The sequence below is a fragment of the Myxocyprinus asiaticus genome, chromosome 32 (genome assembly GCF_019703515.2).
Source record: "Myxocyprinus asiaticus isolate MX2 ecotype Aquarium Trade chromosome 32, UBuf_Myxa_2, whole genome shotgun sequence".
Lineage (NCBI taxonomy): Eukaryota > Metazoa > Chordata > Actinopteri > Cypriniformes > Catostomidae > Myxocyprinus > Myxocyprinus asiaticus.
Window position 1 is genome coordinate 28,328,515 of NC_059375.1, and position 245,878 is coordinate 28,574,392.

The 245,878-nt window shown below is 38.3% G+C and overlaps 7 protein-coding genes across 8 annotated transcripts; 2 read left to right on the plus strand and 5 right to left on the minus strand.

The window, feature by feature from the left end:
• Window positions 1-49,041: 49,041 nt before the first annotated feature.
• On the plus strand, window positions 49,042-62,187 carry LOC127423342 (urotensin-2 receptor). Of its 2 annotated transcripts, none has more exons than XM_051667553.1 (3): window positions 49,042-50,156; window positions 50,548-50,768; window positions 60,262-62,187. In XM_051667553.1, the coding sequence occupies exon 1, from the start codon at window positions 49,042-49,044 to the stop codon at window positions 50,119-50,121; it is 1,080 nt and encodes a 359-aa protein (XP_051523513.1). In that variant the 3' UTR covers window positions 50,122-50,156; window positions 50,548-50,768; window positions 60,262-62,187. The 2 variants fall into 2 exon arrangements, with proteins under 2 accessions (XP_051523513.1, XP_051523512.1); XM_051667552.1 differs by having other exon boundaries at window positions 50,582-50,768.
• A 5,239-nt stretch (window positions 62,188-67,426) lies between these two features.
• LOC127423343 (2-oxoglutarate and iron-dependent oxygenase domain-containing protein 3-like) lies at window positions 67,427-77,008 on the minus strand (the record flags this gene model as incomplete). Its single annotated transcript, XM_051667556.1, has 4 exons — window positions 67,427-67,520; window positions 68,334-68,457; window positions 76,789-76,826; window positions 76,921-77,008. Coding segments are annotated over 4 exons (273 nt in total), but the record flags the coding sequence as incomplete, so codon positions are not given.
• A 4,484-nt stretch (window positions 77,009-81,492) lies between these two features.
• Window positions 81,493-98,220, minus strand: LOC127423341 (26S proteasome non-ATPase regulatory subunit 11B-like). The gene is made up of 13 exons (XM_051667551.1): window positions 98,102-98,220; window positions 94,937-95,038; window positions 94,652-94,848; window positions 89,065-89,122; window positions 88,782-88,976; window positions 88,556-88,700; window positions 88,197-88,257; window positions 88,016-88,078; window positions 87,807-87,932; window positions 87,492-87,527; window positions 82,896-82,947; window positions 82,438-82,580; window positions 81,493-82,219 (listed from the first exon to the last, which is right to left on the minus strand). Exons 1-12 carry the CDS (start codon window positions 98,190-98,192, stop codon window positions 82,438-82,440), a joined length of 1,269 nt encoding a protein of 422 aa, XP_051523511.1. The 5' UTR covers window positions 98,193-98,220; the 3' UTR covers window positions 81,493-82,219.
• An 11,447-nt stretch (window positions 98,221-109,667) lies between these two features.
• LOC127422937 (cyclin-dependent kinase 5 activator 1-like) lies at window positions 109,668-115,129 on the plus strand. The gene is made up of 2 exons (XM_051666805.1): window positions 109,668-109,951; window positions 111,431-115,129. Exon 2 carries the CDS (start codon window positions 111,624-111,626, stop codon window positions 112,536-112,538), a length of 915 nt encoding a protein of 304 aa, XP_051522765.1. The 5' UTR covers window positions 109,668-109,951; window positions 111,431-111,623; the 3' UTR covers window positions 112,539-115,129.
• Window positions 115,130-117,572: 2,443 nt separating this feature from the next.
• LOC127422931 (unconventional myosin-Id) lies at window positions 117,573-226,273 on the minus strand. The gene is made up of 22 exons (XM_051666793.1): window positions 225,787-226,273; window positions 200,877-201,085; window positions 198,642-198,735; window positions 197,364-197,529; window positions 193,900-193,953; window positions 193,470-193,565; window positions 192,440-192,556; window positions 191,918-192,121; window positions 191,530-191,675; window positions 191,319-191,433; window positions 190,986-191,156; window positions 176,448-176,518; window positions 173,898-173,972; window positions 173,656-173,788; window positions 172,177-172,343; window positions 168,161-168,368; window positions 156,223-156,446; window positions 154,342-154,480; window positions 154,043-154,147; window positions 153,796-153,909; window positions 139,557-139,711; window positions 117,573-121,531 (listed from the first exon to the last, which is right to left on the minus strand). Exons 1-22 carry the CDS (start codon window positions 225,879-225,881, stop codon window positions 121,375-121,377), a joined length of 3,015 nt encoding a protein of 1,004 aa, XP_051522753.1. The 5' UTR covers window positions 225,882-226,273; the 3' UTR covers window positions 117,573-121,374.
• A 2,963-nt stretch (window positions 226,274-229,236) lies between these two features.
• LOC127422936 (uncharacterized) lies at window positions 229,237-232,399 on the minus strand. The gene is made up of 8 exons (XM_051666803.1): window positions 232,353-232,399; window positions 232,003-232,077; window positions 231,844-231,909; window positions 231,700-231,762; window positions 231,441-231,510; window positions 230,388-230,831; window positions 230,172-230,267; window positions 229,237-229,876 (listed from the first exon to the last, which is right to left on the minus strand). The coding sequence occupies exons 2-8, from the start codon at window positions 232,075-232,077 to the stop codon at window positions 229,473-229,475; spliced, it is 1,218 nt and encodes a 405-aa protein (XP_051522763.1). The 5' UTR covers window positions 232,353-232,399; the 3' UTR covers window positions 229,237-229,472.
• Window positions 232,400-236,514: 4,115 nt separating this feature from the next.
• Window positions 236,515-243,586, minus strand: pdk2a (pyruvate dehydrogenase kinase 2a). The gene is made up of 11 exons (XM_051666802.1): window positions 243,339-243,586; window positions 242,672-242,813; window positions 240,714-240,785; window positions 240,457-240,641; window positions 240,285-240,374; window positions 240,033-240,110; window positions 239,672-239,748; window positions 239,480-239,578; window positions 239,234-239,344; window positions 238,993-239,106; window positions 236,515-237,967 (listed from the first exon to the last, which is right to left on the minus strand). Exons 1-11 carry the CDS (start codon window positions 243,454-243,456, stop codon window positions 237,824-237,826), a joined length of 1,230 nt encoding a protein of 409 aa, XP_051522762.1. The 5' UTR covers window positions 243,457-243,586; the 3' UTR covers window positions 236,515-237,823.
• Window positions 243,587-245,878: the final 2,292 nt, after the last annotated feature.

Genomic DNA, 245,878 nt, shown 5'->3' on the forward strand with positions numbered 1-245,878 from the left:
TGTATTATGTAATTACAAAAATCAAGTACTTGTAATGTATTAAATTACATTTTAAAATACTCATAATTGGACTACAGTTACTTTTTATAGATTACATGATAACATAATAATAAGGCAACGGCAGTAAATTGTTCAACACACTCTCATGGTGAAATCGTCAGGATTCGCACGACTTTTCTAAATTTGGCTAATTCGTAGGATATTGTGCGACTGCAGTCGTTTGAATTCCAACAACTTTCACTACAGCCAATGACGTCACTGGACATCTAATACATGACAATTACTTGCTTCTGTCACACACAACAGCTTCCTATCATGTTTACACACTCTACTGATTGGTTAAGTTTAGATAAGGGGTTTCAGTAAGGGCATAATATTAATAAGTATATCCTTAATGCCTTGTGCATGGAACTCACGCTTACTTCCGCATTAGACATCCGGGAATTTGCACGTGATGTAGTCGTATGAGTTTATGCGAACAACATTGTGCGAGACCATACGAAATAGCCAACTCGTAAATTATATACGACTTTTCATGAGATCGGGTTGAAATTGTTAATAATTTATTGATCATATTCATATCAATATCATCATATTCTTACCCCGAAGCACAAACGTCTCACAGATGAACATTTTCAGCATGTGCTTCTTTTACGTTACAACAGTAAGACATGCACCTCAGCTAAGGAATAGGTGATAGACTATAAGTAGTAATGGTTAAAAGTATGTGTGTCAGAGTTTTGAGCTGTTAGCTTTGACCAAGCAATGTCATTGCTGTTGATTTCAGGCTCATTACTGTTTGTTCATGTCATGTTTCTATTGTTTTATTCACCTAAAATGAACTACATATGGTTTTAAAAATGTCTTTTATTATTTCTTACTACCTCACCATTGTTGTTCAGCTCACACATTTAATTTAATTGCTTTCAAAGGATGTAGTGGATGCCATCTCTAATGGTGCTGCCCGCAGGGTACACAATTGTTCAACTGCAAATTGTGCAGCAATATGGAACAAAGCCCATCGCTCTTCTCTTGCTGCTGATGCAGTGGAGTCCACTGCATGAAACTTGACATAAAAGTTTACACAATTGTTCCTTGTGTGACTCGGCGGTTTAAAAATATTCTACTATTTTAGAATATTCTTGCTGTTCAAAAGATAATATCTTTCACCTCAGCTTTGAAATAGGCGATGGCTGTTGATTTTATGGTCATTAATTTTCATTTAATTTATGATCATTTTATGTTGATTTTATGGTCATTAATGTTCATAATGCTGCTATTGTTTTTTGCACTTAAACTGAACTTGATCTCTCAGTGTTTTGAATTATAAACTTTGGCTATGCACTGTGATTACTGTTAGATTTAATGTTTATTTCATTCATGTAATGTTTAATGCACTTTTTAAAAATGTCATAAGGAGCTCTTTTTGTTAGGCTCTTTTTGTTAGTAAAAAACAATGGAATACATTTTCTTCCTCTTTGTACTAAAATGATTATCCTACTCAAATGCATTACATCAAATAAAATTAGGTTGAAAGTAATCCAAAAGTAATCCAAAAGTAATTGTATTAGATTACCACAAAAAATATAATCTATGAGATTACGTTACTGATTGCATTTTTTGTCATGTAATTTGTAATCAGTACCTGATTATCACAGTAGAGATCTGTCAAAATCACAGCTGCCTGTGTTTTCCATCAATCCATTCACATTGTTTGAGACAAACAGATGCTCTTTTACATTTATGCGTTTTGCAGATGCTTTTATCCAAAGTGACTTACAGTGCACTTATTACAGGGACAATCCCCCTGAGCAACCTGGAGTTAAGTACCTTGCTCAAGGACACAATGGTGGTGGTGGCTGTGGGGATTGAACTGGCAACCTTCTGATTACCAGTTATGTGCTTTAGCCCACTACACCACCACCACTCTACCACTCTTTTCTTCATCATAGGTGGAAATGTCATGTATAAACATTGTTATGAGTCAAGCATGTCAGCTATCATACATCATCTTTAAAAAGTTACAGTCTGTTGTTATCTAAAGGTGCTATTTCTAATTGATATGATCCTTAAAAATAACTTCTGTAGGTGCAACATTACTTAGACAGGTTCATTAAGTCATATTAAATAATATTTTTGACATAGAACCAGTTAACGTAGATGTATCTGATGAGATCCAGATCCAATCTGATGAGCAACAATTTTAAAGGACAGAACATTTTTTATACTGTGCACCAGGTTTTAGTGATTCTAGGAGCTGAGAATGGTGGGTTGCCACTCAAAATGCAGAAAGAGTCTGGTATAAGAATGGTGCTCACCTCAAAAGAATACAATGTAGTGACTCTTGGTGTGTTATAATGACTATTCAGCGGAGCAAATGTTTGACTGAAAGGAAAAAATGACAATAGTTTTTGTGAAACAGCTTTATGAGGATGCTCTCGATTGCCCTCTTATTCACTTTTCTTTCTTCAAAACTTTCAAAGTTTTCAAAAACTATTAAAAAACTATTAGAAAAATTCTCAGGGTCTAAGTCTATAGGGAAATTAGTCCAGCCATTCAAGCATAAAACAGCCTTTTTATTTTCATTTGCTGTGCCGTGGGTTTCTAAAGAACATGTTAATTTCGGACAAAACAGGCTTGTGACTTTTTTCCTATTCATTCAAATTCAGCGCATAATTATTTGCATAAAGACATTCTTACTGTATGCATACCGATGACAATTATTATGTGTGCCTGGCATAAGATGTTGCTGGCACCATCTAGCAAGACAGCTGAGACCAGAAAGAAAAGCTGCACTTATTCAGAATGGAGGAAAACCACTGAGCAAAAGCAGGTGTAGTTATGCCAGTGCAAGTATCAGACAAACACTGGCTTGTGTGTGGAGAGAGAGAGAGAGTGTGTATGTATGTATGTGTGTGTGTGTGTGTGTGTGTGTGTGTGTGTGTGTGTGTGTGTGTGTGTGTGTGTGTGTGTGTGTGTGTGTGTGTGTGTGTGTGTGTGTGTGTTCAGGTATATATGGTTTACAAGGAGGGTTGGGGAGTAACGAAATACATGTAACGGGATTACGTATTCAAAATACAAAATATAAGTAAATGTAACTGTATTCCACTACAGTTACAATTTAAATCATTGGAATTTAGAATACAGTTACATTAAAAAAGTATTTTGATTACTGAAGAGATTACTTTGCATTTTATTGTCATTTGTTTAATTTAATATTTAGTCCTTTCAGATGGAAAACATTTATACATATAAATGGTGCAATCCAAAGTGCATTTGAACAGCGGTGAAACACTTTCTTATGATGTGTTGCATTCATATGAGCAGACAGAGAAGTAAGTTTGAAGTAAGTTTGGAGCACAAGAAATAGAAATAAACCTTGTGTACATTGTCAGCTTTACGCTAAGCTAAAATGCTATTTCTAGCCATTTTACATGCACGTTACCAGGCACGATCATATTTTTTTATCAAGAAAATTCACGTTGGATCAAAATGTCTTTTTTTTCTAGTAAGACCTTTGATATTAGGGCAAGAATCATATTCTTGATAATAATTTTTTTATTGTTTTCCTTTAAAAATATCTAAAAATCCTTAAAACAAGATCAATTTGATTTATCTTGCTTTAGAAACAACACTGCATAAGATATTTAGGTTTTTCAGAGAATGTATTTTTAACATATGTATTTTGTCTTACTGTACTGGCAGAGTTTTTATAGTCAAAACAAGTGAAAAAATCTACCAGTGCTGAAGTAATCCAAAGTATTTAGAATACATTACTGACCTTAAGTAATCTAATGGAATACGTTACAAATTACATTTTACAGCATGTATTCTGTATTCTGTAGTGGAATACATTTCAAAAGTAACCCTTCCAACCCTGTTTATGAGGACTTATCACTAGCACTATTCTAGGTTCCCTATCTGTCACTCACTCGACGTTGTGTCGATGTAGTGACACTAGGGGTCACTCTTGGGAGCCTGAGACACCTCTAGTCTTTGATAAAAGGCCAATGAAAATTGGCGAGTGGTATTTGCATGCCACTCCCTCGGACATACGGGTATAAAAGGAGCTGGTATGCAACCACTCATTCAGATTTTCTCTTCGGAGCCAAACGGTCATGCTCACTGAGCTGAATTCCTATGACTGTTCATTCACCTCTGCTGGATCTGATGGCGGATTTCAGCGGCTTCTCACTGGTGCACTGCAGAGAATGCCCCTGGGCGCTTCAGCAGAAATAAAAGAGTATATTTCTCTAAAAGTGTATATTTCTCTAAAAGAGCGGCACACAAGGAACGTCTATTTAAAGATGCGCCTTTTTAAAGATGCCTTTCCTTTGTGTGTTATTCCTGGTTGCGCTCGTTATCTTTTGCTTTCTGACGGTCACGATCACTGTCTTTCGTGTCTGGGCACTGCTCACACAGAGACAGCGTTCGTGGTTGGGTCATGTACTCATTGCGAGAACATGTCCATGGCAACGATGCGGTCGCAGCTTACCTTCATATGAAAGCAAGCCACCCCAGAGGCTCCCCGCCTCGGTCCTTCTACCCACGGGTATGAGGCCAGCGCGGCTAGCACTGGGGGCAATTCGGGGAACCCAATGGGACCACCTCCGCCGGGTATCCCCCCACGGACCTCCCATTCCCCAGCACGCTCATCTGCCCCGATCGGGCTTCCGGATGAGTCCGCCGGCTCGTCTCACGGCGAGTTCGACCTCTTATTTGGAGCCCACGAAAGTGATGAGCTCTCGAGCGCAGCATTGGAGAGCAGGCTCATCCAGTCGGACGCGGAAGCCTCAGCTGGGCTCCTCCCTTCGGGTGCGGTCGCCCAGTCACAGGCTGAAGTGGAGATGATGACATGCTTTCCCGGGCAGCGGCGAGCGTCGGGCTAGAGTGGAACCCTCCGCTCTCCCCTGAACCCTCGCGGCTCGATGATTGGTTCCTGGGCACGCGGCGCCACTCAAAGCCACGCCCCGCCCCCATTCCTTTCTTTCCGGAAATGCATGAAGAGCTGACAAGGTAGTGGGAGTCACTTTTTACTTGATCTTGAGACCCCGACCGGGCTATGTGCCCAAGGTTCCCATGACCCCTTTTAGGGACCAGGTGGTGAACCCGTGAGCACTGCCCCAGGAGGAGGCAGACCCAGCCCTGTCGTTGCTGTGTCCGGTGCATGCTTTACGCATCTATTTGGATCGCATGAAGAGCTTTAAGATCTCTGAGCAGCTCTTTGTCTGCTTTGGTGCACAGCGGAAAGGAAGTGCTGTCTCCAAGCAGAGGATCACCCACTGGCTCACTGATGCCATAGCTATGGCATATCATGCCCAGGATGTGCCACCCCCGGTAGGGCTACGAGCCCATTCTACCAGGGGTGTAGCGGCCTCCTGGGCCCTGGCCAGGGGTGCCTCTCTAACAGACATTTGCAGACCAGCGGGCTGGGCAACACCCAACATCTTGCGAGGTTCTACAACCTCTGGGTGGAACCGGTTTTGTCCAGGGTAGTGGCACGCAATACAAGCGGATAAGCCCAGGATAGCCAGCCAGGTGTATCACTTGCACATAGCGGCTTTCACTTCCTCTGAGCTGAAGACGTGTGCCATTAATTCCCAGTAGTGTTCACAAACTATGTTCCCTGGTCGACTTTCTCCGAGCCCTGTGGCAGTCGAGTTTTTGGAGAGACTCGCTGCCGGACCAGTACATGTGCTAACTAAGAGCCCTGTTCTGGGGTAGGTGCTCCGCATGTGGTGGTTCCCTGTAAGGTAACCCCATGCGATGTATATCTTCCGCTAATTCGTTTCCCTGTTGGCAAACTGCGTCTTCCTTGGGCAGAGCCCCCTCTGCCACAGTCTCCATGTTTGTAGTAACTCCTCCCCTGTTGGGTAGGATCTACCATGAGACTTCTCCACATGATTGGCAAGATCATGTGACATATTTTCCACTTAAATATTCCCCCCCCCCTCTCTCTGGGTGAGGTCTCCGTGGTGTCCTCCCCCGTCTAGACATGGTCGGCCCAGTTGGATAATCCCCCTTTTTTTAGGGAGTGAAAAAAAAGAAGGGGAAAAGAGGCCACGACTGGGCTAGCCTATCTCTATCTTTTGGGTAGTCAACTTGTCCCCAAAGGGCCGTTCGACACTCATAACTATGTTGGGGGAGGTTACGTGTCGGCCTGTTGCGCTGGCTACAAGGCACACAGTGGTCTGCCTGTCACACACCGCCAGTTCATGTAACACAGTTCAGCCAGTTGCCGTGTTTTGTATAGGGACCCCTAGTGTCACTACATCGACACAATGTCGAGTGAGAGACAGATAGGGAACGTCATGGTTACTTGCGTAACCTCCGTTCCCTGATGAGGGAACGAGACATTGTGTCCCTCCTGCCACAACGCTGAACTACCCGCTGAAATGGCCGGACCTTGTCTCGGCTCCTCAGCATAAAACCTGAATGAGTGGTTGCATACCAGCTCCTTTTATACCCGTACGTCCGGGGGAGTGGCATGCAAATACCACTCGCCAATTTTCATTGGCCTTTTATCAAAGACCAGAGGTGTTTCGGGCTCCCAAGAGTGACCCCTAGTGTCACTACATCGACACAACATCCCATTCCCTCCATCAGGGAATGGAGGTTACGCAAGTAACCATGACATTATACACATGTAATTATGCTATAAACATGTTTTATGAAACCAAACAAAAATGCTTAAAAAACATACTAAACTATGTTTTTTTGAAAATGTAAAAATGCCACAAGGTTTCAGTGATGCTTAGGTTTAGGGGTAAGGTTACGGTTGGGGGATAGAATAGTACATTTGTACAGGGTCAAAATCATTATGTCTATGGTGAGTCCTCGTAAACCACAAATACCAACATGTGTGTGTGTGTGTGTGTGTGTGTATACCACTTACTTTAAAAACAACAGAGAAAAACAATTGGGAGTCAAGCTGTCTTAGTGACATTGGAATCTCTGAGGTATTGATCTGTTTCTCACCCACACCTATCATATCACTTCAGAAGATATGGATTTAACCACTGGAGTAATTTGGATTACTTTTATGCTCCCTTCATGTGCTTTGGAGCTTTAAAGTTTTGGTACCCATTCACTTGCATTTTATGGACCAACAGATCTGAGATATTTTCCAAAAAATCTTCGTTTGTGTTTAGCAAAAGAAAGGAAGTCATACACATCTGTAATGGCATGAGGGTGAGTAAATGATGAGAGATGTTGTTAAACAATTGCCTCAAATTTCTTGCTGATTGACTTTTTCAAAATTGGGGCCTAGCTGTTTGTGCATGACTTTAGAATACTAAACAATATAAAGTTGTCAAAACTTCCAAAAACCTCTCTGCCGGAGAAAGCAACAAAAGCAATACACTCCCACGGCAACCTCAAGCCCATGCATATGCCGTTTTCTCTGCCCTTTTACTCAGCAAAGCTTTTTAATTAATCGTCATTGAGGAATTTTTCGTCATCCCTCCACATTTGATAAATGTACGTGCCAGAACTCAAGTGCTTGCAATTATCCCATGGCAAAAATAACCAAGCAATTATATTATTTTTCTTATCTTTTTCTGTTTAATAAAATGGTGACTGAGGCTGTCATCCAGCCTAACATCTACTTTTTTAAGGACATGAGGTTGAATAAATGATGACATAATTTTCATTTTGGGGTGAACTACCACTTTAATGTTCCAAAAATACACAGTTTATGTGATTATGCACTGATACTTTTGTTGAATGAGTATATATGCACTTTTACACTAATCTTTCTTCATACTTTTAACGCATTCTACACATTGTTGTAACAACTATTGCCATACATTATTTATGTACACAGTATTTCAAGGACCAAAAATAAAATAATAATATATATATATATATATATATATATATATATATATATATATATATATATATATATATATATATATATATATCCTATAACATAATTCTCTTGAGTGGTATTTTCATTCAGTGCTGGCTTTTTGCTTGTGGTGGGATTGGTTCACAATAACGAAAGCCTCTGGGTTGTGGATAGATTTAATTTAATGAATTCAGAAGTACCTAGAAATAAGGAAAATGATTTGGGCACTATAAAAATTACCATAATGGGAAAACAACAGAATTGGAGTAATACAATTGCAGATCAGTACTCATTTCACTGAGGCTTAGTTTGAAATATACAGCACATTTCTGGGGGTGTGAGAAAAGAGAATGCAACGTGACAAATGTTTTTTTTTTTTTTTTTTCTGGTTGTGTCCCAGAATTCTGAATAAGGGTACATAACAAGACTCTTGAGGTTATGAGTTGACTTAATCATTTCTGAAAAGGGTGCAGGCACATATTCCAAATGTTACAGCAGATTTCATCAACACAAGTTCAATGATAAGCACATTCTGCTTTTAGGGACACAAGGCAATGAAACAGCACAGAAATAAAAAATTTAAAAAAATACCGCGGGACTGTTGAATGCTTGATTCTTACTGGTTGACAGACGTTCTAAGTGTGCAATTATTTTTCATGTAAACACACAGCTATGAAGTAGTTCCAGATCTTGACCGAATAACGGTTCCATATCACTTCACCAAATTATTTCTGTTATTTCAAAGAGCAGTACAGGCTACCACAGCAAACTAATCAGTTAAAACAAACACACTGGTTAAGTACACTGGATAAAAATGACAAACAATGTCTATAATATCCCACATTTATTTTAATTTCGGTTGAAAAGCGGCCTTCTCTCTCTCTCTTTCGCTCTCGACCTCACTCACACAAGCTGACACATACGCGCGCCTTCACGCACACACACACGCACATGGAGACTCGAGTCATGACCAACAAACAGAGCTGCAACCCCACTACTTGATCAATACAACAGTTTCTAAACAATCCGAAATAACTTTTAATATGTGCAAGTGTTTCATTATATCGCCCTAATCAGCCTCACTGGAAAGCACCCTCACGCTCCCCCTCTTTCACACCCACACTCTGACACACGGGCACACCCATTTTTTTCACACACATACGCATATTACTTACGAGCCTGACACATAGCGATGTCAATGGACCAGCGCAACTTAATAAAACAGTTGTGCAGCAACGGGAAAGCTATATACAAGAATGGTGACACTGAGAATATACTTAAATTTACATCTTGGCGATTTGAAACCGCAAACACAGGTAATCCAACACACAATCTCTCTGTTTTCTTACTTTCTCTCGCTTTCGCTCATGAGCACACACATACACATGCATAAACGCTGTACTTTGTTACTTCAGTAAGTGCTCCAGTAAAGCAGGGCATGCATCGCAATCCTCTGTTGCTAGTTCTAAAGTGACTTTTTCTAACTAGTTAAGGAGGCTCGGGCTTAATCAAAACATGACACTGAATCCATGGCGACAGAAAGTTGTTCCACTCACAAGATCGTGTTACGGATGAACACCAGAAAATGTCATGACCACATTACTACTTCGGGTGTGCATTATTTTTGAATAATTCAACGGTCTGTTGCCAATTATTCCTTACACAGTATATATGCATATTTTTTCTTTGTTTTTCTGTAAAAATATTTAAACATTCTTTAAACAAGATTTGTTTGAGAAGAAAATAATGTAACATGATAACTCTTGTTTTCAGAGAATATTTCTTGTATTAAGTTGAGTTAAAGGTGCTGTAAGCGATTTAAGCCATTATAACAATAATTATAATTAATCACATTATTTATCACACATTAAACATTTGCACATATACAGTGAAATTCTTTTTTTCACATATCCCAGCTAAGCTGGTGTCAGTGCGCAGGGTCAGCCATGATACAGCGCCCCTGGAGCAGATAGGGTCAAGGGCCTTGCTCATGGGCCCAACAGTGGCATGTTGGCAGTGAACCCCCAACCTTCTGATCAGTAACCCAGAGCCTTAACCACTGAGCCACCACAGTTCTATAGTTTAAACAAGCTGAGTCACTGGATTAGTCACGGCCCCTCTTTCCAAAACCCTGCACGCCAAAGATACCAAATGAGCTTAATTAAGACAGATATCCAGCAGAAACGGTTGTCAAAAACAACAGCAGCAAAATATTGCACCCAACTGACATCTGTTAGAACAACATGGTATAAAAATGGCTTTAAGCTTCAGTAATTCGCTGCAACTACAATACTATGAGAATGCGCAAACTGATTGACAGGCTTACGGTTTGTTTATTTATGGTTTTGCGGTCCAATAGTCCAATTTTAATTGTCCCATCTTTCAATAACTGTTCCTTTGCAAAGCTTAAATCATATTGTGACTGGTTCACAAGCAATCCATGCTGATTTGAGCCGAAAACACATACGATCCTTCAACCGGCTTCAACAGGCCAAAGCAGAGACGCGGATCTTCATCAGAGCGATATCTCACATTTCCCGGCTTGTTTACACACAGAATGGCAGAATGTTTTTCTCCAGTCAATGGCAGCAGCAGAATGAGATGCGTTATTAAAAGTTGCGCTTGTACCGCTCTTAACTGTACCGCGGTACAGTTACTTCGTCTCCATCTGTTCCTGTCTTCAGCCTGCCAGAATGTTACAGAATACTCGACCAAAGACGAAGCCCGCAGGGGCACTTTTTCGCCTATGGCAAGGGGATTGTTCCATTGAGGAATTTGTGGTGGAATTCTGTGGACTCTGAGTTTCGAAGCTGTTTTTCCACGCAGGACTAAATGAGCCCATCTATTCATTGATGCCACCAGGGGGACTAGATTGGACTCTGCAAAAATATATTGACTTTGCCCTGCTCCTGAGTGGTTTGACCTTCACTGTGGGAACTTCACTGTGGAGCTCAGGCTTGGCAGCCATGACGGGGAACTCAGGCTCGGTGGTTACTGTAGGAAGAATGCTGATTTCCTCTTCAGCCACTCCCACAGTGAATGTCGAACCACTCAGGAGCAGGGCAAAGTCAATATATTTTTGCAGATTACAATCTATTCCCCCTTGTGGTATCATTGAATAGATGGGCTCATTTAGTCCTAAGTGGAAAAACAGCTTCAGGGAGATCTCTTTGAAACTCACCTGGTGGCAGAGTCTAAAGCATTACTGTGTGTACACGCGTGCGTGCGTAAGGAGTGCCGCGCACAAAATGGTGGACATGGCTCTCGTGGAGAGTAGGTCACGCGAGGTTTCCGGCCAGAGAATATGGCCGCAAATGTGGCCAGAGAGAGCCTGGTTAATGGCGTCTGCCTGTTTAGCATGTGTCTCCGCTTGTATGATAAATTAGGGACAAAGCTGAACATTATCACCAAGTTATCTACTCGCCAAATGTGTGTGCGGGTATGTTTGTGAGGGGTCGCGTGTGTGTGCGGTTAGTATGAGAGAGAGAGAGAGAGAGAGAGAACAGAGTGATGGCACCGAAGCAGGTTCAGAGACGCGGTGAATGGCTCGTAATCCCTACGCCACGGTCTTTGGTTCTTTAATGGATAAACTCAGTATGCCGGTCTCGATGCACAAACAATCCAACGTGGTTGGACGACAACACAGCAAATCTCATTCGTGGTAACAGGACATTACAGTAATACCTTGAGTATTATTAGCAGCAATGAGCAGACTCTGCGGTCCGTAAACTGTACAAACAATAGCCTTGATACCCAAGAATAGCACACTATAATAATCTATCTCTGCCCAGACGTAAACCTCTTACTTGAATCGCACGAGGACGTGGGTAGAATGTGTGTTCGTCCGTCATTTGATCCCGACTTGGTTCCTCGAAGCTCGGGTGATGACGGGAGGCCTTTTCCCTCGCTCTGTTGGCGAGTGGTACGGCGGCTGATTCTCGGCGGGCTGGCGGAGAATATAACGAAGTTGACTCGGTTGAAGAGGGAAGAGAAATCTTCTTTCTTCACTTCTGCAGGCAAATGGGTGTAGACGCGGATTGCTCGGCGGTCTTCTTGAGATCCGTTAGCGTTCTCGGTGGAACACGGAGAAATCTCAACTCGTCCAGCGAGATGGAGATTGTGTGGCCAAAGTTTCAGTTACGTACGTTACTTCCTTGTGCAACGAGGCTACACCTGAGAGCAGCAGAGCTGTTTCTAGACATGGCATGTACTTTTGGTGGAAGCAGAAAGATCTCAGAGGTTTTTCTACTCCAGATAACATCATGGTTGAGGGCGCGTTCTGTTGTGCACCTCATCCAATAGGAGTTGAGTGTTCGATCCTTCAGAACTTCACACATAGGTGCAAAGTGAGCAAGGCTTCATGGGATATGTAGTCTGTTTGGACTCCCTTTGTTTGATTTTGGCACGGTTTGTTGTAGTCAGACTTTATGACTGTATGTAGCCCTCAGTCAGGCTTTATGACTGTATGTAGGCCTGCCTTTGTCTTATATCTGAATACATGAGGCCCAACACAACTCAGAAAATTTGAATGCAGCTGTAAGACTAAAAACTTGTCAAACTCTTATACAATATTTCTTCATCCTCGCATAGAAGCAGCTGACAGGATGTATCACCTCCCACAACCTCACAGTGCAACTCTATCCAGCTTATCTTCACAACCCATAAAGAAACTCTGAACTGAGAACACCAGAAAAGTGACATGAACATCAAGGTCTTCACTAGCATTTCAAATGAGTAAGTATGCTTGTCCATCATGGTACTGTATTGTGAATACATTTCATGTTTTGTTATAGATATTTATTTGGACTTCACAATAACCTTCAGTCTACTTTCATATACATTTTAAAAGATGACAGCCTCTCTTTCACTCAAATCTATCAGGTGTAAAATATTTATGACAAATTTCCAAGTGTTCTGTGGCTGAAACTACTGAAGAAACCTTTTTTATTATTATTGAAAGCCATTTAGCTCTTATAGCTTGGAAAAAAATGTCAAGATAAATTTAATTTTAAACAATTTTCAAGCACTGCAACAGAATGATCATGCTTCCAGAAGAGTCATTTTTTATCAGAATTACATTATTTCTTAACAAGGTAGCATTATTGTCAAGTGACAACACTTATAATTTAAGTTGAGGACATGCTACATTATGATTTTATGTTTCATTTAAAATGACAGAGTATAACTAGTGCTATTTTTAGAGCTTAATGTGGAAAATTTTAAGCTTCAGGTAATGTTGTAATAGCCATACAAGTGGATGACTTAGTAAGATACAAAATACAATTTAAAGCCATAAGGCTGCTCATGTTAATAGACTCACTAAGTAAAACAGACTTGCTACCTACACAGAGGTCATTGTTGACTCAGTTCAGAGATTATTTAAAGCATTTTACACTTATTTTACCTCAAACAGTCTAATTTTTTGTTTACTGACTAACATTTGACATTAATGTACTCCTCTTAAATATTATTTTTTTAGGCAGCAAAATGCAGTATTCAAATAGATATTCGAATCAGCTATATATAGTGCTTGAATCAAACACCACATTTATCCTTCCTTGTGCCTCTTCTGTTCAACTCTCTTTGGGGCATCATTATTCCACCAAATCACTGGTTGTGACTTCTCAGAAAGTCCCTTACTCCCTCCAGCCACTCATTCTTTTTGATAAAGGAGTAGAGTAACATGGCAGAGACAGCTCTGTAGTCAACACTACAAACTAATGACTGTCACAAAACTAACTCCCTATGATCAAAAGGCCCTGTAAATAAGGCCTGCAAGAGGGGGATTGTCCTCCTCAACAAGAGTGCCAAACCACAAAAGGTGCATCTCACAGTTGAATGTCAAGCATCAATGCAGCAATAGCAGGGCCGACTATGATCCACTGAAATCAGAAAAGGATTCTTAAAAATCAAGTGGCAAACAACAGCCAGACATAGACTTTAAATTACTGCTCATTGTGTCCACAATTGAAAGTTTCAAGCAAGTGTTCTTGCTCATGGTGTGAGAATGTGTCAGAATGTTACCATTTTGTTTAAATTCATACAGTCATTCCCTGCATCACATGGAGCAATTACATACAAAGTGTGTAATGTTTTAATGTTAAAAAACGTTCTCATATCCCATCTTAATACATAAAGACAACAATAAGTAAGCCATTTGTAGGTTGATTAGTAAAAAACACTGTTGCTTTGTCTTATCTCATCACTGCTCTGTTTGTGCATCCTGAACATCCCGGCACAGTAAAATGGTCTCAATCTATGGCATGAGGTTTGGGCGGGACTATATGTTTTTATGACCAATGGTTAATGGGGGGAGTGTTCAGGAAACCTGTTTGAAAATAACAAATATTTTTGCAGTTCCGCTGTAGGCACAGAAATAAGAAGATACAATTAGGCACACAAGATGGTGACTCAATAAAAATGCCAGCTGTGTTTAATCAAGCAGTTATGACTAAATAAGAGAAAAATCTTTCCAACATTTGGAGAAATGCAAGCAATAAACAAATGCTGTTTTGAATGTTTAGTTTGTTACATCATGTCCATGAAACTTGATATGGTTGAAGCTTAGCTTTAAGGCCGTTTTATATCTTTGCATTGACCCTGACATGCACCTGTCCAAAAATGTAACAACATGTCGCGTCAACGCAGATGTCAACAGCTGTGAATGGGCTGCTTAGTAACCAGAGACTGTCACCATAAGGATGACAAAAGAGATATCTGAGGTAGTGTCACATTTTCTCCAAGATTATTTTAAGATCTATACATTGTATTTCATTGTAGTTAGTATCGGGAGCATTGTTTAATCAGGAACATCCGCTGTTTATATATTCTGTTTATGTTTTATGAAGCTACAAGTGAAAACGCGACAAATGGACACATCTGTTTACAACGTATAAACTCTGTGCTTTTTATTCTGTGGACTTTTCTCAATATAATTTATATTTGGTAAGTAACACAATATTTGTTGTATTCTACGTGAGAACATTCTGATTTGTACAATGTTATGACCGTATGTTTGGCAGTATGGTGCACAGTAAATAATCATATTTCACAAGTTCAGCTATGCCAACTCTCTGAAAGATTTAGCATGTGAATGTTGACATATTGATAGGATACAGGCAGACTAGATCTGCTACGCTGCTGCTGTTGCTGCTGCAGAGCAAGTACTGAGATTTTCTACTGCTAGAAAAACACAAACATACTGAGTTAGCATGTGGACATGCTGCTGCTTCTGCTGCACAAATAGACATAAACAATCCCCATGTAGCAGATCTAGGCAGGTGGAAGCTGGGGTGGAGGTGGGTTTCAGAGAAGAAAAAAACAAACTACAGCGCACTGCAGAGAAACCAGCTTAACTGCAAAATTGAGCCTTTTATATAAAACACAAGGAGAGAGACGCAAGTCAAAGAACTAATCAGCTTACGCCGATTGGCTTAACATGTCATGTGAGTGAGCTGATTGGCTAACAGATAACAAGTCATTGAAGCATCAGCTTGCGCCACATAGGGTTCTATGACTGAACTTTGGTCATTTATGACAACGGAACACTTCTAATTTGTCAGCAAATTAAAAAGTACCTGTTTAGAGTTGGGTATAAGTATAAATATAAACATATATATATATATATATATATATATATATATATATTTTTTTTTTTTTTTTTTTTTTTCAGCACAGAGCGTTAAAAGTATGCCAAAATATTTACGTTTTATTTTTCAAGTGATTCAAAAGCAAGCATACAGTAAATACATGATTTATTTTCTTTCTGCATGGCAGACAACATGTTTAATATGTATTAACATCTCAACATGTTCACATGATTAACATATTTTTTAATGCTATAATAATTTAAGAAATACTTTTGAATCCACGAATTACATCGCTTTTGTTTATTTATGAAATGTATAATTATTTCAGAAATAAAGGGTTAGGGTTAAGTTAGAATTAGGGTTAGGGGTAAGGGTTAGTTAATAAATGCTAGTTAATAGGCTAGGGCTAGTTAATAAAGGCATTTTCTCAATATACAAGCACTTGGCTGTATACCACAGAACAATGCAGACAAATCAACCAAGAACTATAAATGCAAACCACTGTGTTGTACACTACGCTGAACCTACGGCGTAGGTTCAACGCAGAAGTACTGTATAAATCGGCCTTTATGGTTAATGTTACAATTAATATTACAGTCATAGTAAGCTGTCATTTAGCAGACTTTTTTCTCTTATCTAAAGACAATTCACAGTACATTTACTGTATCACAGAGATAGTCCCTCTGCGGCAAACTCAGGGCTTGTTTCCCAGTATATGAATCACCTTTTTTGGGGTTGGAAACAGAAATATTTGAATTGCTTGCCCAGATGTTTAACCATTAATCCACCAGCACTATGACTCATTGTACCACTCATACTGACATTTGAGTTTGCTAAAATAAAATAAAAATCTAAAAATGCTACATTCCTATAGCGACTTTTTGCTTGCTCCACCAATACTTCATCAATACTTAAATATCACTCTGATGCTGTATTCAGCTCATTTTAATATTTGATTTCAATAAACAAGGATACATTTTCAAATGAAATGAATAAAAAATTATATCATCGTTAATTAATTGCTTTATAAATGCATTTTTATTTATTTTGCTGTAGGAAAGTTAGAAAAGGACCATAAAAATGATCATAGACGTAATCCTCCTTCCAAGGCTGTGTGATGGCTTTGTGTGAGGAAAAGATCCAAATTGAAGTTTTTATTTAATGAACATTTTTCCCATCCACCATAACACTCTAATCTTTAACATTCAAAAATTGCTGCTTTAAGCAGCTTTACGACAGCATGACTGCCATCTAAAGATTCACTCTGTTCCTCACACGGAGCTATCGAGTGACTTTGGAGGACTTTGAATTTACTTTTGATTCATTTGGAACAATTAGTGGTTTTGTATTTTTATTTTTAATAAATTATTGTTACAGTACACTTATTGGCTTTTTAAATCTTTTATGTTGAAAAGTGGTTCGATTTAATTGGTAGGGGTGGTGTTAGGTGCTCAAAAATATCTATATAATAGTGTAATGTTATAACAATTATTGTGACTGTAAATTTATCTGACTGTTACATGTTTTACATTGTTAAAAAGTGTTTAGGTTTAGGGTTTGGGAACCATAAATATCAATATGTAACTAAACTAATACATGTATAAGTATAATAAAACATATTGCGGTTAAACACACGATAATTTCTGAAGATTGCCGAGCCTATGATGGAATGCTCCAAGGTGAACTGAGGTGAGAATGGAATGACTGTGATGTTTTCATGGTGCAGGCAAAAAGACACTATGGTGATGCTTCGCTTTGCCCAGGCTAAACTTATAAAGTACAGAATTTTTTTTTTTTCTGGCAAAATCACTGTACTATATTCCGACTGAATGAAAGTTTAAAGGATGAGACAATCACATTGCCAATTACTGTGTCAGAAAAGCTTTTGTCAGAAACAGTTTATATAATTCAAAGCTGCAAATGAGGATGAGATGCAGTGCTTCAAATAGATGAGGAAAAAGTAAACTTTTGACAGTCATTCATGAAGAAATATGTGGTACGAACCACGTGAAAGACATTTTTAGGACATTGATGATAACTGCAGAGACCTGAATTTTGTGATGATTAAAACAATTAGAGGCGTAGTGCCCTCTCCGATTTTTGAAGTGGATTTTGAATGCAAAAAACAAATACATTTTATATTTGATAATTACCTTTTTATTATAGGTAAAAAAAATAAATAAAAAAATAAAAAAGGTCTAAAATGCTCTGGCAGAAATCAACAAATTTGTCCAATGGGTCCATTTGAATCACCTTCCACAGATCATTTGCTTACACCGAAAATTCTGTCATCATCTACCCACCCCCATGGCACTCCAAAATGATATACAATTTTTCCTGTGGGACACAAAAGGAGTTATTACCAAAATGCCAAATCTGATCATTAATATACAATGAAAATTCATGGTTATCACTGGCTGTCAAGTTATGTTGTATTTACTTGGTTTATATACAGTATATATACATATATATATATACACAGGTGCATCTCAATAAATTAGAATGTCGTGGAAAAGTTCATTTATTTCAGTAATTCAACTCAAATTGTGAAACTTGTGTATTAAATAAATTCAATGCACACAGACTGAAGTAGTTTAAGTCTTTGGTTCTTTTAATTGTGATGATTTTGGCTCACATTTAACAAAAACCCACCAATTCACTATCTCAAAAAATTAGAATACATCATAAGACCAATAAAAAAAACATTTTTAGTGAATTGTTGGCCTTCTGGAAAGTATGTTAATTTACTGTATATGTACTCAATACCTGGTAGGGGCTCCTTTTGCTTTAATTACTGCCTCAGTTCGGCGTGGCATGGAGGTGATCAGTTTGTGGCACTGCTGAGGTGGTATGGAAGCCCAGGTTTCTTTGACAGTGGCCTTCAGCTCATCTGCATTTTTTGGTCTCTTGTTTCTCATTTTCCTCTTGACAATACCCCATAGATTCTCTATGGGGTTCAGGTCTGGTGAGTTTGCTGGCCAGTCAAGCACACCAACACCATGGTCATTTAACCAACTTTTGGTGCTTTTGGCAGTGTGGGCAGGTGCCAAATCCTGCTGGAAAATGAAATCAGCATCTTTAAAAAGCTGGTCAGCAGAAGGAAGCATGAAGTGCTCCAAAATTTCTTGGTAAACGGGTGCAGTGACTTTGGTTTTCAAAAAACACAATGGACCAACACCAGCAGATGACATTGCACCCCAAATCATCACAGACTGTGGAAACTTAACACTGGACTTCAAGCAACTTGGGCTATGAGCTTCTCCACCTTTCCTCCAGACTCTAGGACCTTGGTTTCCAAATGAAATACAAAACTTGCTCTCATCTGAAAAGAGGACTTTGGAACACTGGGCAACAGTCCAGTTCTTCTTCTCCTTAGCCCAGGTAAGACGCCTCTGACGTTGTCTGTGGAGTGGCTTAACAAGAGGAATACGACAACTGTAGCCATATTCATTGACATGTCTGTGTGTGGTGGCTCTTGATGCCTTGACCCCAGCCTCAGTCCATTCCTTGTGAAGTTCACCCAAATTCTTGAATCGATTTTGCTTGACGACCATAAGGCTGCGGGTCTCTCGGTTGGTTATGCATCTTTTTCTTCCACACTTTTTCCTTCCACTCAACTTTCTGTTAGCATGCTTGGATACAGCACTCTGTGAACAGCCAGCTTCTTTGGCAATGAATGTTTGTGGCTTACCCTCCTTGTGAAGGGTGTCAATGATTGTTTTCTGGACAACTGTCAGATCAGCAGTCTTCCCCATGATTGTGTAGCCTAGTGAACCAAACTGAGAGACCATTTTGAAGGCTCAGGAAACCTTTGCAGGTGTTTTGAGTTGATTAGCTGATTGGCATGTCATCATATTCAAATTTTTTGAGATAGTGAATTGGTGGGTTTTTGTTAAATGTGAGCCAAAATCATCACAATTAAAAGAACCAAAGACTTAAACTACTTCAGTCTGTGTGCACTGAATTTATTTATACACGAGTTTCACAATTTGAGTTGAATTACTGAAATAAATGAACTTTTCCACGACATTCTAATTTATTGAGATGCACCTGTATATATATATATATATATTACCTCGCCTAAGCCACCAAGTGAGCCAGTAATGCAGTGATGCCCCTGAAAATAGTGCTCTGTTTTACTTCTTCCAAAGTGTCCAGACAGTGTGCAATCTGTATGGCTTTTCTAATATTTGATATGAAAAGTCACTGCATTTGTATTCTCATCATGCATTATTATCGGAAACCAGTTGAGAAGCCCTTATGGAAATAAAATTGCCTAATTTGTGCACAAGATTTCCCTGTACAGGGGATTACAAAGATCAAAGTGTCTCACAAAAGTGAAAAGGTAAAATGAATGTTTGATGTGGACTGGAACAGAAAATGAAATTAATTGCCCACAAGAGCAAATTTCACAGAAATGCTAGAAACAAAACTAGATTTCTCAGAGCAGCCCTCCATAATGTCAAAATGTAAGATTTTATCGATTCATTACTTATAGAACATTATTTATTTATCAAATCCACCATGCCACTCATGAAATTGCTTTGCAAATAGTTTTGAATTTTTTTAACTTCGACAAGTTCAGTAATGTTAACGGTTTTGCATAGAAATTCAAACTAACTAACATTTAAAGCTGAAGTGTGTAATTTCTACAAAAATAGCGTCATAAAACAGAACTGTTAAAATAATCACTGTTTTCAAACAGATTCCAGAAAACTCCCTTAGTCTTCCGTTAACCATTTTTATGTGCACTTAAGAAAATGGTTTATTTCATGGTTTTTGCAGTAAGCAGCATTCTAAAACATCATGTAAATGAGAATGCCATTTTCCTAATGCCATTTAAGAGTTTAATAGAAAGCGGTTTAACACACCCATGTTTTTTCAAGAGAGTGTGGTTTATGTGGCCATGTAAACGCATTAACTGTGTTCTTACAGGTTTTTGAAGAGTGCGCATGTTCGTGGAACAGACCAGATACCTAACTTCATAGGATGTAGTCATACATTATATTAACAACTCAACACAGCAGAAAGAATTTAACATTTCTGGGAGTACAGTGGGAAAAGGGAAAAGCACATACACTACAAAATATACTCATTAATACACACCAATTCAATATATCGACAAATGGCCCTCGCATCCACATATATGCTGTCAAGTACATTGGGCGTATCCAAGAGTTTTGCGTAAGCGGGAAACTATTGCAGTGCAATTCCGCTACAGGTCACGATGAAATGATTAGGAAACAAAGACAGCAACAATTCTGGAATATCTGAAAATAAAGCAAAGAAACATAGAATAAAATAGCTAAGTCTTCTTCGGATCCCATGTTTGTTATTTACACAAGCGTTGTGGGGAAATTATGTTGCTGTGGAGAAAGCTGCTTGCTGACCGAGCCGCATGTATACAGGAGTAAAGTGAAAGCCAATTACACAGTGCGTGTAAATGGAAACGCTGCTTTCTTGCAATAAACAGCTTTCTGGTGTGCATGTAAATGAGCTCACTGCTGTACAAACAGACAGTCCCGCCCCAAACTCACACCATTGTTCAAGCAACTGTTGCTGTGTTGGGCTGGACAGGCTGCTCAAACAACCAGAGGAAACTTTTGATAGTGCCACGGAGCCATAGTTACACTTTCAGGTGAAATCAACTTACAAATGGCTTACTTATACTGTAGGTAACTCTGCATGGGAGCAAACTCAGCTGGGATACAAGATAGAATTTTAACATAAAAATGTAAGTGTTACCATTCCTCATTAACCAATCATAATGTAAGAGAGTGATTGTGTTAAGTGTTCTGAGCTGTGCTTATTTAGTAGTGGCTGTGTGAGAAAAATTCAAGGGAGAATGTTTTGTGCTCTGAGACGGGATGTGATTGCAACCCACATATGACATCACCCATGAGAGCACTATGTAAACTAATGACAATGATGGCATAATTGTGGGTACATGAAGATAAAGGTGCTCAAACGTCACAGCTGATGTTATCGGTTTACTACAGCACTCCTGCTTGTTCTGCCTGGTGCACATCACATGAGATTTCAAAACAAACTTGCCGAATGTGAATATCCATATAGCACCTTTTAGTTTAGGCCGTAACGGCTCTAACAATGAACTGTCTGTTAAGATATTGTTCCAACACAGTCTTGATAACTGCATTGGGGCAATCAGCTGATTGTTGTTCCCTTTTTTGCAGAACTCTTAAAATAAACACCACACTTCACACACTGAGGACATTGAATATAATAACGCTTTTATAGGTTTCCTATTTTTAGCAGCAGCAAAAGATTGCATGTCTCATTTTGGTTTGCAGTAATTGCACAGGCAGCAGGAGTCTGAGAGGCAATCACATTTGCAGACAATCAATGAACAACCTTTTTAAAAAATAAATAAATAAATAAAATAAAATTATATATATATATATACAGTAACCAATTTAACTTTTCCATAGTATAGCCGAATGTTATACAAAACAGATAAAAACAGATCAACAGATCTAAATCAATAAATAACATTACAAGAAACAGTCATTTTCACCAGGGATATTTGTTCAGATAAATGAAGGTGAACTTTGCTGAGTGTAGCACATACATGGATGGGCCCTTGCTCAAGACACGGATAAGGGGGAAATGCTAGTGATGTGAGAGTTTAACCCAACATTGAGATTGATTTTTCAGTTTTTATGTTTGGAGTCCCAGAGAGCCCAATGATTTGAGTGTAAAAAATGATAATACAAATTTTTAATTAACAAATTCCAATTTTTTTCATTGTTCTTTGACCTAATCAAAACCTCTGTGGGCAGATATTATTGAAGCTTTAATGGGGTCAGGAAATGTCTGTTTTATTTATTTGTTTTATGTTCTTTGAGGTTGACATATGATATAAACTACAGTCATATACAGTCATTTGTAAAATATTATCATTTTCCACCCTCGTTCTGACGCTCTGGCAGAAACACTCAGTTTTGAGTTCTGAAACTGACATTGTGTTTATTATAGCACACTGACCTCTTATATGTCAAAAGATCAAGGAAAATTTGATTTCTTTTGATATATTATATATTAATAAAAATATATATATAATCAGCTGTTATAAGATTATGAAAAGTCATGTACCAATCTGATAAGGTACTTCAATTTTAAGTGTTGTAAGAATTTTTTAATAGAATGCTAAATGTAATGGGCAGATTTAAATACACCCGCACTTATCCACCATTAATATTTAGGGAAGTTTGGTAGTATAAATGTACACGGTATGGATTAATGTGCCCACGTACCTTCACTAATAATATATAGGTAATTGTATAATGGAATTAGCCACGTTCGACCACCATTATAAGAAGGATAAATGACAAATTATCAGAAAAAATTCTAAGTAAAATTAAACAGTAAAACAGTAAAATTCTCCACCATTAAAAATTTAATACAACAGGCTTGTTGTATCCACTCACAATTTATATGTAAGGATTTAGCTTAATAAGGGAATTATGATTAATTCAATTATTGAAAGAATTAAGGTGTACGTCTAATCACTTGGCCATGCTGAGTTGATATGACGCATCTGTTAACTCTTTAGAATAATACTATTCTCATGGCTTATTGAAAATAATATCATGAATATGTTGAAATATTGTTCCAGCTTCAGAGCGCAGATCTTTTAAAAATCATGTGATGAGATTATTTATCAAAATATACCACAGTCAAATTAGCTTTGAATAAAAACAAGACTTTATTGCTAATCTAAAACATCAAACTAACGTAGGTGAGCTGTAACAGAAGGTGAATGGAAATGATCTGTACAGAGAAAATTGAACTTCATTCGCTGATAAGATCGTGGATAGTTATTTGCTAGAATGATGCTTTGAAGCGAGGCCTTCCACAAGGAAGACTCATGACTCCTGTCATGTGTGTGAGTCGTTTCCTGGACTCTACATTGTGTGAAGCCAGCCGATGAAGGGCTAACAGCCCAGAGCCCAAGAGCAGAAGAGAGCCAAAGAAGAGGGCATTCATCCTAGGCAGGGAGGCTTTGTACTGTTGAGGTTGGCCGCACTCCAAAGGTGTCTTGAGCCAATCAGAAGTGTCTTTTTAGATACCATGTGATCATCTCCCTTTCCCTCCTTCTGAAGGTGATTAATGAGTCTTTGTCTGTGAAGATTCCTGTTTCCCACTCAAAATAGGGCAATGTTTAATCATGACTTTTTTAATCTCGGATAAAACTGAATATATAAAAAATGTATTCACATAAACATTCCTGAAATGCAGAAAGAATCTTAATGACAGTAAACATGATCTGCTTTATCATGAATGGTTACCATTCTAGTAATATGACATGAATAAAACAAGATTAAAGATTATAACCATTAATTTGTCAGTTATAAGTGATTATAAATCACTACACATATTTTAAAGGTTACATCAGGCTACAATAATTTGTGTAAGATAAAATTTTACTATCAAAAATAGACTGTGCGTTGTAGACCAATACAGTGAAGTCTTTTGATAGTGTTATAGCTCATAATACATGTATATGCACTGTTAAAACCCAAGAAAAGTTAGTTTTGCGATTATATCAAAGTTCCTGGATTAAGATGAGATGTCCTGCTAACAAGATTTCAAAGGGATCCTTCCAAAGACAGTGAGATTCAAGATCTCTCTTGTCTTCAAGAGCTTCTTTTGTATTTCTGGAGAACGTAGACAGTCAAGCGTTCCACAGGATATGTCTCATGATCTCTTACTGGCCTAATTTAAGTGTAGCAAATTGTTTATTTCGAAGAACAAAAGGAGTGACTTAGATTTCATGGCATGGGTGTTTCTTCAGAAGAGTAGTCTTCAAGTCATGTGAATAATTATTAACATGAGTGTTTTCTGGTATGTGCTATTTGGACAAGTCTTCTTTGTTCGTTGACAGTTTTATTGGCCAGATGCAGGTCGTCTCAGACTCCTTGTCACAAGCAGAGGAGAGTCTTTAATTTATGACATTGAGGAATTTTTGGTGTGGATTGCAGGGCCTCTGTATTAGTTTCTTAATCACTTTTCTGCCTTCAGTCACTACAGTATATTTTTGAGCTATTAAAATGGCTCCAAACAGAACATATGAGAGAGAGAGAGAGAGAGAGAGAGAGAGAGAGAGAGAGAGAGAGAGAGAGTTTTTATAGGGTCATCATTTTTAAATCAGTGTTAACAGATATACAAACAAGTGAATCAGTACACTGATAAAAGCCTTTGAATGTATGTTGTCTATCATGTGAGATTGAAAGAGCATTTATAACACTTGAGGGTACATTTAGCAAATTGGTGTAGTGTGCTCTTCAAAGAGTTATTACCGCAGTATGAAACCTCGGAATCTTGACAGGAAGCTGAAGTGTGCATTTGCTTATCTAATTATAAACAGCATGAAGGTCATTTGTTTAAAAGGCATTTATGTGCCTTGATATTTGAGAGAAGTTTTTTACTATGTTCATTTAACACTGTAAATGCTGAAAGACATGAAATATGCAAATAAATAATGCAATAATTAAAATAATAAAAATAAAAGTATGTTAAAAGTAAAAATATCAAAAATAAAAGTGTTATTATTTACCCTAATGTTGCTCCAAACCCATATGACTTCTTTTCTTCTGTGGAACACAAAATTATTTTTTCAATCTTCACACCTCTCATATATACCATATATTGAAATTGAATAGATGAAGGTGCTGTTTACAAACAAATGCTAGATGGTGGAACTTCCGGTTCTATTGGTACCCCAGAAAAGAACTGCTGTCAATAGGCACTTTGCTCAAATTAAGCTGAAAATGTCCAAAAAGTGCTGTTTGTAGAGTTTTCAAGGAGGGAGGGAGCAAGGCAAAGGGCAAGATTTATCTCTAACCCCTTCCTATTTATGTCTACCACACTGGAAGGAGAAAGATCAGGTAACCTCCATGCAACAACAGCAGAGATATAAGAGCATCTCCAAGGGATGCATTCAGATCCAGAAAAAATCCACCCTCTTTGGGCAGTGCCCAAGGATTTCCACAGCAGACCAGTCCCAGTACCTGTTGAATACAGATGCTCCATCATGGAAGAAGGTAATAGAGGTGGTCAAGAAGGCAAGAGGGAAATCTGCCCCTGGCCTGAATGGCCTACCATACAAAGTTTACAAAAGTTGTCCCAAGCTGCTTTCCAGGTAAGGGAAACTGCTTAGCTCAGTATTACCACCTTGTTGGAGGATGGCAGTGGGTGTTTTTATCCTGAAAGAGAAGAACTCTTTGTCCTCTGGTATGGGAGAACATATCAGCCAGTTCCGCATCATATTGCTGCTTAATGTAGAAGGGCTGTTCCCTATCTGTCACTCACTCGACGTTGTGTCGATGTAGTGACACTAGGGGTCGCCCTTGGGAGCCCCAAACACATCTGATCTTTGAGAAAAGGCCAATGGGAATTGGCGAGTGGAATTTGCATGCCACTCCCCCGGACATACAGGTATAAAAGGAGCTGGCTCGCAACCACTTATTCAGATTTTTTCTTCGGAGCCGAGCGATTGTGTTCAGCGAGCTGAATCCTCTGCCGTTCCATTCACATCTAAAAAACTGTTGGAGTTTACGGCGCATTACAGCGGCTTCTCCCCCTCGCGCACCGGTGGAGTGCAGAGAACGCCCCTGGGCGCTTCCACAGTCTAAAAGAGTATATAATCTTACAATAAAAGAGTATATTTTCCCTACTAAAAGAGTGGCACTGACAGAGAGCGTCTTTTTAAAGATGCCTTTCCGTCTGTGTTTAATTCCTGGTTGCGGTCATTACCTCTCTGCTTCCGATGGCTACGATCGCTGTCTTATGTGCTTGGGCGCTGCCCATGTGGAGACCATGTTCATGGATGGGTCATGTTTTCTCAGTGACGTTGCAATGTTGTGGTTGTGGCTTTCCTTCGTTTGAGAGAAAGCCACCCCAGCGGCTCCCCGCCTCGGTCCTTTTACCTACGGGTTTGAGGCCGCATCGGTTAGCACTGGGGGTGATTTGGGGACCCCAATGGGAGCCGCTCTGCCGGGTAACCCCCCATGGACATCCCATTCCCCAGTACGCTCGTTTGCCCCGGTCGAGTTCTGGGATGAGACCACCGGCTCGTCTCAGGGCGAGTTCGCGGTCTCATTCAGCACTCGCGAAGTGGATGAGCTCTCAACTGCAGCATCGGAAAGCGGGGTGGTCCAGTCTGACGCCGAGGACTCGACTGGGCTCCCACCTTCGGGTGCGGTCATGCTTGGCCATGCTTGCCTGGGCAGCTGCAAGCATCAGGCTGGAGTGAAACCCTCCAATCCCCCCTGAACCCTTGTGGCTTAACAATTGGTTCCTGTGCTCGGAGCGCCGCTCACGGCCGTGCCCCACACTGGTCCCTTTCTTCCCGGAGGTGCATGAGGAGCTCACCCGGTCTCTGTGCTCCTCCGCTCTCACTACCCTTGACGGTGGGGCTGCCAGGGGGTACTCGGTGATTCCACAGGTGGATAAGGTGGTTGCGGTGCACCTGTCCCCACAAAACGCCACCACCTGGTGGAACCACCCAAAACTCCCGTCCAGCGCCTGTAGGTTTACATTGTCTCTGGTGACTAAAGCCTATGGTGCTGCTGGACAGGCCGCCTCTACCCTGCACACCATGGCTCTCCTGCAGGTGCACCAAGTCAAGGCGCTAAGAGAACTGCACGAGGGTAGTTCTGACCAGGGATTGATGCAGGAGCTGCACTCTGCGACTGATCTCGCCCTTTGGGTGATGAAGGTCATGGCGCAGACTCTCGGGCAGGCAATGTCCACCCTGGTGGTCCAGGAGCACCACCTATGGCTCAACTTGGTCGAGATGAGGGAGGCTGACAAGGTACGGTTCCTTGATGCCCCCGTCTCCCAGGTCGGCCTATTCGGCGACACTGTCGAGGAATTTTCCCAGCAGTTCTCGGTGGTTAAGAAGCAGATGGAGGCTATTCCTGCCCCGGTGCTGATCAAGATACCGCACCCCATCTGCTCGTCGCCAGGGGCGTCCCCCTGCGGCGACGACACCGGCTCCACCGTGGCCCGGCCCTGGCGTAGAGCCACCTGCAGGAAGCAGACGCCCCCGTCTCATGGCCCGCCACCAAGAACCCGAGGAAGGCTTCTAGCCGCCCCTGAGATGGGCAACCCAGGCACGTGGAGACCTGCTGCAGGCCTAGAGATGGTAAGTAGACCACTCCATCTCCCGGTGGAGGGCTGGGAGGAGAATCTTTAGTTGCCTTTTCTTTGATTCGCCGCATGCCTGAAAGGCTGCGGTACCCACACGTTCAGAAAAGGAGCGGTTTCCTCATTTCCTGGGTCATACATCCAGTGTTTACGGCCATCGTTATTGCGATCACCAGACACCGCACATTTATGGCAGGCACGACGCTGTGGAGGCAGGCCCCCCGCCCCTACGCACCCAGCTGTGGCACAACACACCTGCCTGGGCGGTTGTGATGGATTACGAGGACGGTTCCCTCCTCCCCGTCGCTGACAGTTCCTATGGTGGGTACCCGGAGCCAGGTAAGTGCTTCGATGTCCCCAGACTCAGCACGGCCACGAGTTCAGGGTCCGAGCCCCCTCAACGTGGCGCCTCCGGCTCCGCCCCACCGAGAGGCCCCACCTGCCAGTATGTCCGACACGATTGTCTCCTTGGTCCCTCTCGCCCGGAGCTTGAGGGCATGGCTTGCACTCCCCAACCCGTTGCGATGGCTGACCGGGACCGTCCGACACGGCTATGTGATTCAGTTTGCCAGGCACCCGCCCGCGTTTAGCGGCATCCATTTTACCTCAAGTGCAGGGCAAGAATGCCACTGCCCTGCCTGCGGAGATCGCATCCCTACTGCGGAAGGACGCGGTAGAGCCTGTCCCTCCAGCTGAGATGAAGAAAGGGTTCTACAGCCCCTACTTCATCGTTCCAAGGAAAGGCGGTGGGTTGCGGCCAATCCCGGATGTGCGAGTTCTGAACCAGGCCTTGCACGGACTCCCGTTCAAGATGCTGACGCGGAAACGCATTTTAGCAAATGTCCGGCTTAGGAATGGACACCCCCCAACATGAACATTTACGGCCCTCAGCTGAATGATTTCCATTCTTTTTTGGGGAGAAAAAAGAAGAAAAGAGGCCACAGCTGGGGTGGCCTGTCCCCATTTTGGACAGTCGACTTGTCCCCGAGGTACAGAGGACCGTACGTTGCTCGTAGGAGCATTGGGGGATGTTATGTGATGGCCAGTTGCGCTGGCTACGAGGCACACAATGGTTTGCCCGTCTCCCACCGGCAGTCCACGTAACAGTTCAGCTAGTTGTAGCATTTCGTATGGGGACACCTAGTGTCACTAAATCGACACAACGTCAAGTGAGTGACAGATAGGGAATGTCCTGGTTACTTTCGTAACCTCCGTTCCCTGATGGAGGGACCGAGACGTTGTGTCCCTCCTGCCACAACTCTGAACTACCCGCTGAAATGGCCGGGACCCTGTCTTGGATCCTCAGCACAAAACCTGAATGAGTGGTCTTTGCATTTATTTTTAAAGCATTAAGTAACTTGATCATTTGAAGCCAGCTGTTATTAAGTTTGAATATTGAATATAATGACACTGAAGTCAAATATTGTATTTACTGTATGCAGACCAATAATGTAAGCAGTAAAGACGCATATGGTATTTCTCATGCTAGTTTCTGTTTTTATATGCCACAGTTTTCAGGCTTCAAACCTGTTACATGTATGACTAAATCATACAGGCCTACTGAATCAAATTAAAACTGGTTTTGTCAATAGTTTAAAATGAACATATATATATATATATATATATATATATATATATATATGCCTTCATGTATAAACAGATATCCCATAATAACTTTTATAAACAAAAATATAATTAGATTAGCTAATATTTATTAAAACTGCTTATTAAAATGTTTATCAAAAATTATTAAAACCACAGCTCTATCCATATCCACCACTGATATTTGCTGCTCAAAAGAACGTGGAAGTGTGGTTGCCTGCTGTGTGACTTCATAGTAATTTCATCTATAGTAAATCAATGCTGTCAAGCTCCATAAAGGACAAAAAAAAAAAAAAAAAAAAAAAAACTTGTATACAGTCCAAAGGAAATATGGCAACACATCAATAACATCAAATCTCATTGGTTCTTGTATCATGACGTTTGGTCATTCTTGACGTGTCGCCATATTTCATCGGAGTGCTGAATACAGGAGTTAATCAATTATATGATTTGAGAGTGAATAACGATTTAAATTTCAGTCTCTTCATCACACAAAGTGACTGTATGGCTTCAGAAGACTTGGAATATAATGCATGAGACATATCGACTTCTTATATTGTGGTTTTATGGTGTTTTTTGTCCTTTATGGAGCTTCACAGCCCGGAGATACTATTCACTCTGAGAAGACGGGTGCAAATTTTTTCTTGTGTTGTCCACATAAGGAAAAAAAGCCATTTGAGTTTGGAACGACATAAGGCTGAGTAAATAATGACAGAAGTGTTGATTTCTAAGTGTACTATTCCTTTAACGGGTATGTGGTGCAAACACTCCGGCAACACAAGTTCTAAATCTCTCAAGTCTCATCAAGATAATAGATGTTGATGGCCTTTGCAAGGCATCAATTTGTAAAACTGATGATGACACTGCTCTGCATATTAACTAAATGGAAATGTAATGGTCTCTTTAAAATCACTTCCAGACAATTTATTTAGTAATTGCCCCATAGCCATGTCTGTTTTGATATGGCCCTTTTTAATTACTGCAAGGCTCCTTGTGGCTTTAACACACTCACATTTATGCACAAAATTCCATAATGAAGTCTAGAGGTCTTCACGGGTCCAAAAATTTGTGCCCTAACACAAAGAGACCCGGAAATGTACAACCCAAACCCAAAACGGACCCGTCCATTATTTGAAAGCTGGGACCTGGACCCATGCAGAGCCGAGAAATGCCGGACCCGAACCAGACCCATCTCTTATTTGAAAGCTGGGACCCGGACCCAGCCAGGAGACACAGACCCGATCGACACCGATTTCACAGCTGATTGCTATTAACAAGTTAATTTACAAGTTGTGAAAACAAAACTTTGTGTCTTACCTAATGTAACGTTAGTAGCCTTCTCCCCTGTGCCTGGCCGTGATGCATATAATTCATCCTCCATGCCAAGAAAGTTGGTAAAATACATCCAGGTTTTCTGTGATTCCACTCTTGCTGATTGAAACAGCATAGCTAATCCACTCATTATTTCAGCTTCAAATGTCCACTTGCTGTCACGGTGACTTGTTTAGAATCAGCTTTGCAGTTTTTTTGTATCTCGCATAAGATAACTTCGACTGTTTGCCCTTTTGAACTATAAAAACGATTGCTCGTTCATTGCAACAGCTGCTAACATTAGCATTGCTAATTTGCTATCGTGTGCTGTAACTCCGCTCTGACATCACTCAGCTCATTGTGGCTCTGCTCTGTTTTTCACCTTATTTCCCAGCCCGCACTTTCTCATCCTAATTTTACAATGTTGCAAGTTACAACACACAAAGCTCCATCATCATCAGCACTGTCTGATCACAGCCGGGTCTTCTCGGATCGACTCGGGTATTACACATAATGTTAAACAGACCCGGGACCCGCAGCACTAGAATGGGTCCTGACCTGGACCTGGCTGACCGTATAAAACGTGGATCCGAACCCGTATGGGTCCCGGGTCAGGTCTCGGGTCCTCGGGTTAGGGTGGACCGTGAAGACCTCTAATGAAGTCCCAATACTTCCTCTCAGTAGCAGGAACTATGCTAAACATATTTCAAACTTAGACTTTGCTATACATCTATAATTAAGCTGCCAACATAGTTGTATATACAGTACACAGGGTTGGGGAGTAATGGAATACATGTAATGGGATTACGTATTTAAAATACAAAATATAAGTAACTGTATTCCACAACAGTTACAATTTAAATCATTGGTAATTAGAATAAAGTTACATTCAAAAAGTATTTTGATTACTGAAGAAATTACTTTGCATTTTATTGTCATTTGTTTCATTTAATATTTAGTCCTTTCAGATGGAAAACATTTATACATATAAATGATGCCATCCAAAGTGCATTTGAACAATGGTGAAACACTTTCTTATGATGTGTTACATTCATACGAGCAGACAGAGAAGTAAGTTTGGAGTAGAAGAAATAGAAATAAACTTTGTGTAAATTGTCAGCTTTACGCTAAGCTAAAATGCTATTTCTAGCCATTTTACAGGCACGTTACCAGGCACGATCATATTTTTTTATCAAGAAAATTCACATTGGATCATAATTTCTTTTTTTTTTTTTTCTCTCTAGTAAGACCTTTGATATTAGGGCAAAAATCATATTCTTGATAGTAATTTTTGTATTGTTTTCTTGTAAAAATATCTAAAAATCCTTAAAACAAGATCAATTTGATTTATCATGCTTTAGAAACAACACTGCATAAGATATTTAGGTTTTTCAGAGAATGTATTTATATATATTTTGTCTTACTGTACTGGCAGAGTTTTTATAGTCAAAACAAGTGAAAAAAATCTACCACTGCTGAAGAAGTAATCCAAAGAATTTAGAATACATTACTGACCTTGAGTAATCTAATGGAATACATTACAAATTACATTTTACAGCATGTATTCTGTAATCTGTAGTGGAATACATTTCAAAAGTAACCCTCAAAACCCTAAACCCTAAAACTAACGGGGCACTGTAATGTCTAGGACTAGTAATTGAAAGTCTAGAAAACTTGATGACTTTATCACCTAGTTTTACTACAGTTCCTTGTTATAATAATAGTAATAATAACTCTTTTAAAGGTATATGAACAGCCAAAGGTTAAGTATTAGTTGCACTGTAATCTGTCATGGGTGGCACTAAAAAGTTCACAATTGTGAATTTGCTTTTGTTCTCCTTTTGCTCGCATTTGTACAACATGTGCAGTCATCACTGTATTTAGAGAATGTAGACACTGGAGAAATTGTGCTACAACTCACAATGTGCTACAAGACCATTGTATTGCTGAAAAGATATTTTGACAGCTGTTCTGTAATTCAGTTTTGCATATACAGAGTGACTTATCGTGATTCCAAATATGGCCCCAAAAAAGTATTTGGACACTTAAGCCAAATTTAAAGATGTATCAACATCGTTTTAGTGTGTAGCACAAACACACAATTCAAGTAGCTAAACCTTTTCACAAACATAACTTTTAGGTTTACATAGTTTAATTTAGAAGAGACTTAAGAAGAGGTTTGTGAGACTTAAATCAGAGTCATTTGTGAATGTTGTTGATATGACAATGTGTAGTTAAAGACAAACATTATGAGTTTTGTTGTAATTAGTGGTATTTTATCATTTAAAAAAAAAAAAAAATCTGTGTAAACACCTTTTGCAAGAATCTGTTCTGTTATAAAAAAAAAAATTCTTACCATTTGGTAACAGGCTTTGGAAAGCAGTAAATCCAATAAGAAATACATTTCTTATTTCCAAGTATTTCTTTCTGAAAAGTCACACAGGTGAAGAGGAGAGAGATGGGCCTACACAGGACACCTTCATGTGCCTGTCTGGATTTAAATGTTTTTCTACACAAAAAATTTAGAAATGCTTTGACTGTTATAATGCAATTCACACCACTTTTAAAAGATGCAATGTCAAGTTATAACATTAGCATGGACTGTATGTTTTTTCGGGTCATATCAGCATAGATTGCTTGTGCACCAGTCACAATATGATTCAAGCTTCTCAAAGGAACTGTTGAAAGATGGGACAGTTAAAATTGGCCTTTTGGACCACAAAACCGTAAGTAAACAATTTAATTCATGAATGTGTCAAATGTCATTACTGTTTGATAGTTTATACTGTGCTTGAGTGAACAGTTTGATACATTCAGATGAAAAGTGTTGGGTGTTCGTTATGTGTTAACCCTGAAATTTTGTTTTAGAATATTGTGTGGAGTTTGTTCATTTTCTTTGGATTGAGATTCAAATATGGCTCTATTGGAAGGGCTGCACATGTTAGCCAATCACAACAGTGGGCATTTACATTGTAGTCTTAAAGGGCCAGACAACTTACAACCGAGCATTTCAGACAGAGGTCCAGAGACAGGGTGGAAAATTATTAAATATGACTAAATTATGGCTGTTTTGGTGCAAAAAAACTAAAAACATTACTCACAATATAAGTGGACCTCAGGGAAGATAATAAAATTATTTTTAAAAAAAAGAGTATGTCATGACCCCTCTAATGGCATCATTAAAGAGTCAGAAACATTAAATGAAGACAAAAAGTATTAGTCAATTTTTGCTTGTCAAATTTTGTGGAACATATCCGTAGTTAATGTGAACTGCACCTGTAGTTACTCGGCTATGACGTATGCTTAAACTTGAAGGGAACTGATTTCATACAGCCACTAAAAATGACCTTGGGACAGTTGGTTAAAAGTAATCTTTAACAAAAGTGAAGTTAGTTCTGTAAACAACATTTGCACCATTTGTTTGCAGATGCCACTTGGTTTGATATTTTATATCAAATGCAATGACATTAAGATATTTTGTAAGTGTGACTTAAGTGTCCAAACATGTTTGGGGCCACTGTAAGCAGGCCAACATTTTTCACTAGGTAAACCATTTAATTTAAAGTTCAGAGAGAATTCAATTGTGGCTGTGAGTATTAATCTTGCTGTGAAAACAAGCTGGTTACTTTCGTAACCTCCATTCCCTGATGGAGGGAACGAGACGTTGTGTCGATGTAGTGACAATAGGGGTCACTCTTGGGAGCTCTGAACACATCTGCTTTTTGAAAAAATGCCAATGGAAATTGGTGAGTGGAATTTGCATGTCACTCCCCCAGACATACGGGTATAAAAGGAGCTGCTGTGCAACCACTCATTCAGGTTTTGTGCTGAGGAGCCGAGACAAGGTCCTGGCCATTTCAGCGGGTAGTTCAGTGTTGTGGCAAGAGGGACACAATGTCTCGTTCCCTCCATCAGGGAACGGGTTTACGAAGGTAACCAGGACATTCCCTATCTGTCACTTACTCGACGTTGTGTCGATATAGTGACACTAGGGGTCCCTATACAAAATGCCACAACTAGCTGAACTGTGTTACGTGGACTGGCGGTGCAAGACGGGCAGACCACTGTGTGCCTCGTAGCCAGCGCACCAGGCCGTCATGTAACCTCCCCCAACGCTCTTATGAGCGTCGAACGGTCCTTTGGGAACAAGTCGACTGCCCAACAAATAGGAACAGGCTAGCCCAGCCGTGGACTCTTTGCCTCTTTTTTCTCCCCAAAAAGAGTGGAATTTGTTAACTGATTGGGGGCCATAAATGTCTACGTTGGGGGGTGTCACTCCCAAGGGGAAGACACAGCGGAGACCACACCCCACCCAGAGAAGGGGGGATATTTCGAGTGGAAATACATCACATGGTCTTACTGAGTCTTGTCGGAAGTATGTCATGTGGAGAAGTCGCATGGTAGGTCCAACCCAAGGGGGAGGAGTTTCTACAAGCATGGCGACCAGGGGCAAAGGGGCCTTTGCCCAAGGAAGACGCAGTTTACCGACAGGGAAACGATTTAGTGGAAGATATATCACATGGGGTCACCTATGGGGAACCAGCGCATGTGGAGCACCTACCCCAGTACAGGGCTTAGTTAGCACATGTACTGGGCCGGCAGCGAGTTTCTCCGCAAACTCGTCTGCCACAGGGCTAAGGAGGAAAGTCATACAGGGATCACAACTTGTGAACACGACTGGGAGTCAAAGGTGCACATCTTCATCTCATGGGAGGGGAAAGGCACTATACGGAAGTGGTACACCCAGTCAGCTGTCCCGGAACTTACCTGTTCAGACCTGACAACACACGGGACGAAACCGGCTCAACCCGGAGATTATAGAACCTCGCAAAGGTGTTGGGTGTTGCCCAGCCCGCTGCTCTGCATATGTCTGCCAAAGAGGTGCCACTGGTCAGGGCCCAGGACGCCACTACACTCCTAGTAGAGTGGGCTCGTAGCGCCATGGGGGGTGGCACGTCCTGAGCGTGATATGCCATCACGATGGCGTCAATGACCCAGTGGGCGATCCTCTGTTTGGAGCTGTTCGGAGCTTCTAAAGCTCTACGTGCGATCCAAATAGATGCGTAAAGCACACACCGGACACAGCAATGCCAAAGCTGGGTCTGCCTCCTCCTGGGGCAGTGCTTGCAGGTTCACCACCTGATCCCTAAATGGGGTCGTGGGAACCTTGGGCATATAGCCTGGTCGGGGTCTCAGGATCACATGAGAGTAGCCTGGACCGAACTCCAGGCACGTTTCGCTGACAGAGAACGCCTGCAGGCACCCTACCCTCTTGATGGAAGTGAGTGTCAGGAGGGCAGTCTTCAAAGAGAGTGCCTTAAGCTCAGCTGACTCCAGGGGCTCGAAGGGGGCTCCCCGTAGACCCCGAAGGACTACAAAGAGGTCCCATGAGGGGATGAGACATGGTCTGGAGGGATTCAACCTCCTAGCACCTCTCAGGAACCTGATGATGAGGTCGTGCTTCCCTAAGGACTAACCGTCCACTGTGTCGTGGTGTGCCGCTATAGCGGCTACATACACCTTCAAGGTGGAGGGGGACAGCCGCCCCTCCAGCCTCTCCTGCAGGAAGGAAGACACTGATCCGACTGCGCATCTCTGGGGGTCTTCACGTCGGGAAGAACACCACTTAGTGAACAGACGCCACTTCAAAGCATACAGGTGCCTCGTAGAGGGAGCCCTAGCCTGAGTGATCATGTCTAACACCGTAGGTGGTAGGCCACTTATGTCTTCTGCATCCCGTCCAAGGGCCAGATGTGGAGATTCCAGAGGTCTGGTCGTGGGTGCCAGATGGTGCCCCGTCCCTGAGAAAGAAGGTCCTTCCTCAGGGTAATTCACAAGGGGAGGGGGGGCTGTCGCGAGGAGCGTGAGGTCCGAGAACCACGTCTGGGTGGGCCAGTAGGGTGCTACTAGGACGAACTGCTCCTCATCCTCCCTGACCTTGCACAGGGTCTGGAATGGGTGTGCCAGCGCATCTATACCGAGGGGTGCCTCGGTCAGGGCGTACCAAAGTGGGCAGTGGGAGGATTCCCGGGAAGCAAACAGGTCTACCTGTGCTCGACCGAATCGACTCCAAATCAGCTGGACCACCTGGGGGTGGAGTCTCCACTTTCCCCTGAGCATAACCTGTCATGACAGCGCGTCCGCTGCGGTGTTGAGGTCGCCCGGGATGTGAGTGGCTCGTAGTGACTTGAGGCACTGCTGACTCCAGAGGAGGAGACGGCGAGCATGTTGTGACATGCAAAGGGAATGTAGACCACCTTGACGGTTGATGTACGCTACCATCGCCGTATTGTCTGTCCGGACCAACGGCCGGAACCTCCGCAGGGCGAGCAGTACTGCCAACAACTCGAGGCAGTTGATGTGCCAACGCAGCCGCGGGCCAGTCCAGGAGCCAGCGGATGTGTGCCCGTTGCATATGGTGCCAAAGCCCATCTTGGAGGCGTCTGTTGTAACCATGACGTGCCTGGAGACCTGCTCTAGGGGAACCCCTGCCCGTAGAAATGCTAGGTCGTTCCAAGGGCTGAAGAGGTGGCGACAGATTGGCATAACAACCACGCAATGTGTCCTGCAGTGCCATGCCCATCTCAGGACTCGAGTCTGAAGCCAGTGCTGAAGCGGTCTCAGATGCATCAACTCGAGCGGTGTGGCAACCGCAGAGGATGCCATATGCCCCAGGAGCCTCTGAAAAAGTTTCAGTGGAACCGCTGTCTTCTGTCTGAACACCTTCAGACAGTTCAGCACCGACTGTGCGCGCTCGTTCATGAGGCGCGCCATCATCGAGACTGAGTCCAACTCCAAGCCGAGAAAAGAGATGCTCTGAACCGGGGAGAGCTTGCTCTTTTCCCAGTTGACCTGAAGCCCTAGACGGCTGAGGTGCCTGAGCACCAGGTCCCTGTGTGCGTACAGTCACTCTCGAGAGTGAGCTAGGATCAGCCAGTCGTCGAGGTAGTTGAGTATGCGGACGCCCACTTCCCTTAGCAGGGCAAGGGCTTCCTCTGCAACCTTCGTGAAGATGCGAGCGGATAAGGACAGGCTGAAGGGGAGGACCTTGTACTGGTACACCCGGCCCTCAAAAGCAAACCGCAGGAAGTGTCTGTGTCGAGGTAAAACCGAAACGTGGAAGTACGCGTCCTTCAGGTCTACCGCCACGAACCGTCTTTCTTCGGTACGATGAAGTAAGGGCTGTAAAACCCTTTCTTCATCTCGGCTGGAAGGACAGGCTCTATTGCGCCCTTGTGCAGAAGGGTCGCGTTCTCCGCACGCAAGGTAGAGGCACACTCGCCCTTCACCGAGGTGAAGCGGACGCCGCTGAACCTGGGAGGGCGCCTGGCGAACTGAATTGCATAGCCGAGTTGGACGGTCCGGGTCAGCCATCGTGACAGGTTGGAAAGTGCAAGTCACGTGTCCAAACTCCGGGCAAGGGGGACCAAGGGGATAATTACGTCAGATGTACCAGCGGGTGGGGCCTCGTGGCGGGGCGGCACCTGAGGCGGAACATCGCGGGGGCTCGAGCCCCATGGCCATGCTGAGTCCAGGGACATCGAAGCACTTACTTTGCTCCTGATACCCACCATAAGATTAGTCGAGGAGGGGGGAGGAAGAACATCGTCCCCACAGTCCATCGAAGCCAACCCTGTGTGGGCGTGTTTGTGCCACAGCTGGGTGCACAAAGGCAGGGGGGTCCGCCACTGGAGCGGCAAACCTGCCGAAATGGGACAGTGGACGGTGGTCGTGACGATGGCTATGCAAACCTGACATGTGACCCAGAGAACAAGGAAATCACTCTTTTGTTGAAGTTTTGGGTACCGCAGCCTCTTGGGCATGCAGCGAAAAATAAAACAAAAGATTCTCCTCCTGGCCCTCCACCGGGGGATGGAGTGGTCTGTCTACCAGCTCCGTAGAAGCGGATCTCCTCATCCCTGGGTCGCCCATCTCAGGGGCACTTCGAAGCCTCCCTAGGTTTATTGGCGGCCGGCTGTGAGACGGGTGGCATCTGCTTCCTGCGGTGGGCCCCACGCGGAGGCGGGCTGCGGCGAAGCCGGTGCTGTTGCTGCAGGAGGACGCCCTTGGCGATGAGCAGACAGGGTGCGGGGTATTGAGCCGCGCCGGGGCAGGATGTGTTGAATGGCCTCTGTCTGCTGCTTCACCGCCGAGAACTGCTGGGTAAAGTCCTCAACGGTGTCGCCAAATAGGCCAACCTGGGAGATGGGGGGCATCAAGGAACCATGCCTTGTCGGCCTCTCTCATCTTGACCAGGTTGAGCCAAAGTTGGCACTCCTCAACCACCAGGGTGGACATCGCCTGCCCGAGAGACCGCGGTGTGACCTTCGTCACCCGGAGAGCGAGGTCGGTCGCCGAGCTCAGTTCCTGCATCAATCCCGGGTCAGAACTACCCTCGTGCAGCTCTTTTAGCACCTTGACTTGGTGAACTTGCAGGAGAGCCATGGTGTGCAGGACGGAGGCAGCTTGTCCAGCGGCACCGTAGGCCTTAGCCGTCAGGGACGACATAAACCTACAGGCCCTGGACGGGAGCTTTGGGTGCCCGCGAGCGCCTTATCCACCTGGGGGAATCACCGAATACCCCTTGGCTGCCCCACCATCGAGGGTAGTGAGAGCGGGGGAGCTGAAAGATCGGGATCAGGCAGTAAAAGGTGCCCCCCACAATCTTGTCAGCTCCTCATGCACTTCCTAGAAGAAAGGGACCAATCATCGAGCCACGAGGGTTCAGGGGAAAGCGGAGGGTTCCACTCTAGCCCGACACTCGCGGCTGCCCGGGAAAGCATGTCCGTCATCTCCGCGTCGACCTGAGACTGGGCGACCACACCCAATGTAGGGAGCCCAGCCGAGGCATCCACGTCAGAGTGGACGAGCCTGCTCTCTGATGCTGCGCTCGATAACTCATTGTCTTCCCGGGCTCCGAATAAGAGGACGAACTCGCCATGAGACGAGCTGGTGGTCTCTTCCGAGAGCCTGACCGGGGCAAGCGAGCGTGCTGGGGAATGGGAGGTCCGTGGGGGTTTACTCCCATTGAGGTCCCCAAATCACCCCCAGTGCTAACCGGCACGGCCTCATACCCATAGATAGAAGGACCAAGGCGGGGAGCCACTGGGGTGGCTTGCTTTCTTACCCATGCAACTGCGACCGCAATTTTGCCATGGTCATTTTCTCGCAATGAAGACAAGACCCATCCACAAATGATGTCTCCGCGTAAGACAGCGATTGTGGCCATCAGAAGCGGAGAGATGACGACCATAACCAGGAATAACACACAAACGGAAAGGCATCTTTAAAAAGACATTTCCGTGTGTGCTGCTCTTTTAGAAAGAAAATATACTCTTTTAGAATATACTCTTTTGCTCTGCCAAAGCGCCCAGGGGTGTTCTCTGCACTCCACGTGTGCAGAGGGGGAGAAGCCGCTGAAATGCGCCGTAAATCCAGCAGTTTTAGGCGAACGGTAAAGAGAACTGAGTTTGAATTGAATTCAGTGCATTGAATGCAACCGCTCGGCTCCGAAGAGAAAATCTGAATGAGTGGTTGCATACCAGCTCCTTTTACACCCCTTGGGGAGTGGCATGCAAATTCCACTCACCAATTCCCATTGGCCTTTTTTCAAAAAGCAGAGGTGTTCAGGGCTCCCAAGAGTGACCCCTAGTGTTACTACATCGACACAACGTCAAGTGAGTGACAGATAGGGAACATTACATTATTCAGACAGTATCACTTCTGAATTTTTGCAAAGATTTACTGCAACAACAATCCTCGATGTTTGGATCTTGTCCAGAGAAATCCTTGAGCATCTGTTTAGAGTCAGGAATGACCTCAGTTGTAAAAACCCTCTGCATCTTTCATCTGGTATCTCCCACTGAACCCCTCCAGGGCTCAATCATTGCATCAATTATTAAACAGAATTACATGGCAGTCACATCAAAAAGCATGAACCAAAATGACTTTGTGAGAAGATGAGAACACTCCAATGCAAAGAAGACACTCTGCAAAAGCCACCTGAGGATACATGGAGATAATTACAAGCTGGACGACTTTAAGAAATAGCAGACAAATCTACAGGGGTCTAGGAGATGCTTAAAGCAAACGAGCTCAGTTGGAAATCCAAAAATATATACAGCAGATGGAAAATGTATAGAGATACTGTCCTTGATTTCTCTTTGGGCATATCATTAGTTTTGGTGTTCATTATGCAGGAACAGCACAGAATTCAGGTAGAAACTTTGAAACGGAATATTGCACAGTTTTAATGATTTCTGGGGAGACCTTGTTAAGGCATCATCCTGTACTCAGGATTAAAGCCCCATTATAACTTATGTCACATCTGTTTAACAGGAAAGAAAGGTTCCTGGCATATTCATGATTGACAATGGCAAGGGGAAAGAATTAGACCTACAGTATAACTTAGCCAGCCCTTAGACTCTCCTATTCATACATTGATTAGATTATTGTTTTCATTAATACAGATAAATATCTTGTGTTTCCTACAGGCAGAGGTAACTGGATAAATTGGACCAATGCATTTGCAAGGTCAGCTGCCAACACCTAGTCAAAAAGCAGAATTTATTCGCTTAAAGGCAAGACTCAAAGCAAATGTTATCTCTGTAACCCCATCATGCTATCAAAGAATGCCTAACGAAAAATGTGGTTAAAGGAGTTTTTTAATGGAACAGCACACAGAAAATGTGCCTATTACCTGACAGATATTACTGATATGGGTGTCCTGAGATATCAAACCTGTCTGGCAGCCCTAGGCTCTGTAAACAGCATAAAAGGATCCAAACGCAGGACACTAATGTTAAGCCAATCAAAAGACTTCGAGGCACTCTCCGCTTGTCAGTCATTTTGTGGGTAAAGATTTGCTGACATGTTTGGGAGTGTCTAATGCTGTAAGTATAATTTGGTTGCTTGATGTGTCTTGCTCACACAACACATGATATAAATTATAGCCCACTTGTGCAGTCTAGTTTTTGTAACCATGTGCACCTTTGAGCGCCGTCTGCGAATGTGTCTGGAATTGACTGTATCAAAGATATCACAAAGCAGCCAGAGCACATGGGTCAAATGTGTCAGTATAGTCTTGCGGTTATTACAGTATACTCAGGGTTGGGGAGTAACAGAATACATGTAACTGGATTACGTATTTAAAATTCAACTATAGTTACAATTTAAATCATTGGTATTTAGAATACAGTTACATTCAAAAAGTATTTTGATAACAGAAGAGACTACTTTGCATTTTATTGTCATTTGTTTCATTTAATATTTAGTCCTTTCAGATGGAAAACATTTATACATATACAGGGTTGGGGAGTAATGAAATACATGTAACGGGAATACGTATTTAAAATACAAAATATAAGTAACTGTATTCCACTACAGTTCAGTTTAAATCATTGGTATTTAGAATACAGTTACATTCAAAATGTATTTTGATTACAGAAGAGATTACTTTGCATTCTATTGTCATTTGTTTCATTTATTATTTAGTCCTTTCAGATGGAAAACATTTATATATATATATATATATATATATATATATATATATATATATATATATAAATGATGCAATCAAAAGTGCATTTGAACAGTGGTGAAACACTTTTTTGTGATGTGTTACATTCATACGAGCAGACAGAGAAGTAAGTTTAAAGTAAATTTGGAGCAGAAGAAATAGAAATAAACCTGGTGTAAATTGTCAGCTTTACGTTAAGCTAAAATGCTATTTCTAGCCATTTTACATGCACATGTTACAAGGCAAGATCATATTTTTTTTATAAAGAAAATTCACGATGGATCATAATTTCTTTTTATCTAGTAAGACCTTTGATATTAGGGCAAAAATCATATTCTTGATAATAATTTTTGTATTGTTTTCCTGTAAATAGATCTAAAAATCCTTAAAACAAGATACATTTTATTTATCTTGTATTAGAAACAACACTGCGTAAGATATTTAGGTTTTTCAGAGAATGTATTTTTAACGTGTATTTTGTCTTACTGTACTGGCAGAGTTTTTATTGTCAAAACAAGTGAAAAAATCTACCAGTGCTGAAGAAGTAATCCAAAGTATTTAGAATACGTAACTGACCTTGAGTAATCTAACGGAATACGTTACAAATGACATTTCACAGCATGTATTCTGTAATCTGTAGTAGAATACATTTCAAAAGTAACCCTCCCAACCCTGAGTATATTTTACAAAGCTACAACGCTCGACCATGCACAAGATGTAACAATGGGTGGAAAAACAAAGCCCTAAATTTAAAAGCTTAAAAGGTATATTTCACCCAGAACATAATTTACTTCCCATCATGTAATTCGAGTCCATGTCACATTCTTTCCTCCGTGGAACACAAAAGTCGGGGTAAGCAGAATTTAATAAAATGGTGACTGAGTCTATCAGTCCCTACTATTTTACCTAACATCTCCTTTTGTGTTCCATGGAAGAAAGAAAGTAATTTTACGTTTAGAACAACATAAGGTTGAGTAACTCCCAACTGGGGAATCTATCACTTTAATTCAAAGTATAAATATGTCTAAATAAATCTAAATAAGAAAGTTATTGAAATGGATAACACTGCTTATGGTACCTTTAACATTAATAAATTAACTCCTTTTGAACTCAACTGTGCATAAAAATGATTTAAAACATGTCGCTTTTCAATTTTCTCAGAAAGTTTTTATTAATTGAAAATAAAAGGAGCATGAATGCATCAGAGCATCAAATAGCATGAAACGTCACTGGAGGGAAGCAGATGGGAAAATTAGAAGCAAACTAGAGTGAACAAGACTTCCAAAAAGGACCAGATTTTACATTGTTCTTGGCAGAAATCTTTACAAAATAAAAAAAGATTATTAAAAAAAATTATAATTTAAAAAAAAGTATTTACTGTATAGTCCAGCATGTGCACAAAATTTCTGCTGCAGATGATCCCAGCTGCCAGGTTGAGCTACATGATTTGATCAACACTGGCAATGCATGATAGCCAGAAAAATGCCTTGCATTACAGATTGTCTTCCTCCCAGTCTTATTTTGCTTTGCCTTCGAGTAGCCATTCTTTTAACATGCTGATGCATTCTCACATACGTGTTTATACACACAGTATACTGTAAAATCAAAAACACCACCAGAGAACGATGTCAAATGACTCTGATATTAAACCTCGAAAGCTTTCTCTATTTGTGAGGCTTGTCACAAACTTTAAATCCTTGATTTTCAAAACCTGGTCTCATAGAATCACGTTACTATACGTTTATTTTTGCAAAATGGTTTTTACGTGACTCATTAACGTATCATGGCACTTTCCTGGTGAAATGAACACTAAAGGTGCTACAACAACAATGACTTTTATTCCCTTTCACACAAATCACATGTAAAACCGCAGCTTATCAATTCATTAACACTTATTTTTTGCCCTGTTCACCACACAATGTTATCTTATGACATCAAAAAACTTTAACAATAAAGCAAAAAATTAGTTGAAAGGCAACACATTTTAACATTTGCGATACAAAACCAACTTCATTTACAAGCTTGTTCAAGCATGATCAAATTGCACAGAATCTCAACTGATAGAGCATTGCATCTGCGATGCACAAGTCCTGGAGAGCACTCAAGTCGACGTGTTATCCGAAAGTGTCATAGAAGCACAACAAAATTGCGTAGTTGGTGGTTTAGGTTTAAGTTTAGGGTAGGAAGTTTGATTTTTTTTTTCCTCAATAGAGCATTAACCAATAGAGCAAAACTTCATCTGTTTTTCATCACACATTAGCTTTTTATGATACTATCGGTAAAAATAGTATTCTTCATTATATGTGTGCATAACTTTATAAATACTTATAATTCAACTCGCTGGGATATGTTTATATTTATTTTCTTAAATACTCCACCTAATTAACTACATAAATAAATGCAGTTTTGTGATCTTTTTGTGCAGAATTAACAATCTGTTACCTTTAGATAATCACTGCTTCATTCATCAGATGCGTGTTTGCAATGGTTTTCACAAATTCTGTGAGTCAGGGAGCAATTACTTTCAGGGTCAATGAAGACATGTTAATGAACTGCAGTTCACCAGAGAGGCCCTGTGAGTGATACTGAAAATGATCAAGCATGTATTGAATATAACGAGGTTCACCATGTTGTCAGCGGATTGCAAAGTAGAGAGCTGGTGGCTACGCTTAAGGGGCATTCACTAATCAAGCAGAGGTCTGCTCTTTGCTCCCCAAAGAGATAACGGCCAATGTTGCACATTGTGGTGCATGAGAGGGCACCCTTGAGTGTCTGAGAGGAAGGTAAGAAGGTTGTAGAAGAGAAGGAAGGTGGGAAGACATTTTGACTGGCCAAAAAAAAAAAAAAAATTTTACCCTTAAATATAACTTCTCCATGTAATTTGTAAAACAATCATGCTGCCACTTTGTACCAATTACATGGTTGTGCACACAAATCCATGTAGGTAATTTACTGATTATGCCTTAATATTTATTTGGTCATTTATTTATCTATTTTATGCATTTAAAATTTAAACTATATAATTATATATTATTAGACATTATATAGCCTAATCAAAAATATATAGGCTAATTGATATGATAAGTAGACATATGCAATTATACTCTATCTAGATAAAAATAAACTAATATATATATCTTGGTCACATTGTATACTACTGCTTAAAGTTTAATAATCTTAATATTAACTGTAATAAGGTGTATGAAGTGTAATATCACAATGGTCCTACAGGTATCTGCATAAGTCTGTGTCCCTACGATGCTCTGACGTGCTCTACGTTTACTCAAGAGCACTCGTAGATCTTTGACGATCTTCATGTACTACATACGTTAATGCTTTTGGGAAACAGCCCCTCATTTTAAAACAATAATTAATGCAATGCTTTAAAATCTCGAAGCTGCCACAGCGTTTACACTTTTTGGGGGAAATCAACCTACAAGTGACTTACTTATAGTTGTTTCTGCAAATTAAGCTGGGATTTATGTACAGTGTTTTAGCATGAAAAATCACACACATCAGCTTATAGCAAAATTTTCTGAGTTTATCTGCCCTTCCACAGTACAACAGTCACATCAGTCCCTTTACAAAAGCTATTGTCTATGCAGGACAGCACCTTGGACAGCTCCATATTAATGCACCTGAGAACAATTCTTTCCCCAACAGGAGAAAACAACAGGATATCTTATGACATGAAACCAATACAAAACACCAGGAATTGTTACATGAGGTGCACTTAAATGCACAAACAACTCCCTGCACCTGTACCTGAATTGGCCCACCAGCCTGTGAGCTCCTCTTCAGCAGCTTTCATAAGACCTCAGTATTCAGCTCCTACAGTTATGCTACAATTCCACCCTGCCAATCATGCGTTCTCAGTCTCAAATACTGTACCTAGGGCTCTCAACTCATATAGTAGACATATAGTGCATATAGTCTACTTACTGAAACACCATACTTTGTATCATGTGGTGCTGCATATCATTCTTATGCCAGGATCTACCAGGATCAATTACAGCTCAATTCACAGACATAAAGCAGTTATATTGCAAAAGAAGTATAGTGAAAGCTTTCATATAATCATTAACCTTTGGTATACCACATAGCCTTATGAGACATTTTCCATTATATGATGACTTTATATAGTCAAAGTGAAATGTATTCATAGAGCACTTTAAAAACAACAAATGTTGACCGAAGTGCAGCGCAGCCATATCAAAATAACATAATACATAGAAACTGCCAAGAATGACGGAAATCCAAGCTTAACCAAAACAAAAAACAAAAGCACCTGAAAACCACTGGGGAAATAATAACTGTGATGCATCAAACGTGCTGTGTGTAAATTAAATGTACCAATGTATCTTGATACCAACAAAGTCCAGTGAATTAAATTAATTAAAGTGTATATATCTGATTTACAAACAAAAATGGATTCACAAATGATAATAAATGCAGACATGCTTGCTGCTTGCTTTGTAGATAAATCAATAAGCAAACCTATTTTCGAATTAGAAAGTTATAGCATAATTTTCATGATCTGATCAAATCTCTCTCTCTCTCTCTCTCTCTCTCTCTCTCTCTCTCTCTCATTGGGCAACTCAGCACCAAGCGTGCATACTCACAGCCCGGCCACACCCTCCTCCTCGTCACAGTGACCTTTGCCAAGAAATGAATCCATAAGAAGGGTTCATTAGGGTATATACTGTAGGAATCTTTGTGGTCTGCGTTCCCAAATTGTTCTTTTTCTTGTTGACCTAGGTGTGAGGCAAATTATGGACATAGATTAAATACAATGAATTGACATTAAAACAGTCAATAAACCAAAGTTATAATTAAATCTTCATTATTTAGTGTTACAAATCTGTATTAACCCTTAAATGCATGGAGATTTCACCAAACACTCTTACATATTCATATCCGGCACTTACATACAGTATCTATCACACATGTATCTACAAAATGCCCAGATAGTGTCAAATTTTAAAATTAGAAAATAATAGAATAAAATATATTTTGATATATTTTGATGTGTTATTTTTCATATATCAAAGAGAAAATACAACAAATCAGGACAAATCCAGATTCATTACTTTCACACTGAAATTAGACGCAACTGGCTGTCAAAAACATATTGAGCTACACATAACACTTAAGCTACACATAAGTTACAAATAAGTATTTTCTCAGGCACTTATTGAGTCTAAATACTGTAGATGCACAACTTAAATAATTTCAGTAGTACACCCAAATGACAAAAGTCATATCATACTGTTCATGTGTTGTATAGTTTACTTTCATGTTGTTTCCTTATCAAATAGCAATGTCAGATGTAAATCCAGTCAGTCAACAACTGTCCCACTTTGAGTAAGAAATCACATGTATAATATGTATGTGTATGCACATACGGAGGTTCTAATGACCCTATTTTGTGTGTGTGTGTGGGGGGGGGGGGGGGGGGGCAGGTTTAAGTGGTTTTTGGGTACTTTTTTTAGGTAACAAGCTGGTAATTACAAGGGTATTATGCTATAAATGTGGTTTATGAGGACATTTCTAGTGTCCACATAATTAAAATCGCTTAAAAAATCATACTAAATGATGTTTTATTGAAAATGTAAAAATGCAGAAAGATTTTTGTGAGGGTTAGGTTTGGGGTAGGGTTAGTGGATAGAATCTATAGTTTGTACAGTATAAAAATCATTATGTCTATGGAGAGTCCTCATAATGATAGCTGCACCAACATGTGTGGGTGTATGTGTGTGTGTGTGTGTGTGTGTGTGTGTGTGTGTGTGTGTGTGTTACACTGTTTATAAAGAGAGACTTAGTAATACTAAATATCTTAACATAAACTATTGTGGGAACATATTACATTAAAGTTCTGTTCAACAATAACAATAACATTAACAATAACTGAATGCATTACGTATCATGAACTAACAATGAACAATAATTTATACAGTGTTTACAAATCTTGGTAAATATTAATTTATCAAAATACTAAAATTCATTTTTTGTTCATGTTGCATCAATGTTAATGTATACAACTTTTAATGCATAAAATGTATATGTAGAAAGTAACATTAACCAAGATAAATGAATGCTTAATTACAAAATGAAAGTATTGTTCATTGTTAGTTCATGTTAACTAATGTTTAACTAATGTTAATAAATGCATCCTCATTGTAAAGTGTTACCAGTATTGGTACTGTTCTACAGTACTTCAAAATAAGCCTCCAGGACGTAACTATATGAACATTAAATATTGCTAGTGTTCCTAAATCGAATAAGCATCCACGACGTAATAAAACAGCAAAGCATGTAATTATGCAAAATGAGGAGAGCTGACTAGTAATGACTTTACGTTACACCAAAAACGTAAGGGACTTATTTTCACTGTGGGAATGAGACGCACCGTGGTAATGGGGTTGCTGTCGTTTGTCGCACACCAAAGCACTGGGGGAAAACGTTGTTTCTTAATATATTACTCACACCACAAGAAAACTGTTTAAATTAGTATTTAAAAATGACTACTGCTTCGCTTTCACACCACTCGAAACCTGCTCAGACAGTCTGTGCGTAAAATAGGCGCCATCAATAAGCGAATTGTTAACATGGAATGAGTAAATAAATAGTTAACAAATCAATCGAATATTGCGTTTATGCGTCTAAAAATCATTTATCAAGATTTCGGTGTTGTTATTGGTTACATGTAAAATATCTGTCATATTCCCTCAAATGTCCAGTGTCTATCGGAGTTAGGCTACAGCAGATAAAACATTGAATAAAATGTTGATTATTCGGCACTTCATGTCCCTGCGGTGTTTGGTCACAACATTCTCTGTAATATTTTGTGGAGAAAATGCATGAGCATCGGTTTGACGTCAGGAGCTGCGGACACAGTACGCTCTCAGACACATTTGACAAATATCAAAACAGTGTCTGGGGTCTCGCGCACCTGGCGTAAAGTTCCCGCGCAAAGCTCTATATTCACGGCAAGCGCAATGAATTTCAGCAAGTCGGGCGATTTCAATGGTCCGTCCCGTAACAGCAACTCCGGTTCCGTGGACGAGCTTGTGATAACGTCGACATTCGGGACGCTGCTGTCGGTGGTTTACATCGTCGGGGTTTCGGGAAATGTCTATACGCTGGTGGTCATGTGTCATTCCATACGGTTGGCCACTTCGATGTACATCTCCATTATTAACCTGGCGCTTGCGGATCTCCTTTACCTCTCCACTATCCCGTTCGTGGTGTGCACGTACTTTCTGAAGGACTGGTACTTCGGGGATGTGGGCTGCAGGATCCTTTTAACTCTGGACCTGTTAACTATGCACGCGAGCATCTTTACTCTGACAGTAATGTGCATGGAGCGCTACCTGGCAGTGACTAAACCTTTAGATACTGTGAAACGCTCCAAGAGCTACCAAAAATCCATGGCGTGGGGCGTTTGGATGTTATCTCTCGTATTAACTCTTCCCATGACGGTCATGGTTACTCAGACTACTAAAAAAGCCGCAGACGGAGAGGTGAAAAGGATGTGCGCGCCCACCTGGGCACCACAGGCGTATACAATTTACCTGACTGTCCTGTTTTGCACCAGCATAATGGCGCCAGGGCTGGTTATTGGTTACCTGTACACTAGATTAGCCAGGACTTACCTGGAGTCTCAAAGGACAGCCATTAATAAAGGCAGCAAGCGCTCGCCAAAGCAGAAAGTTCTCATTATGATTTTCACCATCGTGCTTGTGTTCTGGGCGTGCTTTCTGCCCTTCTGGATTTGGCAACTCGTGCCGCTGTATCACAAGCCGTTCAGTCTCGCGTCACACACGCACACAAGCATTAATTACCTCGTGGCGAGTCTGACCTACAGCAACAGCTGCATCAACCCTTTTCTGTACACACTCCTCACTAAAAACTATCGGGAGTATCTTAAAAACCGTCACAAGAGTTTTTACCGCTACACGTCATCTTTTAAAAAGCGCCCACCGAGTTTGTACTCCTGGGGAAAGTCTGCGTCATCCAGTAATCAGTTTGAGTTCAACTCAGAGACGCTTGTCATGGCGCAGTTAAAGGTGCAGTGACGTGGAGAGGGAAGCCTTATCCCGTTCATTTGCAGGTACATTTTGAATGGCAAATCCATGTTCCAGACACATTCTCTCCTCCATTCACAAAACAACCCACTCATTCATATATAGGCTATTTTCCAAATTTGCTTTCATTCTTACCAATGTAACTGTAATAATGTCATGTCCTTCAGGTGACTTGGAATATATCTAGGATTAAAAACAGTTCTGACATACAAGCAACACTTTAGGAATGTCAGATGTATTGGTAACACTTTACAATAAGGTTCCACATTAACATTGGTTAACATGAACTAACAATGAACAATAATTTTACAGCATTTACAAATCTTTGTTCATTTTTGTTACAACATATACTAATACATTTTTAAAATCAAAAGTTATGTTTGTTAAAGCTACACTATGTAACTTTTGGCCCTCTAGTGGTTAAAAGATAAAACTGCATGCATCTTTGCAGAAGAACATTGTTTTGGTAATGACGCAAGTTGTACTTCGGCTCTGCTCTTCTGCACGGATGAATGTGGTTCGAGGCACCAGTGTACACATGGATACAGGACATCTTATCAGAGTGAATGGACAAATAAAGAAAGAAAGAAAGAAAGAAAGGAAAAGACGGAAAACCCGAAAACATGTTATCTGAGCAGGTAAGTGCCATATCTCATGCTGTTGTTTTGACTCATTGGAAACATTGATGTTTTAAAATAAATGGCGTTACAAAAGTTAGGCAATGTTCGTAAACATTAGACATAATGATTGCTAGTCTGATAAGATCAAACGTTGTAAAGTTTTTATAACTGCAGGAAATTCTGGCCAAATAGACCACGGTAGTAACTAATTTATAGACTGTCATTATTACCAACCAGTGATCAACATAATTTCAAGACTCACATGTCCTTGGCAAGCCAAGAACTAAAGGAGTTATTTATATAAATTATTGCCGTTATAAAGAAAATACACGCGTGTGCTAGCAAGTGAAAAGTTCTGCACTGATTTCAGTATAATTATTGTATTTCACCACACACACACAGAAGTGTGTGTGATTACTATACATAAATCATATCAATAAAATATCTTAGCTGTTGAGTAAGAAAAAAGACATCTCTGGGTCGCCACCTCTGAAAAGCCAAGCCGATGTTGATTCGGGTTTCATTATGGACTGTCACTTTCCCTTTTTGCTTGTAGACTCTGCTCTGTTCGGGGTTTCTTTGTTTTTACAACTGGTGATTCCCCAGAGGTTTGCCGTTTTGAATGATCCATGGTCAATTTTTCTCATTAGTTGTGACAACAAACTTTCAAAGACAAAAAAGCTTCACGCTACTCCCACAGCATACACGCGCTACATTAGCCGGAGCTTATTTTCTCTGTGTACGGATATGACGTGAACATGCACGGGCGAATGACGTTTGTATGCAATTTCCCACAAAATCCGTCCCAACAGCTCTAAAATATAAATCAATATTATAGGTTTATCAAAGTGTATTTGGGTAAAGAAATTGTTTGGAAGGTGGATTTTTGTTGCACTCTCTCATTAATAACATTTTGTTATTTTTTAACAAAACAAAGTTACATAGTGTAGCTTTAACATTAGTTTATGCACTATGAACTAATATTAACTAACAATGAACAATTGAGATTTGTTAACTAAGATTAATAAAAGGTGTAAAAAAAAGTTTTTTTAATAATATGTTTGTTAATGATAATGCATTAACTGATGTTAACAAATGGAACCTTATTGTAAAGTGTTACTGATGTATCAAGGTAATGGTTACCTTGACAAAGACAGGTATGAAGTGCAGCCTTTCAATTAAATATTTCAGTTTTATTATCTGGCTGGCTGAGACAAGACAGTTAGAAACATGCTGAAGGCCTTATAGTGCTTAAAGTGGAAAAACAAGAAGATGTCAATGGTTGTATTTTAAACCTTTAGAATTATCAGAAATCATCACATCCTCTTTCACAATGTTGCTTCTAAATAAGAAAAAGATATCAAGACTACAATCTGGTCAGTTTAATAATATTAAAATCTATCACGTTGTTTGTTTGATCTATGACAGGAGTTTTCTAACTTTTTGATAGCAAGGACGATCCCCCTTGTGAGGCACCCCCTTCCTAAAATCTAAAAATGAAGCGATATATTTTCATGTATTAAAGACATATTGCAGGTTCAATACAAGTTAAGTTCAATCAACAGCATGTTGCTTACCAATTTGGACTCTTTCCTCCTTTTTTAAAGAAAAGCAAAAATTGAAGTAACATAGTACCCCTGACTGAGGCACTTACAATGGAACTGAATGGGGCCCATTTTTGTAAGGTTTAAAGGCAGAAATGTGAAGCTTATAAAAGCATTGTAAAAGCACTTACATTAATTCCTTGTAAAAACTTATGAATAATTTGATCTGTAAAGTTGTTTAAAACGTAGTTTTTATGGTCATTTTAGGGTTAACCGTTAGTCATGGCAACGAAGTTGTAAAATTTAATATAACTTTACAAAGAAAAGGTTAGTAAGCAATTTAATCAAACGTTAATCATGTTAACACGCATAGTGTTTACATCTTGTGGCTTTTTTTTTTGGTACTTGCCGATACCGAGTTGGATACCTGTTTTTTTTTGTGTTTTTTTTTTTACTCCATATCAACAGTTTATTTCAATTTTATCATCAAAATGGTGTTCAAATAATAATAATTAAAAAAATCATTAAAAAATTTAATCAAATGAAAGTATAACAATTAATTCTCAACATGCTTTTATTCAGAACCTCACAGCACAATCTAAAACAGGAATTTATCAAATGAAGTGCTGCACTACAGAGCATCACAGATGTAAGATATTGCCTAAATATAATACAATTACTCTTGATTTATTATTATTGGTTTAATTTTAATTGAGCTTTTATTTTGAAGTGTTTCTGTGTTGTTTAGACCAAATTGCTCTGATGTCATGACGAGCTTCCCACTCCGGAAAAGCAGGTCGCTACGTGACAAAGTGATTATTAAACTGCAAAGGCTGCTATTGAATTAAATAATTACTGTATGTACTCTGTTTGTGCCTTGCACTACAAAGTGCTCTGTTCGCTGTCATCTGCTTCAAACAGAGTGCTCGATGCACAAGACGGTGTTCCCTGTATGAGCCAAGGAGGATTAAAAGGTACGTGCAGCTGGCATCGCACAACATTGTCTCCACACATTCACAGCACGCCACTCATGCAAATGATATAATTAAATCGCAGTAAAATAATCTCACTAGGAAATAATGTGATTTTAATTTGTACTCTGAATGTTTACGTAATGGCATTTGTACGTCAGATGTTATGGGTTTTTGGTATCGGAGCATTTTTACAAGTGCGAGTACCAGTACATGAGCGTGGTATCGGATCTGATACGATACCAGTATCGGTACATCCCTAAATTAGCAAGCATGATATAATAAAAATAACATATTTGCTAAATTAAATAATTGGTTTTTATGTTGTCATTGTACTAAATCCAAAATAAATTAAAATATTAACTGGAAAATATTTACTTTTTGTTGAGAGCATTTTTTCTTATTATTATTTTTTTTTACCCACTATTAATGCAGTGGTATAGTACATGTATATAATCACTGGGCACTTTATTTGGAACATTATGGTCCTAAAAAAGTGCCAGACGTGTTCTTCTGCTGTTGTAGCCCATCCGCCTCAAGGATCAACGTGTTGTGCTTTCTGAGGTGCTATTCTTCTCACCACAGTTGTACAGCGTGGTAATCCGAGTTACTGTAGCCTTTCTGTCAGCTCAAGCCAGTCTGGCCAATCTCCATTGACCTCTCTCGTCAACAAGTCATTTCTGTCCACAGAACTGCCGTTTACTGTATGTTTTATGTTTTTGGTACCATTCTGAGTAAACTCTAGAAACTGTGCGTGAAACTTTCCCCATTCTGATGGTTGATGTTTATATTAACTGAAGCCTCTGACCCGAATATGCATGATTTTATGCATTGCACTGCTGCCACATGATTGGTTGATCAGATAATTGCATGAATAAGTAGGTGTACAGGTGTTCCTAATAAAGTGCTTAGTGAGTTTACACTTTTAATAAATTGCGAAACATTTTTATTTCAATTGAAAATTGTAGTCTTTAGAAATCAGAATGAAACGGTAATAATATTAAATTCTGTAAATGTTTAACTTTTTGCCTTTGTTAGTTTGAAATCCCTGGTCTATAATGTTCCAAATATAGACACTGACACATTTGGGCCTATGACAAGGACACCCGCTTACATGGAAATTTCACCTAGCCAATCTACAATCATAGGGAGCAACTCATCTGTAGTCCATTCTGCTGTGCTTGTGTGTTCAAGCACCAAAACAATAATCTTGGATGTGTATTGCCAGATTCTCTGAGCTGAAATCACTTCCATACTCACGATCATGTAACCGATCTATATTGTGACATTTGTTGGTTAGGGCTAAGCTCAAATACTGCTCCTATGCATATTCATATATTTGAACTCTGTTCCTCAATGTATTGTACTCAGTCAACAAGTCAGGCACATTACTGGAAACCATTGCAAAAGGAAAGTGTAGAAGGTGGCTATGGTGACGTTTCATGCTCAAAATCCTAAACACGAAGTACAGGGCACTGCGCCTTGCATGTGAATTAGCTTAATTTCTCTGATGAATCATGAGCAATTAAACTTATCACCAGGCAATCAGAAAAATTACTACAAAGTCATACTGACAATCTGCATTGTCTTCATATTTGTATTTATTGATAAAAAAGAAATACAAAACGGCATTGCTGATCAGTAATATCAAATAGAATAAACTGTATGACAAGCAAAATGCTCCGATGATCCATTTAGATGGCAAAGAGAACAAATCTCTGCGGTGTTCTAAAGGTCAATATGGTCTTTCAGATGTGTAAAAAAATACATTTACTCACTCTGTCTACCTCTGGCAGCAATGAGAATGTGGAAGGATAAAATAGATTCTTACAATCTCCATTTCTCTGAAGACAAGTAAACAGAAGCCATACAACTGGGGCCTGATGTTTCCATGCAGTCATCAAACTCAAGATTGGGACAAAGCTCAGGCCAGGGTCAAAGCTGTTATGTGAATATTTGAGCAGCTCTCAGTGCTGAACTGCTCAACTGGCAAACATTCCAAGCAGTGGAAGGATTAGCTCAAAAGTGGAAGATCTGAGTCAGACGTAAAGATAGAGTATCACTTTATCTAATGTTTAATCTAACTAGAGAAAGCGCTCATATTAAACCAAGTCACATTTAATAATAAACTGCACAACCCCAGATTGAAGGGGCCAGTTAAATGTTGAACATTTTATTTCATATTTATCAGTTTCCTGAAGAAATTAAATAATTCACAATCTTACTTTATGTGTTATTGTTGGGCTCTGCAAATGGGCAGTCATAGGAAATGACTCCAAACTCCATTACATCAGCGTAAACAGTACGGAATGCTGTATCACCAGAGGGAAGCTTGTGTTTCTAGATGTCAATCTAGAATTTCTGGTGAATGGTCTAGCTGCAAGCTTAAAGGTGTCCATCATTTATTTTCCCATATCATTTAATTAGCAACATCTGTTATTCAAAACCAGAACACCCACTGGCAAACCCCCTTAATGATAAGCGAAGCGATTATCTGCTGTGCAATTACATTCATGTTTGAAAATTATTACAAATCTAACATCTAACTATCTGCCAATCCACAAACAAATGTAATCTTTAGTACTATATAACACATGTAAGAAATGTAATAAGATTAAGAAAAATTGTAAATAGATTAAAAAGCTTTAAAAATAATTACAAAACCCTAGTTGACAGAGAACTAATACATATACGTAAAACCAGCACACACAGTAAGACATTTCTACTCCAATGTTATTGCAAGCCCTATCAACATTTAATTTACACGCAGAATATCAATTAAAGATATCTACAAATAAATTTTTACTAGTTAAAATGCTATTTTTTATATCAACAATGCAGTTATTTTAGAGAAAATGCCATTTCTTAATGTAAAAAAATGACAATTACTAATTGAAATACCTACCCATTATTGATATCAAAAATGGAATTTAAACTTGTGAAAAACACAATCTGTCGTTCATTCCTGTTCATAACGCAATTACAGATTACTACAAATTCTTACTAGTTAAAATTCCAAACAGATCAGCTATGTAATTCTTAATAGTACAACATTATATATATATATATTTTTATCAATAATTACATTGTTACTGCAAATAATGAAATCCTAATAACAATTCAATTATAACTAGGAAAAATGCTCATTTTTTTATATCTGTAAATTAAAGTATTTCAGATATCTGGAATATATGTATTTTAAATTGAAGAGTAATTAAAGATACCTTAAAAGGCTTTCTCACTAGTTACAATCACATTATAGATATCTGAATTTAACATTAACACTAGTGAATACCAAATTCCAGCATTTGTACTAGTTGTATTTCAATTGTTGATAACAGGAATGGACATTTGCACAAGTAAAAAATTTTACAGATATAAAACATTATGGCTTTTACTAGTTAATATTCCATTTTTCATACCAATAATGGGTATTTCCATGAGTAATGACATAATTTTTTAAAAACAATGTAAATGTTTTCTTATACTTCATTTTACCACAATGCAACAATTTGCACTGAGTGTGTATTCTCCAAAATTTTCAAAACAAACAAACAAATTAAGCATCAGCCAAAATTCTGGCCATGAATCATCACACATCTGTAGTGGTCAACCGATAAATCGGCAAATATTTGGAATTTCTTAATTATCGGCATCGGCCAACTTTTTCCCATTTGGCTGATTTGTTTCTTGAGTGTGCTGAGAATCACCTGCTTCCATGTGAAGCGACTGAGACATATAAATGACCAGTCATGGTTTGTTTTCTTGTTACATGCCATCGTGTTACTACAATAAAAGACCGGTGTGCAGCAGTGTCATTTAAACTGTCCACATATCAGAGTTGCAGCAGACGCGTTTGAGCTCATAATGTTATAATGCTCACCTGTTTCATTCTCCCTCTATCTCCTCAACAGTTCCCTATAACTTTTAACTGTCTTGTCTAATGATAAAAAGGCAAATATCAATAAAACTAATGTCATATACCATCTGCAAATATGCACATACTGTATCTCGTTTAAACAGATATAATAAACCAACCTCGCACAACTTGAGCAGATCCAGCATCCTGCAGAGCGCTCATTTATTTACCCCTAATGCACGTATTCTATCAGACTCTCTTCAGCAGTTCCATGTGACTTGTAACGTTCTTTTCTAATGATAAAAGGCAAATATCAATAAAACTTCTATTATATACCGTTTGCAAATATGCAGATACAGTATCTCGTTTAAACAGATGTAATTCACGAAACCTCACGAAAATCCAGCGTTTTCTTCCCGTCGAGCGCTCCTCTAATATCTTCCTCTGAAGCACATATTTTATCAGCCAGAATCAAAACTTCAGGATTAGGATCAAAAGTTCCTCTGATTCACAAATCATGACAATCCAAGCAGGTGATACAGGCCATTAAAACTGTTTGCGCTGGATCCGTATGAGCGCGTGTGTGCAGCTTCAAAGTAAAAGTGCTTCACGTGTGCTAGAAGGAAATGTCTTATTCACTATGCACTGTATGTACAATTGGTTTGATTCTGTATTTTTTGAGAAAATGCGATTGTTAATGCGCACATGCCATCCATGGTTGCTGGACTACTGTGTTTACTGTAATTTCCTTCTTCCTAATATATTAACAATTTCTTCATGAGCAAATAAATTACTAACATTTTATGACTAAACAGAAATCAGAAAAAACTATATGTTCTAGTAAGAAATTATTATAAGTTAAAGTTTAGTGTGAAATTGAGTAAATATAGGGCTAAATAAGAGTTTATTAATTTATTTAGAAATTATATGTTTATGTTATTTACTTTATTAAATTGTGTGATATATCGGCATTGTATCGGTCTATTGACCACCCCTGTTTTCTGGATATCGGCATCGGCCATTAAAAAATCCATATCGGTCGATCACTACACATCAGCAGACATAAAAAGTGGTGTAAACAGAGTACTCTTGCTGTTATTATAAAACGATGCATACAGTTGAAAAACAGGCATTATATATAGAAACAGATTTCAAATTTGCCTGCAAAGTCTAGAAATGCATGTTTGCCTCTGTCAAACCCTTAAATTCACACTATGACAGGTTTTTACAGATATGTACCACAAGAATTGCAGAGAAGGTTTTAACAGTAACCTATTTTTTATTTCTATTATACATGAGAGATGTAAAAACCGTCTTTTTTGAATCCACCAACGGAAGTGGGAGCAATTGGGTTTGAGCCTTGGGCCTGGAAACAGAGAAGCTGTTACATCTCAAAACAGTTGTCAAAAATGTGTTTTGAGACATGCAGAGCTTGACTTTTACCACTTAATGTCAACATATTTAACCATCCTATTGCATTCGGGTCAACCGTATGGGAACCAAACTTTGTGTTATCAAATTATTATTTTTTTCAGATTTTTTAAATAAATTTACATTTTTGCATTCACAGGTCAATTTTGACCCAGGCATCAATTGTTGCTTTACACATTATATTATGTAGAATTTCTTTTTACATCTATGAATTAATTTTAAATGAAGAAATGTTTTCTTATAAACACTTCACTTACATTTAGCCTCTTTCCCATATTCTCTAATGCACTTTTGTCTCTCACTGAAATTGAATCTTTTTTACAGTACAAACCCTCACAGACACACACACAATCCTGTACAAAAAAGACATGACAGATGTAACAAACATAAAAAAAAAAAACCTAAACCAAAGGTACTACAGCCTAAAGGGGGTGTTTTGTTCATGCACACATTAGCCTAAATAGGGCTTGAAAGAGGAAATTGTCATAATTTTACTCTGCAGCCATCTGATGCCAAAACAGCTTTCAGCATACTCATGCATCAACATTCGGCAGTTCATGCAAGTAAACATAACAGATTTAGCTTAAAAACATATTAAAGAAGTATTAATGTTGTATACCTGAGTTGTACAATTGTTTTGATGATGTTTAGTTGAAAAAGAATACATTGGTTTCATAACTTTTGACCACCAAGTTGTATTGAGCAGTTATGAGTAATAGGAAATTCATTCAGATTACTTGTAATTCTCACAGTAAATGTTAATATTATATTTACATAAAATTTCACAGAAATGTTGATGAAAAAAGATGTCTTCACATGTATCACACTGGTTTTGCTGTATAGTTAATGTATATTTTGAAATGTCAAAGAATTTCTACAATTCATTTTTTTTTTTAAATGGCATTTTAACTTTTATATTTGTCAGTTAACATGGCAAAAAATATAAATCTTTTTATATGTATGAACAGTTAAGAACGTATAAATGACTAACAATAAAGTTTTAGATGAAAATCATTGGGTTATGAATTTAGAAGCTTGAATTCCACCGGGTCAAAATTGACCCATGAATGCAAAAGGTGTATGCAGATTCTGAACGCAACGGAGGGTTAAAAATGACAGAGTTTGCCAGCCTAGAGAGGGAATGTGTTTCCAAAAGCTCATCAGATACACAAAACAAACTTTTGTGCTTGGCACTGAAAAGTTAAAACACATAATCATCTGGCCTTTGTGGTTCCTTTTTGGGAAATATAAAAGTGTCTGTTTGATATTGATCAAGCTCCATGTGAGTATTGTAATAACACAGCCTTTCAGCAAAGATATCAAAAAGGTAAAGTTTTCTAGAAAGATAGAAACATATTTTTCTCTTTAAAAAGTAGCAAGACATGATTGAAGAAAATACCTTTTTTGTTCTTGTTAGTTATCTAATGCCTTGAGGTTTCATTGTTGAAAGTCATTTTACAAAGAACATTTTCTCAGGTAGTGGCATAAGTAGAGATATTTTATTATCTGTTTTTTTTCCGATCCCTTCTTTTCATTACACACACCTGTTCTGTTATCCCACTTGTGTCGTCTGTCTAGACAGTGATTTAACTGTAATAATATAAAAGATTTTAAAGAGTGAAACACAGCCAGACAAGAGAGAATGCAATTTTTTGTTGTTGAAAGTGCCAGATGAGTGTATTTCAAAATGTTTCTGTTTGCCCTAGGGTGCCTGTCACTCATCGGTCCCCTTGAGCCAGATGGATTCTATGGCAGGGAGGGGTTACTGATGGCATAATCAGGGTCACATGTGAAGGACACCGTAATGGCGTATCGTGTGCCTCATTCAACCTTCTCCACATGGTGGAGGTTCTCAAAACCAGATAAGAAAAACGATACCCGATCTGAAGGAGATGAAAGGAAACGGACAATCAAAAAGAGAAATGGAATTGTTCACACAAACAGCTGAACAATGCATATGGAACATGTTAATGTTAGGCCAAAAATAGTTTAAAGATAGTTTTATACAGATGTTTTTCATGATCAGATCTTGACGTTTTAAGTAATTTCTGAAAAGGAATATTCACCCAAATATGAAAGTGATGTCATCGATTACTCATCCTCATGTTGTTCCAAACCTATCTGACACTCTTTCTTCCATGGAATACAGAGGATGATGTTAATTATGCTAGTCTCAGTCACCATTCAATTCCATTGCATCTTAATTTTTTCCATACAATAAAAGTGAATGGAGACTGAGGCTGTCATTTCGCATACATCTCCATTTGTGTTCCACAAAAGAAATTAAGTCATACAAGTTGGAACACAAATTTAAAAGCTGAATTATGTAATGTTTTCATTGTTGAAATACTTTCTTCTATCCCAGCATAATATGCAGAGACAACTATAAGTATAATTTTCTCAAAAACTGTAAACACGGTGTCTGTAGCACTTTAAAAATTATGGTGTTTGTTTTGAGTGGCCCACTTAGATCCCACATAGCAACGTTATTCAACCAATGGTGTGAGTTGGGGGCGGGACTATCTCTTTGTTTGACCAATGGCAGATGAAGGGTGTATTCAGATAGCTGTTTTGAAAACATTGTTTATTTTTGCAATTCAATTCAGTGGCACAAGTGTCACAGAAATTACATACTTCAGCTTTAAAGGTGAGAAAATTATTATTTTTGGGTGAACTATCCCTTTAAATGTTTGTTTTTCATGGTAGCCAGGATAAGGCAAATATGACTGCTGATGGTATGTGTATCCAAATCATTCCTAGAATTTGGTGCTGAGAAAATTACTAAAACGTTCTAATTTTGTTCAGTGGGAGTGCTTAAAAAGATTCAATTTTAATAAGCAAAAGGAGGCTATACTTGATGTTTATGTAAATTACCTCCATTATGTCAACCTGGTGCTGACCTTTGTAGAACTTTCTTGATCATAAAAGTTGTACTGAATCTCATTAAATATTAATGTTTGTCCAAAAAGTCAACTTTTAAAAAGTGTGCATGTGCAAAATTCGCTGAATAAATGCTCTGTGGTGGATGGCACTGCTGGAGGACCTTCCGTAATGCAACACAGATCCTGTAAGCTGGAAGAATGCAAATCAGTAGTTTAAGGCAATTTGGAATACTGCATTGAAATAAAGATAGAAGCTTTGCAATGCACACAGCTAAAGCAGAGGAATGACTAACAAAACAGCATGGTCTGTGATTTAGGACAGGAGACATGGTCGAATGTCAATAGAGCATGACTTTGTAATGCACAAATCAACATGCCCAGTTAGCGAAGAGCAAATGTGTTTTCTCAATGTACTTTTTATAAGAACGGGTCCATGGGGAACCTATAATATATTGCAAAACAAACATGCATTTAAATAGCAACCACTAATTTGAAAGAGAGGACTGAAGATAATGCACTACAGCTATGCACTTTTTACAAACCCCCCAAAAACCCAAAGTTCATGTCCTTTCAGTTGCATGTCAATGCTGTTATCATACCATGAAATGATGGAAGAAAAAAATGTCGTTTGAGCTTTTTGACATTAAAGATTAAACCCATTAATTTTTATTTTATTTTATTTTTTTATGTTCAAAGAAATAAATCAAACAAGCTGTTATATGGCAAGAAAAAAGCATATAAAAAAAGTAATACCTAAATCTGGCATTGCCTTTTTTCTTCTTTTTTTTTAAGCACAGCACAAAAATTTTGTAAAATGAGATCATGTTTTTATATACGACCAGAGCAGCCAAAGATAAGGGGGATGGAAAGATTGTGGCATCAAAAGCATTTATGCCTCTGGTAATCATCAATCATTTGAAAAATATACCCATTCTGCCAACATGATAAACACAGATTATCATAAATCAATACACTTCACCCACCCCATTTTATTATAGATTTTTAAAACAAACCCTATTTGTTTCATAACAACTCTGAATTCCAATGATTGAGGGGGTTTTAAGCAGGAGGAAAAAAATGGAGGAATATTTGTGTTGAAAATGTATATTTCTGGCATTATTAATACGGCCACGCTACATCCACACTAATTAAACTAGTCTAAATGTGTGCACTTAAACTGAAGATACAAAAGGATACATTTGCTAAACAGAGTATTTATGTAAATTACCTTTGTTGTGTCAGCTTCATTTTGACCCTTGTAGACCATACTTGATCATGAAAGTTACATTGAATCTCATTAAAATGTTACAATGTTACAGTGTGGTTGAGATGACAACATGTAAGGATGGATATGCATGTAAAAATAATGCAAGTGCTTTGGACTACATTGCGGAAAGATTATGTATATGACATAAATCATGCAAGCTGAGAGAATGCCTGTGAACATCTGGAGTATTAAGCTGGGAATCTTTAAATCCTGGTTACAGTGTTTGCATATTATTTAGAAGAGGATGTATGATAATGGCATGCAAGAGAGAAACAGGAACAAATATAATTAATGGTAATACAGAAATTTAACAAACTAACAGAAGTATGAAAAGCTCAGTGTAGAGCACAGGGTTTGTCAGCATGTCTTAACTTGGTTCATTGGGAACCAGTTAAATGGTAATGATTTCAGGGTTTCTAATGATGCAATTCCTTCCATAGTGAGTAATACATTTATTTGCAGAGGGAAAAAATATAGGGGACATTTTTCCCCAAAGGGGGAAAAACTGCACATTAATTAATTTATGAATCGCTGTGTTCACAAAACATGACTTATGGGAATCAATGCCAAGTTTGGGTATGTTTAGGTCTGCAATTTGAACGTTTTTTATTTTCAGAATAAAGAATGAGATAAAGAGGTCTAAAACAAAACTACTTTCTTTCCGTGTTTCCACAAATTTCAAATAATAAATGTCCACCGCATCTCCATTGTCTGGTGGTTACTGGATAATGATTTTTTTTTTAAATAAAGGCATAGGTGATTCAAAAGTGTCATAATTTTCTCACTGTCATATTTTTTAAAATCCCATATGATTTAAATTTTTTCTGTTAAACACAAAAGGAGATGTTAGGCAGAATGTCTCAGTCACCATTCACTTTCATTATATACTGTAGAAAAAATATTTGGAACATAAGGGTGAGTAAATGACATAATTTTCATTTTTGGGTGAACTATCCCTTTAACAGAGATCAAGCTCACAAAGCTGACAAACCCATTTCTAGCTTATTGAATATTTCAGAACTGAGCACAACTAGAAAAATGCATATTTGCTATAGAAGCTTCAATGACTTTTCCCAGCCTGGAAATCACAATTTCAAAATTCCCTAATATCTCCAAGGTTTTCATGACTGTGGGATCCCTGAACAGTTTAAACACATGGTTACCTACTGTATCTCAGCAAGTTCTTTTGTATTTGCATATTAAATACCATGCCAGACTTCTTTTAACTGCATCCATTGTCTTTCGGCTACCACATTACTTAGACATGAACACATTTTTTTTTTTTTCATGTGACAATAAAAATGCACCTGTCACCTCCTTGAAAACCCCTCAGCTGGTGCAAACTGTATGAGGTGCTCAGTGGGGCAGGAGCATGTTGCTCCTCTGTGACTCTCAAATCAGAAGCAGCAGCTGTGATCCCACAGGATTCATCCAGCACCAGGCCTCAATTTTCCCAGTGTGACAAACCGGATGTGCCTCTTTCTCAGCATATGTCACCCCAATCTCATCGTCTAATGCGTAACATCAGCTTTCACACTTATTTCTCGGTATCTCTCCACACCTTTTCCCTCCTACCTTCTGTTTAGCACGCTGTCTCTCAACAGGCCAATATCTATCTCTCCTCTTCTCATCCTTTGTGAAAGAGGGAGGTTGACTGTCAGTGAGACTCTAGATATAATTACAGCCTGTTGCACAGAGTTATCCATCAGAGTAATAATTACCTTAGTGAAGATGAGGGGCTCATCAGCCACACCTGATGGATAATTAACGCACAGAGAGCTCATTGCTTCTGCCACCCATTGAACAGGAACCCTTTGCAGCTGCTGCAGCCAACTGTATCTTAATTCGTTTAAAACTGGAGGCAGCCATTCAAAACTCATCACCCTAGCTAGAGACAGGGCACGGCGGGAGTGGAAGAGATCCAGCACTGCAAACATTGGAGTCTATTGAATAATACATTTGGGTATTTTAATCCTAGCAGTTGGCGCTGAAAAATCACAGTATCTATTTTTGTTCCTTCATATCTGCCACACTTGGGTTTTATATATAAATACAGCTCTGGAAAAATTAAGAGACCACTGCAAAATTATCAGTTTCTCTGGATTTACTATTTATAGGTATGTGCTTGAGTAAAATGAACAATTTTGTTTTATTCTATAAAGTACTGACAACATTTCTCCCAAATTCCAAATAAAAATATTGTCATTTAGAGCATTTATTTGCAGAAAATGACAACTGGTCAAAATCACAAAAAAGATGCAGTGTTTTCAGACCTCAAATAATGCAAAGAAAACAAGTACATATTAATTTATAAACAACATAATGTTTTAACTTAGGAAGAGTTCAGAAATCAATATTTGGTGGAATATCCCTGATTTCCAATCACAGCTTTCATGCGTCTTGGCATGCTCTCTACCAGTCTTTCACATTGCTGTTGGATGACTTTATGCCACTCCTGGCGCAAAAATTCACACAGCTCGGCTCTATTTGATGGCTTGTGACCATCCATCTTACTCTTGATCACATTCCAGAGGTTTTCAATGGGGTTCAGGTCTGGAGATTAGGCTGGCCATGACAGGGTCTTGATCCAGTGGTCCTCCATCCACACCTTTATTGACCTGGCTATGTGGCATGGAGCATTGTCCTGCTGGAAAAACCAATCCTCAGAGATGGGGAACATTGTCAGAGCAGAAGGAAGCAATTTTTCTTCCAGGATAACCTTGTACCTGGCTTGATTCATGCATCCTTCACAAATACAAATCTGCCTGATTCCAGCCTTGCTGAAGCACCCCCAGATCATCACCGATCTTCCACCTGGTTGTCTAATGGTTAGACAGAGACCTGGAGAGGTCTACAAGCCACAGTGTCTCACAGCCACTGTGAAATTTGGAGGAGGATCGGTGTAGTGTCTAATAACACACTGGCAATGTACACTTGCCAATAAAGCTGGATATGAATAGAATCTGCACATTTGATCCTATTATTAAAAAAGTCCACTGGAAATGGCATAAGATTTTGCCCAACGATTAATTACAGCATGTCCACTGATTTTATGGTATCAAAGACTTATACTTGTAAAAGTGCTTCCAATTAACTATCTGCAAAAAACAAAACATTTTAAAATGTTTTATTTAAATCATTTAAATAAATTATGACTTACCAATTTCTTGCAAGTTCTTTGAGACAAGGGTAAATAGGTTTATGTTTTTTTAGTGTACCATGTACTATAATTATTTACAATTAATCACAGAAAACTGTCCAATTAATTAGTTTTAAAAAATATTGATTTACAGCGCTAGTGTATAGTTACCATAAGTATTTACTGGAAGGCTACATGCAAAACAAATACATAGCATAGGAGTTTGCATCAGAATCAAAGCAAATGCGAGAGAAGCCTGAATGTTTTCTAGGACTGGAAAATGCCAAGTAAATAAAATAGTTATTACTAAAATATTCCTTAAAAGGAACTGTAAATAATTATTTATGTTTGTAAATCACTATCCATAAAAATGTGTATACAGTATAGTGATATTTATAGATGGACAAATTGTCATAAAATACATACAATGAAATTAAAAAATTATATTGCCCACCCCTAATTCAGGGAAAAGGTGCAAAATCATATCTGCTTATCTGCATTACCAAGGCGTCCTTTACTTTTCAATGACTTCATTGAGCACAGAGTAAACGTGTGTCATGCAACGTGACAAACCGCCTCGCATTTGGGGAGGGGGGAGGGGGGTAGGAGATGGATTTTAAAGAAAGCAGCCTGACAGTTTCTATCTCCATTGTATGACTCCACTTTATCCCATTTCACCTTAACGGAGTTAACATTATTCACTCAGAAGTGACAGATTCTAATAAAGAACTGAAAAAGGTAAATTAATTCATAAACAGGAGTCAAAAAACAGCTTCTCCGTGCATACGAAATAATCAGCCAGATATTTATGGATCAAGTCATCATGGTGACATTATCAAAATGCCAAGTGTACAAAACAAAACAATGAGTCCATGCTGCAGGTATGTAAAACAAGTCATATAGAGCGTTTGGCGCGAGGCTGTAATCGGTGCGATAGCAAAGAGAGACAAAAATCCCATTTTACTTAAGGGTGACATTAATATGAGAAACTGATAATTCTAGCTAATTTCTCCTCACTTCAATGCAACCGCAGGGCAAATTAACTCTCACTCCTCTAAGCTCAGAAGTGTTGATTAATAACCTCAATTTATATGCACTATACCTGCACAGTATCTATGGCAGATTGATTACACAACTAGCTTAAGAACTGTCTATCCTCTGTTTTTTCTCTGTATATTGTTTATATTTCTGGACATTGTAAATTTTAAGTATACGGAAAAAGGGTTAAGATGTATCAGTGTAAGTCATGTTGCCCCCTTTCATCTAGGAACCCCCAATATTTGACATGTCACCACATATTTAGAAAGGCCCATCATATACAGCAGCCTATGAATGAGAGAACATGTGAAAAGCGGTAAGCTTTTTTTATTTTTTTATGCTAAAAACAGATTTTTTGCATGTCAACGTAAATTTTCTACATGGCAGGTAAGGTATGATTTATGTAAAAGAAAACATACCCAGGTCTAAATATATACATCTGTGAAGGCAGTTGATAAGGAGGACACAGGAGGCAGGTTGCTCCACTCACAGGTAAGGATTTTAATGACCATACTTCAGCACTCCCAGCTTCACACACTATTCTCTTCAGCTTCACAACAATCACTTTCTGGACCCAGGCTCTCTCTCTCCCTGGTCTGCTGGCGGTGTGGCTCTTTTATGCCGCTCTCCCCGTGCTCACTGTAATTAGAGAGAGGTGTTCGACATAATTTAGCTCAGGTGCAAGCGCCCTTACCGCTTTCTCTCTCTCCGGACGGACGCTTGACCACGCCCCCGCTGCCACAACATCATACATGTTGGTGAAGCATTTTTAAATATTTTCCCTGAAATCGTACTGTAAATGTGGAGTTAAAATAAAAATACTTGACTTTGGGGGCACAATTTTTCAAAGAATCACAAGATGCACTTTCAAGGAGAACCCCACAATTCAACCCACAATTCAAAGAAAAGGATCAAAGATTTTCCTTACAACATTATATACTGAAAAAGCATTGTCAGCCTCACAAAGTTTGGAGAACTGCAAGAAGGGAGTAATACTTCATATTTCTCAGCAACCTTGGCTGGGATGTGAATAATAATAACATATTAGATGGTTCTGTCCAATATAGGATCTTTTTGGAACTTTCTTTTGCTTTTCTATCAGAAATTCAACCATTTTTATCTTTAAAAAATGAAACACTGAAATGATGGAAATTTCTGGCTGGTGCATGGTTATCTTTGTGAAAATGTGCAACAAAATAATGACTTTGGAAAGGGATAGTACATTCTCTCTCTCTCTCTCTTTTTTTTCTTTTTTTTTTTGTTGTTTAAACAACTCATTCATGTTCATATTTTTATTTGAAATTATGAATAAAGGTGACTGCTCTACTCAAGGGCTGAAGCATTTTGACATTTTAGGCAAATATTGAAAACCTGATCTGTACTGTACGTATTGCAATCTTTTAATGCTTTTGTACAAACCTAGATGATGTGTGTGTTAATGTTTGTATTTACAAGCATGTGCCTCCACTGTTCTGTTGTTATTGGGATCCATGAAGACAAACCGTCCACCACCAAAGTCCACACCATAATCAGAGAGGTAGAGTAATGATGTGTAATCAAAGGATCCATAGGTCTCCTGTCAAAAAATTACAAATATCTTAAACACCACAATTAATTATTTTCCTTACATCCTCAAACAAACCTCAGCATGAGCCAAAAATACTTTTCAGGAGGTATTAATCATTAATCTAAGCTTAGTTAGTGGAATTTGAGAGGGAGAACCAAATTAAGCATTAACATATCTGCTGAGTTTTTGGAATTTTGGTTGTCTCAAAAATAAGAGCGGATCTCTGTTGAATGGATTTATTCATTAATTCTTTATTCATCAATTCATTCATTTTTAATTGCTGTGATTTTTGTAATGTAGAACAGAGAAGTAAAATCTAACAAAACATAGCCCTCGGGTAAACTCTTTGCAAAAAACAGTGGGTAGAATTTAACAGTCACACTGGCAATATACAATACATGTTCTGCTTTATAAGGGGAACCTCTTTAGTGATCCCAAACCACACAGGCCTCAATTCTCTACATGTCGGACAGACTTTTAACTTTGGCAGTTCTGCCGTTCTTCTGACCACAGTATGTTCTTTCCGATCCTTTTTCCAAGATGGAATATGTGGAATATTCCACACACCTACCGCAGAGGGAGTACATCTGGCATTTAAGGCACTTATTTGTTTTTATTACTCTTTCAATGTCAAATTATCAGCCCATATTCCCATTTGAAGGAGGGCTCAGCACAATATCATAAAAGTGGTGTAATAAGTTTCTATCTTAATATGACGAGAAGTAAAGTGGAATTGTAAAATTGTACAAACAAATGACAGAAGTATTTTGAATGGAAAACAAATACATGCAGTAAAGGAAGGAACACTACTTTGATATTAGGGTATGTATATAGGGTCTGTATATACAATTGAAGTCAGAAGTTTAAGTACACTTAGGCTGAAGTCATTAAAACGTCATGGTTACTTTCTTAACCTCCGTTCCTTGATGGAGGGAATGAGATGTTGTGTCGATGTAGTGACACTAGGGATCACCCTTGGGAACCCCAAACATCTGCTTTTTTAAAAAAAGGCCAATGAGAATTGGCGAGTGGAACTTGCATGCCACTCCCCAGGACATACGGGTATAAAAGGAGCTGGTATGCAACCACTCATTCAGGTTTTGTGCTGAGGAGCCGAGACCAGGTCCCGGCCATTTCAGCGTTGTGGCAAGAGGGACACAACGTCTTGTTCCCTCCATCAGGGAACGGAGGTTACGAAAGTAACCATGACGTTCCCTATCTGTAACTCACTCTATGTTGTGTCGATGTAGTGACACTAGGGGTCCCTATGCAAAACGCCACAACTATCTGAACTGTGTTATGTGAACTGGCAGTGTGTGATGGGCAGACTGTTGTGTGCCTCGTAGCCAGCGCACCAGGCTGTCACGTAACCTCCCCCAACGCTCCTATGAGTGTCAAACGGTCCTTCAGGAACAAGTCGACTGCCCAACGATAGGGACAGGCTAGCCCAGCCGAGGCCTCTTTTCCTCTCTTTTCTCCCCAAAAAGAGTGGAATTTGTTAACCGACTGGGAGCCATAAATGTCTGCGTTGGGGGGTGTCCCTCCTAAGGGGAAGACTCCGCAGAGACCACACCCCGCCCAAAAAGGGGGGAGGGGGTATTTTGAGTGGAATACGTCACATGGCCTTACCGAGTCTCATCGGAAGTATGTCATGTGGAGAGGTCCCATGGTAGGTCCTACCCAAAGGGGGAGGAGTTGCTACAGAGCATGGCGACCGGGGGCAGAGGGGCCTCTGCCCAAGAAAGACGCAGTTTACCGACAGGGAAACGATTTTGCAGAGGATATCACATAGGGTCGCCTTTGGGGAACCAGCACATGTGGAGCACCTACCTCAGTACAGGGTCTCATTAGCGCACATACTGGGCTGGCAGTGGGTTTCTCCGCAAACTCAACTGCCAGAGGGCTAAGGAGGAAAGTCATCCAGGGATCACAGTCTGTGAACACGACTGGGAGTCAAGAGCGCACGTCTTCACCTCAAGGGAGGGGAAAGGCGCTATGCGCAAGCGGTACACCCGGCCAGCTGTCCCAGAACTTACCTGCTTGTGCCTGCCAATACAAGGGACGAGACCGGCTCAACCCGGAGATTGTAGAACCTGGCAAAGTGTTGGGTGCTGCCCAGCCCGCTGCTCTGCAGATGTCTGCCAAAGAGGCGCCACTGGCCAGGGCCCAGGAGGCCGCCACACTCCTGGTAGAGTGGGCTCGTAACTCTGCAGGGGGTGGCATGTCCTGAGCCTGATATGCCATCACGATGGCGTCAATGACCCAGTGGGCGATCCACTGTTTGGAGAGAGCGCTTCCTTTCCGCTGTCCACCAAAGCAGACAAAGAGCTGCTCAGAGCTTCTAAAGCTCTGCATGCAATCCAAATAGATGCGTAAAGCTCGCACCAGACACAGCAACGCCAAGGCTGGGTCTGCCTCCTCCTGGGGCAGCACTTGCAGGTTCACCGCCTGATCCCTAAAAGGGGTCGTGGGAACTTTGGGCACATAGCCTGGTCGGGGTCTCAGGATCACGTGAGAGTAACCCGGACTGAACTCCAGGCACGATTCGCTGACAGAGAATGCCTGTAGGTCCCCTACCCTTTTGATGGAAGTGAGCGCAGTCAGGAGGGCAGTCTTTAAAGAGAGTGCCTTAAGCTCAGCTGACTCCAAGGGCTCAAAGGGAGCTCCCTGTAGACCCCGAAGGACTACAGAGAAGTCCCACGAGGGGACGAGACGTGGTCTGGAGGGATTCAACCTCCTAGCGCCTCTCAGGAACCTGATAATCAAGTCGTGCTTCCCCAAGTACTTACCATCTACTGCATCGAGATGAGCCGAAATAGCGGCTACATACACCTTCATGGTGGAGAGGGAGAGCCACCCCTCCAGCCTCTCCTGCAGGAAGGAAAGCAATGATCCGACTGCGCATCTCTGGGGGTCTTCGCATCGGGAAGAACATCACTTAGCGAACAGACACCACTTCAAGGCATAGAGGCGCCTCGTAGTGGGAGCCCTAGCCTGAGTGATCGTGTCTACCACCGTGGGTGGTAAGCCACTTAGGTCTTCCACGTCCCATCCAGGGGCCAGACGTGGAGATTCCAGAGGTCTGGTCGCGGGTGCCAGACGGTGCCCCATCCCTGAGAAAGAAGGTCCTTCTTCAGGTGAATTCGCCAGGGGGGCTGTTGCAAGGAGCGTGAGATCCGAGAACCATGTCTGGGTGGGCCAGTAGGGTGCTACTAGGATGATCTGCTCCCAGGACGTGAGTGTCTCGTAGCGACTTGAGGCGCTGCTGTCTCGAGAGGAGGAGACGGCAGGCGAGTTGTGACATGCAACGGAAGCGTAGACCGCCTTAACGATTGATGTACGCTACTGTCACTGTGTTGTCTGTCCGGACCAACATGTGCTTGCCCTGGATTAACGGCCGGAAGCTCCGAAGTCGAGCAGTACTGCCAACAACTCGAGGCAGTTGATGTGCCAACGCAGCCGCGGGCCAGTCCAGGAGCCGGCGGCTGTGTTCCCATTGCATACAGCACCCCAGCCCATCTTGGAGGCGTCTTTTGTAACCACAACGCACCTGGAGACCTGCTCTAGGGGAACCCCTGCCCATAGAAATGCAAGGTCGGTCCAAGGACTGAAGAGGTGGCGACAGATTGGAGTGATGGCCACGTGATGTGTCCCACGGTGCCATGCCCATCTTGGGACTCGAGTCTGAAGCCAGTGCTGAAGTGGTCTCATTTGCATCAACCCGAGCGGTGTTGCTGCCGCTGAGGATGCCATATGCCCCAGGAGCCTCTGAAAAAGTTTCAGTGGAACCGCTGTCCTCCATCTGAATGCCTTCAGACAGTTCAGCATTGACTGTACGCGCTCGTTCGTGAGGCACGCTGTCATCGAGACTGAGTCCAACTCCAAACCGATAAAAGAAATGCTCTGAACCAGGGAGAGTTTGATCTTTTCCCAGTTGACCCGAAACTCAAGAGTGAGCTAGGATTAGCAAGTCGTCGAGATAGTTGAAGATGCGGACGCCCACTTAGCGGGGCAAGGGCTGCCTCTGCGACCTTCTTGAAGACGCGAGGGGACAAGGACAGGCCGAAGGGGAGGACCTTGTACTGGTACACCTGGCCTTCGAAGGCAAACCGCAGGAAGGGTCTGTGTCAAGGTAAGACTGAGACGTGGAAGTACGCGTCTTTCAGGTCTACCGCTGCGAAACAATCTTATTGCTGGACGCTCGCTAAAATGCTTTTTTGCATCAGCATCTTGAACGGGAGTCTGTGCAAAGCCCAGTTGAGTACTCGCAGGTCCAGGATTGGTCACAACCCACCACCTTTTTTCGGTACGATGAATTAAGGGCTGTAGAACCCTTTCTTCATCTCGGCTGGAGGGACAGGCTCTATCGCGCCCTTGCGCAGAAGGGTAGCGATCTCCGCACGCAAGGTAGCGGCGTTCTCGCCCTTCACCGAGGTGAAGCGGATGGCGCTGAACCTGGGCAGGTGCCTGGCAAACTGAATCACATAGCCGAGACAGAAGGTCCGGGTCAGCCATCGTGACAGGTTGGAAAGCGCGAGCCACATGCCCAAACTCCGGGTGAGGGGGACCAAGGGAATGATCACATCGGACGTACCGGCGGGTAGGGCCTCGAGGCGGGGTGGAGCACGAGATGCCACGTCGAGGTGATTCGAGCCCCGTGGCCATGCTGAGTCTAGGGACATCGAAGCACTTACCTGGCTCCTGCTGCCCACTATAAGATTGGCCGAGGAGGGGGGAGGAGGAATCTCGTCCCCGTAGTCCACCAGAACCTATCCCGTGTGGGCGTGTTTGTGCCACAGCTGGGCGCACAGGGGCGGGGGGTCCGCACCGGACATTCACACCGGACATGTGACCCAGGAGAAGAGGAAACCATTCTTTTGTCAGGCTTTTGGGTGCTGCAGCCTCCTGGGCATGCGCGACAAAAGATTCTCCTCCCGGCCCTCCACTGGGCGATGGAGTGGTCTGTCGACCGCTCCAGAGAAGCGGATCTCCTCGCCCCTGGGCCGCCCGTCTCGGGGGGGCTTCGAAGCCTTTTTTGAAGTAGTTTAAAAATTGTATACTTTTACTTGAGTACATTTTAGGTGCTGTAATTGTACTTTTAGTGTCCCTCTGTATTTTCATCCCTGTCAACGTGATTGGCTAGAGAGAGAATGATCAGTCTTGTGACTCTCGTCAAATCAAATCATGCATAGAAAACTTAAACGGCAGCAATATACCTGGCACCAACTGCTATTAATAACTTTTTTGGTTGGCTTACTGACCCAGAGTATATGGGCTGTTTTGAATTATGAATCTGATCTACTTGCCTATACTCTGTGTGTGTGGATCGTGACATGACATGTTACAGTTTTTTTTCTGCTCTTTCTAACAATTTTGGCATTCTTTGCATTGGTTTGAACATAATGTTTCAATGCACAAAAATAACTCACTCTGTGGGCATTAAGGGTAATTTAGACCCCACACACGAAATGGTTTTAATATTTTTCATACACTGCGATTTAAAATGGTGATGTGTATTTATTAATTTTTTTATCTTTTCATATCTGTAATCATGTCTTCCTGTTATTATTTAGCAAGCAGATACATTTAGTGTTTATCACAGATATGTGATGTGACAGTAAATTAATTTTGAAATCTAGTTTTTTTTTTTTTGGTTTTTTTTACAGAGAAAACATAGATCCAAATTAAAGTGGTTTAATTAATGCATATTAAAAAGAAGGGCTTTAAAAGACAGAGGTGCAAAAAAATAACCTTTGTATTTCTAAAGTTGGCAGTCATAATTTAAACTTTTGGAGGATCCCTATATGTTTTATTCTTCCTGACAATCAGCCATAAGAGTGAATGTGAATTACAGTATGTATGCTACATTTTTAAATTGCAGTGTACAGTGTTTGAGTGCTTTTAAATGAGCTACTTTTTTATTCTTATTGAAATAGTTTTTAGGACAGGTACTTTTACTCTACTCAAACTACTGAATTTTTTGGGAAGTTTCACCCTTGTCTCTTTCCACCCCTGCCAATCACCCTGGCTGTATTGCTTATGGGACCAGAAACTGTACAATGAAAAATTATATTGTTAATAATTGTTAAATAAAATGATAAAAAAAAAAAAAAAATATGCATCTAAACTTTCAAGTAATACTTGAAAATAACATTACAAATCGATAGTGGGGACCAGGGCTAGTAGTTGTAACATGGAGAAGTTGGCATAAGGAATATCAGTAATGATAAGATTTGAAGTAAAAAGTAAAAATGTGCAAATGTATGTTTTCTCTAGCAGAGGTTGTGTATGTTTGTTTTAAACACCTAGTTCAAAACCCATCTTAATTTTTTTTTTTTTTTGTAAATTCCATCCTCCAAATAAATTATAATTATTGTCAAATTTTTGTTATAGCTCTTTGGTAAATAATCAAACCACACAGGCATACAAAAAGACAAGGGTCAATTAAATTCTAAACACAGAAATGTTTGTGTTCTTAGGACAAAGGTATTTTTCATGAAAATCAGGTCGGGCATGTTGTCCCATGTTTTAAATGTCACAGTTTATCAATTTATTTTTACATTTGTTGGCCAAAACAATGTTTTGATATTTTGCATGTTTGCTTTTCCATTTTTGTTGTTTCATGAATCTTTTCAATTTCATAATTTAAAAAAAAAATAGACATTTGTGATAGGGGGTAATCAACTATCGGCCATTATTAGAACGATAAATAGGTCAATCTCTGGAAATGTCTTTCAAAGAAGAAAAAGTCAATATCTGCAAAGCTTTCCCTGGTGTCTCTGGTGTGAATAAATTCAAAAGAACAACCCCTGTGGGCTTGTAGCTACCCTGAGCGTTAGACCGTATTGCTTATGTGAGCAGAAACTGTAAGAAAAGATGCTCCGCTTAGGTTGTTGCTAACCGGGCTGCATCAAAAGTTCTATAGATGGACTCATGTCTCAGTATTGGTTTTTCCTGGTTTCATACTTCACGAAACATTGTGATGGGGCTCTTAAAAGTGATCTGCTCTTAAAAACCAGACCAGGACCCCTCTATTACACACACTGCGAGCTTAGTAGTCACACTTTATAAAATGCCTCTTTGCTTTGTAAGACCCCAGATTTGGCTTCTATCTTAAAAGTTCATTATGTAACGTTATACAGATAACAGGTTTCAGATTTTCCTAGTAATGCAATGCAGGTAAAATAAAGTGAACACATTATAAAAGTGATCCAAGGCCCTTTTATACAGTGGGGAAGTGAAAATGCTTATTTTTTTAAATTTTTCAAATGTAAAGCTCAATATTTTTCTACAAATGATATAATCAGTATAACGATTCAGATGATGAAGCCTAATTGAAAAATGTCATATGAATTCCAGAATTTCTTAGTACTTATGTTTCCCTTTCGCTTTAATTACAGCATGTTCTCGAGCCAGCATGGACTCCACAAGTTTATGCAAACCTGATGATTCATGTTATTCCAGCATGATTTAAGAATGTTCTAAAGAGCATCTAGAAAATCTTACCTTTTGTACATGGTCAATATCACAAATTTGATCACATTTGATTAGTTACCTTAAATATTTCTTATTCGTTTTACATTATGACTGTTTTCCATTTCTCAAAATCCTAAAACCTTATGTTAATTTCCAGGTTTGAATGAAAAAACAATCACATATTTTGAATGTAGCCTCAGACTTCTGAACCCCACTGTACAGTACCAGTATATAAAAGATATACTGTAAGTTCAATGCCACTCCAAGCCTCTATGCCATAAATTGTGAAAATAATAATAATAAAAACATAAATAAAATAAAAAAACACTACACATTAAAAGTTAAGAAGAGTGGTTGTGGCACTAGTAATACTGGGCCTTAGCCTGAGTTTAGATTGTATATGGTGTACTTTTTACATTACTGTTCAGCCCTCTGCACCACACATACAATCCTACAACTTATCTAATTTTCTACAACTTGTCTTTTCCAGCAATTTTGCATTAAATGGTTAAGTTCTAAACTGGTGAATTGAGTTTAATCCTTTACTATGGCTAAATGTAATTCCAACAACTCCTGATTATGTCGCACTGTTTCCACTCAAACCCTCAACAGTCAAAACCACAACCTACCACACTTCAAAGATAGTTTTTTGTAACTTTATTATTTTTTCCATACACAGAGCCTTAATGAGTTTTCTGACAGAAATGGAAAATAATAGTTATCTAAGACCGTTCTCTTCTAATACCAGCTAGTCAACACCATAGTGTATACTGCCCTCTTGTGTTCCTAAAGTAGCCACTGCAATTGTAGAGCAAGTTCTATTTTTAAGTGCAAATGTATTCAAATAGCCTGAAATGTACTTACACCACCATCTGAGCCAGCAAGTGATAACCCCAGTTCAGCTAACATGGAATAAGAGAACACATGTGTTTATGCAGTGTATATAGAATTTCAATGTGTTTGTCTGTGTGAGTGTCTGTGTACGTTTGTACCTACCAAGTCTTTGTGCCCCCTCCAAAATCACAACATTGTCTGAAATGGCTCTGCCACATTTTGTTGGGGTGCAGCCTGAGGACAGAATGCATCATCCTTTCATATTATTTCCTCTTCAAAGAAAACTGCATATTCTATAATGCATTCAGCAGGATTCTGAGTTTTGGAGTTTTTTCCAGAATCATCTCAGAGAGCGATGCTACTGGTCAAACAAAATCCTCAGTGGGATGCTCAATTGGCAACAAGAAAAGAAAGAAGAGCTACAAGTGAATGAGATGCCCTTGGAAGGAGAAAGAGCCAGAAGGTGGACAAATACACCAATTAGCTAAAGACAGAAGCTTAGATGTCTGCCTTTGTAACCAATCCAATTCCCTGATCATCTGACAATGTAAAACTAATCATACAGTCACAGCCATTGGCAAGTGAACAAATGGTATGGCCAGTCAGTTCACTAACGGTTTAATGCATTTGATATTACGTACAAGAATGGCAAGCTCCAAAATGATTGGCTGGATTGTCACACAACATCAGGGAGTCGGTGTACACAGGTTTTTATCAGTCCGCCGGAAAACAAAGCCCTGTTTACATTGTACTGGACTGATAAAATAGGCCTGAGCACTTCTGAGTAAGAAACAGTCGCTGGATTTACGACTAGTTTGTCCGGTGAGTGGCATCAAATCTTTGAAAGATAATCAGTTATTTTTTTATTTTTTATTAGGTACTTCAAAGCAAGTAAACTAGAGTTACATCTGTGAAACAGTTGGTGCTTATTAAAATAAGCATTAAATAACTGGTGCAATATCCACGATAGAAACTGCTGGGGGAACTCAAATGTTCCTACAATCACAAATGGCTGCAATCAGCTTTTTCATCCCCTGTTCCAGAGCTTATTACAGCTTGTGTTAAGAGTGTGGGATGAACAAGAGCCAAGGGAGTGCTTGTTAATCCCAACACTTGCTTTGTTCGTGGTGCCTACAGGTATCTTTTTGAAGCTGGTGTGAGGTTTAGTAATGAGTCCCGTGTGGGAGAATCAAAGATTGTCAATAACAGTTCTGGCCTCCCACCAAATACCTAACTTAATGATTTACCCCGATGGAATGCGCAGACGCTGACTTTGTCCAAACAAAGCTTTTTACTCACCCCCTATACCCCCCTTCGATTTATTACACAAAACTTTTGGAACAAAGAACCAAAAACTAAAAAGCTTGTTTCTCAAACATATGCAAGCCACAAGACAATTTCTCACAGAAATCAACAGAGACCTGAAAATAATTGTTTTGAATAAATTTGCGACCAGCATCCACAAGGGTTGCAAAAACAAAACATTCAGAGCATGATGTTTTTATTAATGTTCTTTGTATTTCTTCAAGAAGACACACAATATTCCTTTATACTTGACAGTTGCGGTATACAACACCAATAAAAGTTCAAATTTTCTCTCAGCATGCAAACCAAAGAATGTATTGGTCAATCAGTCATAAATTACCCATTTTGACTTTTTCCTGTAAAGACCCAGTGCAGTTAATATACATACAGGAATATTCCAGAGTTCAATACAAGTTAAGCTGAATCAACAGCATTAATGGGATAATGTTGATTACCACAAAAAAAAATTGAGGTAACATTGAGGCATTTACAATGGAAGTGAATGGGGCCAATTTTAGAGGGTTTAAAGGCAGAAAGTGAAGCTTATAAATTTTATAAAAGCGCGTACATTATTTCAGCTGTAAAGTTTTTAAATGTTCGCTTTTACAATCATTTTTGGGTTTACGTTTTTGCCACATGCCAACAATTTTATCACACTAAAATCATGTTAAAACACATATTGTCAACATCTTGTGGCTATATTTTTGAAACAGTGAGTATTTTCTGGTATATTTACAGTGAGTTTACAGATTGGCCCCATTCACTTCCATTGTAAGAGCCTCACTGTAACCAAAATCTTTGGGGTTTTTTTTACATAAAAAGAGGGGCAAGTCAAAATTAATTTTTGAAGTAATCAATATTATGCCACAAATGCTGTCAAATGAGCTTAACCTGTATTGAACCCGGAATATGTCTTTATATTATTTTAAAGTTTAATTCATTTGACACATTTTTGACAATAACTGTGCTGGAGGTTTCAGTTCAAGTATGTGACATGACTGGACAACACACAGTGTGTCTTATATGGCTAGAAAAGCAATGCCCTCACAAATGGAAAAATGTGTTGTTGTTTAAGATTGCTCCTTAAAGGGATATTACACCCTGAAATGAAATTCTGTCATCATTTTCTCTTCCTCATGTTGTTCAAAACCCACATGACTCTCTTTCGTCCATGGAACACAAAGGAGATGTTAGGCAGAATGACAGCTTCAGTCACCATTCACTATCATTGTATGGAAAAGGAGATGTGTGTGAAGTCATCAGTCCATGTGAAATTCATCCAGCTCACTAGTCCGGCAACTCCTAGCAGCAGGATGGCTGCATTACCTCTCCAAGATGAGGCCTGTCTCTGAGCATTTCCCCTGCATCAACACATACCTTAATGATCACACCAGTGATGACACACATAAATACAGAACAGCCTTAAAAAACAGGTGATGTATAGAAATATAGATTGATGCTCCATATTCTTTCCCATCTTACAACTTTATTTATGGAGCATGCATGTAGACTGCATCACTGATCCTGACAACATAAATAACAGCAGCTGCCAATGCAAAGTCAATGTGGGCTAACAGTTTCAGAAATACTTTTTTTCTCTCTCTCTCTCTCAATGGCGCTATTGCCTGGGCTTTTACTGATTCCTCGTCGCTGCACAGTCATTTTAATTTATAAAACTGTCTGTGTACATCAACAAAACACGTGTATGGTTTCGTTCCACTCCACTCCTTTGGTTTAACATATGTGCAGGATTCATCGTGAATTATCATGCAAGAACGTTGTCTCAAACGTTGGACATACAGAGTGTCAAAATAAAAGTCTACAAATCCACGGAGACGAATATTTCAAATACTTATCACGGCGCTATCGATGTGTGAAATGTAACAGAATTGAAATCACATAATTTATGCAAACTAACAAATTCATATTCAATGCTTTCCAAAAAGGCAAACAATGCTAATAAGTCAAAGTACTCCATCAAAATTTAATCCTTCCTTTCAAAATAAAGGTTTAACACCCACATTCATTTATACGTTGGCCTGAGATTTCTGATTTTTGGCTGTAGGTGTGAAAATAGATAAATAAAGAAATGAATCAAAGGAAACAGTTACTGTAATTATCTGTAATATACAGCTAGTTAGTTTGTGTGTTTTTTAAATTATTATTACTAATTGGTAGTATTTTTATTGACCCTCTGCTGGACTACCATTACAAGTCTTCCTTATTTTTCCCTTCTAAAAGATTATAGGAACTAATATCTAAACTTAGTTACACAACTGACTAGACAGTGGGAAAGATAGCAGCGAAAAATATTTGAACCCATCTGAACATCAGATAAAATATGTGGTGGTTGTTTTTCTACATAAACCGGTTGTACATTTATTATTGTTTCAACTACAACAAACAAACAAACAATATTTTTGGTTTGGGCTATTTTTTATCAAGAATTGTGGTTACACAAGGGCATAAGGAACGCAAATCAGAATATAAATCAGAAAATAAATGCGGCGTAGATATCTAGGTATACATTTACAAAAATACTTTTTCAGTTCTGTGATTAGTTGTTCTTTTAGTGCTCCTTGTCCTTTTCAACCCAAGTGTATCATTGTTTTAAAGGCTCTGACTGAAAGGTAAACGAGAGGTTTAGTTCTTATGAACATTGCTGTCTTACTGTAGTTGATATGAGAATGCCAATAACAATGAAAATATTAAGATATACATGAATATAAAACATAAGAGTGTAAACTTGAACTGGGTTCCACATGAAGGTAAAATGCTCATTTAAAAAAAATGTGTGTGTGGGGGGGGGGGGGGGGTTAATAAGCATAATTTCCCTCAAAGCCAATAAATGTAAAGATGTGAACAGTCCAACTCATACAAAAATTTCCTCAGAGTGAAACCTGCCAACCAACACTTAAGAATTTCAGCTTTGGGTAGAGGATATTTGTGGGCCACCACTTTTCGATGTTAGGCACAAAAATGACTTTTCGAAGAATTTAATGTCCCACTAAATTCTTGATGTTCAATGCTAGACTGCCACTACAAATCAATCACAAACACATGCAGAAAGTTCTCAAATCAACATTGGGGGAACACCATTTACCTACCTAATTTTTTTTTTTTATACTTATAATTGCACACTAAACAGAATAAATGAAAGGATATAAATTAACTCTGCAAAGGATAACTGAATGTATACATGTTCGGGAAAGCAATGAGATTAAGTAAAAAACAAATGCACAAAACATTGAATTTTAAATTAACTAAAGAAAATAAATAAAAAAAAACTACAATGTTGAGGGTATTGAACATATATGATATATTGCTGGCGAACTAGAAATTGAGTTTTCAATGAGATACGGATCTAAGAAGCATCAGAAAAATAATGAAAAAAAAAACAAAGCATAAACTTCAGTGCTGACAAAAATGTGTTTTGTGAAAAGATGTATTTTTACAAAGAGGACTAAAAGCTTTGTGGGATTAGGGCCTTTTATTATAACCACCCTACTTGGAAAACAGTAAACTGTATATACAAAACTGTAAAGACAGTGTACTGCAAAAGTAAACGGCAAACAATACTTGTGATCAAATTAACTTACAAAATCGTTTTATGTTATGATTGGCAAATGTGCTTATTATAAAGCCTCTCACAAATCCTACCAAACTCCATTACTGCCAAGAACCATTGAATCTCTCTCATCAACAGCAATCAGATAGACCTTGCATCCATAAAATCAGAAAAGGGGAATAAAAGATATGTTCTACTGCAAACAAACTATCAACCGCAGATAACTGAAACCCAAGAGTCTGTATCACAAAGTTGCTGTAATTTAAAAACTTTAAATGTAGAAGAGCTATACATTTCTATATGACATTTTAGGATTTTATTGTAGTTGTACAACATTCCCTGATGGCCTGTGTTGGCCGTTGACAGATACAGAGGAAAAAAAATTCAGAAGATCATAAAGATGATATTGTCCATTTGAAAGAAAAGAAACGTTAAAAACTCTCAAGTGGGGAACAAGTGAGTCTTGTTCAATGTTGTCCCTTTTTTGCTGTGAGAAAAAAGTTCCACATGTTGGCCATACATACATACACACGGGCAAACTCACACACATTCGACCATTTCCCACAGCAACAGCTTTTGACATTTATTCTGTGGAAGAAAAAGACAGTAAACACACATTAGAAACATTTTTATGAAAGCCACAGACAGAATGAATTATCGTTGACAAACATTTAACTCAGATTCAGAAACAGACGTGGGCTTAGGATGCTTAAAGGGCACACTTTTAAATTAATGTAGACTTAAAATAATAGTAAAATAATTGTCTTTGTGTGCATTACATCATTGCAAGATTAACAGTGTCTAACCTATGTCAATTTCTTCGCCTTGTTGTACAACGAATCCACAACTTTACTCATGTTCTGTATGGTTTCTAGGGCTTCCTCATAAGTCTTGTCCACAGGGGGCTCCACAAATATGATGAGCACTCCTTCACCTTGGTCAAGGATACCTACAAAAGAAATAAATCAGACAAATGAACACCATATTTCTGAGCAGATTTAACCTCTTTCATTATATTATTAAGTTACACAGTGGAGAAAAATTTAAAATTATTGGGAAGAGAGATTTACTTAGATTTTTTCTTGGTCTTTTCGCTATTTGTTTTAAAATTAGAAATCTTAAAAATACAAAATCTATTTCAAACATCTTTAATATTAAAGAATGAGGTAAATTCCATGGTGTCACAGTTACTGCTGTAATACTCATCAATAAAAAGATGAAACTAATATTTTTTTATTTTAATATAATTCAAAATTAGACTTACCATGAAACTTTTTGTCCAGGATCATTTGTGAAAGTTTCCTCTCAATATCATCCTGTGGACAACAATAAATGCCAGACAGAGCTTTTTATTTCTAGTGTACTCCATTGACAGTTTCAAAAATGTATAACATTCAACTTATAACATTTCATCACTTATATTTTTAGTTTAGTGGTCACACTGCGAGCTGCATTTCTTTGGCAATGTGATTTCATAAGCTTGACATTTATTATAGCTTTAATTAATTTGGGAACACTTTATTATAACTATATGGTATAAAGTATTTGTAAAGCATTCGCTTATAGTTAATTGATCATTTATACATTATTGATCCTACATTAATAAGCTACATATAAATAGTATTTTATTCATTTATACGCACTCTATCAAACAATTATTGTTTAACAAGTTTATTAAACAGTTTGATAATGTTTTTAATTCTTAGTTAACAACTTGTTAATCACACCTAACTGATGTATTTTAGTGGATGCAAACCAGTGATAAGTGTTGAGAACATTAAGGCAAAAATTCATGGTTGTTAAAAAAATATATGCATTTATTTATGTAATTAATTGGATATACATATACGCGTAATTAATGTGTTTATTACAGTTGTATTATGACCTTTATTAAGCAATAATTGCTTCAATAAGTGTTAGTAAACAGTAATAACGCTAATTAAGCATACACTGTTGATCCAAAACATTATGACCACCTGCCTATTATGCTGTTGGTCCTCTGCGTGCCACCAAAACAGCACCTACCAGCCGAGGAATGGACTCTAAAAGACCCCTGAAGGTGTCATGTGGTATCTAGCACCAAGACATTAGCAGCATATTCTTCAAGTCCAGTAAGTTGCGAGTTGGAGCCACCGTGGATCGGACCTTTTGGTCCAGCACATCCCACAGATGCTCAATAGGACTGAGATCTGGGGAATTTGGAGGCCAGGGCAACACCTCGAACTCTTCATTATGTTACTTAAACCATTCCTGAACAATGTGTGCAGTGAGGCAGGGTGCAATATCCTGCTGAAAGAGGCCACTGCCATCAGGGAATACCATTGCTATGAAGGGGTGTACCTGGTCTGCAACGATGTAAAGGTAGATGTCACTTGTCAAATTAACGTCCACATGAATGGCCGGACCCAGGGTTTCCCAGCAAAACATTGCCCAGAGCATCAAACTCCCTCCTTGTCATCTTCCCCCAGTGCATCCTGGTGACATCACTTCCCCAAGTTAATGACGCACACGTACATGGCCATCCACATAATGTAAAAGATAATGGGAATCATTGGACCAGGTGACCTTCCACTGCTCTAGGGTCCAGTTCCGTTGCTCGTGTGCCCATTGTAGGTGCTTTTGACGGTAGACAGGTTTTATCATTGGCACTCTGACCGGTCTGCGGCTACACAGCCCCATATGCAGCAGGGTGCGATGCACTGTGTGTTGTGACATATTCCTCCCATAACCATCATTAAAATAAGAGACTTGTGCCACAGTAGACCTTCTGTCGGTTTGGACCAGACGTGATAGCCTTCGTTGCCCTCGCACATCGATGAGCCTTGGGTGCCCAACACCGTTTCACGGGTTTGTGGTTTGTCCAGTCTCGGACCATTGTCAGTAGGTACTCACCACTGCTGACTGGGAGCACCCCACAAGCCTTGCCGTTTCAGAGATGCTCTGACCCAGTCATCTGGCCTTTGTCAAAGTCGCTCAGATCTTTTCTCCTGCCCATTTCTCCTGCATTCAAAACAATGACTACGAGAACTGATTGTTCACTTATCATCTAATCTACCCAGACCTTGACATTGTTAGGAGATGATCAACGCTTCACCTGTGAGTGGTCATAATGTTTTTGGCTCATCGGTGTATATGTAATTAAGAGGATATACATTTATGCTTAATGTGTTTATTACAGTTGCATTATGACCTTAATTAAGCAATAACTGCTTTAATAGTAAGTGTTGCTAAAACAGTAATAAACACACAATAGCATAAATGTATACCTAAATCATTGTATGTACTCCTCAAATGTTCAAATAGGCACTTTTTAACCACTGGTTTGCAATAACTAAAATACATCAGTAAGGTATGATTAACAAGTTGCTTATAGGGATGCTACGATCAGGATTTTTACAGCCGATAAGATCACCGAACTTTGTCACCTGATCGGCTGATACCAATCCTGACACCGATCATTTCACCTTTTATAAGGATCTCTGACCATACACTTTTGCTAACAAAATATTCTCTATATTAAGACAGATAAAAAATAAAGCTTAGTCTCAAACTGAAGACACTGATAACCCATAGGTGCAATTAAACTAAATGTGACATTTATGGTTATTGATTCATTGTCATTGTTTCATATAATTATTCCTTATTTTATTTCTCATTTTTTCATTAAATTATGGTATCTTAATATTGTATAAAGAGTTATTATATTTATAAATTCTTTCCCTGCCTTTTCATTTAGTTGGATGATTGTATTAATAGTTAGTTTTTCAATTGTCGCTGCTTGAACTTTAACGAGCGGAACACTCGCTCTCTCATGAGGGCAAGAGATGAGTGCATGTTTCTGGACTCTACAGGTGCTACTATTGTTAATGCCATTTAATAAAGAGATATGTAATAAACATGTATGAATTTCCCTTTGCTTGTCACGTGGGAAACACCACTTTAACAGTACAGTACACAAGCTTTTCATATTCACCATGCCTCTCCTATTGCATCATTCTGCATTAGGGCTGAAACGATTAGTCAACGTTACCGACAATGTCGACAAAAAAATTGTCGACAAAAAATTTCATTGTCGAACAGTGCTTTGATCTCATTTAACGTAACATGAGATCACATTAAACTCTAATGATGACAAACGAGAGAAGCACTGCATATCGTGCGTGACTGAGGGATGCACTCTAAATTTTCCAAACAGCTTCAGGTGATGTTGATCGCAAAGTATGAGGGAATTATACAAAATAAGTAAATACAGAAGCACTCTCGTTGTGGAATAAGCGGAGCCGGAGCTCTTTAAAGGAAACACCTCCGTGTTACATCTTTAATGCAGTTATATTTAATGTGTTATAGCTTTATTAAAGTTAAAATAATACATTAGCAGATCACGTAAATAACTTCAAACTCCGAAACTGGTATTTCTCTGTGCGGTGAGCACCTCTTCTATGAGTTGCGCAAAGAGTCCAGATCTGAGGGGGAGAGATTGAAACTGCACCCGGCTGATGCACCCTCTGTCGCGGGGATGCTCGTCTCTCGAGCGTGCACGCTTAATGCAGCTAGATAATAACGTGATGACTTGCGACTAAAAATAAGTCAATGTGCAATTCTTATCGTGAAGAAATCTGGCAATACGCAGCTTTATTAATAAGAGAGAGTTTGTATTTTTGAGTTAAAGATGGACTGAAGTGAACAGAAAGATGAGAGAGGTAGTCTTTGCCCCATTATACACTGCAACAAAATACGATTTTGATTTGTTTTGGCTTGTTTTCCTATATAAATATTCAAAACTCCTTTAAAACAACATACATTTTCTTTAGCAGCTATACAGTAGAAGAAAAAAATTATCTGAGAATGCTGAATATAATATTAAATATCTAAAAATGCTTTAACAAAAATAAAAGATGCATTAACCTGAGAAGCATCTTATATGCTAAGATATTTAGACTTGCTCTTAGAGAATAGATCTTGAATATAAGTATAACCAAGTGAAAAAAATACACTTATATACCAAATACACTTATATTTAAAGATACATTAAAGCAAGTCTAAATATTTTATATGTTGCTTCTCAAGTAAATGTATCTTGTTTTAAAGATTTTTAGACTATTTTAAATGGAAAATCAGACAAAAAGGATTTTTTGCTGTGTATTTCTTTACTGAATTAAACTTCATAAAAAGTATTATTTTGTTCCTTTAATTCAGTTAATGTCATTTAGAGGTATTTAAAAAAAATGATTTTGTCCTCTTTATTGTTAGCAAGCACGTTTAATACAACCTTTTAAGTCAGGGCACAAGCTGAATAATCGGTTAAAAGCTGATGAATAATCGTTGTAATAATCGTTAGATTAATCGATTATCAAAATATTCGTTAGTTGCAGCCCTATTCTGCATCTGCTGAATCAAGTTTGTTGTCTTACAATACTATGCCAGTATTCCCTCCACTCTGTGACGCCATAACAGTGCTGCTCAATCCTTAAAGGAACCGTGCGTCTTTTGCGACATGAGCGATCGTTTTATCTGATCGGCCAAATTACTGTCATAGGACGTGAATATCAGCCGATACCGATCGATGACCGATCGATTGGAGCATCCCTTGTTGCTTATGAAGAATGAAAAAACATTATCGAACTGCTTGTATATACATTATTGAACATTAATATATCACTTGTTACAGTGAATATACACAAATTACACAAAATACTATTTGTATGTAGCTTATTAATGTATTAATAATGTAGGAACAATAAGTTATAACTGATCAATTAACTATAAACTAATGCTTTACAAATACATTATACCATATAGTTATTATAAAGTGTTACCATTTATTTAACTGACATTATCAACAAATGAGAACAGCTCATACCTTTGACAGTTTGATGAGACCCGCTATGTGTGTAATCTTGGAGAAAAAAGATGAAGAGACACGTAAGAAATTGGTTCAACAATTACGTTTTATAGGTCTCATTTGTCAAGAGATATCTGGACTTCTTCTAGTGTGATCATAAATGGCTAAATGTGTTGAGCTGCATACTGCAGCACTCCTATTATGATGAGAATAAGACAACACAAGAGAATGGGTCCATTTAAAACATTTGGGGCAATACTGCAACACCAGTGTGGATAAAGTGTTTGAAAAAACGCGCGCGCGCGCACGCACACACACGCACGCACACACTACCTGTACTCTGGAGAAAGGCTCAATGACCCGGATAAGGTTCTGTTCCAGCAAATTGTCATAAAGTTTGGCCAAGTGTGTACTGATGATGGGGTCGTCCCTCAGTTCTTTTGTGTACTCTGTCAGAGCCTTCACATGTGAAAAGAGCAAGAACAAAGTTGAGCATGAAGGAACGTCTATGTATCATCAATTGACGTCAGTAAAAATCTCACCTTTTCAAAATCTGCTAATGATCTGTTCTTGCTAGCTTGTGCTATACATCTCAGTGCATCTGTCTGATGGAGGAAACAGTACTTAATGAAGGCACAGCACTTAGACAAAAATACACTAAATGTAAATACATTACATATTCAGAGTTTTAAAAGAGAGGGGAATTTTCGTTAGACTTCTTACCTGTCTCCCTGCATATCGTAGAGCCAGTTTGCCACTGATCAAGGACTGTACCTCCTCTGGCCTGGAAGACAAAATTATAGCAAGACATCAGTAAGTAGGAGTAAAAACATAATTGAAACACTAACAGATCAACACTTTCCATTTCTTTATTTTTGTATTATAAGCTACGCTGAGTCAATAAGCGTGGGCTTTGCATTATGGAGATGCATTTTACTGAAAAGATATGAGAGCCCAAGCATAACTCAGTAAGGCTATGTTACATAATAGAGCTTGGCATCACTATTTACAATAGGTGTTGAATTATCCTGTGGCCTCCCGAACACAAACAGGGATAAACTACAAGCGATTATCTTACTTACAAGCTGAGCATGATCTTGCACAGAAGCATGTATTTGAGTGCAGTGACAGCCTTGGGGCTGTCGATGGAGTTGTAGCCCTCAAAAGCCTCGTAGAAGTAAGAATAGGCTGTTTTCCAGTCTTTTTCTTCAGCCGCATGTATAATACCTGGATGGAAAACATACATACCAATAAGATGCATACTTCCAACCTAATAAAAGAACTTGAAAATCAATAAAAAATACTTGCCTGACTGCATATCAAGTGCTGCCTGGAGCTTTGGGGGACAGTAAATGGCATTGGCTGTAGTCCTGGCTGAGGTGAGGGCAGCCCTGGCTTTGGGAAGGTTGCTTAGGGCATGGTAGGTTTTACTCTCCAACAGCTGAACCTCAACCAGCAGAGCTTTATCATCCATTTTCTTTAACTCTTGCAGCAACTGGGTGCCTGAGGAGACAGAATAAAGCTTATAATCTTTAAATCCAAGACAAACAATAGGTCAGATATATACATTTGATTTCTACAATCTACCTACCCAGCTGTAGGGATTCCTGGTATCTCTTGGTGTCAAAATAGAGTGAAATAAGTCGAGCCTGAAAAAAAAAGAAAGAAAAATGATATATTATTATATTGTTATAAACTGCTAGAGAAATAATTCTACACTATTCTATAGAGACAAGTAAAGGAAATAAACCCTCCGCAGATGGTTAAAGGTCAAATTAAGCAACACTTAATACTTAGTGATTTTACCACATTTAAGATCTGTTATTTGGCATGATGCAAAGCTGGCATAAAATCACTAACACTTTAGTGTACGGAGGGTGGTATGACCAAAACTTGTATTATAATATGCATCATTTGATATCATGAGAACCATATAAATCACAATAGTTATTTTAGCAGGAAATTCACATTAAAACTAAACTGTTCCCTTTAAAATCAGCACAAATGTCTACACTGGAAGCATCTGTCTGTGACAGTTTGCAGAGTAGGCTATAGCTTTCCGTTTGCTGTTATAATGTGGAATCTCTACTGGTTGACAAATTTTTACTGCTGCACAGTAAATATTGTCATACTGCCCAGAACTTTTCAACTGGCTTATTGCTTTTATCAAACAGCAGTAGAGCTGCACGATTCTGGATAAACTGAGAATCCCGAATTTTTTTTGCTTAGAATAAAGATCACGATTCTCTCACGATTCTGAAGAAAAAAAATGCTTATGTGATTTACAAAACATGGACATAAAGGTACTAAACAAAGTAACATGTAATGCACTAGAGGTTCTGACAAAATGTTCTCTACTTCAATCTATGCAAAAATGCAATAAAGTTGTAAATCAAATATATACATTTTAAATGACCTAAGTCCACAAGAGGGCGCAACGAATACATTACACACTAAACAACACCTTGTTATTATTGCAAAATAAATAATTCTGTTAAAAAAGTGCATAAAAAATAAATGAAATGATTTAGCCTGTTTCTCACATGCTAATTAAAAAGCAAAACAAGCAGAAAAAAGCTTCATTAACAGTTTTATGTCAACTTAGTTTTGCACTGGTAGGCAAATATGCAATAAAACACTGTTATTTTACTATTTTTAAATAAATAAATATATATATATATATATATATATATATATATATATATATATATATATATATATATATACACACACATACACACATACACACACAACCGGTCAAAAGTTTTGAAACACTTGACTGAAATGTTTCTCATGATCTTAAAAATTTTTTGATCTGAAGGCGTGTGCTTAAATGTTTGAAATTAGTTTTGTAGAAAAAAATATAATTGTGCCAACATATACATTTATTTAATTACAAAACTAAAATTTTTAAAAATTTTTTTAAAAGTTTTTGAAATGGATGACTTGGACCAAATAATAAAGAAAAGCAGCCAATAAGTGCCCAACATAGATGGGAACTCCTTCAATACAGTTTAAAAAGCATTCCAGGGTGATAGCTCAAGAAGTTGGTTGAGAAAACGCCAAGAGTACATGTCTGCAAATTCTAGGCAAAGTGTGGCCACTTTGAAGATGCTAAAATATAACATATTTTGGATTTATTTAGTCACAACATAATTCCAATATTTCCATTTCTATTATTCCATAGTTGTGATGACTTTACTATTATTCTAAAATGTGAAAAAAATAAAGAAAGAAAGAATGAGTAAGTGACCCTAAACTTTTGAATGGTAGTGTATATATTAACAATTTAAATTAAAACAATGCGGCCTTCAGTGTCTCTTGTAAAAATTACTTCAAGCTTTTAAAGGAATTATTCAAGAGCCAGTAATTAAATAGAGAACAGGGTAAACAGTGCTTCAAGCTTTTCAGCAACAGTAATTAAACATTTAAAAAATTATAATACAAAAACATTAAAAAGTAATTTAATGCAAAATGAAACTACTTAAATATTTGACAGTCTTTACTGTGTGATTATTAGATCTACATTAATACTGATTTGATGCAGTAAGAATGCCTATATGCCTATAACAGACAGCATGCAGCTTATATACATTTAGACATCACACAGATCTAACACTTTGAAGAATTTGTCCAGTCTGCTTATACATTAACAGCTGTGTTTGATTTAATATCTCATCAAGACAGCACAGATTTAATGCCATCTGTTTACACTCTCGTAGTTCATTAGCAGCTGTGTTTACATTAATATTGCCTAAAGAGGGGTATTTGATTAAGAACAGGGCAGTCTCATGCAGGATCCCTGCATTCATTACGAGACACAAGTGCACGGTCAGACACGCATGTGAGCGTTGGAAAGCAGCCGGCTGTAATTAAACAGCTCATGGGTAGCAAATTTAGTCAGATCTGGGTAATTCCGGTATTTCTTTTAGCATCGGTCAGTGGCTATTAAAATATTGAACTGAGCAGAGATTCTGTCACACTCTTAGCTAATCATGGCTGCACTCTGCAGTTTGTAAACCACTTTGCTGGACAAACGTCTTTGGCTGTTGCATTTTAGTTTATTCAGCATCTCATGCAGGAGCACTGTGTTTTGTAGATGCCATATACATTTTAAAAGCATTTAAAAAATGCATCTTCAAGTGAATTTCTCATTTAAATTTGACCGCCTTACAAAGGCATGGAACGTTAATATACATTGCAGAATCGCTGTCATTCAGAAATTAGATTGCGTGGGTGCTGAATCGAGATCGCGATCTTTTAACGATTAATCGTGCAGCACTAAACAGCAGCAACAGCAGTATAATAAAAGACACCAAAGTTCAATCTCAAACAATTCTGCTAAATAATTACGTTTATTAGCAGAACTATGAACTGTTTATTAGGGATGGGAATCGTTAGGTATTGAACGATTCTGGTTCCGATTCAGATTCCTCTTAACGATTCCGTTTCCTTAACGGTTCCAGTAACGATTCCAGTAGTTCTTTTGAGGAAGACTTATTTGAAAATGAGAAATGCAATTCTTATTGGATTTACAGTCCTCTACAGTCTGTTGCCAAATGATGAGATACTTTAAGATTTCTACAGAGCAGATATAACAAATCAGAAATACATTTAATGCATTTCTTGTAAAAGGTGTGTTTGCTGACTTTTTAGAGACATATATCCAATCCAATAATTATATAAAATTCCTTGTATTACAAAACTTGTGTATCTTTAATTAAACATTGTTATATGAACAACCAGTCAGTATCTGCACTGCTTGATTAAAGTCTCACAAGTCTAAAGTCACATGACATAACAGTAACAGTTCGAGACAATTTAGACTGTGTTCTGTTGTCTAATGTTGTACTTCAAGCTTGTAAGACTTCAACAGTTCTTATTTAATTTTGAGTTGGACATTCATAACTTGCACATCAGTGTAAGATTAATACTATACCAGACTAGACCGGAAGCGCTGTATGTTTCGTGCTTTAGATTCAAAAGAATCCTCTCATATGAGTCATCCTTACGGAATCTGACTGTTCTGGAAGTGCTATATGTTTCGGGATGTAGATTCAAAATAACCGGCTCATCTAAATCGTTCTTTCGGGTATCAGACCATATGGGAAGCACTGTCTGTTTCGCACTGTAGATTCAACAGAACTGGCTCATAAGAGCAATTTGTTTTGTGTTTTTTATGCTTTTGACCCAGTAGAGGGCAGCGCTGCTGCAGAAATGCGATGCTGGAAACACCATCAGAGTCTTTCAGTACGGTGTTCCAGCCGCATTGGCGGAAAATTCACGCAAGGGAACCGTTAATGGAACCGAAAGTCACGAAGTTCATCCGATTCCGGTATTTTGTAAAGAACCGGTTCTCAGTTCCCAACCCTATTGTTTATGTTTATAGAATTCAATTAGTGTGCAGTGACTAGGAATGTGCAGAACGACTAATTTCACTGACATTTAAAAGTTAATTTTGGAGTCGACTAGTCTAAAAAGTAAGAAACCCTCAGAAAACAGTCAAAAAACATTGTGTTTATGCAACCCATTTAAAATACTTAATCTATTCCAACAGCCAACTTCGACACTAAATTCCGCTGAAAAGGGGCATTTATCTGCAACGTGCTCACCTTGCATTATGATCATTGTACATTAAATATAGAACGTGACATGCATTCACTTAATCAACATTATCATATAGAGGCATATTTATTAAAAACAATTGATTGAATAGTGCAGGACCAGTAGGGCAACCCTAATAGCCTGTTCTAAACTGAAATCAAGTAAAAGTAATTTAACATATTAAAAGAGTCAGGACATTGTTGAAAATAATTCACAGGTATGCCAAATATACGAGGAAAAAAATTTGCTGAAAGTTGAGCATATTTCACAACGTGCATTAGCCTGTGATCTAATATGACAGCTGTTCGGTTAAGAAGAGTATCCAATAAGAGTTACAATGTAAAAAAATATAGCAAGGATTGAAAAAAAGTAGGCCAGTGAGAAATGTACAAAACACCTAATGTATTGTTCTAAACATGACGTGCACACAGAATAAAAGATAGTTTAAGCAGTTAAGCAGTTGGCACATAGTTGAAAATAGCCTTTTTGATCATCAGGGTAAAAATAATTTGCATATCTAGCCTAAAATAGTTATTTTCTAGACTACTTGGAGCATACATTTTTGATGAGCAAAATTAACGTCAACATGGTCCAGTGAAAGACGGGACCTGACTCACATGAGGCGATTATCCTGCACGGGAAAATAACTTGCAAGCATTCACAGATTTAAAGAAGACTCAAATGTGAAAACATCCATAGTGACTTGCAAGCCAATGTTTCAGAAATCCGCTTCCCAAAACCACCACCGAAGTGATTTCAATAGCTTTGCTCATCTTGTGAGAGGACATTTTCTGCACGTGCGGCGAGTGAGAGAGGGAAGAAGCACGCACAGCCTGAGGTGCCCCAGATATCCTCTTTTTTTAATAATTGTCTAATTATTTATATTTAAAATGTAACACTAACATGACAGTAATTTAAGCGCAGCCTTTGTAAAAATATAAAGCCAAACGTAAGTGTAAAAAAAAAAAAAAAAAAGGAATGGGGGAAAATATTGATTACTAGTAATTAAAGTGTTGACTAGCAGCATCAGTAACATTTAGTCGAGGTTTGTGTATATCGGCCATTTTCCAACAACGAGCTTCGAACGTGGCTCTTCCAATCTGATTTTAGAGCTGGAACTTACCATTTTATAAAAAGCACTGGACCATGTCGTAGATCTGATTGTAGGGACTAGGACTGGGTATTGCCTGGCACCTCACGACACATATTGCAATACACGTTACGATTTGATATACTGCGATACATCACAATATCATAATTTGATTCGATTAAGAATCAGTTACAATTTCAATACATTTGGGTATATTTCTATTATATACTGATGTCTGATGAAGAGTATGTAGTTCTTGGTGAGCTCATTAAATTGATTTGGAAGTAACAGTGTGCCAACTTGTTGTGTGTTTACATGGTATGAATACACAAATAGTTTAATATTAATATCGATACATGAATCTAAAGTATCGATACAATATCATGAGAAAAAGTATCACAATATATCGATATTTGATTGTATCAACAACACCCTAGTAAGAACAGTTCAAGGCTGATGCTCAGCCATGTTTCTGCATGGTTACCTCTAGGGCCTGCCTGAGGAAGGTTCTCTTCTCAGCTTTAGCCCACTCGATGCATTCCAAACACAGCTCGACCTCCTGGCCTGTGGCTGCCTCCATGTCCAGGAACAGATCCAGGAGTGAGCGCACCAACCGTGCAGCCTTTGCCTTGCTTATGGAGATCAGGAAAGGCCTCACGAACTTCAGCAGGCCTCCAAGCTCTTAAATAACATAAGAACAATAATGTCAAAACAAGATAAAACATTTAAATAAAATGACAGAGCTTCCTCCCAGAATGCCGATTCCCACCTGCAGCTTGTCCCGTTTTAGCCAGGAGAGAGCCCAGCTCCAGGATGCTCTGCTCCTTAACACGAACCGCCTCTTCATCATCTTCCTGAACATCTCGTCTCACTGAAAAAGGCAAAATGAGAACACTGCGTTAGGCAGTAACTACGACTAGAGTTTTTCCTGCACTGAATATTTTTCAACGGCCATCCAATCAAAGTTCAGGACACCTAAGAAAATGTAATTATATATGCATCTCACATTCTGTGCTTTGTAAGCACTAGATATGCTTCTCATCAGAAGTGTGCATCTGCATGGTGAGTTGATGCCTGGTTTAGCTCCAGAGACAGGATCACTTGGGCAACTCAATAAGGCCTTACTTGATATCGCGGCGAAGACCACAAAACTTGCATTTACCTATTTTAATTCTACAGAAAAGTTTTTACTTCAAAGCGCTATGAGAAGATCAAACTTCTCAAATGGCTGGACAACCACGACATTCTAACCACCACTGACGAGGAAAACAGATGCAACACTAGTCTGTGCCATGAACTAACATACATTACGAGGCTTTTTAAACAACACATCACCCTTACTAAACTTTATCACGGTAAACTTTAACAGAAATTTCATATTAAATTACCTTTTCCATGTTTTTATTTGGATTTACAACAATGATAATATGCAGAAAAACATATTACATGAATTTGAAAAGCTTTAAAAGTTTTTCAGTTTTTACAAGCCAATGGTTCCGTATTTATATATTTGATAGGGTTTCAATATAAATCTTAAGATCAGTGTTGTAAAGTAGAATAAAGGGCTTTAATGTCAAATTCAAAATGTTCCAAATGTTTAGATAATCAAAGATTAGCCTACATGTATATCCAGTGTAAACATAATATGCAACATATAAATTATTTGCAATTATGTAAGAAACCAATTTCACGCGTGTGGATGACTGTGTACGTCAGCCACCATCGAAGACCATCTATTTTTGACTCAGGAAAAGCCCTGTAATACCAACACCGTTTAATAGCGAACCCTCATACATGGATTTATAAAAGTTGACCTAAAGGTTTTATAAGAAAGCCAATGTTAAACACTCTGATGTAAATTAATGATGTGGAAAAAAATGTTTTACAACAAAAATCACATAATTAGGACCTGACGACCAAAGGTTTAGAATAATGTACAGATGTTGCTCTTATGTAAAGAAATTGGTACTTTTATTCACCAAAGTGGCATTCAACTGATCACAATGTATAGTCAGGACATTAATAACGTGAAAAATTACTATTACAATTTGAAAACAATTTCAGAACTTCTTAAACTACTTCAGAGTTCTCATCAAAAAATCATCCATGTGCAGCAATGAGAGCTTTGCAGATCCTTGGCATTCTAGCTGTCAGTTTGTCCAGATACTCAGGTGACAATTCTAGACTAGAGACTGCTGATGTACTTATCCTCTTGTTTAGTTGCACATCTGGCCTTCCACATCTCTTTCTGACCATGTTAGAGCCAGTTGTCCTTTGTCTTTGAAGACTGTAGTGTACACCTTTGTATGAAATCTTGTACATTGTATAGCCTTCATTCCTCAAAACAGTGATTGACTGATGAGTTTCTAGAGAAAGCTGTTTCTTTGTCATTTTTTACCTAATATTGACCTGAAGACAGTCTATTGCATACTGTGGCAACTCAAAAACAAACACAGACAATGTTAAGCTTCATTTAACGAAACAAAGAGCTTTCAGCTGTGTTTGATAAAATGGCAAGTGATTTTCTAGTGCCAAATGAGCAATTTAGCATGATTACTCAAGGATAAGGTGTTGGAGTGATGGCTGCTGGAAATGGGGCCTGTCTAGATTTGATCAAAAATTACTTTTTTCAAATAGTGATGGTGCTGTTTTTTACATCATTAATGTCCTGACTATACTTTGTGATCAGTTGAATGCCACTTTGGTGAATTAAAGTACCAATTTCCTTCCGAAACAACTAAATCTGTACATTATTCCAAGCTGTTGGCCACCAGTGTATATAAACCTGTTTCTTGACTCACCAACAGAATAACAAATGCCAAACACAATGAGTCATTAATACCTAAACTAATGTAATGGTACCTCTTTTAAAACATTTGCAAGCAACTCTTCCTTTAAAAAATGGCAAACGAAATCCAATCATTTACAAAAAAATATTTATACTTGTCAAGGCTAGACATACTTTTTCTTAGCTACTTAAAAAAAAACATACATTTAAGACATGACTTAGGTATCAAGTAACACTGCAACCAGATCCCCATGTCTGAATTGTCAAATTTGAAACTATTAAACAACCTGCCAGCATCTTTCTTATGGATCAAAAATAAAGAAATACAACTTTTTAGAGGCTAATGAGGTTGATTTCATTAAAGGAATTCAACAGGTCATGAAGTCCAGAAACAGCTAGTCCACACAAGCTGTCATAAAAAGTCACAGTCCGGATGACATGACAGATCTAAGCGAAACATCTCACTGTTCTCTCCTATCAAACTACTTAAATTTAAGATTGCATGCTCTGATTAGAAAGTAGTAATCTTACAGGTTTAAATAAGATATTTATGATTTCTGAACCAAAAAATTTAAAATTAAAATCTCAGCCAATGTCACGCCGGCCAAAGCAGGAATGTCAAAGCTTGTTTTAGGGTGGTTATAAAACATAAAACTAAAATTAATCAATTTTCCAAATGAAATAGCATAGGCGAACTTATAATGGAAATTCAACTGAAATAACGCCGTTGCATATGTGTTAAAGTAGGCCTTGGCCTGGATAAGAGGCTAAAATAGCAGGCTAACTGTCCACACACTGGATGTGTCACAATACCTAGAGAGCTGCCTACCTATACAGCATTTTGGACATCAAAGGCGCGTTCAGACGTTCGATTTGAATTTTCAAGCATGCTTATGACATTGAAAAATGCTGTCTTATTCGATTCGAACGTTTGGACGCGAGTTTGACGTCTAAAAATGCTGTCTAGGATAAATGTAAAATGCGGCTCACACAATTTTGAGACGCGCGCACACACAGTGCCGTGAGTCAGCACCGGCTCATGGCTTCCCAGCCTCTAAAAAAAAAAAAAAAAATGCAAAACCCAGTCAAAGCAGATATACAGAGTAAAAAGTAAAGCTTTATAAAAGGCGTTGAGGAGAGGTTTACCTATTGAATGTAAAATGTCAATAGATGCGTTTCTGTCTGTGCCGATGAGAGACTGAGCTCTCTGAAACTCCACTACTGCCGCGGCTGCCATCTTCCCTATTCAAACATCTCACTGCCCACAAGCACTTGCGAATTCTACAGGAAAGGCGTAAGCACGTACGTGCGTGTGTGTTGTGGCAGCATGGGTTTTGTAGTCTTTTTCAGCAATATATATATATATATATATATATATATATATATATATATATATATATATATATATATATATATATATATATATATATATTTTTTTTTTTTTTTTAATGTATTTTTTAATCTTAGTCAGGAAAGTGGTCTTAATTCCAGAATTTAAATTGATAGTTTACCCAAAAGTTATAAATCTCTCATAATTTACTCACTCTCATATTGTTCCAAACCCAAATGACATAAATTTCAGTCTGTTCTGCACACAAAGCTATTTTATGGCTTCAGCAGACATGGAATAAAGTGCATGAGTTTTATTGAGTACTATTATGGTGTGATTTTTCTCTCTCTTTTTTTTTTTTATTTTTTTATTTTTTTTGGAGTTTGACAGCCCTAAATCCCCATCGACTTTCATTGTATGGAAAAGAGCATCTTAGACATTCTACCTAATTAGGGGTTCAAGCCCGAAGGGCTCATAACTGCGCAACCGTATGATCAATGAAGTTGAAAATTGGTATGCATCTTGTAGGAGCCAAAGGCTAACAAATCCTACAATATCAGTCGGACAAATAAAAAAACATGGCCACCAGCAGCAAATAAAATTTCAGCAGCTAATAACATCAAATCTAAATGGCCGACCATTACGAAACTTGAGATATTTGTAGACAGTATGAGAATGAGACTGTGTACCAAGTTTTATGAAAATCGGCCACAAGGTAGTGCTATAACAAGGACATTTACGTTTTTGCCAATAACTCCACAACCGAGTTGAATAATCTCAAAATATTTTTTTCGTCTAATTCCTTCTACCAAGACCTACAAATGGTATATCTTCGTTTTATTGCATTTTATAAAAAATTTTCACTATTCAAATTGTCTAAAAAAGCAACTTTTTCTAACTCCTCCTAGGCCGTACATCCGATTTTCACAAAAATTGATATGTGTCTACTATGATCCCTCCTGATAAAAAGTTTTCAAAGGAATTTTGATTCATTAAAGCATTGTGAAGATATTAGCCAATGAATTGGTCAGGTGTCATCCATTTTGTACGTATTGACCAATATCTACCAAACGAAAAGGCCAAATGTTACGAAACGTGATACACTTATACAACAGCACATTTTGAGTCTGCATGCAAAATTACAGGGAAAAAAGCCTATAGGGGGAGCTACAAAAAAAAATGCTCATAACTCCGCAACTGTATTATCAATGAAGTTGAAAATTGGTATGCTTCTTGTAGGGGCCAAATGCTAACATATTCTACAATATGACTCAGACAAATAAAAAAACATGGTTGCCAGCAGCCAATCAAATTTCAGTAAAATGGCTGTATAAATAGTGTGTAAATTATTGTATATTATCCAATGTTACAGTGCATCCGGAAAGTATTTACAGCGCTTCACTTTTTCCACATTTTGTAATGTTACAGCCTTATTCCAAAATGGATTAAAGTCATTATTTTCCTCAAAATTCTACAAACAATACCCCATAATGACAACTTGAAAGAAGTTTGTTTGAAATCTTTGCAAATTTATTTAAAAAAAAAAAAAAAAAAATCACATGTACATAAGTATTCACAGCCTTTGCCATGACACTCAAAATTGAGCTCAGGCGCATCCTGTTTCCACTGATCATCCTTGAGATGTTTCTACAACTTGATTGGAGTCCACCTGTGGTAAATTCAGTTGATTGGACATGATTTGGAAAGGCACACACCTGTCTATATAAGGTCCCACAGTTAACAGTGCATGTCAGAGCACAAACCAAGCCATGAAGTCCAAGGAATTGTCTGTAGACCTCAGAGACAGGATTGTATCGAGGCACTGATCTGGGGAAGGTTACAGAAAAATTTCTGCAGCATTGAAGGTCCCAATGAGCACAGTGGCCTCCATCATCCATAAATGGAAGAAGTTTGGAACCACCAGGACTCTTCCTAGAGCTGGCCGCCTGGCCAAACTGAGCGATCGAGGGAGAAGGGCTATAGTCAAGGAGGTGACCAAGAACCCGATGGTCACTCTGACAGAGCTCCAGTGTTTCTCTGTGGAGAGAGAAGAACCTTCCAGAAGAACAACCATCTCTTCAGCACTTCACCAATCAGGCCTGTATGGTAGAGTGGCCAGACGGAAGACACTTCTCAGTAAAAGGCACATGACAGCCCGCCTGGAGTTTGCCAAAAGGCACCTGAAGGACTCTCAGATCATGAGAAACAAAATTTTCTGGTATGATGAAACAAAGACTAAACTCTTTGGCCTGAATGGCAAGCGTCATGTCTGGAGGAAACCAGGCACTGCTCATCACCTGGCCAATACCATCACTACAGTGAAACATGGTGGTGGCAGCATCATGCTGTGGGGATGTTTTTCAGCGGCAGGAACTGGGAGACTAGTAAAGATGAATGCAGCAATGTACAGAGACATCCTTGATGAAAACCTACTCCAGAGCACTCTGGACCTCAGACTGGGGCAAAGGTTCATCTTCCAACAGGACAACGACCCTAAGCACACAGCCAAGATAACAAAGGAGTGGCTACGGGACAACTCTGTGAATGTCCTTGAGTGGCCCAGCCAGAGCCCAGACTTGATCCCAAATGAACATCTCTGGAGAGATTTGACAATGGCTGTGCACTGACGCTCCACATCCAACCTGATGGAGCTTGAGAGGTCCTGCAAATAAGAATGGGAGAAACTGCCCAAAAATAGGTGTGCCAAGCTTGTAGCATCATACTCAAAAAGACTTGAGGCTGTAATTGGTGCCAAAGGTGCTTCAACAAAGTATTGAGCAAAGGCTATGAATACTTATGTACATGTGATTTTTATTTTTATTTTTTAGTTATTTATTTTTTTTTTTATAAATTTGCAAAGATTTCAAACAAACTTCTTTCACGTTGTCATTATGGGGTATTGTTTGTAGAATTTTGAGGAAAATAATAAATTTAATCCATTTTGGAATAAGGCTGTAACATAACAAAATATGGAAAAAGTGAAGCGCTGTGAATACTTTCCAGATGCACTGTATTCTCCAAGTCCATGAAGCACTCAGGGAAGAGTTATTCTCCAAGTTCATGAAGCACTCAGAGTGACTCCAACATAGGCCTATCTTTTCTGTTCAAAGGTTAAATCCATTGCCTCCTTTTGACCCTAAACATATTTTAAGATTTTATATACAGATTGCCTTCTTTTGAATTTCTCAAATAATTGTATACAGTTAATAATATAACTGTGGTTTTAAAGCTTTGACAGCTGGACCATTATTCAAGTTTGGGCAGAGGAAGATTCTTTTAGGACTACAGATTGAATTCTTAACTCCCTTTAAGCTTAGTTTTTGCTCAAAATTTCGCAGTTTTCTTTCTCACCAGTAAAGTACATTGCACATTCAAGAACATTGTACAATGCAGCCTGTTTCACACATAAAGGTGTTTTCAAGAAAGAAGTTTAGACATTGTTGTATATCGCTTAAACCAGGGACGGTTCGGGAGGGTCACGTGATGCCATGCAAGGAACAGACGTGTGAGCGACGAGCTCTGCGCACTTTGCTGAATTTTCGATTATTCTCATGTTATAATCTGGTGAAATTTGAAACACCCAGTTACACATTTGTCCTTTGTTGCAAAACATGGCAAAGAAGTCAAAATCCTCGGGCTCTGGAGACATTAAAATTCACTTACGTGTTCAGGATGAAAGCCCCGACAGGCCTACAGACCGGGGACTCGATTTGGATGGCACGGTGGGAGAGGAGATCCAGCGTCAGTTGTCCAACATGTCGGTGATGTTGGCGAAGATTCTTGCTGACTTGGAGGATCTCGCTGTAATACGTCAATCGATTACGGCAATGGAAATAAAATTAGAGTTAGGTACAAGAGTGACTGATGTTGAAAAACGAATCGATTTTCTGGAATCTTCGGAGAGGGAATTAACCGCTAATCCACCCGCGACCAAAGTTGATTTGGAACATCTCCTTGAAAAGCTTGAAGATCTTGAGAATAGAAGCCGCAGGAATAACGTTCGAACTGTTGGAATTCCTGAGCATGAGGAGGGCAGAGATATGGTGAAATTCCTAGACGAGTTTTTCCCGAGTCTGCTCGACATAACAGGCCACAAGCTGGAAATCGAGCAAGCTCACAGAGTCCCTACTCACAGATCTGCTGAGGGAGACAGGCCCCGATCGATTCTGGCCAGATTTCTGAGATCATCCGATAAAGATCTTGTGTTGCACCAGGCGAGGAGCAAAGGGAAGCTTTCTTGGAAGAACCATAATAGTTTCTTGTTCCCGGACTTTGCGAGTTCGACAAGAGAGAAACGCAATCGGTTCAAGGAATGCAAGAAACTCTTACATCAGAAAAAGATCTCGTTTGCTCTAATGTTTCCTGCCAAACTGAGAATAGAAACGAAGGTCGGTCGCAAAGTATTTACATGTCCAAATCAGGCAATATCTTTATAGAATCAATGTCTGAGTAAACCATTGGATGTTTCTCATGTGAGTGGGCCTGACTCGCTGTACTTACTCTTGAGGAAGCTGGGCGACATTTTGGGTTTTTTGCATTGGCTCCGCCTAGCGGCTGGAGCTTGTTTTGTGAATAACGCTTTTCCTTAAAGAAACTTTTGCATTGATGAAAGATTACTTTTGCATTGAAGTTCCTGGACAGATTGAGAGTGGACACTACGGATGACTGCAATATATCTACATACTCACACAAAGGATGTCTTTTATAAAGCTGACGGATTTTGTAAGTCATGGTTTATACGTTTATGCGGCCTCCGAGTGAATTGACTTGACCATCCGGGGATCCAGGATGCCGGTTTTGTTTCTTTTTGTATTGGTTCCGCCTAGCGGCTGGAGCTTGTTCTATTGAATAACACTCCTTTGGAACAGCTGTGGATTAATCTGTTCGTTCTTCGTGCTTATTCCTCCTGCTGGCTGTAGTTTGTTTTGTTGAGTTTTTTTTTTACGAGACATTGGAATGATTACGTCATCTGCTGAACTCATAACAGCCGGCTCACTGAACATTCATTATGTCTGTCTGAGGAATCTGAACGGTTCTATATCAGCTGGAATTTGTTTTGTGGAAGATCACACCTTTGAGACAGTTCTGTGAATGAATCTACACATTCTTTGTGTTCATTCTTCCTATTTGCTGGGTTTATTTTACAAAGAATTTTCTGTTATGTAATTTTGCCTCACAAATTTGCCTCACAAATTTTGCCTCACATTCCGATGGCAAAGTTGTCGTGGGGGCTCGTGGGCGTTCATGGACCTTTTGAGTTTAGAGGGATTGATGCCGGTTGGCGCTGTCGTGCGCGGGGTTAATGCGCACGTTTTTCTTTTTTCTGTTTATTTTGTTCGGGGGGGAAGTTCGGGGTTTGATTGTTTCACTAATGGGGAATGTGGTCTGTATAATCTTGTTTTTCACACACAATTTATTTTTTCTATTATATCAGTATGTCAGTTGTTAATATGAGTGTACTATCTCTCTCCGCATGGAATGTAAATGGGTTGGGGCACCCCATAAAAAGAAGGAAGTTATTACTTTTCTTAAATGTAAGAAATATGATATAGTGTTGCTTCAAGAAACACATCTCTCCCCGCAGGAAGCTGAAAAATTTGGGAAGATATGAGGTGGACATGTTTTTTTTAGTGCTGGCTCAAGTAAGAGCAAGGGAGTCATTATATTGGTAAATTAACATCTACAATTCAAATGTCTCAAACAGATTAAAGATAAATTAGGATGAGTCATCATTGTGTTAGTTGAAATTCAGGGGCAAAGGTTGATTTTGGCTAATATTTACGCACCTAACGCTGATGATCAGGGCTTTTTTATAGATCTTGAAGGGATGTTGCAAGCTGCTGGCACCCCTCATGATATACTATTGGGAGGAGACTTTAATCTTTTGATGGATTCAGTCCTTATATTATAGTGAAGCAAAAGTGTGTAAGCCCCCTAGAGCAACACTGACGCTTCACAGGATGTGTAAATATCTTGGTCTTACAGATATTTGGAGACTTTTGAACCCATCTGGTAGGGACTATAAATTTTTTTTAACAGTCCAGAAGATTTACTCTAGAATAGATTTGTTTTGTTTTTTGTTTTTGTTTTTGTTTTTTTGATATCCAAATCCCTCAATCCATCTGTTGTTGATTGCTCAATTGGAAACATTTTAGTCTCAGATCACGCCCTGGTGAGTTTAGAAGTGATGCCACATATAGAGAAAAAGAAATCATATAGTTGGCGCCTTAATGTGTCCCTTTTGCAAAATCCTGATTTCTAACAAATGTTAAAGACTGAAATCAATGTTTATATGGAGACCAACTGGTCCTCGGTATCCTCTGTGGGCGTGGCTTGGGAGGCACTTAAGGCGGTTCTTAGGGGTCGGATCATACAGTATGCCTCATTCATCAAAAAATCCAAAGCACAAGAACTTGTGCAGTTGGAAGAGAATATTAAAAGTGCAGAGGCAGAGCTGAAGCGCCGTATGTAATCTGATGGCCTCAGAGAACTGACCCGATTGAAATAAAGATATAATACCATTTTATCGCAGAAAGTGGAGTTTTGGTTATTCAGGGCAAGACAGTCATACTTTGAGTCGGGTGACAAAGCAGGGAAGCTTTTGGCTAGATATATAAAGCAGAGAGAGTCTCTTTCTATCATTCCCTCAGTGAAATCTGCTGGTTGTGAAATTTTTACTTCAGCCATTGATATTAATAATGCCTTTAAAGAATTATATCTTGATCTTTATAGTTCCACGTCTTCGTCTACTGATGAAGATATTAGAAACTTTGTGGAACCATTAGAACTCCCTAAACTGACGACTGAGCAAAAAAACTCTCTTGATTCTGAGATAACCTTGGGGGAGCTTGACGAGGTAATTAAGTCCCTACCTACTGGCAAGGCTCCGGGGCCAGATGGTTTTGCTGCTGAATTTTTTAGATCCTATGCTACAGAACTGGCTCCACTTTTGTTAGACGTTTATACTGAATCATTAAAGAATGGAAAGCTTCCTCCAACCATGACACAAGCCCGGATCAGTCTGATTCTAAAAAAGGACAAAGATCCAAGTGAGTGTAAAAGTTACCGTCCAATCTCCCTGATCCAACTAGATGTAAAAATATTGTCAAAAATTTTGGCTAACCGATTAAGTAAAGTTATGACATCTCTTATACATATAGATCAGGTGGGGTTTATTCGGGGCCGTAGCTCTTCTGATAACATCAGGCGTCTCATCAATATCATGTGGTCAGTAGCGAATGATCAGACTCCGGTCTCTGCCATCTCACTTGACGCTGAAAAGGCGTTTGATATGGTAGAATGGGATTATCTTTTTAAGATTTTGGAAATGTATGGGTTTGGGAGTACATTTATTGGTTGGATTAAGTTACTTTATAAACACCATGTAGCAGCGGTACAAACAAATGGATTAATTTCAGATTATTTTACTCTGGATAGGGGAACTCGGCAGGGCTGCCCTCTTTCCCATTTATTGTTCTGTCTTGCCCTGGAATCATTAGCAGTCGCGATAAGAAAGGAGGATGATTTTCCAGGGGTGACTGCAGGAGGTGTGGTGCATAAGGTTCTGCTTTACGCAGATGATATTTTATTATTTGTCTCTGAACCTACTAGATCTATGCCTTGCCTTCAGAGAATTATTAATTCCTTTTCCAAGTTCTCAGGATACAAAGTTAATTGGTCTAAATCCGAAGCTTTGGCTCTGACAGCGTACTGTCCAGTAACGGGTTTCCAGCCGGGTGCCTTCCAATGGCCCAAACAGGGCATTAAGTATTTGGGGATTTTATTCCCAGCAAATTTGCAGTTAGTTAGTGTCAATTTTGACCCTTTAATAAAAAGATTTTTGAGCAATGTGGGCAGGTGGGCTTCATTACATTTATCGATGATTGGAAAGATTAATGTTATTAAAATGAATTGTATTCCAAAAGGTAACTACCTGCTACAATCCCTACCTGTAGATGTCCCCCTCTCATATTTCAAGCAATTTGATAGCATAGCGAAGTCCTTCATTTGGAATGGTAAACATCCCAGATTGCATTTTAATAAGTTACATAGGCCGATTGACAAAGGTGGGCTAGGCCTACCCAAGATTATTTTTTATTACTATGCGTTCAGTCTTAGACATTTGGCTCATTGGTCACTTCCACCTGAGAGAGCCTCTCCCTGGTTTGTTATTGAACAGGCAGTTCTTGCCCCTATTTCGCCGTTACAAAGCATCTCTATCAAACTAATTGGAAAAGTTAAGTTACACCCTGTTATTTCGCAATTACACTCGGTATGGACTAAAATGTCCAGATTGTTTAAATTGGACACTTATTTAAACGTTGCCTCAAGCATATGGCAGAACCCAAGATTATGTATTGGCAAGTCCCCTTTCTGCTGGCCAGAGTGGATTGTGAGGGGGGTTGTTACACTCGGTGACCTATATGAAAGTGGTGTGTTGAGATCGTTTGAAAACTTGGTCCAACATTTTGGGATCCCCAGACCTCAGTTTTATAGGTATTTACAATTGCGCCACCTGCTTTGTACTATTTTTGGGAGTAGCACACACCCCCCTGAGGAGGCAAATGCTTTGGGAGAGGTGATTGCGGCTTTTGGAAAATGTCATGAGGCATCAGTGTATTACTCCCTGTTAATTCAGAGTATGGGGGATGGAGCTTTAACTTCTATTAAGAAATTATGGGAGAGAGATTTGAATTTGGTATTGGAGGATGGAGTGTGGACTAAGATTCTGAAAAATGTCAAGTCTGCATCTAGAGATGCAAGGGTTCGCCTTATGCAATTTAAGATTTTACAAAGATTTTATTAGACCCCCTCTAGATTATACAGGCTTGGTCTTAAAGACACACCCACATGCTGGCGATGCCAATCAGAAGTTGGAGACATAGCTCATGTTTTTTGGGGATGCCTTAAGATCCAAGATTTTTGGTTAAAGATTCAGAATTATTTGCGTGACATTCTGGACACTCAAATTTTACTTTGCCCCAGACTTTGCATTATGGGCAATGGGGAAGTTATAAATTCGGGTGACAAATATATAAATAATTGGGTTCTGACTAGCGTGATGATCGGTAGACAAATTATTTTAAGGGGATGGAAGTCAGACGGAGCGCTACCATTTCCAGAGTGGTGTGCGGAGATGGGGAGGGTGGCGGCTTATGAGAAGATGATAGATGGAAGGCTGGGGCGGGAGGACTTATATTTTTAGGAAGTGGGGTAGGTATTTGGCAGTTTTGGAGGACTCTAGGGGAAGGGATGAGGAGGGAGATGTTTAGTTTAATTATATATATTTATTATATATACTTTTTTATTTTTTATTTTATTGTTTGTGTGTGTGTATTATTTTATGTGACCACAGGGGTGTTCTTTGGGGTAGGGTGGGGTTGGTGTTTGGGGAGGGATGTTAATGAGTGTTAAAAGTTAAATGTTGATTCGGTGTGTATATGTTGTGTTTTTCTCTGTTGTGCTTTCTTTTTGAATCAATAAAAAATTTTAATTAAAAAACCAGGGACAGTTCTAGTATAAGTGGCCAAAGGCTAGCCCAAAAGGCTGGAAACTGTGAAAAAGTTACCTTTTTACCCATGAAAAGAAATTATGCTGATGATATCCTCTCCTGAGAGTTTCCACCTGAAGATAATGCCTCTGGTAAAGCAAGTTAAGGTATGCACATGCTCTTCTTAATCCAACATAACACTTTTTGCTCAAATTTAAGTTCCCTTGTAGGCTTTTCTTGCACTTATTTCTTTGTCATCACACCACAAGAAATTATCACATTCGCAGGCATCTTTGAATTTAGTTAGTGTTCCAATTTTGGCTAAATTTCTAAAACATTTATTTTTTCCCTATAAATTGCACAGTATCCATTATTTTCATGCACAGTCAGTCAAATGTCAGCAATACACTCACTGAGCAGTATACTATGGCTTGGAACACTATGGTCCTAATAAAGTGCCCGGCATGTTCTTCTGCTGTTGTAGCTCATCCACCTCAAAGTGTGACGTCTTGTGCATTCTGAGATCCTGTTCTGCTCACTACAATTGTACAGAGTTATCTGAGTTACCATAGCCTTTCTGTTAGCTCAAACCAGTCTGGCCATTCTCCATTGACCTCTCTCATCAACAAGGCATTTCTATCCACTGAACTGCCGCTTACTGGATATTTTTTTGTTTTTGGCACCATTCTGAGAAAACTCTAACTGAGTAGACTGTTGTGCATGAAAACCCCAGGAGATCAGCAGTTACAGAAATTTTCAAACCAGCCCGTCTGGCACCAACAATCATGCCACGGTTGAAATCACTGAGATAACATTTTTTTTCCCCATTCTGATGGTTGATGTGAACATTAACTGAAGCTCCTGACCTGCATCTTTTTTATGCATTGCACTGCTGCCACACAATTGGCTGATTAGATAATCACATGAATAAGTAGGTGTACAGGTGTTGCTAATAAAGTGCTAAGTGAGTGTATCTCTGTATTTGTCATACACTATTTTTGTTAGTACTAAGTAAAAAATTTTATCATAACTTGCCTACATAAACTAGACTTTATTGCTTTTGGGGAGTGTGTCTGCTAACTTTTTGAACCAAGCGAAATACATATCTTAACATGAATTTTCAACACTGTCACATGAAAACATGAAAAAAATACAGGGGTCTAATCCAAAAAGAAATTCCACTTTTACAAGTTTCAGTGTTGAAGCTGCAACTGTCTAAATTATCAACATGCCAAGGTATCTTTCTTTGAGATAGTCAGTCAGACTCAGAGTACAATTACAGTCCTAAGCAACAATATTATAAGAGACAATCTTTACATTATTCTATATTAAATATTTAATGTTTTTAGCTTAATAAATAAAATAATTTAATACATATTTAATATCACTATTTCATATTAAAATTAAATTAAAAGCACTGTATTAAATTAATTTGTATTTATTTATTTATTGTTATTTATTTATTTGATTTTTACTTTGTTACATTTTTTTTAAATATGTTTGTATCTGTTTTACCATTTTAAAATATTTTTGTTTAATTGCGGTGTTTTATATATTATTAGTGATATAATGTTCTTTAAATTTATACAATGTAATAATGTATATTTATTTTATGTTAATTGATCATTTAAATAGATAGTAACATGTATTTATTTGTGCTTGTTTGTTTGTTCATTTTAGTTAATTTTAAATATAAACTTAAATGACCTCTAAAGACTGTCTGTTTTGATTGCCCAGTGTACCAAGGTGGGGTAGTGATAAACAACATCAAGGACAGAGGGGGGCGGTCTAGCACAGGTTTTCTGAAAGCAGTACGCCGTGCGCGCTGCTCTGGCGGTAGGGACAGCACAACATCAATCTTTATCCCGTATCTGCTGGTGTGGACCAATAGCACAGCTTCACAGTCCTCAGCATCACCAACCAAAGGAGAAATACGGTATCCCCAGACTACTGAAGCGCCTACAGAGACCTCTGATAAGGCGTGAAGATTTTTTGCTTTGATTAAAGGCTTTTATTTGATTGGAATTTAGGCTATCGGACAATCTTTATTTTAAGTCCATTCCTCGGTTTGGATGATCTTGCATCTCCTTGACGCGCAGTTTTTCAAGGATTAACCAAGACAGCCATTACTGCGGCTCTTGATTTTTGAAAGCATCGTGGAGGAGAGCAGATTCCTGTGAGTAAGCCGCAATTCATCGATGCTTCTGTTTTCAAAGCTGATATGTTGTAGCCAGTTTGGTTGACTGTTGGTCATTATTTTTGAAGTATTACATTATTCTGAGGGGAATTGTAGGCTGGTTTGGTTTCCATTTATTTTGGTGGTCTTTCTTTCTTTCTTTATTTCTTTCTTTCTTTCTATTCGTCTTCTCCTCAGGTATTCTAATTTTGTTGATGCGCAGATGATTTCAGTGTTATCTTTTTGCTCATGTAAACATCGCAGTGAAGAGCGCACATTTTCAGAACCTTGGACAGTAGCCGATGTTTTTCAGCCACGCGCAATGCATTTAGGGGAAAAACGAAGGTTTCTCGTCTTTTTGTGATTTTTAAAAACATCTACTGTCATGCACGACATCTTAAAATGCCTAATTTATTCCAACTTTACGAACGATGTAATCTGAATTTACAAGAGAGCAGTAAACATTGAACTCTGCAGTCATGGCGTTGTCTTTATTTATGTTCATTGGCTGGTTTGAGTGACTGCGTAAAATTGTCTATTGTAGCCTAAATAGTGGGATGTTAAATAGCTCTACATGTTAACAAATCATTTGTTTATCTTTTAGGCAATTGTACAGCTGAAGACGAAGAATTCGCATAGTATGTGTATGTCAAGGAATAATGAATTCATGCCTTAAGTCTGAATCAACAACCTTTATGAGGCCTATTTTTAAAAGACCGCATAGTGCTTTAAGGGTTGTCAAATGGCCTGTTTTCCACCTAAAGAAAAGATTTAAATTAAAAACAGTAAAGAGCTAAAGAGATAGGCTACAATTTTAAACTCATATGAGCAGAATAAATTGCATATACCAATAATAATTTAATTTCTATAGTTCATCTATATAACCACTATAGCTATCTATGGAAATAATTTTGGCCTAAGCTAATTATTCTGACAACAAAATCAGATCATTCATTTTCGAAACATCTTAGATTGAATAAATAATTTTTTGATCATTCTAATGCAAAAAGCAGGCCTAACTGCAAAGCCAACATGTTGTTATTAGGACACTACTAAAACCATTTGTATACACTGTAAAAAGTGATAACCTGCAATTGTTAGGTAAATAGATATTTCTGTTTGATCTAACCCCTAAAATTAGTTTTGTTGTTGTAACCTAATGTATTCAGGTTGATTCAGTGATGTTAAATAATATTTTTGACTTGAAGTAAACCAGATGTTACTACATGAAGCATATAATTTTAGGTTAATATCAAAAGAATCCAAAGAAGGCCTAATATTTTGAACAATACTACATGCACAGTGTATTCTGAAGTATATAATACTATCAGATCAAATGTCTTTGAAGCTAAGTTGCTATGTAAAGAAATGGAAGTTTGGTCACTCTCTCTCTCTGTGGTTGTATAGTGTTTAACATTACAGGGAGATATGCTGTATGATTACATATCAAGAATGTGATATATGTTTGTCCTTTTACAGGGTTTGCAGTGAAAGTTCCCTCATCCATCCTGACATCATTCTTCTTTAAATAGAGCACCAACCTAAATTTGGATGTGTAACACAAATTAAACAAGTCTCAGGAAGCAGTGGGGCAAGTCCTCAGCTCCAGTACTTGGCACCTTCTTTAGCTGACTGCTAACCTTTGAGGTTCTGACCGTCCACCTCTGGCACCATGGGAACCGTGCTTTCACTGTCTCCCAGCTACCGGAAGGCTGCCCTGTTTGAGGACGGCCCAGCGACTGTGGGCCACTATACTGCAGTTCAGAACAGCAAGAACGCCAAAGACAAGAACTTAAAACGGCACCCGCTCATCAGCGTTTTGCCATGGAAACGAATAGTGGCTGTCTCGGCCAAGAAAAAGGGTTCTAAGAAGGTGCAGCCTAATACCAACTACCAGAACAATGTATCTCACCTCAACAATGAGAACCTCAAGAAGTCGCAGTCTTGTGCAAATCTCGCCTCATTTACCCAGGACCAGTCAAGTCCATCAAACCAAGGCTCTAAAAATTCCAACAATACAGCTTTGTCTGTCAAGAAGGCACCACTCTCCAACTCCAACGTGGTCCCTGGAACCCCCAAGAGGGTGATTGTTCAAGCCTCCACCAGTGAGCTGCTGCGTTGTCTTGGGGAGTTCCTGTGCCGAAGATGCTATCGGCTCAAGCATCTCTCCCCCACTGACCCGGTCCTATGGCTTCGAAGTGTGGATCGTTCTCTACTGCTCCAGGGCTGGCAGGACCAGGGCTTCATCACACCAGCCAATGTAGTTTTCGTCTACATGCTCTGCCGCGACGTGGTCTCCTCTGAGGTGGCCACAGAGCATGAGCTACAAGCCGTGCTCCTCACCTGCCTCTACCTGTCTTACTCTTATATGGGCAATGAAATCTCATACCCTCTCAAGCCATTCCTTGTGGAGACCTCCAAAGAGACTTTCTGGGACCGTTGCCTGTCTGTAATCAACTTGATGAGTGCCAAGATGCTGCAGATCAACTCGGATCCTCACTATTTTACCCAAGTCTTTGCGGACCTCAAGAATGAAAGCCAGAAGGAAGAAGAGAGGAGTCGTCTGCTCATTGGCCTGGACCGGTGAGGAGTTCTTGAGAAGTCTTTGGTGGCACTCTTGTCTGGCACTTTTAAAATAGTTCTTAAAGGAATATTCCGGGTTCAATACAAGTCAAGCTCAATAGACAGCATTTATAGCATAATGTTGATTACCACAAAAATGTATTTCAACCTGTCCCTCCTTTTCTTTAAAAAAAAGCACAAATCTGGGTTACAGTGAGGCATTTACAATGGAAGTGAATGGGGCCAATCAGTAAATGTTAAAATACCACAAAAAGAAAAAAATATTTTGTGTGGTAAACAGCATTATGCCATAAATACTATCAATTGAGCTTAACTTGTATTTAAACCAGAATAATACTTTAAATGAGTGGAATGACTAATGGGCTTATGTTTAGAGTTTAGATTGTGCTCTCTTTTCAGAGATTGCGGTCTATGTCTTTTAAATTTACATTAAAATCATTAAATGGTATATGAAGTCTTGGTAATGCTTCATTAAGTAGTTATAAGTCGTATGTTTGGCTTAATATTCAAATATTTCAGCAGTGAGGTTTTCATTACCTTTAGCGATTTGGGACATTTTGCACCTGAATAATAAAAAATGCCAGACTGGAGTGGACCCAAGAGCTCTAACGTAGTGAATATTTAAGGCCCTGATGAGAAAGGCTTCAAAAGAGGCAACAAGATAAAAAATAAGAACACAAACAGCTATGAATGTGGAGCTGAAGAACCACTGACTTCTGGACATGTGCACTTTGTGTCAAGAACTTCACCAGATTGACTCACCACTGTCAATATAAATGGAAGTTGATCCATCGTCAACAGATGGACTCAAATACATTGCTGTTGCAAAGTCTGCAATGAAGTGAAAGATTAGCGTGTTTATGTCTGCAGAAATATAACATAGGCCACAAACAAGGAAAATAGGATAAAATGACTTTGAGAATGTGCCAGCATTGCACAGTGGTTGTTGATATACAGTAAATAGTGATGGGAGAGGTTGTCGGCAAATTTATAAGAAAGGCCTACTTTATTTTTATCCATACAGAGTTGAACAAATCTCTTGTGGTTTACATCTCTGAAGCGTTACAGATTGTTTTACTGTTGCAATATTTTCTTTAATAACTGTATTCATGTGAATGCAAACACAATCTGAAAGGTGTGAAATACTTTGAAATTGTAAGGCCAACTGCATATGTGTTTAGGGAATGAAACAAGAAAAAAAGTACAAATAGTTTATTTAGCTATGCCTGCTTCAATTAGCCATTGTTTTGTCATTTTGTTTTCATCTATTACTCAGACTAGTTTTAACGAGGGGCTGTGTACAGAAAAGCCGGTTGTAAATGTATCAAAAACAGTGCCATAACTTTGATGAAAATCATGTAGGTCTAAAAATACACACCAAAGTCAAGCAGACTTTGGAATGGTCGGATTGTTATTAATAATGAGTCTGTATTGCAATCCTAATTTATTGTTATTTATTACTTATTTTCACACATTTCTCACTTGCAATTTGAGATTTTAGTAATGTGTTAAAAAAAAGGATAATGCTGTTACATTCAAGTAATGCATTTATGTTGGTGGCTACCTTTTGGTGGGAATGAAGATTGTGGTAGATGCAAATTTGCATTCAAATGAATTATTTAAGGCGACAACATCTAAGAGCTTAGTTTCAAACCATTTGTAAATCTGAGAAACACCAGAGGTGATTCATCATAGTGACAGATGATCGGTTTCAATCTAAGTTAAATACATGAAACCAATTTCTCTGTGAAGTACTGTTGGGATGTTCTGCATATCAGCACAGCAAAAACCAATCATAAGTGATTACTCCTTGAAAACACAAGCCAAACACTGAAGATAACAAGCTCCCTGGCATTAAACTGAATGAGATGTGGTCTATTTCTGAAGAAAAGCACTATTAGAAAATGAAAGCCATGTGGATCATCGGGGCATGAGTTTTCAAATACTTGTCAATGCCGCTGTTAGCAGCTTTAAAGGAACAGTTTATCCAAAAATGAAAATTCTGTCATATATGACAACATTATTTCATACAATGAATGCTGATAAAAACCAGGATTGTGATCACCATTGACTTTCAGTAGATGGAAACAAGAAGCTTGGACATACTAGATAAATTATTTTGTGTTCAATGTAAGAAAGTTATACTGGTTTGGGTTGCACTAAATTTTACAGTATGTATTCCAGTATACTTACAGTGCAAGAAAGTACTGAGTAATATTAGGTAACTACATGTGCTTAATATGGGTTAAGGTTAGGGTTAGGTTTAGGGTTAGTACCTAGTAATTACTATAGTTGTTGTAATTATATAGTGCATAAATGTAGAACAGTACTGTAAAATAAAGTGCTACCCTGGTTTGGATCGACATAATGAGTGAGTAAATGATGAAAGAATTTCTATTTTGGGGTAAATTATTCCATTAAGACTGTAGGACATTTGCAGCTACATTCGTGACATGGTCATGGGGGACTGCATTATCTATTTGCCCACTTTAAAACATCTCAGTAGTGCTAAATTGTGCATGCTTTCTTTCAGTAGTGATGTGTCTCAATTTTCTTTAAAGAGTAAAAAAAAAAAAAAAAAAAAAAAAAAAAGAATGTGACAGTCATTTACACACATTATTGTCTCTGTTAACTCATGCAAAAGCCTGTTCTTCTCATGTTACAAAAGATGTCCCTGAGCAGTGAGATGGATCTATGTGCTGTATGACTACTTGCCCTGCTGCATTGCTTTATGTGACAAACGGTGTATATTAACGAGAAGATGGTTGAGGAAGCAAACAATTCGCTCAGTAACGTGCAAGGAGAGGTTTAGACACGAATACTGAGTACAGCAATGGGGCCATGCACTTTTATGTGAGATATTGTGTGAGTTTGAGGTGGCGGGGCTAAAGCAGGTGACTGTTATCACTTGCCCCAGCCCACAACAATGTGCCATTTTTTCACTTGCATCACAGAGTAGTTCTTTGAAAAAAGTCAAACATTTCAAAAAGACAAGCAAAAGATTAAAACTCCTGTCAAACTCTCTGTATCTTGTTGTGTAGTTTCTTTGTAGAACTGAAGAGACAGTGTTACAACAAGGCTGCATGGGTGTGTGAGCGTGTGAGTTTATTTGTATATTGACGAATGTGTTGTAAGTTAATTTTCTAGGAACAGAGCATGGCCATGCTTATTAGAGGGCAGTACTCTATAGTATCAGGCTTGAGTTTGACAGGCGGGTGGGAAGGGGTTTACTGATCGGTTACCATTTTGTTCTTTTAAAAAAGACAAAAATCTGTTGCTTTAATTGAACTTTTTCATTTTGTTTCTGCTTATTTTTATTTATTTTTGTACTGTGATGAGAAATAAAATGCACTGATCATTAAAGATATACACAACAGTGTGGTTGTTTTAGGAAAGTATAGTTATTTGCAGAGATTTTGCAGCTGATAACACCAAAACAACACTAATTCTGGTGTAGCTCTTTTCAAACTGTAATGAGTCTTATATTGACACAAAGGTATTATATAACTGCAGCTTAGCAACATGAAAACTGGAGGTTTACCAACAAAATGTCCTTTTCTCAATGATGTGGTCTCACACATAGAATAATGGTAGCTTCCTAAACAGTAAAATTACCTCTATCAATATACATAACGGATACCACTGTTTGTCTGGTATAGCATTTAAAGCAATGCCTCTACCAGTATTTTTTTTTTTTTTTTTTTTTAAGCAGATTCATAAGGCAATACAATCAAAAATAATGTTGACTAAAGTTTCAGCCTTCCAAAAAACAGATTGGAGCATAGATTCAGGGTACATTCAATGTTTTAAAGGGATAATTCACCCAAAAATGAACATTTTGTCATCTTTTACCTCATGTTTTTCTAAATCTGTATGATTTTAGTCACCATTCACAGTCATTGCATCTTTTTTTTAGATACAATGAGCATGAAGGGTAACTGAGGCTAACATTCTTCCTTTCTGTGTTCCACGGAAGAAAGTAAGGCATATGGGTTTGGAACAACATAAGGGTAAGTAAATGATGACGACTTTTCATTTTTAGGTGAACTTTCCCTTTAATGTGTTCTGTAGTTTAATCCAGAAGCTCACGGTAAAGGAGTAAGAATCACTCATATTGTTGCTAAATTTCCATTATGAAATTGAGAACCAACATTAAAGTACCCAAAAATGAAAATTCTCTCATCATTTACTCACCCTCATGCCATCCCAGACGTGTATGACTTTCTTTCTTCTGCAGAACACAAATGAAGATTTTTAGAAGAATATTTCAGCTCTGTAGGTCCTTACAATGCAAGCGAATGGTGACCAGACCTTTCAAGCTCCAAAAATCCCATAAAGGCAGCATAATGATTCCAGTGTTTAAATCTATGTCTTCAGAAGTAATATGATAGGTGTGGGTGAGAAACAGATCAATATTTAGGTCCTTTTTGTTTTGTTTTTTTAACTACACTTTGAAAGTGGAGATTTATAGTAAAATAAAATAAAATAAAATAAATAACTAAAAAAATGTATCTGTTTCTCACCAAAAGTGATTGCATGGCTTCAGAAGACACATATTAAACCACTGAACCATAGTATGGATTACTTTTATGCTGCGTTTTTTCTTTATTTTTGGAGCTTGAAAGGTCTGGTCACCATTTACTTGCATTGTATGGACCTACAGAACTGATATATACCTCAAAAAAACTTGTTTGTGTTCAGCACAAGAAAGAAAGTTATACACATCATGAGGGTGAGTAAATGATGAGAATTTTCATTTTTGGGAGAACTATCCCTTTAAAATGCCTATTTGTGAATGTGAAGACTATATGTGAAGATTGTGCAATACAGGAAAAATACAGTCAGTGTGTGAACCACGCGACCCAATGGACAAGCAGCAGATTTTCTGTGGCCACTCTTCAGACAGGTTGAAATGTCATTAACAGATTCCCAGGGGCAAACAGCTGCTCTCACTGGATTTAAAGCCATTTTACCTTGTGGGTCAAATCATTAAATAAATGACAATATATTCGTGTGAATAAGCAAAAGTAACAGAGCAGACACTTCAAGGACAAGTTTATTTCAGGAGCAGATATTTGGTGCAGCCTGTATTTGATTAACAAAATGGTAAATCAGTAATAAGTCTGCAATATAGTATAATATTTCTGCAAAATGAAAGTATTTTGATATCTGAACATGAATAAAAAAAATGCACAAATTACAGAATAATTTTTGCATTAATATAGATATGAAAAAGCTGTTTTCAACAACCACACTGTATAAACAGGATTCCTTTTTTGATTTGGTCCAAGCATGGGTAGCATCTTTTAAAAACATAATTTTAAAATAATATATTACCTAAATAGAAGTACAAAAGTAGGCACATTGATTGATCAGATTAAATCTCAAGGATGCTAATATTAACCAAGATGAACATGTATAACTAAACAAATTTGAACAAACAACATTAAACATGTTTTTAAGGAATTAAATTATTTAGCACTTAAATTGCACCAGTAGGGTTGATGACAAGAACAAAAAGATGAATATACAAGATAACTATTACTAACAAAACAGATCGCTCTACCCACAGAAAGAGTTGTAAAATAGTATTTTAAACAGTATAACTGAAAATCAAACAAGTCTTATTTTTTAAGGCAACAGAGAGCATTCACATATTGTCAATATGCCTCTATTGAGAGACAAAACAAATAACAGGTATGCCTAACCATTGGCAATGAAAGACACTGTGTTAGATTCAAGAAAAGCCTGATATAACAGTAATTAAAAGTGCATTTGTTGTATTTAAAACTTCACCTTTCTGGCAAAGAGTTCTAAGAGATCCGTGAGCAGTTCCTGAACCGTGAGGAATCTGTTACTTGGGTGTCTGTTGTCTGTGGGTAGGGTGTCTGACTTTATCTTCCAAATAGCACTGGGGACACTGTGTGTTTCTGTTGACACACTTTACTGAAACAGGCTTATAGTCAAGAGGAAGCGTACTGGGACAGAGAGGAAGAAGACAAGAGAGTGTAATGTGAGAGACAGAGAGAGAGAGAGAGAGAGAGAGAGAGAGAGAGAGAGAGAGAGAGAGAGAGAGAGAGAGAGAGAGAGAGTGAGGGAAGATGGGCAAGAGGGGAAGCTGGTATTGGCTTTGTAAATGGACATAATTATTCCTTCCTATGTAAAATGATTTAGAGGAGAGGACCTGTTTATTTCATAATTGTCTAGTTTATCTAAACATTTTTTTTACATGAGAAGCAAAATTGTGTAAGCTACTAAGACCTGTTTTCAGATAATATATCTTGATTTAAAAAATAATAATTTCTTGGTCCATTGGCAATCATTTTTTTCTTATTTTGAGCATAAACTCCACTATATTTGGTTTGAATTATGCTTAAAACTAGTAAAACAAATTTGCAAATTGGGTAAGAAAAATAACCTTAGTTCAATATATACAGTATTTTCTAAAAGCAAGTCTTAATATCTTACACAACATTGCTTCACAAGTACATTTATCACGTTTTAAAGATATATGGAATACTGCAAAACAAACAGATATACTGAGTAGAAACATGATTTTTTTTTTTTTTTTTGCAGTGCAAAGCATACAAATGGATGGTTGTGGAAAATTGTAATAGAAATCAGGCATGCATAAGCATTCACATTTAACCTGAGGCTATTTCAAAACCACATTGACTGTGCTGATTGCAGGCATTGCTTATCACTTGCTAAAAATGATAGTCCGATTGGCCTGGATCATAAGTTGTGGGACACAGCTTGCTATCCGATCCATTATTCCCCATTTAAATCACATCACATGCCGTGGTACATCACAGCAAGGACAGATGCTATGCCGATGGAAGCTTAACTATGTTTTTGGCCACAAGGAACGATCCTAATTAACTGATAAAAAAAAAAAGATCATACTTCCTTAGCTACCAGTCACGGACATTACAACGAAACAATGATCAAAAAAGAATATTTATGAAACTGCATGCTTAGGAATGAATATCAGTTTGGCACTTTGTCTGTCAGTACTGGAAGCTTTAAACTAAGGCAGACGTTGATTTTGTTAATATGAATAAATACTGCTCTTTCTTTCATTCTCGCTCTCATATTTGAACACACACTCACACACATACAATGGTTTTAAGAAGTATTTGGACACTTAAGCCACATTTTAAACTGTTTGAATTTAATGGCATTAGATACAAAATATCAAAACAAGTGGAATCTGCAATCAAATAATACTAGAGATTTTCTTAGAAAAGACTTCATTTCTGAGCCATATTTGCAATGACTTTCAACAGACTGATGTCAAAGTGATTTTTAGTGGATGTATGAAGTTTTACTCAGGGTCACGCAGGTGCTTGCAGAGTAACCATAGGGGTAGTTCATCACATTAACTGTGGACTTTTTCCACTAATGTTTGACAACCAGAGAGGTTCCAAATACTTTGGGTCTTCATTTTGCAGAGTAGGTCTCTGGTTTTAGCATTTCAAACCTAAAAAAGTAGTTTTGCATGGAAGTTTTGCTTGAAAAATAAATGCCACTTGCTTAGACATTCATGCATTTTTAAGTGTTACTTAAGTGTCCAAATACTTTTTGGGGCCACTGTACTGTAGAGGCAAAGTTTACAAATATTACAGCTGGCTAGTTTTTTTGTTAAACAAAGCATTGCATATTGAAAAGCCATTTGACAAGTGAAAACGGACCATAACGGAACAACTGGTTGCCTGTTCTCTTCAAATATTATCACTAGTGGTTTAGAGGATTTTCCTTTTCTTATGTTTTTTTGGTGACAAAAACATATTTTTGTCCTTTATGGCTCATATAAATAATGGCGACCACCTTTGGGCTATTTTGAGTTCAGTCTTTGTAAACATAAGAGTGTCTCTTTTGTCTATTTTACAGCTTCATCATTACAGAAATTATTAAATGCTAAAATGATCCTCCTTGATTATTTTGCGACAGACCAAAGAATCAGCCAGGGCGACTGGACGACTTCACCTGGTGTGTTCTCCGAGAGGGCGTATGTTTCTCATGGGACCACTATTATTATATAAAATGGCAATAGAAAATAACATAGCCTGACGCAATCATCACCTCCTTTATGCTGCCTCTACTCCAAGATAAAGAAATATGTGAATAAATGACAGTTCTCGCCTACCTACGTTATATGTAGTGTATACAGTACATTATGTAAGCTACAATCCAATATTCTCTACGACAGTTTCTGTGTTCAATATTTACCTAGCTATAGATTACCAGAAATATGCAGAAAAATAATAGTTTAAATTACGAGAAAGTTTAACGCTCCTCTCTGAGCAGTTAATGAGTTTAAAGATATGATCAACATATCCCTCTCAACCAGCTCTGATAAACAAAATTCAGCAGCAACTCCAAAACTGCATATAATCTGTGCGAGACATCGGGACATAAGCAAAGCTACTCTTTATCCCACATAAACCACTAATCAAAAACCAACATATTCCCTTTAAAGAAAAACCCTTCAGTATTTAAAAACATAAGTTCGATATTTTTAAAGCCCTGCGTCTCCTGTTCCACATAAATATTACATTTATGATTACCTTTCATTTGGTTGTAATGTTTAATAAATACATGGATCCGGGCCTGGAAAATATTCTTTGAGGATGTATATCCTTACCTCCTCCTTGTCATCTTGTATATAATCTGAGCCGGAGTTTGGAATTTATTATATTACTACCAGAAAAATCAAACATCCTTCTTGCCTGCCTCCATGCAAATTTGGTATGGCTTCATTTCTGAGGTTCAACTCAAAAGTTTTGACTAGTATAAAGCAGGTGATATCCTACAGTTAAGAGGGGCTGCTTGAACCTCTAGTTGCCTGGCACTGAGAGAATATATCCTGATCTGTTTTTGGTGAAGTCTGGCTGTGATTGGTTGATCTTGGTTTCCACGATGACAGCACACTTCCTCCCATTCATACTGCATTGAATGGGGCTGACAATGTTCACCTGTAGCTTCCTCTTCTCACTAGAAAGAGAGAGAGAGAGAGATGTCATTGAACATTTCATTTAATTTATAATTTCTGTCCCCAAAGAAATGTTCCATATGCTTTATTTTGGTCCACAGAGGATCAGCTTTTAGCTCTGTGTTCTTGTCACATCTGGTTGGTTGTTTCTGGGTGGATGGGAGTTTTACACCACACTCTCAATGAAGGTGATCAATGAAGCAATAGAGTACTTAGCTGAGTGAGAACGGCTATGTTTTCAGAGGGGGGAGAAAGGGAAAGTAAAAGTTGTAAAACTATCACACGCACTCTACAGTTAGCTCTGCAATCAGAACAGGAATTGTGTATTTAACAGAAGCAGTTCACATTGCAGTCAGTAGATCAAACCCCTAAAAGCCTGGCTTCAACCAGTCAACCTTTTAGCACCATATACAGAATATGTCCTCTTATTTCATCCGAAAGCTGTTTCAATACCGTCAAGCTATTTTTAACATGAAATGGAACGTAATACCCCTTTATAAAGAAACCTTTAAAAGTGTCTCCACAAAACAAAGGAGAAACATTACAGAGCAATGCAAAAAAAATAAAAATAAATAAATAATTATATATATATATATATATATATATATATATATATATATATATATATATATATATATATATATTTTTTTTTTTATTTTTTTTTTTTTCATCTTGTAAATCACAGCAAAAAAATTTTTTAATTGTTTTTTTTTTAATTAGAAAAATAAACTTAATTCAATATTTGTTTTGGAAAACATGTCTTATTATCTTAAGAAATTTAAATGTATCTCATGTTAATCTATCTTGTTTTTTTTTTTTTTTGGATATTTAGATATTTTTACTGGAGAACAAGACAAAATACTGATTTTTTTTGTTGTTGTTTTTTGTTTTTTTGCTGGAAATGTTTTGTGTGTATTTTTATGGCAGAACCATAACAACTCAGCTATCTCCTAAATTGGGAGTCTGATTCAGAAGAGTGACCTTCACAAGGCAGCCTTTGGTAGGAAATCCTACAGATGATAAACTCACCATTATAAAGTCGCCAGCCCACAGACACAACAGCTCTGTTTCCATAAGTTACTGTACCAGCAGGCTGCTGCGGCAGACGTTTCTATGGCAACCCAATGAACCCCATCATGTGGTAGGGCTGCTCTAGCAAGCCAACAGACGGTCTGAACCAGCATCAATCATTTTACCTCTAAATGAAGCCCAGTTACATGTCTGGAAGACTGTGGATTTAGACACCAAAACCAGCCACATGCTTACTGTAGGCACTTTTCATTAACAGGATACAAAATAGGGCCTGAAACACTTAAAAACACATGTAATTTTTTCTTTTAGTCAGTGAAAGGAGGTGCTTAACCTTGAGAAAATGTTGACCTCAGGAGGTCAAACTAAATTTTATATGAGCTGATTTATTTTCTATAAATTTTACTTGAGGTGTGCAATTTCGTACTATAATAATTTAAATATAGTTTAAAATTTGTGTGATTTTGTTATTTTATACCAATAAACATTAGGTAAATATTATAATTAAATAGACAAAATGTACTAAATATAAAATAACGGGGCCTGACACTCTTAAAAAGACACATTCTTTTTTTATTTTAGTCAATGAAAGGAGGAGATTAACCTTCAGAAAATGTTGACCTCGTGAGCTCAAAGTAAATATTATATGAGTTAATTTATTTTCTATACATTTACTATGAGGTTTGCAATTTCTTACAAACATTTTGGACATATAAATACAGTTTAAATTTTTTTTGTGATTTTGTCATTTTATACCAATATAAATTAGTTACACATAAAAATTAAATTGGTAAAAATGTAATAAATAAATAATAGCATTTTTATTTATTTCATACATTTAAAAAAATGGATACTATAATAATATAAATACAGTTTAACATTTTTGTGATTTTGTAACCAATAAACATTAGTTAAACATAACAATTAAATAGACACAATTTTATAAATAAATAACAGTAATTTTGAAATTATTTCATAAAAAAAGGGAAACAGAGTTGCAAATTAAGCCTAAATTAACCTGATTTAACAGGTGGGGGATACATGCGTTTAAAACTAGATAGTTATAAGTTAATTTCATGTTAGATAATATAAAATATCTAATAGTTATCAGAACAAAACAACATGTGATTTGTGCCTCTAATGCTTTGAAAAAAAAAAGTAATGAAATACCAAAGGTTACCATATTCATAAAAAAGCTACTGCAAACATACAGAAAGTCTGTACAGTTTTTTTAATACAGTTTTTAATAGTTGGCAGCACTGATGGGTCACCTTATTATGGCTTTTTAACCCTCAGTGCATAGTACCTATACATTTGCTTTACTCGATCATCAACTTCCTGTCAGTGGAGACAATGATGAAAGGTTAGTCCGTGATTTGCTCAAGGTGGGGCTAAGACTGTAGCTGAGGTTTGATTTTAGCAACAGGGGCATGAAAAGTAGATTTCCCCACACTGAGCACCTCCCTCTGTGCCAGACACTCTAACAGAGGGCTAGGGAGCAGACAGCTCTGCATGGCCCACTGGAAAATCAATTCTTTCCAGCCCTCCTCTCCCCGTGCCTGTGCCCTTCATGCCAACTGACTCACCACCTTTGAAGGCTGCTTTGCTACCCAGAATAGAAGCAGTATTAAGGGTTAAGGAGGAGGGGGAAGGAGGCACTCATGGGATGCAGAAGTAACTGGTAAATACCACTCAAGTCACATTGACTTTACCAGAGAGCAAGTTATTAGTTATTTACATAGGCATTTGAGAATATACCAATATAACATTATAACACATATAATAAGACTGAAACATACGTTAGTAAAAATGAAAGCTGAAAGCTGAAGATTTTTTTTTTTTGTACTTGGACATTTGCAACTGTGTCCAAATACTTTTTGCAGGACCCTCTTCATGTGTATGAACCCTCATTGCATTAATTGTTTACTCCCACACCAGCAGATGCTACTGAGGATCAGAAAGCTGGTAAAAGAACAACCTCTTCTGAACTCTACTCTGTGTGTGCACACATCTCTATTTATCAGCACCACAAATTAATTTTGGGTCTAGCAGATTCAGTGGGTTGAAGATAGGGAGAAAAAAACGTGTGGGGAGAAAGAATAAATATATGTCTGTGTATAGTCACACCTCACCTCTTAAAATAGCAGATATGCCCTTGGGCTAATCCGTCCTCACATCCCCAGAAAGAGCTAAAAGTATAATGCTTGCTGTGCACTTGAGAGAGGAGAGGCAGCATCCCAGCATCCTTTACTCTATCCCGCCCCACCCCAGATCAGACTGCACTCCCTTTATCACATGGTGTTGTCACGCACCTCAAGTGTGCAGGTCTCTCTCTCTCTCTTTCCCTCTCTCTCTCTCTCTCTCATACACACAGACACGCACACACACATGCACACACGCACACATGCACACACTGACCTCCTCAGGCTGTGTGCACCTTTATGAGGGTGTTATTAATATATTGTGTTATACAGTATACAGGGATTAGTATACAGAGCACAGTATAGTTCTGAGCCCAGTCTCGACTATACAGTAGCTTGTAACGGAGAAAAGGGACACAATGTGAAGTAAAGTGCCTAAAATCCCCTTACCCGTGGTACAATCACTTTAACACATGGCCTTGAGTGGCTTATTGCTATGATAAAACTGCAACATAATAAAAGACACCTATATGACACTTTTGGGTGCTTTTTCAGTTTTAAAGTGAGTCACTAACGACCAGTTGGGGCTGGTGCTTTTCAAAAGTGGGGAAGCACAGATTATTGTTTTTGGTGTTTGCAATGTTGCTCCTAAAAGCTAATCAAACTGCTACTTAAACAGTGAAATTTATTACCTAAAAGAATTAACTAAGCTAAAAAAACAGAAAAATACACAGCTAAAAATAGGCTGAAATAAATGTATTCATCAGATTGCAACTACACGTGTACAGTATGAGCCGTCAAACACTTTACATTTCATACACTGGCAATCAGTGCCATTTGCATTATTGACCATTTGTTGTGAAGTCCCATCCACTTAAGAGCTCGGCCAAACATCATAACGAGAAACTGGGCTTTTAGGCAGGACAAAAATACATTGATTGAAAGCATAATGTCCAACAGGCTTTTCAATAGATCCAATGTAAATAGTGTCATGAAGCTCCAATAGACTGACCGAGAAGCAAGGCATCTGGCGGGACCCAAAATGATGTGTTCAGAGCTTCTTGTCTAATAAACATCGATCTTTACTACGCTGAAATCGATTGGTAAGTTTCTGCCATAGACTCCCATTGAAGCACAGTTTCAATAGTGCTCTATGCGTCATTGTTAGTTTATGTTATTTCATAGTGCATTAACTAATGTTGATTTAAAAAATGTTTGTTGATTTAAAATAAGCACCTATTATGGTTTTTTAAATATTACCTTTCATGTAGTGTGTTATATAGCTGTTTGTGAATGTAAAAAAGTCTGCAAAGTTTCAAAAATCAAAGTGCACGAAATATGGAGTTATTGACACCCAAAAGAAAGAACCGATTCTGAACACCTGAAACGAGTCGTTAGTAATTCCAGACTTACTTCCTGTACTAACCTATGTAATTTGGTAACAAAACACCCGCCTCTGGTCTGTTTACATGTACAGCCAGTGCAGGCTGTTACCCTGTTAGCTGTTAGCCTCTGTTAACCAGCTAACTCACGTTATTGTCAAACTACATATAAACTTACCATTGAGAAACGTCCTGTTCTCATCGTGCTTGCGATTGTTTGATCTTCCGATGTATCACTGTCGAACTCGGGCTCAAATTGGTAAGGTAAAACAGACATTTTTTCAGACGGAGCTGAAACTCGGATATGGTAGTGGGCATTTCCTTTCCGTCATGTGCTGTAAGTGGTAGACCAATCACAACAGACTGGGACATCTGACCAATCAGAGCAGAGTAGGCTCTCTGAAAGGAGGAGTTTAGAATGAATCCTTTAGAACGGATCATTGAAGGAGTCGTTTTTGACACTGGGGAAAAAAAAGGTAATGCTGCAATTTAAATTATGAGCAAATAAAAGTGTTTTTTGACCTTGGATGCATGTAAATCTATTGTATGAGGCATGCCAAAATTAGGCATGTTTAAAAATCTAAGATCTTAACTAAGATAAATAAATTCTGAATAAGTATTGTTCATTGTTGGTTCATGTTAACTAATGTTAACAAATGGAACCTTATTGTAAAGTGCTACCGATCATTTGTATATAAATTGACTTGATTTGACTTTGACTTAATATTATGCTTGTCATTGCCGAATTTCTTATGAATTTATAGAGGAAGCCATGCTTCCCATGTAGTCTTACAGCCATTGACACTGCTAACAACTGCTATTGTATGTAAATCTGCGTACATGACATTCCTTAAAATACATCCTTTTGTGCTTCCCCAAAAATAATAATAATAAAAATATGGGGTTGGACGACATGAGGATGAGTACATAATGACAGAATTAAAATTTTTGGATGAAAATTGAATCCCTTTATTATCTCTTTACTACTGATTGGAATAAATTATTCTTCCACCAAATAACATTATCCTACTCCAAGTTCATTAGCCTAGGCTGTTTGTAGTTGCAAAGCAATGTAGCAGCTTGCCGCATTACAATAGAACGTGCTTACAGTCATTTTACATCAGCTTCGAACGTGGCTCATCTATCTCAATCAGAATTAAAACTAAAGAGTTAAAACTATGGGTTTTCTAAACAAAATATATTCTACAAGTCACATTTTACACTACTGATTAATTAATTAACAATTAGGCTTTGCTACATTTGGTTTTCAATGGCATTTGGTTCAATGTGTAAAATCTGCCAAAAACAGCATGGCGCTCACTGAAGCACCAACGCTGATTATGTACAAGCCAAGTAGACTGATTACTGGAGGAAATATAATTATTCAGCTTCCTCAAATCAGTCTGTAAAGGCGATTGTCTAGAACATACTATTTATCAAACACAAGCAGAGGCTTTAACTTCTAATATAAATCAGATAGCAGGCTTCTCGGCCTCTACTCTTTTTCACAATTTTCAAAAGAGCTGTTAAGGATGGGATTACAAAGTAGGTCATTTAGAGTCACAGGGAGAAAAGGCTTAGTAAGAAGAAATATTGATCAAAGCTGGGGCTCTTCTCTGAGAACAGCAGGCATGAGAGGGAATAAAAAAGAGGGAAAGGAGAGAGAAAGGTGAAAAGTGATAGAGGGATGAGCAAGTGAGTGAAAATGAGGGAGAGAAAGAGGAACAATGGAAGAGACAGAAACTGAGGAGGTAGACCTGCAGGGAAACCATGCACTGTAAAAAAAAAAATGCTTTGTCAGGTAACCTAAAATCTGTGCTTTGTGTGGTAACATTAAACTAACTAGCTTCATTCAAGTCAAAAATATTACGATTTAACCCTATCTTTATTTAAAAAAAGAAAAAAAAAAAAAAAGAAAATCATCATTCCCAATACATTATAATGCTGTATTTTTAGGGTTACACATCTGTCCACTGCAATAAAACAAAGAAGCACAGTAGATATTCCATGGGAACTTGATGCATCGCCACTTTTGTCAGGCATTTCGTATTTATGTTGTCATTAATAAAAAAACACATTGACATACAAACAGGATGTATAGGGTCAAATGCAATCATCCCTCTGTGCTTAGATGTAACATCACACACCCTGAAGGTTAAAAATGGCTAATGTAAAAAGTGTAAATTTTTGTGCAACTAGCATCACCAAACAGAAAAGAAGAAAAAAAAAAAAAAAAACAGTCTCTACGTTACACCCATCTGCAACTGGATGGAAAAACAGATAGTCCCAGCCCAAACTCACATTATTAGTTGAGCTAATATTGGTGTGTCGGGCTGGTAAGGATGCTTAAACAAATACTTTTTTTATAGCGCTTAACGGTCACAGCGTTTACACTTTTAGGGGTAATCAACCTACAAATAGTTTACTTATGGTGTTCTATGCATATTAGGTTGAGATAACAGAAAGTATATTAATATTATTTACACACTTCACATTTAAAGATCTGTTGTGGACCTCAGGCAGCAAAGGGCTAATTTAAATGTATCAACCTGACTATATTTGGCTAAACCATCGAAAGCTATTTTGTTTCATTTAAACAGTCAGATCAGGCAGACAGAGCTGTTTACATTAACAACTGCAAATTATCCTTTTTAATGGTGCATTAAAGGTACAAATTACAAGATCAAAACCAGAAGCAGCCCATATTTCCTAAAGGATAGCTGCATGATTTCAAGCTTCAGAGAGACAGTTTCATATGAATCGCAATTTACAGAATTTTAACTGATGGATTGAGCAGATTTGTAGGGTGCAGCCTGTAGTATGGAGCACATACTTTGATCTTCTTCCAGATTTACCTCTCAGTCTCTATGAGGGGTGGGGAAAACCACTGACTGATTCACACTAGACAATCTGTTCTTCATTGCTCGTAATACAATGGGACAGATGCCCCATAAAAAACAGCACACTTTATATATCTGCCATCCATTGTTATCTGCCCTATTGGCTACAGAGGAGGGACAATCATTTCCTGAAAGAATTCTCAAGGGAGCTGCACAGTTTTAATTACATTTTTTAGGACAAGTCCCAAGAAAAGATTTCAATTTCTGGTCACTTAAATTCATATAAAAATCATCTTAGCTTTTCTTTAATGAGAGACGCTTTTAAAAAACTGACGCGATGATTTCATGGTATGAAGGTCTAATAAGACGTAACCAATAGGGTTAATGCAGATTCACAGAATGTGACAAGAAGCAAGGACAGCTTATATCATCGTGTCATTTTCAGCAAGATGCTGATGCTGGATTAAATTATGACTCCCATCCGATAACGTTTATGCACGAATAAAGCTGCTTACTGTCTTTCATCAATGTCTGAACATCAGAGCACAGAGTATCACTGCAGGAGGGTCAGGGAAGTTGAAATTTGAAAGAGTATGGTTAATGAAAAGAAGAGCGAGATGTAAGGAAAGAGAGAAGAGACTGGGTGTATAAAAGAGAGGAACAGAGAGGCTGAGTGAGGATGAAGGGTGTCTGGGGTGAAAGTGAGCAGGGAGATGATTTTGACTGAAGAATAGAGATAAATGCGCATTGTACAACTAATCAGGAAATGGCTAGTTATCCAATTTAAAGAGAAAACGAAGGGAGCCATTACTGAGAACATTTTTGAAAGTATCAGTTTTTGGTAAAAAAAAAAAAAAAAAAAAACATTCCTATGTGGATGAGAGGCATAAACGTGCAATTCATAACACAATGCAAGTAGGTTGTGCATTCTCAGTAGGGTTCCACGATATATCACATTTATTGAAATATTGCAAATGTACATATTGCAATATACATACTGTATGTAATGATTTTAATACAGTAACACTCAAGGCGACACAGATAGCAGAGAATAGACTGTGTGCAGAATTGTCACTTGGTGTGAGTGTGCAGTGTGCAAAGGCGCTGACTCAAATGATGGAGCATGTCACAATTTCTGCTAGTAGCTGTAACAAGCGCTGTCTTGTGCTTTCACTCTGCTTTGTGTGTGCAGATAATAATGAAACCAGACGCCAGTATACAAACTTAAACTTGGCTGTTCATTGGCTGCTGTGTTCTGTGTCGATATATCAAAGGATGGGTTTCAATTAATGGACTGTCCCTTGAATCATTCCTCTGTCTCAAGTTCAGTGTGGACTGAAAACAAGCAAGTTAAACTAAAGCAGAAAGCGAATCTACCAATCGCTTCAGGACATTACTTTTCAAAATAAAAGTCCCAAATTGAATAATTATTTTTTTTAAATTAATTCGAACATGAATTGCAGTGTAATCAAAAAATAAAATATTTTACAACACAGATTCTTTAAGGATATACCACAATATGGTGAAATGAACTTTATATTCATATACCTTTGACAAAAAATAAATAAATAAAAATAACTGAAGATTAATTTTAATATCCACTACATAGCTAATGGTAGGAAAAAAAAAATTATATTATACACAATCTATATGCAATTTGGAACAAAAGACAACTGTTTTTGTGATCTCTGGGATAGATGGTCCTTTTTTATTCCAATAAACTTCAGTTTAATTGGGTGATGGGGGGTTCCGATGTTCCGTGCCCTCTGATGACATCATTATAGGATTATTGTATCGCATATCGCATTTTCCCTCCAAATCGTGCAGCCCTAGTTCTCAGCATTGATGCAAGGGGTGTTATAGCTGGCACTGGCATAAATTGCCTTCTTCTATGGGCAATTTTCTCTTTCAGGTCAACTACTATCATGGTGGAGCACCAGACTCATGACAGTCTTGCTGAGCAAGTAAGTTAAAGTCAATGTTTCTCCTTTATACTGTGTGAAAGTAGTAGTAGCTGTGATAGCAAAAGCAACAGCAATGCTCACAGTAAAGGTAAAAGTATAGTATAAAAGTATATTGTTATAGTAATAGTAATGTATTAGTCAGGCCAAGATAGATTCAATAGAACCGCTCGATTGCTCAAACCGTCAGCTCCTGTGGGAAAGCGATGATGGTAGGGGAGAGGAGCTTACCTCTATGGCAGGACGGGACCTAAACTGGTGGTGATGGGGTGGTGTCTTCCTGCTAGAACTACCGCTTATACTTCCATTTATGATAGTGTTGGTTGAGATAGCAACACAAGCATAAATGTATAAAAACATTTGATTTTGCTTTATGCTTAATTAGTGATAGGAGAAGAAAATAGATGCAGGTAAAGAAACTGGATTTGTGGAGACATTAAATGAGCAGGTACCCATGAGTCACACAGATGGAGGGGATGGGGGTTGTACATGAGCCAATGAAGCATCCTACCATCATTGCATCTCTGGATGGTTGGAATGCAGTGAGTGAAAGAATGTAAGAGACAAGGGCAGTGGGGGCGGAGCAGGGAGAGAGAGAGAGAGAGAGAGAGAGAGAGAGAGAGAGAGAGAGAGAGAGCACAGAGACGCAGCAATGCAGAGCTAGCACAAGAGAAAATAGGTCAGATTCTGTCACTCAAACTTAAACGCACACAAACACAAAATCATTCCAATACACCTACACTCTGACAGCGATATAAATCCCCCAAGCCTTCTTCTTCAGCTAAGCCTTTCTCATCAATAGTTCTAGGCGACTAAACAGAAACACAGCCAGCTCATTAGATAACACAACACTAAATGAACAGAGACATAGCTATTTACATGGTTGATGTGTTCGACATGATTTTTTTTTTACCTCACAATATTATATTAATATCCTAACACCAACAATCAATATTTTAAGTTAAATTATAATAAATTGATCGCCATTCAAAGACAAAAATGTGAATAGTCGGAAAAAGTCCATGCAAATTTGAAATAGCTAAGTGTATAAGACTAACTTTTTCGTTTGCATCAAAATAATATCGTATCACCAGAACTCTTTTGATTTTCATCCCTTGCGTGTATATGAATGTATGCACATCAAAGATGAGAATTGTTTTCCTTCTTTGACTGACACAAGAGTGTGTGAGGAAAGAGACAGATGGGGTGAAATGAGTTTTCCTTCTGCAGGCTACTGTAAGAGACTTTTTTACATAAGGATTTCAGCAGTGGTGATTTCTCAGGGCCAGCAAAGCCTTCTCTGCTGGCGTAACATGCCTAATAAATAAATATTTTTTCATCCTTTCATTCTCATTGACCTTTTTGCCTATGTATTTTCAATCGCTTTCCACTCCTAATTCATCTACAAACGAATAGCTAAAAACAAAGGTTTATCCAATCAGAATTTATTCCTCGATGTTTACAAGCAAAGTGTGACAACTGTTTCACAAATCGCATGCCCGAAGCTGAAGCAGCGTGTGAGTCTAAGCTCCACCCCTCAGGTCTTCAGAATTTCCACAGAATCCTTCAACACTGCAGTAAATAGGCATCTAAAGATAGATTGTCAGATTCATCAGCCAATCAGATTTATTTATTTGTTCTTGGTGGGTGTGGTCTTTAGGATATGTCCCAGTCCAGGCCTTCTAGCTGGCCTTGAGTGATGCAATCACGCTTTAAGTGATGTATGTAATTTGAAAGTGAAGGCCGCAAGATCTTGCTGATGAGTCGGCTGTCACTGCTGTTATTGCCGTTGAGAAAGAGATCCTTATGGATTTAAAAACCTGAGATGTTCTGCATGATCATGCGACTGATTAATTAAACAGGAAAGGAGGACTGATTTTCACTTCAAGCAAATTGGTAAGTGCTTTTTGCATTGTTATAGCAACATCAGGAGTTTTCTAAGTGTAAATTAGTCTGCTTGAGAATTCAGTGTCTGATCAAGTTTTGAAAAGTAACCATGTAACCTTACAAAACAACATTTATTGCAAGCAAAATTTAAATCGCAAATATTATTAGAGAGCTTTTCTTGGTATTAGACCTCCTTGGTTCTGGCTTTCGTGCGTGGACGTGTTTTTAAAATGTTAATTGGTATTATTAGTTGGCTATGACATAATGTATGATAGGTCTTATTCATTGTGAAACTGCGTTTTCTTAATGGCATGAATCACACTGAAGGCCTGGACTTAAAATGCACGGGCCGCGGCTGTATTTCAGTAATAGGCAATTCAGAGCAGCCTTTACCTTGACAAGGCAGGCAAATGGAAGCTATTTAGAGAAGCATCTCGCTCTCTCTCTTTCACTCAATAGTATTCTAAACCAGCAGGCCAACTAATGGACTAAATATCAGATAGGCATGGATCGTCTAGTTGCTATGGAAACTGCATCTGTAGCACCGAGAGTGAGGTGAGGTGAGAAATAGGGTGGAAGAGAGAGACAGATAGAGAAGGAATGGTAAAAAGAGGTAGTGAAGGCTCAGAAGAGAAATGGCGGAGTAAGAAAGAGAGAATAAGGGAAGTACTGCAAAAATCATTGTCTTAATCAGTATTTTTGTCATAATAATATCTAAACATCCTTAAAACTATGCATTTACTTGAGCAGCAAAATTGCGTAAGATATACAGACTTGTTTTTAGAGAATATACAGTATCTTGAAATAAGTTCAGTATGAAGGATGACCTTGCTGAAGAACATAATGATTGTGGCCAGCATCACAGCACACAGTCGCTGGCAAACAGTCTAATGAGGCCTGTGAAAGGTACCCATTATTCTGTGCATTTATAATACAGCACATTAAGCACAGAGTAGCATCCTTTCCTGGCTCTATGCTGAATCATGCCTGCCTCCCATTACACTAATGCTATAACACACTCAAGTTATCAAGTGTCTAAGGAAACAGAAATTAGATCTCATCAATGGAGGAAATGAAGAAAATTCACTTATAAGCCTCTGCTCTGAAACTTTCAAATTCATGATTAATAAAGAACGAATAGTACTGATGCATGAATTATTGTCTGGAAAGACAAAAAATCTATATTTGGTATGTCATTTTGGGTGTTTTGTATACTGAAAATACAGGTTTATAGAGAATTTTGCTATTGAATTTGAAGAAAAACATGAGCAAGATTGTAATGATTTAAAAACAAATCAAATCAAAGCAAAGCAAAACAAAACAAAGATGATTTAAAAAGAAACAAGAAACAAAATTGCTCCCATTGTAATCAACGAATCCATGTGGATGTGACGTGAAGCCGTTCAGCTGACTGCTTCAGTTAACTGACACCCTTTTCATTATTTCTCATGCTACTTTAGGTATTTTATTTTCCCTGTCTGTCTGAAATTGTTTTTTTTTTTTAACAAAAATCACATTTGAATTGATTACTTAATTATATAGCTCATATTTATATAGCCAGCTTGTGACGGCATAAAGACACTAAATAACATTACTTTGGATTCTAAAATAAGTGCTCAAAACTAGAAGTAAGACTTGAAAACAAGGACAGATGCACTATGTTTGTTTGTGGGCAGGTTATGAACAGTCGAAGCATAGTTTGCTGGATCATATTTCAGTTCTCAGCTCAGGGCCAGAACCACCATGAGCCCTGTCCCATCAATCCTAGCATTCAGGTCTTCATCGCGACTATTACTGGACCACTGTGGAAATCACTGTAAACTCTCTCTTTCTCTTTTTCACACACACACACACACACACACACACACACACACACACACACACACACACACACACACACACACACACACACACACGTTGGTGCAGCTATCATTATGAGGACTCTCCATAGACATAATGATTTTTATACTGTACGAACTATAGATTCTATCCCCTAACCCTACCCCTAAACCTAACCCTCACAGAAAACTTTTTGAATTTTTAAATTTTCAAAAAAACATCGTTTACTATGTTTAATAAGCCATTTCCCTCGTGCGGACTGCTGGCTGGGTCCCACAAGGTAGGTGATCTCAGGTTTTACTATTCTTGTGGGGACATTTGGTCCCAACAATGTAGTATAAACATGTACACACACACACACACACAATACACACAATACACACACACACATGTTGGTGCGGCTATCCTTATGAGGACTCTCCATAGACATAATGATTTTTATACTGTACGAACTATAGATTCTATCCCCTAACCCTAAACTTAACCCTCACAAAAAACTTTCTGCATTTTTACATTTTCAAAAAAAAAAAAAATAAATAAATAATAATAATAATAATTTAGTATGTTTTTTAAGCGATTTGAATTATGGGGACACTATAAATGCCCTCATAAACCACACTCACTCACTCACTCACTCATTGTCAGCCCTACTTCGCAGTACTGCACATTAACAACAGTTTGTAGTGCAGAATCAGATTGGACGCTGGCCCAGTTTTGTTAGTGAGGGCATGGGGCTCATTCTGAGGCACTCTGGGTAAAAGGCGTGCAGAAAAGTGATCAAAGAATAAACCGGGATCAATGAAGAGTAATGGTATGTGATTTTGCTGAGTTAAAGTAAAAGAAGAGAAATAAAGAGAGACGATAAAAGAGTGATAAGGATTTTTAGTAATGAACACTGAACCTGAAGGATAATTTCATATCAATAACTGATTATTGTCAATCAGTTTTTCAGTGGCCTAATGACCTTCAATCTGCATGTCAATACATTATTAAGGTGACAGGGAGGTGCCAAAGCCCCCCACTTGCTTTCTGACAGCCTGAGGCACAAGTCTTTGAACCCCTAATCCCTAATTGTATAATGATGTCAGAGGTTTAGAAACGACACTCACATAGACATAATCTTGGTTACTCTCCCAAGAGCTTTGAAAAGCGATTTGAGACCAAAAGACACCTTTAATTCCTGCTCACTTTCCTCAGAAAACTGTTAAAAGGAGACAGACTTGAATGAATTTCTGTAGAGAATGCGTTCTTTTAATTTTACAGGGCCATTTAGTTCAAGCCAGGGTGATCAATAGAGTCAAGGATTCTCATTAAGTTGAGACACAAGCTGAGCTGACACAGAAAACCGTTGTTTCAAGCCCAATTTATACAGATTACACAAACAGAGGTGGATCCACTGGCATTCTCACAGTAGACTTTCCTCTTTTGAAAGAGTTACGCAGGAAATAATGCAGACTAAGGAATTTTCTTGTTGCAACAAACTGTCAAGACTCTAAATATCCTATTTTACCAACTAATCCTTGACCCTGGTCAACATACTTGTTATTCAGTGCATTAGTAAAATGCTTCTTGATAACTGTGACAGAATGACTGACAGCTTAAAAAAGATCCACACAGAGATGTGTGTGTGTGTGTGTGTGTGTGTGTACATGTCTGCCAGAATATGTGTGGGTGTGTAGCTGTGTGACTCTAGTTTGGAACTCTTTGAATAATGCTTAAAGGCAGGTGTGATGAAAGAGCGCTGGAGAAATCCGATAGAAAGAGGCGCAGTGCTTCATGTGTGCTGTGCATTTCAATGATGGAGAGTCTAGTTAAATATAGAGCTGCAGCCACACAGCCTTAAATATTTCATCTCCTACATCTCATCTCTGGGAAGACAAATACAGAGAAAGAGAAAGAAGTGAGCAATGTAAAGGAGGATGAGGGAAGGGTAAAGAAAATGAGAAAGAAAGAAATATTAAGAGTGATGCAGTGGCTGACACAGGCAGTGTTCTGTGGAGTGGCACGGGACAGTGTCACTGCAATCAGATGTGCAGATCCACTACTCTATCATTCATTCATGCCAGTTTCAAGGGATTGCCCCTGCTCTAAATTCAGCCTATCCCTCACTTGGATGAATTGCATTTAACTTTTTCAGAGCAGATCTGTGTGCTGCACTTCCCTTTCTACCGCCCCTCCTACCTCTGTCATGAACAAATTTATCCTTACCTGCTAGAGCCAATTGCTTCTGTCTCTTCTGATCTGATGTTCAGTGGGGGGCTCTGTAGAGGCCATACCATCTGTTGCAGGGTTCCATGTTCTTCTATTCTATTCTATGCTATTTGCATAAGGAATTTTTAGGAGTCTAAAATGTATATTTCATATTGACACACTAAAGCTGAAGATATAAAATGATCATCTTTAGACAAAAGTTTTTGTGAAACATCTATGTGCCTAAGACTTTGGCACAGTACTGTATGTTAAATTGGGACTTGAACATGGGGCTTTTTGCATTTAATACGTGAGTCATGCAAAATACCAACCAAACAATAAACATCATTGGTTCTTACACGCAATAACCAGTGGTTTGATGTTATTGATGGAGTTGATAAATGATTTGATTTGATTCAAGAGTGAGTAATGACTTAATTTTTTATCTATTCATTGCATAAATTTATTGCATGGCTTCAGAAGACTTCTAGTCACATTAACTGCTTTTACTATGGTCTATGGTGTTTTTGGCCTTTATGGATCTTGACAGCCTAGAGCCACTATTCACTTTCATTATATAGCCATTTTTGGGCAACCTATTCCTTTTCTATTCCAACCTACTGATTTGAATTAAATTCTTAATTGATCATTGATTCAACTGATAATTTTATTTTATGCTTTTATGTCTGATCTTCCTTAGGTTCACTAAAGAATAATGTGGATAAATACAAAACCCCATATAAATATAAAAAAAATGACAAAATTGAGGAAGAAAGTCAGGGCACAGAGAGGAATATAATCCTCTCTTTAAATGTACAGCAAAATCAGTTATCAGATAGTTCGGAGACAGCACTCTTTGGCGTTATAGCAGATAAGAGGGTTACAATCTTCCTCACATATGGCACAGATTTGCCAGTCTGACTGATTTTCAATTAATGGGTTGTTCTTCTATTCTATTCATAGCACAAGAGAACCGGTTATGTCTGCAGTTTTCCAGTAAAGCCACTCTGGCAGAAAAGTCAAACGAGTTCAGTGTCAAACTCAGCAAAATGTGCCGAGAGATTGTAATGCATTTAACATCCCCTGAATTTAACATCCTTTTTGTGCATAATGTGATAAGTTTCAGTATAATTTAAATTGATTTAAACAGACTAGGATTATTGTCTGACTAACTCTCAAAAGCTGCTGTACAGTACATGCAGTTCCTTGGATGTCACTGTTAAAAAGACAGTAGGAAGTGAACTGAGAATGGAAGGAGCAGCATCTCTGCAGTGGCTAGTGCTCAGGTAGCCGTGGAGGACAGCAGAGGAGAGATAAAGGTTAAGTACACATCTACAGGGATTGGACGCAGCAGAACAGAGCAGCCTTACAGCCTGGCCTTTTGTTCACCGAATGGATCACTCTGATGGATGGATCCAGGGAGAGCTTACGGTTGCAGGTCATTAGCAACGAAACGTTAGCAAGGTGTTATCTGAGAAAATACTCTGCTGGAGGGAATACAGGAGCTTTGCTTACAGAAAAAGCACTCAAGCATCTGTGTAAGGCAGCTCAATATCAGTTAAACCAGATCAATTCCCTTGAATATAGAGACTAAATCAGAAGTGGACAATAGAAGTGTTGTTTGAATGGCTAAATGCAGTAATAAAGGTGCAATCAGAAATGTTTTCCTCATTAAAAAGGTTACTTTTGAAAAATGTTTAAAATGATGTACACTCACATGAGACTCTATTCAAAAAGAAGTCTTATAAAAGGTGTTTTATTTGACATGGAGCAGAGTTACCTCATGAGGGCCGACATGTTGAGATCACATGACCAGCTGAATACTACTCATTTTATCTTGTTTATCCCTCCCCTATTATTGGACACTTTTGTTCACTGTATAAATGCTAAATGGCTGACTGCTAATAGCACATTTCTGCAATAGAACTGGTAAGTGTAAACTACTGAAAGATGACTTTCCATATCAGCCAGTCCAACATAAACCAAAAATGTGCACCTTTAAATTGATAGTTAGTTTACTGAATTACTGAGCATGTTTTTAAAGGTTGTAGCCTCACTGCATGATTTTTAAAACTGCTGGCCGACAAAAAATAAAAATAAAAATGCTGTGTTTCCAGGGCGCAGTAAGTGACTTAAATGATGGTGTGTGTTTTTAAATCATAATCTGCCCAGACAGTCTGGCTCAACATCATTTTGCTAAAACACCCACAGACACACACTTTCAGATTGCCCTCAGTTTATATCTCTTAGATTTCCCTTTAATCTCAGTGCATATGTAAAAACAAAAAAATACACACACTACAGATTTTACACGTCCCCGGATTACCTTTAAAGTCCATCTCCTGTATTGTTCTGATTGTTAAACAAGGACTGATCAGTTTTAGTTTCTTCCCTTCAGTATTAGCCATCATAACATGCAAACACAAAGCTGAACATACTTTAACTCCACTGGGGCATTCTGAGTTATTCTCCCAAATGATGACAGAATTTTAATTTTTCAGTGAACCCTTTAAAGTGATTCTTAGGGATATGTGCATCCTGTACATGCTTTTTCCCCTGCTTCATAAAAACCCATAGGGGGTGCCAGGCTGAGAGGGCTAAGCTGCTTGTCCTTGAACACCCTGAACTAGCAGTACAAACTGAAAAGCATGGGTGAATTATACTGTTGGCACTCATAGCCTTATGCGCCCTGGCCCTGTCCCCAGAGTCATACTATCTCCCCCAAATCACTCTCAGGAGTGCCCCCTGTTGGTGTCACCTTTTGAAGTGGCTGAGCAGAGTCCCCACCAGCTCTCCGATGCGGCTATCCCCTGCTGGCACCATACCCTGCAGGCACACGATTAGGTCCCGGTTGTCTTTTGTGTGGAAGACAACCAGCTGGTCTTTCCCAGGGGAAACGCTCACTCCGGTCACCTGGGACAGGAAGAAAGGGTGATGCAAGTTAAAACAGCACTCACACAGATGAAGCAGATCAGCATGCACTAATGAGCCCAGCATAATTTAATTCTCAGTATCCTGAATCGGCGATAACGGGCACTGAGTTCTGAAGGTGCATTTGGGGGAAACATTACACATCTGTTGGTACATCAAGGTCTGGGAAAAAGTCATAATCTACTGTGTTTTACACTAAACAATGTAATACGGACATACGTAATTCAAAAATATACTTAGATTACCTTCAAAACAATAATTAAATATGAGGTTGCTAATAACTTCCCCTTTGTTTAAGCAACCCCTTGTGTAATTATTGTTTTGCCATGTAGGAGTGTGGTAATTTTTTTATTTTACAGTGTATGAATGTGATGACCTGTTCTTTGGGAACTTGATGAACCAGGTGTTAGAACGCACTGTGAATTTAATAGCAACCCTGCAATCCTCATGCTCTTAAAGGTGTAATTCACCCTAAAATGGAAAAGATGTCATAATTTTATCACCATCATTATTTTCAATGAAACATCATGAGGGTGAGAAAATGATGACAAAATAAAACTCCTTTCCATTCCATTCTTTCTTTCTTGTATGAAACACAAAATGAGATGTTAGGCAAAATGTTGTTTCATGTGTCACCAACTGTGACATGGAAAGTTTGAAAATGCAACTGCAAATTAAATTTGAGAGCTGGGCAGAGTGGAAGATTATCAGTGAATAACGACTTAAATTTTCATCTTTTTTTTCTCACACAAAGCTATTGTATAGTATCACAAGACTTGGAATTCAGCACTAAAGTTGTTTTTGTCCTTTTTGGAGCTTGATAGTATAAATCATACTATTAATTACAGGTGCATCTCAATAAATTAGAATGTCGTGGAAAAGTTCATTTATTTCAGTAATTCAACTCAAATTGTGAAACTTGTGTATTAAATAAATTCAGTGCACACAGACTGAAGTAGTTTAAGTCTTTGGTTCTTTTAATTGTGATGATTTTGGCTCACATTTAACAAAAACCCACCAATTCACTATCTCAAAAAATTAGAATATGGTGACATGCCAATCAGCTAATCAACTCAAAACACCTGCAAAGGTTTCCTGAGCCTTCAAAATGGTCTCTCAGTTTGGTTCACTAGGCTACACAATCATGGGGAAGACTGCTGATCTGACAGTTGTCCAGAAGACAATCATTGACACCCTTCACAAGGAGGGTAAGCCACAAACATTCATTGCCAAAGAAGCTGGCTGTTCACAGAGTGCTGTATCCAAGCATGTTAACAGAAAGTTGAGTGGAAGGAAAAAGTGTGGAAGAAAAAGATGCACAACCAACCGAGAGAACCGCAGCCTTTTGATTGTCAAGCAAAATCGATTCAAGAATTTGGGTGAACTTCACAAGGAATGGACTGAGGCTGGGGTCAAGGCATCAAGAGCCACCACATACAGACATGTCAAGGAATTTGGCTACAGTATTCCTCTTGTTAAGCCACTCCTGAACCACAGACAACGTCAGAGGCGTCTTACCTGGGCTAAGGAGAAGAAGAACTGGACTGTTGCCCAGTGTTCCAAAGTCCTCTTTTCAGATGAGAGCAAGTTTCGTATTTCATTTGGAAACCAAGGTCCTAGAGTCTGGAGGAAGGGTGGAGAAGCTCATAGCCCAAGTTGCTTGAAGTCCAGTGTTAAGTTTCCACAGTCTGTGATGATTTGGGGTGCAATGTCATCTGCTGGTGTTGGTCCATTGTGTTTTTTGAAAAGTCACTGCACCCGTTTACCAAGAAATTTTGGAGCACTTCATGCTTCCTTCTGCTGACCAGCTTTTTAAAGATGCTGATTTCATTTTCCAGCAGGATTTGGCACCTGCCCACACTGCCAAAAGCACCAAAAGTTGGTTAAATGACCATGGTGTTGGTGTGCTTGACTGGCCAGCAAACTCACCAGACCTGAACCCCATAGAGAATCTATGGGGTATTGTCAAGAGGAAAATGAGAAACAAGAGACCAAAAAATGCAGATGAGCTGAAGGCCACTGTCAAAGAAACCTGGGCTTCCATACCACCTCAGCAGTGCCACAAACTGATCACCTCCATGCCACGCTGAATTGAGGCAGTAATTAAAGCAAAAGGAGCCCCTACCAGGTATTGAGTACATATACAGTAAATGAACATACTTTCCAGAAGGCCAACAATTCACTAAAAATGTTTTTTTTTATTGGTCTTATGATGTATTCTAATTTTTTGAGATAGTGAATTGGTGGGTTTTTGTTAAATGTGAGCCAAAATCATCACAATTAAAAGAACCAAAGACTTAAACTACTTCAGTCTGTGTGCATTGAATTTATTTAATACACGAGTTTCACAATTTGAGTTGAATTACTGAAATAAATGAACTTTTCCACGACATTCTAATTTATTGAGATGCACCTGTATATTAAAAAATATCTAAGTATACATCAGCTTCAAAGTCTGTTATATGGAAAACAGAAACTCATTCTACCTAAGATGTCCTTTTGTCTTTCATGGAAGAAAGAATGTATGGGGTTGGAACAACATGGAGGAGAGTAAATAATTTGATTTTTGGGGGTGAACTGTTCCTTTAAAAATACAAAGAAATCAGCAATTGAAAATTATTCAAAAAATATGTATGTGATGCATTTTTGTTTCCCTAAAGTTTAAGTCTCTTTGTTTTTCATCCTCTTTCTCTCTCTCTCCTATCCACCCTTTTTACCCAAAAGCGGGGCCAAGGTTCAATGATCACATCCCAGGCTATGGTGGAAAACAGCCAGGGGGTGATTGAGTGTACTAACTCCCCTGTGGAACAGCATCCCTGGGCAAAAATCACTATCTGAATAGATTAAAGAAACCAAGAACTCTCCACCACACAGTCACTGCCATTTTCCTTGTCTTTCTAAATTGAGATGAAGCTTTACTGAATGGGAAACAAGAGAACCATCTCTAGCATGTATATGATCTGGCTTGGTGATGGACTCAGAAAAGATGCAACCTTGCAGGAGGGCGACAGCTGGTGTGACCAAATGAAGACCAAATGATGATACAGTCACGATGGGACACAGGACATGTGCCGGATATGAGTAGTTTCTCACATATAAGTAAATATTTAAAGAACAGTAACAAAAGACAAATATGTGCAGTCAAAGGCAGCACTCATGACAGATTACAACAGGTCCTGATATTCTAATCTACTCAAGGGTTCCCACACTTTTTAATGAATTAACTTTTCCATTCTTTTTCCAGGTGTTCATGATTAATGAATAAGGATTTTAAAATGCAATTTGATAGAAATTACACTTATAGAGAGCATTTTCTGTCCAAAGAAACATTTTAGAGCAGAGCATAACTATGAAAAATATATTGAGTTGTAGTTGACCGATACAGATTTTTTACAAGCCATAGGCGATACTGTTAAAGGTAACAAACCGACAGCTGTTCAGAGACAGAATGCAGGGGCCTCGAGACGCGTGTTTTAAAATTTCTACATTTAACTTGCCTTACACAGCATTTATGGCTAGAGTCGCTTTGGATACTGCATCTGATAAATGACTAATTGATACAACTGGGATATGTGAAAAAAAAAAAAAGAATTTCACTGTATATATGCAAATGTATAATGTGTGACAAAATAAAGGCTTCTTAGGCTTCTTCTAATTGTAAAAGTAAACGAGACACAACCACAGTGAGACACTCCATCTGATGCATTTTTACATCAACCAATGAAAATAATGCAAGAATGCATCCTGTGAGCTCTTAAGTCTACCTCTGACAGACTGATGAACTCACTTGCAAAATGGATTGCTGTTGACTGTAGGCCAGTGATAGGCTTATGTTCAATGATATGGAAATAATACAAACAATGTATAGAAAGTAATTTTTTATATTGTCTAATCAATGCTTCACTTGTCTGCCACAATAATGAAATGTCTTTGAATTCTCTAAAGTATTATATTTATTATACATTTTATATATTTATAATTATTTTGATAATTATTATTATATATAGACATATTTATTCGGGGGCCTTTTAAATAAAATATTAATTATTATTAATAATTAATAATAATTGTGATAAATTGGATTAATCGACATATATAATTGACTGACAGCTCTAATATACAGTATATACACATATATACAGTATATATATATATATACATACTGTGTATATATATATATATATATATATATATATATATATATATATATATATATATATATATATACACACTATATTGCCAAAAGTATTCACTCACCCATCCAAATAATTGAATTCAGGTGTTCCAATCACTTCCATGGCCACAGGTGTATAAAATGAAGCACCTAGGCATGCAGACTGCTTCTACAAACATTTGTGAAAGAATGGGCCGCTCTCAGGAGCTCAGTGAATTCCAGCATGGTACTGTGATAGGATGCCACCTGTGAAACAAGTCTAGTCGTGAAATTTCCTCGCTACTAAATATTCCACAGTCAACTGTCAGTGGTATTATAACAAAGTGGAAGTGATTGGGAATGACAGCAACTCAGCCACGAAGTGGTAGGCCACGTAAAATGACAGAGCGGGGTCAGCGTATGCTGAGACGCATAGTGCGCAGAGGTCGCCAACTTTCTGCAGAGTCAATCGCTACAGACCTCCAAAGTTCATGTGACCTTCAGATTAGCTCAAGAACAGTGCGTAGAGAGCTTCATGGAATGGGTTTCCATGGCCGAGCAGCTGCATCCAAGCCATACATCACCAAGTGCAATGCAAAGCGTCGGATGCAGTGGTGTAAAGCACGCCGCCACTGGACTCTAGAGCAGTGGAGACGCGTTCTCTGGAGTGACAAATCACGCTTCTCCATCTGGCAATCTGATGGACGAGTCTGGGTTTGGCTGTTGCCAGGAGAACGGTACTTGTCTGACTGCATTGTGCCAACTGTGAAGTTTGGTGGAGGGGGGATTATGGTGTGGGGTTGTTTTTCAGGAACTGGGCTTGGCCCCTTAGTTCCAGTGAAAGGAACTCTGAATGCTTCAGCATACCAAGAGATTTTGGACAATTCCATGCTCCCAACTTTGTGGGAACAGTTTGGGGATGGCCCCTTCCTGTTCCAACATGACTGCGCACCAGTGCACAAAGCAAGGTCCATAAAGACATGGATGAGCGAGTTTGGTGTGGAAGAACTTGACTGGCCTGCACAGAGTCCTGACCTCAACCCGATAGAGCACCTTTGGGATGAATTAGAGCGAAGACTGCGAGCCAGGCCTTCTCGTTCAACATCAGTGTCTGACCTCACAAATGCGCTTCTGGAAGAATGGTCAAAAATTCCCATAAACACACTCCTAAACCTTGTGGAAAGCCTTCCCAGAAGAGTTGAAGCTGTTATAGCTGCAAAGGGTGGGCCGACGTCATATTAAACCCTATGGATTAAGAATGGGATGTCACTTAAGTTCATATGCGTCTAAAGGCAGATCAGCGAATACTTTTGGCAATATAGTGTATATATATATGTGTGTGTGTGTGTGTGTGTGTGTGTGCATGTGTGTAAGGAATAACTGAAGATGGACCATTGAATTATTGAATTACAGAGTGTGAATTATTTTTCAATAATTCAATGGGCCGGAGTAAATTATTCCGCTAATACCATGGATACCACACCTTGAGACATCGTTCAGGGTTTTATCTCAAGACACTTTCTGGTTTTCATCCCTAAAACGCTCCTGTGAGTGGAACTACTTTCTTCCACCATGGATTCAGCATCTTGCTTTGATACAGCTCAAGCCTTCGTTGCTAGTTCGAAAACGTCACTTTAGAACTAGCAACAGAGGATAGCGAGGCTTGCGCTGCTTTCCTGGAGCACTTCCTGGAGTAATAAGGCAGTGCATTTGTGTGTGTGTGTGTGTGAAAGAGTTTGTGTGTGAGTTTGTTTTTGAGGGATTGAAAGAGAGAAGCTCTGAAACTGAGAGTGATCACCTGTGGGATTACCTTTATTTGTTGCTGCTCTCATCAGAAGTAACATAGCTTCAAAATTGCCAAGATGTAAGTTTAAGCACTTCTCAGCAGCAACGAGTGTCACCATATTTCTGATGTAATCCTTAACAACTGATATCAAACCCACTGAGATGCAGGAGTGCGCTGACATGATGGCTTTGTTTTTTCGCTTGTGAGTAAGTGTGTGCGTAATGCGTATAATGTATGTGTGTTCACGTGTGTGGGAGTGTAAAGAAAGGGGGAGGTGGAGCACGAGGATGTTTCCCACAGATATTTCAGATAATACAGAAGTTTTATTGATCAAGTGTATCTTGCTCTGATACAGCTCAAGCCTTCGTTGCTAGGTTGAAAACGTCACTTTAGAACTAGTAATGGAGGATGGGCTGATTTTCGGCATTGGAGTAACAAGGTAGTGAGTGCGGGTGTGTGTGTGTGTGTGTGTGTGTGTGTGTGTGTGAGAAAGCATGAGCAAGAGAGGGGGATGGGTAGTACGGTGCTTTCCATTATAGCTATGTGAAGCTGATTAGGGCGAAATACATTGAAACATAAAAAGTTTCACACATTAAAAGTTATTTCGGATAATAGAAACTGTTGTATTGATCAAGTCGCGGGGGGGTACAGCTCTATTTGTTGGTCGCGACACAAGTCTCAATGTGTGTGTGTGTATGTATGTGTGTGTGTGCGCATGCGCGTATGCATGTGTGGGAGTGCGAGGGAGACAAGGGAGCTTTTCAACCGAAATTGAAATAAATGTAGGATATTATAGACATTGTTTGATGTTCTTAACCAATTTACTTTAACCAATGTCTTTGTTTATATGGTTATTTTGCTGTGGTGAGGTGTGTGTGTGTGTGTGTGTGTGTGTGGGTGTGTCCAGGTATTCTCTACGTTGTGGGGACCAAATGTCCCCACAAGGATAGTAAAACCTGACATTTTTTATGTTGTGGGGACAATCAGTCAGTCCCCATGAGGAAAACAGCTTATAAATGATACTAAATGATGTTTTTTGAAAATGTAAAAATGCAGAAAGTTTTCTGTGAGGGTTAGGTTTAGAGGTAGGGTTAGGGGATAGAATATAAAGTTTGTACAGTATAAAAACCATTATGTCTATGGAGAGTCCTCATAAAACATGAAAACCCAATGTGTGTGTGTGCGTGTGGGTGTGTGTGTGTGGGTGGGTGAGTGGGTGTGGGTGAGACGAGAGCGAAACAGAGAGAGAGAGAGAGAGAGAGAGAGAGAGAGAGAAGATAGGGAGCCCAAGGATGCTTTTCAATCGAAATTGAAATAAATGTAGGATATTATAGACATGGTTTGTCATTCTTATCCGATGTACTTAACCAGTGTCTTGTTTTAATTGGTCATTTTGTTGAAATAATTTGGAGAAGTGATATGGAAACGTTAGGCGGTCAAGACCTGGAACTACTTCATAGCCGTACATTTACTTGAAAAATAATTGCACATCTTACAACATCTGTCAACCAATCAGAATCAAGCATTCAACAGACCCGTGTATATATATATATATATATATATATACATATACATACACACACACACACATGTAACAGGTATAGAAAGTATTATGTTCATATATGTAGAATTACACAAAGAAAATGTTCAAATGCGTACCTGATATGCCTGTCTGTGTGTGTGCACCTTCCCCTTTAAATTTCTTAATGCAATGTTGGTCTTGATTTCCTGTCTGTGCACCTCCTCTTCCCTATCTGCACTGTCTCTGCATGGGAGAGGTGGGTTTCTAATGAGCTCTGATTAATCCAGTTAAATCTTTTTCTTTTAAATTACTTTTGTACTTAAATCTGTCATCTAAATCATATACGAGACAATATTTTTCATGTATATTTGATTATTTTCATATTTTCATCAAGTTTGGTCACTTTTCTGTCCGATGTGAACTGGAAGCACATGCTAATTACATTGCACTTTACATTCGTCTTACAGAAATGAAAAAGGGTGAATTCACACCATATATACATACTCTTATGTCTTATCAGATTAAAGAAGAGTTGACCGTCGTCTGATGTCCGTCTGATCATTCAAAAAAAGAAAAAGAAAACACAACGCAGACTACACCGGCTACACACACACACACACACACACACATATACACACAAACATTACTGTGCAAAAGTCTTAGACACATAAGATGTTTCACAAAAAAATGTGTCTTAAGATGGTTATTTATATCTGCTACTTTAGTGTGTCAATAGGAAATATACATTTTATACACCCAAACATTCCTTTTGCAAATAGAATATAAGAACAGGGAGCCCTGCAACAGATGGCATGGCCCTCACAGAGCCCGCCACTGAACATCGGGTCTGTCTGGGATTACACGAAGAGACAGAAGTAGTTGAGACAGCCTAAATAAATAAAAAAACTGTGGCAAATTCTCCATGAAGTTTGGAACATCCTATCTGCCAACAACCAAGAAAAACTGTGTCCAGGTGTAAGTAGGAGAATTGCTGCTGTTTTGAAGGCAAAACTGTTCACACCAAATATTGATTTAGCTCTTTTTCTGTTTACTGGACTTTGTATGATGTTAATTGATTAATGAAAACTATTTGTCATTATTTTTTTAAGAAATCCTCACTTTGAAAGTTTTTCACAAGTGCCTAAAACTTTTGTACAGTACTGTATATTCTGTAGCTCCTCTGAGGGTAAAAAGACAAAAAAACCAAATCTGAACCTTGGTTCTGCAGGACTCTTAAACAAAAAAAAAAAAATGATCCGAGAGCAGTGAAAGCTGCCAAAACCAAGTACTTTTCAGACATTGTAGTGAAAAACCACCAAAGACCGAGGACACTCTTTGCCACTTAAACTCTGTGCTAAATCCCCCTGTCACTGTTCAACTTGAGGCTTCTACTACTGTATGTGAATGTTTCTTATATTTTTTTAGGGATAGAATAACACATTTTAGACAGGGAATTGTATATTCAAATTATGACCCTTCAGAACCTCCCACCGGCACCTCTTTTCTTAATGAATTTGAATTTGTTTCTCTTAATTCATTACAAGAAATAAACAAGCAAATTAAACCTATGTCTCCACATGATATCATTCCCACATGCTTTCTTATCCAGGTCTTCTTACAAGGACAGTTCCAGAATATTTTAAATATGCAATTGTTAAACCTTTGCTTAAAAAGCCAAATTTGGACCCGACCGTTTTAGCTAACTTTAGACCTATTTCTAATTTACCTTTTATTTCTAAAGATTTAGAGAAAGTTGTTTTTACTCAACTTCAGAGGTTTTTAGAGAAGTGTTTCCATCTGGGTTCAGGAAACATCATAGCACTGAATCTGCTTTGCTAAAGGTTTCTAATGATATTCAGGTGCATCTCAATAAATTAGAATGTCGTGGAAAAGTTCATTTATTTCAGTAATTCAACTCAAATTGTGAAACTCGTGTATTAAATAAATTCAATGCACACAGACTGAAGTAGTTTAAGTCTTTGGTTCTTTTAATTGTGATGATTTTGGCTCACATTTAACAAAAACCCACCAATTCACTATCTCAAAAAATCAGAATATGGTGACATGCCAATCAGCTAATCAACTCAAAACACCTGCAAAGGTCTCCTGAGCCTTCAAAATGGTCTCTCAGTTTGGTTCACTAGGCTACACAATCATGGGGAAGACTGCTGATCTGACAGTTGTCCAGAAGACAATCGTTGACACCCTTCACAAGGAGGGTAAGCCACAAACATTAATTGCCAAAGAAGCTGGCTGTTCACAGAGTGCTGTATCCAAGCATGTTAACAGAACGTTGAGTGGAAGGAAAAAGTGTGGTAGAAAAAGATGCACAACCAACCAAGAGAACCGCAGCCTTATGATTGTCAAGCAAAATCGATTCAAGAATTTGGGTGAACTTCACAAGGAATGGACTGAGGCTGGGGTCAAGGCATCAAGAGCCACCACATACAGACATGTCAAGGAATTTGGCTACAGTTGTTGTATTCCTCTTGTTAAGCCACTCCTGAACCACAGACAACGTCAGAGGCGTCTTACCTGGGCTAAGGAGAAGAAGAACTGGACTGTTGCCCAGTGTTCCAAAGTCCTCTTTTCAGATGAGAGCAAGTTTTGTATTTCATTTGGAAACCAAGGTCCTAGAGTCTGGAGGAAAAGTGGAGAAGCTCATAGCCCAAGTCGCTTGAAGTCCAGTGTTAAGTTTCCACAGTCTGTGATGATTTGAGGTGCAATGTCATCTGCTGGTGTTGGTCCATTGTGTTTTTTGAAAACCAAAGTCACTGCACCCGTTTACAAAGAAATTTTGGAGCACTTCATGCTTTCTTCTGCTGACCAGCTTTTTAAAGATGCTGATTTCATTTTCCAGCAGGATTTGGCACCTGCCCACACTGCCAAAAGCACCAAAAGTTGGTTAAATGACCATGGTGTTGGTGTGCTTGACTGGCCAGCAAACTCACCAGACCTGAACCCCATAGAGAATCTATGGGGTATTGTCAAGAGGAAAATGAGAAACAAGAGACCAAAAAATGCAGATGAGTTGAAGGCCACTGTCAAAGAAACCTGGGCTTCCATACCACCTCAGCAGTGCCACAAACTGATCATCTCCATGCCACGCTGAATTGAGGCAGTAATTAAAGCAAAAGGAGCCCCTACCAAGTATTGAGTACATATAGAGTAAATGAACATACTTTCCAGAAGGCCAACAATTCACTAAAAATGTTTTTTTTTATTGGTCTTATGATGTATTCTAATTTTTTGAGATAGTGAATTGGTGGGTTTTTGTTAAATGTGAGCCAAAATCATCACAGTTAAAAGAACCAAAGACTTAAACTACTTCAGTCTGTGTGCATTGCATTTATTTAATACACGAGTTTCACAATTTGAGTTGAATTACTGAAATAAATGAACTTTTCCACGACATTCTAATTTACTGAGATGCACCTGTATACTCGGTGATTCTTTTGCTGCTAGATTAAGTGAGGTGTTCAGTACTGTTGATCATAGAATCCTTATTTCTCATTGTAACAATGTTCACAGTTAGGGAAAAGGAGGAAGCAGGAGATGGCCAGATCCAACTCAAAAGGGTGTTTATTTTCCCACACTTTTCAGTGCTTCACAAAACTCAAACAATTCATTTCAAAATAACAAAACATGATGATCACGCATCAACACACTGCTGCTCCTGACTGGCATCTGGCTCGCTTTTAAAGCCCGTCTCTACTCTCACTGCAATGACAAACAGCTGTTATTCAATCATTGCCAGCTGATGATCCTTACCGTTCTCATCTCCTGATCTCGCTCTCCATTCACAAACCGGCACCTAACCACGCCCCCACCACCACAACCGTCTTGAACAGTGTGTGGGCATTAAAGGTCAAGCATTAAATTGGTTCAAATCTTATCTAGATGATAGAACATTTTCAGTATGTATTGATGGTTTCTTTTCATCTTAGATCCCTTTTGACCTATGGGGTCTCTCAAGGCTCCATTCTTGCCCCCATATTGTTCTCAATATATATGCTTCCTTTGGGATAGATTTTTACCACGCACAGAGTGTCGTTTCACTGTTACGCTGACGATACTCAAATATATTTGCCGCTGAAAAATAAATGACAGAAATAGTGTAATGTCCTTAACCGCCTGTTTGTTAGACATAAAAACATGGATGTCAAAAAACTTTCTGAATCTACATGAGGGCAAAACTGAGGTTATCGTGTTTGGACCCCCTGGCAAAACAGGCAGCATAAACCATGCTCTGGATGAGTTAGCATCCTACGTAAAACCGTCAGTGAAAAACGTGGGTGTCATATTTGACTCGGCTCTGAAATTGAATAAACAGATAAATGCAGTGGTCAAATCAAGTTTCTTTCAATTAACGCTCTTGGCTAAAGTCAAGAGATTTTTTATTATTTAAAGAGTTCGAGAGAGTAATACATGCTTTTGTTTCCTCTCGTCTTGACTACTGCAATTCACTGTACACAGGAATAAACACATCTTACATTAATCGGCTACAAATGGTTCAAAATGCCGCTGCTAAACTTTTAACTAGAACTCGGAAATATGTACATATCACCCCTGTCCTACTTTCTTTACACTGGTTGCCAGTTCGTTACAGAATTGATTTTAAAATTTTGATATTCGTTTTTAAAGCCTTAAACGGAATGGCACCGATTTATCTTTCCGATCTCCTGAACATTAGTTCACAGACTAGATGCCTGAGATCATCACACTAAAAACTCCTGATGGTCCCTAAATCAAGACTAAAGTCAAGGGGTGATCGCGCTTTTGCAGTTGTAGGTCCATAACTATGGAACAGTCTGCCAGTATATCTTACAAATATTGAGACAGAGATAGAATTTAAAACTAAATTAAAAACCTACCTTTTTGAGCTGTCTTACAAATAATCTATCTTTGTCTATCCTTGGTCGACGTATCATGTGATGGGTTGTCTTTCTCATTTCTTTGGGTGTTTTATATTGATGGTCTTAAATAACTGTTTTAAGTAATTTTTATGATATGTTCTGTTCAATGGTCAACCAGTGTTGTTTTTATTTGTGCTCTAAAAATAAATGATTGATTGATTGATTGAAATATAAGAGGTACTGGATGGCTCCCACTGTTTTAGAGATTCATTATATAAGCATCATGCACAGTGTGACTTCTGCGCTCTAAGGTCAATAACTTATTTTTCCCTTATATAGTTATGCATAAAGGCTTTTGTCCTCATTGTCAGCTTAAAACCATATGTTTGTAAATATGTGTAAAGATTAATGAAAAAAACAAAACAAAAAATCTCAGAACCCAGTACAATATAGAGAATCTAAAGAGGTCTATAGAGGTAAACAAAACCCGCAACAGGGTGGAGAGGTCAAAAACAAGGACAGACTACAGAGCTTTGCAGATACATCCAAACCTGAGCAGAAGGAACAGACCAAGGAGGCAAATCTGTGCACATGCCAGAACGGTACTAGACACCAGCTGATCTCCCCTCCTGCTCTGTCACCATGACAACAACATCCCCTGGGATGTTGGCATGACAACGGTGGAAAAGGAGACGGATGAAGAAGGAGGAGCATAGCAGAGTTGCAGAGAGGATTGTTTCGGGGGAGGAGATTAAAAGGTATTCTTTTTTATTTATTTTTTATAAAATCACCATGTTTTCTATGGTATGGTTCAAACCCAACCGTTTAATAATGCACTGAGTGCCCTTCATGTCCTTTTGTCTTTGAGGCCTTAGCTGTCTTATAAGTCATTTGATCCCTTTCCCTGACCTTGTTCTTTTTGCCCCACAGAGGAGCAATAAATAAATGTGAGTGGCAGGAAAGGTTTAGCTGGGCAGTGACCTCTCCCTAATCTTGAGATGTTAACTTCTCTTTTCCTTCATCCAGAAAGCAATTAGAGATTTACTTGCATTGGGCAATTTCTTATCCAACCCATTTTACATATTGTCAAGAACAAAACAATCTCCCTTTGATGTCTGCCTTGGGATGAAGAAAACAGGCTACAGATTGATTTTAATTTAATATAACAGTTCTCATCACTTTCACAGCTTGCCTCTACCACTTCGAATCACAGAAAAAAGGCTGTCTGAGTCTGTCTGGTGACATTTTTAAATTTCTAAAGGGGTACAGACCTCAAGACCTCAAAGTCAACATTCCATGTCTAAACCTGTTTAAAACTGGCTAATCCCTGAGACTGACAAAGGGCTCGACCTGAGGGATGTTTCAAACATGATGGGGAATTAAATTTAGTGTAAAGCTATGTTACGTAAACTGTTGGTGGATATTCTACCATTTTTAACTCAGGATGTAATATTTTACAGCATAATATTTTAGATGTGCTTGTATTCCAGTATTAAAACAGATTTTATCAATCCTAGAAAGATAAGAAGGGCATACAATTTGATTTTGTCTGTAAGCAATAGTATTAAAAAAAATTAAATATAATATGAGAGTAAAACAATTCAAATTACTTTTGAAATGACATTATAGTACTACAATCTGAATAATCTAAAAAATTAGTTCTTTTCAGTTTGCCACCTACTGAAAGAAATACATAAAACGAGGAGATTAAGATTAAGAAATTAATTTTAGAAAAAAGTATATGTTTACATTATAGAGTGGGATGCTCTTCATGGGCTTGTATTGCTTGACTGGGTCCATTTTGTAAAGATGGCGATCAGTGATGAGCAATGCTCGGTCCTCTGCCTTATTGAAGCGATTTATCTGTTGTGATAACATTATATACAAATCAATCAAAAGCATGTAGTGGTCACTGATGCAATGATATACACTGATTGTGATCTAAACAAGCTCTTTCAATCAGGAAACTATAAATATCATAAGATGAAGAACATACTTTGCGGACATTGCAGGAGAAAAGGACCCTCATGAATTTATCTTTCCTCTGCAGATCACTGGACACCAGAGTAAAGGAAGATGCTGTCCCAGGAATGTCCCTTTTCTAAAAAATAAATAAATAATAAAATAATAATAATATATATATATATATATATATATATATATATATATATATATATATATATAGATTAAACATTCTTGTTTTGAGATTATTACTTATTCTAAACCAGAAAAGATTGACATTTGGCTGCCGAGCTTTGTTAATCTCAAATGCGCTATGTGGCTTTAAATACCAACCAGGTAGTTGCCCTCCCAGACTCTCTGCAGTCCGAGATCTGCTCTCTGCCCCTTCAGACACTCCAGTGTAGCCACTTTAGCCCTGATCTGCAGCGTTTCTTCTGGAGACAGGTCTTTAATGAGTGTCCAGGCCCACCATCTACAACAGATTATCCAGCACACATCAGCAACACAGACACATCACCTACAACATACATTGCAATTGTTTTACATGTAGCCTATTAAAGTATTACCATAAACCAAGTACATACAGTTAGGTCCAAAAGTCTGAGACCAAATTTAAACCACAGGATTCAAAATAGAATATAAATCTGGAAATTAAAAGAACATTTTAGGATTTGGAAAAATGTAAAACATAGAAATGTTATGACATAAATACATAAGAAACATTTAAGATTCTACATTATTCCTAGGTCACTAATCAGATTTGTGACACTGACCATGTTGTTGACTCATTTATAGTAAAGGTCAGATTTCCTTCCTTCTATGGAAGCACACAAGATGCCCTTTGGAACATTCTCAAATCATGCTGAGATAACATGGATCATCAGGTTTTGCATAAACTTGTTGAGTCCATTCCAGCTCGAGTGCATGCTGTCATTAAAGGGATAGTTCACCCATAAATTTAAATTCTCTCATCATTTACTTACTCTCATGCCATCCCAGATGTATATGACTTTCTTTCTTTTGCTGAACACAAACAACATTTTTTAGAAGAATATCTCAGTTCTGTAGGTCCATACAATGCAAGTGAATGGTGGCCAGAACTTTGAAGCTCCAAAAAGCACATAAAGGCAGCATAAAAGTAATCCATAAGACTCCAGTGGATAAATCCATGTCTTCAGAAGAGATATGATAAGTGTGGGTGAGAAACAGAATAATATTTAAGTCCTTTTTTGCTATAAATTCCCCTCACTGCATATGCACAAATAATGCAAATCACCAAAAACAAAAGAAGAAGAATGTGGAAGTAAAAGTGAAAGTGGAGATTTATAGTAAAAAGGACTTAAATGCTGATCTGTTTCTCACCCACACCTATCATATCACTTCTGAAGATATTAATTTTAACCACTGGAGTCATATGGAGTCATATTTTATGTTGCCTTTATGTGCTTTTTGGACCTTCAAAGTTCTGGCCACCATTCACTTGCACTGTATGGAACTGCAGAGCTGAGATATTTTTCTAAGAATCTTAATTTGTGTTCAGCAGAAGACAGAAAATCATTCACATCTGGGATGGAATGAGGGTGAGTTAACTTAAAAATCCCCTTAAAGCAAAACAAGAACAAATACAACGAAATTCTAAAATGTATGTTCATTCCAAAACTTTTCATTCACATTGTAATGAGTATAATTTATAAAGACAACAAAGTGTTATGAACAAAATGCAAAAGAGAAGAATTTTTACAAGTGGTCTCAGAATTTTGGTCCTTATGAATAGAAATGCAAACATCAGGAATATTTTTTGCCTTTCTAGTCTTTCTTTTCCATTGTTCTCAGGGTCAAAGCTGTGTGTTCAAGCTCTTGTGAGTAGATCTCAAACAAGGCTTTGATCTAAAGATCAATATGTGCTTCAGGCACAACAGCCCTGTTCAACACAAGAGAGCCTTTCCTTACCTAAAGACCTCAGAAATCTACAAACCCATAGCAAAAAATAACATTTCCTAGAACAACAATGATAAAGAACTGAAAACACTAGGCCAGACCTGTGGAGGAAAAACCTCACAGCATTCTCTGTCACAGTCTGCCCAATAGCATGGCTGACGCTCATGCAGCATTGGAGTTAGATAGCTGGAATAATACATGACTACCCCAATGAGTCATCACTCCCATTCAGAGTACCAAGGAGCTTGTTCACTTCCTGTCCATGCTAACTCTGACCTGTTATAGATGTTCCTCAGTGCCTCTTCAAACTTGCGCAAGACCTTGGGCGGCGTGGGCCACTTCACATGTTTGCCATGATCCTTCATGCTGCGGACATTTCTGAAGCGGGAGTTGATCTCGCAGACGTACGATTTAACCTTGTAGCGTCTGTACGCCCGGATGATGATGAGGGCAGCACGCATGCGGCGGTATCGCATTCTGGCCAGTGTCCCACGCCACACCTGGGTGAAAAAGAGAGACAGAAAGATTAAAGGTGATGTTATTTTTTCTATGTTAAAATACTTTTCCCATCCCAGCTTAATATGCAAAGACAACTATTAGTAAACCTTTTATACTGTAGGTTGATTCCCCTGTAAAGTGGAAACCTTGTGGTATTTTCAAAACATTGCTCTGTTGGTTGGAGCATCCCAACCAGCCCGACATGGCTTTGGCTCTACCAGTGGCTTGAGTTTGGGATTGGACTATCTGTCTGACCAATTGTAGATGGTGGGAGTGTTTAAGAAACTTGTTTGGAAACCATCGTTATTATTTTTTCCAAATCTGTTTGGTGATGATAGTATCACAGACATTTCCTTTATATAGCAAGTTCTTATCTTGTTTTACCTGGTGAAAAAAAAAAAAAAAAAAAACATGGTAGAGATATACCATCTATCATATCTGCTCCTGTATGAGATATAGTAGGACTCTTTAATGATACATTTAATATGATCTGTGGCACCCAAAGTGCATTTCAGAGGGTGTAAGCCCATCTTAGACATAAATAATAGATGATAATGGAACTCTGGGGAGCTGTTTGAGTGGCTCAGTACTCAGTAAAAATCCGTACCATATGTTCAATTCACTTTACATTGACATAGGTGGGCAGAAACAAAAATAGCCTTATGTTTGGCAAACCTGAGTGTGTAGTCCAAATACAGCACATGTCCCTTAGAGACAATTCTAATGTCCTTTCATTTTCCATCATGTCATAAATATTATAAGGATGCTACTTTTGATGTACAGGACCTGGACTGTCCCCTAATCGCTGATGCCTAAAGTGTGCATTGCAGGGACAGTTTACCAAAAAATAAAAATTATGTCATCTAACAGCCATCATGTTGCCTGAACAAACTTTTTTGTTTTTGTTTTTGGTGGAACACAATTTTTTTCTATACACAGTACACAGTGACCAGTGGCTGTCAAGCTTCAAAGCTTTAAAAAGTAGTCCACATGACTTTTATGCTATATTCTAAGTCTTTTGTGGTCAAACGATACATTTTGCTTTTTTGGTGGACTATTTCTAGGAGTACCCCTAGATGGTCTCTAGCCTTTGACTCTGAGTTTCTGTGTTTCTGTGACCAAGCTCATGTAACTTAACTGTGTGACTAATGCAGACGAGTGAATGAACTGCAATACTTCACATTCAATACTCAGCAAATCTGCTACTGGAGCTCCGACATCACAACATTTGATGAAATGTACACATCTCATTTCTAAAAGCATTCTAATCAATCAGTTTGAAAGACATTTAGTGCAATTCAGAAAATAACTTATTGATATTATTGATTCTGCATTAATTTTGATGTATTACACAGTACATTAGGGTAATTAGCTTTGCTAATTAGAGGCTGAAGGGTCAATTTAAAATCTTACACCAAAGCTGTAAATTGTCCAGAATTAGGATTATGCTCGTAATTTATTAATTTAGATTTACTTAAACCCTTTAAGCTCGGATGGGCCTTCCGGCTAAAATAAAAAAATAAAAAAAATTAATTGTCAAAATATTCACAACTCTAGCCTTGAAAGCTTAGAAGCGCTACTTTACAATGCATGTAGGCATTATGACCAAAACTGAGTGATTTGAAATTTGCAGACAAATCAGAAGTGTTTCGTTTTTATTATTTATTAAAACATTTTGTACATATTACTGTACATATTATTGCAATCAGTAAAAACATCAAACTGTTCAAATAGCCATATGTCATTTGTTGTTGGAAAGCTCTCAGAGTAGAATAAAACCAGCCTATTTGTTTTTCTCACAGAGGAAATTATAGCAAGTAATAGCTAAATATATGTTTATGACATTTATGTTTCATGTGAACAAGTGTTGCTCATATGCTGCATTTTCACTTATAACTTCACACAAAATAAAATATCACATACCGTTACTTAAATGAGGTGGTTATCTTTCAAATGAGCCCAAACACAAGGTTATCGGATGCATAGATCATTAGATAATTGACACGAAGCACAATGTACACAGTGCACACAGCATCTGGCTATCTGGCATCTTGCAATCTGGCTGAAAAAATGCTAGCTTTCCTGGATCAGATGACGTCATCGGAAATGAGATCACAGCAGTGCAAAAAGTCATCCATATTTGGGCAGAGAGACATGTGATTGGTGAATGTTACATGTGGCCACCAGGAGATGGCACCAAGTACATGATAGAGACTCGATGCAGACTAATTGAGTCAAATGGTACTCATTCTGTGAAATCTCATTACTAAATTCATGTCTGCATGCTATGTAAACTTTTAGTCATTGTTGTGTTTGCATGTGTAATTAGTTCTTATTTTGTAGTTATTAGTTCTCAATTATTATGTTTTATTTTTTTGGAGATGCTTTTGTACACTAGGATCATTTATTTTTGTAATGCTATAACTTTTGATTGCTTTGTTAAATCAAAACACAAAATTTTACTCAGTTACAGTTGACATGATTGGAACAAAACAAAAGCAGTTTTTCTGAGACACCTTATTTTCCCCCAGAGATATGTAATGTAAAATCAGAAAAGTAAATTTTTGGCTCAAGTTGTTTTGTGGTTTATCAGCAGTCTCTTAGGCTGAGAGTCTCAGAATTTATTATAATCTATATCATTAAATAAAAAAGTTTTCTTTACAATGAAACCAAACACGACCCTCATTTTTTTTTTTTCATTTCGAGTTATAAGCCTTTTATTTTGGGTATGCCACTGAAACACGAAATCTTTAAAAACAATTTCAGAGCTTAAAGGATTAACCACACATTTTTTCTTCTAAAATAATAATGAATAAATAAACTTGATTTGAAATATTTATCTTATAAGGTATTGACATATTACATAATAAGTTTTTTACTGTATTACATACTGTATTACATAACCTAATTGATTTGATCAGCGTGAAGGCTGTTTCTGTTCAAGAGGGCGAGCACAATTCTGAAATACATCTGTACAAAATGTGATGAGATTTCAGTAGTTTTCTCCTTGTAAATCGAAATAGAATTTAGCCACAAACAGGCATTGAAGCTCTAAAAAACTGACCACTTCAGAATTATGATCCAACACACACACATATGGAAACACTGGAGCACAATGCCCAGTTAAAAGCTTCCTTACAAAGGACTGCTCATATTGTGTTTACAGTCATTTAGAGAGGTGAGGCAGACTGCACATTCTCAATGGCCATGTTGATGACTTTAGAGATGCTTAAACAGTGGGGCGGACAGACGGTCTGTGTTTGTTTTAAAGAGGAAGGTGGAAACAGATGACACCCAGGGGAATGTGAGCAAATCAGGCCAATAACAGCTCCTCGCTCACCCCACCCTCTCCAGTCAGCTTGTCTGATCAGTATTTAATAAACCTAGCACAATACTGCCTCTCCACACCAGATTTACACACTAATCACAGCCAAACCAGAGAACACTAAGACAAAGAAGCCACATTTTCCAAAGACTCTGCAAGAAATAATTCACTAAATAAATATTTCAAACAAACCCCATTGTTTGTTACTTGTTTTTTTATTCTCTTGCCAGGGCTGAAGAAAAATTTAGATTAAAAAGTATAATGGGTGTGACAGGATAAGATCTACAGCTTGTAATGGCAGCAACTGCTGTGCAAACAGCTTCTTTATTGAGGTGAAATGGAACATGATTAAAAAGAAGCTATGTGAATATCTCCTCCCGCAGAAAGCATGAAAAATAAATTATAGCAGAATCTATTCAGATGTGCTATCAGGTGTCAAAAGGCAATTACAGATGGCTGACAGAATGTGAGGTGACTAATTAATCAGAAAGCAGGCAGACAAATCCCACAATCCCTCAACACACAATTTCACACACTGGCAGGACAGAATCATGGCCAGAGTATGTGACAGTGTTAAACGCATACACATAAGATCCTAACCACAGATGACCCCCAGAGATGGAGGGGGAAGAGGACGGAAGAGAGCCATTTTCATAAATCAATACCATGTGCCTGGCAAAGCTTTGACTTCCCTGTGTTCTTTTTCTAGACTAGTGTGTACATGTAGTAAATGTTGGGGTGCTGCCACTTTCTCAGCCAAATAATAGCATGGATCCCAGCATGGATGGTTGCAGCTGTTACAGCCTTCATAGACACCTTACCAGGCAAACAACTTGCTCGCTCGCTCGCTCTCGCTCTCTCTCTCTCTCTCTCTCTCTCTCTCTCTCTCTCTCTCTCTGTGTCATCTGCTTTCTTATTTTTTAATCATTCTCTTTTATACTTCATCTCACCTCTCTCTGCCTCTAAAAAGTCAATTGTAATATTAACTATATCTTTAAATTTTATGAAGAAAATATGAGTTGTGCTTGCCTTAAACAACAACAGCAAAAATCGCCATGATGCCAGGTTGTTGCTATGTGGTTGCTAAAGGTCTCCAAGTTTTTTTTAGCACATGTTGCTACAGTATGTGGTTGCTTGGGTGTTCTGGGTTGTTGCAAATGTACTGTGTTCTGGCTGGTTGCTAACTGGTTGCTAAGTCAAAAGAGCCCATCCTTAATGTCTATTACAATATTCTGGTTCCAAGATATGGCTTGGATTCCCCCTTCAATACAAGTCTAGGGATTTTCCAACCTGTTTTATTTTCCACCAGGTGGAAATCATAAGTCTGATCAGTTAAGAAAGTAGATAGCACACCTCTCCTCAACAAGCTGGATGATTTAAGGTACCATTCATGCCCAAATGGTGCGTGATGAGTTACACGCAGAACATTACTACTAAGGGTTAGTGTTTGTTCAAATCTGTTCTAAGAAAACTTTGGGTTTGTAAAATATGCGCAATAGTTGTTGCAAACTAATTTCGGTAACACTTTACAATAAGGTTTCATTTGTTAATATTAGTTAAAAACATTAGTTAAGATGAACTAACACTGAACAATACTTTTACAACATTTATTAATCTTAGTTAATTTCAACATAGACTAATACATTTTTCAAATTAAAAGCTGTATATGTTAACATTAGTTAATACACTATGAACTAACATGAGCTAACAATGAACTATTGTATTTTTATTAACTAACATTGACAAAGATTAATAAATGCTGTAAAAAATATTTTGTTTCGTAGATCATGATACCTAATGCATAAACTAATGTTAAGGAATGGAACCTTATTGTGAAGTGTTAACCTAATTTCAATATAAAATATTTGTGCTAAAAATTTCATTTGCAATGGCAAAACAGTAATAAATATCAAACTAAAATAAAAAAATGTCAAACTAAAAAACTGGCGGGTGGCCAAACTGTTGTTGCCATGGTGAGAAGACCCCACTAATTTGACAAACACTGTAAAGAACAATGCAATGTCAATAGAGTACTTGATAAAGAAAATGCGGTCGACAAAAGAAAACAGTAAGAATATTTTAACACTGCATCTCTTTCCTATTTGCCCAAATGAAAGATATTGAGCACTTCTGAATCTGATATTTTCAAGGACAGAATGGTTAGCACTTTTAATTTGATGCAGTACATTTCCATTTCCCTCTTTGCCAGTGATGGCGTGAGCCGTCAAAGGGATATTGCAATCGTACATCACACCAGGCGAACATATCACAAAAACCTATAGTTTGTCATGACATGTATTAAGTGAAAAAAATAAAGCTCTGGTTGACCGTGGAATAAGATTCCTCGGTTTCCTATAAACTGTTGTTCACCTTTCGCTGCAAATCATTACAGCAAAAAGGAGAAGATGCAGTAGTAAACAAACAAGGTTTGGAGGAAACATAAGGGATTTATGGGAAATATATGAGGGATTTATAAGTGCTCTTATAGGAAGCCTGAAATCTCTTGTGTTTGTCTGCCGCAGAAAACATAATAAAATCTACATTATGTTTGGCAAGTAGTCTTAAATCTGTTTATCTTTTCATAAACTAGCAGTATGAGACTTAGCTTCTGTCATAGTAGAAACCACAACTACCACAGCCAATGAGGTGGATGGTGTTTGAGCGTATTAAATATTAATTAAAGAGAGGAAATTCATTAATAATGCAGACTCTCTGTGTTTGTGTTTTGTACAAGCTGATCTGATTTGCTTCAAATTGCATCCGTTCAAAGCCACGTCTTTTTAAGCGCTCTTGCCGATGAAATGAACGTAGAGTCATTTAGTTCTCAGCCAGCGAGAGTCTAAGCAGCATCTCACATTTGCCCAAATGAGCTTGCTGGCAGAACAAAGGATATTTTCATCACCTACTGGAGAAGCACTAAAGCATAACGGCTTAGGAATGGCAGTGGAGAGGGGGCGGAGAGTGGCAATGACACAGAAAAAAAAATGGCAGCATATGCATGTATAGGGTTGGGAATTGAGAAGTGGTTCCAGGGTTCCCACTCTTATCAAGGCAAAATTTTCCAGAACATTTTATGTGCCCAACAAATGTAATATTTAAGCAAAAATACAGCCGTCCATTTAAACTGATTATTTATTTAGGTGTTTCTGTGTGTTTTTGATGGTAGATTCTCACCTGCAGATAAGGATTTTGCTATATGGCCCAGTGTGATTATTAATCCCCATAACCTGTGATTTAATGAAATACTGTGGAGTGGGACGTGGTCGTGTGTCTGTCACTGGGGAGAGAGGAAGCGGTAAGGACCATCACCTGGTGATTAATGATGCGTAACACCTGTTTCTCGTTACAGTGACGACGGAGATGGGCTTGAAAAGGCCGCCGAGAACGCCGGTGAGGCAGAGAGAGAGTTGTGTGAAGCTGAAAAGCCACGTCTGTATCTGAAAGCCTGTTTAGTGTGTGTGAAGCTGAAAAGCCTGCTCTTTGTTTATGAAGCTGAAAAGCTTATACTTTGTCTGTGAAGCTGAACGCTTGAATAAAAGCTGATTTACCTGGACTGCCAACCCGCTTCCCGCTTTCTTTCTGTTGGAATCTTTACACTGGTGCTGAAACCCAGGACATCGAAGGAAGAAGACTGGTCGCCATGGACACCTCACCGCTGGGTGAAGTCATCCGCGCCCTGGCTAGCATCCAGGAGACCCATTATCAAGCCCTGCTTGCCCAGGAGTGTCGTTTCCAGGAGCTCCTCCGGGCCCAGTCCGAGGATCGGCAGGATCTACGGAGCTGATTAGCACCAGGCGGATCCTCCACCACGACCCCAGAGGCAGCTATGAAGCAGCACCTCCTCCTGACAAAGATGGGCCCTCAGGATGACCCAGAAGCCTTCCTGGGCCTCTTTGAGCACTCAGCCACCGCCTCCAGCCTGCCACAAGCCCAGTGGGCACTCCACTTGCTGCCGCTGCTTTCCGAGGAGGCCAAACTCACGGCACAACAACTGCCAGCTGCGGACCGCCTGGACTATGTGAAACTGAAGACCGCTGTCCTGCAACGGGTGGGCCACACCCCCGAACAACATCGCCAGCGGTTCCGCTCCATTACACTGAGTGAAGTCGGCCGCCCTTTTGGATTTGCCCAGCAGCTCCGGGATGCCTGCCGAAAATGGGTGCTAGCCAGGGAAGGGCGCGCCGTGGAGGACATAATAGAGCTGATGGAGCTGGAGCAGCTGACTGTTCATCTGCCCAAGAAGACTGCTGGCCGAAGCCCACATGGCGGCCTACCCTGAAGCTGGTGAGCAGTCCAAGTCTGTCTCTCTCTCTCTCCCCTCTCTCTTCTACTCCCCCTTCTGCCCCTCCCTCTCCTCCCTCTCGACCTATTCCCACACCCCGCTTCCATGGGCTGCACTATGCGCCGACCCCCTCCCCAACCCCTCTCTGTCGTCCTTCCCAGGGTGATGTCTCCGCCACCACAGGTGCAGCCGTGGAGCCTGGGCTGGTCTGTTGGAGTTGCGGGGAGCCGGGACACGTCCAGGACCGGTGTCCGGTAATGGAAGTGGGGACGTGGATCCGGATCCCCGACATGCCACAGGATGCTCCCGATCGAGCTGGGACATATCGCATTCCGGTAACGATTAAGGGGCGTACATACCAAGCCCTGGTGGATTCGGGTTGCAATCGAACCTCGATCCACCACAGCTTGGTTCATGACGGGGCTTTGGGTACAAATCACAAGGTGTTTGTGAGGTATGTGCACGGGGATGTTTACAAATACTCGGTAGTGTCCACTGTTTTTCAATTTCGGGGTGTAAAACATAGAGTGGAGGCCGCGGTTAATTTCCACCTCACCCATTCGCTGATTTTGGGAACAAACTGGCCAGGGTTTAAAAATTATTGAAAGCGTTGGGTGCGGATGGGTCCTGCAAACTGAAAACATGGTGTGTGATGTGTGACGCGATGGCTGGGGAGGCAGAGCCGGGGCCGTCCACGTCTGCTCAGCGTCAGAATGACACAGGTGGGGAATCCTCCGGTATTCCCACCCTCAGGGAATTCCCGAAGGGGGACTTCCCTCTAGAGCAGTCGCGTGACGAAACCCTTAGGCACGCTTTTGACCAAGTGAGAGTAATTGATGGCAGCAGCTCCAGCCAGACATCGCCTTCACATACCCATACTTTTTCAATTATTAGGGACCGGTTGTTTCGAGTGACGCAGGACACTCAAACCCATGAAAATACAACCCAGCTATTAGTCCTGAGGAGCCATCGGGAAACACTTTTCCAGGCAGCTCACCATAATCCTATGGCAGGTCACTTAGGACCGGAGAGAACACTATACCGTTTAATGGCCCGCATTTATTGGCCGGGTATTCACGGGGATGTACGCAGATGGTGTGCGGCATGCCGTGAATGTCAGTTGGTGAATCCACCGGCCACCCCAAAATTCCACCGCCCACAACAGAATTTGCTCCAAGCTCGAGAGACACAAAGCCGGCTGTATAATAGGGGTGCCCAGCTACGGGAATTTGCGCCGGAAGACAAAGTACTTGTATTACTCCCCACATCGAGCTCCAAATTACTCGACAAGTGGCAAGGACCCTTTGAGGTTATACGGCGAGTCGGGGATCTCGATTATGAAGTTAAACGAACGGATAGAGGTGGGGCACGTCAAATTTACCACCTCAACCACCTTAAATTGTGGAGAGAGGTGGTCCCCGTGTCCATGGCGACGGTAGTTCTGGAGAGGGCAGGGCTCGGGCCAGAGGTGAAGTTCAAAGCCGATCCATTCACCCTGGTCCCTTGTGGAGACCACCTCTCACCGTCCCAGCTCACGGAGGTGGCCAGGTTGCAAAAAGAGTTTGCGGACGTGTTCTCACCTCTTCCCGGTCGGACTAACCTTATAAAACACCATATCGAGACCCCACCTGGTAGTGTGTAGTTGGCCGTACCGCTTGCCCGAACACAAGAAAAAAGTGACTCAAATGTATAGCTCAAATGTTTTTGTGGTTAATTCATCAGCAGTGTTGGAACGGAAAAATCATATTTTGTACTATATCAATACATAAACTATTTTGTCGAGGCAAAGCAGAGATGACAGCAGATGAGCAGAGAATGTATGTGACAGGGATTCATCCATGACAGTCAACCATTGACGTTGTTTCACAATGTGCAGCCGGTGGTTTTCCGCCATAATTCCAGGACAGTCTTGTTCCATTTTCTTTTTTTTTTTTAAGTACAACACTTTTATATTGTGTTAAAATCCACACTCAGGGGGCCTGGGTAGGTCAGCGAGTATTGACGCTGAATACCACCCCTGGAGTTGCGAGTTCGAATCCAGTGCATGCTGAGTGACTCCAGCCAGGTCTCCTAAGCAACCAAATTGGCCCGGTTGCAAGGGAGGGTAGAGTCACATGGGGTAACCTCCTCGTGGTTGCTATAATGTGTGGTTCTCGCTCTCAGTGGGGCACGTGGATGCTGTGGAGAATAGCGTGGGCCTCCACATGCGTTACGTCTCCGCGGTAACGCGCTCAACAAGCCACGTGATAAGATGCGCGGATTGACGGTCTCACACGCTGAGGCAACTGAGATTTGACCTCCGCCACCCAGATTGAGGTGAGTCACTACGCCACCACGAGGACTTAGAGAGCATTGGGAATTGGGCATTCCAAATTGGGGAGAAAAGGAGAGAAAAAAACCATCCACACTTGCTGGTTGCACGCAACAACAAACATACAGTGCAGCCAGTATGGTCCGATTCTTTAACAAATGACTCTTAAGAGCTGGTTATTATTTTTAGTCAATCTGTCAAAATTACTCAGAAATGAGGACTCACAAGTGGAATTAGAATCGTTAAATTCCTTACAGTGCAACCACAATCCGTGAAAGAGTGGTGGAGTGAGACAGACTGAGTAAAAGAGGGGAAATCAGTGTGCAAGGAGGAAGGGGGAGGTGAAGAACAACTGTGAGTCGATTAGGGCTTGTAGGGTGTTTTAGTTTAGGAGCTTAAAAAAGATGAAAAATAAATGCATCCCCAAGAGCTATGCAGAGAGACCCACATAGAAAAACAAAGAAGGAGTGGAAGCAAGACTCGAAGGCACATGGATAGTGAAACAAGATGATTTAGACATTTTCTTTGGGTTCATTGGGGGTTGGGAGCCTTGGAACAAAATGTGAAACCTCTGGCAAAACTGGCAGACTTGGCAAAGTCAAACCAGTCTGCCAGATGCTGATAAAAGGATTGTGTGGTATGGAAGGCAATCCAAAGCTGAAAACAATGCGTAAGGGACAAGAATAAACACAAATGGATGGTTTCAGTGTTTGAGGCCAACCGTAAGCTGAATTGTATGCAGTATAAAATGTTAATGCCCATCACTCACGGGAGAACAACACATCTAATATCAACTCCTCTGGGACACGCTGTTATTGCCTGGAGGTATACAACTTGATTCATACAATGACAACATTCCTACAAATACCGTTTTTTTGCACTTAGGGAACACAAGATGAACATTTCTCAGAATGACACCTCTACCCAGGAACCAATAAAAGGTCTGCAATAATACAAAAGGTCAAAAAATCAATCTCCAATTCAGGTAGAGCAAAGATGTAAAATGTTGATGTTTGCCTCTGCTCAGGAATGTGCCAGTCCAATGAGAATACACAACAGAAATATCGAGTTATGAGCCTACAACTGAGAGTTTGATATAGCACATAAGCTCAATGTCAGTATGTGTTCAAAAGCACCTTGATAATGGGAGGCCCTCTGATAAAAATAGTTTGAACTTGCGAATAAGCTCTGGCAACATCAGGAGAGGTAAAAAGACTTAATGTGCAGACAGGAGCTGACAGAATACATACTTTGATCTTTAACAACTGTCATTCACTGAAGACAGTAAAGAGGGAGTGGGGAATATACAGTAGCTGGCTATGACGTTGCAACCATTTTGTTTGACAATAAAATGACACTGGCAGTCAATTAATCTGCCATTCAGCAAATATAAAGGTAGGAATGAGAAGAAAAAAAAAAGTATTGAAAGTATTGTTTGTTGTGTAATTATGGAGATACAATAGAGAGAAAGAGCCGGAGGGATTTGCACGCCATATGCTTTTGTTACCTTTCTGTTGTCTGCTGAACAAGAAATCTGACCTTTTGTACAAAGGAATTAGCATGGTCAATGTCACAAATGTGCTTATTTAATTAGTGACCTAGAATTAGTGCAGAATCTTAAATATTTCTTATTAATATAATTTCATGATGTTTCTTTGCTTAACATTTTTCAGAATTCTAATTCTTTCTGTTAATGGTATTCACAAATTGGGCTCAGACTTTTGGAATATGATTTACATCTAAAATAAATGGCATCTTGCCTAAGCCACAGATACTATGTTAGGTGAAGTTGTCGAACCTTCTGTAGAAAGAGGACGATCCTCTTCACCATCTCTGCTCTCTGCTCCTCCAGGCTGAAGATGGTTCGGGGGGTGCGGATGAACACTTTGGTCTTGCCATAGGCCACGTCGTGTTCGAACCCACAACCCTGCAGGAGACGTTTCACTGCCTCTTTATCCGAAGGCTGGTCGTGGTTGGGCCAGGTGAACTCTGAGATCATCTTATACCTGATAGGTGAAAAAGGAGATAGATGGGTGAGGGATGGAGAAACCCTTGACTGTTTATTCATACATTTTAAAGGACCTTGGATAACTCTGTAGGTGCAGCAGAGACTATTTAGCAGAGATGGAACACTTCTATTAAAATTAATGGGAGAAAATGGAACAGCCAACAGATGTAGAAAAGGAGGTCCCTTAAGCTGGCGCCATACTAGCAGACTCAAAACAACTCGTTTTGGCCAAGGGTGTCACACATGCAGATTGTTTTGCTGAGATCTCGATCTCTTCAGTCGGAGGTGTGAAACACTTGCCGATACAAAATGGTATGATACACATACCAACTCACAGCAACTCTCTCTCTCTGATTCCCTGTCATGTGGAGCTCGCCGAAATAACAACAGGAGTACCGCGTGAGCATAAACAATTTTAAAAGAGTGATTTAGGAAGCGATTCATGAAGAAACCTTACCATGTGAAAGTGTGTGATTTTGTATTTATCCCCTTTGAGGCATTCCTTAGAACACATATGTCCATATGAAGCTTTCAGTGAGTAAAGAAACTACTTTCCGTAAAACAGACTGTTGTGCATCAACTTTCTAATTTCATTCATCATTACTGTAGGAAAATATGCAGGAAAAAACACTTGGTGACAGAATCATATGGATTACAATCAGCATTTGTGATGATATGCAGCTGAGTGTGATGAAGACATTCAGATCAGCTTGATGTCTTGTCAGTTCTTCAATAAAAGAAGAAGCTCACTGATCACTTGAAGAGAACACAAGAGCCCGCCTCGGTGACAGAAAGATTTTTTATAACATGTGTGATCCTTTTTTCCGTTGATGGAACCATTAATTCAGCAGAGAGTCCCGACGGTCAAGTGATTAACAACCTCCTGTGCGCATCGCATCGTCTCCCTCCCTCTGGTCGATTTACTCACCTTTAAGCCATCCCAGATGTGTATGTCTTTCCTTCTTCAGTAGAACCTAATGTTTGAATACAGTGAAAGCGAATGTGTGCCGTGAGGCTGCTGGCTGTTTGACAGTCCAAAAGTCATATTTAGGCAGCATAAAAGTAATCCACATGACTCCAGTCAATCAATGAATGACTTATGAAGCAAATCAATAGGTTGGTGTAAGAAACAAATAGATAATTAAAAAGTTTTTAACTTTAAATCATTGCTTCCACCCACAGCTGGATTGCTGTTTGAAATGACCTAACTCTTGTGTGACATTCATTCCTCTGTTGTAAACAAAGCATGCGCTTCCGACTTCTTGCATGAACACGGCATTGCGCTTACATCACGCGACAGATTTGTGATGAGTCAACTGTTAGCAGGAAGCGTTTTTTAAAAGTTAATAAAGTTTTAATTATTGAATTATTTTTTAAATAAAGATATCAATTTGCTTCAGAAGACATTAATTGATCGACGGGAGTTGCGTGGATTAATTTTATGCTGCCTAAATATACCTTTTGGTCCGTCAAACAGCCAGCAGCATCATGGCACCCATTCGCTTTCATTGTATGGACAAACAGAGCTGAAATGTGCTTATAAAAAAAATCTTCATTTCAGTTCTGCTGAAGAAGGAAAGACATACACATCTGGGATGGCTTAAAGGTGAGTAAATCATGACTGATTTATCATTTTTGTGTGAACTAATCCTTTAATGAAGCTAACACCTGAAAATTACTTGAAAAATTGGCTAGTGTGATGCCGGCTTTACAGGTAAAAGAGTCAATCAGCTTTAAGATACAGAATTTGCCTGTCAATTAACTCGTGAACGTGCATGCGCATTAGCTGAACCAGCCTGAACAATTTTGTTTTTTAAGCGTGATCTTTTTAAGCGTTTTGCATTTTCAAAACCTAGTATGACCGCACCTTTATTCCCATAGAATCTTTACATTTTTATACATAATTTCCTGTTGTCTACACTGTCAAACAAGCATTATGTAACATAATGAAGCACATCTGATTGTCTGCTTATTTATAAATGACGTGGTGTGAGACTTGGAGTAAGACTCATTTATCCAGTAATGATTTTATGTAGTACATTATATTCCATGGACAGCTGTAGCCTTCACAGAGACACATCATACTTCTGGGAGTGCTGTTAACACTGCATTCTCAATTAGATGGTATTTAGATGAACTTCCTCTCAGTGACAGAAATTTTGTGAAACTCAGGTGTTGAATCTCATCAACCCACCAGAGTTAATGCAAGTGTGTTTCAAAGTGTTTTAGAAAAGTAGTTCTCAACTGGCTGTGCTACAGGTTCCTGATTTTACACTGGACATCAAGAAGAATCCAAAAAGAGGGCCAAAATTTTTTTATGTTACTAAAATAAACAAAATGTCCTTAAAATTAAACTGTGAAATGTATTAATATTAACAAAAATGGCATATACCAAACAATATGCAAAATATGCAAAAACACAAACCATCATTATTCTCTTTGCGAGTGAAACCATATAAATGTAGCCTGGTTAATCAAGGGTGAGGGCATGCTTTTGAAGAGCAACCTTTTCATGTTAGCATTTCCATAATTTGGCTTGTTTCAACCAAGTGACGTATTCAGTTGATTGGACAATAGACTTTTGATATCAATAAAAGATATGGGAAATGTTTTCATCATTTTAAAAGTAGGCCTATTTAATTTGCTATCCTAACTATGCATGATTATATGGTTCGTCGCGTTTTAATTACGTGCTTTTAGCATAGTGTTTTTCCCTGCTGTTCACAACTATTTCAGAACAAGCTCAAATGGGTCACGACACATCAGTTAAAGGGATAGTTGAAATGAAAATTCTCTCATCATTTGCTCACCCTCAACAGCCAATTTGTTTTACCAATTTAGTTGAAGTGTTTTTGCTCAAGGATTCTGGTCCTCAATATCCTATATACTGTATATCAAGAATCCTTGTATATTTAGTAAAAATGTATGTACATTGTCCTAGCACAATATATGCTACACAAACTTTTTATGACTAACCCTCTTGGATTTGGTCAAGTGTATTGACAAAAGCAGTCTTCTTCAGACTGAAAGTGGCTTGCACGTCATTGTTACATAAAACCCTTCAAGAAGCATGACACTAGGTGAAGATGGGACTCCAGAGGATGACAGCTTTCAAATCAACAAGTTGCATAAGACCTTCACAATCTGATTGATCAATCTGCGTAGTTTCAGATCTCCCTAGCAACCGAAGACGTAACAATCTCACACTGTCTTACACAAGCTGTCACAAGAGCACTGACAGCAAGGAATGACAATCCATGTCCAAACTAAATCAAAACTAAAGACCAACTGAAAGATTAAAGACACTTTTTGACAAATGAATTTCCATGATTTTCCACAACATTTCCAGTCACTTGTGATTACTGGATAAGGATTTGTAAAAACTTTAATCCAAATATATGTGTTAATGTATTATTAAGACAGATTTGTAAACTGGTTTGATAATTAATTGAAAAGAATAGACACCAAAGAACCACTCACTCACTTATTGGATATCACTATAGCTTAGGAGCAAGTATTACTCTACGGAAGGGCAATATCTAGTAAATGGAATATTTGAGAGCAGAGAATAATTAGACAAATGTATCCTTACAATAGAAATTTCCATGACTTTAAACATTACCATGTTTAAACATAATAAACTACCATGATTTTTCCATGCCCAGAAAACACCATTTTAAAATTCCCTGATATTTTCAAGTTTCCATGATTTTGGGAACCCTGTAAAGAATGGTTTGCAATGGACACATGTTGCCAAAAGAAACAGATTTATATTGGCGGACAAGGGACATGAGTACGATGTTCACCTCTGAAGGAATCGTGGATAGGTCTGTCGGTTAGCAAAGCCTGCTCGTCGCACCCGGACGTTCTCCAGGAGGCCCAGGTACTCCACTTGGTGCTTACAGCGCTCATGTTCAAACAGCAGCGGAGACTTCACGTCATTTGGCTTTATGCAACGGACATAGTATGGCTCCTACAAGCACCAACAGAGAGTGATGGTGAGTAAATACACAGTTATGGATTATGGGCACTTAATTCATGGCTCTCTGAAATACTTGATTCTGATTGGTTAATTGCGGCATTCTGCATTAGTATACAATTATGTAAGGGATAATGTACAGTTAGCCGGCTGTCAATGCAAAATAAACCTGGACAGGGTGATCAGGACCCCGACGCCAAGGATTATCACACTTATTACACAGCTCCTAAACAAACAAACAAATAAATAAATAAATGGACATAAAATATTCATTTGTGTAGAAATTACGTAATTATATGGAGAAAAAAATTTGCTGAACAGCTGAATTTTACCTCCGTCGCAGATCTTTTGGGGTTTATTTGGTAAATAATGAACATCTGACTGCTCAATATCCATCTTATTACAAGACTACTTGCCAAATAAACAAATAAATGGACGTGAAACATTGATCTGAGTTTAAATTATTTTATTAGCATACTTGTAGAGACTGCACAGTGATTCGAGAAGAAGGAATAACTCTCAATACCCAGATGACCGGTCTGATTTGTCTTAATCCCTGGATGTGTGGTTGTTCCTCAGAAATGGTGCCATCGACCAATCAGAATCAAGTATTCCAGAGACCCATGTAATAAATTAGTATAATGACTGCTATGTTCCTGTATAATGACTGGTGTGTTCCTGTAGCTCAACTTTTAGAGTATAGTAATGCCAGGGTCACATACTCGATTCCCAGGGAATGCACATGCTGATAAAATGTTTAGCTAGAACTGACTGTCAGCTACTTTTGATAAATGCACAAAATGTAATAATGTAAACTGAATAATTGACTATTGTCACATATAACTGAGTTTCCACTCTTATACAACTCTGCAGTCTTTTTCAAACATAATAAAATGAACTAAAATCAATATTTAATGTATTTATTTGGTAAGCAGCCATGAAATAATGATGTACAGTCAACCTGTCGCAAAGTATCTGTAACACTCGTATTTAGAGCAATGTTAAAGTTGAAGTGTGTAATTTTTTTATGTTAAAAATAGTGGTAGACGATTTATTATTGCATACTGAACCATACCTATTACTATTGCATTTACTAAGTAAAACCCTTCAGGGTGATACAAGACCTGTCCTGATCATCCTGTCAGGGTTTATTTTGCAATAATGATGGGCTGACTGTACATTATCTCTTTTATATTGTATGGATCGGCATGGTCTACACACACACACACACACAGACACACACAGACACACACACACACACAAACATTATGATTTTAAACAGTCACACATATATATTCTCCCTCACCTTGCTGGCCAAGTTCTCCACCAGAGAGATCATGGAGTTTTTGAAGAGTGTGGCAGCAGTCAGGGGTCGCTTGGTGACCTCTGTGATACTCAGCTTGCCCTCTGGCCACATGGCCCTCAGCACAGGGTTTGAGCTGGGACACACATGCAAGGAGAAGGACAAATATAAATCATGGAAGTCATGTGACACCTGGTAGGTATGGAAATACATGTAAGACCGGAGGGATGGATGGTAATACTGACCTGTTGTAAAGAAGCCTCTTGAAATCCTGAAACAAGGTGTCCTTGTTTTTGTCAATGAAGCCCACAACAGAGTAACTGAAAATAGAGATTAAAAATCGAGAAACAGCAGCAAAAACAAAACACACAAAGAGTTTGCAGATTAACACTGAAGTGTGTAATTTCTGTGTCTCTAGTAGCACCAAACCGCATTGCAAAATAATGGTGTTTTCAAACAAGTTTCTCGAACACTCCCTTTGCTGGTCGGCCAAACAGGTAATCCCGCCCCAAACTGATGGCATTGTTTGAATCAATGTTGCTGTGCCAAGCTTAATGGGATGCTCAAACAAACAGAGCAATGTTTTGATGGTGCCACAGTGTTTACACTTTTTGGGGAAATCGCCTAAAAAAATGGTTCTATCAGGAAGACTCGCAGACTTGAGTGAAATTTAAGATGACATTTATTTGATGAATATAAAAGAAAAATGTAATGTCTGTCTTTAGTGTAAGCCCCGTCTGGTGGTCTGAAGAAGTTTTACTCGGAACCGTCATATCCTGCAGGAGATAGGAGGCAGGGACGAGAAGCCTACCCCTGTGCAGGACGGGACTCAACTGGTGGTGGTGGGGTGGTGGAGGATCACGTGTTAGCACACTGAAACAGCAATGTGATAGATTGTGAGCAGACTTATAAAGCAATGGCTTACATGTGATTGGCTAGGAGTTACCTAGCTAATGGTGCGATGATGTACAGCTGCTAGTCTTCCCGCTAGAACTACGCGCACTTACATTTATAGTTGTCTCAGCATATTAAGATGGGATAAATCAATATGTTTTTTTAATGGCTGATGCCGATATCCAGAGAGTAGGGTGGCTAAAAGGCCATTATAATGCTGATATATCACACAATTTAATATAATAGCACATGACATAAATAAATTGGCTAATAAATGCATTTACTTTTATTTAGCATTACATTTACTGCAACTTTCACACAAAACATTAACTTTGTCAAAATACAAATACAAATCTTTCAAAATTGGACTGTATGTGTTTTAGGTAGATAGCGGTTTCTCCTGATTTCTGTTTAGTCTTCCCATTTTAGTCATTCTTTGCACATAAAGAAATTGTAATACATTAGGAAGAAGGAAATAACAACAGTGCACACAGTAGTCCAGCAACCACGGATGGAATGTGCGCATTAGCAATCGTATTTTCTCACAAAAGACCAAATCAAACTAATTGTACATACAGTGCACAGTGAATATGACATTTACTTATAGGGCATGTGAAGTGCTTTTACTTTGAAGTTGCTCTATTGCTCTCATGCGGATCCAGCAAGAGCAGCAATCCACTGACCACTTCCAGTTTACTTGGCCTAGATGGCCTGTTTGGAGTGACGCGGACTGACCGTCGCACAACATTCGTGAGTCAGAAGGACAGTTTTTATCTAGGCTATTATAAAACATGCGTGAGCATAAGATAAATATATATCAGTGCTCCACAGGGAGAAAATAAATGTTCTCAAGTTTTGTGAGATTTGAGAATTAAATTTGTTTAAACAAGATATTTGAATATTTGCAGACAATATCAGCAGATGCCGATAATTAAAAAATTCTGAATATCATCCCATTTATCGGCCTCTGTGATATATTGGTCGACCACTATTTTTAACATCAAAAAGTACACACTTCAACTTTAATACTGATCTAAATACGAGTGTTATAGTAAATTTTACGATCTCCAGAAGTATTATAACTGTGAATGTGAGAGGTCTGCAGCACTAGCTCCTTAATTGAGAATATAATTTTAGAACTCCTTCTCCCTTCTCTGTCTCGCACACAGGAGCCTGAACATCAACAAGGGGTTTCAACACAGTGTCACATTACACATACACCCACAGATTTTTAGGAAATAATAGACAGCTTACAATCTGGCAACTGAAGTGAGAATTTTAAATTGCATTCAAATTCACAATAAATTTGTTTTTGTAACCACAGTTCTGCTGTTTACATCATTCAGTGTGACTAATAGATCTTCATTTGATGCTTCTGTCACTCAAATGATTACTTACAAAACCTTTTAGGGTGAATCTCATGAAGAATATGTCCAGGTCATATTACGCCCCGAAAAAAAAAAAAAAAAAAAAAAAAATTGTGAGCATCATCACATACGGACAAAGACTACTATGATGCATAAATATGTTAAAATGTAAATAAAATATTTGTATTGCATTACAGTAATGTGCATAAGGGGAGAATGTGCTTAATTGTTATGGAAATAGTCACAATGCAAAGAAAAAAATTAATTGCTTAAAAACAGGCTTAATTCTATTTATGCAAAATATACTTTAACATTTTGTCTTTCGATTTTGGGGCAAAATATTACCTTGACACGTTCTTGACTGGCTTTGTGAGACTCACCTTTTAAAACCTGATCTGAGCCCAATGGAAAGGCCAGATCTCCCTCCATATAGTTAAGCTGTCAGTGGGTTACTAACAGTGCCTGTTAATTACAGCGTGTTTTATGGTCTTAAACTGCAAAGAGTCCACTTACGCCTCGTCCAAGACTACTTACACCACGTCTCCTGCATAATGGCGGATGCGGAAGTCTCGGTCAAACTCCAGATTTTTGTCGGTTGGTGAAAGCTGTGGCGAGAAAGAGAGAAAATGAGGATGAAACAATCTAATAACACTTGGAAGGCAGGGGCTCTCTTTCCAAAGATGAAATTGTATGCTTTTTGCTAAGTTTGAAGACGGAGAATTCAAGCAGTAAACAAGCCTGCAAAAGTGCAGCAATTTCAGAGAAAGTGAGGGAGACCGCTCAAAGGCTGAATGGCGAATCGAAGTAAATCTGTGCATATTAAAGATAGATGAGATTCACTTTTCTATCCAGCATAAGAAGAGCTAGGCTGAAAGCAGTTCAGTGAAAGAGAGAGAAAAAAGAGAGATATCATGTCCTTTAATTCAAAACAATAATTGGTCTTTTCCCATTAGAGAACAAAATAAGCACAGAATTGTACATTTGTGCAATTTTAATTAGATACATGTGCATACAATATTTGATTCTGATTGGTCCATTGAAGTATGCTACCATATTTTTTTCTATCTATCTATCTATCTATATATATATATACAGTATATTATAAAAAATACTATGCACAGTATAATATATTTGACCATTGACCCTGACAACTAATTACTGCACACTGTACACTGGTCTCTTTCTTTTGACATAATAAAATGATTCCAACTCAAATATTTAATGTAAATGTAACTGCATATTTTTTTAAGTAGCCATGTAACACGTATCCATATTATATAAGACCCCTGTTTTGTGTGATAATTTCCAATATTGACCAGCTGACTGTACATTATCTTTATATTTAAACTATGTATAAAATATTTTACACCAATACAACTGGACCTTCACAGGTCCCTGTTATCAGGGCCAGATCTCTATCCTCCTTGAGGAGCCTTTGTTTACTGGATGAGTGCAGTTATATAAGACTAGCTGTCATTCATAAAACACAGCAGTGACATCACAGGCAAGCAGCCTCAGTTTTCATTAAGATAAAGAGCATTTCTGATCCACTGTGTGAACAGGGACGCCTGTTTCTGCGGATTAAACCTAAGCAGAACAATGACACTCCGTATCCCTCCAGCCACAAGCCTTCGCATGCCCACACATTGGATTAATTAAAGGACTGACTTTCAGTAAGTTTGAGTGAGCTTTTGTGTCGCAGTACCCATTTTCTGTTCTGTATCTGGTGCTATTATATGGGTCTGTTTGGTTTGTGTGTGTGGTGATTCCCTCAGCTAATTGCAACTGTGGTATAGGAGTGTTCACATTGACAGCAATCTGCAGCAACAAAGTAAACTGAAGTCATAAATTTTCAATAAGTGTGATGATGCACCATTTATACATAAAACTGTTATCTTTTAAGGGGGAGAGATAAAAGTTTAACTTCATGCAAATGAGCAGCGATGCAATGCAGTGACTAAGAATAGGAATGAAGACTAGAACTCTCATGATTCTTCTTCTATAAGACACTGTAGTCGAGTCGAAGAAGTTAACGTTAATGTGAGCGATTTCATTGTTTTATATGATTTGTTGTTGCCCATATGCAGGGATATAATAAAAAATTATGCCTGGAAAACTGTGTCAGAATTGTTTGCATTCTGAGTGAGTCTGATTCATGCATTGATAATCGTTCATCTTGTTCATGATATGGTGCATTATGCACCAGTGCAATTGATTATTACTTTACAAAATAAAATAACATCTTATTTTTGCCAGTAATACATCTAATTTGTGCTCAGATCTTCAAAAGCTATTACCGTAGTTGTGCAGCCCATCAATAACGTTAAGGCACCCAGGGGTGTTTCTCCCATACAACTACATAACTCACTACTTAACCACCATAGCACGATGCATCGCAGGAGAAATTAACTAGCTAGTAATAACTGTTTCCCGAATCCATAGTAACTAGGTTGCACATCCATCGTTCCAACCAATCAAATATACAGAGCTGTCGTTAATGACGATACACAGGGAGTGGAGTAATAACTTCAGTGGATATTAAATCATAATAGCTCATTTACATGTACTCCAGAAAGCTGTTTAATGTGCGAAAGCTGCCGAAGACACATGCATTGACAGATGCATTGCTCTGCAATATTGCGGTTTCCCTTTACATCAGACTTCAGTGTTCCCCCGACGTATTTAAGCACATACACACATGCACACTCTTCAAAAACATATAAGAACTTCTCTTAGGTATTAATATGGACACATAAGCCATGTTCTCCTGAATTATTTGCATCAACAACTCACGAGCATTATGTTCTTTATGGGCAGTACTTCAAAACGATCAGACCAGGCTCTACACTGGCTCTCTTTAAAACATCATCTATCTCAATTAGTCATGCCCAGCAATGTGTAAATAAAATATCTGTCAGTGTAATAATTGAATATATGGAGTCACAATGCATTACACAAAGTGGAGCACAGACCACTAAAAGCCAAAATGGAGATAAGTCACAGCAGGAGCTGTACAAAAAGCAATGGACAGAAGGAGAGTTCACACCCTAAATATAGGAAACTCTCCTATCAAAGCAGTCAAAGCTACCTAAAAAAACAAACATTTAAAACAGGAAAAGCTGGATTCAAACTCATGTCATCCTTATGAGCACTACGGCTCAACATGTGCATGTGCCATCCAATAGCCCAATAGGAAATGCCAATACATTACTTCAAAACGCCCATCAAATGTAAAATTTTCATAGTTCAAAAACTCAGTCAAGGACATGAAGGGCTGGAAAATAGTTTCCTTAGTTTATTTTAAATGTGTTAAAAAATTTATTTTTCATTATATATTTTTTTGTCCTCCCCCCACAAAAATGACAACATTGTAACCCTATGGCAGTTTCATAAATTCGTAAATGCACTTTTGCTCAGTAATGATGGAATATGGTGCAACACATTGATTTGGTTATAATTTTTTAACCCAATATAATGGATGCTTTCAAGACAATCACAATTAATCACAATGTGAAACTTTACTTGCAAAAAGTTTGCAAAACATAAAAACATGTACATGATCAACAAATGCTATCTGCTGATGTAGTGCCAATACAGCACTGGCAAAATAGTGCAAGTGCTATCTTTTTTTTTTTTTTTTAGCCTGCACAAGCATGAACACTAAATAAATACTGTACAGTACACTCCAATTCTACCTTGTCCTGATTCACAGGACAGGTTTTCTAAAAGTGTCTGATTGAGCAGACAGGTTTAATCCTGAATCCTGCTGTTCACACAGATGCCTCCTCGCTCTCCTCCCCCCAGATGTGTTCATACCCCCCAGGAACATACCATCCTGTCTAACACCTGTGCTTCTCACTACAGTGTGTTGGTTAAACCAACCAGACAAACACAGGCTGCAGCAATAGCACCTGCCACCAAAGCCCCAAACCCGCCATTCGCACATCACTGCAGCCAACAGCAGCCAGGTATACAGATCACAGCGATTGCTCGGGACATCTAGAATTAAACACAGAGGGCCAATATCTTTTCTCAGAGCATTAAAACAATGAAGGAAGGAATTAAGTTTAGGATCAACCATAGCATTAAAGCAGAGGGCACGTGGTGACCTTTGATTTGGCCCACCTTGTCGTAGATAACAAGAAGGAAAAAAATAGAAAAAAATATTAAAATATGGCATTGATGCAGCTCTTCGTTTTTAATTAATCTTTCTCTTTTAAAATTTTTGGTGTATTTTTGCATTACAAAAACTATAGCTTATTTGAAAAGTAGAGAGTATAAGCGATTTAATTTTTTGAAATGTATATGTGTATTTCAATGACCTCTAAATAAGTGCTGTCTGAAAGTTCGCTCCATTGGCCATCCCAGGTGCCACAAATACAAAACTAGTTGGTTTAAAACAGAGCGAGAACTGAGGCAGTGTCAAGAAATGACAGGTAAATAGGTGGACTCGCGGAACAGTGCGTACAGTCATCCGAAATGAAATATGGCTTGAATGCGCACTATACATTGTGCAGCATTTCATATCCGTGTGAATGCGACCATTGAAGCACCCCCTGTGAAGCGGGCTTGATAAAGTCAGGTGAGGGAGCATTTCAATATAAACAACGGTTCCATTCACTTGATGAACGTTACATTTATACAGCGCTTTTCTAGACACTCAAAGCACTTTACATAGTATAGGGGGACTCTCCTCAACCACCACCAGTGTGCAGCATCCACATGGATGATGCGACGGCAGCCATAGTGCACCAGTATGCTCACCACACACTAGCTATTGGTGGAGAGGAGAAAGTAGAGTTTTAGAGCCAATTCATGGAAGGGGATTATTAGGAGGCCATGATTGATTAGGGCCCATGGTGGGAATTTGGCCAGGACACCAGGGTTACACCCCTACTCTTTACGAGAAGTGTCCTGGGATTTTTAATGGGTGAGCACCCCTTGCTGGCCTCACTAACACCTCTTCCAGCAGCAACCTTAGTTTTCCCCAGGAGGTCTCCCATCCAGATACTGACCAGACTCAACCCTGCTTAGCTTCAGTGCGCAAAACTTCAAACACCGCACAACATTACGACAAGCACTATAAGTGAACAGACCAGCACTGTCAAAAATCCCTTTTCTGCCCTGCCAGCTAGACAAAAACGGTAATGCAGTAAATTTATTCTTCATATTTCATCTTCTTATTCTGACTAAACCCCATTTTCGGGTGTGTATGTAAGATCTGTGTGCATCATACTGTAATTAGTTTGTCAAACATGAGGATATCTCATTTACTTGCAACTATCTGCCTAAAAACAGAAAGCTGCAAGTTTTTTTTTTTTTTTATATAACCATAAGATACCATATTTCGACAGGTTCTTAATCATAATCATATTTTGGAGTCAACGAAATTAACAGGCCTCAATTTTTTCATTTGCAGAAACGTGCTTTGTAACGTTTATTTCCGTTCATAATGTAATGCATTCAGCCTTAATCCATCTCCTCTGAAGAAAAGCAAAAGTACAATTCAAGTTTTTGATATCACAACAGGAAAACTATTTTAATGTCAAATAAATGTACTTAGGCTAAATGCATTAACTACGCAAAAACATTTTACAGCATTGTTTAATTAAATAATCCTATTACATTTGGCAGTCCAAATAAATGTTAATACTGAGTGAAATTCAGGACAATGCCTAGGTCTATGATAAGAAATATCTTTAATATCTTCTTTGTCACAAAACAAAACAATATCCTACTTGATAGTATTACGTCATGCCATTGTATCTTCATCTCTTCAAAACTGCAAAGAACCGTGTATTCAATGTGAGGAGCTGCGCTGTTCTTAAAGAGACAGTAACCATGTTTTAAGAGACGCTTACATTTAGTCGTTTAGCAGACATTTTATCCAAAGCGACTCAATTATGTGCATTGTGCAAGTATAGGACACTTGATGATTTTAATTTTAGAGTTCTGTGTGTTTTGCAGTATTAATATTACATTTTTTATTCATTTAAATTTACTTTAAAATTTACTTTTGGCCCACTGCCCTCAATCAAGTTTTAATTTTTGGCCCTTCAAAGGAAAAGTTTGGGCACCTCTGCATTAAAGTCAACATTAATTGTTGTTCACAATCCATTTGACTTCAGTAATATGACCTATTTCTGAGCAAAAAAAAAAAAAAAAAAAAAACATCATTGGGAATTGATTGGATTATGAAAAAAGGGCGTTTCACGCAAGAATGGAACAGCACAGCTAGCTGGAGGTGGTCTCCCAGATGAATGAATGGAAGGGGTTAAAGGAATGTTCTGGGTTCAATACATGTTAAGCTCAATCAACAGCATTTGTGGCATAATGTTGATTTCCACAAATTTATTTCGACTCGTCCCTCCTTTTCTTTAAAAAAGCAAATATCGAGGTTACTGTGAGGCACTTACAACAGAAGTGAATGGGGACAATGAAAGTGAATGTGGCCAATTTTTGGAGGGTTTAAAAATGTGAAGCTTATAATTTTATAAAAGCACACATTCATTCTTCTATTAAAACTCATGTATTATTTGAGCTGTACAGTTGTTTAAACTGTAATTTTTACAGTCATTTTAGGTTTTGTTGACATTACATCATCATGGCAACGAAGTTGTAAATTTGGCTATAACTTTACTCAGAAACAGTTATTAAGTAAAATCAAGTTAACATGCATATTGTTTAAATCTTCTAGCTAAACTTTTGAAACAGTGAGTCTTTTAACACCAACATTTTTTGTGTTAAATTCACTCCCATTCACTTCCATTGTAAGTGTCTCACTGTAACCTGGATTTTTGCTTTTTTTAAAGAAAGGGACGGAATTAATGTAAACGGAATTAATTTTTGTGGTTATCGATATTATGCTACAAATGCTGTCGATTGAGCTTAACTTGTATTGAACCCGGAACATTCCTTTAAAATACGTTTTTCTTTGGAATAATGTGCACTGTTGAATCATTCACTATTAGACCAGCAATTAAGTGCACTGAGAAGGTATATTTAATTTAATTTAATTGCAGATAGCATCATTGAAGGGTGATTTTACAAGGTTGCCAGGTAGAAAGCAGGAAGTACACAGTAAACAGTGGAAACATGTATTTGAACATGACTTGTGTACATTGCAACAGACAAAAGTCCTCATGGGTTTACAAAATGTATTTTGTCAGGATGCTCTAATTTAAATTGGTTCAAGAACTGAGACACAATGACTACAAAGAAATAATGAAAAAACAATTGTTAGCATTTCTTGCTGCTTAGTTCTCTAAATACAAGAGGCAAAAATAATGTGCGAAAACGACAAATTTGGGTACAAAGTTGGACCTGTCATTGCAAAGACAGACACTGCATTCGTCATCTGAACTGTTAGGTATCACTGGCCGTGCTTGGAAAAGTAATAGCAAATGTGCTCAAAGTTGAAATTTCTTGAACTTTCAGCATCACATTACAATGCTTGACCAGTGCTGAGGAGTAGTGCTGTAGCTAATGATAGAGTTCAATGCATTGGTCAACATTGACATGAGTCATCCAAAAAGAATAACCCAAGGAATAGTTCACCCAAAAATGAAAACCTTCATGCCACGCACAGATGTGTATCGCTTACTTTCATCTGCTGAACACAGACAAAGATTTTCAGGAGTTATTTCAGCTCTCTAGGTTCTAACAATGCAAGTGAATGGGTACCAAAATTTTGAAGCTCCAAAATGCACATAAACACAACACAGACTTAATCCATAAGACTCCTGTGGTTAAATCTACACTCACAGAGCACTGTATTAGGAACACCTGTACACCTACTTATTCATGCAATTATCTAATCAGCCAATCATGTGGCAGCAGTGCAATGCATAAAATCATGAAGATACAGGTCAGGAGCTTCAGTTCTGTGGACGGAAATGCTGTGTTCATAAGACAGGTCAATGGAGAATAGTTTCTGTCGAGCTGACAGAAAGGCTACGGTAACTCAGATAACCACTCTGTACAATTGTGGTGAGAAGAATAGCATTTCAGAATGCACAACATGTCGAACCTTGAGGCGGATGGGCTACAACAGCAGAAGACCATGTCGGGCAATTTATTAGGACTATAGTGTTCCTAATAGTGCTCTGTGAGTGTATATCTTCAGAAGCAATATAAGTGTGGGTAAGAAACAGATCTATATTTAAGTCCTTTTTTCCTATAAATTCTCCTCTATGCCCAGTAGGTGGTGGTAAGCACAAACAATGCAAATCACCAAAAACAACAGAAAAAGAATGTGAAAGTGGAAAGTGATATTAAAAAAGGATTTAAATATTGATCTGTTTCTTACCAACACCTATCATATCACTTCTGAAGACATGGATTTAACCACTGGAGTTTTATGGATTACTTTTATGCTGCCTTTATTTGATTTTTGGAGCTTTAAAATGTTGGTTCCCATTCACTTGCATTGTTTGGACCTACAGAACAGAAATATTCTTCTAAAAATCTTCGTTTGTGTTTTGTAGAAGAAAGAAAGTCATACACATCTGAGATGGCATGAGGGTGAAAAAATGATGAGAGAATTTCATTTTTGGGTGAACTATCCCTTTAAGCCCAAAATGCTGTGCCTTTAAAAAACTAAATCCAATGACGTATCAACATATGTCGCACTGGATTTTCATCAGCAATTCTCCATTAACATATGTGCTATATGTGTGTCTGTGACTCACACATCACCACAAAAACATGCAATTACCTCCACTAAGATGCAAACGAGTCATGATCTCTTTCTAATTAACAGTTCTGTGGAAGAGAGGGCCAAAGAGGCCACAGAGCTCTTCTCCGGGAACTGAATTCAGAGGCTAATTGGCTTGTTGCTGCGGCCTACACAGTCCCCTGCACTGACAGCAGAAAAGCTTAATCTGATACTGAGGCTCTCCTCACCTTAACACAAACAGGCATCCATGTGCACCTATGGCAGCATCCGCTCACACAGTCACACCTGCATTCTGCATGTGCAGAAGACAGGGGAAACAAGGCAGAAAGAGAGGGAGAAAGGGGGATCAAAGATAAAACAGGAGGAAGGAACGAAGCCCCAGACGCATAACGTCAGACTACCAACATAAACTACTAGCAAATAACAGTAATTAAAAGCTGATGGGGAAAGTGGCATTTTTATAACACATCTGAAATGATCAAAGTAGTTTTAAGGGTGCAATGAGAATGTGGGAAGCACTGAGAACACAGTGTGCCTGGGAGGCACATGGAGGAAGAGGTAAACAAAACGATAAAGCAAAATGAACCGGTGAAAGTGACGGTAAATGAAGCACCTTACTGAGATGGATATCGCAGCTCTAGGCTGGATCTGTCATTATGCCCGGTTGTTTTTATCTTAGATTAAGCATATTGCATGGAAACAGAATGAGGCAAGTGTAAAAGCTGACATTATACAGTATGAAAGTAGGTTTTTCTCAGTCGTAACAGTTTTCTAAAATTGAATAAGGTTTGTTTTTTTGGCATTTTTTTTGAAAGAATAGTAAAGACGAAATTATAAAAGAGAGTAATTGGATTAGAACACAGCTGGATTTGAACCTGCATCTCCCACATTAGCGAAATAGCTCAACATATCTAAAGTATGAGCGCTAGACCACAGCTCAGACAACATTTTGTCTTTTAAATGTTGTGTATTTCCTTAATTTTAAACGTCTATGGTTTAGATGGAATACCTCAAAAAGCTTTTGACAGACATTCTTAAACATCTTTTAATTTAGCAATGAGAGGCCGTGCTCTCGAATTGTATTAAATGAGGATCCTGTAGTTAAGGCTAAAGGGTGTTGTTAAGCATGACACGCAACAGAAACCCCTTTAGCAGTGACTATATTCGCAATATAGCATTGGCTTTAAGTACATTATTGATTTTATTCAATGGTGACTATAATAAAAATATTAAAGAAACAATTTTTCATTATGAATGACACAATTTTTCATTTTTCAAATAATATTTTATTAAGCAAAATTTTAAAGTGCCACCCTTCTGCTAGAAGATATTATCTCTGACATATCAGAACGTATCTATGCAAAAAAGAATGATCTGCTAAGGGTGCTGTGTAATGATATGTTGAACAGGTGCTTAACATCATAACTGTTACTATATCACTCCCCACATCAGAATATGCCTGTTTTCCTACTATATAGTATACAAAAAGTAATAATAAAATAAAATAAATACAAATAAAATCACCCAGCTCTTTTTTAAGTGCTATAGGTTCCAAGAAAGTTGTTCATTGTGCTTAAATTGCACTTGATTTATTTATTTTCCCCAATTTGGAATGCCCAATTCCCAATGCGCTTTAGGTCCTCGTGGTGGCGTAGTTGCCTCCGCGTCTGAGACCGTCAATCCGCACATCTCATTACATGGCTTGTTGAGTGCGTTACCGCGGAGACATAGTGCGTGTGGATGCTTCACGCTACTCTCCGCGGCATCCATGCACAACTCTCCACGTGCCCCACCGAGAGCGAGAACCACATTATAGTGACCACGAGGAGTTACCCCATGTGACTTTACCCTACCTAGCAACTGGGCCAATTTGGTTGCTTAGGAGACCTGGCTGGAGTCACTCAGCACACCCTGGATTCGAACTCACGACTCCAGGGGTGGTAGTCAACATCAATACTTGCTGAGCTACCCAGGCCCCCTAAATTGTATTTGATTTAAATAGTTGGTAAATAATTTTTGTGGTTGTTGTTAATATGGCAGCACACCATGGAAGAAGCCGCTACTTTCCAACAAAAACTTTGTTGCACTCCTAAAGTATGCCAAAGACCAACTTGCCACTCCACAATGCAACAGCGAAAATGTTTTGAGGACTGATGAAACTAAGATTGAATTATATGGGATGAACACCTAGCACTACTAATTGGCGTAAATAGAGGAACTGCATACCAACATGAAAACATCATCCCAACGAAGTAGTACGGTGGAGGGAGCATCACAAGCTGGGGCTAATTTTCTGCTTCGAGTCCTGGACCGCTTGCCATCATTGAGGGAAAAATTCATTCCCAAGTTTATCAAGATAACCTACAGGATAATGTCAGGGTGGCTGTGCACCAGCTGAAGCTCAGTAGAAGCTGGGTGATGCAACATGACAATGACCCTAAACATCGAAGTAAATCCACTACAGAATGGCTTAAAAAAAAAGAAAATCCACCTTTTGGAGTGGCCCAGTCAGAGCCCAGACCTTAACCCAATAGAGATGCTGTGGAATGACCTCAAGAGAGCCATTCACACCAGACATCCTAAGAATATGGCTGAGCTGAAGCAGTTCTGTAAGGAAGAATAGTCCAAAATTTCTTCTGAACGTTGTGCAGATCTAATCTGCAGCTACCGGAAACGCTTGGTTGAGGTTACTGCTGCCAAAGATGGATTGACAAGTTATTAAATCCAAGTGTTCACTTACTTTTTTCACAGCACTGTGAATGTTTAATGGGATATGTTCAATAAAAACATGAAAGATCATAATTGTTTGTGTGTTGTTAGCTTAATTACATTGTGTTTGTCTATACTTGTGACTTTGAAGATGAGATCACATTGTATAACCAATTAATGCAGAAAACCAAATAATTCCAAAGGGTTCATATACTTTTTCTTTCCACTGTATAGAACGTACTTAATTAACGTAAATTATCAGTCGAGAAGTAAGTTCTTTATCAAATACAGTAAATACACTGAATGCTTGCGAATCCAGTCACAGCTCTAGATTTTTAGCATGGTTAGAATGCTGTATTGACCAATCAGCATCCAGGACCAGGACTGAAAGAAGTGCAAAAAGTAATACGGTCCACATAGCGTATACACACTTGAAATCAACCATGGGTAAAACATTTCCTCTTAAGCAGAAGCAGAGACTGCAGAGAAAAAGCGAAGAGAAAAGAGGGTAAACCCCCCAGTGACGAATTCGCTGGCGACTTGGCCACAGATTTTTAACAAGCTACCATTAATTATGCTGTGAAAGTGCCTTGCACATTACACGTCTCCCAGAGAGGATGTCTACCACCACAAATGGGGCTGGAAACATCTGAGATATGGCTGTGAAAGAAGGAAGTGTCACAGTCGATGGGATCTGGTTATGGGAGACAGACACATTTCTGAGACACACACCTCTGAATACATGAGAGCTTTCCTTGTCATTTATATTCACCTGCTGACCTGTCCATTTCTCTTTCAAACACTCTATTTTGGCTCTCCTGAGCTCTGCAAGGCCTGCTTACATTGCATGTATGAGCAGCACATACGCAGTGCATAAACAGCGCATAAGCAGCACATAAGCGGTACTACAGCTTAACTGGAACAGCAGGCCAATGTAACTGCATGTGTGTAACAGCGCTACAACTCTATACAGATATTAAAGTGATTTACTAAGGTTACTACATTGAGCATTTATTTGGTTTTCTGGTTCTCTGGAGTTGGCCATTGGTAATTATTACTAACTTGATCGTCATACAATCTAACATACATTTGTTGTTTAATAATTAATAATGTACATTAATATTAATCTACATGAAATGGAATCCAAAGTGTAGCTATAAAATGCTTCAACTTCTGAATTCAGTCAGACTTACAGAATAGAAAGTGCAGTTTGTGTGCCTATTGTAGAACCTACATCAAGCCACACACGTCTTTTTTTTTTTAATAATGAGTGTAGTTTGCTCCAGCATTTTATGTTGCCTCATAAAAGCCTGCATTGGAAAAAAAACTGTTTTAATAAATAGGTGTACAGAGTTATATTTCTGTGTATTTTTTGCTGACCAGCGCGAAACATACTGCAAAAATAAGAACACTTAAAAGTAAAGTTTCTGCTGCTTACACAGGTAATCATAATGCTCTATTCTGTCAAAGGGATAGTTCGCCCAAAAAATACAATTCTGAATGTTGAGGATAACCTCAGTCATTTTCATTTATAGAAAAATGATGCAATGAAAGTGAATGCGGACTGAGGCTAACATTCTGCCTAACATCTGCCTTTTGTGTTCCATGTAAAAAAGTCATACAGGTTTGGAACAACATGAGGTTGAGTAAATGATGACAGAATTTTCAGTCTATGGGTGAACTATACCTTTAATATGTTGGCGCTGAAATAAATGCATGTGCAGTGTGAAACAAGCTTAATGAGAGTGGCCTATACATAGATTAGCCATGTCTCAAACATAAGGTAGTTAGATATACTAAAAACAAATACAAGCATACAGATTTGCACATGTTTGTGCTAACACACAACTGGAAGACAAGACATCATCTCTCTCTGCTGAGCTAACAGGCCTGAGATGCCTCCACACTGAAGAGTAATCCTCTGCATAACAAATGAGCTCCGAAACAATTATTATTCCTGCATCCAGGGAGACATTTTATTATTCAAACAGTCTGACATGGGGGAATTATCGGGGGGCAGACTACGCCAGCACTCTTTCTATCTTTCCCTGAATGCGGCACGTTTGAGCCGAGGGCTGACTCTGAGCCCAGTGTGATAAAGCTGTACCTATACTCAATTGCCCACTGCACTGCGTGTTCAACTAATCAGTGTCAAGAGATCAGGTTGGTCCAAGCATGTGCTTTGCTTTTGGAATGTGTGCTGTGTTTACAAGGCTTTTCCACTTTATTTTGTTTTGTTCACTGCCTTTTCTATCTTTGTCTTGCTCTGTCTCTATCCATCACTCTGTTTCTCTCCCACTTTGTCTCCCTTTCTGACACTTTGCCAGGGCTGTGAGACATCAGTCTCACCAGCTTCCATTGGTTGCCTGTGACATCACTAAAGGCTCAGTAGAGAGAAATGCTGGAGGACATCCTATTTTTTCTCTATTTTTTCTCTCATTGACTATTATTGCCACCTTGTGTTGATTCAGGGTAATGCACGGGGTAACTTACTGACAGTTTTCACTACAGGAAAACTGTCAGTAAGTTTACATTTATGCATTCAGCTGACACTTTTATCCAAAGTGACTTACAGTGCCCTGATTACAGGGACAATCCCCCTGGAGCAACCTGGAGTTAAGTGCCTTGCTCAAGGACACAATGGTGGTGGCTGTGAACCAACAACCTTTTGCTTACCAGTTCAGTGCTTTAGTCCACTACACCACCAGCACTCCATGGTGTTCAACTAAAATGACTGTAAGCAATTATTTGGAACCCTATATGTAAAATATCCCCACTACCTGATAGATGTCTCTGAAATAGGTGTTCTGAGAAAAATAAAATAGCCTAGTCAGCCAATCGGAAACACGTTCTGCCTGTGAATCAATTTGTGCAAAATGGCAAAAGTTAAAAAAAGAAACGGCTGATTGACAGCACCTTTAAAAGAATAGTTCACCCAAAAATGAAAATTCTCTCATCATGTACTCATCCTAATGCCTAATGCCCTATTGACTCTCTTTCTTCTGCCGAACACAAACAAAGATTTTTAGAAGAATATCTCAGCTCTGTGAGCCCCCTTAATGAGAGTGAATAGTGGCCAGACCTTTGAAGCTGCAAAAATCACATAAAGGCAGCATAAAAGTCATCTATACGACTCCAGTGGTTTAATATATGTCTTCTGCATCGACGCAATTGCTTTGGGAGAGAAACAGATCAATATTTTAAATCCTTTTATACTATAAATCTACACTTTCACTTTCAGACTGTGAAAGTGAAAGTATTGCTTCTGAAGACATAGACTTAACCACTGATGTCATATAGATTACTTTTATGTTGCCTTTATGTGATTTTTTGAGCTTGAAAGGCCTGGCCACCATTCACTTGCATTATATAGACCTATAGAGATGAAATATTCTTCTAAAAATCTCAGTTTGTGTTCTGCAGAATAAAGAAAGTCACACATCTAGGATGGCATGGGGTGAGCAAATGATGAGAGAATTTTCATTTTTTGGGTGAATTATCACTTTAAGAATAGTGGAAGATTTTTGACTTTATGAAATGTGGCTCCTCTATTTCGTTGAGCTAGGTGATGCAAACACAGTCTACTGAAGTGTGTTAAAACTTACACAGATTAACTCTAATTATAACTTTATTTTTCACCTCAAATACAGATAAAATCAGTCATCTGAATATGGCTTTTTCAGTACCTTGCGGCTGGTGTAGTGGGCATGTTTCGCCAGTTTGCCGTTGAGCGCCTGCAGGAACATTTCATCTGTCACCTTCCCAACATTCATACATGCCTCATCCAGGACCGCGAAAATGCCCTTATGCTGTTGTTCCACCAGATCCACTATGATTTGATTGTTAAAATAGTCGATCTTTTCCAAAAACACATCACAAACACAACAATTTAGTTTAGGAAAAGTGAGGTACAGTAGAACAACGTAAAAAAAATAGTTTATATTTGTATAACAAAAGCAGATGTTTGTGGGTAAAAAACAAATTATAAAAGGTTTATTAAACCATCAAATCAAACCCACATGTTTCCAGGGAATCCCCTCTCGCTGATATTCCTCCTGTTCCTGTTTCAACACCAGCTGAATGAAGAGCTGCTGCAGTTTCTCATTGCAGTAGTTTATACAGAACTGCTCAAAACTGGGCAAAACAAGAAAAAATATGGAGTAATTATAGAGTATAAGCAGAATAATTTACCCTATAAAAGAGTCCCATGTCTGTAATAAGTGCTCTCACCTGTTGTTCTGAAAGATTTCAAAGCCATAGATGTCCAGGACTCCAATCACTGTGTTCTTCCCATGGACCCTTGCATCATAGTTTTTCACCTCAATGATATCATTGATTCTTCCCACAATCCAACAGAAAAGACGCTCATAAATGGCCTGTGAATGGCAAATAAAACTTGAAAGTGAGCTGGTGAATGAAGAAACATACAGTAGATGTGAATAGCTTAGTCATTCAGTTAAAGTTTGTCTTTCTTTGTGTAGAGGGTGCCAGTGCCATCATAATTTTATGGATCAAAAGACCTTGTCACACAGTTCTGGCATCACTACGCATATGCAAATTTGTTGTCAAGCAGTTTCGTTTACAGCTGGAAAACCACTCATTTTGTCCCTATTCATACCTTGGCCAAGGCATCACGGCCATAACTAGCTTCTTTATCAGTGTGCTGTTTGTCAATGACGTCACGGCCAGTAGCCACAGTGCGATAGAGTAGGGCCTTCTCTACATTCTCCTCTTTGGTAGACAGCAAATCCCCCAGCACAGCCACCAGCTTAGAGTTCTCAATGAGAGTCACATCTCCATCACTTCCAAACTTCAGATTCCCCTGAACAAGGAAACATATTCTACATTAACATGATTTAATGAGTTTGGGTACAGCAATACATATTTAAGGGCAAATCTAGCTGTAGTAGTTAAGAATTTTCCACAATTATGGCCACATCCCTACTGAAAAAACATATTAAATCAGCCAAAACTAGTTTGCTGGTTTTAGCTGGTCTTCCATCCTTGTCAGGCTGGCCTGGTTTGCTGGTTTTAGAGGGGTTTGAGGCACTTGTCAGCTGGTCAATGGAAGGAACCATCTTAGGCTGGTTTAAGATGTTTTTTCAGCAGGGACTGTAGAGAGCAAAGAGGAATTTCTAACCAGATGCAAGATGGTAGCCAGGATCTTGTAGACCGTCTGAATCTCCTCTGCAGTGAAGCCAATCACCTTCATGGCATCAGTGACACTTTTAAAATCAGCGCTGTCATTTATAGAGGACTGCAAGATTGAAAAACAATCTGAGTGAGTTACACTCACATAAACAAAAGCATCCTGTAAAATGTAGCATTTAAAATATCCCCTTCCTGATATGGATTTTGATAATACGGTAAATACATTTGGCTGTAGGGAAAATGTAGACTGGCTTAAAGCCCTTCATTTAGTTGATGTAAATCAATGCTTTTGACTTGCGAAGTCATTAAATCTGCAATTACTTTCACCTCAAATTTATAGCCAAGCAATTAAAACCTTAAAATTGCTGATGCAGCAACTAAATACCCTGACTTCCTAAAACTATGAGAGCAGCACACAAGCTGTTAATTACTCTGACATGCAGGTGGCTAACAGTTCCTGCAGAGTAACACTGATTGCATACAATAGGCACATTTTGCAACCACAGTGCCACTGGACGAAGTGTGAAGTTTAGCCAGCATGTGCACCTATAAAAGACTTCTGAATTGGCATCAAATGTTCGAACCGCTCTAGGCTGTTTGCTTCAAAGCTCTGTGAGCTCAATAATCCAGTCTGTTCCATGACGACAACTTGTTTGTTGCTATAAAATTGTTTTTGCTCCCTCTTATTAAACTCCCTGCAGAGGCAATGGAACAACACTCAGTGATTTTGCCCCGACTTAACAGGCTAACAATATGAGATATAACACCCTGATAAACAGATTTTCAATATGCAGTAATGACTACTATACCTACTATATTGTTAGACACATCTGTGCCTGGTACAACGTACGCAACTACAGTATAATCAAATGTTCTGCACAAGTGGCCAATCATTCCATCTGCAATGATTTTCTTGTCCTGAGATCCCAAAGGAGGCCTTAAGTTTGTTTAAATAATATCCAACATTTTCCGTATCACTTTACACAAATAACATAACCCATAAAGGATGCTTTTAATACCTTTATCTGGCCTCCAACTTTAATGTAGTTGTATGCTGTGGGATCTCTCTGAATGTGCAAGGACCGCAGCTGAGCATCTGGAGCTCCCTTGACCAGCTGAAAAATACATTGAAAAATACTTTCCACTTGTTAAATATTCCCATTCCCCATCATTTCTCCTGAGCTGACATGGAGGAGAATGTAAATTACCGACTTTTTAATTATAATTTGTAAGCAGACAAAATTGTTCAACATGTTTTGACTGATGTTTTAGAGCACTAGGTCATTATTTTTTCGGGCAATAAAAGTGCTGAACCAGAATGCTCTGACACTGAAGTCATAACCACATTTGTCTAGTATGAGTCATTGTAGGCTTTAGTTTAAAAACAGAAATGCTGGCAAAACAAGACAAAAATATCATCTTCATTTCGGACACAAACCCTTCACTCACCTGGTAGAAAGAGTGGAAGCTTCTCTCACCTTCCTGCTGAAAAATGACTCGAGACTGTGAAAGAAATACAAAAAGGAGAGCTAAAGATAAAGAATAATGTGAATTTAAAACATCAATTTAAAATGATTAAAATGAAGAAGAAAAAAAATGCAATGTCATAACTTATTTTTACATTTTCTAAAGAAAATATGATTGGTGCCTGGCCATGCAAAACTTGTTGCTACAGTATGATGCCAAGGTGTTTCAGGTGGTTGCTAGGACACTAATATGCGGTTGCTAGGGTGTTCTAGCTGGTTGCTACTTGCTAGGCTATTGCTAGGTGGTTTCTCACTAGGGATGCACCGATACCACTTCCATCCGATATCGGAAATCTCAGTATCGGCCGATATCGATCCCAAGCCGATACCAGTGTTGTTTTTTTGCATAATCAGTTCAGAATTTCTTTACATTATTATGTGGAACTAATTGGGAGTACTCTTTAATATGTAAAGAAACACAAACCTCTAACTATACATTATTTCAATATAAATGTATAGCTTATTAAGAAACACTTTCTTATTAAATAGTATACTGGATAATGTAGCAGAAAAATTAACAGTAATTCCAGTCTTCAAGTCTTCAGTAGAAAAGAAACTAGTGTTTTATTTTTGCCTTTTTGTTCTTCTTTTTTTCCCCCAAAAATGTTTCAACTTGCATCTGGGCTTTAAAGGATTCAGATCTCTTTTTTTGTTCAATTTAGTTGTAAGACATCAGTCCACTTTTCCTTCACACAGTTATTTTTTGGAACCCATTCAACTTAAATATTGTTATAATCATACTAATGATGACAATAATAATAATACATTGTTATTAATATTATTATTATTATTGACTTTTAATTTTAATTTTAAATACAACAGTAATATATTTAACTCGTGCACTTTTTAAACCCTCATGCTTTTATTTTGACATTCTAAACTCTCCAGTCTGTTTGTAGGCAAGTTCACAGTAGTTTAATTTGTTTCTTATTCAAATTCTGGTAAAATGCACCTCCGGTGCCCTTCTAAATGCATATTATAAGTGAATCAAACTACTGAGCATCTACATCTGAGATGCTGTTCTTGAGTAGCGCTCAAATATTGTGCACCGCTGTGAAGGATAAAAATAGCTACAAGTGCATCACCAGCCTATGCTTGAGTTTGTGTCAACAGAGCAGCAACATTCACTAACGTGCTGGCGCTGCGCATACTATATATTTACTTATTAAACACAGCCTTTTGTGATTCACAGAGGCTTCAAGTGGCTTTGAATAAAATGCACGAGTCATATGAACTGCTTTAATGGTGTTTTTATGGTTCTTTTATGTCATTTTTGGAGCTTGACAGTAACGAACATGACTAACACACAGTATCAGATTTGGATCGGATTTGGACAGATTCCCGATCCGTCTAAAAGCTTCAGTATCGGAGCCGATACCAATCCAGGTATCAGATCGGTGCACCCCTATTTCTCACTAAGTCTACGATATTCTAAGGTCCCTCTGTCAATGCAAATCTACAGGTTTTTTGTCTATTTTCTGCCAAAAAATAGTATGTTAGATCACTTAGAAAAGCAATAGCAAATATTTCCTTAAAAAGCAGCATGATTTGAGATACCATTCATTTCCGTAGCGCAAGCGGTGCAGGACAAGTTATGCACCGAAGTTAAATACTTACTGTAGGGTTAGGGGTTTTGACAATGATTAATGAAGTGATAGCGATGTTTGCCTGTGTCAATGAACAAGATGTTACAACAATAGCCTAGTTTCCATCCACTTTTCGCACTATTTTGTTATCGACAAAGTGAAAATGCGTAAAAAACAAATTTGCGAAATTTGCCGTCTTCTGCCTGTTTCCATTCAAATGGCCTCTTATCAACAAAAATGGTGTGCATGATGACGTCATGCCTAAAAAAACACTTTATCGCATACGTTTTGGTTTATCGCAAAAGAAATCTGCCCTGAAGCCGTTTCCTTACAGAAATGTGTGTTTATCACTAATTGTGTACCTTTTGCATCCCAGATATTTTTTTTCCTCCAAAGTTTTGGTAAAATGGAGAGAGTATTGAGACTGTCATTTTAATTTAACAAATAAAAGCAATCAGAAGATGAGGAATTGCAATCAAAAGAGAGCAGTTGCCCTTCTGATAGGACTGTAATATCGGTCCTGATGTTGCACCTATCGCAGGTTGCCACCGGTTCTGACCCGAAAGCGAATTGTCATGGCCCTGTTCAAGCTGGCAACCTGCACCAAGTAGTTGGGAAATTTTCAGTCTTAGTATAAGGACCATCCATTGATGTGTATATGCTGTGTGCACAGCTATTAAAGAAAAACTGATGCAGTGTAATATCAGGGTTTACATATGATACATTCCTGATATTCAATAGGCTATTTTGAACAATCATCTAATCTAAAGCATTGCCATCACAACTGCATTATGTCCCGCATATTTGTCCAGCAACTTTTAACGACCAACTGAACTTCAGTGTCATCTAAAATTAATTTAATGTCATAATGCAATTTACATTTTCTGAAGAAGCTCAGCAAATGTGATCCGAGGTAAAGAGGGTTATATTTAAAATATTTAAATGTTTTAAAATGTTCAAAAGCTGGTTTTCTGAAAGTGAACTCATTGGACAAATAGTTCTGATAGTTTATAGTCTTGAAAAAAGTGCAGAATATTCAGAGAATGTCATTCAGCCGACTTTTTTTGCCTACAGAACAGGCTAAGGCTAATTTAAGTTTGTGTAAAGAAAAGGCATATATAGGTCTAAAAATATATATTTTTTCATTTGGTAATTTATTTTATTTAATACAGGGAATTTTGCCGTCATTTTTTCAAAAGTAAGCTAAACAATAATTTAATAGAATTGGGCTATATGTTAGTGTTCCAAAAAAGCACACTGATGATTTTTCATTTAAAACATCTTTGTGCATAGAAATGATACTGTATGTATTTTGTATTGTGGGCTAATTCCATGACTGTCAACTATTATTTTGAATGGTGTGGAAAAGCAACTTTAATAAATAAACCTGTCTACCGCAATTAAATGAATCACAAACAGTGGTCATTCATTTGTTCTCCGTGCACAAGATGATACAAGATATTTGTGTTGGCACTCCTGGAAGAGTCATGTTTGCAGCATTGGATCTATATGCCGTTAAGATCAATCCATAATCACGTACAGTAAATTGGCTTTCAAGGCTGTATACTGTTGTCATGATTAACACAGGCTAACGATTGGGGCAATCGTTTATGTGCTAGAGTTAAATGGAAAAATATTATGTCGATACTTGTGAAATTTTAGCGATAATTTCCATGAGCTTTATTTTGATGCGCTAAAACTTTTCTTCGCAAAAAATCCTTGGATGGAAATGTAGTTGATGATGGATAATGGAAAACAAAATCAGTTCTAAGCCCTTTATCTCCTCTTTGGTGCCCCCTACCTTCTCAAGCAGATAGTTGCTGATATGGCCGCCAATGGGGTCTCCCTTAAAATCAAAGTTGATATCCATGTACTTGCCGAACCGGCTGGAGTTATCATTGCGGTTGGTCTTAGCATTCCCAAAAGCCTCCAGGACACAGTTGGATTTCAGCAGCATGTTTTTCACCCTGTATAAACACACAATCTTTTCATTTCTAAAACTATTATTAGCCACTTGTGCATTGGTGCACCACTGCAGCTGAACTATAGTGTCTATTTCAATGTGAGGCTGAATGATCTGATTGCTGGATACACTTTTTATTACAGTATCACAGTAAAAACATAAATCTGTCTGTATGAGGCCTTTACAAGCCTGTATGCATGTTGTATGCAGTATACAGTATCACCAAGTGGATGATTTATCATGTTGGCTTTTGCATTGTACCCATAGGCTACAAAAGCTCCAATAAGTGAGGGATATCCCTGTGTTTTAGTCTGACTTTGGATGCATTTCCTGGAAAACATTTTCCACTGATCTATGCCCAGTTTCCAGAGAGCTATAACCTTTAGCAGGCAGAGAAAATAAACCATATCTATGGGGGGCAATAGCACGAGCTAGACTGATAACAGAAAACACTATACTATATATATCTGACAGTGCATCGCAGTTGCTTCATACAAAGCCTGATTTTATTGTTTTTCAACCCAATTGCTGCAGTCGTGGTTGGAACAAAAGAAGGAAGATCTATGTGGTACTTTGCACAAGAGCGATAGAGCTTTATGATTAAGTAAACATTGCATGCCCTACATATTCCTATCTCAGATGTTATATTTCTTAAGCTTCACAGATAAAGCTAAGATAAAGTGTAGAACATAGTTAGTTCCCTATCATTTATTAATCAATCCTGACTTGGTCCTGACCCGTCAGATTTTCAATTAGTGTGACCCAGCACTATTTTAATCTCTGCCCTACATTTCAGTTCTCTCACTATCTTTCTCTCTGAGGCCAACTCCAATATATTATTTATTCACATCCTACCATGAGAAACTTTACTTTTACAATTCTGCTTTTACATAAGCAGTTTTCTCTTAGTTAGTCCTAACTAAGCAGTGATCTGTATGTGATTTGGTTATGAAAAAATCAAGATAAACAACGTAAAACACTTTCTTATGGTTCTGGAATGCTCTGCAGTTGTTTATTCTAACATTAGGAGGCAATCATGCAACACTACACAGAATGGTGCTAATATGACTCATCACTGCTGCAGTGAGGAGAGAGAAAGTCTTTTAATACACATACCTCTCCACCTCTGCTCTTTGGCTGGGATTGGTGATAGCAGCGATATATTGCATAATGTATTTACTAGCCTCTGTTTTTCCAGCTCCACTCTCCCCTGCAAAGTAAACAAACATTGGCAAATGCTTTATACTGTAGATATAATAATATCATAACATACCGTTGGGTACAAATGTCTGAGACCACACTGAAAATCTGGTATTGAAAATCTGATTTGTACCTGGAAACAGACACTTTTAAGGTTTTGAAGACTGTAAACAAAGAAATGTTATGATGTGAAATGAATAAGAAATATTTAAGATTCTGCACTATTTCTAGGTCACTAATCAAAGGTAAGAAAATGTGTGACTGTCAGATTTCCTTGCTTCCACTGAAGCACATAAGACGCTCTTTGAAACATTCTCAAATCATGCTGGTATAGCATGGATCATCAGGTTTGACACAAACTTCTGGAGTCCATGGTAATTTGATTGCATTCTGTCATTTTAGAGTTCCATAAAATAATTATTAAATTACAAACATAAGATAATTGGATTTGAAACAAAAAAGTACTACAACCATTATATACTGTATACTTAATTATTATACTTTCTTGGGGTAAATGCCAGGTGTAGAGGAAAAAATAAAGTTACCCAGAAGGCGCATTGATACGATCCTTAACCTACTTATCTTGTCACATAATACTGAGTGACCATAAAACAGCACTCATGAAACATATTCAGTATGAGATGCTCATATTGTAGGATAACTCACTCTACATGACACATAAATAAATTGCAGGTTCCACTGTTTGCCACTAGATAGCACCACATATACCACGTATTTTTGCAGTGTAGTCACACTAACAACCTGTGGTCACTCTCTGGATAATAATCAACATTTTCTTATAGAGTCAACATTTATTCTCTTTTCAACTTTATACGGTCTCAGAATATTCCCCTTGAGCTATGTGCCCATGCCCCACCTCAACATAGTTTCAACATGTCCCAGATGGAAAACAAACATTATCTCAAAGAGGCATTTTTGGTCGAAAATGTGAACCAATAATATTTTCGTTAATCTTATCCATACAACAGGGTTTAGGAGACCATGTCCTGAGACAGCAATTTGCTCATGCACTGAACTCTATTGTGAGCAATCTCTGCTCATACAGTCCACTGTGATTGGGAAACCACACACTTACGTCAGAGCAGAGCTATTCTCATCTGACAACAGATCTAATCACATCATTCCCAGTAATACTGTAACCCCTCGAGAACACACCAAAAGCCAGTATTGCAGTACTGCTTGTTATTCAATTAAATGGGAAGAAAGACAATAAGTTGTTTTTATTATTTTTAGGGGATGAGGTAGTTGATTTTTCCCCCCTTGAATTTGCTAACTTCACTGGCTGTTGCTCAGATTAAAGCAATAGTTCACCCAAAATTACAATTGTGTCATTATTTACTCACCATCATGTCAGTACAAACCTGTATGATGTTATTTTTTTTCCCATGAAAAACAAAAATGAGAATTTTGAAGAATGCTCACGCACATTTTTTTTCTCCATTTAACAATTCATAGTGACCATGGATGTTAAGCTTCAAAAATACAAATAAAAACAATAAAGCATCATATAAATAGTCCATACAACTCATGTGCTATATTCAAAGTCTTCTGCAGTTATATGATAGCTTTTGTGTATGGAACAGACCCAAATTTAAGTAATTATTCACTAATAATTTTACCCTCCTGAATGAATCATTCCTTGAGTCCGTTCTTTTCAATCAACTTGTTGATCCCGTTCACAAATCGGAATAAATAATTTGTTAACAAATCAAGACTGATCTGGTTCTCAAGTTAAGCTCACTGACTCAAAGATCCATTTGCAGCTGTAAACAGCTCACTTTTAGGGGAAGATTATCAGTGAATAATGACTTAAATTTGGGTCTGCTCCTCACTCAAAGCAATCATATGGCTACAAAATGACTATATGACTACAGCACACAATTATATGGACTACATTTATAGAGCTTTTATGGTGTTTTCGTCACCTCCTTGAAGATTCTTCAAAATATATATATCCTTTTTGTTTTTTGTTTTTTTTCACAGAAGAAAGAAAGTCTTACAGGTTTGAAACAACTTGAGGCTGAGTAATCAAGAGAGAATGTTTATTTTTGGGTGAGCTACTCTTTTTAAGGCAGCTATCTGAACTCATGCTCTCTATGGTGAGTCACATTACATTCCAGCATAGTCTACCTGAGATAACAATGCATGTGTCTTTGTTCCTTCTCTTCATGGCTTTGTATGCGGCATCAGCAATGGCAAATAGATGTGGCGGGCGCTCGTACAACTCTCGGCCTTTGTACTGCTCGATGGTGTCCCGCCCATAAATGTTCATGGCACGGTAAGGGTTAACCGACACCACCACTTCTCCAATGAAGCTGTAGATACGACCCTTTTCAAACCTGCAGCAGAGAGACAAAAGATAATAGATTTGCTGTTTTCACATTCATGCAAGGTTTTTTAACAATGACTCTTTAATAGATCTGTTTGCTTTGTGGTCAGTGTGGTTTGTATAATCATATTGCAGAGTCTTATGCAAAGAAAGGGAAACGTAATGAATTATCTCTTTCAGAAAGTTAAAGTAAATACAACGTAAGAGAGCAGGATGGTCAGGGTCATGTTTCATGAGCTGCATAATCCGTTTGCAAAATAATAAAAGTTTTTCTGTGACTTTACATGGACTCCCAAGTACAAGAGGGTATTATGAACATCTAAAAACAGCTCTGGGATACAGACCACTCCAAAACAAACAACCAATAGGGAGAGGATGTCCCAGTAGTTTTAAGTGACAGACCAATAGCAATAACTTTGCAATGCAGAGCAACAAGGGAAAATAATTGTAAGTAAAGCACCATTCGGGACATCTTCATATCCACCCTATAATGCAAACTCAGATGAAGTCCACTCTGACTTGCAAAAGCAAGCTGTTTAGAGCAGCATCCACTAGGGAGCTAAGATCTCACTTTCCTGTTCTTCTCAGCAGACCAGGGTCATGCCTAGAATAAGGCATCCTTTCTTCTCAACCTGCAGGTTTGCCAAGCCTCCCTCAGCTCCATCCTGCCCCAGTCAGTATGCTTAGATGTTTGAGGCATGACCTCATAGTTTTATACTGAATCACTGGTACTCTATTACAATTCAGAATCAGAACTGAAGCTGGGCTCTGTAGACATTTATGTAAAAACAAAACAAATGAAATCTTTTATATAGCAGTTGTTTCTCTGAGATAGCAATGATATCCAGTGGAGATCAAATAAAGATTTCTGATTAAGCATCCTGCTTTTCCGATGTTTCGCCTAATCTCAAAGGTCTCTAGAGTTTCATAAGAAATATCAACAATATCTTAAACTGCAAAATCTGCAATCAAATGTCAGAGATTTCACTAACTCAAACATTTCTCATCAAATTCTTCCAAAACCAAAATATCAAAGTTATTCTATTTAAATAAATGTTATAGCTGTTTATTCTTACTGTATGTCAACAATTGTCTCTTTTGTATTTTAGGAGAAACATCTGAGGCAAATTTGATAATTAAATTAAACATAACCAAGGACTCCATTAAGTCTCCAGAGCAACAGTATGCAAGGTTGTCCTCCTTTTATTTATATGCAGGATTCAAACTCTACTTAATTAATAATGTAGTTTAAGCCTATATGTTGAATATTTGGCAACAGCAATATGAAGAACTGGTACGAAGTCCTTGGAGAGTAACCTACCTTCCTTACTCCCTGCAGAACTGAAATGTACAGTACCATACAACAAGTCCATGAAACAGCACTTCATTCCCTCAGGTCTTCTCAAAAATACATCAGGGATTCACAAAATGATCAGTGATCCTTTAAACCAGAATAAGTTACCATGGACACATCCTGAAGCTTATTTAAAACTGCTTCAGTCCAAGTGTGTACTGCTTTAAACTTGCTTATGTAAATGGGATGTTGACGAAAAGTTTTAGCTCAGATAAACTGTGTGCATTTGTGCTCGTAAGTGTGTCAGTATGATTTCAGGGATGTCAAGGGATGAATGGCAAGCAGGGTGGCGTGGCAGTGGTGCTTGTGCCTTTGGTGGCATCAGCCTGCCGGGCCAGCCCTGCAACATTGTGGATGAAAAGGCTCTTTTGTGGCAGCCTGCGGGTAGCATGCTGTGGCGTACCCGCTCCATTGTTCTTCAGTCAATGTGAGGTCTGTGTGTAAGGAGCACAGGCCAGGCCTCCACAACACAGCAGGCTGGTTCTACTCTCCCACATCAGCCCCTCTGGGAGCACATCGTCAGTTTTCAAATAAAGAATTTTGTCCTAATATAGAAAATACTTTCTCACATCCCAGTTTAATATTTAGAGTCAACTATAAGTCAGTCAGTTGTAAGTTGATTTCCTTGAAAAGTATAAACACTGTGGTGCTATCAAAACATTGCTGTTTTTCTTTGAGCATTCTGTCCAGTGAGATTGGGACAGGGCTATCTTGTTTGTCTGACCAATGGTAGAAAAAGCACAATACAAATAAATTGAATTGAACTGTTTCCAGAAACCTGTTTGATAACAGAAATTACACACTACATTTTTAACAAAGTCAAGTGTAATAAACTCATTTGAAAATGTCATTTGAAGTGCAGTCACGGCCCGTCATTGAGCCCTCTGTCACAGTCATATTCAAAACCTATTGTTGCAATAACTATCATGGAAGTTAAATTGATTGACGCATCACAATAATATAACTGCTCAAGCCACTGAATCCACCATGTGTTTTTTCATCGCAATCCAGCCAGTAGAAAATCCATTGTGATGCTGAGAACATGGCAGTAAATCCTGCTGATTCCATGGTGTTTCACTATCTTCAGGGTTTATGAATAGAGGCACGACTAACTCCCAACCATCTTCATGTCCCCAATGGATAACTGCCCAAAGAAATCAACTGTGCATATAACAGAATCCCAGGATGTTGTGGCGTGTGTGTGGGAAAGCACAGCACAGCAGCATCATCATCCATCTGCCTCTGTGATCTGATTATTATCAACACACTGATGATAAAGCATTGCAGTAGGACAGTCCTCGTGTTGTGACTTAACTTTGATTAACTTTGATTCAGTTTCCTGAAAATTCATTGAACAGGCAGATGGCAAGATGAAAACAAGCGGTCTCATTCACTAACTGTGGGTGTGCAAATAAACCACACAAGCAAAAATCACAAACTCCAGGTGGCCATAAAACATGGAAGGCTCTATTTTTGTGAGCATGCAAAGCGCAGCACTATGCGCAACGACCATGCGCAACGTCTTATCCAATTTCATGAGAGGGCTAATTCTAAGCACAATTTTCCTGCCAGCGCAAAGTGCAAGTGGATGTGGGTGTGAGTGTTTGCGCTACTGTGGGTGTATGCGCGCAAGCTGTGGGTGTATTATATGGCAATGAAGCGATGCAAAGCGCAATTTTCTATTTTCCTGAGAAAGATGTTTCAAAAGCAGGTCTTATCTCAGCGCAAAGTCTAAACACATTTCCTGCATTTGCAGTTTCGAAATCCCACCAGCAGATAGTAATAAAGTTCATGTACGAAAATATAGTGGAACATCTGAAAATATAGTGGAACATCTATACATGACAATAGCCATTTTAGGAAACAAAAATATTTTAGACGTGTATGTTAAACTATCTATAGTTCATGGTTTATTTTCATTGTTATGTTTATATTTACAATTGTATTTATGATATAATTTGTATTGGTATTTTTCCACCTGTTGTTGTAGAGTGATTTTTAAGTCAATGCAAAAGGGTCCGGTGTAAGAAATTGGAGAGAGCAAAATGTATGGATTAGGTATGATTTTTTGACCACTTCATTATTTTGCTTATATTTTCGTTTTGTTTGAAGTGTGATTTGAATTTAGAAATACTTTTGGTTAAAAACAAATGTGTTTTAATAAACTAATTTAACTTTTCAAAATCAAAATTGACCGGTTGAAGTGCGTGCCGATACAACCACTGTTAATACTAGCCATGATTTGGGTGCCAGTAGATGAAAATTATTAATAGTATTTACATTGTTTATAATGTATTGAACAAATCCTGACGAGAACCACATTTTCAATCCGTATAAAAGGACCATGTCATTGTCAAAGAAAAATGCCTGACATTCAACAAGGAAGCAGTTAATGTATAAAAGAGATCAATGCATATATATATGCTTCTTATTCATTACATGCAGTCCATTAACACTAACTTCTTATGAATGTGCTGTCTTTGTGTATAACGCTGGTGCTTGACAGGGAATGGACTAAATACAGTAATAAGACGCATATGGTGGACTAACTGGAGAAGAACCTCAGAATTAAATTGCACTTGCGCCTAGACTTAGCGCATGCTTGCACGAAAATACCAAAACTTCATGGGCATGCCCATTGACTTTGCACTTATTTCTTAAAGCATAGCTAGCACTCTTAAAATAGGGCCCTGAATGTGTTAAGCTGAAATTTGAACAAGTATTGTTCTTAGAAATCGGATAGCTAAGTGACCCTATGATAAGTTGCACTTATTTTAGAGTAGTGGTTGACCTATATGGGTTTTTTAATGGCCGATGCCGATATCCTGAGAGCAGGGTGGCCGATAGGCCGATACAATGCTGATATATCACACAATTTAATATTGTAAATAACAAACATAAAACTGGTAAAAAAATATATAAACTCTTATTTAGCACTATATTTACTCAATTTCACACAAAACTAAAAAATAATATTATAATTTAAATGGTAGATAGCAGTTTCTTCAGATTTCTGTTTAGTCATCAAATGTTAGTAATTTATTTGCACATGAAGAACTTGTTAATATATTAGGAAGAAGGAAATAACAGTACACTCAGTAGTCCAGCAACCATGGATGGCATGTCCACATTTGCAATCGCATTTTCTCAAAAAATACTGAATCAAACCATTTGTACATACAGTGCATAGTGAATAAGACATTTACTTATAGCACACGTGAAACAATTTTACTTTGGGATGCATCCAAAAATGTAGGCAGCTGACTTGCTACCCTGCAGCCTAATCAGTTAATGGCTTAACTGACAGCTGTTTTGAATGAATGGAACTCTTACGGAAACTGGTCTCAGAACAGTATGTAAATCACCTTATGTTCATCCTTCCTCTGTATATAGCCTCCGGAGGCAGCATTTTCCTGGTTTCGGATGCAGCCTTGAAGTTGCATTCACGCACTCATGCGGGTCCGGCGCGAGCCTCAATCTCCTGACAGTTTAAACAGCCTGGATTGCCTGCTTGGATTGTTGATTTGTGAATCAGAGGAACTTTTGATCCTAATCCTGAAGTTTTGATTCTGTCTGATAGAATACGTGCTTCAGAGGAAAATATCAGGTGAGCAGTCGAAGGGAAGAAAATACTGGATTTTCATGAGTTTTGTGAATTACAGCTGTTTAAATGAGAAATCTGCATATTTGCAAACAGTATTAATAGAAGTTTTACTGATATTTGCCTTTTATCATTAGAAAAGTTAAAAGTTACAGAAAACTTGTGAGGAGAGACTATTAGAATACGTGCTTCAGAGGAAGATTTATGAGCACTCCACAGCATGCTGGATCTGCAGAAGTTGTGTGAGTTTGGGTTATTTCATCGATTTAAATGAGATATGTGCATATTTGCAGACGGTATATGATAGTGTTGGGTTCGAGTCCACCTATGTTGAGTTCGAGTCAACTCCAAGACTTTAAACAATCGAGTCCGAGTCGAGTCCAAGTCCAAAAGGGGCCGAGTCAGTCTCAAGACCAAGTCAATAACAGGCCGAGTCCGAGTTGAGACAGAGTCCATATGAAACTGTTCATTAATCTGAATTAAAATTGTAACCGTAAACTCAACATCAATCTTTTAAGCTTATATTAACCTTCACAACTAAGAAAAACAATTTATCAGTATAAATGCAACAAAAACACCTCTGTTGCATTTCATATTCACATGTTATGATTAGTATCCTGCTGAACAAACATCAAATTGGTTTCAGAATGAAAGCATATGCTTTAGGTGTATGAAGACAAAACTGTCCTTCAACACACTTCTTATTGCATTCTGTTGACTTTTTCAATTATTTGTTGATTTTTCCCCTCCATTCAAACATAGACTAAAGAAAGTGAAAGCTATTATTTCGAATTTTAATTGTTTTTTTTCTACTTCATTTTCAATTTGTCCATTAAATTTAGTTTAGTTTTATCTAAAATTATGAGTGAAATACATGTAATGTAATTAAATACATTTCATGTGTTTAATACATTTAATAAATGGTAATATTAAAACATTTAATAATGCCCATAAAATTATACATAAAATAAAAACAAAAAAGATCAGATACCATTAGAAATGTATTTTTATTATACTATACTTCACACTTTTCAGTCCTCCTGCTGTGTCCAGGTGTAGCCTACTTCCCTAAAGTCAAGATCAAATTTTTTATGACAAACTCTCCTTGGGCTGACGTTTCTTTTCACATTATATTTAGTATGGATAATAGGTGATTAGAGACTTCTCCCCTCACTTGTGTTCTTCATTGTATTTCCTGACTTTTTTACCTTTGAAACACAAGTGCCAGCTTTACAGGTAACACACAGAGGTTGCGTTACAAATATGTGTCAGTCTGTGTTGTACAATTTCCATCATGGTCTATTTCATCCGTCTTATTAGTTTAAATATCCCTAATACGTAGCATATTTTTATTTATTTTTTTCTCCCAATTTGGAATGCTCAATTCCCAATGTGCTCTAAGTCCTCGTGGTGGCGTAGTGACTCGCCTCAATCCGGGTGGCGGAGTACGAATCTCAGCTGCCTCCGCGTGCGTCTGAGACCATCAACCCGCGCAGCTTATCACGTGGCTTGTTGAGTGCGTTACCGCGGAGACATAGCACATGGAGGCTTCACGCCATCCACCGCGGCATCCACGCACAACTCACCACACGCCCCACTGAGAGCGAGAACCACATTATAGCGATCACGAGGAGGTTACCCCGTGTGACTCTACCCTCCCTAGCAACCGGGCCAATTTGGTTGCTTAGGAGACCCGGCTGGAGTCACTCAGCACGCCCTGGGATTTAAACTAGCGAACTCCAGGGGTGGTAGCCAGAGTCTTTACCACTGAGCTACCCAGGCCCCCAATACATAGCATATTTGATTTTGTCTCGATATAGTCCACACTTTCAGTTAGAATTGACTTTGCATAGTAACGCGAGTCTGATAAAACGTGTTCTATTTAATAATTTGCAGAATTGGGGAAATTTTTAAAGTGTACTTACGTTATTGATGTTTCTGGATGAGAGTGGCAGAGCACGTCTGGCGAATGGCGATCTCTTTCCCGCACACATATACAGCACGCGCGGGCGAGAGAGAGAGAAAGTACTTTGAAAGAGTGCGCGTTGCTGCTCTCAGCCAGAATAATCACACGTAAGGACATATACGTATTAAAACTGATGTGTAATATCAAATACACAGAATGTATGATAGTGCTAACTGTAGAGAGCACATCATTATGAAGACAAAGCCAAATCCCGGACATATAGAGGCAATTTTGAAATCCCGGCCGGACGCTTTTTTCAGATCTGAAAAAGAGGACATTTCTGGGAAAAAGAGGACGTATGGTCACCCTATGTTACGTTATTTGTTTGCTTGTTTGTTTGAGATTGCATCACAAATGCCATGGACTCGGCTGGACTCTGAAAAAAATCCAGAGTCCGAAAGGCTCGAGTCCGAGTCAAGTCAGAGTAAAAATGCATCCGAGTCCGTGACAAGTCCAAGTCCATTAAAATTGGACTCATGATACGGTCTTGAGTCAGAGTCTGAACTCGAGTACCCCAACTCTAGTATATGATATTAGTTTTATTGATATTTGCCTTTTTATCATTAGACAAGACAGTTAAAAGTTACAGGGAACTGTTGAAGAGAGAGAGGGAGAATGAAACAGGCGAGCATTTTAACATTATGAGCTCAAACGCATCTGCCGCAGCTCTGATATGTGGACCATTTAAATGAGACTGTTTTGCCCACCGGTCTATTATTGTAGTAACACGATGGCACGTAACAAGAAAACAAACCATGACTGGTCGTTTACATGTCTCAGACGCTTCACATGCAAGCAGGCGATTCTCTGTGCCCTCAAGGAACAAATCAGCTGATTCCAATAATTAAGAATGTCAGAATATCGTCCGATTTATTGGCCTCGGCGATATATCGGTTGACCACTATTTCAGATGAAGAAAAATTAGTGTGTCATAGCTCGATCTGGGATAGGTTCTGCATAAAAATGCAGCCTGTATGGGTGTGCACAGCTGGCTATTGAGAGGTCCAAAACACAATTGCATAGGCCTAAATTATAAAGGTGTTTATTATGTTTAATATGGTTTTAAGGAAAGCAAACATGGCTGGAAGATCTTGCTATGCATGCTCTCAGGTATAAGAGCACATCTTTAGAGAGTATAAAGAATAGGTTTACAGAGAATGATTTTGTGCACATATTAGTGAGAACACTTCTATGCAAACATAAGTGATTGGGACTCAAAGCATTTCTGAGGAATGTGTCAAGAGCAGAGGAGTGAAAAGGACAGAAGGAGGCTGTAAGTTGGGGGACAGGTTTTAGAAGTTTGCCCAAGGAGTACTCCAGGAGTAAGAACAGAGAACTGGGAAGGGAGGGAGAGGCTCTGTCATCCCTTTTTGTTGGTTTCCCAGAAGACCTGGGAAGGGTTGCTGCTGCATGGAGATTAAGGATGTGTGTCGGGCAGCAAGAGGCCACTTCCTCTAACAGCTGGATCTGAATCTGCTCCACAGGTTGATGCCTCAGCATTCTTGCAGTATGTACACTAGTGCCGTTTTAGACTTACTACATATTGACTCTCGAAAAATACTTCCCAGTAATTTATGATTATTGGATAAGGCTTTTTAAAAGGTTTGTTCTCCCAAAAATGAAAATCCCATCATTATTTACTCACCCTCATATTGTTCAAAACCCCTGTGACTTTCTTTCTTCTGTTGAACACAAAAGGAGATGTTAGGCAGAATGTTTGCCTCAGTCAACATTCATTTTCATTGTATGGAAGGCTAACTTTCTGCCGAACATCTACTTTTGTGTTCCCCGGAAGAAAGAAAGTAATATGGATTTGGAACAATATGAAGGTGAATACATGACAACAGAAAGAGTGGATTAGTAGAATTGAATTTTTCAATGCTACATACTACAGGTAGACTTATATATCAGTTTGATCAAATAGTTGCAGTTTGATCAGTTATCGACAAAAATCTATGCCGATAGTTGCCGATATTTTTTTTTTTTTTTTATATTCCTCTGTGTCCCTCAATCTTTCATCATTGAAAATACTCATCCAAATTTTTATCCTAACTTCAATGCATATTTTGATTAGATAATCAATTATCTAAATTGAAGCGAGGGCATGCAACGAAAAATGCGACTTTAGGCCTATATTGAAACGTGTCTCATCAGCACATACATCGTGTCTCGAATTCATATATTTGTAAATAATAAACCTTATTAAACATCATCTGATAAAGTATATATTATACAAACCCTTCATATAGTGAATATACAGTATAGACCAATCCCAATATTTGCAAACATTTCAGCGTATGCGCAGTACGTTGTGGCAGAAAGCCGGTAGACTGCTGTGTTAGATTTTACAGATTAGATGATAAAACAAAAGTACGACACAAAACAATCATAAATACATACATTTTGTTAGCTATACAATTATTATAATGATATGAGTTCATAAGATACCTGAAATAATGTTTGCTCTAAATGTTTGCAGCAAAGCCATGAGTTGAAATTATCTTCTCAGTCCAGTCAGCTCTGTTGATGGTTTGAAGCCAGAGCTGTCTACAAGAACACTCTAAATAATTTTTCAACAACTGAATCCGATAAAAGCATATTGTTTGCGCACGGTTCAGGCCACCATTTCCGCATGTGACGTAAGTGGTGACATTAACAAAGCACTGGCCTATAGGCTATAAAAAAAACCTTAATTTGGTTAATACTTAAATAGAGAGTCTTTGATGTGTTTCGAGCTTGTTTACAATTAAAAGTCCTGCGTTATGCACCAAATCTTCCTTTTTTCTGATTATTATTGGGATTTTGGTTAAACAATAAACTACACATGGGTGTCTGTGCCCATCAAAGTAAGGAAAGACTTAAAATAAATAATTCTATAAACCGATTTAAAAAAACTATTGGCCGATTCCCCGTTATCTCACTTTTCCACCACCTTATTTATCGTTATCGGCAAAAACCACTTTTGGTCGACCTATAATCCATGCCTTTTTAAAGACATCCCTTAAAGCATGTAAGAGAACTTCTGCACATTTTCAGTGAACTGAACGTTTTGCCATCAGAGCATGTGTGATGACCTTTAAAAACACTTGGGTTGTCAAGTCCCAGAAACAGAGACAATAAGAGCCTGATACACCATTTTTAGAATGGGATCATATGCCAGGCTGAGGATAAATACTGGTTTCAGGCTTGTTAGGGTGGGTCTCTTGTGGTTATTTGTCTGTGGTTGACCAGGGTAGGGCGCGGCCTGTAACATTACCTTCACACTAGTTGTAAGTAACAGTAAAAATGAGAGGAGTGAAAATTAACTGAACTGGATAGCCATATAGGGTAAGACACAAACAGAGAATTAGACACACACACAGAGAGAGAGAGAAAGAGAGAGTGAGAGAGAGAAAGAAAGACATTAGAAAAACAAAACACAATAACATAATTGAAATCATTAGCATCGCTTTGTTTTAAAAAAGTGGTGAAGATATAGTTACAATATACCGACCTGGTCTAGAGGTACGTTTTTTTGTTTTTTGAGTGTGAGGAGTTCAGGATTTTAATTAGTCTTAAACATTTTACTTCAGGACAGCTTTTAATTGATTACTTAATTTTTTGTATTCTGTTTTATTATTAATTATGTATTGATATGCATGTTTATACTCAGTTTGTATGCTCTTTATTCTTATATTACTGTTATTTTTCTATGTAAATCGCCTTGAGAAGCTACCTTTATAGGCGCTATATAAAATTAAAGTTTATTATTTTTATTATTCAAATCCCACATATTCACGTGAGAATACCTTAAAAAAAAAAAAAAAAACCTCCTCTTATAGCATTCATGAATGCACAACGGACCTCAAGATTTTCAAATTACTTGAATTAAAATTATTTACATTTACGGTTGTTTCTTAACAAAATCTATTGAATGCCTTGAGAAGACTTGGAATATGACGCATGAGTCGCATGGACTTTAATGACACTTTTGGGTCTTTTTAAGCTTTACAGTGATGTACTGTGCACTGCCATTGCATTGAAAATATGGCGATTTTATTTAAAACATCCCCTTTCGCATACGTATTAAAGTCATACGGGCTTGGAATTACATAAGGGTGAGTAAATTCTGACAGAATTTTCATTTTGGGTGAATTAATCATTTAAAAATTTCACATTCCAGGACAGATATCACCACTCATTATCACACACTAATGTAAAAGCTCCTGCTCCTTCTCAGTACATAATACATCACTGCCTCAAGTCATTTTTTCCAGTTTTCAATCGAAGATTGGTTTTCAAAGTGCTGGGGACAAAATCAGCAATGGCAAAAAAAAGTTTCCAACTGTAAATGACAACTATGGCAGTCCAGGCCTGCACATTGAAGTGTGAATATATGAGATGTTCCAGCCCCTAGATAACACATCAAAGCCTGTTTATTCACAACCCCAGCAATAAAAGGCTAATCCGTCCCTGATCCAAGTTTATCCCCTGCACACAATTTACCAAGCAATCAGTTTCACTCAGTCCACAGATTAACATGGAGCATGCTGGGTATGACCTGAAAGTGAATCAGCCCCTGGACTTTTTATCAACTGAAGTGTTTCTGATTTATCACTGCACCACTACAATAAAATGTAATTGTTCAGAGGTTGCTGTTTCAAAGATCAGGAAGTTTATTGGATACTACTGTTTGAATGATGCAGCATCCAAGCCACTTGGTGTCAGAGTAAGCCAATGTACGCAACTTCGACATACTTCAAATAATTACTGAGTGCACCTTTAAATAAACAAGGGATGTGTAGAATTCTTTTTTCTTTTTTCAACATGAAAGAAAAAAATCAACATTATGCCACAAATGCTGTTGATTGAATTTAACTTGTATTAAACACCAAATATTCCTTTAAGCAGAGGACTACATTTGATTTCCAATGAATCTCATTTCTGTCTCTAGGAGAAACAATGATGTTTTAAAGTGATGTAATATGTGATTTTTCTTTCCAATGGACCCTCATATTTAATATTGATTTTACATCAATACTTAATCATCAAAAACGTGCGTGGTAATCCTGGAAGGATTAATGCAATAATTATGAATAATTATGATAATAAAAATCATTGCAATGAATTGTCAAAGCTGATGATTATTATGATATAAGATAGGATTAATCTTTTTTATACAGTTTATTATCTTGAAGTTCATTCAGTACATAAACAGGTACCTGCATCTTCCTGCACTATAAGCACTTTCACCATCAGGGCGGATGGTTCTGAGCACAGTGAAGAATGGTTCTCAGGATTTCCACTTGAGCACAGTTCAGTACAGTATGACTACAAACTGTTTCTGGACTAGATTTCTCAGCACAGTTAGCAAACTGTACTCAGGCCAGAAAATTGCTCTGATGGAACGCCTGTAGTGACGTGGCGACTCACGATTGGTCACTTGCTTAATCAGTCCATTCTAAACCTGTTTTTGCATCACCACAGTGGAAAAATCAACCGCAACCATGCCAATGAGCCTGGATCGGTACACAACAGCACGGTTCTGCAATGAGAACCACTCGGCTCAGTGGTGGTGACCAAGCATCTTTCTTGCATACTGACACTTAATGCTGACACATAATGAAGGTATTTTTGGTTCTGATTCTTCTATCTCTGACAGCTGCCCTTCTCTTAAGTCCCAAATATACTTCATACGAAATCTAAGAAAGAACGGGTGTGATGTCATTTAGAACAAAATCTGGTCAAAAAGACGGTGTTTTTGCGTACGTTTCGGTGGTACGTAACAGCTCACCTTAGCGAACTTTTAGGAAAACTTCTATCCGACTGCTTAATAGCTTACTGCCATTGGTCCACGTCATTGGTAGGTGTGACATGAAGCTCCACCTACCTTGACAGAGACAGCTAATTTTGTTTATGTTGTTCAGTCAGTCAAAGGCAGACAACAAGAACACACTGGCGTGTAGAGTTATTAGCAGGCTGGTGCAAATTTACCTACATCTTTACGATCGTTCCTGTATGATCAGAAATTTTCCAAGACTATGTCAAGCAATTTTCTGTTTTGTTTAATTAGTCTACAAAAGGAATCAAATCTACTCAAATACTCTCAAAGACCATTCACTAATTTGCCATCTGCAGTGAAAGCCATTCACACATCTGCCCAAAGTAAGCCTATCATCATTCTTTTGTCTTTATTCTGCATATTAACACTTTTTTAAACACTGATCTTTGCAGCAGTATCAGTGTTATCATAAATTACAATAACAGAGTGTAACTGGTGCATATTATGGCCATGCATTAGTGCCATGAATTCAAAATGTAACAAAGACAAATGAAACATTTTCTACTGCATATATATTACTTTAAATCATCATCGAGTGGTTAAAACAGCTTATTTTACTGACATTATGTGAATTCTACTCATAGAATTAGGCATAATGTCATTAATGGCACATTAGTTAAGGATTTACATGTAGCGTCCTCATATTTAAATGCTCCTCTAAACGCCTACCACAGCGGTGTGGCGGGTGTCTGAATGTTCACAAACAGTATATACTGTTGCTCGGCTGTTAAGAACTTCTTTTTAACTCTGAATGAAGAACTTCTATGGAAGTATATCAAGGCCTTTGAATTTAATGAGCAAGCAGCAAGCCACCCCCACACACTCTTCTCTTACATTTCAAAGGAGTTTCTCTGCAACTTTTACATTTGTTTACTGTTAAACACCAGCTGCTACTGTGTTGACGACAATCCTTTAGAGCTTAACAGACACATCAATCAACAGAAAAATCAATCTTCCTGGGAAGATAAACTTCTTCATGACCACTGGACTCAATTTGTTCCCCTCACGTCTCTCAAGCCAACCTCTTTTACAAACATACTACTGTGTAGACAGCCTGAATGGAGAAATTGTGCGTCCCACTTGGCAATATTTTAAGCCATGTCTGAAAAGCTTTCACACTAACTTTCATTAGCTTTGCATTGACAACTCAGGAAATGAAAGCCAGGTGTAAATGTAAGAGCAAGCCAGCAAGCTGTTTTTTTTATTTATTTTTTAAATATATATTTTGGCCCACTCCCTTCATTGTCTCAATGAGATCAGAGGCACTTTTTGTTCTCCCTTCAGAATAAGGGGAAGAGGATGAGGGAAAAAAGACGCATATTTCAACTATTGAGTTTCATAGATTAACAGTAAAGTGACAACAGGGGGTTCTGGTAGCTGGACGTGGCCCTGAGCCCATCTCTTACTCATCAGAGCTTTTAGCGCATGGTTCAGATCCCAATATGATGTCACTAAACAGTAGCGGATGAAATGACGGCCAACTCGAGAAAGAAAACAGACAAAAAGTCAAGACCAGTCAAATGGAGTCAGACATTACTCAGCAAGCTATTTCAAGAAGTGATCACCATCAGGGTAAAAAGAGGGCAGGGAGGGAAAATCTCAAAAACAGACAGAAAAGGCAAAAGAGAAGGAGAGAAACAGATAATGTGGTACAGTAATTGACTGAAAAATGGAAAAAAAAGGGAGAAGCAGAGAGTGGAAATTAGTATGAATGTTCCTCTCTTTGAGTGTTCTGACTCCTGGCTGTAACTGGATTTCACAGGGCTTACTGCCAAGAGCTGGATAGACAAAGACTTGCCCAAAAATGAGTTCACTTCCACGCCACAACACAAACAATAGCCTCATACTCAGACATTTACACATAGTGTACTACTACAATATGTGATTGTCTGAACATGCATTCCTATCCTGCAGAAAAGACAAGCATTGCTGGTAACATACATTGTATTTTGCTCTTCAATATGGGATGCTGGTGTGCTTGTGTCTTCACCAAGCTAATAAATCAGCAAGCCTTCCTTGGTCACCTAGCTTGCCAAAGACCATGCTGGTTGACTAACTTATAGAATAGATACGTTTTACTGTTGAAAAGCTTGGCAAAGCTTGACCAACAGCGAAACCAGCATCACACCAACACTATCCACAATAAACAAACCTGAAACAGAAATTCTGGTTCTGGAAATTCATGTTGGCTGGTCTTTCCAGAAGGGTAAAAAAACACTACAGAATAAAGTACAAGTGCATTGAAATATACACCCATGATTGTGTCTTATCAACATTTTTCATTAGCTAGAACAGAAGATATATAATTGCATTAATTTGTTTATGTAATGTAATCAAACCATGTCAACTGGTGGAGAGAGGAAATGGGCTTCCAGTGCACAATTTGACAACCAGACATATTAAATTGGGAACTATGGATTTCCATTTCTAATACAAACCTGCAAATAACTTTGCCCTACAAAAGCAAAACCTAGTAACTATACATACCTATGTACGCTGAAACTGAATAAAATGCCTTTGAAGTCTTATCACATTTACACAATGTGTATTATCACATTATCATACTCGGTTTTCTCTGAATCTGAGTATAGTTGAGTTAAACCCATCTGTCTCAGTCTAAGAGACCTTTGAAACTCAATATTTTGACAAAAAATGTGTTTTGCCTTTGCACGACAGAACTGTATCCTGCCATATACAGTTGAAGTCAGAAGTTTAAATATACCTTAGCCAAATATATTTAAACTTTCACAATTCCTGACATTTAATCATAGAAAACATTCGCTGTCTTAGGTCAGTTAGGATCACTACTTTATTTTAAGAATGTGAAATGTCAGAATAATAGTAGAGAGAATGATTTATTTCAACTTTTATTTCTTTCATCACATTCCCAGTGGGTCAGACGTTTACATACAATTTGTTAGTATTTGGTAGCATTGCCTTTAAATTGTTTAACTTGGGTCAAATGCTTTGGATAGCCTTCCACAAGCTTCTCACAATAAGTTGCTGGAATTCTGGCCCATTCCTCTAGACAGAACTGGTGTAACTGAGTCAGGTTTTGTAGGCCTCCTTGCTCGCACATGCTTTTTCAGGGCTTGGTGATGGCCACTCCAATACCTTGACTTTGTTGTCCGTCAGCCATTTTGCCACAACTTTGGAGGTATGCTTGGGGTCATTGTCCATTTGGAAGACCCATTTGCAACCAAGCTTTAACTTCATGGCTGATGTCTCGAGATGATGCTTCAATATATCCACATAGTTTTCCTTCCTCATGATGCCATCTATTTTGTGAAGTGCACCAGTCCCTCCTGCAGCAAAGCACCCCCACAACATGATGCTGCCACCCCCATGCTTCACGGTTGGGATGGTGCTCTTTGGCTTGCAAGCCTCACCCTTTCTCCTCCAAACATAACGATGGTCATTATGGCCAAAAATTTCCATTTTTTTTTCATCAGACCAGAGGAAATTTCTCCAAAAAGTAAGATCTTTGTCCCCATGTGTACTTGCAAACTGTAATCTGGCTTTTTTATGGCAGTTTGTAGCATTGGCTTCTTCCTTGCTAAGCAGCCTTTCAGGTTATGTCAATATAGGACTTGTTTTACTGTGGATATACATACACGTCTATCTGTTTCCTCTAGCATCTTCACAAGGTCCTTTGCTGTTGTTCTGGGATTGATTTGCACTTTTTTGCACCAAACTACATTCATCTCTAGGAGACAGAATGTGTCTCCTTCCTGAGCGGTATGATGGCTGCACGGTCCCATGGTGTTTATACTTGCATACTATTGTTTGTACAGATGAATGTGGTACCTTCAGGAAATTGAACCAGACTTGTGGAGATCCACAATTTTTTTCTGAGGTTTTGGCTGATTTCTTTTGATTTTCCCTTGATGTCAAGCAAAGAGGCACTGAGATTGAAGGTAGGCACTTAAAATACATCCACAGGTACACCTACAATTCAGTATACCTCCTATCAGAAGTTAATTGGCTAATTGTCTAAAGGCTTGACATCATTTTCTGGAATTTTCCAAGCTGCTTAAAGGCACAGTTAACTTAGTGTATGTAAACTTCTGACCCACTGCAATTGTGATTTAGTCAATTAAAAGTTAAACAATCTGTCTGTAAACAATTGTTGGAAAAATTACTTGTGTCATGCACAAAGTAGATGTCCTAAACAACTTGCCAAAACTAAAGTTTGCTAATATTAAATCTGTGAAGTGGTTAAAAAATTAGTTTTAATGACTTCAACCTAAGTGTATGTAAACTTCTGACTTCAACTGTACATGAGAGAGAAAGGGGTTACAAAGAGGGTGAGGGGTCAGCTAGGACTGTAAAATATATCCAGACCATAAACAAAGGGAAACTGACATGCTTAGTGGTCTCAGTGCCCGCCTGCCAAGGCACACAGTCCACAAATGAGATGTCTGTGGAGCTCGAAGCTTATTCTGGGGGAAAAAAAGGCCAAAAAAGCACTGCGTTGTTTATGTAAGGCCGGTGATATGTTTCAGATTACAGGGGGTTGTATGGAAATTCTTGAGGGCAGACAGGCCCTTTTCTTTGCTGGAAAGAAAGAGAAAAAGAGGCTGTTTTTGAGACAATCAAATTAGACTGCAGCCTTTTGAGGGGAAGATATATTTCACCATTAGGGATTATTATTGTTTTTTTAATCTGGGGTATGCAGAGCCTGTTAGCAAGGAGCAATGCAGAGAGGGAATTCAAATAAAAAGATGGGATAAGATCTAAGATGCTCTGTAAAGAACAGCAAAAATAGTCATCCACAACAACAGGGATAAAGATGGACTCTGAAGTAAATTAAAAAGAGCAAAATCAAACAAGTATTTTCATTCTGATATTTTCTTGTAATTGTGAGCTCATTTCAAATCTACTGAAAGACAAAGTTATACAGGAATTAAATGGAAACAGTCTCTACATGATGGCAACCAGTTTTTACCAACTGAGTATTTTAAAGAATGGAGAAGTCAACATTTAAAGGGGTCATGTCATGAAGAATCAAATTTCTCTTGATATTTTGACATATAAGAGGTCATTCTACTATAAAAACACTTTAAATTTCAGAACTCAAAACTAAACCCCAATGCAATAAAAGCATTTATTGAAACCAAGCTGCAAAAACACCTCATTCTCTTCTTCCACGAGTTCCCTTTATTTGAGGGCCCATTAATTCATAACTCCCTCTACAGTGAAAAAACAACAATCGCCTACTTTACGTCATCACATTCTTGGCCCCGCCCACTGGTGCTTCAGTTCGTAAACGGAGAGAGAGAGCAAGACAGTGAGGTCTAGTGTGGCCTCATTATTCCTGAACACCAATGGGGACCCATCTGGACTATTTTGAATAGTTTTTGTATATAAACATGCACTAGACAGACGTCTTTGACCACTGTCATGTATCTGGTGCTGCTTTCATGTTACATGTTTATTGTAATTGTCATACTGCTATGTTGCTTGGAACCGCACCCAAGACTTTCACCCACTGTTGCACTTGTGTATATGGTTGAGTGACAATAAAAGGGATTTGATTTGATTTGAAAAGACGCAGTGTCAAATTACAACTCAGTTTCATTCAGTTTAATATATTCGGATGCAATTTGTTGAATGTGCGTTGAGTGAGCCCTGAAATTTAGTTTTATAATATTGTGGAGTTTGTTCATTCTCTTCCGACTGAGTTTCAAATATGGCTGTATTTGAGAGACTGCACGATGTTAGCCAATCAGAACAGTTGGCCTCTACATTGATGTTTACAGGGTGGAAAATTATTACATATTACTAAATGATGACTGTTTTGGTGCAAAAAAAAATAAATAAATAACCTTTACTAACATTATCAGTGGACCTCAGGGAAGATAATAAAATTATAATTATATTATTGTCTTAGCCAATATTGTTGTGTCTGGCTGGTTGGGATGGCCATAAAAATTATTGTTGTCTCTTTATATTAAGTTGGGATAAGAGTTTACATTAAAAAAACAATTACACATATGACCTTTCATGGGACTTTGAAAGGGAGTAGGTAAAATACCCTGATCTTTGTCTAGAGAGGAGCACTGGCAGTATTCTCTCAGTGTATTTTTATTTGCAGAAAAAAGACAGGAACTTTGGAAGATTTGACCACACAAGAATCCATAGCTGTGAGCAAGCATGTCAGTGTTATGCACTCAATGGCCTTAATGGAATGGAAATGGAATAGAGGTATTTTGTCTGTGGTCGGAGCCTGTTTATTTACATATAGCATCATATGATAAATCCTAAGCTTCTAACATCTTATGAAAAATATTTCTACAGGAAATCAGTCAACACTGAGGGCCTTTAAAAATAATCAATGCCAGTCAGGTTATCTTAATATATGAAATGCTCTGATCACAGAAAGTAAATTCATAATTGCTCTAGGCCTAAAACATGCAGTTCTGTTGCTCTACCTATCCTTACAGGATAGGGTAATAAAACCTTTGACCTTATGTCTGGCTCTGCGCAGTACACATGAGCTCTGAGAAGACTTTGATCCCTCTGTTTGCTTTGCAGGATGGGAATCATGTTGCCTTTGTCACAGCTGGACTCTACAAGGCCCTGCTGTTAAAGGAACAAGTGAGAATTTACATCCTTGATATGGGAGAACTTCACGTGACTTCATTCAAAGGTTTCGAAGCACTGAAATCATTAAGATATAATGTAGCTATGGTGAGAATATACAATTCAAGTCGTAATTATTGAAATAATTTGTTAATGTGTGATCTGTTCCGTGAGGACTTATGAAAAGTTAATTTCATACAAATACACACAAGATGATGCGCACTCCTTTTTCTCAATTTCTTATATTTTATTCATATCTCATAGTACAGGAGAACATAAACATTCCAGGGCCAAAAAGTCAGTGTTCTCCTGTACTGTGAGATATGAATAAAATATAAGAAATTGAGAAAAAAAGGAATGTGGATCTTCTTGACAGTGAAAACATTTTTTGTGGATCTAAGCACCGTGGCCTGAACTGGTAGAGCGCAGTGATTCCATTTCTTTGATACAAATGCACACAGACATCTAAATAAATTGGTTTGCTTGCATTTGTATTGTGTCCCATTTTTTTGTCCAGTGCCACCATAAATATAGGGAAAATAATAGGCATACTGTATGGGCTCAGTTTTGTTCTGTTTCCTTTAGCGCTCTTTAAACCTAACCTTAGACCCCCACTTTCTGGCTGATTTTGCGCAACACAGAGTCACAGACCCAGATAAAAAGCTGTGCGGAAACAGCACAGATTTACAACCCTCTGTTTTTAAAACTTTCCTTTAACACCACACAGAACAGCATGTCATTTTTAAGCAATAAAAGTCTGTAACTGATGTGTAATTATTTTTAGAAGGAAAGAAAGACTTCTGTAACTAAAACTGAAAAACAGATGACTACATCAAAATAAATTCCTCATCTTTGGGATATGATGCTGAATAATTAACAATGAAATTCAGGAGTTAGGATGAAAATATGGTGCCTTTAGAAACTGTTCTGAGACCAGCTTTCTTAAGAGTTAATTTTAATCAAAAACACTGCCGGTTAAGCCATTAACTGATTAGGCAGCAAGTCAGCTGCCTAAGCTTTCGGATGCAGCCAGTGTGTGCACAATATACAACACTCAAACAAAAGTTAATTCTCGTTTGCTTTAGTTTTTAATTCTTAGCACACCTGACACAAATAATTGGAACAATCAAGCTCATACGCTAGCTAAAAGACTGCTGAGGGTCAAAGGAGACGTTTCCATCCAGGGAAAATGCCAATAGGAAGACCAGCAAGGCCTTACAGGTTGCAATTATTTTTTCATAAGCCCTTTCTTCCTGTGATTTCCAGCCAACAGACTTGCGGTGCAACTATAGGAGTTCAAAGGTTAAACACAATGTCTAAGAAAAGTGAAAATATCACAAATCAAGGAAAGTTTCAGTGATATACAGTGGGGTTTAAAAAAATCTAAGACCACGCTGATTTCAGATTTTGACAAAGAAAAGTTCTGATATGAAATGAAGAAGAAATATTTTAGATTCTGCACTACTTTTAAGTTAAGGTTTTTAATCAAATGGGAGCGCATTTGTGATAATGAACTCCTTTGAACAAATCGTGCTTGATTGTGCTCGACTCCATTGAAGCACACAAGATGCTATTTGGAATTGGAACAGTCTCAGATCATGCTGGAAAAACATTGATCATCATTATTCACGTTTTGCACAAACTTGTTGAGTCCATGCCAGCCCAAGAGCATGCTGCCAGCAAAACGGGTGCATGCAAAATAGCCTACTATAAATTCTGTAATTCATGAACATTTTTCATTTTTCATTTTATTTTATTTTTTGTTATACTGATAATAGGCAATACTTTGCAATGAAAAATTTTGTATTGCATTGAAAAAACATTTTTACTAGAGGTCTCAAAATTTTGGACCTCACTGTATACACCATAAAAAAGTACACAGTACTACAACTTAAATGATTAAAATTATTAGGTTGTTAAAAATGTTTAAGACTTGACTTTTTTTTTGAATGACTCAGAATGTGATTAAGACAGAGAAAACAGTTTGTTTGCAGAATACGAGCAAGGCTCCATGGTGAAGTGGTTATCAACTGTTTCATCTGCAGTATCAGAGCCAGCGTCTAGAAGAATTTGGAACATGTCTCGGGCAGCACATGTAATTGTTTTTGGAAATGCACAGAGGACTGCCAAAAATATTCCCTAAAATACAAGAGGCAGACAAAACAACACTGCCATATAAAGTCAAGCCCTGAGCACACACCAATTAATTTCCTGAGAGGCATTACAAACTCATGTTTGAAATGGGGGTGTTGTGTAAACACAATCATGGGCTGATCTTAGATTACGCTACAATGTACAGTATATATCAGCACTTCTGACACTTGTTTAACTTCGACAACTCACTGTAAGAAGCTTAAAGGGTTAGTGCTCCAAAAAAGGAAAATTCTCTCATTATTTACTCACCCTCATGCCATCCCAGATGTGTATGACTTTCTTTCAACATTTTCAAACAAACATTTTTAGAAGAATATGTCAGCTCTGTAGGTCCATACAATACAAGTGAATGGTGATCAGGCCTTTGAAGTTCCAAAAAGCAGATAAAGTCAGCATAAACATAATCCATCAGACTCCAGTGGTTTAATCAATGTTTTCTGAAGTGATCCAGTTGGTTTTGGGGTCGAACAGACCAAAATATTACTCCTTTTTCACTGCACATCTTGACAGCAGTCTCCTTGGCGATCATGATTTCAAGCTCAATTACACTTCCTATAGCACCATTTAGCGCTCTGCACATGCATCAAGCACTAACAAGTGTAATCGATCTGGAAATTATGATCATGCCTCGAGACTACAAGATGTGAAGTGAAAAAGGAGTTATTTTTTTATCTGTTCTCATCCAACACCAACTGGATCGCTTCAGAAGACATTGATTAAACCACTGCAGTCTTATGGACTACTTTTATGCTGACTTTATCTCCTTTTTGGACCTTCAAAGTTCTTGTCACCATTCACTTAAATTGCATGGACCTGCAGAGCAGAAATTTTCTTCTAAAAATCTTATTTTGTGTTCTGCTGAAGAAACAAAGTCATACACATCTGGGATGGCATGAGGGTGAGTAAATGATGAGAAAATTTTCATTTTCTGGTGAACTATCCCTTTAAATGGTCACTTACACCTAAGCAGCAGGTTTACAAATTTGCTTTAAATCTCTTTACAAAAATGTTGTCATGTAGTTTAGCTTCAAAAAGCTAAAATCTAACTTTGTTATATTTAAGGTCGTCCTATTGGTGGTCCCAGACTAACTGATCAACCACAGTGTAAACACAGCGGATTTCAAAAATCCAGATAAAAAGCCATCTTCAGACATTACGACTTGTCATAACATATGGTCTTCTTAAATTCAAAGTAAATTGCCTTCAAAAAGCATCACATAAAAAATGAATTCCAGTTTTACAGCACTCCCTTTATCACTCCAGAGGGCACAGGATGTGATCTGGCATCACATAGCTGCTGCTGTTCCAGCTGAAGCCCCAGATGTGGAGTCTGAAGAAGCAGGAAGCTCGCCTGGTCGCACCCTCTGCAAATAACAAACTGCACATGGCCACATGCCATCTCCAAGCCAGGGAGAATATCAGGCCATGGCTGAGAGGTGGGAAAAACAAGACATTCCATGCTATGACTCGTTGGAAAGCATCTTCTGCTGCTAAATAATGGCAAGTCGTTTATTTACATCATTATCAATTATGTGGATGGTGTTTAAAAAATGAATATATAATGATCTACAGTATAAATCAGATATAATTTAAATAGGGACTAAATAACAAATTAGTGAAGTACTACCTTAATATCAAAGAATCAGAAAAAAAAATAAAAAATCTTCACAAGAGTGAAAAGATCACAACACAACTATTTGATCCAAAATTCAAAATATCCTTATTCACTAGAAAAGTCCTACCTTTGATATCACCAAAATTATAAAAAGTGCATTATTACTTTAAAAATGTTTCAAGCTAGCATTTTAATGAAAACAAAAGAGAAAATAATTTCTATAATAATTTTTATAGCAAATGTAGCACCCCTGTGTGATTCCTATACGTAGGTTACTAGGTAGCGAAATTAAAGGGAGGCAAACAGAAATCAAATGCAGATTTTATAGCATTGTTATATTAAACATTAACAAAAAATACGTTACACTCCCAAACCACATGCCCCAGCTTAACAAAGCCATCTAGTAATTTAGTGACAGTGTGTTGATGGGGAAATGTGACCTACATCACCAGCAATACAAAACACAATGACAGGATTTCCACTCCAAACTTGCTTGAACAATAAGTCCAATTAGGGGGCAGGGGGTGTGACCAGGGCCAACACACCTATGAGGCTGTCACACATCAAGCTCAGCCGGTGCAGTGAGCTGTATGAAACTAATAACTAGCCAACAACAAACACAACAATGCCATGCATTCCTGTCATGTAGACGTGAGGTGTGTAATACAAAATGCTCTTATGAATAAGCTTGTTCCAGATGCATTTATACATTATCTGAAATATGAATAAATTCATTTATGATAACAGATCAAGTGTTTTGAGGAACACCCTCATTTGATTACAGTTGATAAACATTATGCAGTGAATGTAATTCAGATTACAGATTTGTAACCTACTATTAGTTACCTGTGAAGTAACATTTTTTTTTCTCTTCTATAAGTAGGCTACATTTTACAAATACAACCAAAACCTGTTTTACATTTTTCATTTTCAGTAACTTGCACTGATAGAATGTTCCTATTCAACAGCTATATCACCAATTGATATGACAACAAGACAATATGATAGACTCATAATGTCATTGTCAGCATCACACTTTTTTTTCACAGCAATTTGCAGCTTTTATAGGGTGAATTAAGAGTGATTGGGACAGTTTTTGAATTTCCACCTTGTGTAAGCTTTCTTGCCATATATTAAAAACGTTAGCCCAACACATGATACATTTCTGTAATACTGAAGATGCTCCCTATCCATTTGAGGAGGAAAGAAGGTTATATCATATTAAAAGGAGGCGTGACATACCCTTTTATGTAAACTAACCCAAAACCTTTTTTTTTTCTTTTTCTTTTTTTTTTACATTTGGGTGATTGGGACAGCACATCTTATCATTGATTTAGGCTAGTGTAAGCATATTTATTGCACAATTTAATTCATACTTTGATATAATTTCACATGCAATATTTCCTTTTTCTGTTCATCATTATGAATTAAGACTCCTTGTTTATTTCTGTTAAACTTTATTACTGAAAGTTTACAAATCCGTCCACATTTCATCCAGTATAAAGCTGCCTTTCCTCACTGTCACAACAACCCCTTCCCTCCTTTAATTCTGGATCCCAAGCGCAGTAATAATTTTCTAGATGGCAAAAGGGATCCCAGTGAGTGTACCACTTACCTGAGCTTGAGGTTGCCCATAAACTCCTCCAAAGACACATTGTCAAGAAGCACAAAGTCCGCCTTTCCGAATTCCAAACTTTCGTGTTCTGCCATTATAACGCGTAAGAAATATAAAAAATACCTGTGCGACAATTCTACGAAAATTGCGTAAAGTTAACACTTGAATGTCCAATATAGTCAATTCGAGAGCGTCAAACTGAAACAATAATGCATCATCGTTCTTAATGTGTTTACTGTTTGCCTAGACCACAATTATGTTCATGTTCCTATTAAAAGGAAATATAGACACGCACTGCCTGTTGACTGTAAGTTGTTTCCTTCACTTTATATTCTCACAGCTAAACGCTCCTCGGCTCGTTCGCCTTGAAACTCCACGCAACTTTTAGATGATCCCGGTGTTTGAGAAGTGATAGCCCGCTACATCGACAGTCGTACCTCTCATCCCTGTTTCTGCGAACTTCACTCGTCCCGTCTACCATACGGCGGCTTCGGTAACTAACGACAAATGGTATCTTCTATTTTGGCCGCCGCGCGGATGCCCCTCCTCCTTCGGGGCGCGAGCTAAACCGTTCGGCACGAGCGGTTACCTTTGCGCTCTAAAAATAATGAAAAAGTTTCACAAGTATATAAATTTGACGTCGACGTCTAAATAAGCAGTAATATGAGCGGGAAAGTCACATGTGAGTAGTTAAAATTATCCACAAAGACTATTATTTGTAACTATCATAATCATCATCAATGCAGAATATGCTTGGAATGTCCGTCTGTCAGTCTTTTGGCCATATAAGGCGATGGATAAAATCTACATTTGAGTACTGCCTCCGCGTCACTTCAGAGAACTTCCAACAAATCTTACAACAGTATTCACAGTAGCCCTAGATCACATTTAGTGGTACTCAAAGGTGAGCACATTGATGGTTTAACCATTATCTTGTCTGTTGAAACATGAATGAAACAAATTGTCTTGCGGTAAAGCACGTGCATCGTGCAAGGGCACGTGCTGGTAATGTTTCTGTAGTAACCTCAAGACAAAGGGACGCGTTTAAGTTTAATGAGGACTGAAGACGTGGCTTCAGGTTGCTCTGTGCAGCTATCTGTGGCCATAGTGCCATCCTCTCTGACTAAACACAATGGGATGACGCTGCTGCCCCCACCTGTCATATGCCAATATCATTTACTATACAAGTTTTCTTTATTATTTAATACTTTATTTTATACACTGAAAAAAATGTGGTGAAGTAAATATAGCAGAAAAAATAGTTTTGGTTAAAAAATAACACAATTTTATTAATGAGAGAGTGCAACAAAAATCCATCTTCTCCAAATACACTTAATAATTATTTATATTTTAGAGCTGTCGGATTTCGTGGGAAATTGCATACATACGTCATTTGCCCGTGCGTGTTCACGTCATATCCGTTCATAGAGAAAATAAGCTCTGGCTACTGTAGCATGTGTATGCTGTGGGAGTAGCGAAGCTGAAAGTTTGTTGTCATAACGAACGCGAAAAATTTACCATGGATCATTCAAAACGGCAAACCTCTGGGGAATCACCAGTTGTAAAAACAAAGAAACCCCGAACAGAGCAGAGTCTACAAGCAAAAAGGGAAAGTGACAGTCCATAATGAAACCCAAATCTGCATCGGCTTGGCTTTTCAGAGGTGGCGACCCAGAGATGGCTTTTATCTTACTCAAGAGGTAAGATATTTTATTGATATGGTTTATGTATAGTAATCACACACACTTCTGTGTGTGTGTGGTGAAATACAATAATTATACTGAAATCAGTGCAGAACTTTTCACTTGCTAGCACACGCGTGTATTTTCTTTATAACGGCAATAATTTATATAAATAACTCCTTTAGTTCTTGGCTTGCCAAGGACATGTGAGTCTTGAAATTATGTTGATCACTGGTTGGTAATAATGACAATCTATAAATTAGTTACTACCGTGGTCTAATTGGCCAGAATATCCTGCAGTTATAAAAACTTTACAACGTTTGACCTTATCAGACTAGCAATCATTATGTCTAATGTTAATGAACATTGCCTAACTTTTGTAACGTCATTTATTTCAAAACATCAATGTTTCCAATAAGTCAAAACAACAGCTTAAGATATGGCACTTACCTGCTCAGATAACATGTTTTCGGATATCCTTCTTTTCCTTTCTTTCTTTCTTTCTTTCTTTCTTTATTTGTCCATTCACTCTGATAAGATGTCCTGTATCCATGTGTACACCGATGCCTCAAACCACATTCATCCGCGCAGAGGAGCAGAGCCGAAATACAACTTGAATCATTACCAAAACAATGTTCTTCCGCAAGACGCATGCAGTTTTATTTTTTAACTGCTAGAGGGCCAAAAGTTACATAGTGTAGCTTTAAGTACTTTCTACATTGAACAGAGTAAGTTAGTTTAAGCATGAACTTGAAAATATTAAGTAAATTCTAAATGTTTACATAATTCAGACATTAATTCAAAAATGTATGCTCTAGCTTATAAGTATTATTTATGATTGTTTGTTATCATTACAATGTGTCACAACGTACCAATCCTAAAGTAGAAATCTTTAAAAACATATTTATTGGCATTTTACTTAACTTTTCAAAGCTGGTTTTCCCAGTATGCACTTGAATAATTAATGAGCTTGCATGGTTTCGCTGTTTGCAAGTTGATTTACACCGTTTTTATTGTTGATTTTGTTGTTTTGTAAAGTCTGAAGTTTATTTTTTACTCAGAATTACCCATCATTCATGACCAAAAAAATTATCTGTTGATTGTTACCATCATCGTGTTTTGTGCACCAAGTGTTGAGGCCTGCGGCGCAGCTCAGAATTTTGTTTCTATCACCATTAAATCACGGTTATGTTGTCTAATAGACTACATAGCGTGCATTTAGCTTCCCTGTGGATGGCTTCCATGTGTAATGTGGTTCATGACTAAGTGTATTTAAAACTCAATTAAATACTTAAAAAAAAAAAAGTCAAATGTACAAACAAAGAGTGAGTAAAGTTTACTTGAAACAAACTATTGGAAAGTAATCTTTTCTTGAAAATTTCTAATTGAAGCCATCAAGAATTGCTTGTAGCCTTTGCTTGAAAATATGGTCTGTTAAATTTACTAGCAATTTCTACATGGAAGTTGTTTCCTATTTTATTTTATTTTTTAAGTAAAACCCACTACATTAATTTCAGCGTATTATTATTATTATTATTATTATAATAATGTCACACATTTTTTTTATATATACACATGACAATAATAAAATACTTAAACAATAGAAGTTGCAGTTGATAATATGACACCTTTACCAAAGCCATTTAATTTACCATTACAGTTCTCTTTACAGTTTAATAGTTTCTTTTTATATAATAATAATAATAACAACAATAATAATAATTTAATAGAAAATCATGTTTAAAAAAAGACAATAAAATACCTGAAAAATTGAAGTTGAATTTTAGTAGCTCAGAGGTTTCAAAGAGAAGATAAACTTTAGAAATAAATCTTTATACAGTACGCATCCATCAAAACAACCAAAACAATGAATAGTAGATTTAGTAGAACATGTTTTACTGCAGTTGTAACATATAAAGTCATACCTACATTTAGGTGTGCTACTAAAGTGGCCTCTTAAACTATAAATGTTCATACTACATTCTATTTTGAACCAACATTTTCTTAGATTTTTCTCACCATAAGTAATGAACCTCCAAAAATGATGGTGTTGGATGAAGCGTTGGCCCAAGAGCGACCATTGTTATGGGTCACATAAACCATAGCACCCTTGCGCAGAGTCGTCATGTATGTTGATAGATTCCCAACAGAGTTTGGGCCCTGAATATTGCTATGGCACATAGCTACCCAGTAACCGTTTACAACAAGCCACAGGTCAGTCACCCCACTACCTCCAGTCTGTGTGGAGAAGAAGAATTGGTAGACACCTGAAACTGGAGCTCTGAATATCCCGGTGCGACTGTTGAAAGCCCCGCCTTGATTCACATAGACTTTTCTGAACACAATCTTGTTCACTTTTCCTGAGATGTGGGCCGGGTAGGAGGCGAAAAAATGGACATTTGCTTTCACTGCAAATCAGCAAGAGAAAATGCACAATTAATTATCATTAAAAGGTAGATTAAGGACTGAAGAATCTACATTAAAGAATGTTGATGCTGCTCTTTTTTTTCCCCATACAATTAAAGTCAATGGTGACTGAAACTGTAAGTCCTTAACAGTCTGTCTAACATCTCCTTTTGTGTTCCACAGAAGAAAGAAAATCATACGGGTTTGGTATATCATTTACATTTTTTTAGTGAAATATCTCTTTAAGGATTGAATTTACAATGCTCCTGAAATTAATTATTTATATAAACAACTCACCTCTTATTTTGTTTTTCTTACACATCCAGGTGATTTTGTCTCTGCTGATACAAGACTCATGTTTTTTGCATTTTCCACAAACAAGGGTGTTAATATCTAAAAAAATAAATAAAACATAAGATGGGTGTGCAACAGTTGATATGTGAACCCAGCAAAAAATTATGACTTCAAAATATCTTGAATATTTCTGAAAGACTTGCGTGCACCTTATCTTACCTGCACAGTACGCCAAATGGCATGTTACTGGCTTAACGAACTTGTAGACGTAGTAATTTCCCCTGCATGCTTTTACTTGAATGGGAGGAGATTTGAACAAACAGCATTCATTTTTCCAGCTTCCACACACCTTGCGGGTGACCACTCCATCTCGTATCCGTGGGTGCCCACCAACAAGCCACAGTGGAGCGTGTGTACCACACATGTCTTTCTTGACACACAGCTCAGGCATCTGGATGCTTTTTCCATGGTAGAAGAGACGGTACCAGCCCTTCCACTGTACATGACGGTCACAAACAACATTCTTGGTGCTATAGTTAGTGGCTCTCCAATTCTGGTCCAGCACGGTATAGTGATAGCAGGGGTCAGAACTCTCATCACTGTCTTCCTCACCAGAGCCATCATCTCCATCCTGGGTGAGAGTATATAGCAGATGACTGCTGCCTATCCAAGCCAAAAAGCAGAATACCCTCACTCAGGTATCAGATATCATTCATCCATTCATGCCCTCACATTCTTAATCATTCACTCATTGATTCATTTATACATTTATCAATGCATCCATTACTTTGTCAGTTTTAAAATGTCTCCAAAAGTATTGGGACACTTAAACCACACTTAAAATGTATGAATTTCATTGCATGGATAAAAAAATATAAAATCAATTGGCATCTGCAAACAAATTATGCTAGATTTGTTTTTGTTTTTTTCAGAACCAACCTTACTTTTCTTAGCCATTTTTGGAATTACTTTTAGCCAGGTGGTCTAAAGGTAATTTTAGTGGATGTATGAAGTCCACTTACTGTGGACATGTTTCACTAAGTCTAACAACCAGATATGATTTTGAACAGTATATCATTTAAAATGTAACAAACTTATTTTTGTGAAATGTTTTGCTTGTGCTATCTCTTCTTTTTAAATGCATGCCACTTGGTTTGATATTTTGTTATCTAATGTAATGACATAATTTCATTTACGTGGCCACTGTAGATCCATTCATAAATATTTTCTTTCTACACCATAAAGAAATCATAAAAACAACAACTGACTGACCACTTTGTAGTGATGTCAAATTCATCTCCATATCTGTATCAACAGGCATCTGCGAACAGTGCAGTAATGCCTATAACAAAACAAGCATATGATATACTAAAACACAGTATTCCGCATTGTTTACTTATGTTTTACATAGTATGCTTAAAGCCTATCATGTGTCCAACAAGGTCAGGTGTGTCTGATTAAAATATCGTTACTATGCTCAGAATTTTTTCATTCAACAAGCAAAGAGACTTTAAGAGAGCTCTAATGTTACCTGGCTAATGGCTTCTTGCTTTTGTTTCATTAATGTTTGTTCATGTTTTAAGTTTTCCATCTCCTAAATAAACACACAGAGAAAGAAACACAATGCTCACATCACTTTTAGAAAGATACAGGAGCAGATTAATTGTACTATTACCTTATACACAAAAGCAAGCTGCTCCGGTAAAGGCTGGTCATCCGTATTCCAAGCTCTAAATGTGTACTGGAAGATAATGTTATCATGAAATAACATGCTCTATGCTATTTTTGCACAATTCAGAACTTTTATGATATTAAGCAAGTTGATCATTCTTACTGAAACATCTCTATTCTCTGTGCCAGCTGTACAGGCAACCAGCACGGCCAACACCTGGATGCATAAGCCAACCATCTAAAGGTGAGAGTAAAGAAAAATGCATTAGACATTGCATTATCCATCTACATAATTATATAAAGTTAAATAAATAATTCTTAAGTATGTGTTTCTAATTTTAAAATAGTTGGATTTGCTATTAGGTGCCTAAGCAAATTTAAAGTTATGCTCTTGAGGTTTACAGCTAATTAAGTTTCTAATGTGCAATTGATTTGATGTGTACAATCTTTTTTATTATTATTATAATTTATTTTTATTTTTCTCATCAAAAATTATAGGCAGTTGAAACTTACCTTTTCACAGAGAGCAGATCTCTATACGTTATGCAAGTCAACTAGGATAGAGTTTATATACAGCTTCACACTATGGGTGGACGGTATTGCCGTGCAAAAGGAAGTTACTGTTTTGACTTTCACACCAATATTCCCTTACATGAGATTCTGGTGACTCTGTTCACAAATAAGGTGCTAACATACACATGAAAATTTGCCACAGGCAGTTTTTGAGCTCATGAGGTCAGCAAAAAAAAAATATGTATAAAAAACTTTTTCATATTTACAAGCAGCTTATTGTTGATTAAAGATCCGTGGTATCATGCATTGCTAAATACTCAGTCAAGAATTAGCCAGAGCTATAAAATATGCAAATTGTCAAAAAATTTATATTGAAATAAGGTTGAAACAGGATCAAGGTCAAATTTAAAGGCCAATATTTCACACTAATCTGAGTTTTTATTGAAGATTAAGACAAGTTTATTTGCTTTTACTGATTGACCAGTATTTAGTTAAAGATCCAACGGTAAGATACTCTCAAATTGTAATATAACACATAACTTGACTGTTATAGATTTTGCCTTTGCAAGCATCATTCAGAAACCACATGACAAGTCAATGGTTGGAGCCAAAAACATTTTTGCATTATCAGCAGAGTAGTGACAAAGACTGTGCAGAGGCACATAGTAGAAGTTGAACTCAAAATATCTTAAATAGCTAATTAAATATGGTCCACTGTTGGTGTCTGATTTGTAAGTGTAAATGAATATTAGAACAGAATGAATGGGATTATTTTCACATAGAGAGAAGCAATGAAATTTGAAAACAAGGCCAAAAATTGGTTCAAAATTACCTGGTGGAAGACATTTCTGGACATTCAGGGAGATCTAAAGGGTCATAATAAAGCATACATTATGGTAAAAATGGTAGGAAATAGTAAAAAAAAAAAAAAAATAGTGCAGTAAATTTCTTAATGTATGGCCCTCAAAAAAGTATTTGCAGTAACAAATCATAACCACAAGGTGGTGACCTCTAACATATTTCACAAAATTGGGCTAGAATAAATTTGCTGGACAGGAACTAAAGAACATACATTACAAATCTGGAAAGAAATAATGCCCATATACATTTTGATGTAGTTCTAAAAACATTCTGATGAAACACTGGTTATGTACAGTAATGGAATAAAACTGGTTTAATGTGTAGCCTAATCTGTATGAATAATGAGTAATATGAGTTAACAGCCTTACTGACACCTCATTAATTAGCTTCAAACCTCCCTGATTAAATTTAATCCACCTTTGTCTGATCTTGGTATAAGAATGGAATAGTAGTCAGTAGGACATTGTGTTTTTGCTTAACTCACATTACTAAAAGGGATAGTTCATCCAAAAATGAATGGAATTCTGTCATTATTTTCTCACCCACATATTGTTCCAAACCTGTATGAATTTCTTTCGTCCATGGAACACAAAAGATGTTAGGGAGAATTACAGCCTCTGTCACTATACACTTTCATTGTATGAGAAAAATATGCAATGAATGTGAATGGTGACTGAGACAAACACACTGCCAAACATTACAAAACCTTGTGTGGCATGGGATGTTTGACTGACTTTCTTCCTTAAACAGAACACAAAAGGAGATATAGTTAGGCAGAATGACAGCCTCAGTCACTATTCACTTTCATTGTAAGAGAAAAATATGCGGTGAACGTGAATGGTGACTGAGACAAACACACTGCCTAACTATATCTCCTTTTGTGTTCTGTTTAAAGAAGAAAGTCAAAACATTCTAATGCCACACATGGTTTGGTACAGTATTAAGGCATTTGGCAGCAACCTAGGCTTTCACTGTCAAAAAAACAAAGAGCAGTCGATTGCATGATAAGATAAGACCAGTACAATCAGGACAAAAGTCCACCCAGGAAAACTATGTTCTTGTTTTGATATGCAACACAGGCACCAGCCTTATTACATAAGCAGGAGAGTTCAGTAAACAGCCCTTGGGAATGACAGGCATCCCAGAAAGAGAACAGCAGCCCTGACAATCAGATTAGATGTTTGCATACATTACAAACCGCGTGCTCACCCCCCACCCAATGACCCCCCCTCATCTCCACTCACCTGCAGACAAACATGTACACGCCATCATTTATGGCCTGCTATGAGGGCTGTACTTTTCCTATCATAGTTCCGGGAACTGGCTACATATGGTTTGTCATTGCTATACTCGCACATCTCTGTAGATTCTAGCACATGAGCGGCTCTGCACAAAGGGCCCTTTAACAGCTGCGTAGCATTGCACTCTAATGGATGGAAGCCATCTGCACAGTACTGCTTGAGTCTCTTTTTAATGCTTGGGTAAATATTCAGTCTTCAATATACACCTGTGTTTATACTGAGAACGAAGAGGCCCCTACAGTATCAGCAGGCACAAATAAAGTGGCCCCCAATAAAGTGTTTGGACACTTTAGAATCACTTAAAAATATATGTTATAAAGCTAAGTGTCATTTATTTTAAAGAATAGGAGCACAAGCACACTTTTCAAGTCAAATATTTAATAAATCATGTGTTTGGTTTGAAATTATAAAAACAATGCATATACTTTAGGTATAATATACAGTACTTCAAGTACTGTAGATATACTTGAAGTTCATTCATCCACTAAATATTAGCTTGGGACCGTGTGGTTAGAAGGAATTTCAGAAATGACTAAAAATTTTATCCCATGATTGTTTAAAAAGCAACAAATAATTAGATAATGAAAAGGTTATCACATTGATTTGTGCACCGCATGTTTACTTCAGCAGCCAGATTCACACTGGAGAGTATGGACATAAACAAGCAATACATCTAACCTTATATGGAGTACCAAGCAGCATGTGTTTCATGTAATGTGATGTATGTAAGGGGAGCTGTCTTTCAAAACAAGCACTTGTTTATCAAGCAGTACTTGAGAAGCCCTTTTCAAAGTTGAACCAGAAGGAACATAACAGTCTCTAGAGGTATAGGGTGATACTGATTTTATCCACATATTTAGCTAAATAATAATCATCATCATCATTTTGTTCCATCAAACTCCAGGTGCTGAAGGACAGATTTGATATGTTTATGTTTCATTAGATTCAGATTTGTTAGAAGTATATTTGCTCTATTTTTTCTTCCCAGGCATATTTTTCCATTCATGCCTCTCATTGTTGCCCAGTGAGATGTCACTTTCCATGCAACCTGTAACCTTAAACAGGGTGTTACTTACTATGAAATGTAACCTTTGTCTTACTTGGCGAGGATCAACATGTACCGTAGTAACTCATGTCACTTTGTGCCCCACAAGTGGTGGGGACAGTTGGGGGGAGGGGGGGTGGGGTGACGTCACAAAACTCGTGCATATGAATTATAATGAATATTAATGCAGATAATGTCAAATAATCTTTTACTGTTTTGATAAATGATAATTCTCCATGACCAAATTATGGCTCAAATATATATATATATGTAGCTAAAAAATATGGTACAACAGGGTTAAAAGCACACCTTAAAGAAAATGTGCTTTTTTTCTGGTCACAAAGTGTATTAAGATAATATATATTTTAATAAATAATAAATTTCTATTTATATAAAATTGATGGAGCAACATAATTTTCATGAAAAGAAATTACAATAACAGAAGTTTTGATTATTTAAAAAAAAAAAAAAGGATGGAGATGGAGTCTTTTACGCCACACATGGGGTAATAATTCGAATCCACCCTTATATAACTTTATAATTTAATAAATGAAGATTGCATCTGTACATCAGTTGTTGCTCAACGCCACTGATAAAAGCCTCAAAGAGCACTCATTATAACATAAAAAATAACAAACTCCAATGCTGGACCACCATTTATTATAACTCACACAATCAAAATGTAAACTCCTGCAAAAGAACTGGAGATATTTCTTATTTTTTCTGATTTCAAAAAGTGGTGGGGACAAAATTGGCAAAGGCAAAAAGTGGTAGGGACATGTCCCACCCATAAATACCGCCTATGTCCACACTTGTCAATCATCTTTATCTTCATCTTCTTCTAGATAAACCTCTACAATACAGTTATCTAATAAATAACCACCATTAGCCAAACATAAAGGTCCAGGTTGAGTTCAGAGTGCTTGTTGACTCATAATTGATTACACTCCACAGTGAGAATTTACACAAAAAAGTGTTTATTTCCATTCTGTATACATAACTTGCTTCATATGGAAAACATACAAAAAATATATGTTTTTATTTTCAGGGCTAGCATCAGACAAAAACAAAACAGACAATAATACATAAAAGATGGTCCATACATATAAGGCTGAATGGTGCTATTGCAAAGCAGATAGTTGATGTACTACAGCAGGCAAGCTCCCAAAAGAGAAGACTTAAAATGACTTAGAACAGACTATATCAATAGCTTTAATTTATTGCACCTACACTTTGTACAGTATTTGCAGAGAGCAAAAACTACCACAAAGTGGACAAAAGCCCACAAAACTGAAGGCAACTGCTGAAAAAGGTATCTGAGCAAACTAATTATACTTAATGAGGTATCTAAAATGCTTTAGCATGTTTTACAGTAAACATGCGCAAAACAATGCTCAGCACATAAGGGTTATGCTTTTCTCAAGTTTCAAAAAAGAGATTATTGTTACAGTCCATTCTTACTGGCTATAAACACGTTTAAATCTGTGAACCCTTTCTAACGCCTTACACATTGAATGTAAAGTATGAGTACAAAACCAAAGATGATATTAAATTGTTTGGCCACAGACTGAAATACCAAGTACAATGGCATCACAATTATGGCCTTTTTCTCAGCTTTTGGCTATTCTAAGTAAGAATACTTCTACATTACCATTCAAGGTGCTGTAGGTATATAATTATGATAGATACTGACTTCAGTGTTATACTAATGTACATTATGATCCATCATGGGTTGCATATTGATGTTTATCGTCCTTTCTTGGCCCTTCTGATCTAGAAGTACTCTTTAGTTCCTAAGCACAAGCCTGTTGTTGCATGCTGGTTCCAATATCTAGCTAAGAGGATCAAGCCCCTTTACTCCAAAACAGTGTGCAGAACTGCCATAGACTGTCGCTCTGGCCCACTACTCCACATCTGGAGATTCTTCATCACAGTATTTCCATAGAAGGAAGAGTGGTTCAATGCAGATTAATTTGGCACTTTAGCAGTCACACTTTATATCAATTGCTATGGTCTGCAGGTAACACTGCCAATGCCTAATTTCTTAAAACAAAAAAGCAGATGATATAGACATGGTGCAGAGGAAAACCACTGCATATGACTACTACGGTATTGCAAAGAGACTATGTTGCTTCACAGTGAGTGAAGAGTTGGGTCCGGGCCATGTGGACACTTTGATCCCACCATGTCGATCCCACTTCACTAATGTCGGTCATGGAATTGTCCAATATCCCTCCTAGACGCTTCACACTGGTGTGTTCTTTTCACTTTGCCAGCCGGAATACAGCCAGGTCCAGTGGCTCTCGACTGGGGACACACCAATCATCTGCCCCCTGGCTGACTTTATAGTTCCGCCGAGCAGTCTTATTAAACACTGGAAGCCTCTCCACTGAATCAGTTGATAATGCCTGAAAAACAAAGCACATGATGTAATCTTTCAGGGCACAAGGCAAAATATTTTTTATGATTTCCTGAAGGAAATGGCAGTATTTGCAAGGCAGCAAAAAATCTGTGTTAAAGTTTTAGGAATTCCTTGGTTTGTGTAAAGGAAATGTTACATTAGAGTTTAAATCGAGTCTGTACATTAAGCAGTTTTTACTGAATTAATTGAAGAGGTTAAATATGTATAGTTAGGGGTTTAACAGGGCTCCCACAGTTCCCAATTTACTTGAGTTTTCCAGCTATTCGTGATTACTGGATAAGGATTTTAAAAAAAATTATTTCATATAGAATGGACTCTATATACACTCACTTAACACTTTATTAGAAACACCTGTACACCTACTTATTCATGCGATTATCTTATCAGCCAATCGTGTGGCAGAAGTGCAGTGCATAAAATCAAGCAGATACCATCAGAATGGGGAAAAAAGTTGATCTCAGTGATTTCGACCGTGGCATGATTGTTGGTGCCAGACGGGCTTGTTTGAGTATTTCCGTAACTGCTGATCTCCTGGGATTTTCACACACAACAGTTTCTAGAGTTTACTCAGAATGGTGCCAAAAACAAAAAACATCCAGTGAGCAGCAATTCTGCAGATGGAAATGCCTTGTTGATAAGAGAGCCAGACAGAAAGGCTACGGTAACTCAGATAACCACTCTGTACAATTGTAGTGAGCAGTATAGCATCTCAGAATGCACAACACGTCGAACCTTGAGGCGGATGGGCTACAACAGCAGAAGACCATGTTGGGCACATTATTAGGACCACGGTGTTCCTAATAAAGTGCTAAGTGAGCATATATTCATTATTTCCATACATTTTCTATGATGTCTCTGTCTTTTCCAGGCCTGCAAATCACAATTTTCCAAATTCCTTGATATAATTATGCCAGGTCTTCCATGACTGTAGGAACCCTGGAGTAAAACTAATTCAGTACTGCCTTGTATGCACTGTAAAAATGTGTTTCAAAGATCCGGTTTTGAACATACCTTCAGGTGAATGACTGCATCAGTGCCATGGCCCTCCATAGAGTAGAGCTGGAGATCACCCTGGAAGTATTTGGCATAGAGACGGGAGATGGGTAACCCATAACCGAACCCAGCCTGCAGAGACAAAAGGTGGAAAATTTTATAAAGTGGAACTATGAATCTGGTTATCCTATTTGTATTTAATTTGCAATTAATCGAATTAACAAATCATTAAGGATTTAAATATGAAAGATTGTCTCACAAGGGGAGCCCTTTGCTTCTCATCCATCTGGGGAGTTGGTGCTGTGGAGTACATGTAACTGAAAAGATTCTCCATCTTCCTGAATGGAACACCACCACCTCTGTCACTCATCTACAGTGACAAAAAATACATTGTTAAATCACATTATCCTTTTCTGAGTTTAAAAACCTGAGCTAGAAAATGTCAAAAGAGAAGAATAATGTAAAATAAGTGTGTTTACAATGCAATTGCTCAAGTTTAAATCACCTTTATAGTAAGGTCCTCTCCTCCTATGGCCACCATAACTTGGATAGGTGGAAGATAGCTGCCTTCTTTATGATTTTCAATGGTTGCCCTCATAGCATTCTGAGAAAGGAGGCATATCGTCATGACAAAAATTCAGCTTCCCTTATGCAAAGCATTGTTTCAGAACAGAATATAAGATGGGCTCCATCTCACCTTGAACAGTTCAAGCAGCATATGGTAGAGATGGGAAGGGACGTACACTATATTAATAGGCTGGTTCCTGTTATTAGCTGTAAAACAATACAGAATACAAAAGGAGTCATGTCAAACAATGGAGGATAGGGGGAGTGTTTGGGAAATGTAGTCGTTATTTTTGCAGTTCTCTTTGGTGACACTGGTGGTGCAGAAATTACACACTTCACCTTTAAGGAAGTCTGGCTACTAAACATATTATCTAGTGCTGAGCTCTGAACAATTATGCATGAAACAAACAAAATCAATATATGAAATAAACTTACTCAGCCTATATATTGTGATTTTACACTCAGGTATTTCACATGAACATTGTTCTTACTGTTGAGTTCCTGAAGTAAAAGCTCAGGAGAGCTGAGGTAATATTGATCACACAGCATCTTGGCACTTTCATATGCATCTGCATGAAAAATGTAATGACACAATATTTTAAGAAACATACCAGAGTACAATGAAATGACTAAACAAATGGGTCACTGATTTTGAGCTGAAAGTTTGCTAGAAACACCCACTATACAGCTAGATTGGTTTAAGGTTTCACCAGATCGAAAGTACATCTATTTGCATACTATACCTTTAACAACTTCTGCCACCTGACAACGAGAGTCTATACTGCCAATGGTATTAGGGTGGACTGGATTTGTGGCACCATCAAAGACCAGAGCTAAAAACAGTGAAAACAAGGTCAGTAAAACTAATTTAAAAGCACAATACTCTAGGTATTATTTGGGTTTAATGTTGCTTACTGTGTTGGTTGATAAGCATTCTGATGGATATCCGGCTCATGTAGAACCGGTCCAGGAAATACTGAATATTTTGATTTGTGACTGGATCTTGACCAAAGACTTCTTTATATTCAATCACACCTTGAGCCATAGTGGGTACGACATCATTGTGTCTGTTTCGGATGTTGACCAGAGTATCCACAAACCTGTGTAGAGAGTCAAGATGGTTAGACTATGCAATGACAAAACATACTCCTGTTTAATTCTTTTCAACTTACTCTTCTAATACTCTGTGGTCATCTGGACTTTTCTCCAAGAATTCCAAGATCTCCATCAAACTCTGAATATACCTAAGCAAATAAACAAACATGATGGTTTGGATTTACAGTATATTTAGAATTTCATAAGGGCAAAATAAAATGGTGTGTGAGCACTGTATTCATCAGGGGAGGCAAGTTGGTCTGTAGTTTTTAAAACAGCAGAATCTCTTAAAGGGATAGTTCACCCAAAATAAAAATGATCTCATCATTTACCAACACTCATGCCATCTAAGATGTGCATGACTTACTTTCTTCTGCTGAACACAAATAAAGATTTTTAGAAGAATATCTCATCTCTGTAGGTCCATAGAATGCAAGTGAATGGTGACTGTGGCAGCGGGGGCGTGGTCAAGCATCCGTCCGGAGAGAGAGAAAGTGGTAAGGGCGCTTGCACCTGAGCTAGATTATGTGTAACACCTTTCTCTAATTCCAGTGAGCATGGGGAGAGTGGCATATAAGCAGCCACGCCACCAGCAGAGAGAGAGAGAGAGAGAGAGAGTCTGGCACAAGGCAGGCCACGGTGCTCCTGAAGTTGCTACGTTTAATCTGTTATGTTAGTGAAGCTGATGTGTTTAAGTTACTATGTGCCGGTGAAGCTGACGAGTTTGTAAAGTTGTAAAGCATTGAAGTGGCCGATTAAAAGTCCTACCTGAGCCTGGAAAAACCTGCTTCCCTGTGTTCTCCTTCCCTTCTGTTTGTGAGCTGTTACAGTGACCAAAACTTTGAAGCTCCAAAACTGAGATAAAGTCATCATAAAAGTAATCCATACAACTCCAGTGGTTTAATCAGTGTCTTCTTAAGTGCTCCAGTTGGTTTTGGGTGAGAACATACCAAACTATAACTCATTTTTTATTGTATATCTTCCCATTGCATTCTCTAGGCACGATCATGATTTCAAGCTCGATTACACTTCCTGATGCATGTGCAGAGCACTTGATGGTGCTATAGGAAGTGTAATCGAGATTGAAATCATGATCACCAAGGAGACTGCTGTCAAGATGTACAGGGAAAAAGAAGTTACATTTTTGTCTCTTCTTACCCCCAAACCAAATGGATCGCTTAAGACATCGATTAAACCACTGGAGTCATACAGATAACTTTTATGCTGCCTTTATTTGATTTTTGGAGCTTCAAAGGTCTGATCACCATTCACTTGCATTGTATGGACCTACAGAGCTGAAATATTCTTCTAAAAATATTCATTTGTGTTCAAAGTCATACACATCTGGGATGGCATGAGGGTGAGTAAATGACGAGTTAATTTTCATTTTTGGCTGAACTATCCCTTTAAGCTCTCTTCTTGACAACTCTTTGTAATGTCATGAAAGCAATTTTTTTCTGAAAAGCACAAAATATATCCTTATAAATTACATATTAATAAAATATAAGTTATGTTGGGGACAAATAAATTAAACTAGTAAAAGGGTGTTTGAAAAGAACAGAAAAGAAAAAGAAAACATCGATTTAAATCCATGAAAAACAACAGTAAAACGGATGTGCCATTTTGCATACTCTGCATATTAATGGCAGACTGTTTTGTTTTGATTATGCCTAAGTTTCCAAGTTTCCACTTTTCTTAAAAGGCACACAAACAAAGATAAATGTGACACTTGAGGGCAGAGGTAGTGAAAGTAGGACATAGTTCACATCAGAGACCCTCCAGGAAGAAGTATAGCACCCACCCTGACGCTGACTGAATGTAGGACAAAGTTCACATGCTCTTCACAATTAAAAGTTTGGCCCTGTCTCAAGTAGACCGGAGTGTTTACGGAGTAAGCTATAAATATCCAGCTTGTCAACACACCATCTAATCGCCTTTTAATTATTAAATACAAAAATCTCTTGTTGCTGCAACAATGCTAGCCAAGATAGATTAGTTTATACATGCAGTAGCCTAATAATGTTGTATAACTCACCAGCTTTGAACCATTTGCACAGAAGAAGTGGTAAGCAGTCTTTTGGGGAGAACGTTGATTTCTTTCATGATGTTTGACAAACGTACAGGCAACTCTTGTCTCAAGAAAACAAATGAAGTTTTCTCACATGCGTTGGTAGAACCTGGACAGAGATGGCATTAAAAATTATTCTCAGGTTTGTTTTTAAGGAAGAATATCTACGTATGCCATGCTGTCAAAACATACGACAGGTGTTAAAAATAAAAATGAACGATAGGCTCGCGACTGAAATGCATGCACATTCTTAATGCTTAATGCAATTAAATAGTCCATATAGATACATAAACATCGCAGTGTCCCAAAACAAAGACGCCTAGACTATGATGCAACACTCAGCCAGTATGAGCTGACCAGCAGAACCACCAGTAAAATCATGTCTGCACGAGTCTGAACACAGGCAGACATGATTTTAGCACAAGCAATGCAACTCTGTATCCATGTATAGAATTCACATACTAGAGTGCATAATAATTATAACATGGACTGGAGAGCCATAATAAAACTGTCTGTTCTGCATTTCAACTGAATGCACAAAACACGACCATATATTAACAACACGCTCGGGCTATATAATTGAAATGCATACTATCTATATACGAACAAATAACATATAAGAAAAAGGACTTACCAAAATCGAGAAATTGTTTCATTGATAGTGGAGAAGGAGAAAATTTGGAAAAGCGTTCGATGTATTGAGGCGCATTGGCCAAAGAAGCATTCTTCATAATAAACCTCACAGACTTCATTTCGATGACTGGGTTAACACTGAGATATAACAGATATAGCAAAACTAAAGATGCAGAGATCCAGTTCTTCAATAGCTATGTTGTTTATAATGCATGAATGCGACGCATATGGTGGTGTAAGGACCGTCTGTTCCCGAGTACACTCAACAACCAATCAGAACCCGGGTTTTATATTACTAATCCAGATTCGTCCAATAGCATGTGGAGGCAGAGCAACGTGCTGCTCAGGAGCCTATATAATAATTCATTTTCTGGACATAAACACGTGTCTAACCCTTGAATACGGTGTGGGTTGCGTTCACGAGAATAAATATGTTCTTTACATCACAAACTGTGATTATGACTATTGATTGTGATCTATGACTGTTATGTGAATCATGAAAGCTAAAGGAAGATAAAAATGGTAGACATGGTACTGTTTTTAAAAGCTATATTAAATTTGACACTGTCATAATTACAACCTGTGGACCATTCAGTTTTAATCTTTTCTCTAACTTTAATAAATTGTTTATTTGATTTCCATCAATTTAGCAAGGCACACAATTTTTTCTTTGCAGAAATGTATATAGGCATATGGCAAGAAATGTAAAACATGAATGTGCATATGGTTTCACTGATATAAAAAAAGTTACAGGGCCTACTTGTAAATATGATATTTACACCATATATTTCAAAATGCTACAAAAATGTCAGTTTTCTTATATGTAGCATATTTTCTGAAATCATAGTGAAATTTAAATAGATTCATAAATGCCCAAATATATAAACTAATCCTATATATGGCCATATATCACATATATGTGTGGGTTGACAGGAATTCAGTAAAACATTTTTTTTACCTTTGTCTTGTATGCATGGTTGAGGATATTATGTCTCATTCAAAAGTAAAAGGCCAAAACCATTTTTGCATAATCAGGACAGTCTCGATAAAAAGCAAGTCAGTCATGCATATTTCACTCTCTCCTTCCAGCCAGCAGTTAGCTAAGCAAGTCAGAGATATGTTTTATGATATATTTATGGGCACTTTTGTGAGCATAGATGTTTGATAAATGTCTATTTTTAGAAATTAATAAATCCTCAGAAATTACACAGCAGATTCCCATATGCATTTAGTATAATTATGGACAGTGGGGTTGAATCTCATAAGATTATTTTCTTTCAATAGATGCCTAGATAAGTCAAAATGTAGTAGCTCATTCCATGATTAAATAATTGCAAAGAAGGTTCCCCATATGTTCAAAACATACAGATCCATGCTCACCCAGAGCTCAACTGCACCACTTTGTGGTCACTGTAGGAATATATATATATTTTTTAACCTTCCACCATAATTGGCGGGGCCTTGGTAGCTCAGCAAGTAAAGACACTGACTACCACCCCTGGAGTCGGGAATTGGAATCCAGGGCGTGCTGACTCCAGCCAGGTCTCCTAAGCAACCAAATTGGCCCAGTTGCTAGGGAGGGTAGAGTCACATGGGGTAACCTCCACGTGGTCGCCATAATGTGGTTCGCTCTCGGTGGGGTGTGTGGTGAGTTGTGGATGCCACGGAGAGTAGCATGAAGCCTCCACATGCGCTAGGTCTCTACGGTAATGCGCTAAACAAGCCACGTGATAAAATACGCAGATTGACCAACTCAGACACGGAGGCAACTGAGATTCGTCCTCCGCTACCTGGATTGAGGTGAGTCACTATGCCACTACAAGGACTTAGAGCGCATTGGGAATTGGGCATGCCAAATTGGGGAGAAAAATCACAATTGATGTAAGGCTAAATGTTATTTTACATCAGTCCTTATGCAATAACCTATATATATATATATATATATTTGTGATTTTAATGTTTTAAAACTTATAGCATACTGCCATAAACTCCATTAAGTGAACCCCAAAGCATTCTGTCTGTGCATTAGTGATTGTTTAGCCATTAAGACCTAGAGGCATGGGGAGAAGAAAACATGCCCAGTGGAAATTTCCTCTGTGGTCAGACACGGGCCATTGTTGTCCTGTTTGCACTCTTTCCGAATGGAACAGCTTTTATGAATACAGATCGATTCGGCTCAATATAAAGGCCAAATGTCATGTTCACTCTTAGGTCAGTCCTCTTTAGTAGCTGTTTTCATACCAAGTATTATCTGAAAACAGAATTTGCAATGTATTGCCATATCCATATGAAATTTACTTTTAAATCCAGATTTTTATTCCAAAACCATTCACACTATATGCAAAAATAAACATCTGATAAACATTTGAAGTTATACATTTCAGTACCATTTTATGTGACAGAAGATTTAGATAAAACAGATGACTCTTGGAGAATAATCTTGTTCCTCTTATGTTTTGTGTGAGGTCTGACATACCTCTAATACTTTAATAAGTTCCATTCATTAACATTAGTTAATGCATTACATATCATGAACAAACA

Bases quoted from the DNA above. Each gene is read 5' to 3' on its own strand.
- LOC127422931 (XM_051666793.1), bottom strand. From the start codon at position 225,881: ATGGCAGAACACGAAAGTTTGGAATTCGGAAAGGCGGACTTTGTGCTT. The intron at 193,954-197,363 runs GTAGGGGGCACC...TTTCTTTCACAG, and splicing joins GCAACTATCTGCTTGAGAAG to TCTCGAGTCATTTTTCAGCA. The intron at 193,566-193,899 runs GTGAGTGAAGGG...TGTATTTTTCAG, and splicing joins GCTTCCACTCTTTCTACCAG to CTGGTCAAGGGAGCTCCAGA.
- pdk2a (XM_051666802.1), bottom strand. From the start codon at position 243,456: ATGAAGTCTGTGAGGTTTATTATGAAGAATGCTTCTTTGGCCAATGCG. The intron at 242,814-243,338 runs GTAAGTCCTTTT...ATCTCTGTCCAG, and splicing joins GAAACAATTTCTCGATTTTG to GTTCTACCAACGCATGTGAG. The intron at 239,579-239,671 runs GTGAGATGGAGC...CTCCTTTCTCAG, and splicing joins TGCTGCTTGAACTGTTCAAG to AATGCTATGAGGGCAACCAT.
- LOC127423341 (XM_051667551.1), bottom strand. From the start codon at position 98,192: ATGGCAGCCGCGGCAGTAGTGGAGTTTCAGAGAGCTCAGTCTCTCATC. The intron at 95,039-98,101 runs GTAAACCTCTCC...TGCCTTTTTCAG, and splicing joins TGACATTTTACATTCAATAG to TGAGACGAGATGTTCAGGAA. The intron at 88,079-88,196 runs GTAAGAAGTCTA...TTCCTCCATCAG, and splicing joins TACGATATGCAGGGAGACAG to ACAGATGCACTGAGATGTAT.
- LOC127422936 (XM_051666803.1), bottom strand. From the start codon at position 232,077: ATGGTTGGCTTATGCATCCAGGTGTTGGCCGTGCTGGTTGCCTGTACA. The intron at 231,763-231,843 runs GTAATAGTACAA...GTGTTTATTTAG, and splicing joins AGCTTGCTTTTGTGTATAAG to GAGATGGAAAACTTAAAACA. The intron at 230,832-231,440 runs GTCAGTCAGTTG...TGGCTTGGATAG, and splicing joins TTTGACATCACTACAAAGTG to GCAGCAGTCATCTGCTATAT.
- LOC127422937 (XM_051666805.1), top strand. From the start codon at position 111,624: ATGGGAACCGTGCTTTCACTGTCTCCCAGCTACCGGAAGGCTGCCCTG.
- LOC127423342 (XM_051667553.1), top strand. From the start codon at position 49,042: ATGAATTTCAGCAAGTCGGGCGATTTCAATGGTCCGTCCCGTAACAGC.